Raw genomic sequence first — 288358 nt, forward strand, 5'->3', positions numbered from 1 at the left:
TGGAAGAAGTGACTCCAGTTTTGTTGCAGGCAAGTAGAAAATCCTGAAGAGATGACATTTTAATATTCTCCATAGAGCTTCTCCTACTGAAAGTGAGGCTCTTCAAAACATAGAAAATCTTCCAAATCTGTAAAGATATGACACTTACCTCAACTACTAAGTCTCTAAGTGTGAGATTGATAAGCCTAGAAGGGTCATCCTGCTGAAATAACATACAGAAGCAATTCCTTAACATGTGAAACACTGAAGAGATGTAACAGGAGCTCCAGTATTCATTCATTCATTCATTCAATCTTATTTATTGAGCACTTACTGTGTGCAGAGTACTGTACTAAGTGCTTGGGAGAGTACAATACAACAATAAACAGTCACTCATCAACGAATGAATGAAAAGTTGGGTTTAGAAGGCCTCTTGGAGACCTGCCACTTGCCTGCAACAAAAGTGGAGCCATCTCTCCCACAACATTGATGCCTTCAATAAGGCTCTGAATGCAGGTGTGGGGTGGGGAGAGTAATTGTCGGTCAGATTTGAGAAGGGAGGGCATTCCAGGCCAGAGGCAGAAAGTGAACTAGGAGTCCCGAGGCATAGTAAGAAGGTTAGTACTAGAGAAGCAAAATACAAAGTATGCAGGCTGGGCTGTAGAAGGAGAGAAGTGAGGTGACGTCAGAGAGGGCAAGGTGTTGGAGTACTTTAAAGCCAATAGTGAGGAGTTTTTGTTTGATGTGGAAGTGGATGGGCAACCACTGGATAATAATAGTAAGCACTTGGGAGAGTACAATACAGCAGCAAACAGATATGTTCCCTGCCATTGTCACATGCTTACTGAGTGCAGAGCACTGTACTAAGTGCTTGGAGACCACAATGCAACAGAATTGGTAGACATTCAATCGCATTTATTGAGCACTTACTGTGTGCAGAGCACTGTAATAAGCACTTGGGAAAGTACAATAAGACAATAGACATGTTCCCTGCCCACAAGGAGCTTACAGCCTAGAGGGGAATACAGACATTAAAATAAACTATGGATAAGATTGTGAGCCCCACGTGAGACAGGGACAACCTGATTATCTTGTATCTACCCCAGCACTTAGAACAGTGCTTGACACATAGTAAGGGCTTAACAAATACCATCATTATCATTATTATTATGCACATAAGTGCTGTGGGACTGAGGGTGGGGTGAAGATCAAGTGCTTAAAGGGGAAAGGTCGTAGGGCATAGGCTACAAAGAAGGGAGAGGGAGAAGGGGAAATGAGTGCTTACTGGTGGAAAGCCTCTTGGAGGGGGATATGATTTGAATAAGCCTTTGAAAGTGGGGAGAGTGGTGGGCTGTTTGACCTATGCTGGACCTCAGCCACCTGTCTCCTCCACTGGAAATGGCCAAGGCCAAGCAGTTCATCACCTCACCCCTTCCTACCTCACCTGGCTACTCTCCTACTGCAACCTGATTGCCTTGTATCTTCCCCGGCACTTAGAACAGAATATTTCGCTCCTCTAATGCTAACCTTCTCAACTGTGCCTCCATCTCATCTATCTCACCGCCGACCCCTCACCCACGTCCTACCTCTGGCCTGGAATGCCCTCCCTCCTCAAATCTGGCAGACAATTATTCTCCCCCTGCTTCAAAGCCTTACTGAAGGCACATCTCCCCAAAAAGGCCTTCCCTGACTAAGCCCCACCCATCTTTCCTCTTCTCCCTCTCCCTCCTGCTTTGCCCTGACTTGCTCCCTTTGTTCTCCCCCCTCCCAGCCACACAGCATTTATATACATAATAATAAAAATAATGATGTTATTTGTTAAGCACTTACTATGTGCCAAGCACTGTTCTAAGCACTGGGGTGGATACAAGGTAATCAGGTTGTCCCACATGGGGCTCACAGTCTTAATCCCCATTTCACAGCTGAGGTAACTGAGGCACAGAGAAGTGAAGTGACTTGCCCAAAGTGGCAGAGTCGGGATTAGAACCCACAACCTCTGACTCCCAAGCCCGTGCTCTTGCCACTAAGCCACACTGCTTCTCTATCTGTATCTGTCTACGTATCTGTAATTTATTCATTTCTATTAATGTCTGTCTCCCCCACTCTGGACTGCAAGCTGGCTGTTGGCAGGGAATGAGTCTGTTTATTGTTGTGTTGTACTTTCCCAAGTGCTTAGTACAGTGCTCTGCACACAGTAAGTGCTCAATAAATACAAATGAATGAATGAAAGGGAGCATCTTTCCCAGGCCACTGAAGTTTAAGCAGGAGGAATAGCCTGGAGCACTGAAAAAGTTAAGCTGAGTCTTTAACAACTCATTTGTATTTGTGAAGAGCTTACTATGTGTCAAGCACTGTTCTAAGCACTAGGATAGATATAGATCAATCAGATCTGATACATTCCCTGTCCAGTCAGAACATCAGTCAGATTTATTGAGAGCTTCTTACTGTGTGCAGAGGACTGTACTAAGCGCTTGGGAGAGTACAATATAACGGACACATTCCCTGCCCACAACGAGTTTACAGTCTAATAATAGTAATAATAATGTTGGTATTTGTTAAGCGCTTACTATGTGCCAAGCACTGTTCTAAGTGCTGGGTGAGATACAAGATAATCAGGTTGTCCCATGTGGGGCTCACAGTCTTCATCCCCATTTTACAGATGAGGTAACTGAGGCACAGAGAATCAATCAATCAATCAATCGTATTTATTGAGCACTTACTGTGTGCAGAGCACTGTACTAAGCGCTTGGTAAGTTCAAGTTGGCAACATATAGAGACAGTCCCTACCCAACAGTAGGCTCACAGTCTAAAAGAGACAGAGAAGTTAAGTGACTTGCCCAAAATCACACAGCAGGCAAGTGGCGGAGCCGGGATTAGAACCCATGACCTCTGACTCCCAAGCCCGGGCTCTTTCCACTGAGCTACGGTGCTTCTAGAGGGGAGACAGATATTAATATAAATAATAATAATAATGGTATTTGTTAAGTGCTTCCTGTGTGCCAGGCACTGTACAGATATGTACATAAGTGCTGTGGGGCTGGGAGGGGGATGAATAAAGGGAGAAAGTCAGGGCAACGGAGAAGGGAGTAGGAGAAGAGGAAAGGAGGGCTTAGTCAGGGAAGGCCTCTTGGAGGAGATGGGCCTTCAATAAGGTTTTGAAGGTGGAGAGAGTAACTGTCTGTCAGATATGAAGTAAGAGGGCATGCCAGGCCAGAGGCAGGATGTGGGAGAGTAGTCAGTGATGAGATAGACAGGATTGAGGTACAGATGAGAATGAGGTACAGGGAGAACAGGTATTGATGACCCATCTTACAGCTGAGGAATCTGAAGCCCAGAGAAGTTAAGTGAATCACCCAAGGTCACACAGCAGTCAAGTGGCAGTGTTAGGGCTAGAACCCAGGTCCTCCGACACCCGAGCCCATGCTCCTTCCAGTAGGCCATGCTGCTTCTTATGTGCCAAGCACTCTACCAAGTGCTGGGTTAGGCACCAGATGATCAGGACGGAAACAGTTCTGGTCCCACACCCAGGACACAAGTCTGAGGAAAGGACAACAGGTATCAGATGAGGAAATCGAGGCCCAGTGAAGTGGCTTGCCCAAGGGTCACCCAGCAGACAAGTAGTGGAGTTGGGATTAGAACCCAGCTCTCCCAATTCCCAGACCCCTGACCTTCCCAGTAGGCCATGATGCCATCCTAGGAACATTTCCAGACACCACTGAAAATCCGTGGAAGCAGTATGAATAGAGTATGGGCCTGGGAGTTAGAAGGACTGAGGATGAGAAGCAGCGTGGCTCAGTGGAAAGAGTACGGGCAGAGTCAGAGGATGTGGGTTCTAATCCTGCCTCTACCACTTAATAATAATGATGATGATGGTATTTGTTAAGCGCTTACTATGTGCAAAGCACTGTTCTCAGCGCTGGGGGATATAAGGTGATCAGGTTGTCCCACGTGGGGCTCACAGTCTTAATCCCCATTTTACAGATGAGGGAACTGAGGCACAGAAAAGTTAAGTGACCTGCCCAAAGTCACACAGCTGTCAATTGGCGGAGCCAGGATTTGAATCAATCAATCAATCAATCAATCGTATTTATTGAGTGCTTACTGTGTGCAGAGCACTGTACTAAGCGCTTGGGAAGTACAAGTTGGCAACATATAGAGACGGTCCCTACCCAACAGTGGGTTTACAGTCTAGAAGACTGATTATGTCTGACTCCAAAGCCTGTGCTCTTTCCACTGGGCCACGCTGCTTCTCTAAAACGGTAATTGAGTTGTCCCACGTGGGGCTCACGGTCTTTATCCCCATTTTACAGATGAGGTAACTGAGGCGCAGAGAAGTAAAGCGACTTACCCAAGGCCACACAGCAGACAAGTGGTGGAGCCGGGATTAGAACCCACGTGCCCTGACCCCCCAAGCCCGGGCTCTTTCCACTAAGCCATGCACTTGTCTGCTATGTGGCCTTGAGCAAACCACTTAACTTCTCTATGCCTCAGTTACCTCGTCTGTAAAATAGGGATTAAAACTGTAAGCCCCACGGGGGACAACCTGACTACCCCAGCACTTAGAACAGTACTTGGAACGTAGTAAGCGCTTAACAAACATCATCATTATTATTATTATTATTATTATATTATTGACCTGGGTTTTCTAATCCCAGCTCTGCCACATGTCTGCTGTGTGTGCCTCAGTTACCTCATCTGTAAAACGGGGATTAAAAATGTGATCCCCAAGTTGGACAGGGATTGGGTCCAATCTGATTACCTTGTATTTTACCCAGTACTTAGAACAGAATATTTCATTCTTCTAGCGTTAACCTTCTCACTGTGCCTCCACCTCTCCTGTGTGGCCGCCAACCCCTGGCTCACATCTTGCCTCTGGCCTGGAATGCCCTCCCTCCTCAAATCTGACAGACAATTACTCTCCCCCCTTCAAAGCCTGACTGAAGGCACATCTCCTCCAAGAGGCCTTCCCAAACTATGCCCCATTTTTCCTCATCTCCCACTCCCGTCTGCTTCACCCTGACTTGCTCCCTTTGCTCTCCCCCCATCCCCATCCCAGCCCCACAGCACTTATGTATATATCTGTACTTTTATTTACTTGGATTATTGCCTGTTTCCCCCCCACCCCCAGATTGTGAGCCTGCTGTGGGCTGGGATTGTTCGTTGCTGTATTGTACTTTCCCAAGCGCTTAGTACAGTGCTCTGCACACAGTAAGCGCTTAATAAATACGACTGAATGAATGGAAAGGGCTTGGCACATAGTAAGCACTTAATAATAATAATCGTATTAACAAGTACCAAAATTATTATTATTATTATTATTATTAAACAGAAGACTGGAACCCGGCTATCTGATCTCTGAGCCATCTAAGGCCTTTCAGATCCAGATCTTTAGGCTTCTAATTTACATGATTGATTTAGTCATTTCCATGTCAATTCTTCTTTGGGACAAAAGCAGGCAGCAGAGTGCAGGCTTCCCCAGGATCTAGGACACGAATGGATTGTTAATGGCTCTCAGGACTTGCCTGGGAAGGTGGGGTAAACTGAGAGGCCTGAGAGGAGAAACCGCCCTTTGAGCAAAGAAGAAGGGGACCACGCCTTTCTCCCTAATGATCCAGACATTAAGGCAGGAAAACAGCCTGATTTATCCTCCCCAAAGGCAGGGATATTGTTCTGGAGGTGATAGCAGGAACTGAAATAGAGGCAACGTGAGTAAGCAAGAAGTCTCAATAATAATAATTATGGTACTTGTTAAGCACTTACTATGTGCCAAGCACTGTTCTAAGCACTGGGGTAGATTTAAATTAGGTTGGACACAGTTCCTGTCCCACATAGGGCTCACACTCTTAATCCCCATTTTACAGATGAGGTCACAGGCTCAGAGCAGTGAAGTGACTTGCCCAAGGTCATGCAGGAGACATGTGGCGGAGCCGGAATTAGAACCCGTGATCTCCTGACTCCCAGGCCCTCTAGCCACTAAGCCACATGGAAAACTCGGGGACCGGGAGTCAGGAGACCTGAGTTCTAATTTATTGAGCACTTACTATGTGCTCAATAAGAGAAGCAGCGTGGCTCAGTGGAAAGAGCACGGGCTTTGGAGTCAGAGGTCAGGGGTTCGAATTCCGGCTCCGCCACATGTCTGCTGTGTGACCTTGGGCAAGTCACTTAACTTCTCTGAGCTTCAGTTACCTCATCTGTAAAATGGGGATTGACTGTGAGCCCCACGTGGGACAACTTAATCACCTTGTATCCTCCCCAGTGCTTAGAACAGTGCTTTGCACATAGTAAGCGCTTAACAAATGCCATTATTATTATTATTATTATTACTATGTGTACAGCACTGTACTATAGGTCTTGGAAGACTGGAGTTGAGAAGCAGTAGCCTAATGGGTAGGGACTGTCTCTATATGTTGCCAATTTGTACTTCCCAAGCGCTTAGTACAGTGCTCTGCATATAGTAAGCGCTCAGTAAATACGATTGATGATTCATTCATTCAATCGCATTTATTGAGGGCTTACTGTGTGCAGACCACCATACTAAGAGCTTGGAAAGTACAGTTCAGCAACAGAGACAATCCCTGTCCACAACGGGCTCACGGTCTAGAAGAGGGGAGTCAGGCATCAAAACAAATACACAGGCATCAATGGCAACAATATAGAGCATGGGCCTTGGAGTCAGATGGTCGTGGGTTCTAATTCTGGCTCCACCACTTGTTTGGTGTGTAACCTTTAAATGAAGAATAATTATGGTACTTGTTAAGCGCTTACTTGGTGTTCTAAGCGCTGGGGTAGAGACAAGTTAATCGAGCCACATGGGGCTCACAGTCTTAATCCCCGTTTTACAGATGAGGGAACTGAGGCACAGAGAAGTGAAATGACTTGCCTAAGATCACGCAGCAGACAAATGGCAGAGCCGGGACATAGGGGATAGAGCACAGGCCCGAGAGTGAGAAGGTCGTGTGGTCTAATACCGGCTCTGTCACTCATCTGCTATGAGACCTTGGGCAGATCACTTCACTTCTCTGTGCCTCAATTACCTCATCTGGAAAATGGGGATTAAGACTGAAAGCCCCACATGGGACGGGGACTGCGTCCAACCCGATCTGCCTGTATCCACCCCAACGCTTAGTACAGTGCCGGGCACCCAGTAAGTCCTTAACAACTACCACAATTACTATTATTATCTCCTGGGGTCAGCCATCACCTACTGTATCAGCCTCTTCTCCGATCTCCCATACTCCTGTCTCTCCCCTCTTCAATCCATACTTCACGCCGCTGCCAGGACTGTCTTTGTCCAGAAACGCTCTGGGCATGTTACTCCCCTCCTCAAAAATCTCCAGTGGCTACCAATCAACCTATACATCAGGCAGAAACTCCTCACCCTCGGCTTCAAGGCTGTCCATCACCTCGCCCCCTCCTACCTCACCTCCCTTCTCTCCTTCTCCAGCCCAGCCCGCACCCTCCGCTCCTGTGCCACTAATCTCACCATGCCTCATTCTCACCTGTCCCGCCATCGACCCCTGGCCCACATCCTCCCCCTGGCCTGGAATGCCCTCCCTCCGCACATCCGCCAAGCTAGCTCTCTTCCTCCCTTCAATGCCCTACTGAGATCTCACCTCCTCCAGGAGGCCTTCCCAGACTGAGCCCCCTCCTTCCTCTCAATCAATCAATCAATCGTATTTATTGAGCGCTTACTGTGTGCAGAGCACTGTACTAAGCGCTTGGGGAGTACAAGTTGGCAACATATAGAGACGGTCCCTACCCAACAGTGGGCTCACAGTCTAGAAGGGGGAGACAGAGAACAAAACCTAACAAAATAAATAGAATAGATATGTACAAGTAAAATAAATAGAGTAATAAATATGTACAAACATATATACACTCTCCCACTACACCCCCTCTCCATCCCTCCACCTTACCTCCTTCCCCTTCCCACAGCACCTGTATATATGTATATATGTTTGTATGTATTTATTACTCTATTTTATTTGTACATATTTATTCTATTTTATTTTGTTAATATGTTTTGTTGTCTGTCCCCCCCTTCTAGACTGTGAGCCCACTGTTGGATAGGGACCGTCTCTATATGTTGCCAACTTGTACTTCCCAAGCACTTAGTACAGTGCTCTGCACACAGTAAGCGCTCAATAAATACGACTGAGTGAATGAATGAACCCAGGTCCTTCTGACTCCCAGGACTGCGCTCTATCCACTAAACCACGTTGCTTCCCGAAGCCATCTCCATTTTTATTTCCTTGCTTCTCTTTCCTGAACTAAGAACTTTTACTTGATTCAAGACTCACCTCAAAACAATATGCAGTAACAAGAGGGGGGTCCAGTCGCCCCTAAAAGATCTGAGGTCTCTTCCCCTCCCTCCTCTCCTACACTGTAAGCTCCTTGAAGTCAGAGAATCCTGTCTTCTAAATGTATCGTACTCTCACCCAAGCCCTTAATACAGTGCTCTGTATGCAGAAGGTACTCAGTAAATGCTAGAGATTGATTGATACGTTAAGACAGTCGTTAGGATAGACAAAGTGGAAAAGAATGGAATTTTGAAACTATGAGTAAAGTATTCAAACAAAAACTCCTCACCATTGGCTTTAAAGCACTCACCTTTAAATCACCTTGCCCCTTTCTACCTCACCTCACTACTCTCCTTCTCCAACTTGGCCTGTGCAGTTCACTCCCCTGGTACTAACTTTCTCACTGTACCTTGATCTCCTCTATCTCAATACCAAAGTCTCACCCACATCCTACCTCTGGCCTGGAAACTCCTCCCTCCTCATATCAGACAGATAATGGCTCTCCCCCACTTCAAAGCCTGACTGAAGGCACATCTCCAAGAGGCCTTCCCTGACTAAGCCCCCCTTTCCTGACTTGCTCCCTTTATTCCTTCCCCCATCCCAGCCCCACAGCACTTATGTACAACTCTGTAATTTATTTCTATTAATGTCTGTCTCCCCCTCTAGACTGTAAGCTTGTTGTGAGCAGGGACTGTGACTGTTTATTGTTATATTGTACTCTCCAAGGGCTTAGTCCAGTGCTCTGCACAGAGTAAGCGCTCAACAAATACGAACGAATGAATGAATAGCCACTCAGAACCTTGTGGCCAATTGTCCTAAACTTCTGGTTTCTCAGGACCAAATGATTAAGAGTAGGAAGCTTCAGAGGAAAAACATTTCCTATTGACATCCTTAATCCAGGCCTGCTTGTGATGGTAGGGGGTGGGGAGGGTTCAACTCAAACAGAGTCAACAAAAGATGCAGATTGTGAAGGCCTCCCCCCAGTGACCGGGTTGATGGGTTCAAGGTCACCCATATCCCTGGAGGCAAACAGGAAGTGACTCCCAGAAATTAAGCCACATTGATCCAAGGTCACTCAGGACTTGGAATTCCCTCTTGAAGTGAGCTCATGCAGCGGAGCTGAGTGTCAGGGAATGTTCTTATCCCAACGATTTGGGGATTTGGGGAGAGGACAGTCAGGAAGGACCCAGATCTGCCCAAGTTAGCTGAACTATGGGAGGGGGATTCTTCGAGTTCAGTGTTGGGACGAGAACAAGCAGAGGCCAGCTTTCATATCTGGGCAAGTTTTTAATTGGGGGGACTCCTATAAGATTTGGGATCAATGGGATCAATTGGGATCATGGGAAGCAGCGTGGCTCGGTGGAAAGAGCCCGGGCTTGGGAGTCAGAGTTCACAGGTTCTAATCCCGGCTCTGCCGCTTGTCAGCTGTGTGACTTTGGGCAAGTCACTTAACTTCTCTGTGCCTCAGTTACCTCATCTGGAAAATGGGGATTAATCAATCACTCAATCGTATTTATTGAGCGCTTACTGTGTGCAGAGCACTGTACTAAGCGCTTGGGAAGTACAAGTCGGCAACACATAGAGACAGTCCCTACCCAACAGCGGGCTCACAGTCTAGGAAGTCACAGTCACAGTCTAGATTAAGACTGTGAGCCCCACGTGGGACAACCTAATCACCTTGTATCCTCCGCAGCGCTTAGAACAGTGTTTTGCACATAGTAAGCGCTTAACAAATGCCATCATCATCAATGCGTGTGGCCTTAGTGGATAGAGCCCAGGCACAGGAGGCAGAGAACTTGGGTTCTAATCCCAGCTCTGCCACTTATTATTGTTGTTATGGGCTGTGGAAGGAGAGAAAGGAGGTGAGGTAATAATAATAATAATGATGATGGCATTTATTAAGCACTTACTATGTGCAAAGAACTGTTCTAAGTGCTGGGCTAGGAGGGGGCGAGGTGATGGAGAGCCCTGAAGCCAAGAGTGAGGAGTTTTTGCTTGATGCATAAGTTGACAGGCAGCCACTGGAGATTTTTGAGGAGGGGAGTAACATGCCCAGAGAGTTTCTGCATAAAGATGATCCGGGCAGCAGAGTAATGTATAGACTGAAGTGAGGAGAGACAGGAGGATGGGAGATCAGAGAGGAGGCTGATGCAGTAATCCAGTCGGGATAGGATGGGAGATTGAACCAGCAAGGTAGCAGTTTGGATAGAGAGGAAAGGGCGGATCTCTCCAGGCTCGCATCTCCTCCTGCCTTCAGGACATCTCCATCTGGATGTCTGCCCGCCACCTAAAACTCAACATGTCCAAGACTGAACTCCTTGTCTTCCCTCCCAAACCCTGCCCTCTCCCTGACTTTCCCATCTCTGTTGACGGCACTACCATCCTTCCCGTCTCACAAGCCAGCAATCTTGGTGTCATCCTCGACTCCGCTCTCTCGTTCACCCCTCACATCCAAGCCGTCACCAAAACCTGCCGGTCTCAGCTCCGCAACATTGCCAAGATCCACCCTTTCCTCTCCATCCAAACCACTACCCTGCTCGTTCAAGCTCTCATCCTATCCCGTCTGGACTACTGCATCAGCCTTCTCTCTGATCTCCCATCCTTGTGTCTCTCTCCACTTCAATCCATACTTCATGCTGCTGCCCAGATTGTCTTTGTCCAGAAACGCTCTGGGCATGTTACTCCCCTCCTCAAAAATCTCCAGTGGCTACCAATCAATCTGCGCATCAGGCAGAAACTCCTCACCCTGGGCTTCAAGGCTGTCCATCACCTCGCCCCCTCCTACCTCACCTCCCTTCTCTCCTTCTACGGCCCACCCCGCACCCTCCACTCCTCTGCCGCTAATCTCCTCACCGTACCTCGTTCTCGCCTGTCTCGCCATCGACCCCCGGCCCACGTCATCCCCCGGGCCTGGAATGCCCTCCCTCTGCCCATCCGCCAAGCTAGCTCTCTTCCTCCCTTCAAGGCCCTACTGAGAGCTCACCTCCTCCAGGAGGCCTGCCCAGACTGAGCTCCTTCCTTCCTGTCCCCCTCATCCCCCTCTCCATCCCCCCCATCTTACCTCCTTCCCTTCCCCACAGAACCTGTATGTATGTGTATATGTTTGTATATATTTATTACTCTATATTTTTATTTATTTTACTTGTACATATTTATTCTATTTATTTTGTTTTGTTAATATGTTTGGTTTTGTTCTCTATCTCCCCCTTCTAGACTGTGAGCCCACTGTTGGGTAGGGACTGTCTCTATATGTTGCCAACTTGTACTTCCCAAGCACTTAGTACAGTGCTCTGCACACAGTAAGCGCTCAATAAATATGATTGATTGATTGATTGATCTTGGCGATGTTGTGGAGGTGAGACCCTTTTCCTCTCCTCCTCTTCCCCTCCCCATCGCCCCCCCCCAACTCCCTCTGCCCTATCCCCTTCCCCTCCCCACAGCACTTGGGTCTATTTGTACATATGTATTACTCTACTTTATTAATGATGTGTATATAGATATGATTCTATTTATTCTAATGGTATTGACACCTCTCTACTTGTTTTGTTTTGTTGTCTGTCTTCCCCTTCTAGATTGTGAGCCCGTTGTTGGATAGGGACCATCTCTATTGTTGTCGATTTGTACTTCTCAAGTGCTTAGTACAGTGCTCTGCATACAGTACGTGTTCAATAAATGCGATTGAAGGAATGGATGGAGCAGGATTGGGAGTAGATGGAAGACTCCGGTTTTTCTACTTTCACCGCGAGGGATGATTCACTGGGAAGAGAGGAGGTGGTGAGATTTTGAGGAGCTGAGTTTGGTGGGGAGAGGAGAGGACCCGGAAGTACAAAAGGAAGTTAAAATTGAAATATTTCTGGAATTCTCTCATTTCTGGATTAGAAAAGAGCCCCAAAATCTCTAGGGGTACACAAAAGAGGTTAATCCCATTTCTTTCATTTCATGTTCATTCATTTCATGGAGAAGCAGCATGGCTCAGTGGAAAGAGCCCGGGCTTGGGAGTCAGAGGTCATGGGTTCAAATCCTGGCTCCGCCACTTGTCAGCTGTGTGATTTGGGGCAAGTCACAACTTCTTTGGGCCTCAGTTACCTCATCTGTAAAATGGGGATTGATTGTGAGCCCCACATGGGACAACCTGATCACCTTGTATCCTCCCCAGGGCTCGGAACAGTGCTTTGCACATAGTAAGCACTTAACAAATACCAAAATTATTATTATTATTATGTTCGATATCCATCCAAGTAATGGCTCCTTCCACAAGCCCGAGCTCGAATTAGAAGAATGGGCCAAAATTTTGGGGATCTGTCAGTATAGGAGAATGTGCTGAAATCTAGGAGATTTAATAATGGTCAGTCCATCAACAGTATTGAATGCAGCACCTACTGAGTGCAGAACACTGTGTTAGGCATAATAGGAACATTAAAAAATGAGAACAAGACATGGGAGGTGAGAATTTAAGGGGCAAGACGGGGAAACACACTGACACCTCGAGAAACAGAAATCCATATAGAAACAGAACTATAAAAACCTGAAAGGAAATAGGCACAGATACTTACAGAGATGCACGAAAGAGCGAACTTGTTTCTGGAGAAGCTGGAACCATGGGGGTTTGATCTGGGAAGGCTTCATGGAGAAGATGGATTTTTAGGTGGAAGGTCACTGGAGGGAAATAGCATGGCCTAGCAGCTAGAGCCCAGGCCTGGGAGCAAGAAGGCCATGGGTTCTAATCCCTGCTCCGCCACTTGTCTGCTGAGTGACCTTGGGCAAGTCACTTCACTTCTCTGGGCCTCGGATGCCTCATCTGTAAAATGGAAATTGAGAGTGTGAGCCCCAGGTGGGACAGGGACTGACTCCAACCTAATGAACTTGTATCTACCGCAGCGCTTAATACGGTGCCCGGCACAAAGGAAGTGCTTAAAAATACCACAATTATTGTCAAATAACATGAGGAGGGTTATTCAGAGTAGCGTGGTGGATAGAGCACAGGCCTGCGTTATCGTGCGTTATCCCAGCTCCGCCACTTGTCTGCCGTGTGATGCTGGGGAAGTCACTGGCCTTTTCTGTGCCTCAGTTACCTCATCTATAAACTGGGAATTGAGATTGTGAGCTCCACGTGGGACAGGGGCTGTTCCCAACCCCATTTTCTTGTCTCCACCTCAGCGCTCAGTTCAGCGCCTGGCACCCAGGAAGTGCTTAAAAGTACCACCATTCATACTATCCTACTATCATTCATAAAATAATGGTTTCACCAACTCGTGCTCAGTGAGCCAACGTTTGCTCTTGCCACGGCTCTTGCCCTCTGGCTCACCCCCCACACCGATCCTATGTGCCACCCCCTTAGAGAGACTCAACTGCTGAGTTTCTGTTCTAATCACCTGGAGAGATTCCACTCCCTCCCTTCCACTGCCCGGAATAGCATTTGGGTAGCTCTGGATGGTCCTTCCAGACCTCAACGGGCTTTTCTTTCTGGGCAGCTACTGGCTTCTTTTACCTTTGATAGAGAGAGTAAAACGGGCAATAGATCAAGGGTTGGGGTGGGCATGGAGAGTCATGTGCAGGGGGAAAGTTGGCAGACTGCATGGTTGAAATGAAGAGAACCAGGCGCAGCGTCTGAGAACTTGCCTTAAACTTCCTCCCATTTCAAATCCGCTAGACCATAGCTCTCCCCATCTTCAAAGCCCTCCTGAAATCCCATCTCCTCCAGTAAGCATTCCCTGATGAAATTCCCTTAACTTCAGGCTACCTAGTAGTAGCGGTAATAGTATTTCCTCCCATTTACCTCCTCAGCAGTTAGGCACTTTTGAACATTGTCAATTTCTGTACCCTGCTAGTATTTATAGCGTTTATTTATTCATCAACTCATTTTTCCATTCTCATGAAAAGCAGTATGGCCCAGTGGAAAGTGCACGGGCTTGGGAGTCAGAGGTCGTGGGTTCTAATCCCGGATCCGCCGCTTTGGGCAAGTCACTTCACTTCTCTGTGCCTCAGTTACCTCATCTGTAAAATGGGGATTAAGACTGTGAGCCCCATGTGGGACAACCTGATCACCTTGTATTCCCCTCAAGCGCTTAGAACAGTGCTTTGCACATAGTAAGCGCTTAACAAGTACCATTATTATTATTATTATTAGAGGACTGGTGTTCTAATCCCAGCCCCATCACTTGACCGTGTGTGTGTGTGTGTGTGTGTGTGTGTGTGTGTGTGTGTGTGGTGTGTTTGGAGTCACTTCACTCTTCTTTGTCTCAGTTTCCTCATCTGTAAAATGGGGATCAAATTCTTCTTTCTTCTTCATCTTCTTCTACCTTCTTTTCCTCCTCCTCGTTCATTTCTCCTTTCTTCTCCTTCCTTCTCCTTCTTTCTTGTCCTTCTCTCTTCTACTTCTTTTCTTTTCCTTCTCCTCCTTCTTTTTTTTTTCTTCTTCTTCTTCCAGCTTTCCATAAAAATAATGTATGCCATGCTATGCTGAGTATGATCAATAACCTACCTAGTTCAGGATCTCAGTAGTAGCCGTGAGAGTAATATCGGTGGTTACTGTGTGTCCACTTGGTGCAGTGCACTGTAGAAGCACTTGGGAAGTAGAAAAAGAAATAAAGAATGACACATTTCTTTCCCAAAAGGAACTTACACTCTCACAGGGAAGATAAACATAAACATATTTACAAAGAGAATGGTCAAAATAAATAATGGAATGTACAATTGAAGAACAATAAATAAAAGTGCCGAGAGCGGGTGGGTGTTTTTAAGTGCTAGGGACAAGGAGTTTACACTCTGATGGGGGAGCCAGACATAAAAACATTTATAAATAGAATAGTCAAAATAAATAATGTACAATTAAACACACACACACACACACACACACACACGAAAGTGCAGAGAATGGATTATGTGCTGGAGATGGCTGATGGGTTTATTCGATTTAGGGTGCTGGAAGTTCACCAGGGCAGGATGGTTGGAGATGATAATAGCAGTATTTGTTTAGAGCTCACTATGTGCCAAGCACTGGGGTAGATACAGAATAATCACAGAACGGACATAGTTTCTGCCGCATAGGAGCACACATGATAATGGACAGGAGAACAGGTATTAAATCACCATTTTACAGATGAGAAAACTAAAGGCAGAGAATTGAATTAAGCACTCAATAATAATAATCATAATGGCATTTATTAAGTGCTTACTATATGCAAAGCACTGTTCTAAGCACTGGGGAGGATACAAGGTGATCAGGTTGTCCCATGTTGGGCTCACAGTCTTCATCCCATTTTACAGATGAGGGAACTGAGGTACGGAGAAGTGAAGTGACTTGCTCAAGGTCACACAACTGATAAGTGGCAGAGTCAGGATTTGAACTCATGACCTCTGACTCCAAAGCCCGGGCTCTTTCCACTGAGCCACGCTGCTTCTCCGATAAATACGATTGAATGAATGAATGAATGAATGAATGAATGAATGAATGAATGAATGAATGGACTTAGGTCACACAACAGGTAAGCGGCAGAGCCAGGAATAAAAGCCCGGTCTCCTGACTCTAGGTGGGTGCTCTTCTTTTTTAAATGGCATTTGTTAAGTGCTTACTCTGTGCCAGGAACTTTCTAAGCGCTCGGGTAGATACAAGGCAGTCAGGTTGGACCCAATCCATGTCCCACATGGGGGGGCTTATGGTCTTAGTCCCCAGTCTGCAGATGAGGTAAGTAATTGAGGCCCAGAGAAGTGAAGTGACTTGCCCGAGGTGACACAGCTGACAAATGACGGACCCGGGACCCGAACCCAGCTCCTTCTAACTCCCAGGCCCGTCTTCTATCCACTAAGTCAAGCTGCTGGGTATGAGCAGAGCCTCGATTTTGTGGTGGTGGTGGGGTGGTGGTGTGAGTCCCTGGAGACTGGAATGAGTGTCTGCTAGGGGGTATCATCAGAGTGGGCTGCCAGGGGGAGTGGGAGAGGGATAAGGAGAGGGAGAGAGAGAGAAGGGGATGGAGAGGAAGGACAGGGAGAGAGAGAGAGAAGGGGATGGAGAGGAAGGAGAGGGAGAGAGAGAGAAGGGGATGGAGAGGAAGGAGAGGGAGAGAGAGAGAAGGGGATGGAGAGGAAGGAGAGGGAGAGAGAGAGAGAAGGGGATGGAGAGGAAGGAGAGGGAGAGAGAGAGAGAAGGGGATGGAGAGGAAGGAGAGGGAGAGAGAGAGAAGGGGATGGAGAGGAAGGAGAGGGAGAGAGAGAGAGAAGGGGATGGAGAGGAAGGAGAGGGAGAGAGAGAGAAGGGGATGGAGAGGGAGAGAGGGAAGGAGAGGGAGGAGAAGGAGAGAGAGAGAAAGGGATGGAGCGGGAGAGAGGGAAGGAGAGGGAGGAGAAGGAGAGAGAGAGAAGGGGATGGAGAGGAAGGAGAGGGAGAGAGGGAAGGGGAGGAGAGGGAGGAGAAGGAGAGAGAGAGAAGGGGATGGAGAGGAAGGAGAAGGGGGAGAATGAGAGGGAGAGAGAGAGAAGGAGCGGGAGAGAGGGAGGAGAATGAGAGGGAGAGAGAGAGAAGGAGGGGGAGAGAGGGAGAAGGAGGAACGGGAGAAGAGAGGGAGAGGGAAAGGGAGAAGGGGGGAGAGGGAGAAGGAGAGAGGGAAGGAGGGGAGGGAGAGGAGGGCGGTGGACGGAAGATGGACAGAGGAGGGAGAGGGAGAGGGGAGAGGCGGGAGATGGTTGGGGTCTGTGAGCGGGCGGGCCCGGAGGGGCCGGAGGGTTCGGAGTTTGAGGGCCGGTGTCCTGCAGGGGGCAGTGCCGGCCGTGGGGCGGGGACCGCACGGGCGCACCGGACCGTCCGGTGGGGGGACCGGGGGTCACACCGGGGGGGGGGGGGGGGGCGGGGGGCGGGCGGGGACGGAGGGAGGGAGGGAGGGAGGGAGAGAGGGAGCGAGGGCCCGGGGGGCCGGGGGGCCGGGGGGCGGCTCCGTCCGTCAGGCCGTCAGGCCGGGGGGCGGGGCCCGCTGGGGCGGGTGTGGCCTCCCGGGGACACACGAGGGGGGCGGGGCGGGCCCGGGCAGGGTCGGGCCGAAGGAGGAGGAGGAGGCGGAGGAGGGCGACGGCGAACTAGTCAGCCCGTCCGTCCGCCCGTCCGTCCGACCGCCCGTCCGTCCGTCCGGCGCGGGGCCGGGGCCGCTCTGCAGCGGGGGGCTCCTCCCCCGGACCGGACCGGACCGGAAAGGGGGAGCAGGAGCAGGAGGAGGAGGAGGAGGAGGAGGAGGAGGGCCCAGCCCGGCCCGGCCCGGCCCCGCCGCCCCCCGCCCTGTCAAAGTTGGAGCGGGAGCCGGAGCCGGAGCGGAGCCGCTTGGGGCGCCGAGCTTGGGGCGGCCGCCGCCGCCGGGGACCAAGGGCCCGGACCCGGGACCCCGGACCCCCGACCCCCGGCCCGACCCCCGGCCCCCCGGGGCCCCGGGGCCCCGTCCCGGCCGCACCATCGCCCTCGCCCTCGCCCTCGCCGCCATGCCCCAGCTCGGGGGCTCCGGGGGAGCCGGCGGGGAGGACCTGGGGGCCAACGACGAGCTGATCGCCTTCCAGGACGAGGGCGGGGAGGAGCCGGAGCCCGGCGGAGGGGCCGCCTCCTCCCGCACCGACCTCGACGAGGTCAAGTCCTCGCTGGTCAACGAGTCCGAGGGCCGCGGGCAGGGCGGAGCAGGAGCAGGAGCAGGAGCAGGAGGAGCAGGAGCAGGAGGAGGAGGAACGGCACCGCCACCGGGAGAAAGGGCCCGACGAGCAGGAGCAGGAGGACACGGCCGAGGAGGAGGAGGAGGAGGAGGAGGAGGAAGCCGGGGAGACTCCGATTCGGAATCCGAGGTGCGGAGGCGTCCTCCCCGTCCGTCCCCACGGGTGTCCCTCCCCAAGCGTCCCTTCGCTTGCTCCGTCGCCCGCTCCGCACGCGGCGAGCGCCCCCGGCCCCTCCACTACTTGTCTGCTGTGTGGCCTTGGGCAAGTCGCTTCACTTCTCCGAGCCTCAGTTACCTCATCTGTAAAAATGGGGATGAAGACTGGGAGCCCCACGTGGGACAACTTGATCATCACACTGTATCCCCCCCTCCCCAGCGCTTAGAACAGTGTGTGACCCGGGGCAAGGCTCTTAACTTCTCTGAGCCTCAGTTACCTCATCTATAAAAATGGGGATGAAGGCTGGGAGCCCCACGTGGGACAACTTGATCACACTGTATCCCCCCTCTCCCCAGCGCTTAGAACAGTGTGTGACCCGGGGCAAGGCTCTTAACTTCTCTGAGCCTCAGTTACCTCATCTATAAAAATGGGGATGAAGGCTGGGAGCCCCACGTGGGACAACTTGATCACACTGTATCCCCCCCTCCCCAGCGCTTAGAACAGTGTGTGACCTGGGGCAAGTCTCTTAACTTCTCTGAGCCTCAGTTACCTCATCTGTAAAAATGGGGATGAAGGCTGGGAGCCGCGCGTGGGACAACTTGATCACACTGTATCCCCCCCTCCCCAGCGCTTAGAACAGTGTGTGACCTGGGGCAAGTCTCTCAACAACTTCTCTGAGCCTCAGTTACCTCATCTGTAAAAATGGGGATGAAGGCTGGGAGCCCCTCGTGGGGCAACTTGATCACACTGTATCCCCCCCAGCGCTTAGAACAGTGCTTTGCACATAGTAAGCGCCTAACAAATGCCATCATTATTATTATTAGCGGGGCTCGGCGGAAAGAGCCCGGGCTCGGGAGTCGTGGGTTCTAATCCCGGATCCGCCGCTTGTCAGCTGGGTGACTTTGGCCAAGTCACTTCACTTCTCTAGGCCTCAGTTCCCTCATCTGTAAAATGGGGATGAAGATTGGGAGCCCCACGTGGGACAACCTGATCACCTTTTATCCCCCCCCCCCCCGCGCTTTTAGTGCTTAGCACATAGTAAGCGCTTAACAAATGCCATTATTATTATTATTATTATCAAAATGGAGATGAAGACTGTGAGTCCCAAGTGGGACAATCCGATCACCTTGTATCCTCCCCAGCGCTTAGAACAGTGATCGGCACATAGTAAACGCTTAATAAATGCCATTATTATTATTATTATTATTATTATTATTATTATTATCGAAATGGAGATGAAGACAGTGAGTCCCACGTGGGACAATCCGATCACCTTGTATCCTCCCCAGCGCTTAGAAAAGTGATCGGCACCTAGTAAACGCTTAACAAATACCATTGTTATTATTATTATCAAAATGAGGATGAAGGCCGTGCGCCCCACGTGGGACAATCCGATCACCTTGTATCCTCCCCAGCGCTTAGAAAAGGGCTCGGCACATAGTAAGCGCTTAACAAATGCCATCATTCTTATGACCAAAATGGGGATGAAGACTGTGCGCCCCACGTGGGACAATCCGATCACCTTGTATCCTCCCCAGCGCTTAGAACAGCGCTTGGCACAGAGTGAGCGCTTAACAAATGTCATTATTATTAATAAATGTCGTTATTATGATTATTACTATAAATACGGTTGAATGACTGACTGTGTCTCCCCCTCGCCCTCCCTCCGCAGGCGGAGCGTGTCGCGCAGCGTTCCCGGGACCCTTTCCAGAAGCCGCGGGACTATCAGCTGAGCGAAGGTACTCGCCCTGCCGGAGCCGGCACAGCCTCCTCCTCCTCCTCTTCTTCCTCCTCCTCCTCTTCTTCCTCCTCCTCCTCTTCTTCCTCCCCCTCCTCCTCCCCGCAGCCTTCCCTCGCCTCCCCGCTCACCCGGGCCTCCTCTCGCCCCCCCCACAGCCAGGCGGCCGCAGGACGGAGGACCACCCGGAGGAGGCGGCGGCTTCTTCAAGGGCCCCCCGTACCCGGGCTACCCCTTCCTCATGATCCCGGACCTGAGTGGCACCTACCTGCCCGGCGGAGCCCTGTCCCCCGGAGGGGCGAGGACGGTGAGTTACTCATCAGTGCGTTCCCAGGGATCGATTGTCTCTATTGGTTGCCCAATTGTACCTTCCGAGCGCTCAGTACACTGCTCTGCCCCCAGGAACCGCTCAATAAATACGACTGAATGAATGAATGAATCCAGTCATATTTATTGAGCGCCTACTGTGTGCAGAGCGCTGGGCTAAGCTTCGACTCTGTTCCATCCGCCCTGCTACGCGGCCTAAACTCTGGCTCAGACGTTCCGGGCCTTGGGAAAACCGGGGGCCTCCACGTTCTTCTTCTTATTATTAATGAGATGATGGTGGTGGTGGCGGTGGTAGTTCTTAAGCGCTTACTACGTGGCAGGCACTGTACTAAGCGCCGGGGTGGATCCCAGCGAATCGGGCTGCACCCGGTCCCCGCCTCATTCCCATTTTACAGGCGAGGGAACTGAGGCCTAGTGAAGCGACGTGCCCAAGGCCGCCCAGCAGACAAGTGGCTGAGGCGGGATTAGAACCCAGGACCTTCCAACTCCCAAGCCCGAGCTCTATCCCCCAAGCCGCGCTGCTTACCCCATTGTAAGGGAGGGCGGGGCGGGGTCTCCCTTTCCCCCAGCCCAGCTGGGAAAAACCCACTTTTGCCACCCTTTTGGGAAAAGAAACTCTTTCCTCCCACCGCCCCCGACCACTTCGAGCAGCTTCTGGCCGGGCCGCCCCTTTGGGTTTTGATGTTTTCTGTTGCTGGTTTGTTTGTTTTTTTCCACTTGCCCGCTCTACCCATCCAACCGCATATTTGTGAAGGTTTTGCAGCCCCAAATTTGTCGAAAAGGGCCCCGGCTTGCTTCTGAGCCTGAACTCCCGCGCAGAACAATAGGAGGAGATGCGGGGTTAGCCCTGTTACCTTCTGGAACTGGAGGAACTTGGCAATCCCGCCCCCCGGCTCCCCCCACTTTTGTTTGCTTGCGTTTTCTCATTTAAAGCGAACTGTTAGACACTTTAAAGCTGTTAATGGGCTTACATTGTCTGGTTCTGCATTGGCATTTAAAGAAGCGATTAGGCAAATTGACCGAGCGTTAGGCAAAGTGCAAATGAGAGCAAATTGAATCCTCCCGGACCCCAGCAAATGTCCCAAACCCCAAATCCCAGCTCTGCAAATAACACTCCCCGAGGGAAAGGAGTTCATTGTATTTCTGAAATCGCCGAGGGGCGGGACGGGGTGGGGTGGGGGTGGGGGTGTTCCCCTGCCTTCTGTGCTTATGCCTAAACAAGAATCTTTTGCTGTCCTGTCCTTGAGGGGAGCCCAACCCACTTTATCCCTTATCCCAACTCCCTGTGGATACTTTTATTTTTATTTTTTGCGGGGGGGAGACTTTTCAGGAAGCGCCTCCCCTCCGCTCGAAAAGTTTTTCATGTTCATACTTTTAAGGGCGGCCTGTGCAGGCATTCGGACGTTGAATTGGCCATCTCCACTGTCAGTTGTAACAGGCAGCGATGGAGAGCTGCAGCCTCCGCTTGTAGACAATTCTTGTTTTCCGTGCGAGAGGGCATTCCTCTTAGGGTCGGGCCTGTGAGGGGGGAGAGATGGGGAGGAGAGTGGAGATCCAGCCGCTTGCGCGCTTAAAATCGGGGGTACAGAGACCTGGGGAACTCTTGTTGGGCCAACAGAGCCCTGCATTTGGAGGTTGGAGAGCCAAAAACCCTGTCGGCGACATTGGATGTCGGGGGCGGTTTGGGCACCAGTTCTTTAGAAAGGGCAAGTGTGGGTGTTTAATCAATTCCTTTTTTTCAAGTGGACTAAAATGTGTGTCGCCGTTCCAGCTGGAGTGATCTAGGTTTGTTTGCTTCCCTAATTCCTGACCCAAGGCACGCCGACAGAGCCACCCTCAAGACACAGTCTCCCAAGCGCTTAGTACAGTGCTCTGCACACAGTGAGCCCTCAATAAATATGATTGAATGAATGAATTCCTTTGAGGCACTCTTCTTGACAAATCCGAGGGGTACATGGGGACGATAGCGATCTAGGCAATGTCAAGATGGTTTCGTGAAATCTGAGCCAAGTTCCTTAGGAAGGCAGAGGAAGAGCAATCCATTCCAGAAATGCACCACGAGGAACATGGGGGTGGATGTCAGGACGAACGAGTTAATGGCTTCGAAGATGAGGCTTGAGACTCTGGCCTTTCTCTGGGTTTGGAGGAGAAGGTGTATTCCTTCTCAGGCGTTTGATGCTAGGAAGTGCAGGACGAAGGCCCAGGCTGGTGGATTCCCAGTCCCTTAGAAAAAAGATGGGGCAAAAATACGCCAAAAAGAAGAATGGCAGCAACTGTAGAGGAAAGGATTTGGGCCCCATCAAGGCGGGAGAAATAACTTGGACAGGAAGGTTGGGGCTTTTGGAAAGTGAGAATTGATAACAGACACAGACACGGGTCCCCTAAAACTATTGGCTCCTTGGTTTTAGGGGAGGTGAAGTAATCTGTCTGGATCCTTTAGGAGCAGGATCTAAAGTGTTGGTGGGAGAACTGAGGATGGTTTTCAGTGTGCTAATAATGTCATTAAAGTATGATCACCCTCTTTTGTGTGGAGAACTTCCCCACGAGAGACCAAACTTGTCTTCAGGTCATGATACTTTGATCTGGTTTGCAGTCAAGTTCCGCATACTGTAAGATGCATCTTTGTCAGAGCGCCTGACAGGACAGTAAAATGGCTTGAGCTCTGTTGCTTTCTAATCTCACGGGATCCCTGGATCTAAAAATGCCAGCCGCAAAAAGTGAGCCGTTAAATTCTCCGATGTAAAGAAATGCAGAAAGAAATGGGTTTTTACTGATGCGACCATACTTTTGCTTCAACTTTTCAAGTACAGTGACTTTTAGTCCTTCTGTCTGGCCAAAGTGGACTGCAGGGGACACGAGGGACGTAAGACGGCTTCTCCCCCCCCGCCCCTTTTTGTTTTTAAGACCATCTATAAACAAACTGCTTTTGGTAAAAATTCTTTTAAGCTAACTGTTCTCTAAATATAACTGCAGCTCCATTTTCCCGCTAAATATAACTTGGGGCTTAAATATGGGACATTTGTCTCAGACCTTTCCCCAGCTCAAACTAGGGAAAGTAGTTTCCAAATATGCCGAGTTCATTTCGATTCTCCCCTGAGCTCTAGACCGTAAGCTTGCTGCGGGCAGGGAAAGTGTTCACTGACTCCCCTACGTTATTCTCTCCCAAGCGCTGAGTACAGCGCTCTGCACACAGAAAGCTCTCAATAAATACCAGTGATCGATCAGCCAATATTTGGGGACTGGAGAGAGGGAGTGGAATCAGTGCAGTGGAGGAACTGTTCTTCTTCCAACTCTTTTTCTTTGCGGGTGAGACAGCTTGCCTTCATATTTGTGGAAATTTTATCGGTATCAAATTCTGCATCGATAGAGCTGAGAGAGAAACGAGGCTAGACGGGAGAAGCTCATGTTTAACAAATAGGTACTGTACTTGGCAGCGCGTTAATGTGAAAAAGGCAGTTATGGAAAAACTTGTGGAATTCGAAACTCATTTGACTGCTGTAAAGTTTCAGATAAAATCAACGCACACCACCCTCACAGCCTGGTTTAAAAAGATCTTTCTCGAACAAAAGTTCCATTTAGTCAGCGTAGGTCCCTAAATGTAGCGGTCTATTTGGTTCCAGAAATAGGGAGCACTTAGGAACTTCTATACCATTTCTGTGGGAAAAAAAAATTTACGAAACTATTCGAAAAATATTGAAATTTGAGGGGGAGAGAGTTCTCCTGGGTTTAAATCGGTGAATACAATTACTAGGAAATGGGAGGAAACTGTTAATTCTCTAAGTACCTTTAGTTGCAAAGTAATGGAGTTGGCAAACAAAGCAATTACTTGCCTCAATATACAGACTCATTGCTTATGGTACAATCTATGGATTTTATCATTGCTTTTTTAAAAAACTGTCAATCATAGGGTGTGCAAAGTAAACAGGTTCCATACATTTGCATTGAGAAACGATTTGGGAACTGCAGACTCAAGAGTTACAATTGCTTTCTCTTGATTTTTCTTTATCTGGACTTAGTTTAGATTGGTGTCGTTTAGATTGGTGTCGAGTGTCGTCTTTTTCTTTATCCTTCATTCCATTTTTATCTTAGTTTTCTGCATCTGCAGCTCTATGGCACTCATTGTCCTGTGTGTGTGTGGGGGGGGGGGGGGGGGGGGCATGTGAGAAAGCATGTTTTCATGTTTACCTGGGAGTGTGATCCATTTGTAAATATGTGTACGTGTGGGTACGTGTTGGGAAACTGGGTGGGAAATGTGATGTTTGTGGATTTGTTTATCTGAGTTGGGGAAGATATGCGTATGCTTATGCATAAGTTCATTGTGGGCAGGGAGTGTGTCTGTTAGAGTGTACTCTCCCGTGTGCTTAACAGAGTGTTCTGCACACAGTAAGCATCCAATAAATACGACTGACTGAAAGAGTGTATATGTTAGTAATACTTATGACCATCTTTGTGTGCAGAATACTATACCAAGTGCTTGGAAGAATGAAATACCTAGTGTTGAATATTATCAGCTAATGGGGGGGGGGGGGGAATGCCAACACAAATTGCCAAATTCATTCATTCGGTCATATTTATTGAGCACTTACTGTGCGGAGCACTGTACTAAGCGCCAAATATACAATAATAGACACAGGAGTTAGAAAAAAAGTGCATGTGATAAATAACATGTGTACTTCTTGATGTGTATTTTCATATGTGGAGAGTATTTGTGGGAGAAACCCAAGTATATGCCTGTAGATTGATGGTGGGAATATAGATGCCAGGGAGGTGGCGTATGAATGTAGATGTGGCGTATGAATGTAGATGTATTGGATTACTGCATCAGCCTCTAATCAGGCCTCCCTGCTTCTAGACTTTGCCTCTTCATTCCGTCTGGGTGGGTAAGCTTTAGGGGGAGGTGTAAATCTATTTGTGTTAAACGTGTCCGGCGTGGGGGCTGTGTGTTCGGAAAGCGCGGGGAAGGTGGGGTGGATAGGAGTGTGGGTGCATGTGGGTAGAGAGAAAGACGGCTGCAGTTTACCAGTGTTTCTGGGTCACTGGGGCAGACTGCTCACAGAAGGACAGCCACGAGCTTTGGGGTCGGCAGCATCTGCCAACTTCTTGCCCCCAGAGGGGGGCCGCCAGAGCAGCTGCCGCCCAGACCCTCCTGCTTCTTTCACGGTTCTGAGCCTTCTTGTCCAGCTGCCCGGTTGCCTGGCTGAACCTTCCCTCCAAAAGCCCCTCCGTAGACTGCTAGCTCTGGGCAGCCATGAAACGCTCCACCCACTTTACTGGAGTGCTCTCGCCCATGCTGCTAGTACAGTGCTTGGCACCCAGTAAGCACTCCATGGATATCACCGTTGAATCCACTCCAGTGCCGTGGGCCACCCTACCCTGTTGACCAGCAGGAATCTTCCGGGCAGAGGCCACCCATTTCCAGGATGCAGCAAGAGGGCGAGAGCTGTGGGCCGGAGGAAGCGGATTGGGAAGAGACTGTGGTATTCCTGCCCGCAGGTTCTCTCTTCTGGTGAATGTCAGAGGCTGTAGGGAGGCAGCCTTACGGGGAGTCCTCTTTTATGGCCCGGTGGTTTCATGGCTTTAGAGATAAAGGTTCAGCAGTCCCCTTGCCTTCCCCTCTATCCGCCCTCCCATCAAGTGAGATAAAATGGGATACTATAGCCTGGCCTCCATGGAGCCTGATAAGACCGATACCTAGAACGTCTCTGCAAAAAAATAAAATCTCCATTTATCTTTAAAAGAGTGGAATATTTGGCACTGGGGCCTTGCAAGGAAGCCCGTCTTTACCATGGAGTAAGAGCGATTCAGCCAACCCTACTCACATATGGACCTTTAGACTGCAAGTTCACGATGGTCTGGGAATGTGTCGGCCAACTCTGGTATTGTACTCTCTCAAGCGCTCACTCGAGTGCCCTGCCTCAGTAGTGGTCAGATTGCTGGTCAGAATAAGCTCCCCTAACAGGGTTCACGGGACCGGTGTTCTGAGGGCTACAGTCTCCTCCTCTTGGTGCCCTGCACCCGGAAGGCACTCGAGAAATAGAGACAGTGATGATTGGGTTCTAGAGAAGCCTTCGGCCTAGTCTTGGGGTCTGGGAGGGGGAAAAGAATTACACAGAATCTGGGACCGAGGAGGAGAGCCCAGCCTGCAGACCGGGAGCCAAGTATGAAGCCGCTATTTTGGCTCCACTTCAGAACCCCCTTCCAGCTCCATAGCTAGCCTAGTCAGTCAGTCGATCGTATTTATTGAATGCTTACTGTGTGCAACCTTTGCATCAAGCAAAAACTCCTCACTATGGGCTTCAAAGCTCTCCATCACCTTGCCCCCTCTTACCTCACCTCCCTTCTCTCCTTCTACAGCCCAGCCCAGACACTCTGCTCCTTCGCTCCTTTGCCGCTGCTAACTTCCTCACTGTGCCTTGTTCTCACCTGTCTCGCCCTCAACCCCTGGCCCACCTCCTGCCTCTAGCCTGGAATGCCCTCCCTCCACACATCTGCCAAACTAGCACACTTTCCCCCCTTCAAAGCCCTACTGAAAGCTCACCTCCTCCAGAAGGCCTTCCTAGACTGAGCCTCCCTTTTCCTCTGCTCCTCCTCCTCTCCCCAACGCCCCGACTCCCTCCCTCTGCTCTACCCCCTTCCCCGCCCCACTTGTATATATATATACTTGTATATATATGTACATATTTATTACTCTTTATTTTATTAATGAGGTGTATATATCTATATTTCTATTTATATTGATGGTGTTGATGCCTGTCTACTTGTTTTGTTTTGTTGTCTTTGTCCCCCCTTCTAGACTGTGAGCCCATCGTTGGGTAGGGATTGTCTCTATTTGTTGCCGAAATGTACTTTCCAAGTGCATAGTACATTCATTCATTCATTCAATCGTATTTATTGAGGGCTTACTGTGTGCAGAGCACTGTACTAAGCGCTTGGGAAGTCCAAGTTGGCAACATAGAGAGACGGTCCCTACCCAACAGCGGGCTCACAGTCTAGAAGGGGGAGACAGACAACTAAACAAAACATATTAACAAAATAAAAGAAATAGAATAAATATGTACAAGCAAAATAGAGTAATAAATATGTACAAACATATATACATATATTCATTCATTCATTCATTCATTCAATTGTATTTATTGAGTGCTGACTGTGTGCAGAGCACTGGACCATAGTAAGCGCTTAATAAATGCCATTATTATTGTTATTATTTAGAAAAGGGATTCTGGGAGCGGCGCTCCCACGCAGGGAGTCCCCCACCAGGGCACCTTGCTCTGCACACAGTAAGTTCTCAGTAAATAAGACTGAAAGAATGAATGAATGCAGAGCATTGCACTAAGCGTTTGGGAGAGTACAGTGCAACAAACAGACACAGTCCTTGCCCCCCGATTTTGAGCGTACAGTCTAGAGATAGCCTAGCTACCCTACCCAAAATGCTGGGGGGTGGGGAAGGGCGCCTTGACCTCCCTGGAGGCTCCCACGACTAGGGGAGCCTGGGCTTTCTGCTCCCTGCATTGCCCCCCTAATCTGGAACTGCCCAGCCTCACCCTGAGCTGAGCCCCAAGATGGGGGTGACCAGGACTGACCCTAGTCCATTCACAGCCAAAAGGGGCCCGGGGCCTCACTTCTGATTATTTGCAGTCATCAAATAGGCCGTGTGTTCATGAATGCCCAGTTGTCTCCTGCTGGGAATCCCCTACATCCCTTGCAGAGCCTGCACAGGAGCCACGTTTGTGACTCCCCAAACACCGAAACAAGGGAACACCGGTGGGAGAGTCTGAGCTGCAGACCCAGACGCCCCACAAGGCTCACCTCACCTCCACCTTAAGACGTCTTGTTTTCTTTGGTCCGCTGTGCCCCAGACTTCGAAGTTCTTGCCGCGACAAGAACCGTTGAAGTTGCCTGCTTCATTTCCTCGGGAAATATTGCGGTAATGCCATTTGTGACTCTCTGCTGAGGGAGAAGGATACAGAGCAAAAGGGGTAGGTAAGTCAATCAGTTGGGTGTATTTCTTGAGCACTTCCTGGGTGCAGAGCACTGTACTAAGTGCTGGGAACAGTGTGCAGTACAAGAGAATCGGTAAACCCGACATCTGCCCACAGGGAGCTCAAGGTCGAGAAGTGGCGACGGACATTAAAATTAATTACAGAGAGGGAAAATGGCAAAGAATAAGGGTGTGGACATAAAGTGCTGTGGGGCTGCTGTGCAGGTTAGGAACATGAGACAGCCGTTAAAAGATCCAAGTGAGTGTGATTTTCTTGAAGAAACATAGGCGTGGCTCAGTGGAAAGAACCCGGGCTTTAGAGTCAGAGGTCATGGGTTCAAATCCCAGCCCCGCCAATTGTCAGCTCTGTGACTTTGGGCAAGTCACTTCATTTCTCTGGGCCTCAGTTCCCTCATCTGTAAAATGGGGATGATACCTGTGAGCCCTCCTTGGGACAACCTGATTACCTTGTACCCCCCCAGCGCTCAGAACAGTGCTTTGCACTTAGTAAGCGCTTAATAAATGCCATCATAATTCAATCGTATGGAGCGCTTACTGTGTGCAGAGCACTACACCAGCGCTTGGAAAGTACAATTCGGCATGGATAGCTAGCATTTCCAGATGAATGGAAAACAGCATGGCCTAGTGAATAAAGCATGGGCCTGGGAGGTAGAAAGACCCTGGGCAAGTCACAACTTCTTTGTGCCTCTGTTACCTCATCTGTAGAATGGGGATTAAGACTGAACTCCACGTGGGACATGGACCGTGTCCAACCTGATTAGCTTGTATCCACCCCAGTGTTTAGTCTGGTCCTTGACTTCTGGAAAGTGCTTAACAAGTGCCGTTAAAATAAAATGAGATCGCTGTTGCCTGGAATCAGCCCATCAGTGGTATTTCTTGAGCACTTACTTTGCACAAAGCACTGTACTAAACAGTTGGGAGAGTACAGCGCAACGGAGTCGGCAGATTCATTCCCTGCCCACAGTGAGTGTACAGTTTGGAGGGGAAGTTCTGGAAGTTCCGTTCCAGCGTACCGTGACCTACCTCAGGGGACTGAGGTGAAAGAAGAGGGAAATGAATGGCTAAGGAACTGTTTTCATTTAGATGGAGGCACTGAAATTATTTTGTGAGGAACTCGCAAAAGGCTTAACAATTCACCTGTAATGAATCTCCGTGATGACGATTCCTAGATAACTTCAAGATTAGGGAATGTAAAACCAAGTTAAAGCTAGATTTTTTATAGGGATAATGATAATTGTTTAACAAGCAGCAGGAGTTATGAAAACACATGTAACTTCAAAGTTCACTCTTGATTGTTCAGGCCAATGAAAGGGAGAAGAGGGAAGCAGGATAGCCTATGCAATTCAGTTGTATTTACTGAGTGCTTACTGTGTGCAAAGCAGGGCCCCGGCCTGGGAATCAGAGGTCCTGGGTTCTAATCCCAGCTCCGCCACTTGTGCGCTGTGTGATCTTGGGTACGTCACGTAGCTTCTCTGTGCCGCTCATCTGTAAAATGGGGATTAAATCCCCTTCCCTCCAACTTTGATCTGAGCCCCATGTGGGACAGGGACGGATCCAACCTGATTATCTCGTCTCTCTCCCAGAGCTTAGCCCAGCAACTTGCTCATAGTAAGCATTTAACGAGCACCATTACAAGTGGGGATCAAATAAAACAGAAGGCAGCTTCAGTCCATCTGGGAAATTCAGGGAGACGAGCCTAGGTCTAGGGGAGCTGGGGAACTCATGTTTCCTGGAAGGTGCTCCAAAATGGGAGGAAATTGTAGGGAAGGCAGGCTTACGCTTTGAACCCCTGACTCACCCCAACCAGAAAGTGGGAAACCCAATCCTCAGGGCTTAACAGAATAAAAATTCGTTGAAAATAGCATTGAACTTGAAGCATCGCTATGATTTAAAGCCGTATAAAGTCCCTTGGCATTAAAGACGGTGTTGGAATCTAAAATTCTTTTAATGAGCCCAATTTAGCCACTTTGAGAAGAGCGATAGCTCTTTCCAACCACTAACTGTTTAAGGCAGGGATGTGCAACGTGTTTTAGAAACTACAGCCGGGCAAAGTGTCAAGGAAGCTTCTGAGTTTGAGTTATCTGGTTACTTCATTTGCCGGCTTTTCTTGACATCCTCTGGTTTAGTGTGTTGCCAGGTGTACCTTATCTGTCCCCTATACGCCTGCTGAAGGCTCCTCCCAAAACACAGTCATGTTAGACTCCCGAGAATCGGGTTCAATGCTGTCAGCTGCAGACCTGATTAAGGGCGAGTCGGTTTTGTATTTTGAGCCATACTGAATGTCAGTGAGCATCTAAGTTACAGATGACCTCACTTCAAGTTAGGACACTAGGGAGCATTAGATTTTAAGTTGGTTCTCGAAGCATCTGACATTATTCAGTGTCAGGCAATCATCGGTTGTTTAGGTAGGATAATGCCCATTTTATTATCGGTCATATAAATAGCATGGGGCAGGAACGGTTTAGGAGCCATAAATCCGGGCAGGACAGGAGAATATACAGCTACTGCTCCTTCCACTCCCCTCCTGACTTCTTGGAAGCGGGAGTAGAAAACTTTTGGAGCGCGGAGGTGAATTGGGAAGAGTACCGAAAGGGTGAGGAATTAGAGGAAGCAGGGAAGGGAAAGGAGGGGAGGTGGAGAGCAGAGAAGGGTACCAAAGTAGGTGAAAAAAAGTACAAAAGAGGGTACAGAGGGGGGAGAGGGAGGGGAAAGGTCAAGGTCCTGTCCTCCTTGGGCTTTGACCCCCATGAAGACCAGCTCCCGCCCAGTCCTCCAGGGCCTGGTGTTCCAGGGCTGCAGCAAGGCTGTGAGACCTAAAACAGCCTGGATCCTCCACCGCCTCCGCACAAGCAGCAACCGAGCAGGAGCTGCCTCTCCCCAATGGAGCTGGAGCCAAAAAACAAAACAAAACAAAACAAAAAACCCAAAATAACAAACCCACCCCAGAACTACGAGAAGCAGCGTAGAGGATGGAGCGCGGGCCTAGAAGTCAGAGGACCTGGGTTCTGATCCCTACCCTGTCACTTGTCTGCTGTGGGGCTTGAGGCAAGTCACTTCACTTCTCAGGGCCTTAGTTATTCATTCAGTCATATTTATTGAGCGCTTGCTGGGTTCAGAGCACTGTACTAAGCGCTTAGGAGAGTACAATACAGGAATAAACAGACACATTCCCTACCCACAACACCTCATCTGTAAAATAGGGGTTCAGACTGTAACCCTGTGGGGGCCTGAACTAATGTCCGACCTAATTAGGTTGTTTCTACCCCAGCGCTTAGTATGGTGCCTGTGGAGAAGCACAGTGGCCTAGTGGTTAGGTCATGGGGCTCAAAGGAGTCAGAAGAAGCTCTTTTAGGTTTTGAAAGCTATGATCACCTTACCTTAAAGTGGCTTCTGAGAGTAGAGTGAACCCCTGAATTCACGTTTATTTGACCTGAGGATAATCCCAAGTGTCTCAGAAAAAGGTTTCTGGTTTCAGGCCAAGGCTTAGGCAGGCAATTTGCACACACGGTATCATGTTCTACATCTATTTTGTCTTTCCATCTTTTCATGATCTTATGTGTAGAATTTTTTGACAAAGTTGAACACCCGGGAATGACCCATTTGGCCTTTCTTTTTAAAACTCACAGCACTTTTCTCACTTTATCCAGAATTGAGACTACTGTATTTAAAAAAATAAAGGCATATGGGAGTTCAAATCTCAGTCAATCAATAGTATCTAAATAGTAGTTTGTCAGTACTTCCCAGGATCTGGTCATGATACTTGTCTTTCAGTTTTCAGCTTGGAGTGTGTTACCTTTTAGAAGATATGTATATATATGTATATATATAGATATATACATCTATCTATATATCTATATATCTATATATCTATATATCTATCTCTATATATATATGTATATGGAGATTCATAAAAAAATTTCCAGCATTGCATCAGAACTTTGTGGCAACTTGGTTGATCCTAATGGAGCTCAATTAGTTATTCAACTACCCAACTTTTAAAAGCTTCCCTGAATGCTGGAGTTTATGTGTATCCTCCACCCAACGTAATTTATCTTCAAGTGCTGTTCTACTATACATCTTTTAAATAGCATTCAGAGTTTTTAAGAGCTTTCCACTAATTAATTAGTTCATTCAGCATATGTAGCTTAGCCGAAGACTTGTCATTCATTTTAAAGACGAAGCTCTGAGCTTGAAGTAACTTGTCTAATGCCGAACACTGAGTCAGTCCCTCCCAGAGCTGGAATTAGAAGTCTCGAGTTCCTGAGTCTTCCGCAGAGTTCAGCCAAGTAGCTGCCATGTTAACTTTTCACTGAAATTGATTTCAGGGTTTTTCTTATAGGCCTGTGAATATGGAAAAAAATGGTTCAGACATTGGGGAAGAAAAAAATTGGTTGCCCTTTTTCGTTAAACTAATAAAAGCAAAGGTACAGACTTGATGTGTAGGTGGTCCCTGATGAAGACTGGGATCTTGGTTAGAAACTTGGTAAAAAGTTGTGACTAAGAATTGGCCCGGGTAAATTAAGGGCCCCTGCTTTCAAATTTTTGGATGTACACACAGTTCACCTAGAATGCTCTTCACCACCTATTTTTGGATAGAATTAGGGAAGGTTCTTCTGACCACGTTTCTCTGTCTGGATTCAGTGGGATGTGGTGTCAGAAGAAATGATCTGTGCCCCTTATGTGCACTGTCCAGCTCCAAGAAAACACAAGTTTTCCCTAATGCGGAGTTCTGCAGAACACCGCCTCCACATTACTGGAGAACTGGGTGGGTGTCCAAAAGAAAATGTCTCTTAGCAAACACATTTTTCTGCTTTTTCAACTTTGTGTATTTCAAGAGAAAGTTAATGAAATTCAGATGACGGTTGTTCATCTGCACTTTAATCCGAAAAAAGTTTTCTAGCAGTATTGGATGTCAGCACTTAGGAGCCTTTAAAAAAATAAGCTATTAAGGATGCTTTTAGGAAGCTAAATTGGACTTGGTTAAAAATTTAGAGCTGAAGTGGAAATCACAAACGCCAAATTGAAGGGCGTCTTAAACTTGGCAAAAAAGCAGCCCTTCCATAGCCTGAGAAGTGAAACCGAACTGAATGCTGCAGAAACCCAGTTTCCTCACCTTAGTGAAATGTCTGCCACAACTTACATTTTAGAACGAGGTATAACCTGCAAACAACTCTGTTTTCCACACCAGGTACCGTAGCACATTCTTCTCTGCTCGCACCTCTATAGGAATACAGCATGTCTCAATGGCAACTCTGCAGAGATGCCAATTAAAGTCTGCTGATTGTCATTTATGAGCTCAGTTAACTATGTTTATAGATGCAAGATGTCACATAGAAACTCTTAGAGGCCCATTCTCACTCCCTATAATGTATGTGACCCACAAGAGAGCAAATTTTCCCAAGTCTGCGTGACAGCATTTCATTCTGCTATTTCACCAAAACATAAATTTTAGCACAGAATATTTTTTTCCTTTCTGTTTTTTAATTGGGAGGGGTGGAACAATCTTTAACCTACCTCAGTGGCCAAGGCCAATGTTTATCATCCTAATAGACTGCAAATCCCTTCTCCTGTCCAATGAACACATTTCTTCTTTTTCATTAACATCTGCCCCATGAAACCCTCCATATTCTTGAAGACATTTATTGAATCTTTTTTTTTTTTTACGGTATTTGTTAATCGCTAACTCTGTCAGACACCGTTCTAAGCTCTGGGGTAGATACAAGGTAATCAGGTTGTCCCACACAGGGCTCACAGTCGTAATCCCCATTTTACAGATGGGGTAATTGAGGCAGGAGGTAAGCGAGCCTAAAAACAGACTGTAAACTCATTACGGGCAGGGAATGTGTCCACTAATTCTATTGTACAGTGCTTTCCCAAGCGCTTAGTACAGTGCTCTGCACAGAGTAAGCACTTAGTAAATACCATTGATTGGTTGGTTGGTTGTATTTAAGGAAAAAGAAGCAGGAGTTTGTTGACTTACTCCACCTACAAGAAAACGGCTGATAAAGTAAGCCTTATACACACTGATATACATGATGTTAGTAAGTAGAAGAAAACGCAAGCATATTCAGAAACCAGAGGGCACCAGAAGAGAAGATTTGCGGAACGCCACATTTTAATAGCTCTTTGATCTCCCGGGATCTGGACCTGGGCTGCAATGTTGAAAACTCAGGGATCTTCAAACACTGACTCATCCTGTCTGTCTCCTGGCCGAGGGGGTGGGGATGTTCGCCCCCACCCATTTGTGCTTCTTCCTGTTAGACCTGGCTCTTCCTCCTCCTCCACTAGTGGTAAATTCTTTTTGTCTGTCGTGATTTAGAATATAAGTTCCTTCAGGTCAGGGGTCATGATTCTTGCCAAGAGCTCAGCACAGTGCTTTGCAGTCAAGTGCTCAGTAAATCCCACCGATTCAATGGTCGATTGAATCGACCATCAACTCCTTCTTTTTCCCAGATTGCCTTTGCTCCTAGATTGGGCCTGAACTCTGTGTGCATCCGGTGACTGTTCTTTGGTTTGTGGCCGTTGCTGCCATTGGCAGAGCCAATTGTATTTTGCCTTAACTTTAGCAGCTGCTTTACCTCTAACAACATTAGGTGGGGTGGGCTAAATACAAAAAAATCTACACCTTTCTGCTCGGCTCTTTGAAGATACTTGAGTTTGTCCCTCTAATGAGAGTCTTTGAAATTTTAGTAGGCCTCCAATCCCGAATCACATCTGTCCAAATACTTGTAAAGTATCTTTCCAGAGTGGTTCTTGAGATGCTATCATGTCCTGTTAGAATTTCTTAATAATAATGATGACAATGATTATGACAATGATAACATTCAGTCATCCATTCAATCGTATTTATTGAGCGCTTGCGTGCAGAGCACTGTACTAAGCACTTGGAAAGTACAATTCGGCAACAAGTAGAGACAATCCCTAATATTGGTAAGTGCTTACTATGTGACAGGCACTTTTCTAAGTGCTGACGTAGACAAAACCCTGGGTTGGACTCAATCTCTGTCCCACAAGGGACTCACAGTCCTAATCCTGTTCTACAGATGAGGCAACCGAGACATCGAAAAGTTAAGTGACTTGCCCAAGGTCACAGCAGACAAGTGTCAGAGCCGGGATTAGAACTCAGGTCCTTCTGACTCTCAGGCCCCTGATCTATCCACTGGGCCATGCTGTTTTTCATTATATCACCTATCTAGAGTCTGCTACTGTTATTCTCTGGGTCCTCGTATGTTTCCATGAAGTTCAAGAATCCTGGGGATTCTTTGTTCCGTAAACTCTTCAAGAATCGCTCCCACAATTATGCTGCTTTTAGTGGGATGGATAGTCATCTCTCTCTGGGTCAGGAGAAGGGGCATGCTTCGAGTGGTGGTCCTTTAAGGGCTTGTTTGTGGGGCTTACACAATGATGTTTTAATCGGTAATTTGTGACAATAGAATGCAAATCGTATTCTTTAAATATGTAGGCGTGGGGTGACTCTATGCCCTGGAGGACAGAAAAATAATTTTACAAGATATTGACAAGTTAAAGTTCACAGAAACGACCAAGATTAAGTTCGTTAGGGACAAGGCAAGGAACTGCATGTACAGAGGAAAATCAACTCTACAAATAGAAGATAAGGGAATGACTGGTAGTCAGGGCTGGAAGTAAACCAGGCTGGAACTCTGTGCCGATATAAGAAAGTCCTGGAATGGGCATTCCCTTGTGGCCAGGGGTTGCCCTTTACCAACTTTATTATATTTTACTCTCCCAAGTGTGTAGTACAGTGCTCTGCGTACATTAAGAGCTCAATAATTACCATTGACTGACTTACTGTCTGCTGTCTTCTCAAGCACAGTCCTGCCTCTTCAAGGGCTGTCTGGTCATCACCCCAGCCCTTCTCCCACAAAGCCCGAATGGCCAGCAAATGTTAGATCAACTTCTTGGGGCTTTGAATGCATTGCCACGGGGAGCAGATGACATTCATGGCTTCACTTGGGTCATAGGGGGGCCGGGGTGTGTGTCTCTCTAACTGGTCCCCAGGTAATACCAAGGGACCGCTGCAAAAATGTAAATAAAGAAAAGTGTCCCAAAACATAAGTGTTGCTAGTCAGGAAAGCTGTGGAATCTCTTTCCACGGTGATGATTTTTATGTATTCCAGTTAATTTGGAGTCACTCGGAACTCTTAGCGGGAGCTCTTCCAGGGCCACATCTGCGTGTACACTAGTTGTTTGCCTGGGTAGAGTGGCCAACATCCCGAATAAATGGGATGGTTCCATTTTTCATCGCCACGTCTCCTAATATCAGGAGCTTCCAGGCGGTTGCAATAGCGGGCCACGTGACCAGCGATCCATATGTGTGCAGGCCGCATGAATTTTTTTATTAATAACAAATGTGAAGTATATGTAGCCTGCTAGCTATTCAAAATTTTGGATTTTTTCCAGCTGTAATAAAGTTTAAAAAACAGTTGAATCAATTTGACCAGTACAAGCGCTTAGTACAATGCCCCGCACATGGTAAATGCTCAATAAATACCATTGATTGGGTCCAAAAGCAGACAGTTACGAGCCCAGTTCTAGCCCTGGATCAGTTTTGGTCAAGTCGCTGAGAAGGTTGATATCCAACAGACTGAACTGCCCTCGAACCGTGGGCACATCTTGATTCTGACAAGGTACTACTGAGCTAAAAGTTCATGTGTGATAGCTAATGAGGTTTAAAAACAATTGCATTCTGTTGGGTCACACTTTGGTGTGTCCTATATTAGAGGAGGAGTGTGACCTAGTGGATAGAGCACTATTACCTGGGTTCTAATCCCGGCTCTGCCACTTGTCTGCCGTGTGACCGTGGGCCAAGTACTTAACTTCTCTGTGCCTCAGTTACCTCATCTGTAAAATGAGGATTATGACTGTGAGCCCCATGTGGGACACGGACTGTGTCCAACCTGATTACCATGTCTCTCCCCCAGTGCTTAGGATGGTGCTTGGCACCTGGTAAGCACTTAGAAATGCCATTAAAAAGAAATTAGATAGGGACAGTCAATCCTCTCTCTGTTCTTTGTTCTTTAAGAATTTGATAATAAGAAATCACGAGGGCAGGGCCATGTATGAATTTGCAAATTGCACAGCAAATGCTGTGTCTGTGGCACACTCTTAAATTAAATCTCTAATTAAGAAAAGAATCTTAGAAGCAACCGAGGGTCCAACTGAGCAGACTGAATTGCCGAGTCCTGTTATCCCATGGAATCAGCTGGAATGAAGTTTAAATACAATCCTGGGTTTGTGGTGTGAGGAGCACACCCTTAAAAAGTAAGTCCTGGGGGACTGGGTTGGGAGCTGGCGCCCCCATTTTACAGATGAATAGAAGCAGGCTCTGGCCCTAGAGAAATAGGATTTCCGGAGCAACAAAGTAGAAAGGGGTTTGAAACGGGGGATTCTGATTTGTACTTTTAATGTAACTGTACTAAATTTGCTCTTTGGGTCAGATCCAACTGCATCCACACACTAAACTTTTCTTTGTAATAATAATAATAGCATTTGTTGAACGCTTACTGTGTGCCAGACACTGTACTAAGTGCTTGGGTGGATACAAACAAATCGGGTTGGGTGCGGAGAAGTGAAGTGATGCATCCAGGGTCCCACAGCGGACAAGTGGCGAAGTTGGGATTGGAACCCAGGTCTTTCTGACGCCCAGGCCCATGCTTTATCCACTGGGCCATACTGCTTCTCTACAGCCTTTTTGACCAAACAGCCTGTAGTTCTGGTCATAGTGTTTTACACACTTGGAGTCCTGATTTTCTTGCTTAGATTGGAAAGGGTTTTTTGTTTGTTTTTTGTTTATGGATTCCCTTGTTTATTGTTCTTTGATTAGTTGCATCAACCCAGTCCACAGTCACTCTGCAGCTTAGACTTTTACGTGGATTAAGTAGTAGGAAATAAGTTCTGGTTTATAATGTTGATATCAATTAGCCCCTTGATCGTCAACAAATCAGAGCTTAGTGGATTTGATGGTGGTTTACGTCTCTGACTCTGACCTCTGCCTCCAAAGTACTGGGGGAATAACTGCTATAGACGTATAGTCATACCTAAACTCTGCAGGGACTGATTGCCCTGGTGGTGAATTTTCCAGGTCTCTTGCATCTTCTCTTTTTCCTTCCCTTCCCGCCTTAAGGACATTCACCTCACAATGGCACATCCATCCAATACCAGGCAGGCGAATGTTATGTACATATCTTTAAATGATACAGCATACATAACTTATTCATATTAATGTCTGTCTCCCCCTCCTTGGACTGTAAGTTCGTTATAGGCTGGGAACGTAGCTGCTAATTCTGTTGTTGTGTACTCTCCCAAACATTTTGTGCAGTGCTCTGACCCTGTTAGGCGCGCAATAAATACGATTTGGTTGATGGACTGAATGATTGAGAAAGGGGAAGAGATGAGGTGACCCAGGGGAACCATTTGGGTTTTATCACCTAATCTTCTGCAGAGTTTGGTGAGAAGGAGCAGGTTGAAACAGATGCTTAATGACATTCTGAAGGCTAAAGCTAGCAAACAGTGCCCAGAGAATCACTGGGGAATTCCTGGGGGAGTTCCTGACCCCATGATGCTTTGTTTGGGGGTATCCCGGGACTGCCAGGGTTTAGGGTGACCTCAGGCACATTGCTTTAGGTTGCAAGCCTATTAGAAAATCCAGATTGGGGTGATTCCTAATTTGGCAACAAGCCCTTACTGCGTGCAGCACACTTTACTAAGCCCCTGGGAGAGTACAATCCAACAGAGTTGGTGGCAAGTTTCTTTCCACCAAGGAACCGGGATTACCGTGAGGTTCTGAGGGTCTGGGGAACTGGCCTCTTGGATCGGTCTGTTTTCCAAGTTGGTTTCAGCAGCCTAGAACAGTTTCGTTGAGGCTGTCCAGATAGAAGGTGACTTGTCCAAGGTCACACAGCAGACAAGTACAGATTTATTACTCTATTATTTTGTACATATTTATTGCTCTATTTTATTTGTACATATTTACTATATTAATGATGGGTATATAGCTATATCTATTTATTCTGGTGATGTGGACGCCTGTTTACTTGTCTTGTTTTGTTGTCTGTCCCCCCCCTTCTAGACTGTGAACCCGTTGTTGGGTAGGGACCGTCTCTATATGTTGCCGATTTGTACTCCCCAAGCACTTAGTATAGTGCCCTGCACACAGTAAGCACTCAATAAATACGACTGAATGAATGAATGAATGAAAGAGGCAGCAGACGGATATTTTAAGGTCCGTGAAGGTGGGAAATCATGTCTTTCTATTCCAAGTGCACACTGGGCAGAGCACGGGTCTGGGCGTCAGAGGGTCATGAGTTCAAGTCCCAGCATGTGAACGTTCTAGAATAGCCACAAGGTTTTGATTGGGTCAGAACGGCTGAAGTGGTCCCCTAATTGGCTGATATGTCCCAGTTTGCCCGGAAATTACATCAGCCAAGTATTCTGAAGGGCCCTGAAACTGACTAAAATTAGATTTTTTTAGATGCAGTTCCTGCCCCCGATATCTAGGGCTAATGAGATTTCTCTGGCCCTTTCCCCTCTCTCTCCTGTTATTATCAGTATTTAGTAAGTGCCTACCTTGTGTAAATAGTAATTAATGGTAATTATGGTATTTGTTAAGCGCTTACTATGTGCCAGGTACTATCCTAAGCCCTGGGGTAGATACAAGACACAGTCGGCTGGGACACAGTCCCTGTCCCACAAGGGCTCACAGTCTTAATCCCCATTTTACCGATGAGGGAACTGAAGCATAGAGAAGTGAAGTGCCTTGCCATTTTGGGGTGGAGGGATTTCAGGGGGAAGTGGGAAGGGCATAGTCAATCAGTTAACAGATAGTATTGATTGGGCACTCACTGCGCACTGAGCACTGAACTAAACACTTGGAAGAGTCTACTAGAATGAAAAGCCACCATTTTTTTCCATTTGGGGCCATAAAACCTAACAGATTGCTGTTTGCCCATTTATTCTGAGACAGCAAAGTTCATGCCTTTGCTCTTTATTCTGTGCCATTCCATTACTCCCAATGCTACAACTGTTCCAGGATCCCCTCCTCAGAAGAGACAGGATCAGAAGCAGCATGGCCTGGTGGAAAGAGCATGGGCTGGGAGTGAGAGGACCTGGGTTCTAATACACTCCTCATCTGCTGTGTGACCTTGGGCAAGTCAATTCTCTTTACCTCAGTTTCCTCACCTGTAAAATGGGGATTAAATCCAACTTTCCACCTTTAGATTTTGAACCCCATGTGGGACAGGGACTGTGTCCAACCTGATTATCTTGTATCTACCCTGTGCTTAGAACAGTGCCCGACACAGAGTAAACACTTTACAAGTATTATTATTTGTTATTATGAGAAGAGGGAACACAGAGTGGTAGCTCAGGCTAGAAGCTGCATGGAATTTCAAAAATCCATCTATCAAAGGTATTTACTGAGCACTTACAGTGTTCAGCGCTCTGTCAGTAAGTCATATTTATTGAGCACTTACTGTGTGCAGAGCACTGTAGTAAGCCCTTGAGGGAGAGTACAGTAGAACAATATAACGTTCCCCGCCCACATCAGACCTACCATCTAGAAGGGGAGACATATTTTAATACAAATAAACAACAGATATGTACATGACTGCTGTGGGGCTGGGAGGGGGAGATGAAGAAAGGGAGCAAGTCAGGGTGATGCAGAAGGGAGTTGAGGGAAAGGAAAAGAGGACTTAATCAGGGAAAGCCTCTTGGAGGCGATGTGCCCTCAATGAAGCTTTGAAGGCAGTCAGTAGTATTTATTGAGCACTTACTGTGTGCAAGCATTGTACTAAGGGCTTGGGAGAGTACGGTATAATAATAAACAGACACATTCTCTGCCCACAGTGAGTTTTCAGTCTAGAGAACTGTAGGGGGTGGGGAGAGTAGTCCTAAGCACTTGGGAAAGTATGGAACAGAGTTGGTAGATATGATCCCTGCCTGTAAGGAGCTTAAGGTCTTTAAGGGGAGGAGGCAAACATTAATACAGATTAGGGATGGGGCAGCCGAAACACTTTTGCCAGAGTGCAGGCGTTCTGCCTAGGGTGGCAGGCATTTATCTTCCTCTTACGTTGATTGATTGATCGACTGCCCTCCATTAATGTCATGGGGTGCCCATTGGGGTGCCCCATTGAGAATGACGGATGAGCCAGCTGCAGACTGGTGCAAAGGAATTGATTAGCATGCTAGTGGCTTGCCAAGCAACCACTATTATCAAGTGCCATCGAGTCTTTTCTGATTCATAGCAACTCCATGGATACACCTTCTCCAGAACGTCCTGTCCTCTGCAACCTTCCTAACAGTTCTTCTGTTGTTATAGTCTCTATCCATCTAGCTGCTGGTCTGCCTCTTCTACGTTTTCCCTGGACATTTCCTGACATTAGTGTCTTCTCCAGAGAAGTAGTCCTCCTGATTATGTGTCCAAAATATGCTAATCTAAGTCGAGTCATTTGGCTTTCCAAAGACCACTTTGGATTAATTTGCTCCAAAATACATTTGTTTGTTTTACGGGCAGTCCACGGTATTTGCAAAAGCCTTCGATGTTCTTTCAATCCTGTTTTTTCAAGGTCCAGCTTTCGGATTCATATGTTGTCACTGGAAACACTTGTATTTGTATTTTTGTGGTAGCTGTTACATCAGCGCATTTCATGACTTTTTCCGGGCTCTCCATAGCAAGTCTTCGTATAATACTTCAAAAGTTGAATGAAAGGCAGGTACTACCCATAAGGAGTTCAGAATCTGAAGGGGAAAGAACTTGCAAGATGGCTCAACAGCAGAGTGACTTCCCTGCTCTCTGCTGCTCCTCGCCTCCACCACAACGCCAGGCCAGAAAGCAGAAAAAAAAGAACCCACGTGATGCAACTTTACTAAGTTCCTTCATCCATTCTGGGCTGCTGTGGGAGAGGGGGCTTCTGTGTTGGGCAGATTGACAGTTTGGGGTGGCTCTCCTGCTCACCGGCATGGGAATCGAAGGATTTGCACTGGGAATTTCTGACCAGTTTGCTTTGAGATGAATGGGTGTCGACTGGTCTTACCTCAGTTTCTGGGGGCATATTCGGAAGAACCGAGTAACTTCCCTTACTTAACTTTACCAGGACTCAGCTGCTAGGCATTCGGACTTTAAAATGTCCCCCCTTTTCTCCCATTTCCATCTGGTGGAAAGCCTGCTTTATGTCCTTTTCCTTTTAAGCCTGCTGTGTTCCGAGGTTGGCTCACCAAGTGAGAGAGATTCTGACTTTAATGGAAGCAATGGCTTTGTGGCTCCAGAGGATGAGTTACATCTGCCGAGTTTCTCAGGATTTTTGGGATCAAGCCCTGGTCTGGAGGAGTGAGTGAACTCGGGAGTGCTCAGAGACTGTAAGAATGTGGTTTGGTTGGATGGATGTCAGGACCAGAGCAAAGAGTGATTAACCTCTAGCATGAGGTGAAGAGGAAAAGGAAGAAGCTTGTTTTATGCCAGCAGCTTTCTCTAAAGGCGTGAGAACGAGAGCCAGAGCTATGGTTTTGTGCTGTTTGATGCCCTATAATGTTTCCCCTCTAGATGCGGTAGCGAGTTCAAGCGCTTAGTGCCATATACACAGTAAACATTCAATATGATTGATTGATTGAGTTGATGGGGATGATGATGATGACAGGACCGTACTCAGGCTATTTGAAGATGACTTGTTAACTTTGAAAGTCTCCCTTCCCCTTCATATCCAGTAGACCACCACTCTGCTGTCCCCATTAAAATTGAAATGATCAAAATCAAATCTTCAGGAGGTCTCCGTGACTAAGCTCTCCCTGACGAGAAGCAGCATGGTGTAGTGGAAAGTCATGGGTTCTAATTCTGCCTCTGGCACTTGTCTGCTGTGTGACCTTGAGCAAATCACTTTATTTGTCTGTGCATCACTTACCTCTTGTGTAAAATGGGGATCGAGACTGTGAGCCCAACAAGGGACTATGTCCAAACCAATTTGCTTGCATGCACCCCAGCGCCTAGTACAGTGCTTGGCACATAATAAGCACTTAAATGCCATAATTATTATTATTATTTTTATTGGCAGGGAATATGTCTATCATTGCACTTTCCCAAGTGCTTAGTGCCGGGCTCTGCACACAGTAAACACTCAATACATTCCTTTGATTGATTGGCTAATTGAATTTCAGCAGTAGCCGGTGGCTGCTTATCTTTCTTGGATGCAGTTGGTGGAACTGTGAGGTAAGGAATGACTTCTTTGTGTTTGAGACTAACACCTTCAATCAAGACAGTCGTGTTTATTGCCATGGTTTCTGGCAAGCCATTATAGCATTTGTGTATGTTAAAACCTGTGTCCTCTTTCTTGGATCGCGACAGATAGGGGTTGATGATTTTCTGGAGTGAGGCTTTTGAGAAAGTGTGCATCTAATAATGATGATAGTATTTATTGAGCACTTACTCGTCCAATTACTCTACTAAGACAGATCAGACACAGTCTGTGTCCCACACAGGGCTCAGAGTCTGAGAGGGGAGACATGTTCGTATTATCACCATTTTACAGGTGAGGCAATTCAGGCTCAGAGAGATTATTAAGTTCATTCACTCATTCAGTCACATTTATTGAGTGCTTTCTGTGTGCAGAGCACTGTACTAAGCGCTTGGGAGAGTCGAACATCAGGCAGGTAGTGGAGCTGGAACTAGAACCAGGATCTTTCCACCAGGGTACACTGCATTTAAACCTCTGCCTAAAGAAGATAATTCAAGCAGGCAGGTAGTTAGTCTTGTCTTATGCCGTCGAGGTGTTTCCAACCCAAAGCAATACCACGGACACATCTCTCCCAGAACGCCCCACTCTCCATCTGCAATCGTTCCAGTACCGTTATCCATGGAGTTTTCTCAGTAAAAATATGGAAGTGGTTTACAACTGCCACCTTCCGCACAGTAACCTCGAGTCTCTGCCCTCAACTCTCTCCCATGCTGCTGCTACCCAGCATGGGTGAATTTTGACTTATAGCAGATTGCCTTCCACTTGCTAGCCACTGGTCAAGCTAGGAATGGCATGGGCAGGCCTCTGCTTTACTCTCCCTCCCGTAGCCGAGACTGGTAGAGCACTGGAAACTCTCCAGGTGCGACCCTGAGAAGGGAGGTAGTTAGCACTTCATACTTTTAACAAGTGCATATCCTCTCCTGTAGTGAAACAGATCAGTTGTTATATACTGTTTTTTTCTCTAGGGAAAGTTGATCTAAAATGGTCCCAATTTTTTCTAGTTTGGGCATCCCCTTACAAAGCAGGGCCCTTTGGATGAACATTGACTCTGCGAGGAAACACAAGATAACTCGTTTATTCTGTATAAAGCCTGCAAGGTTCGAGCCTTAGGTGCAGCCTTAATCCAATCTTTGGGACAGCTTGGGGTGAGTCCTGCTCTATTCTGCTTTGTGCATCACCCGTTTAGGAGCTTTCGGAATGAAAAACTTAAGAAAGACATGCATTTCTCCACCTCCATCAACCTTTTACTTCAAAACATTATCTGAAGTGTCTGTAAAGTGATATGATGAGTGTTCCAGCTTAACTCCGAAAGCACGTTAGACACCGTCTGCCTTTCCCTTTGAGGACGACATAGAGGGTGTGTCCAGATTTTGACAATCAGGAAAAATCCTGAATTGGATCCAGTAGTTAAGTAGCCAGCAAATTGGCTCTCAATTCAGCCTTTTTTCTAGAAGGATCGCACAGACTCTCCTTGCTGGCCCATTTTTCTTTTAAACATGATATTTGTTCAGTTCTTACTTTGTGCCAGGCACTTAGCACAGTGCCTGGCACATAATAAGAGCTTAAGTGCTGGGTTGGATACAAGATGAGCGGGTTGTACACAGTCTGTGTCCCACAGCGGGCTCACAGTCTTAATTCCCGTTTTACAGATGAGGAAACTGAGGGGCAGAAAAGTGATTTGCCCAAGGTCACAGCATACAAGTGGTGGAGCTGGGATTAGAATTTAAGTCATCTGAATCCCAGACCTGTGTTCTTTCTGTGAGGCCTCGCTGCTTCTCTTGACTTCTGGGTACAGTTTAAGACTAAAGATTGCTTGTTACCTCCAGAATGATGTGGTTGTGATGGGCTGATTTGTTCCCGCCAGAAGTTCGCAGGTTTGAACTTCGGTGGGAAGACAAGTGTGAATGACAGAGGACTGTTGTCTGGGTTGGAATCCACTTTTCTGGTGGTGCAAAGTAATAAATGCTTCTCGACTTCCGGGCACAGAGCTTGCTTGTTTTCTCAAGGGTTTAATGTCATCCTTGTGGTTCCGCTCTCCACCACTCCAAAAATCTGTCTGAGGCCGAGCGGATAAGCGGGGAAAATTATAGAGTCAAAGAGTTTGTTTGATTGCAGAGTGGTGGTGTTACTTTGACGTTGGTATTTAAAACACTCTAATGGATAAAAAGTGGGACAGTGTCAGGAATTTGTGGCAACAAACCACAATTTAGATTGTTTATCCAGAGAATCCGTACTGATTTTTCAATCTGGAGGTTTGTGAAATAATTAACTTTCCACTCCAAATGTACCTCTTTCCCTTCCTGTCCTCACTCACTAGGCTTTAGGCTCCCATCTCCTCCTCTGGCAGTGGAGCAATTGCAGATCACAAGGTGATAAAGAACTTGTGTTTATTTCTTAATATTCATTAAACTTTTCTTTTTTTAGATCCTCTGGAGATAGGAAACATGTCTGTGGGTGTGTGCACGCTTCCTGTAGGGTTTTTTTTCCCCCCCAGAGGGCTTTAGGATTATTAAGGCACATGAAAACAAACAAATGTAACCTGGAATCCACACTGGAGCCGTCTAAAGGAAAGAGCCGTTGGATCACGCTGAGAAAGCTGAGCCTGATGTTTTGCCAGAGAATTTTGTTTGGGTGGGGCACTGAAAAGTTGAGAGGGGGTTTTGGCAAAACCTCAGCCCTCTGCTCCAGTGCCCCAAAGCACACAAATCCAATGTAAAGAGAGTGGCTTTTCTCCTGCCTCCTTCTTCAGATGAGGAGGCAGAAAGGAGCCTGTAAAATCACATAGATTCTCAGAGCAGTGGTGGTAATTACAGTTGATTTCCAAGAGACTTTTTCAGCATTGCCAAGTCGGACTTTTATAAAACCGTCTGTTTTAGACATTTTAAGCTTAAGCCTCAGTGTAAATAACACCTGTTTATCCTCATAATTTGGAAGCATTATAACCTCCCCCTCCTCAGCCCACCCTCCTCCTTTAACAAACCTGTACTCTTTAGGAATCATGTTCACTCTCTCTAATGAAGCTCTTATTGACTCTAACGAAAGCAGCCAAAATCAGGGACTGCAGAGATCCCAAAGTGAATTGCTAGTCGTGAAGACTTGGCCCAGCTAGAATCGTCCCTCACATTCATTCAGTTGTATTTATTGGGTGCTTACTGTGTGCAAAGCACTGTGCCAAGCTGGACCTGGTGTCCATTGGTTAATTTTGTGGACAGTTGGTTTCTGCACAAGTTGCCAACCTCCTCTAACCAGACTGTGGAATTTACCAGTTACAAGGTCTCTATTTAGCATTTATTAGCTTGGAATGCCTAAGGCTACCAATAAAGATGTTTTAGTAGACAACTAGCTTTTATTTTGGTAAGAGATATGCAGCAGGACCCACTGAAGGGACAACTGTCAATGGGTTAGAACTTCAAAGTATGCAAACTATTTTCTTGGTACTGAACTAACATGGCAGAACCTACCTTACTATGAATTTGACCCTGCTGAAAACTGCTCAAATAAAGCCACATCACAGTCGATCAGGCCGTCAGTCGTATTTAGTGAGCACTGACTGTGTGCAGAGCACTGTACTAGGTGCTTGGGAGAGTACCATATAACAATAAACAGACACATTCCCTGCCCACAATGAGCTTACGGTCTTGAGGGGGAGACAGACATTAACATAAAGGAGTGTACTTATAGGACAAGAAGTTCAAAGTGGGTGGGGGGGAATCTCCATTATATGAGAAAAACAGGTTTCCCCTGCCCCAGAAGGGTGGTAATTTTGCTTCCTCAAGCTTTGGCACAGCCTTCTTTTTGCTTGTTAGTAAATGGAAATAGCTTTCAGAAAGGTGGATACTGGGGTTGTCCGATTGCATTAACGGGTGCCGGCTCAGAGGGATAGGACCAAAAGGGCAGCCATTCCAAATGCACCAAACAATCCTGCTCTAGTGAGGACCGAAACTAATTTTAGGGGTCCTTCCTGACATCGGGGCGAAAGGGACCCAAGGGCTCAATGTGGGCAGGGAATGTGTCTGTTTTGTTACTTTGTACTGTCCCAAGGGCTTACTACAGTGCTTTGCACATGGTAAACGCTCAAGAAGTACGATCAAATACTGTTTAGCTTCTTCCTCTGGCCATCTTTCGTCAGTAACCACTGTGTTTGGACTGGCTGCTTCGTGGTCAATACAAGGAGGCTCCAGATATTGCCAGCCCACATCAAAAATCTGGAATCCTGGGATACTTCTGGCGGGAGTGTCAGTGCCAACAGAAGCCCCTGCTGCCATGCTCCAGGGAAAGGACCTTGTAATAATTGTGGTATTTATTCAGCGCTTACTATGTGCCAGGCACTGTACTAAGCATTGGGGTGGATACAAGCAAATTGGGTCAGACGTGTTCCCTTTCCCACGTGGGGCTCACGGTCTTAATCTCCACCTTACAGATGAGGGAACTGAGGCACAGAGAAGTGAAGTGACCTGCCCAAGACTACACAGCAGACAAATGGTGGAGCTGGGATTAGTACCCTTACGTCAGTAACCACTGTGTTTGGACTGGCTGCTTCGTGGTCAATACAAGGAGGCTCCAGATATTGCCAGCCCACATCAAAAATCTGGAATCCTGGGATACTTCTGGCGGGAGTGTCAGTGCCAACAGAAGCCCCTGCTGCCATGCTCCAGGGAAAGGACCTTGTAATAATTGTGGTATTTATTCAGCGCTTACTATGTGCCAGGCACTGTACTAAGCATTGGGGTGGATACAAGCAAATTGGGTCAGACGTGTTCCCTTTCCCACGTGGGGCTCACGGTCTTAATCTCCACCTTACAGATGAGGGAACTGAGGCACAGAGAAGTGAAGTGACCTGCCCAAGACTACACAGCAGACAAATGGTGGAGCTGGGATTAGTACCCTTAACTCCCAGACCCATGTTCTATCCCCTACGCCATGCTGCTTTCCCCATCCTACCCAGATCCCAGCAACAATGTGGTTTCCACTTTATGCCTTCCCCCATCCTCTTCCCACACCTCAGTTTCCTCCTTCACTCCCCTTTTCCCTCTCCTTCCTCTCCTTGTCTTCTGTCTCCCTCTTCTCCCCCCCCCCATCTCCTTTTGTCCCTGACCCACATTTCTGCTCACCTCGACTTTGTAGGGGTCAGAAATGACCACACTTCAGATTTGGTCTGCCAAAGCGTAGGGTAACTTTATCCTAATTCAGGCCTTAATTTTACTTTGGAAGATTAAGAAATTCCTCATTGACTTTACTTTTGAAAGTGACCAAGTTTGTTTGGTAAGTCCATGAAGCAACCAGTATAGTGCTTCGGCTGTAAGCTCCTTGTGGGTAGGGAATGTGTCCACCAGTTCTGTCGCGTTGTATGCTCCCGCGTGCTTAGTACAGTGCTTTGCACACACAGTAAGTGCTCAATAAATACGGTTGATTGGTGTGCATAGAGTAGCCACTCGGGATGATTTTGAGGAGGATATCCAAAATCAGTCAGGTGAAGGCTCAATTCAAATTAACCAAGGTAAATGGGGTTTGGCAATCTAGGACCCTTTTGTTTCAACTACCACTACCACTGCGTCCTGACAACTGTCACACACACAGAACCACATCTAGTCTAGAGCCCCGCATTAGCTGGGAATCGCTCTTCGGATGTCCAGCTTGGCATGAAGCAAAGCCCTGGAACTGTGGGTCTTGTCTAGGATGGATAAGGCCAATGCCCAGGCTCTAGGGAGGAGCAGGGTGGAATTGCTTCATGTGTAGTTATCCCTGTGGATTGTTGGAATTTGTATTCTTTTGGATCTAACTTCTGCAAATGGCTTTGCACGAGCCACTAGCTTGATAATCAATTCCTCCGCACGTGCTTTTGGTTCTGAAGTTCCAGGTCCGAGGCTCATCCACTGCTACTGACATCGTTACCCCATCAGCATAATGTGATAAGTTTTTGTGGTGTTCACTGGTGCTTCTTACCAGGGAGACAACATGACTGAAAGAAAGCAGATTGCAACAGTATCACATTTTGCTAAAGTATTAGAGCCGCCACTGGCAAACCATTTGAAATGAGATAAAGGCGAGGCTGAGATGTAACCCTCTCCCTACATTTCATCACTGCTGTCACATGTTTTGCAATTATGACTAGCTGTCCAGTTTTAATTTGAGAACTGCCCATTAGCCCTACCACTTTTTGGATGTGACCCCACCCCCATAACACTTATGTTCATATATTTAAATTAGATATGTATTACTTGTTCATATAAAATGTCCGTCTACTTCCTCTAGACTGTAAACTCGTCATGGGCGGGGAACATGCCTGCTAATTCTAATGTCTCGTACTCACTTAAGTGCTTAGTATGGTGTCCTGCACATATTAAGCACTCAATAAATACCACTGATTTATTGATTAATTGGACCCTGTATATGAGCCTATGATCAACATGATGCTGTTACTCAAAATGTGTCTATGGTTGTTTGAAGGCCTCATAGAGCGTGTTGACTTTGGACTCGTTGTCTGGATTGATGCCCATATGGGTAAATTCTGGGGTTGGTTGTATTTAGCTGAGCTGCTACTGAAAATGGGGGGTTTCTTACATTTAACTTTGGATGCAGCGTCAAGTTCTGTTTTCCCACTGACCTGTTGCCGATGCTTTCAACTTCCTTCACACTGCTCTTTAACAATAATACTAATAATAATACTAATTGTGGTATTTGGGAAGCACTTAATGTGTGCTAGGATCTGTACTAAATGCTGGAGTAGATATATAAAGTAATTAGGTTGGACACAACCCCTGTCCCACATGGGGCTCACAGTCTCAATCCCCATTTTACAGATGAGGTAACTGAGGCACAGAGAAATGAAGGGACTTGCCCGAGGTCACACAGCAGATCCTTGGCAGAGCTGGAATTAGAACCCATGACCTTCTGACACCAGGCCCTTACTCTATCCACTATGCTATGCTGCTTGTTATATTCTATTAAGGCTTTGGTTTGGAGAGAAGCAAATTGTGTCCTAGCCGGCTATTTTCTTGCCCTCACAGAAATGACACCAGCTCTGTGCAAAAAGCTGAAAGATAAAAGACAGTCAGGGTGGTAAAGTGGGCAAAGAAAGCCCCTCTCATGTGGCGCATGTGGAGAAATAAATCAGGACACTTCCTGGCCCCTGTGGAATTTGCTCCTGGCAGTAGTAAGTGGCAGACAATTGCTCAATTGAGGCCATCCGATTATTTGGGTGCATCCCACAGCAGAATAATCCAATAATGAAAAAGGACATTTCTGGAGGTATTTTTCGTACATTTCATTAGGTTCTTCATGTAGTGCTCTGCAGCCAGCAAACACGTAGTAAATACCAGATTGAGGGATTGGATTATTTGTCCGGATGCCTTTAGTTTGCAGCCATCCATTATCAGTAGTTTCCTTTTATTTCAAAGGAGTGGGAGGCAGCATGGCATAGGGGAGAGAGCACAGGCCCAGGAGTCAGATGGCCTGAGTTCTAATCTCCTCCCCCCTCATATCTGACAGACAATGACTCTTCCCCTGTCTTCAAAGCCTTATTAAAGGCACATCTCCAAGAGGCCATCCCTGACTAAGCCCTCCTTTTCTCATCTTCCATTCCCTTCTGCATCATCCTGACTTGCTTCCTTTATTCATCCCCCTTCCCAACCCCACAGCACTTATGCACATATCTGTAATTTATTTATGTTAATGTCTGTCTCTCCCTTTACACTGTAAACTTGTTGTGGGCAGGGTATGTATCTGTTATACTCGTTACAGTGTACTCTCCAAGCCCTTAGGACAGTGCTCTGCACACAGTAAGCTAAACACTCAATAAATACGATTAACTGACCGACTGTTGTGTGACCTTGGGCAAGTCATTTAAATTCTGGGCCTCGGTTACCTCATTGGTAAATTAGGGATTAAGTCCTACCCCTTCCTGATTAGACTGTGAGCCCCATGTGGGACAGTGATAGTGTCCAATTTGATTATCTCGCATCTACCCTAGCACTTAAAAGCATTAAAATAAGCTTAACAAGTACCATTAAAAAAAAAGGTTGTGATGGCAATAACAAAATTGTTTGTATCCACCCCAGTGCTTTGTTCAGTGCAGACATATAGTAAGTGCTTAACAAATACCAGTATTGTTATTAGGAATCACTTCTAGAAAGGAATATGAAGAATGGTAAGAAATGGAGCCTTAGGGATGCCTCACAGAGATGGCTTTGCATTCAACAAATCAGTGGTATTTATTGAGCGCTTACTGCATGGTGAGCATTTGGGAGAGTATGGTATGAAGGAGCCAGTTCCCTGCCCACAAGTACAAGAGCTTGTGGGAACCAAGACAAGAGGTCATAGACTCTTTGGGACCGTCATCTTGCTGGGGAAATCTCAAGTTACATGCTTCTCTAGGCTCAGTTTATGGGAAGAAGAAAGAGGGGTCCCAGTCATTGGCATATTAAAGGGAACTGCCCTTGTGGTCTTCCCAAAGTAAGCTTCTTTCCAGCACCCATCGGAACGGGCTTCATTTTATGGGGGAACACATCGTCTGAATTATGGCTGGGAAGGACTCACAGGCACCATCAGTTTGAAGTAGAAGAAGTTTGCTTCCCTTCGAAAGAACCATGCCAAACATACACAGTGGTTTGTTCATATACGTGGCAACCTCAGTGGGCTGTAATAACTGTATTTGTAAAGCGCTTTCTAGTGCCAATTGCTGTACAACGCGTTGAAGAGGATCCTCGCCACTTTGTACAGAACCTCATTACTCTTCCACTACAATCCAGCCCTCACACTTTGCTCCTCTACTGCTGATCTGCCCACTGCACCTCAGTCTCACCACCGACCTCTTGGCCACATCATGCCGTCAGCCTGGAACACCCTCCCTGTTCATATCTGACAGACGATTACTCTACCAACTTCAAAGCCATATTGAAGGCACATCTCCAAGAGGCCTTCCCCAACTAAGCCCTCATTTCCTCTTCTCCCACTCCCTTCTGCATCACCCTTGCACTTGGATTTGCTCCCTTTTCTCACCCCTCCCTCAGCCCCGTGACATTTATGTACAGGTCTGTAATTTATTTATATTAATGTCATCTCCTCTTCTAGACTGTAAGCTTGTTATGGGCGGGGAACATGTCTACCAGCTCTGTTCCATCATATTCTGCCAAGCACATAGTACAGTGCTCTGCACAGAGTAAGCTCTCATTAAATACCATTGATTGAATGACTGGTTACAAGATAATCTGGGTGGGTGCTGTCCCAGAAGTCAGATTTACAGACGAAGGGGGAGGGAGAATGGTATTAAATCCCCATTTTACAGCTGAGGAAACTGAGGAAAAGGAAGTTAAGTGACCCAAACAAGTTCCCCCAGCAGGCAAGTGGCAGAGCCGGTATTAGAACCCAGGCCCGCTGACCCCCCAGGACTGGACTCTTTACAATGCTAATAATGATGGCATCTGTTAAGGGGGATACAAGGTGATCAGGTTGTCATTCATTCAGTTCTATTTATTGAGCACTCACTGTGTGTACTGTACTAAGCGCTTAAGGTTGTCCCACATGGGGCTCACAGTCTTCATCCCCATTTTACAGATGAGGGAACTGAGGCACAGAGAAGTGAAGTGACTTGCCCAAAGTCACACAGCTGACAAGTGGCCGAGCCGGGATTAGAACCCATGACCTCTGACTCCCAAGCCCATGCTCTTTCCATTGAGCCATGCTGCTTCTCTAGTTTAATTAGAGAACAATTCAATTAAATGTTTGCAAACCATTTTTTAGCCCATATGCTGCTGCCACCCCAGTCATTAGGGGTACGCTGGATGAGTAATTTATTAATCCATAATTTATTTATATTTATGTCTGTCTCCCCTTCTAGACTCTTAGCTCTGCATGCAGTAAGCTCTCACTGAATATGATTGAATTGATTAATTGATTGGCTGGGTTTAGAGCAAAAAGGGAGCAAAAATTCAGAGAGAGGATGCACTCAAGAGCCCCGAACCGCAAAATGATTCGAGTTGGTACACACACCATCAGGTTTATGTCTGCTGGGTAGCGTAAGGCCCTCCATTCGTCTGCCTTTTTAACATCTGTTCTGGAACTTCCCTGCAGGACTGTGGAGACCTTGAAGGGGGGCGGGGGGTGAGGACTTGGAATAGATCCACTCAGGAATGTCAGTTTGCAGCCACTCTGGACATACATGTGATGCCCTCTTTCATGGTATTTGTTCAGAGCTTACTACGTGCTGGGCACTGTTCCAATCCCTGTCCCACATGAGACTCACAGTCTTAATCCCCATTTTATTCATTCATTCATTCATTCATTCATTCAATCGTATTTATTAAGCGCTTACTTTGTGTGCAGAACACTGCACTAAGCGCTTGGGAAAGTACAGTGCAACAATAAAGAGCGACATTCCCTGCCTGCAAGGAGCTCACAGTCTAGAAAGAGTGTCGAGAGGGTGTGTAAAATGTACCTCATTTTACAGATACAAACTGAGGCACAGAGAAGTGAAAAGATTTGCCCAAGTCACTTACCCTCTCCCAGCTTCTAGGCAGAGGTGGCAACTGAGGGGAAGATGGAGCTGTAAGAGGGGAGGGAAGAAGAGGAACTAGCTACTGTTTTACGTGATGGGCACTTTGAAGCTCCTCCACTGGCTTACCCTCCTTCAGGAGGAAGGAGGTACTTGCCATACTTAACACTTGCCATGTATCTTGTAGAATGGTCCCCTGTCGGGTAATCTAATCTGCATCATTGGCCTGTAGTGCATGGGGAAAAGTGCAAATACCCCATGTTGCAACTGACCAGTTGGGCAATGTGTTGTCTGGGGGATTAAATGCCTTTGTATTTTACAAAGTGAGATTATATTACCCCTTTTGTAGCTTCCTTAAAACAGATGGTCAGGCTAAACATTAAAGCACTTTGCCTTTAGAAGGATCCAACCCAAAATACTTGATTCTGATCTTGGGGTATCCCTTCCCCTTACACTGGGAGACTTATGTGGGACAGGGACTTGGCTAACCTCATTAATTTGTTTCTACCTCAGCGCTTACTCTAGTGCTTGGCACATATTAAGCACGTCACAAATGCCACAGTTATTACAGTGAATGCCACAGGTTTGATATTTGCTACTAACCACTCTCTTTTTAAAAATGAGCAGTACTTAGTGCTGTAGGACTCGCTCTCATTGGAGCGGATGATTTTGAACGACTCCAGGTAACAGATTACAGGGGAAATCCAGAGAACTGAAATGTGGCTAATCCCCAGGGGAGAGGTGCTAATGAGTGGAGAAATACCCAAATGGTGAGGGGCGAACTGGAAAAAAAGTGAAACAAAAGGGCAAGGATAACCTGCTTGAGAATAATCAACTGTTGTATGTATGGATCAGTGCAGGGATATAACCAAAAAAGCTGTCAGAATACTTAAATTCATCTTATCACTTTGCCCTCCCAGATGATGAGGTGACTAACAGTCAATCAGTGGTATTTATGCACTGCTCACTGTGTGCAGAGCGCTGTACTAAGTACTTGGGAAAGTACAGCACAGCAGAGATGGTAGATAGAATGTCTGCCCCAAGGAACTTTCAGTCTACAACAAAGTTCAAACTCTCCATCCTTGAGCTGTTTAAAATTAGGTCAAAGAACAAATAGCTGAATCAACACCCTGATCGCTAAACCTCAATTCAAATCCCTTTCTGGGAAAACCACATCTTTCCTCTCAGAACTTAATTATTGTTTTTACATAATAACAATCATCATTTCCATAATAAATGATTGTATTTGACGTCAACCATGTATGTACAGTATAGAATTTAGTGCTGCCACAACTCAGACATCTGAAATTTGATTTGATTCAGAATACAGACCTTTAGGTGTGGTCGGAGGTGACCACTGGCAAGGCTGGAGAATGGGGACAGTATTAATCATCAATCCATATGTTCAGCATTTCCATAGTACTCTGGGAGAAGTTGACGGAAAAGTTGTGAGGCCCAAAGAGGTCCGTTGAGAGCATTTTGCAGGCACAGTTATCAAAGCAAGTTGTAACTGGTGGCATTTCTCCTAGTTCCTGGCTTCAGCAAGTCTCCCCTTGCCATGTTTGAGTTGAGCACACCTAAGTAATACAAAAAAATTCAGGACATGTTTCCCCACTACTCAAGAAACTCAAGAAACCTTAAGGTGGTGGTTGCCCATCCACCTCCGCATCAAACAAAAACTCCTCACCCCTGGCTTCAAAGCACTCAGCCACTTTACCCCCTCCTACCTCACCTCACTACTCTCCTGCTACATCCCAGCCCACACACTTCACTCACTTCACTTCACTGTACTAAGCGCTTGGGAAGTGCAAGTTGGCCTTCTCACTGCACCTATCCTTAGATCTTGTCTATCTCGCCTACCGACCCCTCACCCCCACCCTCCCTTGTCAAGTCCAACAGCCGATGACTCTTCCCCACTTTCAAAGCCTTAATGAAGGCACATGTCCTCCAAGAGGCCTTCTCCGACTAAACACTCCTCTTCTTCCACTCGCTTCTGCATCATCCTGACTAGCTTCCTTATGTCTGTCACCCACCCTCTAGACTGTAAGTTCAATGTAGGCAAGGAGTGTCACTGTTTATTGTTATGTTGTACTTTCCCAAGCGCTTAGTAGGGTGCTGTGCATACAGTAAGTACTCATTAAATACTACAGTTGAATGAATGAATGAATATTCATCCCCCCTCCGAGCCCCAAAGCACTTATGTACATATCTGTAATTTGTTTAATTGCATTAATTGCAGATGGAGGTGGGACGTTGTGGGCGACATGTGGCCATGGTGTCTCTGGGTCAGAGATGACTCGATGGCATAGGACAAGACAATATGTGTCTCTGCCTCTAGACTGTAAGCTTGTCATGGGTAGGGACTGTGCATTTATTGTTATTGTACTCTCCCAAGTTCTTAGTACAGTGCTGTGCATACAGGAAGAGCTCAAGAAATATGATTGATTGAATGAATGAATGAACAGCAAAGCACTGAACTCAGTAGCGATAAACCTCCCCAGATGTTTCGTGTTACAGTGCTGTTTTTTCAGATTTTTGTCTCCCAGAGCATCTTGGGATGCTGGGGTTCTTGGGTGAGCTGCTGGGAGGAGGAGGAGGAGGAGGAGAAGGAGGAGGACTCCCATACCTTCTGTATTGTTTTTCTTAATCCTTGGTCAGGAGATTTGTAGTGGGTCATTCTTCTGCTAGGTTAGCATTAGCCTGTAGCACTGGAGCTAAAGCTCTCTTGGCTTATCTTTGAAATCTCACCTCTGCAAGAGAGAGAGGGAGAGGGAGAGAGAGAGAGTGTGTGTGTGCTTCCAGGATGGTTGTGGGGGAAGGGAAGAAGGCAAAAGTGGAGAAATGAAAAGGGGGAGGGGAGAAGTTAACCTGTATTTAACTGTATTTAACAGCTTAGCAATTTTCTGCCATCAGAAGCCAACCCAAGGCTTTGTTAGGACTTAAAGGGTGGTGCTCACTCTTCAGGAGCCCAGGTGCTTGGAAGTTTCAACATCCTTGGTTTCTTCACACACCTTCAAGTGACATTCTCTCCAAATCCAGTCCTTTTGTTGAGGTATTTTCTCTTTTTGCTCTTGAACAGCTAAAATAGATTAGTTGGCCTCGATTACCATGGTAACGTCAATAGAGCCGCTTACCCCTGAATAGGGGCAGAACCTCGCAGTGATATTTGCTCTAATGAATAAAATGGGGCAGCACCTGCAGTTCGTTTCCAGTTGGAAACAGAATGGGGCCCTTGTTTTGCTGGGAATGAATTGGAACCTGAAATCAACCATTTGGGGAGGTGAGCAAGTATTCTTATGATGCATCTTTTACCCCTGGGTAAAGAGTGAGAGCCTTGGTGCCCCTCCCCTTAACTTAAACCTAAAAATCAGGGGAGGGGAGTTGTTGTTGGAAGGGGGATCGAGGGTGGGAGGGGCAAGAATTCCCTGCTGGATAAGAATGATTCCTTAGTTCCATGAATCTCGGCATTCACTGTTTAGCACTCTCATTAAAAGTCCTCGGAACATTGAAAATGTCTTCCGAATCTTGACTCTTGCCTCCATCTCATGGTGCTACCCAAGCCTCACCGTTTTCTGAACGAGGATGTGGAATTAATAATAGCATTTTGGGGGAAAGAGGGTTTCTGTTTTGCTCATCTCTCATATTAGGGACCTTCTAAAAGTCTGAAAAAACATCCAGAAATTCTAGAAAGACTCATAGGGTACCACATCCTTCTGGGAGTTTTAAGTATGTGGATTGAATTCAGCTAAAGGAGATATTTCTGGCACCAGATTTGAAATGAATATGGTGGGGTGTTCTGTATTTATCCTGTGTTAGGTACACGCAATAAAATGAACAACCCTTCTGATTGTACTTGTGTCTTGACTCTGGCCTCTGTCGCCTTACTCATACAGTTCCCCTGTCTCAAACTCCTTTGCTTCCCAAATCAAACAGACCACTGTCCTCCCCATATTCAAACCCCTCCTTAATGATTATAACTATTAACTAAAGACAAATGGCAGTTGTTAAACACTTTACTGTGTGTTGAGCACTGTACTAAGCCCACCTCCTCCAACCAACCTTCTCTGATTTTCTGATTCTCTGACCCATTCCCAACATACCAAGTCAAGTTATAAACCCATCAGCCTTCTCTGGCACTTATGTGCTTAATAATAATTATAATAATAGTATTTTTGTAAGTACTTAGTATGTCAGACACTTTGTTAATCGCTGAGGTGGATACAAGCAAATTGGGTTTAATAATAATAATAATAATGATGGTATTTGACACTGTACTAAGCACTGGGGTGGATACAAGCAAGTCAGGCTGGACACAGATCCCATCCCACATGGGGCTCATGGTCTTAATCTCCATTTTACAGATGTGTACTTTTTTAGTTGTTCAATCAATTATATATTTGATGTCTCTGTAAATATTTGTGAGCAGGAAATTATCCTTTGCTTGTTTTGTGTTCAGTGCAGTGCATGGCACCTAACTGTTGGTCAAATTCTGCTGCTGCCGCTTCTGTTATTACTGCTACAAAAAAAACCTGCTTTATTCTTTAAGCCCAGATATTTAGGTAAGGGCTATTACAAACCAAATTATTTTTTTCATTTGCAGTGAACTGATTTTACACATAAATGAGCTAACACTGTTTGAATCATTCAGCAGTATTTATTAACTGCCTGCCCAGTGTAGAGGCCTGTGTATTAGGTGCTGCAGAGATAATCACAGAGAAACAAGTAAGACACGATGCCTTGTGTTCGAGGAATTTGTTTATTTTTCTGAGAGAAGCAGTCCGTGTTAACAAGAGTTAAGTTTTGTGACAGAAACAGATTTTCAGCCTTTTATCTTGACTAGTTTGTTACCTTATATTCATGCACACACATTTTTTTTCTTCTCTCTCAAGTGCACACCTGGATTTCTTGAGTCTCATTACGCCCTCAGGCCCCTTTTTTTCTGTGCAAGTAGATATCCAAACTAGAGCCCCTAGGCCAAATAGGGCCTGCTCCCTGATTAATTCAGCCTGATAAATATTAGACTAGGTAAACCGCTCTGTTCATTCATTCAATCATATTTATTGAGCACTTATTGTGTGCAAAGTGTCTTACCAAGCGCTCTATTCTTTAACCCTTCCTCCCATTGCAGGCATGTATATGACTTGCTATTGTTTGGTTCCTGTGGCTATAAGAGAAAGTATAGGTATCCCAATATACTCTCTCCTCAAACGAGACTTAGTTGGTGCTCGTTACATATTAAGACTTCTCTGTGGTTGGAGGCCTGTGTCAGTTACCAGTTACATATTAAGTACGTTAGTCACTAACTGGAACTGCAGCAGTTGTAATAGTAGTAGTAACAGGAGTTATTAAGCACTTACCGCATACAAAGCACTGTACTGAGCTCAGGGAGAGAATACAAAAGTGGGAATTAGACACGGTCCGTGGCCCTCCGTGAATAAATGATCTAAGTGAAAGTGGGGAGAAGGGATTGGAGGTGGACGCATCAGGGGTGACAAAACATTAAAACTCAGCACAGACATGGCAATCGATCAATGGCTTTTATGGAGCACTTACTCTGTGCAGAACTCTGTACTACGTGCTTGGTTTAATACAGTGCCATGTACACAGTAAGCGCTCAATAAATGCAATTGATCAGTTACAGTACAACAGAATTGGTAGACATGATCCCCTGCGAACAGTGAGGTTCCAGTCCAGAGGGAAAGACAGATACTAATATAAAATAAATCATATATGTATATATACCTGAGTGCTGTGGGGCTGAGGGTGGGGTGAATACCAAATCAGTCAATCAGTCGGTGGTATGTATTGAGCACTTTGTGCAGAGCGCTGTACTGAATGCATGGTAGAATACAGTACAACACAGTGGATAGGCACATTCCCTGCCCACAATGAAGCAGGGAGGCTTAGCAGATAGAGCAGGGGCCTGGAAATCAGAAGGACCTGGGTTCTAATCCCGACTCCCTCACTTGTCTGCTGTGGGAACTTGGGCAAATCATTCAAAATCTGGGCCTCAGTTCCCTCATTTGTAAAATGGGGGTTAAGACTGTGAGCCCTATCTGGGACAAGGGACTGTGTCCAACTTGTATATACCCCAGTGCTTAGTAGGGTGCCTGGAACGTAGTGGTAAACAAATATAAGCAGCAGAAGCAGCTTACAGAAGCAGTGTAGCTCAGTGGAAAGAGCATGGGCTTTGGAGTCAGAGGTCATGGGTTCAAATCCCAGCTCCGCCAATTGTCAGCTGTGTGACTTTGGGCAAGGCACTTAACTTCTCTGTGCCTCATTGACTTCATCTATAAAATGGGGATTAAGACTGTGAGCCCCACGTGGGACAACCTGATCACCTTGTAACCTCCACAGCGCTTAGAACAGTGCTTTGCACATAGTAAGCGCTTAATAAATGCCATCAAAAAATATAATAATAAAATAATAATGAGCTTTTAGAGGACCAAAAGGTCACAGATCCAGACATTGTCAATCGTATTGGGCGCTTACTGTGTGCAGAGGACTGTACTTGGCAGAGCGCTTGGGAGAGTACAGAATAACAATAAAAAGACACTTCCCTGCCCACAACAAGCTTCCAGTCTAGAGCTTACAGTTTAAACCTACAGTGAATCAGTGTCTCAACAGGGATGGAGGAGTCCAATAAGTGAGGCAGAATGCTGGGAACAGGGACCCTGGGCAGTTGTCACAGTGCTTTCTTTCCTTGATGATGATGGAGTAGCTTTTATCCCCATCCTGATGCCCATGTAGCATGCTGGAGGGTGGGGCCTCCCACCTCCCCCATGGCAGGGGGCGAGGTGGGGAGGAAAGGCAGCAGGTACAGAGGCGGTCTCTCTGTGACTAGCTTTGCATCTAAATGACTGAATTTTGTAACAGCATAAGTTCACTTATCTAGGAGGAGTCAGAGTTTAACAGAAAATATAACAAGCAAATAAATCAAAATGAAGAAATTTGAGATGATTTAAGCTCATTGCAGTATGAACAGGCCAGCATGTATGATTTCTGATATCTACCTCAGTTGTGGATCTAGTGTATAAGTTCATTGTGGACAAGCAATCTGTCCATTTATTGTGGTATTGTACTCTGCCAAGAGCTTAGTACAGTGCTTTGTACCCAGTAAGTGGTCAGTAAATGCGACTGATTGATTGTTCAATCCCAGAAATGTATATGCCTTCAGTACAACCCCACGTGGAACAGGGGCTGTGTCCAACCCTTTTTGCTTGCATTCCCCCCAGGGCTTAGTACAGTGCCTGACACATAGTAAGCACTTTCAACAAATACTATTATTATTATTATTGTTATTAGTACAGCCCCGTATTTTGATATATAGTATCGCCAAAAGCAACTCTGTTCCATCCAAAAATTAGGCATAAATTTTGTGAATAGATGTATATGTGAGGGCAGTTGGGAACTTGGTGGAAGGGATTGGAAATCATCTTATTTCCCAGCAAAACAATTATCACACAGATGCTGATTTCATTACTAATGCAGTCTCTTGATGAATTCAGCTGTGGCATTGAAGAGGGACTGCTGTTCTAGGTATTGGAGAAAAAATGAAATAAAAACCTAAGGTTTACAGACGCATACCATTCCAGTTAACGTGTCCAGTGACTCCCAGGGAGGGATAGTTCCACACAGAATAGTTAATGTCATCATGGGAGCGAAAGGGCTGAGCTGAAGGAAGGAGTGTGGGATATAACCTGGGCCTCAGCTTCATTATTACTATTATTATTACTATTGTATTGTGATATTTCTTCAGCACTTTCTCTGTGCCAATACAAGACAATCAAACCCAGACACAGCGCCCGTCCTATATGGGCTTCCCAGTCTAAGTAGGGAGAACAGGTATTAAATCTCTGCTTTACAGATCCGTCAACTGTTATTTCATTCATTCATTCAATTGTATGTATTGAGCACTTACTATGTCCAGAGCACTGTACTAATTGCTTGGGAGAGTACAGTATAACAGAGTTGGTAGACATGTTTCCTGCCCACAATGAGCTTGTAGTCTAGAGGGGAATACAGGCATTAATATAAATATATTATGGATATTCATTGTCGTATTTATTGAGTGCTTACTGTGTGCAGAGCACTAAGTGCTGGGGAGCTGAGGGAGTGGTGAATAAAAGGTGCAAATCTAACTGCCTGGGTGACATAGGAGGACGTGGGAGGAGAAGAAATGTGGGCTTAGTTAGGAAAGGACTCTCAGAGGAGATGTGCATTTAATAAGTCTTTGAAGGTCTGTTGGATATGAAGAGGGTGGGCGTTCCGGGCCAGAGGCCCGACACGGGTGAGAGGTCGGTGGCAAGATAGACAAGATTGAGGTTCAGTGAGTAGGTTGGGTTACAGGAGAGCATTGTGTAGGCCGGTTTATAGTAGGAAATAAGGGAGGTAAGGTAGGAGGAAGCAAGATGATTGAGTGCTTTAAAGTCTTACAGTAAGGAGTTTCTGTTTCATGTGGAGGTGGGTGGGCAACCACTGGAGATTCTTGAGGACCGGACTGAACGGTTTTGTAGAAAAATGAGATGGGCAGTAGAATGACGTGTGGACTGGAGTAGGGAGAAACAGAAGGCAGGGAGGTCAGTAAGGAGGCCGATGCAATAGCCAAAGCAGGGTAAGATAAATGCTTGAATGATCACAGTAGCAGTTTGGAGAGGAAAGGGCGGATTTTAGCGATGTCACGGCAGTATTTGGTGACAGATTGAATCTGTGCACTGAATGACAGAGATGAGCCGAGGATAATGGCAAGTTGGGGCGGATGATGGTGCTGTCTACAGTGATGGGAAATTGATGAGGAAGCGGAGGCATGGTGAAGTCAAGTGACTTGTAAGAGGCTCCCCCGGGATTACAACCCAGGTCTTCTGACTCCTCGGCCTCCACTGGGTCATGCTGCTTCTTCATCTGTAACTGTAAAAAGGAGTCAGTCGGGGGCTAGTTTTTTTCCGGGCTAACTCCATGAAGGCAACGCCCTAACTCCATGAAGGCAACGCCCTAACTCCATGAAGGCAACGCCCTAACTCCATGAAGGCAACGCCGCCACGGCTTTTAGAGTTTTTTGAGTCCCAGGTCCTCTCTCATCCCAGGTCTCTAACAAGCCCCTAGAGTTTCCAGTTAAGGCTAAAGAGACTCAAAGCGATGACTTTTTGGCCAGCTAGTTCTTTGAAGCCTGACCCCTCCTGGTTTCCATCACCCCCCTCACCCCTACCCCCTTAAAATCCCCGCCTCATCTCCTGCGTTCCCAGTAAAAATTTGGCACCTTTGCCTACTCTGAGCCTTGAGTGGGACAAGGGGCCTCCTCTGAGCTGATTATCCCGATTCTATCCCTGTACTTGGCACATAATAAACACTTATCATAAGTAATTAAGAGCCGGGGTAAAGTATGTGAGAATGAGAGAGGGAGAATAGAGGGGATGGTTCACAGGGAGAGCGGGAGATGGGGCGAGGAAAGATGAAGTATTGAGAAACTCAGACGGTACAAGAGAAAGAGGGCAAGATTCCACATCTTGTCCCCTCCTTTTAGCTATTTATCGATCAAATCGGAGTCCTTCTAAGAGGCAAAACTAGGGAGAAGTCCAAATTAAATGGGCAATGTGTCGTGATTATTTGTTGCTTTAATGAGTTCTTCATTATGGAAGGGCAGCATGGAAAAAAAATTATTTCCTGTTAACCATCTAAAACTATACTTGGGTTGCGAGTCGGTTTAGTCCGTTTTGCTCTGTGAAACCAGCCAGGTTCAGTGTCGTCTAAGGCCTTAGTGTGTTTCAGTAGACAAATTTGTGACCTGAGCAAGGCCGAGGCTGTAGGTGACTGTTTCTTAGGTCTTTGGCTTGCCTATTGCAGCTCTACAAGGCCACCCTGCAAATAGATGCCACCACAAATATTTCCAGGGAAGCATTGAGTTGTTGAACCACTGCTAAGCATTTGGCTTTTTGTGGAAGGGAGTTTGGGTCAGCCCCAGGGGGCTTTCAGTTAAGAAAGCAAATAATTGGATTTATCCTTTTCATTCATTCATTCAGTCATATTTATCAAGCACTTACTGGTTGCAGAGCACTATACTAAGCGCTTGGGAGAGTTCAATGCAACAGTGAACAGGCACACTCCCTGCCCACAACGAACTTACATCATACCATTCATACATGTATCTTGCTATCTTATTGCTTATTTTAAAAAGTGTTCGTGTCTGGTTTCTTACTCTCACCTTCGGATTATTTGGCAATTCATGTTTACTTCTCTCCTCCAGTGGATTGTGAGCTCCTGGATTCAGGAACTACAGTATTTTTTAAGTGTTAACTGTGTGCCAGGCCCTGTACTAAGCGCTGGGGTAGATACAAAATAAACGGGTTGGACACAGTTCATGTACCATACGGGGCTCAGAGTCTATCCTAATTTACAGATCAGGTAATCAAAAAACCTGGTAATCGAAAAAAATAAAAAAAAAATCGAGAAATTAAGTGACTGGCCCTAAGGCACTCAGCAGGCATGTGGTAAAGCTGAGATTAGAACCCAGGTCCTCTCACTCCCAGGCCCATGCTCTTTCTACAAGGCCACACTGCTTCCAGTTGTAGTTTTTCTCCCAAGTTCTTCATTAAATGCTATGCACATAGTAGAGTGATCAGCAAATGTGATGTGATGGAAATAGTGATCCACACACTTCCCACCATAGAGAGGGAGAGCAAGGGTAATATCAGTAATATCAGAACAGTGCTTGGCACATAGTAAGCTCTTAACAAATACCAACTCATTATTATCATCATTATATAGTTGGGGACGGGAGGGAAGACAAGGGTCATGGTCAATTTCTCCAGGTCTCAAAGGTAGCGACCGAGTCGGAACTAGACTTCAGGTCTGAAGTCTCAGATTATAAGTCTTTCCGTCTGGCCGTGGCGCCGCTTTTTATCAATCAATCCGGCTTCTTATCAATCAATCGATCAATAATGTTTACTGAGCCACTGGGGCCTGGGTGACCATCGGAGGTTTCTGAAGTCGGGGGAGACGTGCAGGAAAGGATGTCGTCGAAAAATGGTCGGTGCAGCAGAGTGAACTGTGGACTGGGGAGGAGAGAGACTGGAAGTAGGGAGATCAGCGAGGAAGGGCAGGATAGGACAAGTGCCCTAGTGGTGAAAAAACGGGCCCAGGTGTTAGAAGGATCTGTGTTCTAATTCCGGCTCTGCCATTTGTCTGCTCTGTGACCTTGGGCAAGTCACTTTAATTGTGCCTCAGATGCCTCATCTGTAAAATGAGGATTAAGACTGTGAGCCCCATGTGAGACAGGGACTGTTTTCAACCGGATTACCTTGTGTCTACCCCAGTGTTTAGAACAGTGCCCGGCACATAGTAAGTACTTAACAAAAGCCATTAAAACAAAACAAAAAAAACCCGCCCGGATCAGTGTGGTAGCCGCTTGGATAGAGGATTCACCTTCTTTGAATTTAGAGAACATCGTATGGATTTATGCGTCTAGCAGTTGTAAGTCTATTTAGGGTTCCAAAGTCAGGTGCAAGCATTTCCAAATTCGCTAAATATATTACTTTAATGAGTCCCGCTTTGCCAGAGGGTCTCCAAAGCAGCGTGGAAAAAATAAGAAAGGAAGGAGCCCAGGAGCCACATAAAAAGGACCAAAGAAGAGTTGTGTTATGACTTGTACTGGAAAGAGTGTACACATTAAATACCTGTTCTCTGTCTTCCCTAGACTGCGAGCCCCTTCTGGGACAGGGATTGTGTCTGACCTGACTGTGTCCCTGTCTAGACCATAAGCTTGTTGTGGGCAGGGGAACATGTCTGTTGTATTGATCTGTTACTCTTCCAAGTGTTTAGTACAGTGCTCTGCACCTGGTAAGTGCAGAGCCTAAAGCAGCAAGTCTAAAAAAGCAGCAAGCCTAAAGAAGCAATGTGGCTTAATGGATAAAGCAGGGGCCTGGGAGCAGGGGAGTCAGAAGGACCTAGGTTCTAATTAAATCCAACTTCCACGTGTGTGCAGTGTGACCTTGGACAGCACTTCACTTCTGTGCCTCAGTTACCTCATCTGTAAAATGGGCGTTAAGAATGTGAACCCCATGTGGAACAGGGACTGTCTTCAACCTGATTAACTTGAATCTACCCCAGCACTTAGAACAGTGTTTGACACATAGTAAGCGCTTAACAAATAACACCATAATAATAATACTAAATACGATTGATTGGCTATCTGACCGACCTGATTATTGTATATCTACTCCAGCACAATCCTTGGCCCACAGTTAGCACTTACCAAATTCCACATCCACCAATCAAATTGCACATTCAACCCAGCCAGGAATCAGATGAAATTCAAACCAGCGTGAAGAGCTCTGTGTATGCTTCGTAAGAAGTTCGAAGACTCCCCTAATTCAGTCTGTAGTGGAATGATAATAATTATTGTGGTATTTAAGAGCGTACTATGTGTCAAGCACTGTACTAAGCACTCAGGTAGATACAAGATAATTGGGTTGGACAGAGTCCCTGTCCCACATAGGGCTCCCAATCTTGAGCTCCATTTTTCAGATGAGGTAACTGAGACAAAAAGAAGTTAAGTGACTTGCCCAAGGTCACACAGCAGGCAAGGGGCAGAGCCGGGATTCAAATTCAGATCCTTGCGACTGCCAGGCCAGCGCTCTATCCCCTAGACCACACTGCCTCATTTCCTGGTGGGGGGCAGCAGGTGCAGGAATTGTCTCTATTGCTGTGTGGTGCTTCCCAAGCGCTTGGTACAGTGCTTTGCACTCAGTAAGCACCAAATAAATACGATCTAATGAATGAATGAAAGTGTTTGTGATGCCGGAGGGCCTCTTCAGTCAGGCCTGCCCCCTCAAAGTTTGTCTCCAACGGGTATAACGGGTGGCACAACCACTACTGCTTCCAGGCTCATCTCATCCAGGGTGCATCCACTTTCTCTAGCTTAAAATTTCGCCTTGGTTTTGTAGCTGGAGTTTGTGCCCTGTCTCCTTGTGAGCGCCTCTGATCAGAGCCTCCCTCCCCTGCAAGGAATGCTGCATTCTTGCCCGGAGGTGTTTCTTGCTGTTAGGCTGGTGCTCACAATGGACCCTCTATCTCTGCCCCTTAATTATGCTATTTGGCTAATTACCCAGCTTTTTTGCTAAATGAGACCTACAGGAGGGTTTTTCCCCCCCTCCCTTTTTCCAGCACAGGATTCCCCAATGAAAGCAATGAAATAAGTGCTCCAGTCAAAGCCCTAATAAGACCTGGTTTTGTTAAGGGGGCTTAACGTACATTCATCATCCTTATGGTATTCTGAGCAGCTGCTTTTGATTAGGTCAGTAAACTATTGTTTCCCTCCTGGAGTTGCCGGTGGAAGGAGGAAAATGGGAGGCGGAGAGGGTGATGTTTCAAGGGCCTCTTGCCTGTTGCTCTTCTTGGCCTGGAGGCTGCCTAATATGGCGGAGGGAAAAGAATGAAGGGCAGAGGGAGGAAGTGGTGTAGTTTGTGGAGTAGGAGGCCCGGCCCATTTAGGACTAATCAGTACTTGGCCTGACCACAGGGGATGGAGGTGTTGGCGACCCTGGAGTGTACCTTGCTCAGGAAGAAACCAACAATTAATGGTATTGAGAAGCAGCTTGGCTGAGAAGCAGCTTGGTTCGGTGGAAAGAGCACGGGCTTTGGAGTCAGAGGTCAGGGGTTCAAATCCCGGCTCCGCCAGTTGTCAGCTGTGTGACTTTGGACAAGTCACTTCCTTCATTCATTCAATCGTATTCACTTCTCTGTGCCTCAGTTACATCATCTGTAAAATGGGGATTAAGATTGTGAGCCCCACGTGGGACAGCCTGATCGCCTTGTATCCCCCCAGCGCATAGAACAGTACTTTGCACATAGTAAGCACTTAACAAATACCATAATTATTATTATTATTATTATTTATTGAGCACTCACTGTGTGCAGAGCGCTTGTACTCTGGGCAAGTGCAGCAGGGTGAGAAGCAACGTGTCATGGTGGATGGAGCCCGGGCTTGGGAGTCAGAAGGTCATGGGTTCTAATCCCAGCTCCACCGCTTGTCTGCTTTATGACCTTGAGCAAGTCACTTCACTTCTCTGGGCCTCGGTTACCTCACCTGTAAACTGGGGTTTGAGACTGTGAGTCCCATGTGGGACTGGGATCGGGTCTAACCCAATTTGCTTGTACCCACTGCAGCGCTTAGTACAGTGCTTGGCACCTAATAAGCGCTTAACAGATGTCATAATCAATATTATTATCATTACTAAGTGCTTCGGAGAGCACAATAGAACAGTATTACAGAGCTGGTAGACACATTCCCTATCCACAACAAGCTTACAATCTAGACAGGGAGATAGACATTTATACAAACAAATAAATAGATTACAGATATATGTAGGTAAGTGCTGTGGGGCTGGTAGAGGGAATAAATAAAGGGAGCAAATCAGGGTGACCGAGAAGGGAGTGAGAGAAGAGGAAATGAGAGTTTAGTCCGGGGAAGTCTTCTTGAAGGAGCCTTGCCTTCAATGAGGCTTTGAATAAGTGTGGGGGAAGATTTTAGATCATCCTACCAGATTTGTTGTCCTCTCTCCAAAATAATCGCTCACCTGCACAGCGCTTTCAATCCGAGAAATTCTCGTGCGTGGAATTGGAAGCTTCATCGATATTTTCTACTTTTAGTGCACGTTCCCCAGGGCCCTCTGCAGCGCTGTGCACACACTATTCACTCAGTGCCACGGCTCCTGCTGCTACTTATCTCGACTTATCGCTCTTGGTGAGGTACCAGGAGACCCCGTTGGAAGTGGAACCATCGCTGCTTGGGGGAGTCACACCTGGGATTGAGAGCTCCATAGTCAGACTGACACAAAGACCAGGATGTGCTCATCTGATTGCCGTTTCAAAGCACAGCCCCTGGGGAAGAGCGGGATATGAACAGTTCTTTCTAGCAACAGTCCATGAAAACTGGGGTTGATGGTATCTCATTTAATTGGCTTCTCCTTCCTGTACCCCTAGCTGCACCCTCATTCTGTGGGTTTCCTTGCCTATTCCCTGGACCATTGTCAGATACCAACCAGATCGTGATAAACGAGTAGGTGTTACATGGAAAACCGTTTTGTTTTGTTTTTTTTCTTAGCTGTCTCAGACTCTAGGATAAAATAACACAGCCCTGGCTTGCTCTGGGTATTATCCATTGACTTTGTCTTTTGTAAAAAGAGCTGGTGTGTTAAATGTAGCATTGGATTTCCCCAGGGCAAACTGGGGAATTAAGACCTGATTTACGCAGAGCCAAAAGGTGATTCCTACACCAGTTATTTGCTGGCAGGGGGAGCTTGGGCAATTGGAGTCTTGAAGGTAGAGGAGGAAGATGACTGGAAAATAAGACTGGAAAATCAGCTATCACCCTGATCTGCTTCCTTTATTCATCCCTCCCTCAGCCCCACACCGCTTCCATACATGTCCATAATTTATTCCTTTATAATCATGTCCGTCTCCCTCTCTAACCCTTAAGCACATGCTTTATTCTTCCTATCTGTAATTTATTTTCCAGGCCCTATCCCCCGCTAGATTGTAAGCTCCTTGAGGGGAAGGATCATGTCTGCCAATTACATTGTGCCTCTCTCACGGGCTTAGTGCAGTGTCGACGTGTCCCCAGTTGGAGCTCAGTGACTATTACTGAGTGATTGGGATTGGCAGTAGTATTTCATAAAGGAAGCATTCCATGAAGCCCCCGGCCTGGTGAGATCAGCAGTCGGTCTCTGCTCTGCTGCTCTCATCTCTCACGGTCGGTTCAGATGAAGTGTGAGGTTGATACAACGCCATTGGTGTTAATTAACAGTCTCATCCCCCAATTTGCTTGTATCCACCCCAGCGCTTAGCACAGTGTCTGGCACATAGTAAGCACTTAACAAATACCAGCGGCGTGAAGTGTGGATTGAAGTGGGGAGAGACAGGAGGATGGGAGATCAGAGAGGAGGCTGATACGGTAGTCCAGATGGGCTAGGATGAGAGCTTGAACAAGCAGGGTAGCGGTTTGGATGGAAAGGAAAGGGCGGATCAGTGTTGCGGAGCTGAGTAGGTTTTGGTGACGGCTTGGATGTGAGGGGTGAACGAGAGAGCGGAGTTGGGGATGACACCAAGGTTGCGGGCTTGTGAGACGGGAAGAATGGTCAAATGCCGTCAACAGTGATGGGAAAGTCAGGGAGAGGGTAGGGTTTGGGAGGGAAGACAAGGAGTTCAGTCTTGGACATGTAGGACATCTTGGACATCTAGGCAGGGAATATGTCTGTTTTGTGGTAATAGTGTAATCTCCAAAGCGCTTAGTACAATGCTCTGCACAGAGTAAGTGTTCAATAAATATGATTGACTGACAGTATGAACGAGGGAGACTAGTTATTAAGCCTCAGTTTACAGATGAGGAAACTAAGGCCATAGGGAAGCCGGGATTAGAGCCCAGATCCTCCGACTTGCGGCCTGTGCTGTTTCCAGTAGCCCACACTGCTCCAGTAGTAAAAAGTGAAATGACACTTCTTTGATAAGTAGTAAGTGGGTTTCTACTTTGTTAACCCAGAAACTTGCTTTTGGAGTTTGCAATGTCAGCTTGTACCCTTCCATTGACTTAGAGGAGTGGCAGGTAAGAAGGAGGGAACCGTCAGCGCAGGGGAGCTGTGGAGAAAAGTCACAGACGGGAAGGCCACGGAAAGCTCAGAGGAGGTTGGTAGGGCAAGGGGAAGAAGAGGAGTCACTGCTCAGTGTAATCACTTTTGATATCTTTATCCCCTTTCTAATCTGGATTATTTTTGAGTGTTGCTTGTTAATTCACAAAAAGCAAATTCAGGCTAACCTGACCAAAAATCCACAGAAATTAAAGTACGCTCCCTATGATCACACCCCCAAAGCAGATTTTCCTTGGGGGTAGGATGGGGGCCCATTTTCCATCTGCAACTTTCTGGTGATCAGGTGACACCCTCTGCCATGGTCACATTCTTTTGTTTCGTTCCCGAAGGGCTTCATGTGAGGACATGTTGGGGTTTTTTGCCCTTTTCTCAAGATACCACTGATCTTGCATTTCAGAGAATATTACTTCTAAGGTATAAAATGTGCGTGAAACCTGGGTGGTTTCTGGAGATAGTAATCCTAATGTTCTCCTCAGTGAGTTTGGTGGGTTAAAGTTCAGCAGCATTTTTCTGTTTAAACATGTTGTGACCAGTATCACTTGGTCCTGTCCATCGTTCTCAACGGAAGACTCCATCAATATAGAGAGAGACTGAAAAGGTGAGAGGTAGCATGGCTTAGTGGCTAGAGCCCAGGCCTTGGAGGCAGAAGGACCTGGGTTCTAATCCCGGCTTTGCCACTTGTCTGCTGTGTGACCTTGGGTGAGTCACGTCACTTTTGGGCCTCAGTTACCTCATCTGTAAAAAGGGGATTGAGACTGTAAGCCCCCTGTGGAACAGGGATTGGGTCCAACCTGATTAACTCGTATCTACCTCAGTGCTTAGAACAGTGCTTGGCACATAGTAAGCCCTTAACAAATACCATAATAATAAAGGGATTGCGAGATTGCACTCCAGAGAAACCACTGTCCTTTAGCTTGTGGATTTTAGCTCCCCCGGTATTCGTTTTTGCCAACATCCTGGAACAACTCTATATGGTCTGAATAATCCGATCTCTAGACAAGGCTTTCAACTTTAGTGCACTTACAGAAGGGCAGGCAGCCTCTCGACCCAAGTGCTTAAACATCAGCTAGAATGTTTCCTATTCTTTTCCTGGTCTTGTGAATGCACACACTGTATATTTTAATGTAGCGTTGTGAATAAGTCCTTGGGTGGCCTCTCCCTTCAGACACCAGGTATTGCCATTTTTGCCACCCTGCTGTATGGTCGTACAAAGCCATACCAGCCCTTGCTGAAAAGTCCATACTGAATCTAGTTCTGAGGAGGCGATGCGGAACCCTCAGAATTGGACAGGCTCTACTCCATCCTAATCCTCTTTGGAGTCCTTTCTCTTAGAAACACTCTTGAACCTCGATTTTTCTGACCCAGATCTGTCCTTGTTCTCCTTACCTCCCTGGCTGATCCTTCTTCAGCCCCTTGCTGACTGTTTCTGTCTCTCATTCCTGAACTGTGGGGTTCCCCTGGGGCTCTGTTCTGGGTCCCTTTCTCTTCTCAATCTGCACTCAGTCCTTTGGGGAGCTCATCTGCCTCCCAGCTTCAACGGCCATCTCTGCATCCCCCAAAATCGACCTCAACAGCCCGTAAATCTCATATTTCCTCCTGCCTCCAGGATGTTGTTACCTGGGTGTCCTGCTCGTCCCTCAATATCTCCCAAACAGAACTCCTCATAATAATAATAATAATAATAATAATAATAATAATAATAATAATTGTGGTATTAAGTGCTTACTGTGTGCCAGGCACTGTACTAAGCACTGGGTGGGGGGGGGGGGGGGAATTCAAGCAAAAGCAGGTTGAACACAGTTCCTGTCACACAGGACTCACAGTCTCAATTCCCATTTTACAAATGAGGTACCTGAGGCACAGAGAAGTGAAGTGACTTGCCCAAGGTCACAAAGCAGACAAGAGGCAGAGCCAGCAGTAGAACCAATGACCTTCTGACTCCCAAGCCTGGGCTCTATCCTGTACACCAACTCATCTTCTCTCCCAAATCCTCTCCCACCTAACTATCCCACCACAGTTAACACTGCCACTAACCACCCCATCTCTCAAGCCCTGGAACCTTGGTATTACCCAGCGCTTCATTCAGTGCTTGGAGCATAGTAAGCGATTATTGTCCTTGACTCTTCCTTCTCCATATCCTGTCTATTGCCAAATCTTGTCAGATCTTCCTCCACAGTATTTCTAGAATCCAGCCCTTCCTTTCCATCCAAACAGCCGCCCCTCTGTCCCACGCAGCTGTTCAATCCCGGCTCGACTCGACACCAGACTCTTCACCGACTTCCCTGCTTCCAAATCTCTCCCCTATCTCCGCTGCCCGGATCATTTTTCCAAAACATAGATCTGTACAAGTCTCCCCAGATTTTAGAAACCTTTAGTGTTTTGCCCGTTCCTCGCGACTTGAAGCATAAATTCCTGACCACTGGCCTTAAGAGACCCGATCCGTTACATTTCCACTCTCGTCTTCCAACTCTCCCCAGCTTGGGCTCTTCATTCCTTTCAAGTCAACCTACTCACGGCACCTTGGTATCTTTTCTAACTCTGCCAACCTATTGCTCACACCATTCCTCCTACCTGGAACTCATATCTGGCCAAGCACTCCTCTCCTCATCTTCAAAGCCTCTCAGAAGTCACATCTCTTCCAGGAGGCCTTCCCTGATTAATTCATAATCTTTCCGTTTTATATTCCAACTTCCACTTCCAGCCACCTAAACTTAAGTACTCATAACCACCCTTATCACGTGTACATATCCTCTACTACCTGCTGCTATTTTAGTGTCTGTCTCTTCCACTATTAGATTATAAGATCCTTATAAGATCTTCGCCTTCAGTGGTACTTACTGAGCATTACTATGTTCAGAAAACTGCTTGGGAGAGTACAATGCAGCAGAATTGGTAGACATGATACCTGCCTTACAGTGAGCTTACATTTCGGAGATCGTCTTAATTTTATTGTACTCTCCCAAGGGCTTAATACAGAGCACTGCACTCAGTAGGTGTTCACTAAATTCTACGGCTGGCTGAAGTGGCGTCTGTGCATTAGAAAATTAAGCTCAACATCTGCAAATAATAATAATAATGATAATAAGGTATTTGTTAAGCGCTTAACTTTGTGCCAAGAACTGTCACCCCAGCAGCAAACTCTTACTGAGTTAGGCCTATCTTTATGGATTTACAGATGTTATTAAAGAAAAAGCCCTCCATTCTGTGAAAAGTCCCCTTTTTCAAAACATCACAGCAACGAGGAGTTGTTGGTTGGGGGAGGGAGCTCCCTCGCTACCCACTTCCCCCTGCCCTCAGAGCACCACTCTACACGGAGAAATAGAATAGAAAAGAGCACCCAGCACTGGGACGACGTAGCAAAGAACGATCTTTGAATGGGCACATTGTCAAAGGGCTGGGTTCAGCCATTCCCGCTAACGTGAACACCGATTTCCCTTCGAAAATGAAGGCTAATCCCATGGCATGCACTGAGGGCATGAGACAGCTCTGCTTCTCCGATCCAAAGTCTCCTTAGTAACGGTTTAAAAGTATTGAAATGCCACAATTCCCATCCCCACTATCTCCCTGCGTCTGCCCCTGCACCCCCAATTGCCCCTTCTCCCCTCCATTGCCTCTCTTCCCAAATGGTAATCTCATATCCCAGCAGTTCCTAAAGACTGAGTTAGAAGCAGCACGGACCTGGGTTCTAAATCCAGGTTCTGCCCCTTATCTGCTGTGTGACCGTGGGCAAGTCACTTAACTCCTGTGTCTCAGTCACCTCATCTGTAAAATGGGGATTAAGACTGAGCCCAACATGGGACACGGACTGTGTCCAAACCGATTATCTTGTATCTACCCCAGTGCTTAGTACAGTCCCTGGCACATCGCCCTTGAAAGTACATTTGTCTGGAAACCCTTTTGATGGGATTCCTGTTTTGGCTTGAAGAAGGGAAACCTGTGCTCCTAAACTTTGCAGCAACTCAATTTGCTTGTATCCACCCCAGCGCTTAGCACATAGCATTTAACAAATACCAAAATTAATCACTATTATATAATGGCAGAAAAGTTTTGAGTTATGGTAAGCTCTCCTTGTTAGTGTTGTCTCTCTTGTCTTAAGTCCTTAAGGGGCAGGAGCCCAGCCCAAGCCATTAACTTTTTGCTCTTTGTGATTTCATCAGTCAAGACCAGACCTGAAATAATGTGGTCATTTTGTGGGGAGGGTTTTTTTTTAAATGGTATTAAGAGATCACAGTGTGTCTGGCATGCTAAATGCTGGGGTGGATACAAGATAATCAAGTTGGACACAGTCAATGTCCCACATGGGGCTCACAGTCTTACCCCCATTTTACAGATGAGGTAATTGGGGTATGGAGAAGTGAAGTGACTTTCCCAAATCACACAGCAGACAAGTGGCAGAGCCAGGATTAAACCTAGGTTCTCTGATTAGGAATCAACTCTCCCACAAAATTAACTCTCCCTTGGAAATAACTCTTCCGTTAGAAAGGTTGCTGTGATGGTTTTCAGTCCCAGATTCTACTAAATTCAGGTCAATTTTGGTCATCTCAAATAATAATAATACTAGTATTTGTTAAATGCTTATTAGGTGCCACGCACTGTACTAAGTGCTGGGGTGAATATAAACAAATTGGGTTGGTCACAATCCTTGTCCCACCCGATACTCATAGTGTCAATGCTCATTTTGCAGATGAGGAAACTGAGGCACGGGGAAGTGAAGTGACTTGCCCAAGATCACACAGCAGACAAGTGGCGGAGCTGGAATTAGAACTCAGAACTTTCTGTTCCCAGGCTTGCTCTTATCCATCCACTGCGCCCTGCTGCTTCCTATGGCTTCCCATGGCAAGGCCTGGAGTGCCTTTTTCATCTTCAAAGCCTCTTCTCTAAGGTGATCATCTTTCTGCAATTTGTGCTTTGATAACTTTCTGTTTCAAAGGGCTACCCTTGAAACTTCTCTTCCAGAAGTAAAAGATTATACAGTCAACTCTGTCCAGTTATTTTCACGTTTTCAAAGGTTTTTTGTAGGATATCTCCATGAAAAGCAATTAAGTGCCTTTCAAAGCAAACAATCTCGATATATTTTGAATTCTATTTCACTCTTTTTATTCAATTTTCTCTCTCTAAAAAAAAAGCTCCAACCCCCTTCCTAAGTGAGGATCTTCCACCAACAGATCAGCTTTACTGGCCCCTTGGGCTAGACTCCAGGCAAAGCAAATGCAACCAACCCTCCTGAATGCTATTCTTTCAGCACACCTTTGTGATGCGATTAGTTTTTGTTTTTGCACCTTGAACATGTGTATGCAGCACCTTTCATTGTCTTTTCAACCTCTATCTTGCCTTCTTTTCTAAACCTGCAGGCTTTGTAGCTCCAAAGATTTCTTTACTGGTAACAGTCCCAGGATGCACAGAGCACCAGTGTTGTGCTATGTGCACGATTTGGTCTTGGCTGGAAGCCCAGGTCTGTCAATAGATGGTTACCTTAAAGATCCCTAGGACATTTGATTGAAACACTCCTGTTTATCTTTGACAAAATGAAACCGATGGCTGAAAAGTATTTTCTGAGGGCATGTCATTACCTCCAGTACTCCTTTCCCGATACGTTGACTTTTCGAGCATGATGTGGCAAGAGCATGGGCTTGGGAGTTAGAGGACATGGATTCTAATCCACTTTGCTGTGTGACTTTGGGCAAGTCACTTGACCTCTCTGTGCCTCGGTTACCTCATCTGTCAAATGAGGATTGAGACTGAGCCCCGCATGGGACAACGTGATTACCTTGTGTTTACCCCAGTGCTTAGAACAGTGCTTGGCACATAGTAAGCACTTAACAAGTACCATTATTATTATTTTTTTTTGTTTTTAAGTCCAACTTTTCATCCTGTAATCCTTCTGAGTGTGTCCATTATCCCTTCCTCACCTCTTTCCCTGCAAAACACCCAACAAACAGCTCTTTGAAATGCATAGTAGGAGTAAGAACAGCAGCAGCACTATTTATAATAGTAATGACACTTGCTAACCTCTTACTATGCCCCGTGCACTGTACTAAGCACTGGGATAGATACAAGCAAATCAGTGTCTGTCCCATGTGGGGCTCACAATCCTTAAACCCCATTTTACAGATGAGGGAACAGAGGCACAGAGAAGTGAAGTGACTTGCCCAAGGTCACACAGCGGATATGTGGCAGAGCCAGGATGAGGACCCACATCCTATGACTTCGTGGCCTGTGCTCTTTCCACTAAACCACACTGCTTCTAGAGTAGTCATTCATTCATTCAGTTGTATTTATTGAGCGCTAACTGTGTGCGGAGCACTGTACTAATAGTACAGCACTGTATTAATAGTCTGCTGGTAGTGATAGCAGCGGCAGCAGTGGTGTTCATGGTATTGAGGCCTTTCTGCAATCCCCAACTAACTTTCCCTTCCTCTTTCCAGGGGTCCTCACCTTCATTTTGAGAAACCCTGTTTTTCGACTGGGCTGTCCAAAATAAGCAAAGGGTTTTGAATCGGCTTTTATGGGATTTAAAGGATTGTAGTGTGTTCGGGTGCACACGATGTTGCGTGCAGTCGGCCTAAACTTAGGCCTGCCTCGGCCTCTCTCAGTGATGAACTGACAGCAGCTCAGTGAACCTCGAGTCACACTGGTGGCCCACTGGTGGAAGGTGGTAGATCGGGGAGTTTCCAACACCCACCCCAAGGGAGCACCTAGCAGATCTTCCACCGCCCATCTGGAAGAAAAGGCCCAGAGTTTTCCCCCTCGATTTGCTTTCTTAAACACATTTTATCTTTCTCCAGGCTAGGAAAACCGACCCAGCCTGTCTCCACCACCCCCCTCACTGGTAGATCTAGGAGTCCAGGGAAACAATCAAGTGCTTCTGAAGCCAAGGGGAGCTGGTGGGATTCTCTCATGTGCAGGGGGGAGAGCCCTCTCAGCTGATTGTATCCAGTCGGCTGGGATATTGGCAGCGCATGAATGGATATGAATGGAGCCATTCAGGTGGACGGACAGGAGCTGAAAGCTGCTCACAAAAGCCACCGGGCAGTTGAAGGACTCAGGCCCATGGTAAAGAAGAGGCCAGCGAATGACAAAGAGCAAAATGTGAAGACTTCTGGAGGCTTGCATTGTATTCTTTCGCTTGCCATCCCTCCCCCTTCCCCCCCAAGGTAGTAAAAACCAATGGAGTGGTAGTACTAAATTTAGAAATAAGGAGGGGCGGTAGGGGACTGATGGCAGAAGTTTTTAAAAGGGGCTTTTGGGGGGCAAGAGAAGGTGATGGGGCGGGATTTCAGTGGGGATTAGGAGAAAAGCGAAACACTTCTCCAGTCATTTGCTTGGTGAGTTCCAAAGAGGTTCTTTGGGTTTTCATATTAATCACAGTGCAAGCGCTTAATACAGTGCTCTGCACACAGTAAGCACTCAATAAATATGATCAAATGACTGAATGAATAGACGAGATTACCGTAGAAGAGAGAACCAGTCACTTGTGTTTCTCCAGAGGAAAGGCCAGCTGAGGTTGGGCGTGAGAAGAGAGACGTGATATTGAAAGTATATATTTGAGGCGTGTAAATATTACGTAAATAGTCAGGGGCAATTTACCCATCTCCTTTTCCGCCTCTTATTTCCGCATTTTTTCCTTTACCCCGGAAATAGTTCTAAGGTTTCCAGCTCTAAAGGTCAGGCTTTAGAACAAAAAGAGGTCACATTGTTTCCCAAACAAAAGCCTTACCTGCATACATTATAATGAGTAATTAGGGACAAATTAACTTGTCAAAATAAGGGAGATCGTTTTTGATTAGCCTTCCTTCATTGGGCCATTTTCAGTTGTTTATCCAGAGAATCCTCAAAAGCATTCTGGAATTAAGTGAGAATTGGCCAAGGTTTTGCACCCATTTGCCCCATGGCCTATTTTTTATGTGCATGCTGTTCACATCTCCGCCTGGGGTTTGACCCTGGAGGCCCCTTTCTACAGTGTACTGCTGAAAAATGTGCTTTTTTGGATGCGCTCCTTAGTGCATCCACCCACCATTTACACTAGCAAAGAGATCTGACACACCAGCCAAAAAGCCTCTTTTAAAGCAAGGGGAGGGATTATTTTCCATGCATTTTAATTGTTCCAATGGGCAACAGTAGTGTGATCCCGAAATAACAATAGACACAAAATTTGGATGTGTCTAACAAACATAACTAACAAACAAGCTCTGTTAGGGTACCGGACCTTTTCCTGAAACCCCGAGAGCCAGTCAGAATGTTTTGTTAAAGCCAATTCAGACCGCTGACAGCAGTGGGTTAGTATTTGGGAAGGTAACACCAGCCTATTCCTAGGTACTTGGAAATTAAACCTTAAAGCTCCTCGTAGCAATTTGTAATATACTTCCAGTAATAATAGCAGTAGTAATAACAATAGTATTTGTTAATGTTAATTAATTAATGATGGCATTTATTAAGCGCTTACTATGGGCAAAGCACTGTTCTAAGTGCTGGGGAGGTTACAAGGTGATCAGATTGTCCCACAAGGGGCTCACAGTCTTAATCCCCATTTTACAGATGAGGGAACTGAGGCACAGAGAAGTTAAGTGACGTGCCCAAAGTCACACAACTGACAATTGGCAGAGTCGGAATTTCTGACTCCAAAGCCCACGCTCTTTCCACTATGCCATGCTGCTTCCACAATGTTGGACACAGTCCCTGTCCCCCACAGGGCTTCACTCTCAATCGCAATTTTAGAATTGAGGTATTGGGCCCAGAGAAGTGAGCTTTAAGTGAGATTTAATCATCTAAAGGACTGTAAATAAGATTTAGGGTATTTTCAATTTTCTCAGTAGATCTAATCGGGCTTCTAGAGTTGTTGTCAACTAGACAATAACCAATGCAGTAGGAGAGGTAACAAGAGTGAAGTTCTTTCTGAGTTCCAGGTTCGAGTTTCCACCTTCCAGGTGCTTTACATCTTGCCACCCACCTCAGGAAAGCCATGGATTTTGAAAATGAGGGTAAAACACATCAAGGGCACTTGGTGAATATTACGAGCAGAAGCAGTGGAAAGAGCACAGGCCTGGAAGTTAAGGGACGTGGGTTCTGATGCCAGCCCTGCTACACTTCTGCTGTGTGACCTTGGGCAAGTCACTTCATTTCTCTGGGCCTCAGTTACCTCATCTGTAAAATGGGGATTAAGACTGTGAACCCTGCGTGGGACAAGGACTGTCAGACCTGATCACCTTGTTCTCTATCCCGGCACGTAAAACAGTGTTTGGCACACAGTAAGCCCCTTGCAAATACAATTATTATTACTAGCCAAAAGTTAACAGCACCCTGGCCGCATGATTTTTTCAGAGTTGTCGACATTTTTTCATTTCAGAAGGCTCCCTTGGGGCTTATCTTGTGGTTGTGGGTCTGACAGAGAGGTTAGTAATTCATGGGGTAGCGCTTCTAAGAGATTTACCTTGTTCTTATCTGAGGTTTTCCTCTAGGTTAGTTCCCTACCATGTTTTAACCACTTTTGTATCGTTAAGAGTAATCGGTATGTATTCCGTGCTTACTCTGTCAGGCAGTGTGCTGACACTGTACGGTGTACGGTGTACGGTGGATACCGTACAATCAGATCAGACACAGTCACTGTTCCGCTCAAAGTCTAAAGGGGAGGGAGAACGGGTATCTAATCCCCACTTTACAGTGTGGAAACCGAGGCCCAGAGAAGTCAAGTGACTTGCCCAAGCTTACACAGCCGGCAAGCGGCCTATCCGGGATTTAGAACCCAGGCCTCCTGACTCCCAGCCCTGTCCTCTTTCCAATAGGCCATGCCGCTTCTCAGTTTAAACTGTGTCCTATTTTCCCTGGTTGGGGTTTGGGGGAAGTGAACCTGTTTTATTTGGCTCGTGTACATACTGGCTGTATTCTTTGGAAAATCCTGTTTGGTTATAGTATTGGGAGGTTTAGAATGATGTCCCACACTAATAACGCACTTCCGTGGGAGCTTTGCTAATGCACCGACAGAGAGACCAGAAACAACATTAAAGCAGGAAAGTCATCGGCTACGTTAAGAATTGATAAGTGGAAGAAGATAGGTTTTATTTTTATTTTATTTTTACAGTGAGAAGGACTAACAGCCATTCAGAGTTCCCCAGTTCCAGTCTCTAGATCTAGCAGCATCTAGAAACATCACCTCCTCGACTTTCCCCATACCCTACGCACTCCTCCAACTCACAGCCAGGCTCGGACCCAGAAGGCGACAGTTCTGGAACCTTAAAAAAAATGAATGTGGCTAATGAATAATAAATCACATTAACTCGGAAAACAGCAGGCTTTGGAGAACCAGGAGTGGCCTCAGCAGGACTGTTTAGACACCTCAGGGAATGGCAACCATGGAGGGAAGAGCCTCTTAGGCTCCTCTTCCTGCTCCACTTCTGTGCTGCCGTTGCTGCCCCCACCCAATATCTCGATTCCGCACTTTTCGAGGGGTAAGACGGGGACCTAAAATTCATGTCCGGCTCTCGTAATGTGCGACTCGAGGTTTGCTAGAGATGAGAAGTATGATAAACCTCATCGTGGCAAGTTTATAGTGGATAGTTCTTTAGCCTCCCTCTCTGGACTGTAAGCTCATTGGAGGAAGGGCATGTGTCTGTTCATTATTATATTGTACTCTTCCAAGTGCTCTGCATACAGTAAGCGCTCAATAAATACGATTGAATGAATGACCGTAAGCTCCTTGTAGGCAGGGGATGTGTCTACTAACTCTATTCTGTTGTACTTTTCCAGGCACTTAGTACAGTGCTCTGCACACAGTAAGTGCTCAGTAATACCATTAATTGATTGTGATTGTATAAAACAAATAGCCAACGATCAATCAGTGGTATTTATTAAACACCTACTGTGTACAGAGCACTGTACTAAATATATGGTACTCTCTTCTAGTCTGTGGGACAGGGACTGTGCCCAACCTGATTAACTTGTATCTACCATCTGCAGTGTTTAGAACGGTGCTTGGCACATAGTAGACGCTTAACAACTACCATTAAAGAGCCCAAGAGAGAAAGTAGACATGGCCCCTGCCCACGAGGAGTTTATAGATGAGAGAATGAACTTAAGAGTTGATGGCATGTGATGTAAGTTGGATTCCATATCACCAAGCTTGTGGGATGCCAACCTGCTCAGTGGTCCAGTGAGAGCCTGCCATGATGGAAAGAACATGGCAAGAACCCTGGCAAGTTGTCAGGATATCTGAGGCAACTCAGACTACTTATCCATAAAATGGGGAGAAGAATTAGTTCCCCCTCCCTGCCTCACAGGGATGACATGAGAATAATTGGAGCAGAAAGTGTAAAAGTGTTTTGAGTTTTTTGGTAGCCCTGAATCAACGCCATTTGATTTTATTCTTTTTAAAGATATCCCTTTTACAGAGAAAGGGAGGAAAGTATCTTTTTCAATTCCTCTAGGAGTTTGCATTTCCAAGATTTTGAGAATATGTTTATTTTAAAGATAGACATTTTTCATAAATGTTTAGAATGTGTGCCCTCTGTGAGACAGGTACTCTACCTGACCTTATTATCTTGCACCTACCCCAGAACCTAGTAGTGTGCTTTGACATTTAATAAGCATATTATTATCATTGTTATTATTATTATTATTTCATAACACACCAATAAAGGAAGGGTATGGTCTAACTTCTCTTCTGGGATTCTTTCCAACTCCTCTGTTTTCAACCTCTTCTGCTTTCCCAGCCTGTTGCTCATATTTCTAATTCTCAGTAACAAACGAGACCCTCAGACGTAACAAATACTTCTCAGACAAAAGTCCCACTTTCCTATGGAAAAGGCTTTATTTATGAGAACGGAAGGTATCTGTTTCTTTTCTCTGCCTGCTGACTTGGGTTCTTTTTACTCTATCTGGTTTATGTGAATTTGAGTTTACCTTGCTCCTTTTTTATTTTTTATTTTTTTTTTTTTTACTCTTCTGGCTTCTCAGCCTTCCCTTTGCTGCCAAGAGAGACTTGCAAAACAAGACCAGAGGAAGGTTTACTGGCTCCTTTTGGGGTTCCTAATGGAGGGTGTATACACACCAGAACACTCTCTGCCTCCTTCCCTTCTCCTGGCAGATTATTTCTAAAGAGAACACAATATTCTTTTATGTCTTCCCCCGTGTTCAGGTTTTTGCTCCTTGTGGGTGGGGAATGCATCACTCCTTGGTTTTGTACTTCCCAAGAGCTTAGAGAAGCAGCGTGGCCAAACCGAAAGAGCATCGGCCTGGGAGTCAGAGGACCTGAGTTTCTAATCCCGGCTCTGCTACTTGTCTACTGGGTGACCTTGGGCCATTACTTAAATTCTCTGGGCCTCAGTTACCTCATCTGTAAAATGGGGTTAAAACTGTGAACTCTTTGTCGAACATGAAATGTGTCCAACATGATTTCCTTGTATCTACTCCAAGGCTTACATCACCAAGGGACCTTCCCTGACTAAGCCCCCCTTTCCTCTTCTCCCACTCCCTTCTGTGTCCCCCTGGCTTGCTCCCTTTATTCATCCCCCCTCCTAGCCCTGCAGCACTTACATACATATCTCTAATTTATTTATTTATGTTGGTATCTGTGACCCCCTCTAGACCGTGAGTCGTCGTGGGTGGGGAATGTGTCTGTTCATTGTTACAGTGTACTCTCCCATGTGCTTAGTGTAGTGCTCTGCACACAGTAAGTGCTCAATAAATACGATTGAATGAATCAATAGTACAATGCCTGGTACAATGCCTACTACAATTACATATCTATTCTATTTACATATCTATTCTATTTTATTTTGTTAGTGTGTTTGGTTTTGTTCTCTGTCTCCCCCTTTTAGACTGTGAGCCCACTGTTGGGTAGGGACTGTCTCTATATGTTGCCAACTTGTACTTCCCAAGCGCTTAGTACAGTGCTGTGCACACAGTAAGCGCTCAATAAATGCGATTGATTGATTGATTGATTGAATGCCTGGCATATAGTAAGCCCCCCTTTTCCGCAGCTCCTCCTCCTCCCCTCCCCCTTGCCCCAACTCGCTCCCTTTGCACTACCCACCTCACAGCACTTGTGTATATGTGTACATATCTATAATTCTATTTATTTATGTTATTGCCCACTTGTTTTCATGTGTATATATCTATAGTTCTATTTATTTATGTTGATGCCTGTTTACTTGTTTTGATGTCTGTCTTCCCCCCTTCTAGACTGTAAGCCTGGTTTGGGCAGGGACTGTTTCTCTTTGCTGAATTATACTTTCCAAACACTTAGTACAGTGCTCTGCACACAGTAAATGCTCAATAAATACACTTGAATGATTGCTTAACAAATACCATATTAAAATACCTTAAAAAGAAGGGAATCAGGGGAAAGGAGAAGGTTTCATACAAAACCGACGGGAAACTTTTAAGACTCTTCAGTGTGAAACGATCTAGGGGGTGAGGAGATGAGTAAAGCATCCAGAAAGGCGGAAATGTTGTTCCATACCAACATAATACCAGGACAAGGGACACAGGTTGAAACTCGAAGGTGGTAAATTAAAAAAAAAAGAAAAGAAGGAAAACGCTAATTCTCCCAACAGGTGGGAAGCATGGAATTCATTAACACAGGAAGTGTGCAGGCTGAAAACATCAGGAGGTTTGAAAGGCATTGGGATAAATTCATGGACTCCACTGGGTTACTAGAGAAAAAGCTCAGGATAATTGATGATCCACCACTAAACTTTTTCCTTAAGCTTCTTCTTGCCACTGTCAGAAAAAGACTACTGGGTAAATTAGACAGTTGGCCTGACCCAGCAATGGAATTTCTCATGTTCCCCGGTGGGCTGAACAACAGATGGTGGCAGAAAGGAAGGAAATGTATAAGAGGAAGGGAGTCCAGGGAGGTAGTGGAGAAGACACTCTCCCATATTCCAAATCATCCAGTTCTACATCAACCTGGCTCTAGACAGCTCCAAAACGGCCAAATCCTAGCGACTCCAGAGAACTGGGATGGTCAGTGATATTGTCTACAAGGCTCTTGTCTGCAGAGGATCTCATGTGTGTGTATGTGTAATGTGTAGTGTGGCTTCATCTCATGTGTGTGTGAGATGTGAAGTGTATCTTCATCTTGGGTGTTTGTGTGTGATATGTAGTGTGTCTTCATCTGGTGTGTGTGTGTGTCTGTGTGTGTGTGTGTGTGTGTATATAGTGCTCAGGAGAGTACAATATGACAATAAACAGACACGTTCCCTGCCCACAGTGAGCTTGCCTTCTAGAGGGGGGATGTGGTGTCAGGCCTACAGGAGAAGGTATGTTCATTCATTCAGTGCTTAGAACAGTGCTTGGCAGATAATAAGCACATAACAAATATCATCATCATCAGTCATTCAGTCGTAGTTACTGAGCTCTTACTGTGTGTGCGAATCACTGTACTGAGCATTTGAGAGAGTACAATAGAACAATAAACAGACAAATTCCCTGCTCACAACAAACTTTCACGTTGGAGGATGATTGGTACACCACCACGCATGGTGGTGAATTCCTGGATTGTTTTTAATATTCACCCCACCCACAGCACTTTAGGTACATATCCCTATACTCTCCCATAATTATTATAATGATAATAATACTTGTTAAGTGCCTATTATGTGCCAAGCACTGTTCTAAACACTGGGGCAGATATAATTTAATCAGGCTGGACATAGTCCCTGTCCCACATGGGACTCCTACTCTTAATCCCCATTTTACAGATGAGGTAACTGAAGTGAAATGACTTGCCCAGAGTCACAGAGCAGACAAGTGGTGAAGTGGGGATTAGAACCCATGTCCTTCTGATTCCCAGGCCCATCCTCAATCCACTAAACCACACTGCTTCTCCCATTCCCGTCAGTTTATTCTAATGTCAGTCTCCCCATCTGGACTATAAACTCTGCCTGTACAGAGAGCATCTCTATCAACTCGGTTATTTTGTATTCTCCCACATACCAAGTACAGTGCTCAGCACACCATAGGCCTCAATAAATACCATTGATTGATGGATTTTTTTGGTCCTGGATCTCTTCTCTCAACTCCTGTTCCTGAATGGAAGCTCAAGCTTATTCCTATTTAATTATTTGTCTTGTCTTATGCCGTCAAGTCGTTTCCTACCCGTAGCGTCTCCCTGGACACATATCTTCCAGAATACCCTGCTCTCCTTATGCCATCGTTCTGGTAGTGTATCTGTAGTTTTCTTGGTAAAAATCCAAAAGTGGTTTACCATTGCCACCTTCCGCACAGTAAACTCAAGTCTCTGCCCTCGACTCCATCCCATGCTGCCACTGCCCAGCGTGGGTCCTATTTGAATGAGTAAATGAAATTTAATTATGCCTTTTTAAAAGTAGGAGGGTGTTGGGGTGGCGGTGGGTGAACTGGTTCAAGCTCCAGGGTCTCCCGGTGGTGAGACTTGGGCAGCGGAGCGCTGTGGGGAGAGAATCCAGAACCCCAGGGGCAATGGAGGAAGGGAGGGTGAAAGAATAAAGCCCCCCAGCCCAGGGATGACCAGGAAGGTGAAACTAGAGAGCAACAAAGGTGAGGGAAGCAGGGGAAGGACAGAGTGGGAGACTGTAGGCAACTCCAGCCATTCCCAAAATCCTTTGCAGCTGGTCTCCCTCCCTTCCGCCCTTGGGGGTTCTCTCAAGTTTCCGTGCAAGAGACCAGAGTCTCAGATAGGCCTTCAAAACCCGGAAATTTTATCGCAGATTTATTTAGTCCGGGGGTATTAGCGCATTAGGGTCACCAAGGTGTTAATATAAAGAGAGATAGGGTAAAGAAAGCCAATGCTACCTTTGTTGCAATATTAGAAAACAGGCGAAAGGATCACGGATACGCTGCTTTTAGTTTGATTTACCATAAAATTGACCTCCAGCAGTCCCTCCAGGGACAGGACAGAAATTAGTTCTCTAGTAGAAATGGAACTTTAATCAAAGTTTGAATGCACCAATGTGAACACATTCAAACTTTAATTAAAGTTCCATTTCTACTAGTGTTAGAGCTTAGGGGTGGTGTCCGATCATATCTCTTGAATGAATTTTGGACTTTTTACCCATATTTGGATTAAAACGGAAGTAGTCGAGGCAGTCAATCAGTGGTATTTATTGAGTATTTATTGTTTGTAGAGCCCTGTACTAGGTACTGAGGAGAATACAGTACAAAAGGGTAGGTAAAGATGACCTCTGCCTAGAAAGAGTTTACAGGCTAGAGGGGAGTCATTAAAATAAAACGGCTAGATATATAAGCACTTAGTACAGTGTTTATTTGTTAAGTGCTTACTATGTGTCAAGCACTATTCTAAGCGCCGGGACAGAAACAAGCTAAGTGGATACAAGCACAGTCCCTTATCCCATGTGGGGCTTAATCCCCATTTTACAGATGAGGTAACAGGCCCAGAGAAGTGAAGTGACCTTGCCCAAGGTCACACAGCAGATGTGTGCACCATATGCACTTAATGAGTATAATAATCATTAACAATAATAACAACAGTAGTTATTGGATATGGTCATGCTGATGATGATGGTTATTAGTCCCTAATGCAGGAAGTCCGGTTATCTGTCTTTCACCAATGCCCTTAAATACCTTTCCTCCTGGTGGACTTAAAAAGAAGGCCTAAGTCCTATTCTCTAGACAGTGAGAAATTCCATGTGTCCCACACACCCCTCCTTTTCTCCTCTCACTTGTCCCAAGATTTCTGCCTTTTCCACTCTCCATTCCCCGGGCTAAACACACATAGACCAAAAGACCACTTGAGTTGTGAGGAGTAGAGCTGGGGAAGCCTAGGAGAACAGAGCATAACCCAAATTAATCAATCCATCGTATCTTTTGAGCACTCACTGTATGCAGAGCAGTGAACTAAGCGCTTGGGAGTGCACAATCAAGAGGATTTGATAGACCCATTTCCGGTCCCTAACGAGCTTACTTTACCGCTTCTTCCTGTTCTCTTTAGACCCAGATACCTATCCTGCTCTTAGCAATCCAGTTTGAGCAAACACAAACACTCAGTTCTGCAAGAATGCATGTTTTCATTCCGCCTTTTGGAGAGAATACAGCAGCTAAATTAGCAAACACTCTTCCCCCAGATGCGTTTGTGTCTGGATATAGCTCCACACGGAGTTGGAAGAAATGGTTGTGGGTAGCCCTGAAACATCTGACACAGGGTTGAATTTCACCTTAAATGGTTACCCAATTCTCTCTGCATTGAACAGAAAAACTTCTAACCAGTGGCATTTAAGACTTTCAGTCAACTCTCTCCCCTTCTCCTTTCCACCCCACTCCTTAGCTCTCACACTGTTTGTTCTCATGCTAAATCGTCATCCGTGTGATGATGATGATGATGATGGTATTTGTTAAGCGCTTTCTATGTGTCAAGCACTGTTCTAAGCGCTGGAGTAGATACAAGCTAATCAAGTTGGTAACAGTCTTTGTCCCACATAGTGCTCAGAGTCTTAATCCCCACTTTACAGACAAGGTAACCGAGGCACAGAGAAGTGAAGCGACTCTCCCAAAAGTCACACCGCCATAAAAGTCACACCTGGCGAAGCCAGGTTTAGAACCCAGGTCCTTCTAACTCGCAGGCCCGTGCTCTATCCACTAGGCAACACTGCTTTCCCAGTGTGCCTCCTTGTTTCTTCCACTTTCTGACCCCTTTTCTCACACTTCCTCCTGTTAGGAACTCCCCCTCCCTTTACGCCTCCCTCTGTGTTGACTATACACTTGATTGTGTGCCCCTTGATCGCTTTGATACCCCAGCCCCCTAGCACTTATGTCAATAGTCTTGTACTCTACAATTTCCCCTCTCTGTAGTTATTTGGATGTCTCTCTCCCCATGAAGACTGTAAGCAAGCTCCCTGTGGGCAGGGAGCATGTCTACCAACTCTATTTTACTCTCCCTAGAGGAACAACTACAGCACTCCACCTAGAGTGTTGACGGATTCAATGCAGGGCTCCGCAAGAATGCAACCCCTGTGTTATCGGGGAACTGGAGGTACAAGCATATTTAAATTAGAAAATTTGGCCGAGCGGATCACCCGGTCAAGAAAAACGGCTGAGGGGTGGGTGACTGTGACCCTCCCACCACGACTTGGTCAAATTCCTCCTACTCCCTCTCGGTTTCTCCCCCAACCTCAAGACCCAAGTCCCTTCCACCATCCCTAGAATGCGATGGGGCAGGACAAGTGGCCTGCATTAGGATGGATTTCAAACCCCAAAGAACCAACTCACTGCAGTTCCCCTTCTCTTCTTCCTGAGCCTCAGCGGAGGCTGCAGTTAATAATAATAATGATGGTATTTGTTAAGAGCTTACTATGTGCAAAGCACTGTTCTAAGTGCTGGGTAGGTTACAAGGTGATCAGGTTGTCCCACAGGGGGTTCACAGTTTTAATCCCCATTTTACAGATGAGGTAACTGAGGCACAGAGAAGTGAAGTGACTTGCCCAAAGTCACACAGCTGACAGTTGGTGGAGCCGGTATTTGAACCCATGACCTCTGACTCTAAAGCCCGGGCTCTTTCCCCTGAACCACACTGCTTCTCACTGCAGTTGATGCTCGAAATTGCCGGTGCCTCCACAACAAGCTTCTTCTCCTCCCAAAGCCCACCTAATTTCTTAAATGAAAGAAATTAATGATAAAGCAGAGATTTAGAAGCATCATCTTAACTCACCTGCCTTCACAATTCATCTGGTCTCAGAAGCAGCGTGGCTCAGTGGAAAGAGCCCAGGCTTTGGAGTCAGAGGTCATGGGTTCAAATCCCGGCTCCACCAATTGACAGCTGTCTGACTTTGGGCAACTCACTTCACTTCTCTGGGCCTCAGTTACCTCATCTGTAAAATGGGGATTAAGACTGTGAGCCCCCTGTGGGACAACCTGATCACCTTGTAATCTCCCCAGTGCTTAGAACAGTGCTTGGCACATAGTAAGCATTTAACAAATACTATTATTATTATTATTATTATTATTATTACCACAACAGGCTTATAGGTAAGCCCTCCATTCGGTCCTTTTTATTCTTCAGCAGATTTTCTGTCTTGGCATTTTTGGTCTCTGAGCCAATAAGAGATTTTTCTTTTCCTAATGAGCCCATGAAATCTGAGTTAAGCTAAGTACGCAGCAAGCACCTTTGCTAAGAAGCAATCTGGGATTTGGTGTAGGTCAAGAGTTCCCAGGTACAGACGTTCTGGAGGGCCTTTCCCCCTCATTTATCTTTTGCACCATTTCCACTTCCCCATTCTCTTAGTTTCATGCTTCCCATCTCTACCTCCCCCCATTTCCCTAGCCCTTGCTCCTTCTCCCTGCTCTTGCTCCCAGTTCAAGAGCAGCTAAAACCTGTCCTATCCCTCTGGATGTATGACAGCTTTTCCATTCATTCCATTGTATTTATTGAGTACTTACTGTGTGCAAAGCACTGTATTAAGGACACAATACCACAACCAACATAAGCAGTCCCTTTTCTTGTGCTGGTTGGGAGCATTTCTGGTCAGTCCACCCCCTCCATTTTCAGGGAATAGTTGTGTTGCTCTCACAGCAGCAAGTTTGGGCTTCTTAATTTATGTAATACATACCTGAAATGTATTTATTTCTATTATTGTCTGTCTTCTCCTCTAGACCGTAAGCTTGTGGTGGACAGGGAATGTGTCTGGTATATCATTATATCATATTCTCCCAAGTACTTATTAACAGTACTCTGCACACAGTAAGCCTCAATAAATGGGATTGACTTACTGAATGACTGACTAGCCCCAAGAGTCCCAGCCTTGGCCAGTGTCTCCCTTGGGGAAAGTGGTAGAAAAGTGATGTGGGATTTTGCTAAGATATTTTGCACCGAGCTATAGAAACCTGCATTTCTGCAGATAACGTGACAGGATTCATGGCATCTCTTACAGTTATTGTGGAGGCAGTGTTTTGTCTGAACTACATAGGTGCCATTTCCTATAGGAAAGGCCATCAACTCAAATTAAGATTGTTGTTCAAGGATAAGCTCCTTGTGGACAGGGAACATGTCTATCACCTCTGCTGTACTGTACTCTCCCGAGTGCTTAGTTCAGTGTTGTGCACACAGTGTTCTGCCCCTCAGTAAATACTATTGCTCGATGGATCGATTGATTACCCCATCCCCATTCCTTCCCATCCCTGATAGACAGACGAAATATTCCCCCTTTGAGGTTGGATGGAAACCAACAGGAATCGAAGCTCCAAATGTGGTCACCGTGTTTCTGATCCCCAGCTGCCATGACCCCCAAGGGCTTATCGTGTGCAGGGAAAGTACACTACAACAGAGTTGGAAGGTGTCAGCCCTGTCCAGAAGAAGTTTACAGTCTACAGAACAGTACTTGCCACATAATAAGAGCTTAACAAATACCATCATTATTATTATTACAGGGGGAAGACAGGCAGTATCCTTCCATAGACCCTCATGGCAGCACCTTGTTCCTGGGCAGCAGGACTAAACCAGGTTCTCTCCTGCTCTAGATTTTGCTCCCTTACCAAGGTCAGGAGTTAGGGCTCTCCCCGCCCAAGTAGGATGAGGGAGGGGATCCTCATTCGATTATCTGTCTCCCATGCTCCAAGCTTGCTCCTGCACGCAATGAAAAATTGGCAGCCAAGTTGGGACGGATGAGAGGTAGACTGTGAATTTAAAATTACACTGCATAGCTGGGGTTCAAATGCTGGGAATCTGCTCTCGGTCACTGCTGTGTAGGCACCGTGTGTTCATTCCCCTCTAGGAATGAGGGCACAGAAACCCAGGATGTACTGGATTGGGGGTCAGGCAGAAGTGGGGTGCAAAATGGGGAGAGGGTGTGCTTACTGCCAGCCTGGAAGAGTGCTGATTGATTACCCCATCCCGATTCCTTCCCATCCCCGATGGACAGGCAAAATATTCCCCCTTTGAGGTTGGATGGAAACCAATAGGAATCGAAGCTCCAAATGCGTTCACCGTGTTTCCGATCCCCAGCTACCATGAGGGCCTATGGAAGGATATTGTCTGTCTTCCCCCTGTAATAATAATAAGGATGGTATTTGTTAAGCTCTTATTATGTGGCAAGTACCGTTCTGCAGATTGTAAACTAATTGTGGACAGGGCTGACACCTTCCAACTCTGTTGTAATGTACTTTCCCTGCACACGATAAGCCCTCGATCGATTAATTGATTGATAAATTGAGTTGTGGTTATGATAGTGGTAGCAAAGCCAATCTCTGAAGTGGATTAGCCTCTGGCGATCTCAGCGGCACAGAGGTAACCTTTTCTACAAGAAGGTTATCCTGGTAAATTGTGGTGGTCTTGGCGAACCTGTGCTTTTTATGAAAGAGAGAGTACCGACAATCTTTTCCCGAATAGAACCGTCTCTGTCAGACTTCCCTTGATGGTATTGGCTGGTTACGGGACTCCTTTCCTTCTCCCCCAAAAAGGATGTGGTCTGCTGTTGGGAAACAGCCACCACGAGTGAATGCTCCACCTCAGAGAAAGATGAAGTTCAAGGTTTCCGGCGGGATGGACTTTCAGTTTGGGGAAGACTGGGGGGAAATGGAAGTCAGTGTAATTTGTGAAAACTACTCACTTTTGGAGGGCTTGTGAGAGTGCCCCATCATTACTTCCTTACTCTCCCTCCTCTCCTCCCCCTCCTCCTCCTCCTCCTCCTCCTAGAGTGCCAGAAGTGTTTCGCCAAGAACAGATTGGTCCGAAAGCCTGGGAGCGATGCAGAGCAATAGGCAAAAAAAAAAATACAGATGTTTCGGCCATGGAGCGAAAGGGCGTTTTGTTGTTGTTCCCGCAGTTGCCCTGGAAGCTGAAAACACTCCCCGGGACTACAAGGCCCAGAATGTTTAAGGCCACTGAGGCAAGAGTCTTATTAGGAAGCTGCTAATGAGCCACCCAGAGGGGGATGCAGGTCACACCTTTAACCTCATTAAATAGTGCTAGATTGCAAGAACCCTCCCGGTGCCACAAACCCTAAGAACCTCCGAATTCTGCTCCTAGGATCCTGGCCAGAGCCAAATAGCCACTTTTCCTCCCCATTCTTCTCCCATCACCTTCCGTAGAGTTATTGTCTCTTTACGCAGGACAGGCCCCCCTCCGGCTTGGCAACGTCCTTCTGCTTTGGCTTCTGACAGTTTGCAGAGTAAAGTCTTAGTCTAGTTGGACAACAATGTACCACACATTTAGGCAGCTGTGGCTAAACATCTGGATCTGATTATTTGGTTAGGAATGGCTGGGGGGGAGGCAGGGGAGGGGCGGGGATGGGGGGGAAACGGGGAGGAGTGCGGTGATTTATAGATTGTTTCTTCGGCTGTAAATCCCATCTGTAATTGTGACTTCTCCGTCCCTAATTGTTTGCAGAAAAGAGGGGAACTCAATGGCTCACAATTCCTGGCAAGGCCCAAAGCCCTCCTGTGGGGAGTGGGGGTGGGAGTGGGGGGGAGATTTGTTGCTAGGACACCATGGCCTTTGTTTTGGTCCCAGCTCAGCAGTGTTTTTAAGGCCCTGTATACATTTCTCTGTATTGTTAATGTCATTTGTTCAGGCAGCAGAACAGCCAAGTTCAGCCGAAGGAATCTGATACTCATAACAGAAACACCAGAGGCCAGGTTTTTGTGGTCAAATTAGGGTTTTGAGGCCTAGAAAGAGAATGAGTTGTGTGAGACGAACAATCTCCCTTTTCTCTCCTTGTGCTAACGTTGGCCTGGTTTCAGCTCCCTTGTGGCGCTCAGCTTTTGGGGCAGTCGAGTCTGAATTCAGGGCTGTCATAGCACGGATGGTCAGGGGGGTCGGGGGCAGTGGGAGGAAGACTCTCCGGCTCCCAGAAAGAGAATGCAGATTTGCTTCAAAACGATGAATAGAAACCATCAGAGTATGCCCACATTTGGGTCTCCCGTGCCTGGATTTTATCTCCTCGTGCCTCTTTTCTCCTTTCCCTCCTCTCAGGCTTGAAAGCCAGCCCAGAAAAATTTCCAAGTAGCGGCGCTATAAAAACCCAACTCAGATGGTCCACGTGGAAGCCACCGGATCAACCCGGACCCGGTACTGACCGGTGCTTGTCAGAAGCGATGCTTTCCAAGAAAATCTTTGCAAAAGGGCTGGCGATTTTGACATTGTTAAATAGCCCCCTACCCATTAGCTTAGTCTTGGAAATGAATCCCCAAAATCTGCAGCCCACACAGATTTTTTTTGTCAGCTGTCCTTCCTCCCCGGAGGCACCCTTCTCATAAAAATAAGTAAAGGCGGGATTCTTTTCTTTATGTTTAACGAAAGTGGTCTCTCATCCAGGGTGCTTTGCTGCTGTCTAGCTGAAGATTTAACACAGTCAGGCAGCATGGCCTAGTGGAAAGGGCATAGGCCCAGGAGTCAAGAGGGTCTGGGTTCTAATTCCGGTTCTTCTACAATCACCTAATATCTGATGTTTCAGAATGCAAAAATAATTCATCGGAAGTCCAGAAGTAGGGCTCCAGTGGCTCAACTCGGTTCTCCTTTCACCCGGCCAAATTGCCTGGAAGTACAGAAATCAGGGCTTCCCCGCCCCAGCACATTTTAGGCTACTTATTTCTACCCGGAGCTTTTTTCCTACCCTAAAAGGCCTCCAAACTGACAGAGGCCAAGTGTGATGGTAAGATTTGGCACTGATATCAGTCCTGATTCCATCCTCTTTTCTTGTCCCAGTTCTCCCAGCCCCTCCTTTTGTTTGTGATTGTTTAGCGAACACTGAGTATTTTCTTACCACTTTCCCTCAGGAATGGAGAAAAAAGCCACAAATTTTTTAAAACTCAGAGAGATCCAGGGAACAGGGTCACAGCATATATGACCCCGTTCTGGGAAAGAGAAGTCAGGAAAAAAAGAACTTTGGAGGGACAGAGACGTAGGCAAGTTGACAGCTCCCCTGTTAGCCTGCTGGGTGGGTGATCTTGGGCAAGTCACATTATTTCTCTGAGCTTCCACATCCGTTAAATGGGGATTCAATACCTATTCTCCTTCCTATAGGACAGGGACCGAATCTGACCCAATTATCATGCATCAACCCCGCACATGCTTGGCATTTAGTAATTGCTTAACAAATACCTTAAATGTTATTATTATTATCATGACTATTTATGGAGACTGCAGAATAATAATAATAATAATAATAATATTGATAACCTATTACCAAGCACTATTACCAAGCACTGTTCTAAGCTCTGGGGTAGATACAAGGTAATCAGGCTGTCCCACATGGGGCTCACATTCTTAATCCCCATTTTACAGATGAGGTAACGGAGGCCCAGAGAAGTTAAGTGACTTGCCCAAAGTCACACAGCTGATAAGTGGCGGAGCCAGGATTAGAACCCATGACCTCTGACTCCTACAGAAGCAAGAATCCCACTTTGTTAACAGCAGGAACGATGATTATTTCATAATAATAATAATAATAATCATGGCATTTATTAAGCGCTTACTATGTGCAAAGCACTGTTCTAAGCACTGGGTGGGGGAATACAAGGTGATCAGGTTGTCCCACATGGGGCTCACAGTCTTCATCCCCATTTTCCAGTTGAGGTAACTGATGCACAGAGAAGTTAAGTCTTGCCCAAAGTCATACAGCTGACAAGTGGCAGAACTGGGATTTGAACCAACAACCTCTGACTCCAAAGCCTGTGCTCTTTCCACTGAGCCACGCTGCTTCTCTGTTTCTTTTGCTGCTGCTGCTGCTGTTGGGCTCATTAGGGCTCAGTGATCCCCCAGTTCCAAAAGCAGGACTTTTGTGGGGCTCTGTCAACTTGCTGGTGACTAGGGAAAAGAGAAGCAGCGTGGTCTAGTGGGTAGAGCACAGGACTGAGTATCAGAAGGCCCTGGGTTCTAATTTGGCTCTGCTACTTGTTGGCTATGTTGTGACCTCTGTGCCTCATTGACGTCATCTGTAAAATGGAGCCCCATATGGGATGGGGATGGGTATCTACCCCATTCTATCTTAAAATGGTGCCTGGCACGTAACAAGCGCTTAACTAGTACCATCATTATTAAGAAGAAAAAACTTAGGAGGGTTGATTTATTCCTATATTCATATTTATTGAGTGGTAACTGTGTGCAGAGCATTGTACTAAGTCCTTGGGAGAATACAGTATAACAATACAACAGGTACATCCCTGAATGTTGGTATTGAAGACAACATGGAGTGTGGAGAATGAACCAGGGATGGCAACCAAGCACTCTGGCCCTCCCAGTGTTTAGTACAGTGCTTGGCATATAGTAAGCACTTAAGCAATACCATTATTATTCTCACCACCTCTGGTCTTGTGGACTTGACAGTGTCAACTCTGATTGTAGGTACATGGGGAGGTGTTTGCTGGGGACAACAAATTAGTAATTGCTAATTGTTAGTAATTGCTTAGCAAATACCTTAAATGTTATTATTATTATCATGACTATTCATGGAGACTGCAGAATAATAATAATAATAATAATAATAATATTGATAACAATGATGGTATTTGTTAAGCACTTACTATGTACCAAACACTGTTCTAAGCTCTGGGGTAGATACAAGGTAATCAGGTTGTCCCACGTGGGGTTCTTAATCCCCATTTTACAGATGAGGTAACAGAGGCCCAGAGAAGTTAAGTGAGGTGTTTGCTGGGGACAACTCAGGGCTGGAGCGAGCATCAGTATCAGACCAAGGTACTTAGAAACAGCTTCAAGATTTTAGAGGTGAAGAAACTGAGCGTCAGGAAGGTTAAATGGATTTGTTTTGATTTGCAGCGCTGAGTTTGAAAGTCAGTCTTCTAATTTGTCTCATAGACTCCAACTTAAGTTGCCTCCCAGTTTATTGGGTATCAGAGCCTGGCTTGTTTATTTTAAATGTCATCATAACAGATACTTCTAACCAGTCATGAAAGGCTTTACGATATAATCCCTAGCCTGAAAGTAATTCACTGCCTGAGAAAATGGTTATGAAATGATGAGTGGTAGTTTTTCCTCTTATATTTTGTTTATATTTAGCACCAGAATTTTAACAAAATTTAAAACTCTTCCTGAGTCACTGGATTCATCCAGACTCCAGGGAACCGGACTGGTGGTGTGGTTCCAGCAAACGCCCGCAAGAACAGGAGGCCGTACGTTTAATTTTGCCATCTTTCCAAAACAGAGCCGATGCCAAAACACTACAAAATTCAGTGTAATTTTGGGCAAATCACTTGGTAGATTTAGCTACCCTGTTTCTGTTTTATTTTCTGGGGCTAAAGCAAAATGTGTTACTGAAATTCAAGAGCAATTAGCTGGGTTAAAGCATGGTATAATTAAAAAACAACAACAAGCAAGCACCTTTGAAATATTAAAGCAGGCCTGCAGAAAGAGTCTACTGATATCAAAGTATACAAAAGGGAGCTACACAGTGGTGCCCATTTTTTATTTCCCACAATTTATGGGTCAGACTGGGGCCTGGGTTTGGAGACAGTGAGACCGGGGGAAAAATAAGAAATAAAGAGAAGGAGAAATAGAGGAGAAAGAAGGAGAAGGAAGGGATGGAGAGGGAGAGATCAGGGAAGGGGGATAATAATAATGGTATTGTTAAGTGTGTACTATATGCCAAGCACTGTTTAATAGTAATAATAATGATAATAATGGCATTTATTAAGCACTTACTATGTGCAAAGCACTGTTCTAAGCGCTGGGGAGGTTACAAGGTAATCAGGTTGTCCCACTGGGGCTCACAGTCTTAATCCCCATTTTACAGATGAGGTAACTGAGGCACAGAGGAGTTAAGTGACTTGCCCAAAGGCACAAAGCTGATTAGTGATGGAGATGGGATTAGAACCCATGACCTCTGATTCCCAAGCCCAGGCTCTTTCCACTAAGCCACACTGCTTCAAGACGGCACTTGAGAGACTGTCTCTTGTACTGTAATGGTTTCCTTCATCGAGTCTTTCTGAAGACTCCTCGGGAAACTGTCATCATCATCACTCTCTCAACAGCCTAGTACAGTGTTCTGTAGCAATAATAATAATAACAGTAATAATAATAATAATAACATTAGTGTTTGTTAAGTGCTTACTATATGCCAGGCACTGTATTAAGCACTGGGGTAGATACAAGGTAATTGGGTTTGACACGGTTCCTGTCCCACATGGGGCTTATAGTCTTGATCCCCATTTTACAGATGAGGTAACTAAGGCACAGAGAAGTGAAGTGACTTGGCCAAGGTCACATAGCAGACAATCGATGGAGCCGGGATCAGAATACAGGTTCTTCTATCTCCCAGGCCCGTGCTGTATCCACTAGGCCACACTGCTTCCGTGTAGCACACTCATATAAATAAATGAATTATCAATGTGTATATAAGTGCCGTGGGGCTGGGAGAGGGGATGAATAAAGGGAGCAGGTCAGGGCGATGCAGAAGGGAGTGGGAGAAGAGGAAAGGAAGGCCTGATGGAAGAGATGTGCCTTCCTTTGAAGTGGGGGTGTGGACAATTGCCTGCTCCCAGCCCCAGTGAGAAGCAAAAAATGGCAGCTGCGTTCTTTACTGCCGTTTAGTTCATCCAGGCCAGATTCCAATGGATCCCTTTTTCCCAAGCATGCCCTTCCACGGGTGCTCCGGAGTAACTGGCCTCCTTTCACCACCATAACTGGTTTTGGCTGGCAGCAAGTCCGAGCGGGACAGTAGAGAGGCAGCATGGCCTAATGGATAGAGTACGACCCTGGGAGTCAAAGAAGGACCTGGCTTCTAATCCCGGCTCCACTGCATGTCTGCTGTGTGACCTTGAACAATTCTGGGTCTCAGTGACCTTATCTGAAAAATGGGGATTAAGCCTGGGTGCCCCATGTTGGACGTGGTCCAACCTGATTACTTTGTATCTACCCCAATGCTTAGTACAGTGCTTGACACATAGTAAGCGCTTAACAAATACCCCTAGTATTATTGTTAGTCACACACACCCTCCTCCCCCCGGCTCAAGATCCCCAGATTGGGGGGGGCTCTTTCACCCATGAAAAGCAAGGAGTAGAGCCACCTTTCCTCCCTGTGGCTCCGAGAATGAGGATGGGCCAGCCCCAGTGGCACAGGGAGTCTATCTAATAGCATCGCCCCCACGATACCTGGTCCACGGGGCCCATGGCCCACGTTCATTCATTTATTCATTCAGTCGTATTTATTGAGCGATTACTGTGTGCCGAGCACTGTACTAAGCACTTGGAAAGTACCATTCAGCAACAAATAGAGACAATCCCTACCCAACCATAGAGTGGGCATGCATAGATGCTGTTGCCGCCAATGAACACACTTCCAAAACTGTGGTGGGAAGGCACAGGGTTCCAGGGTAGCACAGCCTCACAGTCCCATTAGAACAAGAGGAATCGCACAGATGGATGCTCTATATGTTGCCAATTTATACTTCCCAAGCTCTTAGTATAGTGCTCTGCCCACAGTAAGCACTCAATAAATATGATTGAATGAATGAATACAAGCAAATCGGATTGGACACAGTCCCTGTCCCACAGGGGGCTCACAGCCTCAATCCCATCTTTACAGCTGAGGTGACTGAGGCCCAGAGAAGCAAAGTGATTTGCCCAAGGTCACACAGCACAGACATGTGGCGGAGCCGCGATTAGAACATATGACCTTCTGACTCCCAGGCGCATGCTCTATCCACTATGCCACGCTGTAATTTTATTTATTTATATTAATGTCTGGTTTTCCCCCTCGACTGGAAGCTTGTCGTGGGCAGGGAATGTTTCCGTTATTGCTATATTGTACTCTCCCAAGTGCTTAGTACAGTGCTCTGCGCACTCAATAAATACGATTGACTGACTGGATGACTGACTGACAGTAGCGGTAGCAACTGGGTCTTTTAGCACTTGGGTCGGGAGCAGATTCTGCAGCATCTTTCCATAAACCCTGGGGCAGAGGAGAGGAGAAAAAGTGAAGTTGACAGGTGCAGAAAGCTTATCAAGAGACGATTTAGATTGTGTTTCACCGCAACCTGAACGAATGGCATGCGTCTCTTCAGCAACTAAGTTGAAAGAATGTTCTAGCAAAGCCTGTGAGTCAGCGATTTTGCCTTTCGGTCCTTTTTCTGATCCTAAACGTAGCATTTATACTGGCTTCATGCATAGGGCACTGTTTAGATTATGGAGAGTGAAGCATCAAAAAGGAGTCCCCTTCCAAGAACTTCCTCTCAATTTTGCCTAAGAAGTTTCCAAATACCAAAATGGATAGTGCATCACACAGTGCTCTGCTCACAGTAAGCGCTCAATAAATGCCATCGATGATGATGATGATGATGATAGCAAGGAACAGCTCACCTAAGGTTTTAACTATTTCCTCTCCTTCCCGGCTTTGCAGTTGGTTAATAGCAGTTTTTGGGGAGGGGGTGGGGTGCACATTCTCCCTCGGTTATGCTGATTTTTCTGTATGAAGCTGTCCGCTCTCCTATTACTGGGTGAATTGTTACCTTTATTCCTGGTTCACCCAAGTCAGCTTGGAAGAGGTAAGAGGCTTCTAGACTGTGAGCCCACTGTTGGGTACGGACTGTTTCTATATGTTGCCAGCTTGTACTTCCCAAGCGCTTAGTACAGTGCTGTGCACACAGTAAGCGCTCAATAAATATGATTGGTTGATTGATTGTTAGCGAATGCCTCAGGTATGGGGATTTCAGAACTAAAGGAGATTGTCTCAAATCTTTGCAGGGCCCCAAAAGAGGTGAGAATCACCCGTTGTAGTGGGAATTTCTCCAAGAAGGAAGCGTTGGGAAGGAATGTAAATATTACAGGGTGAGCACAGGGGCCAGGTTTGGGGATTTAACTGGCACTGGTATGAGTGAAGGAGATTCCTTATCTCCCCTCTTCTCACCCCTATCTTTACCATCCACCAATAGAATGCAAATTCTGTTCACTACTAATTCCCCAACTGCCATTTTAAGCAGCTCCATTAAACTTCGGGCCCTGTCTAGGGCACTATTCTCCAGGAACAGCTCTGCGGAGCTCTCAGTAATAGCTCAATTGTGTATAAGTGGATGTGAAGAGCCCTCTGTGTCGGATGAATAGGGCACATATCCATGGAAACCAGAGCAGGCAGGCTGGCTGACCTTTGACCTACTGGTTGCCACCATACTGTTCCCCACTTTTGCGGGATAGGAAGGGGTTCGAGGGAACTAAGTTACCAAGGTTATTTCATTTCCCTTTAGGGTTAGGTCCTTATTAAGGGAAATTGATACCACATTGCTCCAACCTGAAAACGGTCAGGAAATCAAGACAACTTCCTAAAACGAAACGCCTTAAAATAAAAAGTAAAGAACCCCTGCAGTCCACACTTTTGTGGTTGTGCCCCTCGGCTTCTCATCCGTCAGCCGGCGATATTGGTCGAGCACTTTGCTTTAGGCGGAGCACCGTACTCGGCACTTGGACAAGTACAATCTGTTGGGTAAACACATTCCTGGTTTTTACAGGCCCTGTCCTTATAAACTGGTAAGTCTGTCTGCTTCCCACTAGACTTCAGCTTCTCAAGACCCTCGAGAAGCTGACCGTTCAGTGGGAGAGAAAGGCATTAAAAATAAACCGATGATTCGTTCATTCATTTGTTCGTTCAATCGTATTTACTGAGTGCTTACAGTTTTCAAAGCACCGTACCAAGTGCTTGGGAGAATATAATGTACCAATCTTCGGACACTTTCCGTGCTCACAACAAGCTTTACAGCCTAGAGGGGGAGACAGACATTAATATACATAATCATATCAATCAATATAAATTATCCTGCATATAAATAAACTACTGGCAAGGGAAAGACCCGAGTACAAGGCTATAGTCACTTCACTTCTCTGTGACTCAGTTACCTCAGCTATAAAATGGGAATTGAGACTGAGCCCCATGTGGGACGACCTGATTACCTTGTATCTACCCCAGCACCTAGAACAGTGCTTGGCACATAGTTAAGCACGTAACAAATACCAAAATTATTATTATTATTATCTAGCCATTCTATTAATGATCTTACCTTTATCACCTTTCTCCCTTCCACCTTAAGTTGGCATCCTATGCCACACTCGCTCCTCCCTTTTTGGAGGGTGGGGGGCTTTTCTTAACCAGCGTCTTGCATCTGGAGTTCTCACTCCACGCTATTGAGTCTCGACTCACCAAGACAAAACTTGGCCCGCAAAATCCAACGGGGTTGACACCGTTCTAATCCCTCGTCTGTGTTTGACAGGTTAACCTTCCCTTCCTCCTAGAAAGTCTCTTGCCTCAGTTTCAGCAGCATGAATCCCTTCCGGTTCTACCATGCCTCGGTCTCTGTTGCTGGCTCTTCTTCCTCTCCTGCCCCTTTAGCTGCGGAAAACGCAAGGTTTAATTCTACCCATGCGCATTTGAGTTTTGAGTAATGACATCCCACACAGATGACTCTCAAGTCGACATCTCCAACCATTTAGTACAGATAATAATAATATTGGTGGTATTTGTTAAGCGCTTACTATGTGCCAAGCACTGTTCTAAGTGCTGGGGTAGATGTGGCATAATCAGATTGTCCCACATGGGGCTCACAGTACAACTTAATCCCTTCTGGTCTCTAGGTGAGCTCTACTTGGATGCCCCACAGGCATCTCAACAACGGTGCTTTTAATCATCAACCCCATCCCTCCCCTTCTTCCAGTGCTTTCTTTAAAAATTACTTCTCCCCAAAACATTCTCTTGTCTAATTCCCACTTTCCGTTCATTCATGAGTATTGTTTGTAACTCTGTTGTACTGTGCTCTCCCAAGTCCATAGCACAGTGTTCTCCACACATTAAGTGCTCAGTAAGTAGCATTAATTGATCCAGAGCTGCTGTATTGCCAGGATATGTATGTCACCACTGCAAATGGCAATTGGGTTCTGCTTACCTCCCCTCCCTCCACCCCAACACCCCCCCCCCCCACCCCTCGCCCCAAGTAGATTCCCCAGCTGCTTCAGGAGGCTTCTTGAATTAATCTGCCTCGTGTAGAAAAGGCTCAATCCCTAACCTTTACCCTGCAAACTAAATTGGAAGTTCCGTCTAAGCATTTTTTAAAAACATGTGAGTTCTTATTAAATATTGTCTTTTGGTGGTTAATTGGATAAAGATAAACTGCTAAAGAGCCACACACAGGGCTAAAGAAGTGACTGAACAACCCCAAAGTGGGTAATTAGCCCAGGGTGAACCAAATCTTGCTATTGTCAGGGCAGTTTTACCAACCCTGCTGCATTCTCGAGGCTCAAAATGTGGTTTTTCCAGGCTCTGTCGTTATAGTCTATTAAGTCTCTCTGCTTCCCACTAGACTTTCAGCTTCTCAAGGCCGAAACCGTGTGTTTTACTTCATTGTATCTTCCCAAGTGCAGAGTCCAGTGCTGTGCACACAGTAGGACCTCGGTTAATGCGGCCAACTAAGTGGTTCCCGGTTTATTTTCCTTGTTTCTAGAATTTCTAGAATTCCTCTAAACTGTAATGTTTCTGTTTATTGTTGTACTGTAATCTCCCATGCGCTTAGTACAGTGCTCTGCACAGAATAGGCGTTCAGTAGATATGATCGACTAGCTGACGGACTCTCGCCCCAGCTGGGCCAAATCTTCAGATCTTCAGTAGTGTCTCTATTGATGTGGGTCCCAATCCCAGCTCTGCCACATGTCTGCTCTATGCCCTTGGGGAATTCACTTCAAGTCTCTGTGCTCAGTTACCTCATCTGTAAAATGGGGATTAAGGCTGTGAGCCCTGCGTGGGACAACCTGATTACCTTGTACCTACTCCCAGGGCTTAGAACAGTGCTTAGCCAATAGTAAGCACTTAACAAATGCCATTATTATTAATTGCCCCAGTGCTTAGAAGAGTGCTCGGCATTCATTCATTCAGTCGTATTTATTGGGCGCTTACTGTGTGCTGAGCACAGTACTACGTGTTTAAAAATGCCATTATTATTATTATCATTATTATTATCATCTACCCCTGCGCTTAGAAGTGTGCTCGACACACGGTATGTGTTTAACAAATACCGCAATTATTTTTTATTGTGTCCTCAGTCTGTTAGCACTGCATTGACTAAAGCAAATCCTGAAGTCATGAGCATCTACAGCCCAGAAACTATCAGACTCTGTTCTTTCCCCAGGTGTGTGCCCGGCCTCTGACATAATTGCAAACACACGTAATACAAACCTTGTTCCCTTGTCCCCCGAGGCTGACGGGCACATGCACTGTGTCAGATGGGGTCTGACAGGATCCTGGACTCGTCAAGCTCCTGGCTGTGAGCCACCTGATAAAACAAGTTTTTTCAAACTAAAAGGGAAAAATGCAGGTCGAAGAAGGGGGTTGCCGAGGAAGGAAAATAACTCCCCTCCCCTTCTCCCCACTCGAGAAAACAATCACCCCTGGAATACACAGCACCTATTTCACAATCCAGGTTTATTAACGATTTCTGGTGTATTTCCACCCGCCTGGAGAGCGATGCTATTAAAGCATCATGTTGCAGAGATTAACGTCCGCATCAGAGTTAAAGGTATTTTTGGCTCGGCACTTGGGTGGCTTCATTTGCAGTCAGGCCCGTTTTCATAGAAGCAGTAGTCCCTGGGTCCCTTCCCCTCGTGTTAGCTTTACGGCTTTTAAAAATCCGCTCTCCGGCTTCTGTTTATCCGACCCCCGCGGGGGTTCATTTTTAACCCTTGAAACTTGTAACTTGAAAAAGATAAGCGACTTTTCCCCCCACGAGCTCTTTGGAACCAAACAGAAGAAGCCCATCACCATCTCACAGGAGGAAAAAGAGGCGCGGGAAATGAAGTGGTTTTACCAAAGTCAGACAATTTGCCTGTGATGGAGCTGGGATTAAAAATTGCAATGTATCAAGTTTTTCTGCCCCACCGTTTCCTTGGTTCTAGTGGGGGTGAAACCACTTTGCAGATCTTCCCCACCAATTCAACTGACTCAACTGGAGGCCATGCCCCATTGTGACGGTGGGAAAGGGACCCATTCGGCTTCTAAGAATGCTGCCGCCAGGATCTTGACTTTTTTGAGCCCTGGGATGATGGATCAAGAGAGATAATATGGTACTTGTTAAGCACTTATATGTGCCAAGTACTGTTCTGAGCGCTGGAGCAGGTACAAGTTAATCAGGACGGACCCAGTCCCTGTCCCACGTGGGGCTCACACTCTTAATCCCCATTTTACAGATGAGGTAACTGAGGCCCGGAGAAATTAAATGACTTCCCCTAGGTCACCCAGCAGATATGTGGCAGAGCCGGTATTAGAACCCAGTTCCTTCTGACTCTCAGGCCTGGGCTCTATCCACTACTCTGCACTGCTTCTCAACACTAAAGGGAGATGCTCTTTAGTGTTGCCACTGCCGGAGTGAGGATTTTAGCTGGACTCTTCAAGGTACAGGCATGTTCAAAGCTCATTTTCTTTTGAAAAGACATCAAGTGTTACACTCTGGACTCCATGCAACTGGGACCACCTCTGCCACGTGGTCCTCTCCCAAGCACATAGCACAGTGCTTTGCACACAATAAGCGCTCTCTCGGTTACTGTGATTACTTTGAGTCCTTCAGGAGAACTTCAATAGTAATAATAACAGTAATGATGATGGTATTAAGCGCTTACTATGTGCCAAGATCTGTTCTAAGCACGGGGGTAGATACAAGCTTATCAGGTTGGACACAGTCCCTGTCCCACATGGGGCTCACAGTCTTAATCCCCATTTTACAGATGAGGTAGCCGAGGCCCAGAGAAGTTAAGTGTCTTGGCCAAGGTCACAGAGCAGACACGTGGCAGAGCCGTCATCAGAACCCACTTCCTCTAACTCCCAAGCCCACGTGCTCTTTCCACTAGCCGCTAACCTGCATTCAGCTCCCAGGTGTAGTGTTCCCCAAACTCTTCTAACCCTTGGCAAATCTAGAAAATGTTGTACTACTTGCTGAGCATCCATAGTTTGCAAGCCCTGAAGTTTTGAGGGGTGGTGGGGATCTGGTAATGTGTTTGCTGTGATAGGAGGAGGGAGGAAGAGAGAGTGAAGAAATGGGTGTTACTTAATTCCACAGCTGTGTAAACAGTGCCGGGAGAGAAGAGGCCTCTAGTGAATGCCGAGAGGGGCTCGGGAGCCTAAGGCTAATGGTGCAGGGGGAAGCCAGTGGGGTGGGTTGTTAATGCAAGGTTGGCCTGTCACAATGGCATTATCACCCCAGGAATCTGGCAGAAGTTAGGGGGCAGGGAGGGGGAATGGGTGGGAGCTGGAGAAATGGAGGTAAACCCTCTCCCAGAGCTTACAGAAACAGCCTGGTGTCAAACACCAGGAGGACACACTTTTGCCCCAAGTACGGACCAAAGCAGTAAAAGGAGGAGATGGTAGTGGCCGTGGCATCAATAATAATAAGGGTGGTATTTGTTAAGCACTTACTATGTGCCGGGCACTGTACTAAGCACTGGGGTAGACACAAGCAGATCGGGTTGGACACAGTCTCCGTCCCATATCGGGCTCACAGTCTTAATTCCCATTTTACAGATGAGGTAACTGAGTCCCAGAGACATCAAGTGGTTTGCCCAACGTCACACACAAGTGGTAGAGCCAGGACCAGAACCCATGACTGTGAGCCCGTTGTTGGGTAGGGACCGTTTCCAACTTGTACTTTCCAAGTGCTTAGTACAGTGCTCTGCACACAATAAGCACTCAATAACTACGATTGAATAAATACGATTGAATGAATGAGCTTCTGACACTCAGGCCCACGCTCTGTCCACTAAGCCCTGCTGCTTCTCATCCAGCGCTTAGAACAGTGCTTTGCATGTAGTAAGCGCTTAATAAATGCCATCATTATTATTCTCTGTAGACTACAGAAAAGAGGCATGCGAGGAGGGTGATCCTGGAGATGGCCAGAGCACTAAATAAAGACAAGGTAACAGAGAGCAGAGTCCAAAGTGTTAGGGCTGGGGAGGATAGAAAGTTAGAGTTTTGTTGTTGTTGTTAATATCAGTCAGCCAGTCAGTCGTATTTATTGAGCGTTTACTGTGTCAGAGCACTGCACTAAGCTCTTGGGAGAGTACAGTATAGCAATATGACCGGACACTCATTTGTAAGCACTTAACAAATGCCATCATTATTTATTCATTCATTCATTGTCGTATTTATTGGGCACTTACTGTGTGCGGAGCACCGTGTACTAAGTGCCTAGAAAGTAAAATTCAGCAACAAAGAGACAATCCTTGCCCACAATGGGCTCACAGTCTAGAAGCGGGGAGACAGACATCGAAACAAGTAAACAGGCATTAATATAAATAGAATTATAGATATGTACGTATATACACAAGTGCTGTGGGGCAGGGAGGTGAGGTAGAACAAAGAGGGAGGGGGAGCTGAGAGGGGCTTAGTCTGGGATAAATGATGGTATTTGTTAAGTGCTTACTATGTGCCAAGCACTGTTCTAGGCGCTGGGATAGATGCAAGGTAATCAGGTTGTCCCCCATAGGGCTCACAGTGTTAATCCCCATTTTACAGATGAGGTAACTGAGGCCCAGTGAAGTGACTCGGCCAAAATCCCACATCTGACAAGTGGCGGAGGTGGAATTAGAACCCGTAACCTCTGACTCCCAAGCCCGTGCCCTTTCCACTAAGCCACGCTGCTTCACGTTCACTGCCCAGAATGAGCTTGCCGTCAGAAAGGAAGCAATCCTAGGGTATGTATGGAGCGTCGCATGTGCAGAGTACAATGCACTGAACTCAGTGCTTAGGAAATAGGAAAGAAACAGGAGATGCGTTCCCTTCCCCATGGTGGTTCTGGTGGCCTGGCTGGGATTGGAAGAATTGGAGAATTTTTCCATCCTAGCAATGGGAGAGCTTGGATAGTGGTTGAGGACAAACTGGCCAAGCTGCGTGTTGTTTCCTGTAGGCAGAGCACTGTGCTAAGCGCTTGGGAAAGTACAGTGCAACAGAAATGGTAGACGCGATCCCGGCCCATAAAGAGCTTTCAGGCTGACCATGTGTCTGTGCCTGAATCTAGAGGAGTGAGGTCCTAGGGAACGGAATTCATTCTGCACTGCTCCACTTTCCAGGCCCAAGTGAATCTTGAGATAAGTCCCAGTGCCCCTAATAATAATAATAATAATAATAATAATAATAATAATAATATTAGTGGTATTTGTTAAGCGCTTACTACAGCATGGCTTAGTGGATAGAACACGGGACTGGGTGTCAGACAGGTGCTAATTCCAGCTCAGCCATGTCTGCTGCGTGACCTTGGGCAAGTTGTTTTACTTCTCTGGGCCTCAGTTCCCTCATCTGTAAAAAAGGGATTGGAATTGTGAGCCATGTGGGGCAGGGACTTTTATCCCCCCTTCTGGACTGTGAGCCCATTGTGGGCAGGGATTGTCTCTCTTTGTTGCTAAATTGTACTTTCCAAGCACGTAATACAGTGCTCTGCATACAGTAAGCACTCAATAAATATGATGGATTGATGGATTGGGTCCAACCTGATTTGCTTGTATCCACCCTAGTGCTTAGTACAGTGCCTGACACATAGTAAGCGCTTATCAAATACCTTTATTATTATTATTATTATTTGCCAGGCACTGGATTCATTCAATCGTATTTATTGCGCACTTATTGTGTTCGAGTGCTATACTACGCGCTTGGGAGAGTACAGTTCAACAATGAACAGACACAATCCCTGCCCACAACGAGCTTACAGCTAGAATTTTCTATCGTAAGCTCTGGGGAAGATACAAACTCATCAGGTTAGATACAGTTTCCCCACTCGGGTCAGTTGAAAGACGGCCACGGCTCGACTTGAGAGGGAAGGCTGGAGGTTAAGCCACCGGCGTGGTTCTAAATATAAAAGACTGACCTAGACTAGAAAATCAATTTGATAGAATAAGTTACAAACTTCTGGGAGAAAGGATTGTGTTTTGATGTACGTGTCCAGCAAGAGGGCCTTCTTTTGTTTCTGATGACGATTCCACTGCTGCTAGAGACCTATCCATGAGAGGGAGTATGTCTGAAAAGTTCGGTGCGTGACATTCTTTGCCACTTGCCAGCTTGTTTGCTCTGTGAAAGTCAGCCGCTGCTCAAGGAGGGCAACCCCCCCAATCGTGATTGTTGCCCAATTTTCCGAGCACATCTAACCTAATGACACAGAAAATATTTTATTTCTTGTTGAACTACAGAAACCACCCCCGTGGGGGGGGAAAACACAGGGCATATTTTTTAGTATCGGAAACTACAGGTATCATTTGAATGTATAGTAATCTCCCATTACACTTTTCTTCTTTAAACAGTTTTTTGCAACACATTATTGGATTTTTTAAATGGAGTTTGTTAAGGGCTTACTATGTGTCGAAGACCGCTCTTAGCTTTGGAGTTGGTACAAATTATTCAGGTTGGACACAGTTCATGTCCCATACCGTGCTCACAGTTTTAAAGATGAGGTACCTGAGGCACAGAGAAGTTAAACAACTTGCCCGAGGTCACACAGCAGGCAAGCGGCAGAGCAGGGAATAGAACCCAGGCCCTTTGTCTCCCAGGCCCTTGCTCTGTCCCTAGGGCCACTCTGCTTCTGTAGTAGCAATGATCATCATCATCATCAATCATATTTATTGAGCGCTTACTGTGTGCAGAGCACTGTACTAAGCGCTTGGGAAGTACAAGTTGGCAATATATAGAGACAGTCCCTACCCAACAGTGGGCTCACAGTCTAAAAATGATGATGATGGTAATAGTAATAATAGTGGTATTTAAGTGTCCACTATGTATCAAGTACCGTACTAAGCACTGGGATAGATGCAGCACAGTCTGCTTGGATATTGTCCCTGACTTTCATAGGGTTCACAGTCTGTGTAGATGGGAGAACGTGTATTTTAATTCCCTCTGACTCTTGGCCCTTCTCCTTCTCTGTTTTAATATCGATATTCCTTACAGTGCTCTCACGCTTCATGGCAGTGTCCTGTTCAGTGAGCAGCATATGGAGAGTGCCGGCCTCCATAGTTAATACTTTTTCTCCAGACTCTTTATTGGCAACATGATCAGAAAACTCTAGAAAGTGATTCACCTCAGACCCCCTCATTTTGGGTGGAGGCAGAGGAGAGCTTAAGTGCTTAGTTCAGTGCTCTGCACACAGTAAGCGCTCAATAAATATGATCGAATGAATGAGAGAGGAAGGAACAGCTCTCCCTGAGTATCCAGAAATTTCCTAGTGGAATCAAGTCGGTTTATATGGATTTATATTAAGGATACCGGTGGAATCTCCTTCTACTGCACGGATTACTAAGAAGTCACAAAGAGGGCTCTTGGAGATGGACTAAATAATAATTATTATTATAATGGCATTTGTTAAGTGCTTATTATGAACAAAGCACTGTTCTAATCGCTGGGGTAGATACAAGGCAAGCAGGTTGGACACAGCCCATGTCCCATATGGGGCTCATAAATGTGACCCAGCAGGTCTTTCTCCGTTTTTGTCATTTACAATCCCATAACTCTTCGGTCGCTAAATTGGGACCACAGACCTTTGACATTTGGCTTCCTTGTGAGGTTTCCTGTGTCTAGTGGGGCTAGAAATTCAGTTGGATCCATCAAACCCCCCTCTGTGGTGACAGACGCTTCAAGTAACCTACCTCAGCGTCGCCCAAATTCACACTGCCAACAGATTTTCAACCTGGAAGAAGAAGAAAACATCTTTGAAAATATTCTAGTCTTTTTGTGAGTTGCCGCTCTACAGGAAGCAAATGGGACGAACTTCTAGCTGGCTGTTATCATGAGACTTTGTTCCAAAGGAGTAGTTCTGTTATAACAATACACTTATTTTCTCTCAAAGATGAATTCATTCAGTCATATTTATTGAACACTTACGGTGTGCAGAGCACTGTACTAAGCACTTGGGAGGATACAATACAACAATAAAAGATGTTAGTATGAATTTACAGAGGCAAGCTCTATCATCTCTTCAGACTGAAGGGCAACAGTACCATGGGTTTTTTCATTTGGTCCAGATAAGATTTTTCTTTGTTAGCACCAACATGTCTCCGTAGGCCATGTAATATTGATGGTGCTTATCTAGCATTAAAGGAAAAGAAGACGTTCACGTGATCTAATCAAACTAAAGTTTTCTGATCCCAAGAAGGGAACTGGAATAGGTTTTACAAGGACAAGGACATACATCTTCAAATATAAGTAGGTCGGACACAGTCCCTGTCCCACAGTGGGCTCACCATTTTAATCCCCATTTTACAGATGCAGTAACTGAGGCACACAGAAGTGAAGTGACTTTACCAAGGTCACACAGCAGACACCTGGCGGAGCCAGGATCAGAACCCAGGTCCTTCTCACTTCCAGGCCCGGGCTCTATCCACTAAGCCACGCTGCTTCTGAAAACCTTCCAATGATAAGAAACTGGATCTCAGAGTCGGCCGAATCGAATGAGTCCTTGATAAATCTAAGGGAGACTTAGGTCATGTTTCATTTGGAAAGAGGGAAAACCCGACCTACAGCAAAAGATCGGTTTGTATCGGTGAGTCAGAGGAGAAAGCCGTCCCTGAATTCAGCCCTGTCATAATGTTCCAAGAGACGGAGTCAAAATCTGGAACCAGGAAGGTCAGTGAGCCTCTTGGGTGACTGAAGTATCCTGGCACCGACTCGATACTCGAGCCTCCGAATGAACTGAAGATTTCTCTCCTTCAGGCTATCGGGGCGGGTATTTGCGATGTGTTGGAAATCTAAAACCAAATGAGGCCAGTTCAAATGATACGTAGGGCACACCAGTGAACTCACCGGACACGATATCTGAGGAAAGTCCAGCTCTTACCATCACAGAGGAGATTGGTTATCGCCTCTGCTCTGAACTCCTCCTGACTGTAAGCTCAATGTGGACAGGGGAATGTGTCTGTTTATTGTATTGTACTCTCCCAAGCGCTTAGTAAGCGCTCAGTAAATACGATTGATAGAGAGAATGAACTGAGGGCACATCACCAAATTTATTGATGTTACAAAGACTGTCTCCAGAGGTAAAGAGTAGAGGGCTAAAACGCAAGTTAAGGAAGAGGGGAGAGAGATATGTATTCATAATAATAATAATGTTGGTATTTGTTAAGCGCTGACTATGTGCCAAGCACTGTTCTAAGCACTAGGGCAAATACAGGGTAATCAGGTTGTCCCACATGGGACTTACAGTTTTAATCCCCATTTTACAGATGGGGTAACTTAGGCACAGAGAAGTTAAGTGACTTGCCCAAAGTCACACAGCAGATAAGTGGCAGAGCCAGGATTAGAACCCATGACCTCTGACTCCCAAGCCCAGGTTCTTTCCACTGAGCCATGCTGCTTCTCCCGTCTCTTCCTTTCCCACTGCCACCACCGACCATGTAGCTTCTTTTATTGCTAGCACACCCCGTTTATATGTATCATAGTGAGAGGTAGGAACAGAGTTAGTTTTGGATACAAGAATGGTGAATTAGTTCATCCGTTTATTCTTTCAATTGTATTGAGCTCTTACTGTGTGCAGAGCACTGTACTAAGCGCTTGGGAGAGTACAATGCAATAATAAACAGACACATTCCCTGCCCACAACGGGCTTACAGATAGACATTAATATAAAAAAAGTTGCAGATGTGGACATGAGTTCAGTGGGGCTAGGAGGGGGGATGAATAAAGGGAGCAAGTCAGGGTGTTGCAGAAGGGAGTGGAAGAAGAGGAAGGGGGCCAGGAGGGAGCATTTAGTCAGGGAAGGCTTCCTGGAAGAGGTGCCTTCAATAAGGCTTCACAACAGGGGGAAGAGTAACTGTCTCTCACATTTGAGGAGGAGGACGTCCCAGCCTAGAATCAGACACAGGATCACTTATGGGAGGAGTGAAGTGTGGTCTGAAACCATTAGTCAAAAGAGGGGCAGCATACCTGGGGAGTAAGGTTAAACTTCCAAAGCATCGTAAGTACCCACACCAACACCCCATAGGAGACAGACCTGCAGCTTAGACGGTGGCTCAGTTAGCTCCGTCAGTCTCCCAAGAGGCTCGTTGACCTTCCTGGTTCCAGAGTTTGACTGCGTGTCTTGGACCATTTTGGCAGGGCAGAATTCAGGGATAGCGTTCTCTTCTGACTCATTGATACAAGCAGATCTTTCGCTGTAGTTCGGGTTTCTCTCAGACCAAACGGAACATGACCTAAGTCTCCCTAAGTTGGATCACGGACTCATTGGATTCGGCTGACTCTGCGATCTGGTTCATTGTTGCTGGCGCGTTTTCTTTTTTGTGCATCCCAGAGCTCAGTTGTCAAAAGTTTTGAAATCTGGCATTGCTTCTCTCCAGTTGATGGCTGAGAGAACTGTCGGTTTCCTTTCCCAGCAGTTCCAACCCCTAAATGAAGAAGCCGACACACTCTGTTTTGATTTTTAAAGGTGGCAGGTATCACACTTTGCTAATAAAGAAGGCCACATGTAGTTACTCTGGTCTTGAAAACAAGGGACGACATACCTACATTTTTAGGTTTAGTCTTGTGTTCCATAATACGGTTTCTTTTCTCCATTTCTCCATTATTTTTGTCTCTACCTACCACAAGGTACCTGTCATTTCAAGTACCTGCCTCTACCCTGCAAAGAAAAGCAGCATGACGGAGTGGCTAGAACTCGGGCCTGGGTGTCAGAAGGTCATTGGTTCTGATCCTGGCTCTGCCACATGTCTGCTGTGTGATCTTGCAAATGTCACTTCACTTCTGTAAGCCTCAGTTCCTTTACCTGTAAAATGGGGATTGAGACTGTGAGCCTCATGTGGGATGGGGACTGTCCCCTACCCAATTTGCTTGTATCCACCCCAGCGCTTAGTACCGTGCTTGGCACAAAGTAAACACTTAACAAGCACTATTCAAGCTGGAGGGGGGGTAAGCAGATGCTCTCCAATTCCAGAATTTAGAACAGTGCTTTGCACATAGTAAGCACTTAATAAATACCATCATCATTACAACACTCTGCCAGCTCAGCAACATTTTTCCCCTCACTTGGACATGTCTTCTAGGACAACCTTGCTAGATTCTCTTCTAAGTCCTCCCGATTTCTCTCCTGAATGGAAAACCCACAACTCCAAGATACCTGTCCATCGAAAACACCAGACAACAAAATATTCATTCAATTGTATTTATTGAGCGCTTACTGTGTGCAGAGAACTGTACTAAGAGCTTGAGAAGTACAAGTTGGCAACATATAGAGATGGTCCCTACCCAACAGTGGGCTCACAGTCTAGAAGGGGGAGACAGAGAAAACAAAACATATTAACAAAATAAAATAAATAGAACAAACATGTACAAATTAAATAAATAAATAAATAGAGTAATAAATACATACAAACATATATACATATATACAGGTGCTGTGGGGAGGGGAAGGAGGTAAGGCGGGGGTCACCCTTCTGAACCCGACCCCCCTGAAACTCTGGGTTTCCCCTACTTTCTTTTCTTGTCTCAAGAAACTCTGCTTCTAGTCAAGTGTCAATCGACCAATACTATTTATTGATCGCTTACTGTATGCAGAGTGCTATACTAAGTCCTGTCCACTCTCCACTAGTATCCTTTCAGATCATCTAGTGGATTTCAATTCCTGGGATCATTTACTGATCCTTATAATTAATCTCTCTAGACTGTGAGCCCACTGTTGGGTAGGGACCATCTCTATATGTTGCCAACTTGTACTTCCCAAGCACTTAGTACAATGCTCTGCACACAGTAAGTGCTCAACAAATATGATTGAATGAATGAATTAATCTCTCTCTCTTTATCTGTCTCTATCTCTATCTCTCTCTCCCCTTTGATTCCTGGTCCACCATTGCCACTTCCCAATTGGATCAGTGAGTTGTTGGTGCTGTGAAGGCTCATATGGTGATGTCTTAGCTTTTGAAGTAACCCATTTTCACTCACTGTTTTAATTTTCCTGCCTTGAAAATGAAGTGACTCCTTACTAAAAAGCCCTACAAATTGTTCAGACACATAAGGGCAAAGCTACTGTCCTGTGAAGCTACTCATTTAACTTGGTGCTTCTACTGGTATAGAAAAGAAGTATCTGTTCATTCAGTCATTTATTGAGTGCTTACTGTGTGCAAAGCACTGCACTAAGCATTTGGGAGAATGCATATAACATCAGACACACACCCACAATGAGCTCACAGTTTAGAGGATCTTGAATGCCCAGGGTTTAGTTCAATGCTTGGCACATACGGAGCATGTAGCAAATACCACAAGTATTATTATCATTGTTTAGGAAAAGGAGCACAGCGCTTCAGTGTCCGTTTATTCCGTATTATCCCAAATGGGATTTAGCTCTTTTTTTTTTTTTTTGGAAACATGTTGTTCATTTCTGATTACTTCTGTCTCCGTGAGAGGACTAGTCAAAGTACATCCTGTAGCAGCCCCTTTATCTGTTACTCCTTTCGGGTAATGTCCCTTTTTGCCATCCTCCTGCTCCCGATCAACTACAGACATTCAATCAGCGGTATGTATCAAGGGCTTACTGTGCAGAGTGCTGTGCTAAGTGCTTAGGAGAGCACAATATGAGAGTTGGTAGACATGGTAATTTCACTACCTGAGTGCATCCTAATGCCTGAAAAGAGGACAACAGACACTCAGTTAGATAAATCTGATTAATAACTTGTGCCACCACCAGTAAGAAGAAATTTGGTTTGTTAAGACAGGAGTGATTTTTTTTTACTCCCATGCATTTGATTTAGTTTTGACATGCATCAATCAAATATGTAAGGAGGAATAAATTCCTCCAGATACTCTAAAACAGGTCAATTCAGTGGAGTTCAGTGTCACTCAAACCTGGTTAATCTAGGCTTTAAGAGGTTAAGTTACTATTTTAGTTGGAAACAGATTTCCAGCTCATTCTCCGGGTCGGTTTTCTCAGGCTGGGCTACCTCTCTTCAGGCCTGTGACAACTCGGTTCTGTCAAGTGAAGGAGAAAGGAGGTTTCCCAGAGTGCCTTCCATGCAGAAGCGATGGCCCAGCCCGGAATGCCGTTGGGCCCATCAGCTTGAACGGTGGAGATGGGCGCCATGCCAACCTCAGCAGTCTCGGAAGCCACGCCGAGGGTAGTGATATAATGACTTGGTGGAGTGATTTCCATCCCAGCGCTTAGAACAGAGCTTGGCACATACTAAGTGCTTTACAAATACCATTACCATCACTATTATCATTGTTATTATTTTCCAGCCTTAACTAGCAGCTAGACCAGGATTCCGTATGTCCCCTGTCTCCCTCCAGCATTGAGGAAGGGGATGGGGAATGGGGGATTGGGGACCGGGGGAACGGGGGGAGGAGAAAGAGAAAGAGAGAGCTGGCCAAAGAATTGAGGCCCTAGAAACCTCAATCTGCATGTCTTTTTATCTGGTCAGGGAATGTGTTTACCAACTCTGTTGTACTGCACTCTCCTATGCACTTAGTGCAGTGCTCTGCAGACAGTAACACTCAATATATATGATTGACTGAATAAACACACTAACATCTTGTCCGTAAAGTGGAGCTGAAGCTGACTTCTTTCCCCTCCTTTCTGGCCATGCAAAGTGAAGGCCCCTAATTACTTAGATTCAGTTTTCTAAATGTGTTATTTATTACAAAAATTTCCATATGGATGTTTGGTGATTTGTGCTGGCTTCCCAAATGTTGTAAAAGATATTGTACCTCTGTGGCATAACTAACCATGTAATTTATTCGAGCATGTGTCAACTATTTTTCACAAAAATCATTAGCCCCAATTTATTTCCACATTTTGTTTTTAAGAACGTAGAAAAACTGGAGTAATAGAAGGCGAGCCACCTGACTCTCATCAGCCTTGCTAAGATCTGAGGTGATATTTTCAAGTTGTTCTGACTAGATTTTTATCATGAATGTTTAGAACCAAGCTGGCTCCCCACAGATTGCAGACTGCCTCTCGCTTTGGCGTCACTTTTGTACTGGATCTGTACTCTTTTGTCTACCTGTCTTCTCCATTAGTTTGCGATTCCTTGGAGAACACAGACTTTGCTTACAAGTCTTGAGCTCCTCCTGTCCTCTCCATAGCACTTTTTTTTTTGTATTTGTATTTCTTAGGCGCTTACTATGTGCCAGGAAGCAAATCAGGTTTGATACAGTCCACGTCCCACATAGGGCTCACGGTCTTATCCCCTGTTTTACAGATGGGGTAACTGAGGCAAATCAATCAATCAATCAATCAATCGTCTCCTTTGAGGGTCTCCCAAGATGTGGGATCTTAGGGGCAGTTGTTTGTCATTCCTTGGAAATTTCTAGACTGCTAAAGGGAAACGATCACCACGTGTTGATTGAGGCCCCCTGTGGGACAGGGACTGTGTCCAAACCTATTTGCTTGTATCCACCTCAGCGCTTACTACAATGCCTGGCACATAATAAGCGCTTAATAAATACCACTAATGATTAGTGTTGTTTTATCATTATTATTATGTGGTGATGCTGTCACCTCTAGGGTAACCACGGACAGGTCTGGAAAATACCAGACAGCGAGATACGTGTGTTTATACAGTATGGCCTAATGACTTGCCCAAGGTCCCACAGTAGGCCGGTGGCAGAGCCGGGAATAGAACCCAGGTTCTCAGACTTCCAGGCTGTGCACTTTCCACAGGGCCATGCTACTTCAATCTGTAGTATATACTGAGCACTTACGGTGTGCAGAGCACTGCACACAACGCTGTGTGAGATTTCACAGTGTATCCTGACTGAATATTCTTCATGGGAACTATTTCCTTAGTAGTGCACCTCAGGATGTGGGAGATTTTATTAGAAACAAACATTCATCATTGCATTTCCTTCTTTTAGTGGGTGCAGAAGCAGCATGGCAAGAGCATGGACTTGGGAGTTCTAATCCTGGCTCCACCACTTGTCTGCTGTGTGACCTTGGGCAAGTCACTTCACTTCTGGGCCTCAGTTACCTCATCTGTAAAATGGGGATTAAGACTGTGAGCCCTATGTAGGGCAAGAACTGTGTCCAACCTGATTACCTTGCATCTATCTACCCATCGCTTAGAACAGTGTTTGGCACATACTAAGTGCTTAACAAATACAATCATTATTGTTATCACTATGTGGCCTCCGCACAATGCTTTAGTGGAACAAATTTTCCCAAATAGGAGTTGGGGTACAGACCTCTTCTAGAACGCAACTGCTTGCTTATTTCCTCTCTTGCACGTTGGCAAGAAGCCCAAGAGAACTGTGTCACTTCTGGATCTCTAACACCTGGGAATGAAACCCTGGCCAAACATATTCCCTCTTGCATTGCAGTCTTGAGTGAAGTGTGTCTCCAGAGGGTTTTGCACACTGGCTTGAAGCCAGGCTTCCTGGATGCTGATGCCCATGGAGAGAGTTTGGAGAAAGCTCGGCACTTCTGCTTCCTTGTTTCCTGTTAGGAAAAGTAGTAGTAATCGTAATAATTGTGTCACGGCCTAGTGATATCCACCCCCACCCTCAATCCCACGAGGCTTATGTACATAGGTGTAATTTATTTTAATGACCATCCTCCCTTCTAGACTTTAAGCCCCTTGTGGACAGGGAACATACCTAAAAACTTTCGCTGTACTCTCCCAAGGTCGTAGTACAGTGCTCTGTGTGTGGTAAGTGCTCAATAAATGTCACTGACTAATTGATTTGGTTGCGAGGTGAACTGTGAGTTTAAGAAGGACAGCCCAGCTCATTCTTCTCTAAGCATCCTGAGGCCACCGTTGGAATAATAGAGAAGTAGCACGGTGTAGTGGATAGCACACCTGCCTGGGAGTCAGGCGTGGCTTCACCACTTGTCTGCAGTGTGACCTTGGATAAGTCACTTCACTTCTGTGCTTCAGTTACCTCTCCTGTAAAATGGGAATTAAGACTGTGAGCCCTATGTGGGACAGGGACTGTGTCCAACCCCCTTATCTTGTATCGAACCCAGCTCTTACTACAGTGCCTGGCACATAGTAAGCGCTTAAAAAATACCATAGTTATTATTATTATTATGTTCTGAGCAGAAGGGCCATAGTGCTTTAGACATTCAAGCGCTTAGTACAGTGCTCTGCACACAGTAAGCGCTCCATAAATACAATTGAATAAATTCATTTAGCGTTTCTTCATCTGAGGACCTGGAGGCTTAGCAGTTAGCTCAAAAGTGTCCCATTTTCTCTCTCTCCTTGCCCCCCTTCCCCCTCAATTCTGGTTGAAGTCTCCCTCTCCGATCTGAGTCCACCCATACTCCTGAAACCCTGCCTTGACGGTAGATAGTGCCCTGTAAGGAAAATAACCCTGGTGTGTCAGGAGGGGCATGCTTTGGGCCTGGCAAGGAGTGGAGCACTCCAGCAGTGAATCCTTGGTTTCATTGTCGGTCAAAATCCAACCCAAGAGCAATAGTAAATAGAGACTTTTCAGTTAATGGTAATTCCAGCCTCAGATGCATCAATTTTCTGCAGATTGAAGTATCTTGGCTCGGAGGAATTCTTCCCATTTGGTCTTCCCGCATCACCCCTGGGAGGTAGGGTCATCTCCGTGGCCCAATAAGGAAATTGGCACCCTCTTTCAGTTTGGAATTGGAACTCAGCCTCGGGTTTTCAAAGTGGTGCTTAATAAAAGCTCATCTCATCCTGCTCCTCTTGATCAGCCACTTGCTTGTACGGTTCTGCTTTTCTGGTTTTAGTCTCCCTGCGTCTGTTAGCACCACTTTCTCTGGCTGAGTCCTTCCCCATTTTAGGGCAAAATGAAGTTCTTGGAACTTGGAAAGAACTGAATGATGCTTCGACATTGTTTTCAGATCTACAAGCTGTCCAGCAATTAATGGCCTCATTGGCAGGGCCTCTTGGACTTCATTACCGTATTGTGCCTATCGCAGAAGCTCCTGGGCAAGTGTTGAGTGTCCGTTGGGGTTATTCTGTTAGCTGGAAATGGGACCTTAAGTAAACACTGGCTCAGGTATTTTGTGAGCTGGGGCCAAGTAAACTTCAGGTTAAAAAGCACAGTCAGAGGTAACATACTTTAAACCGACCGTGAGTGCAGTGGCTTCAGCTTTGTGACATATTCACGGTGACTTTTAATCAGAAATGCAGTGGTTTGGAGGCGGGAATGTGCGTTCGTTTTCTGGTGAACTGTGATGACCAGAGTCAGCCACTGTAACATGTCTAGCGCAAGAGAAAAGATCCCAACCCTAGAACTGAGTGGGAAAGAGCCCCGGGCCTGAGATTCAGAAGATCTGGGTTCTAATCCTGACTCTGCCACTGGCCCCACTAATCCAGCACTTCCACCTGGCTGCTGTGTGACCTTGGGCAAGTCACTTCACTTCTCTGGGCCTCAGATTCCTCATCTGTAAAATGGAGATTAAATACTCGGTCTCTCCCTAAAATTGTGAGCCCTGTGTGAGACAGAGATTGTGTTTGATCTGTGACTTACCCAAAGTCACACAGCTGACAATTGGCGGAGCCGGAATATGAACCCATGACCTCTGACTTCAGAGCCCGCACTCTTTCCACTGAGCCACGCTGCTTCTCTTATTATGTATCTAGAGTGATCAGAACTTAGTAAATATTTACTGCAATTATCATCATGATGTCCTGCCCCTCTTTGTGATTCCGTACCCAGCCTATGACTAAAGGTACAGAGGATGAATTAGCGCTTCTTCAAGAAACTCTCCTAGATGATTTTGTGCCCCATATGATCCCTTTCTCAGCTGAGCACTTGGGTCTTTAGATGTTTATTAGAACCTTCAGAATAACAATAATAATAATTATGGTATTTGTTAAGCGCTTACTGTGTGCCAAGCACTGTTCTTAGTACACCATGGCACTGAGCAAAGTGCTCCTCCTTTCAATCTCCCCCCGTCCTCATTTTCCCAAAATAGTCCTATGGAGTCCAGGTTGCTTAGGGCCAGTGGGATGATGATGATAATAATAATAATAGTACTCGTTAAGCGCTTACAACAGAGGATGAATTAGCGCTTCTTCAAGAAACTCTCCTAGATGATTTTGTGCCCCCATGTGATCCCTTTCTCAGCTGAGCACTTGGGTCTTTATAGATATTTATTAGAACCTTCAAACCCTTCAGAATAACAATAATAGTTATTATGGTATTTGTTAAGTGTTTACTATGTGCCAAGCACTGTTGTAAGTGCAACATGGCACTGAGCAAAGTGCTCCTCCTTTCAATCTTCCCCGCGTCCTCATTTTCCCAGAAGAGGCCTACGGAGTCCAGGTTGCTTAGGGCCAGTGGGAGGATGATAATAATAGTACTCGTTAAGCACTTACAATAGAGGATGAATTAGCGCTTCTTCAAGAAACTCTCCTAGATGATTTTGTGCCCCATGTGATCCATTTCTCTGCTGAGCACTTGGCTCTTTAGATGTTTATTAGAACCTTCAAACCCTTCAGAATAATAATAATAATTATGGTATTTCTTAAGTGCTTACTATGTGCCAAGCACTGTTCTTAGTGCACCATGGCACTGAGCAAAGTGCTCCTCCTTTCAATCTTCCCCCCATCCTCATTTTCCCAAAATAGTCCTACGTTGTAATTGCACCATGCTACTGAGCAAAGTCCTCCTCCTTTTTAATCTTTCCCCCGTCCTCATTTTCCCAAAATAGTCCTATGGAGTCCAGGTTGCTTAGGGCCAGTAGGATAATGATAATAATAATAATAGTACTTGTTAAGCACTTACTATGTGCAGCAAGCACTGGGGTAGATGCAATTTAAATCAGGTCCTCGTCCAACACTTGGTTCACAGTCTTAATCCCTATTTGTCTGATGAGGTAACCGAAGCCCAGTGAAGTGAAGTGACTCGCCCAAGGTCACACAGCAGGAGTGTGGCAGAGCTGGTATTAAAACCCTGGTCCTTCTGACCCCCAGGCCTGTGCTCTATCCTCTAAGCCACGCTGCTTTGGGATTGCAGGAAACCGTCGTTCAACCCCCAGATATGTGGTAACCATTCTTAGGGAGACCTAATAATGATGATGATGCTATTTGTTAAGCACTTACTCTGTCCCTGTCCCATGTGGGGCTCACAGTCTCAGATGAGGTAACTGAGGCACAGAGAAGTGAAGTGACTTGCCCAAGGTCATACAGCAGACAAGTGGGGGAGTCGGGACTAGAACCCATGACCTCCTGTCTTCCAGGCCAGGGCTTGATCCTCTAGGCCATGCTGCTTCCTCCGCCTTCCGAGCCCCTCCCCCCGGCTGCCTCACCCCCAATCAATCAATCAATTGTATTTATTAAGTGCTTACTGTGTGCAGAGCACTGTACTAAGCACCTGGGAGAGTTCAGTAATAATAATAATAATAATAATGGCATTTATTAAGCGCTTACTATGTGCAAAGCACTGTTCTAAGCGCTGGGGAGGTTACAAAGTGATCAGGTTGTCCCACGGGGGGCTCACAGTCTTAATCCCCTTTTTCCAGGTGAGGTAACTGAGGCCCAGAGAAGTTAAGTGACTTGCCCAAAGTCACACAGCTGACAATAGGCAGAGTGGGATTCGAACCCGTGACCTCTGACTCCAAAGCCCGGGCTCTTTCCACTGAGCTACGCTGCTTGAGTAAAAGAGTTAGTAGCCATGTTCCCTGCCCACAAGGAGCTTACAGTCTAAAGGGGGTGAGAGACATTAATATAAAGAAATAAATTCCAGATATGGACATAAGTGCTGAGCCTCAAGCCGTGGGGACCAGGATTGTCGCAGCCCGAGGAGGAGTAAATCGGGACTAGAGAGCATCTTTGTGTTTTTTCCGGCTTGGGGCCAAAACGGCGTAGAATCTGAGATCAGTGATTTTACATCACCCGGCCCTCCTCTTTTTTCCGAACCTCCTCCTCCTCTACTCATGCCATGTTGCCACGGATTTGGTTTGGAAACCACGAAGACACCACCCATTAAGATTGTGAGCCCCACGTGGGACAGGGACTGTGTCCAACCCTGATTTGCTTGTATCCACCCCAGCACTCAGTACAGTGCCTGGTGCATAGTAAGCACTTAACAGATACCACAATTTTTATCATTATTATTTGCCTGCCCCTGTAGGTGAAGCACAATTCCAAAGATTCTGAGCGTTTTCTTCGTGAAAACGTTCAATTTGGGAAAGGGGTGTATGTGTAGGGAGCAGGAAGAGGGATTTGGCAGGAAATACCGAGAGTGGGGGATTCTGGGGAGACACTTGCAACCAAAGACCCCCGAAAGGGAGCCGTTCATTCCTCCGTGACGCCAGAGATCTCCTCCCCCTGCTCTTCCAAGTGTTTTTTAGCAAGAAAACACCCAGAATCCATTCAAGCCACAGCTTGAACTTGGAACAAGAGGATTCAGGCTTTTGCCTGCCTCTTAAAGAGCCAAGCACATTGCAGTTCTACTGACATGGTTTTTCTATTCATACATATTCATAGTCATATATGTTTTCATTTTAATGTATAAATATGAATGTATATGAAAATGAAAACCATGTCCGTTAAACTGTAATGTGCCTACCTCCTCAAGAGGCAAGGCAAAAGCCTGGATGAGCATACATACACACAGTGTGTGTGCATATTGTGTGTATGTGTGTATATACATACAACAAACACAGTATTCATTCAGTCGTATTTACTGATGGATTGAATCTTGTTTGTAATGAAGATGGTTGAGCCTGGGTCTGCTTTAGTTAATTCTTTCCCTCTAGGACAATATTACTGGCCAGCTCTATAGCACTGATAAATGAAGGGGGAGAGGGGAGGGAATAGAGAAACTTGAAAATCCTTTCAGGTTCGAAGGAATTTCAGAAGCAAACATGAACAGAAATCCACTGTTCCACTGGAGGTCCTCTGAGAAGGTGTCCCAGTGTTTGTATGTATGTGTGTGTGTTTTCTTTTGGTTTGAAAATGACTCTACTGACAGTGAAATTCACCTACAGCGCATGTGGGACTGAAAAGACCAATTTGGGCTCCCCAGTCCGATCCCCAAGGCTTCCATCCCAAAATGGTCTTTGTGTGTGCCCACAGTCCTTAGTTGTGCGGTCTAGTTTTTTGTTTGTAGCAACTAGCACTGTTTTTCCTTTTGTCTCTTTGACACATGATCTGGGGGCCAAAGAGTCCTAGTAGAAGAAAAATGGGATTGGGAATCAGCAGACCTTAGCTTCCTTCGTATCTTTGCCCCGTCCTGCTGGGTCACCTTGGGCAAGACACTAAACCATTCTTTGCCTCAGTTTCCTCACCTGTAAAATAGGGATGGGGATACCTTCTAACATCATAGTTTTTGAACCCCCTGTGGAACAGATTATGTGTGCTCAGATGACCTTGTATCTTAGAATAGCATTTAAGTGTATAATATTTTAGTGAAAAGAGCAATTGTTTTCTTAATTGCAGTGTGTCAGGGTGGATTAAGCATTTGACTCCCCAGATGCAGGTGAGATGTATTATTGTCTAAGGCTTTATTTTACAGTATCTTTAAAACATTTCCTCTATCATTCTTGCTTTCATCTTCCAATTTTAGCTCAGAATTCGTCAGCTGATTTGGTATACTTCTGCCATCCACTCTTCTTACGTGTTCCACCCACCACAGCTGTGTTGAGGTGAGGATAGCTTCCATGCCAGGAAAATTACTTCATTCCAAGAACTTGTTGTTTGTGATCCTGTCTTGCCATTTTATTTAGCTTGTGATACTGAAGGGAGAGGGAAAAAATGAAGGACAAAAGCAGAAAGGGATTCCTGATAGGAAAAGATGGTATAGTTTATTTCAATGTCTGTCTCACCCTGTAGATTGTAAGCTCCTTGTGGACAGGGAGATGATCCTAAATTCCCTTGATGGACTGAATCCTTGTTTTTCATGAAGATTCAGTTAACTCTTCCTCTCTAGGACAGTATTCTTGGCCAGCTCTGCCCCATGCAAGGTGATTGAGTGTTTTAAAGCCAAAAGTGAGGAGTTTCTGTTTCGTGCGGAGGTGGATGGGCGACCATTGACGATTCTTGAGGTGTGGGGAAACGTGGTCTGAACATTTTTGAAGGAAAATAATCTGGGCAGCAGAGAGATGTATAGAGTGGAGTGAGGAGAAACAGGAGGCCGGAAGATCAGCGTGGAGGCTGATACAGTCTTAGAGGCAGGATGGGATAAGTGATTGGATCCCCACAGTGGCAATGCCCAAACTGACATATTGTCCCATCCCAGCTGGCTCAGGTGGAGGAGAAGCTGGCCCTTCCATTCATTCATTTCATTCAATCGTATTTATTGAGCGCTTTCTGTGTGCAGAGCACTGGACGAAGTGTTTGGGAAGTACAAGTCGGCAACATATAGAGATGGTCCGTATCCAACAACGGGCTCACAGTCTAGAAGTCCAGGTTTAAGAATGCAACGTTTTATTAATAAACAAACCAGGGAAGATGGAGAGTTGGTGGCCCATGTCTGATCAAACGTGGCAGAGTCTGGGAAGAGACAGTTGAGTCCAGTGTCTTTTTCTGAGAGGAAGCTATTTATTTGCCCCATTAAACTTGGTCCCCAACAATAGGTGACCAAAGCATGGCTTCCTGGTAGATAACATCTTTCGCCCTAGAGAAAGTTCCTAGGCAGCGAGCCAGAACATTAACAGTAGCCACCTTACACTAGCCACTCACTGAGGAGCCATTATGTATTCTGCTTGCCGCACCAGCGTTAAAAGACACACCCAATTTTCCTTAAACCTTGGGTCTGGTCCGGTGGTTGCAAAGCTAGGCATAAAGGAAAATCTGTGTTGTAACGCTGTGGGCAGACACACCAACCATTTCTCCCAACACCACGTCGCACTGTGTGTCCAAACAGACTTGTATGTGCTGGCGAGCATCCCCCGTTTCCTCACAACAAGTTGGCCAACATGCAGGATGAAAACCCTCACAGTGGCAGAAACGAGTGTGGATTGCTCAGCGGGTTCCTACTTGGTAAAGATTGTTTTCAGTCAAAAGTGTTTATAATCAATCCATCGATCGTATTTATTGAGAGCTTCCTAAGTGCTTGGGAGACCATTCATTGATTCAGTCGCATTTATCGAACACTGACTTTGTGCAGAGCCGTGTGCTAAGTGCTTGGGAGCAAGAAGTTTACAGCAGTACAGCGCGTCTACTAACTCAGTAATAATGAAGTTTCCCAAGTGTTTAGTTCCGGGCCGCAGACACAGTAAGCACTCAGTGAATATTACTGATTTGTGGGTTGCAAGGTCGACTTCACAGGCAGCCATTGCGGGTCGGAGATACTAATAATGATAATTGTGGTGTTTGTTAAGCTCTTACTATTTGCCAAGCACTGTTCTAAGCACCGGGGTGGATACAAGTCCCTGTCCCACATGGGGCTCACAGTCTTCATCCCCATTTTACAGATGAGGGAACTGAGGCACAGAGAAGTGAAATGACTTGCCCATGGTCACACAGCAGATGTGTTATGCAGGAGTGAGGTCAGGTGGAAACGGTACGGGGTGGTGGGGGCTGAGTATAGGATGAGCCTGTATGCCGTCAGGACAGTGTCCCGGAAGCGTGTCCCAGAAGTGTATCTCAGAAGTGTATCCCAGAAGCAGCTTCATCAGACCTGCCTAGGCCAGGCCTTGACAGGGAAAACAGTATACAAAAACCTTACCCCTTTCCCATTCCTGATGGATGCTGTCATCCCCGAGTGGCGAGAGAGTGGGATTTTCCAGGCTTGATCTTCATGCAACCCAGAACCAGAGTATCTGTGCAGCGAGCCCCCTTCCACTCTGTCCTTCCCTCGGAAAGGAAGGGGCCGGCAACTCTCCCAGTCCAATCCTTGATACATCTTTCTTCTCCTGCGGAGAAATGTCCCCAGTAAAGTGGGAGGGCTTCTCCCTGGGCTAGCATGTCTGAACCCTATTGTTCCAGCCTCTTTGAATTCTTCTGGAGGAGCCCGGGGATTGTCGTTTGAATTGGTCTGTGTTAATCCCCAGCTAAGGGGAAGCTGTCTGGCAAATCGGAGGTTAATGTGCAAACAGCAGGATGCATTGTACTGTGTGTGAGGCATACCAGGGTGTGGGAGGGAAAGAGTTAAAAATCCTATTCATCCTGCCCACTCCGGGTGGGAAGAAAAGGAGGGTTTGCTGCTGCTGCTGCTGCTTTGGAGGCCAGTACCGTTCTTGTGTTAATCTTTCTGGAATGTAACCAGTTTGGGAACTTTATGGCTTCGCTAGGCTGTTAAGCAACGAGCCCCGTGTTACCATTTGGGGCAACTTCTCTTGACAAAACAGTTTCTTTGGCCCAGAACCAATCCTCACCCCTCCCTTGAAAACCTCTAAAAGGGGAAAAAAAAATCGGTTTCAGAGGTTTCCCCTTCCTAGGCTGCTGTTTCAATGCCAGCCCTTTCCCCCGGTTACATAGGACCCCGGTAGGACTCTGAAATCAAATGAGTTTGATGGGGCCCTCGGATCCGTAGGGGAGGGGAATTGGGGAAGGAAGGAGAGCGGCAGAGTCATCTTTTCCCCTTGGATAAATTATGCAGGATTGACAGGCAGCCAGAGCCCTCGATGGAGTTGGGCCTGCAGCTTCTCCGTGGATTAAGTAATAATAATAATAATGATAGTGTTTATTAAATGCTTACTATGTGCCAGGCACTGTCCAAAGCTCTGGGGTGGATACCAGCAAATCGGGTCGGACACATTCCTCGTCTCACATGGGGCTCACAGTCTCAATCCCCATTTTACAGACGAGGTAACTGAGACACGTAGTAATGATAATAATAGTAATATTGGTATTTGTTAAGCACCTACTATGTTCTAAGCGCTGGGGTGCATACAAGCATATTGAGTTGGATACAGTCCCTGCCCCATGTGGGGCTCACAGTCTCAAACCTTCAGTTTGCAGATGAGGTACTGAGGCCCAGAGAAGTGAAGCGACGGGCGGGGAGGGGGAGAGTTTGGAAAGGGAGATTGGAGGGGCATATTCCCCCAATGCCAGTTGGGGCGGGATATGTGCATTTGTGCAGTTTTCCCAACAGTAGCCCATTCATTCATTCATTCAATCATATTTATTGAGCGCTTTTTCTGTGTAGAGCACCGTATTAAGCGCTTCCTGCCCAGTCTCCAGTTCTTCTCTGGGCCTTTGTTCAGAGCTGATGAACATTGTTATTGCCCCTGGGAGGAAGTCAGGATGGAGCTGAGAGAGAGAGAGAGAGAGAGAGAGAGAGTGTGTTTGTGTGTAGGAAAGAGTGGGGGGGGCCGTGTTCAAGGTGTCCCTGCCGGGTAGCTCTGGGATGACGACGTGGGAGCGCTACCGGGATTTTGGAAACCGAATGGAGTTGTCGTCGAGCTGCCAGATCTTGGGACTTCCCCACTCGAACCCAGCCACTTTGATCACGGGATTTGGAGAGCGCATCAAAGGCAGTAGCTTAGGAAACTACTTCAACTGCACTCAGAGTGAGGTCACTGCGCAAACTAGCAGAGGGTCATGGGGCTGGCTACATACCACACATACTCATTCCTGCACAGGGCGGCTCTGCCTCCCTTCCCTCCCTCTGCCACTGAGGGCTTCTCCCCAAACCTGGAAGACTCTAAACTGTTCACAGCATGGCCACCTGATTCTGAACAAGCCCTCCTTTCCTTTCCTCACATTCCCTTCTGCGTACTCCGACTTGCTCCCTTTGTTTCCCCCACCCCAACCCAGCCCCAGTCCCACAGTACTTATGTACATATCTGTCATCATTTATATTAATGTCTGTCTTCCCCCTCTAGACCATCAGCTCGTTGCAGGAGGGGTTGCGTTTGTGTATTATACTCTCCCAAGAGCTTAGTACAGTGCTCTGCACGCAGTAAACACACAGTACCGACCATCGATCCATTTGCCAGAACATAACCACAGTAAACCATTTCCCCAGGGAAGGGGAAATCCTCCGCCTTAGTTTTTGTTGTGTTTTTTTTTTCCACCTGCCTCCTGTCTCCTTCATCACATACTCTTCCTCCTGCATGGAACTCCCTCCCCCTTTAAATCCACCAGTTTTCCCGATCTTAGGAACCCAGTAAGTGCCACCTCCTCCAGAGGGCTTTCTCGGACTAATTTTTCCTCTCCTTATGCCTTACCCTTCCCAGCTTCCTCACACTTCTTCAGTCCCGACCAGTTGCACCTCTATATAAATTGTGCACACTCAGCTATTTAAACGGTTACTCATCCAACCACCCTCCCATTTTCCCATTCTCTTCTTCCTTCTGTCTGTAATTTATCTTGAGGTCTGTGGGATTGTAAACTCCTTGAGGGCAGGGATCATCAAACTATTGGAACTCTCCCAGGGGTTTAGGAAAGTGCTCTGTAATTACTAATGATGGATCCGTCCATTGTCATTTAATGTAATATAATTGGAGATAAATTCCTTCCAGCCTGATTGGTAAAGTAATTAGCACGTCTTGGGAGTTAAACCGAGTGACTCCTTGGCACAACTCCCTCTCCTCAGCTTTCATTCCCTTCCCTCATCCTCCCTTCTCCACAATTGTCTCTCCTGCCCCGGAAATGAGGTCAGTTCCAGATTTTTCACCTGCCTCCCTGGACCTGCAAAACTGAAAGCTAGCACTGCTCTTGGGAAGAGGCAGAACTGAACCATAATTCCCTTTTCTCTTTCCACTTCATGGCCTCGAGTTTGCAAGGATCAATGTCTCTAGGACTGGGGGCTGGGGTGTGTGTGTGTGTGTGATGGGTTTTGGTGAAGGGGGAAGTGAGGGGAAATCTATATAATAATTATGGAATTTGTTAAATGCTTACTATGTGGCAAGCACTGTTCTAAACAATGAGGTACTAGGTGATAGGGTTGGACATAGTCCCTGTCCCCCATAGGGCTCACAGTCTTAATGCCCATTTGAAAGATGAGGTAACAGAGGCCCAGAGAAGTGAAGTGACACGCCCCAGGCCACAAAGCAGACAAGTGGCAGAGCTGGGATTAGAACCCATGATCTTCTGACTCCGGGGGCCGTGTTTTATCCACTCTGCCAGGCTGCTTCTATATCATTAGCTGGCACAACTGACCCAGTTACCAAACACCAACACATTTCCTCGATTTTAATTTTATCTGGAAGTTGATCTCAATACGGTTCCCCCAAATGCTGGTTTACTGTTGGTCGGACTGGGGACAAGATGACAGAGAGTCCACACTACTGGTGAGCAGTTGCATTCCCTCTCCTCCAAATTTCCCTCCTGTCCGTTGGTGATGAGGTAGGCCAGAAGGGCTCAGACTCTGTTGGGTCAGTAGCACTCTGCCTGGCAGTGGACACTCATTAATGCCCTGTTTTGCCATCTTGATCCTGCTGGAATGGCTGCATAACAGAGGTGGGTAAAGAACATCAGGTAGGGGGCCTAGAGGAAATGTAATACAGTCCACCTCTCCTGTAGATTATCTTTTGGATGGATATTTCCTCAGAATTTATGTCTTGGAGTCTGGTGGGCAGAGGGCACTTGAGTTTATTGGCTGCAGGCAGACAGATTTATTTGCTTATTCAATTAACATCTACAGCATTTAGTTGCCCTTTAAATGCCCACCTCTTCATACCCCGTGTGTTCCCCTAAAACCTAACAGAGGAGGTTGTCATGGGATATGATTTTAGGGAAAAAACCTGGGCCTTTTGAGGGAGAGCCGGCGTATGATGGTGAAAATTTTGGTGGCGATCCCGACTTTTTTTGTGTAACCCATTTCAAAGACTGATCCATTTTCCCGTCAAATGGGCTCTCCTGAACCAGTTTGAAAGATCATTTTGTCCCTTCATTACTGTAGCAGTTGAATGCTAAATCACTGAGGATTGAGGTTCTTACCACTGACAGAATAGGAACCTTGCCTACCTCTGTTCTCTGTTAATAACCTTGTCATTTCACACCTGTAAAGTCGCCTTCTTATTGGTTTCCTAACCTTCAGTCTTTCCCAACTCTAGAGCAGGAGTACATAAATATGCGTAAGATAGATAGATAGATATTATATACATGCTTTAAAAATGGTAGCTTCAGGCCCACTTCCTTTAGGAAGCTTTCCTCGATTATCCTTAGTACTTATTTTGTCAGATGTAAAAAATGGGGATATACTACCTGTCCACCCTCCCTCTTAGACCAAAAGCTTCACGGGGGATGATGTCTGTATCTGATCGGATTATCTTGTATCCACCCCAGCACTTAGTACATTGCTTGGCACGTATTAGGTATTTGTTCATTCATTCATTCAATCGTATTGATTGAGCGCTTGCTGTGTGCAGAGCACTGTACTAAGCTCTTGAGAAAGTACAGTGCAATAATAAACAGTGACATTCCCTGCCCACAGTGAGTTTACAGTCTAAAATAATAATAATAATGATGGTATTTGTTAAGCGCTTACTATGTGCCAAGCACTGTTCTAAGCACTGGGGTAGATACAAGGTAATCAGGTTGTCCCACTGTGGGGCTCACAGACTTAATCCCCATTTTACAGATGAGGTAACTGAGGCACCATGAAGTGAAGTGACTTGCCCAAAGTCACACAGCTGATAAGTGGCGGAGCTGGGATTAGAACCCATGACCTCTGACTCCCAAACCCATGCTCTTTCCACTAAGCCAAGCTACTTCTTGTCTTAGTCTAGAGCAGGGAAGTCAAGACAGACATCAATACAAATAAATAAAATTACAGATACTTGTTGAATATTGTCATCATCATCAACTCACCCTAGTCATCAGGCCCCAAATTTGGGGGCTTTTCCACATCTTCTCTTTTTCCCCTCTCCCTATATTTTTAAACCATCTCCTCTTGCTCCCAGAGATTGAGATGAACCCTCCATTCATCTTCCTCTCTGGTCTGTGAAAATCTTAACACCAGTCACGGCTCCCATTACATTTCCCCCTGTTTGCTTTAACTTCTTCACATGCAGCCGGGTTTTCCAGAGCTAGGGGTGAGGCTGAAGATGCAGCACCAGAAAGACAGGAGAAGAACAGAAAGAGAAAGTTGGAGGGGAAGAACCAAAGGGCTATAAAAGGAACACCTGGGAAGCCTATTCTAGAAGTCACATAATAATATTAATAATAATAATAGTGTTATTTGTGAAGCACTTACTATGTGCCAGACACTGTACCTCAGCACTTTAAACAGCGCTAGACATAGAGTAATTGCTTAACAAATACCACGTTCACCGATCCACTGCTGCCCCGTGGTTGCTTTGGTCTGAGAGTGGAGCTTTGAATGGGGGCTGAAATCCACAGCCAAATAGCAACAATGATCAATAATAATAATTTGTTAAGAGCTGAGCACCGTTCTAAACACTGGGTTAGATACAGGGTAATCATGTTGTTACACTTGGGGCTCACAGTCTTCATCCCCATTTTACAGATGAGGTAACTGAGGCACAAAGAAGATAAGTGGCCTGCCCAAGGTCACACAGCAGACAAGTGGCGGAGCCGGGATTAGAACCCACATCCTCTTGACTCCCAATCCCATGCTCTTTCCACTAAGCCACGCTGCAATGATGGCAGGCATGTGGTGGAGCTGGGATTAGAACCCAGGTCCTTTGGACTCCTAGGCCCATACTCTATCCACTAAACTACGGTGCTTGTTACTTAGTTCCTCCCAACTCACATTCAGCAAATAGCAGGCATGGATTGCCCCGCGTATGAACAAACCCACCCGTTTACTGGGGGTGATGTAATGGAAGTTAACTACGATTTAAAAGAACCCAAAACCTCAACTTCGTATTGTAGCAAGTTCTAAGGATTTTCACTTGACATGACTCTTCGTCCTTTGGCTTCTCTTCTGCCTATTCATGACGTGGTTAAATAACTGCTGCACTGAGATTTTTGGGTTTTTTTTCAGAGGCATTTGCTCTGAATTGGTTTGTTGAATAATTTCACATAAATCAGCCAGCTAAGTTGACACTGACCCTCAGCTAGTTTAAATATTTCATAATGTTCATTTGTTGTGCAGCTTATTTTAAATCCCATAAGCTTTTTGGCTTGTATGTGGTTCCATCCCTGTTGATGGTTTAAGATTTTCTTCCCCCTTATCTAAATCAGTGTACTGCTTACCTAGAAACCTGAAATTAGGCCAACTGCCAAGGTTGCCAGTCCCCTTTTGAAATGGTGGTTTTTGTGTTTACTCCCTTCCCTGCTTCCGACATCACTCTCTCATTCCCCAACCCCTTTTCAAAACTTCCAGAGTATTGAAACAACATTTTCTTAGTTTATCCTCATTCGGGCTTGATAAATGGGGAGGGACTATGGATAATGGAAACTGACGTTCTAGCTTCCTCATCTACACTGCAATCGTGGAGAAGAAATGGATCGTTTGGAATTTCACTTCCTTTTCCTTCTTTTTTCCATCCTTTGGGGATAGTGTTAATTTGTAATATCATGGCCAAAAGGAATTGGAACTGGGGCATAGGAGGTAGAAGTATAAAGCTGATCTATCAGTATAAAGGGTAATCTCTCAGTTAAATGAAAAGCTCTTGAACAGTGAAGGGTTGAACTGACTGAATTTCCTTATTTTGGTGTTCGTGGAGAGTCGTCGCAACCTGACCAATGTTTCTCAGATTGATGTTTCCCAAACTGGGCAGACAGGGTTACCCTCCTCCATTCCTAGTGTTATAATTGTAACACACACTCCTTCTGTCCTCTCTTCCCTCTGCTATCTTTCTCTTTTAAGTTTATCTTCTCATTAGTGTCTCTAACTTCCCTTTTGGACCGTCTCAGTGACTCTTTCATGAGACCTTCCCTTTGGTGGCCTTCTTTCAGTGGTTGGGGCAGCAGCAAGGGAATTCCTAGCCCCAGAGATGTCCAGAGAACTGACCTGGTTCTCACTCATAGGGTAGATGGAAGTCACTTTACTCCTTGGTGCCTAAGTTACCTCATCTGTAAAATGAGGATTAAGACTGTGAGCCCCACATGGGACAACCTGATTATCTTGTATCTGTCTCAGTGCTTGGAGCAGTGCTTGGCACATAGTAAGCATCAACAAATATCATCATCATTATTATTATTCTCTAGGCCTCTGTTCCCTCATCTGTGAAATGCAGTTTAAGACTGTAAGCCCCCTGTGGGACATGGACTCTGTCTGATCCGATGAGCTTGTATATGCTCCAGCACTTAATATAGTGCGTGGTACATAGTAAGCACTTAACAAATACCGTTTAAAAAAAATGAACTGTTGGTGGGTTTCATTCCTGAGCTATTTTCTCCCGAGACCGCATGTATCTTCCGTCTGCCCAGCAGACCAAATTATTTCTGCTGACCAGGACTGGCCCAGGGGGATGTGGATGAGTTGCTGATTCTCATATAAACCACCCTCAACTCCAATGTTGATGCAGACCAAGATGGGTCTGGGCCTACTCCAGCCGAAGAAGCCTCTCGCTCCTTCCCGCTTTGTTCCTGCCACAGTCTCAGGCCCTAGACAGTCTTGAATAAATCAGCCGGCCCAAACAGTTCGCCCACATGCTTTTTATGCTTATGAAGAGAGGAACCGCCTCCCTCGGCTTGGCTGAACCTCTCCTTTGGGGGAGAAGTTTGTTTGGAGACCAGACCGTGGAGACTTCATAGAATCTCTTACCAAATCACTTGTGCACTAGACCTTCTGGCCCTCACATAAGACACTAACAGATAAACACTCCTGCGTACAAGCCACCCTGATTCTGAAGTTCCAGACATATTCTCCTTCTTCTTTTTTTATGACATTTGTTAAGTGCTTACTGTGTACCAGGCACTGTTCTAAGTGCTGGGGTAGTTACAAGGTAGTCAGGTTGATCCATGTCCCACCTTCGTTCATTCAATCATTCAGTTGTATTTATTGGGTGCTTACTTTGTGCAGATCACTGTACTGAGCGCTTGGGAAGTACAGTACAACAGTAAACAGACACATTCCCTGCCCACAATGAGCTCACAGTCTAGAGCAGGGGGAGATAAATATTAATATGAATAAATAAATGACAGATATGTACCTAAGGGCTGTGGGGCTGGGAGGAGGGCATAAATAAAGTGAGCAAGTCAGGGCAATGCAAAAGGGAGTAGGAGAAGAGGAAAAATAGGGCTTAGTCAGGGAAGGCCTCCTGGAGGAGATGTACCTTTAATAAGGCTTTGAAGAGGGGGAGAGTAATCGTCTGTCGAATTTGAGGAGGGAGAGCATTCCAGGCCAAAGGCGGAATGTAGGCGAGGGTCGGCGATGAGATAAGATGAGATTGAGGCAGAGTGATGTGATGGGGCTCACAGTCTTAATGAGACAGCTGAGGCTCAGAGAAATGAAATGACTTGCTCAAGGTCACACAGCTGGCAAGTGGCAGAGCCATTTCCCCACTGCCAGAATGGCCAGAGGCTAAAGACAGACCTGGTCAGGGAACACATCTGTAGTAATGTTGTAGTGTACTCTCCCAAGTGCTTAGTAAAGTGCTGTGCACGCAGTAAGTGCTCAATAAATTGGATTGACTGACTGAGCGGTTTGTTCCCACCACTGGTTGAGTGGGTCCAGACAGGGAAAGGGAATCAGCAGAAATGAATCCTATTCTCCCCAATTGAATAAAAACCAGAAAGAGATGGCCCTCTGCCCTTCTAGGAGCCGGATTCTACTCAAGTTCTCATTAGGTTTTTTCTCTGGGAATTTTGGGAATGTTTGGGTAGAAGTAAAGCTCTCGTTAGGTTTTTTCCCTGGGAATTTTGGGAATGTTTGGGTAGAAGTAAAGGATATGGTTGTAGCACTGGGCCCCATCCCATGGGGGAGATACAGGCATCGCCCAGGGTTTTGGGGAAGCAGCATAGCGTAATGGGATAGAGAACGGGCCTGGGAGCTAGAAGGTCACGGGTTCCAATCCCAGCTCCGCCACTTGCCCTCTGCGTGGCTTTGGGCAAATCACATCACTTCTCCTTGCCTCAGTTACCTCATCTCTAATAATAATAATGTTTTTACCTTAAGCCCTTACTATGTGCCAGGCACTATGCTAAGTGCAAGGGTGGATAGAAACAATCGGGTTGGACACAGTCCCCAATTTACAGATGAGGGAACTGAGGCACATAGACGTGTTGTATCCACCCTAGTGCTTGGTGGTAATAATAATAATAATAATAATAATGGCACTGTTCTAAGCACTGCGGTGGATATAAGCAAATCGGGTTGGGCCCAATCCCTGTCACGCATGAGGCTCACAGTCTTAATCCCCATTTTACAGATGAGGGAACTGAGGCACAGCAAAGTGCCTGGCACGTCATAAACACTAACAAGAACCACAGTTATGATTATTATTATTTTTGAGGTAGGGTCCTAAACTCTCACTCATTTAAGGTCTCTGAAAGATCTGAGAGTTCAAAGTTAGGAGACACATTCCTTGACCACAACAAATTTACAGTCAAGACTGCCACTCTACGGATCATCATTACCACCATCATCATCTTCACTCATGAAGTGCTCCCTCGGCAGTAGGTTCTCCACCTCGTCCTCCTCTTCCTCCTCCTCCTCCCATCTCCATCATCTCCATTGCCGCTCAGCTCACCATCAGTGTGGATCTTGAGTCCACATTTGGCTAAGATTGCTGAATTTAGGGGCCGGGCGTGGTAGAACCTGGGTCCCATTGGGCTCCCAAAATCTGGGGTGGCCATCAACCACGATAGCAGCTCCACCAGCTGCTTCTGAGTTTAGCCGACACCCCGTTTCCAGAGTCCCACTGAAAAGACTCTCCCCCAAACCGCAGTGGAGATTTTTCCAGGTTCCTTGAGCGTGATTCTTGTAGGAATTCTGGAGAATGGAACAGACATGGAAAGGGACGAGCCGAAGCAGACCAAAGTCCTCGGGAGTTTTGTGCATGCAGAGAGCAAGCTTTAGGCAGCTAGCTCTCTTTTCCTCCGGATTGTGTATTTTACAGGCCTGAGATAAGCGGTCTTCCTGTTCCCTGTTGATTATACACAGATCCTGCTTCCTTTCTTCTCAATACCTGGGAGGCTTTCCAGCTTCTCCTCCCACGGGGGAAGAATTCATCAACCTACGAATCCGGAGAGCCGCTTTTGTGAATGAATGGCATAGATGATTATTATTGTTTTTATCTCAGCCTTCACCTTTAATGTCTCAGGTCCTGTGAGGGGTGAATTAATAATAAGAACAGTGGTATTTATTAACCTTGCACTGTGCCAGACACTATACTAAGCACTGGCTCCGCCACATGTCTGCTGCGTGACCTTGGGCAAGTCACTTAACTTCTTTTGGCCTCAGTCACCTCATCTGTAAAATGAGGATTAAGAATGTGAGCCCCGTGTGGGACAGGGACTGTGTCCAACCTGATTAACTTGTATCTACCCCCAGTCCTTAGAACAGTGCTTGGCATATAGTAAGCCCTGAACAATTACCATAATAATAGTTCAAGGTAATCAGATCAGACACTGTTGCTTCTCATCAAGAAGCAGAGCCCTCTCTGAACCGATCAAGATCGTGCATTCATTCTGTGGCCTAATAATAATAATAATAGCAAACTATTAACAGTAGTATTTGTTAAGTGCTTCCTTTGTGCCAGGCGCTGCACTAAGATCTGAGGTGGATAAAAGGTAATATTCATTCATCCATATTTATTGTGAGCTTACTCTGTGCAGGTAATAGGGTTGGACATGATCCTTGTCCCTAGTCCCCATTTTACAGATGAGGTAACTGAGGGACAGAGAATTAAGGTGAAACGTGGTGGAACCAGGGTTAGAATACAGGTCCTTCTGACTCAGGTCTGTCCTCTATTTACAAGACCACGCTGCTCCTCTAATAAATAATAATAATAATAATAATAATAATAATAACAATAATAATAATAATAATAATAACTGATCTTTGCTGGCTCTCTGGTCAAACCACTTTCTCCCAGGGACGTTTCTAGTCAATTCCTGGAAAGCGGTAGTACTCTTGGACAGGGCCTGAAATTGAAGGAACAAAGCCTTCTCCTAAGCTGCCCTGCCCGGGGCTCACTTCCTCAAGAGACCGTCCTTCCTCGATCTGGTGGGGGAAAGCGCCAGAAGAAGGGGAATGGAACTCCACCCTTAAAAGCTGGGCAGGGAACCCAGCGTTGGAAGTGTGGCCATCCCCTCTAGACTGGAACCTCACTGTGGGCAGGGAATGTGTCCATTTATTGTTATATGCTGAAATAATAATAATAATACTAATGGTATTTAAGTGCTTACTATGTGCCACGCACTGGTCTATGCACCGTGCTAGGTACAAGTTAATCAGGTTGGACGCAATCCCTGTCCCACGTGGTACTCACACTCTTAACCCCCATTTTACAGATGAGGTAACAGGCCCAGAGAAGTTATGTGACTTGCCCAAGGTCACCCAGCAGATGTGTGGCGGAGCTGGGATTAGAACACAGGTCCTTCTGACTCCCAAGCCCCCGTTCTACCCATTAAGGCATGCCGTGTCTCTCCCAAGTGCTGAGTCGAATGCTCTGCACACAGTAAGCGTTCAATAAATACGATCGGGGTGACTGACTGCCATTTGGATGGAGCCTTGCTATATGTCGTCGGGCTTGGTATTTGCCCGGAAGAAGTCATTGCCCCTGCTCTGTGCAACACCTCCAGGCCACCGATCTTTCACCCCTTTCACCCCCAACTCTGGCCACCACTCGGGAGAGGGCAAGGAAGCACCATGCAGGTTGGGAGGGGCGTTGGGTTAAAAATTGTCAGAGAGAACTCAGATCTCCCCTGATTTCTCCAAGAGTTACTTGGGTGTGTTTTGCTAGTCTCAGTAGTGGCCCAAAGAGCAGGATGTTTATCACAAATCTTAGTCGGATAGGATCCTAGAAGTGGGGCCCAGGAGGACTTAACAGCTTGTTTTGGAGGATTTGTTTGTTTTTAACAGACACGTTAAAAAAAAAATGAGGTCAGAAGTTATTGAGAGTTAAGAATTCAGAGACCTTTGGTGGAAATGGGCCTAAAGTGTAGGCTGACTTTCCCTCAGGAGGAGAATAGCTGGAAATCTAAATGCCGACAGAATTAATAATACTAATTTGTGGTATTTGCTAAGTGCTTACTGTGTGCCAAGCACTGTTATAAACACTGGGATAGATACAAGCTAATCAAGCTGGACACGGTCCTTGTCCCACATGGGGCTCACCGTCTGAATTCCCATTTTACAGATGAGGTAACTAAGGCACAGATAAGTGCCGTGACTTGTCCAAGGTCACACAGCAGACTTGTTGGCAAAGCCGGGATTAGAACCCGGGTCCTCTGACTCCCAAGCCCGTGCCCTTTCCACTAGGCCACGCAGCTTAGCACTGGCATTGTTAATGTAGCATGGTGGCACATGACACCGTTCTGCTTCCCTGCTATTCTTCAACCCAAGTACCAGGCCTCTCCTCTTCCCTTGCTTTTCCAGAGATCACCCCTTGAACTGTCATTTTTGGGCACCACTACCATCCTCTTCCTTTCACAGCCCTTCCTGTTTTGTCCCTTCCTTTTCTTTTTTGATCTGAGGAGCAGTAGAGCAGAGCAGTCATAAACATTTCAGAGCCTAAGTCGTCCAAAACCACACTCCTTATCTGCCCACCCAAACCCCATCCTCCCCTAATCTTCACCGTAGTCAATCCCGCTCTCCTCCCTATCCCATAATCCTGTAACCTTGGCGTTGTCCTCGACTCATCTCTCTCATTCAACCCATATATTCAATCCCTCTTCAGATCCTGCCGGTTCTATCTTCACAACATTGCAAAAAATCCTCCCTTTCCTCTCCGTCCCAACTGCTATCACACTGAGCCAAGCACTTATCCCGCCCTGACTATTGCACCTGCCTCCTCACTGACCTCCCTGCCTCCCGTCTCTCCATACTCTCTATGTGATGCAGCTGTCCATGTCAACCCACTTATCAAGAACCCGGGTGGGGAGTGTGTCTTTTTATTGTTGTATTGTTCTCTCCCAAGCGCTCAGGACAGTGCCCTGCACATGGTAAGCACTCAATAAATAAGATTGAATGAATCCTCCCTTTCCCACATCCTCCCCTCTAGACTGGAACTCCCTTCCCACCACCCTCACCACCTTCAAAACCTTATTAAGGTCACATCTCCTCCAAGAGGCCTGCCGCGATTAATCCTTCTATTCCCCAGCTCCCCCTCCCTTCTGGGTTATGGATCTGTTATTTTACGGCATTCAATATTCTTCCCGCAGCACTTAAGTACATATCTTTATATATTATAAATTATGTATATTAATGTCTGTTTGCCCCTCTGGACTAAGCTCTTTATGGCTAGGGAGTGTGTCTCCTTACTTTGTACTCTTCCCGGGGAAAGTGATAATAATAAAAGAAATAATAATAATAATTTCATTAATTAAGCGCTTACTATGTGCAAAGCACAGTTCTAAGCTCTGGGGAGGTTACAAGGTGATCAGGTTGTCCCCCGAGGGGCTCACAGTCTTAATCCTCATTTTACAGATGAGGTAACTGAGGCACAGAGAAGTTAAGTGATTTTGCCCAAAGTCACACAGCTGACAATTGGCGGAGCCGGGATTTGAACCCATGACCTGACTCCACAGCCCGTGCTCTTTCCACTGAGCCAGGCTGTTTCTCAAGTAGTAATAGCAATAATAATAATTGTGGTGTCTGTTAAGCATTTACTAGGTGCCATTACTAAACCCATGACTTTAGTGCTTAATAAGTATTACTGAAGGAAAGAATGAATGTGGAGTCAGGATTAGAACCCATGACCTCCCAGACACCCAGGCCCCTGTTCTATCCACTAAGCCAAGCTACTTTGAAGGTGGAGCGTGTAATCAAGTAGATATTACTGACCATTTTATCATGATCATTCTAGTGATCATCATAATAATAACAATAGTGGTATCTGTTAAGTGTTTACTATGAGGCAAGCACTGTACTAAGTGCTGGGGTAGATACAAAACAATTCAGTTGGACACAGTCCCTGTCCCTTATCTGGCTCAAGTGTAAGTACTGAGTCCCCATTTTATAGGTGAGGAAACTGAGGCTCAGAAAAGTGAAGTGAGTTGCCCAGGGTCACAGAACAGGCAACCAGGATGAGAACCCAGGCCCTGGGACTCCCCACCCCATGTTCATTCCACTGGGCCTTTTTCTAGGCCCTCTGTCAGCTCTTTCCTGCCTACTGATCAGGCCTCTTCTCTCCCTCCATATACCCCCTTCATTCCACTCCACCTCCTACTCATTATGTCTCATCCTTGTCTCTCCTACCTCTGCTCCTAACTCATGCCCTTCCTCCTCCCTGGCCCTTTCAAAGCCTCCATGAATCTCCCCATCTTCAAAGCCCCTCTGTAATTACAAACCCTCCCAGAAAGCCTTCCCCCATTTAACGCTTCTTCTCTCCAAGTCATACCCTCCCTCCAGCTTACGCTTCAGCACCCTGCACACCTTCTGTACACGTCCGCTTATCTGTATCTTTCTGTATAAGCACTTACCTACAAATCAATTTTTCCTTTCCCTTGTGAGAAGCAGTGCTTCCTAGTGGAAAGAGCACTGGCTTGGGAAGTCAGAGGACGTGAGTCCTCAACCCGGCTCTGCCACTTGTCTGCAGTGTGGACCTTTGGCAAGTCACTTCACTTCTCTGGGCCTCGGTTACCTCATCTGTAAAGTGGGGATTAAGACTGTGAGCCCCATGTGGGACAGGGACTGTTTCCAACCCGATTAGGATGTTGGAAGCCCTAGCTAAACCCTAACTAAATTAGCATGTAGATACCCTAGTGCTTAGAATGGGTCTTGGCACATAGTAAACGCTTAACAAATACCATAATTAATAACAATATGGTCTATTATCTTATATCTGCCCTCCCCACCAGACAGCAAAATCCTTGAGGGTAGGGATGGTATCTTGTTATTCTCTTGTAGTCTCAGACGCTTCTCAGTAAATACTATTGATTGATTGATTGATTGACTTCCCTGAACTTCCACTCTTCCCTGGTTCTAGGAGAGGCCTGGAGGTGAAAAAAGCCCCCAGTACTATTAACTTCCCAAGTACTCTATGTTGCAGTTCCCTCATCTGTAAAATGGGAGTTAGACTGTAAACCCCACATTCCGGGACATGGATTGTATTTAACCCAATTAGCTTGTATCTCCCCAGGTATTTAGTACAGAGTCCGGCACATAGTATCTGCATAAGAAATACTGTCTTTTTTCATTTGTTTGTTTTTGTTTCATTTTTTAAAAATAGCCAGAGGGCTACCATTACTCTGGGGGGGACTCCTGGATTCCACTGCTCAGAACCCACCCGGCTGGACCACCTGTCTGAGAAGCAGCATGGCGTGGTGGATAGAGCATTACAGAAGGTCATGGGTTCTAATCCCGGCTCCGCCGCCTGTCTGCTGTGTCACCTTGGGCAAGTCACTTCACTTCTCTGGGCCTCAGTTCCCTCATCTGTAAAATGGGGATTAAGACTGTGAGTCCCACATGGGACAACCTGATAACCTTGTATTGACCTCAGCGCTTAGAACAGTGCTTGGCACATAGTAAGCACTTAACAAATACCATCATTATTATTATTGTTATTATTATGAGGGACAACATGATTACCTTGTATCTACCCCAGCATTTAGAACAGTGCTTGGCCCCATATGTGGGACAGGGATTGTCCAACATGATTTGCTCGTCTCCATCCCAGCGCTTAGTGTGGTGCCTGGAACATAGTGAATGCTTAGCAAATACCATCATCATTAATTATTATTATTACCAACCCTCACCCACGTTTGCGCTGAGTCCAGGAGAGATCTGGGCGGCAAAGACTCTGAGCCACATCTCTCCCAAAATGTTGATGGCGTCTGCCTGGCAGAACTCCCAATTTTCCTAGGGTGGTGCTTAACGTCAAAAACAGGATTTTCCATGGGAACATTTTCTTCCAAAACTTTGATCTCAACACATTTTTCAGATCAAACAGTCGGCCCTAGGCTTAATTGCTGGGGTCATCGGGAAAAAGTGGATCTGAGGGCAAGGAAAATCAGTGGTTTCAGTTCAAGAAAAACACTAGGAGGATGTATGGGAAGTCGGGTGGGCTATTTTTACCTACCTCACTCTTAATAGATAGACTTTGCCATTTGGAGGCTCCAGGTCTAGACTGTAAGCTCGTTACAGGCAGGGAACGTGTCTGTTTATTGTTATATTTCCCAAGTGCTTAATACAGTGCTCTGCACACCATAAACAGTGCTCTGCACACCGTAAGTGCTCAATAAATACGATCCAGTGAATGAGGTCCTGAGCTTGGGAGTCCAAGGTGTGATAATCATTCTTAAGACGAAGCCTGAAGGGACTTGTAGAGGAGTTACGTCAGCGCTGTGGATTCCCAGGCACCAGAGGCAGAGCTTTAAATTGAACAAAAAAACATTTACCCCCCCCCCCCCCCGCCCAAAGAAATGACAAATCAACCCTAAAACGGTGAGGACACAAAAGATTGAAACCCTTCATTGTGTTGGTATTCAGTACTCACTTTGTGTTCACAGTAGAACATTCCCTATCATTAAGATTGCAAAAGAGCAGATTGGAGTGAACACAATTTATCTGTAACCTCCCCGTTTCACTGAAATCCTGGGTTGTTTCCATGTGCGGTGGTGGGCAAGTTAAAGTTCTCCCTTGAGAGTTCAATTCTGGGAAGAACTCACTTCTCTATAAAAGGGAACCCTTACTCTTTGTCTTTCCCGTTGCCTTCTTAAGGCCGAAGGGGCAGAAGGGGTTGATTCACCCAAAATCCTTGAAGATTCCGTGGGGCCTAGTTCCAGAGTGCACAAGAAACAGCAGGATCCGAGTGATTTTTTTTTTTAATCTTTTTTTTTTCCCCTGTGGAAGATTGCTTTAGAAATCCAGTGCACATTAGATGGAGATGTTGCCCCTTGGAAGTTGGAGGCAGTTTGCAATCTGAAGATTGGAATGTGCCCCTCAGGGGTACGGCTGTTGATTTCTGTAACCTGATGCTTTGTTTCTCTTCTGCTTGCCTGAGCCATGCAGAAAAGTTTTTTTTTTGTTTTTTTTTTTTTTTCTGGGAGGTCATGTGAGCAGAAGGAGTGGGAGTTGCCAAGATCTCACTGATCTACTGATCCAGGGAGGCAAATCGTTTCCTGCCAACCCAACAGGAAGCAGAGCCATGTAAGATATGGTGTTGGGAGAAGGCATGGGGGGGGGAATAGGGAGAGAAGCTCTGTGCCTTTCAGGAGCCAAAGGGTTAAATCTTCTCCTTTCACTGGTGGTTCTGCCTCCATTCTGGGCATGCTGGGATTTCCTCCCAGCTGTTTTACATCAGGAAGATTTGTATGTTTGGAAAATTCCAGTGCACAGCTGCAATTCATCTGCTGCACATTCCCTGAATCTGGGACTCTGTAGGGCAGTTTCTCAGTCTCTGTGCATTAAAAGGATCTCACCCCCTCCCCCCTCCCACGCAGATCTCTAGATACCCCTCCCCCATCCAGAATATCCTCTCAATTTTCAGGAGGGATCAATCGTATTTATTGAGCACTTCCTTTGTGCGCTCGGGAGAGGATACTACAACAGACACATTCCCTGACCACAAGAATCTTATGGTCTAGAGGGGGAGACGGACATTACTGTAAATAAATAAATACTATAAATATGTACAAAGCTGTACATAAGTGCTGTGTGGCTAGAGTGGGGCAAGAAAAAGTGCAGGTGTTTTTTTCCTTTTCTTTTATCAGCATTCTTAATAATAATGGTGGTGATGATGGCATTTGTTAGGCACTTAACTATGTGCCAAGCACTGTTTTAAGCACTGCGCTATTTACAAGGTAATCAGGTTGAACACAGTCCCTGACCCACGTGGGGCTCACACCCTTAGTCCCCATTTTACAGTTTAGGTAATTGAGGCCCAGAGAAGTGAAGTGACTTGCCCAAGGTCACACCACAGACATCTGGCAGATCTGGGATTAGAACCCATGACCCTCTGACTCCCAGGCTGTATCCACTAGGACACATTGCCTCTCAAAATCTGTGGGTAGCTGAGCACATTGTGAGAAGTTCTGTTCTGAGTGTTCTTCAGCAAGCAGGGCACTCAGCTGAGGGAGGGCTACCAAACCCCAGATATTCCAGTCCATGCATTCATTCCCTTTGCTCCTTCACCAATGACTCAAAAGGGTTTCTGGAATTAATAAATTGGAAGTGGGTTGCCCATCCCCCTCCTGTGATTCTCCTAGCTTCCCTTCCCCCACTGGTCCCCCCGCCACCACCCCCTCCCAACTCACCAGGAACAGCCTTTTTAATAATAATAATAATAATAATAATAGTAATAATAATAACAATAGCATTAAGCACTTACTATATGCCAAGCACTGTTCTAACCCCTGGAATAGATACCAGGTAATCAGGTTGGACACAGTCCCTGTCCCAGATGGAGCTCACAGTCTTAATCCCCATTTTACAGATGAGGCAACTGAGGCCCAGAGAAGTGAAGTGACTTGCCCAGCAGATAAATGGCAGAGCCGGGATTAGAACCCATGGTTTCAGACTCCCAAGCCCGTGCTCTTGCCATTAGGCTGTGCTGCTTCTCTGCAGCAGGTTGGTGGTGGCGGTGATAGTTTTGAGACATTTTCAACTATGAGGGAAAAAATATTTGCTTTCCAGTGGCTCCTTTGCTTTTTAAGGTATTTGTTAAGTACTTACTATGTGCCAGGCACTGTACTGAACACTGGGGGAGATGCACGACAATCAGGCCCCACTTGGGGCTCACAGTCTAAGTAGGAGAGAGAATAGGTGTTTAATCCCCACTTCACTGGTGAGGTAACTAAGGCACAGAAGAGTGAAATGACTTGCCCAGGGTCTCCCAGGAGACAAGTAGCAGATCTTGGAATAGAGCCCAGGCCTGTGCTGTTGAGTACACCCAACTGCCTTCAGTTCCTTTCCTCCTTTTTTAACCCACTGCAGCTGGATTTCTGCTCCCTTAAGCTCTTCTGAGACCTCCTCTCTCTCCTGTGTCACCAATGACCTCCTTCTAGCCAAATTTAATGAGCTTGGCTTCCAGTCACCTTCTTTTTTCTTGCGAATGCCATCCAACTTTGGTTTTACCCACAATCCTTTTCCTGTTTCTCCCAGCACTTAGTACAGTGCTTTGCACAAAGTAAGTACCTAAATGCCATTATCATCCTCCTCCTCCTCCTCCCATCTTTCTCGACCCTCCTTCCCGTTCCCTTTCCCTGGCTCTTCTTCCTTCACCCTGCCCAACTGGGAGTTTGTTCAAGTCTTTTGTCCCGAATCCCTGACTTCTCTCTCTCTTTTCACTCCCTTGCTCAGTGAGGAAAGGGCTTCAGCTTTTATGTTGACAGTCAAATCTACCTCACTAGCCCGGACACCTCTCTTCCTCAGCAGTGTCTCATTTCCTCCTGCTTCTAGGACATCTCCACACATCTCCACACCTCCCACTGGCATCTCAAGCTCAATAGCCATAAAACAGAACTCATTTTCCCACTTCCATTAAACTTTCCCACCACAGGGTTAACAATCTTGTTAGTAGCCTCTACTCTTTGCTGGCTTTAAGTAATGATATTGGTTAAGTGCTTACTATGTGTCAGGCACTGTACTAAGAGCAAATCAAGTTGGACACAGTCCCGGTCCCACCTAGGGCTCACGGTCTCAATCCCCAATTTACAGATGACGTAACTGAGGCTCAGAGAAGTGAAGTGACTTGCCCAAAGTCACCCAGCAGATAGGTGATGGAGCCGGGATTAGAACCCATGACCTTCTGAGTCCCAGGCCTGTGCCCTATCCACTAGACATGCTGCTTCCCAAGCTCAGTAGCCTTAAATCTGGACTCATTTTTTTGTCCTTCCATTAAACTTTTCCTCCCCCGAGTTCAGCACCACCATCGTCCCTGTTCTAAAACCCCACAACTTCATTATCAGCCTCCGCCCATCGATGACTTTCAACAATCGTGGTCAGTCTGTTGCTAAAGCCTGCCATTTTTTCCTCCACTTTTCCTAGATTGGCCTCTTCTTCTCCATCCCAACTAGTACCGCACCAGGATCCGGGTTCTTATCCTACCCCGACTTCACTACTGGAGTGCTGTCCTTGCTGATCTCCTGCCTTCAGCCCCTCCCTTCTCTGGTTTATGCTTCGGTCTGTTTCTGAAAGCTCGCTGTATTCACATCTCTCTACCCTTCAAAGCTATCCAAAGTTTAGCCATCCCGCTGATAATGGTATTTGTTAAGCACTTACTATGCCAAGCGTTGTACTGAGTGCTGTGGAGGGATACAACAGTACTTAGCAGGCTGTGAAGCAGACCACTGGCCGTTGTGTTTAAAGCACTCCATCATTCATGTTCTCTCTGCTATAATTCATTTCTCTAACCAAAGTTGTACTCCTCCCTCATTGACTCATACACCCACATCGACTATAAACTCCCAATTAAATCCCCTAGTTTCTCTAGCACCACCTTCTCTAACCCCTGAAGACCTTGCCAACTACTTTGTCGCTAAAATCGAAGCAATCAAGCGTGAATTTTCTCCATCCCCAGTCTGCTGTATTACCCCTTCCTCTTGCCTGTCTTCACTCTCTTTCACCTCCTGTCTCTGTCCTCCCTACCTGTGTCTCTAACACCATTCCCTCTCTTTGCTTAAAAATATGAGCTCCTGCTCTTTTCTCCTCCCATACGATTATTCTTCAACCTCTTGCTCTGGTAGCCAGGCTCCTTTCCCATGTCTCTGGATCCCTCAGCCACCTCTATCACCAAACTTAGGGGCTTTTCAAGCAGCATGGCCTGGTGGATGGATCATGGGCCTCAGAGTCAGAAGGTTCTGGATTCTTATCTCAGCTCCGCCACATGTCTGCTGTGTGACTCCGGGCAAGTCACTTCCCTTCTGTAAAGTGGGGGTGAAGACTGAGCCCCATGTGGGACAGGAACTGGTCCAACCTAATTAACTTGTATTTATCCCAGTTCTTGGCACAGTGTTTGGTGCAGAGTAAATGCTTAGCAAGTACCATTATTATTATTATCAATTATAATTATTGAGTTTCTACGGTCTGCAGAGCATGTTATTAAGTGCTTGGGAGAGTACAATATAATAATACTTGACCCCTGCCATCAAGAAAGCAATATTGCCTAGAGGATAGAGTATGGTCCTAGGAGTCAGAAGGACCTAGGTTCTAATCCCGGCACTGCCACTTGTCTGCTGAGTGACCTTGGGGAAGTCACTTCAATTCTCTGTGCCTAAATTCCCTCATCTGTAAAATGGGGATTGAGACTGTGAGCCCCACATGGGACAGGGACTGTGTCCCATCCGGTTTCCTTGTATCCACCCCACTGCTTAGTACAGTGCCTGGCACATAGTAAGAGCTTAAAAATACCACTGTTATTATTAACAACTGTTAGACAATCTAGCAACATCCAGGTGGTGTTCACATTGAGAGAGAAACAACTTCCTCTGACTCGGTGGCCCCAAAGTAACTGTGGATCCAGCCTGTGATGAAATCCTGAGAAGGCCAAGAGTATCGTTTACTTTTACCCACCCAAGCTGACCTCATGAGGATTAGAAAAATATGAGCCCTCTCTTTGGGAAAGGCATGTGCCACTTGTGAGGAAGAAAGGAATTTGCCATGGAGTGCAGAGAGCAGGAAGTGGTTTATACTTATTCCAAACCCCTTGCACTTCCACTTTGCCCTCCATATCGATCCCCGTTGAGGAGCAGGCTATTTCCGTCTCCGTTTTAGGTTTCACAGACTGAAGGGGCCATTGGCCCCATTCCCTTCGATCCAGTGTGTTCGAAGACCAATCCGATCCCAGTAATCAGCAGGGGTTGGAATGATGCCCAGTTTGCGGCTATGAGCTTCTCACGGGCAGAGGGATAAAGCATGGGCCTGACAGCCAGTGATCCCGGATTCTAATCCCGGAAAGGGTTTATTCTCCGTGAACCTGTTTTGGAGAGAGGAATAGGGTGAGCCTCCAGCACGGCTGCAAAATCCGGGGCCTGGGGTCAGGTGGACCTTTAGGAGCTAGAGAGTGGCAGCCAGAAATTAGAAACGTTTCCGCTCCTCAACCTCCCCCTCACCCTCCCATCTTCATATCAGGGATTTCCCGGGACATTTTCCAGGAACACATCAGTGAGACAAGTGTCACCCGTTAGTCAGTTGTAGTTCTTCAACACTTACTGTGTGCAGAGCACTGTTTTAAGCAACTGGGAGAGTGCAATAAAACAGGCACATTCCCTGCCCACAATGAACTTAGGGTCTAGACGTTAATATAAATAGATAAATGATAGATATGTACTCAAGTGCTGTAGGGCCGGGACTGGGGGGATGAATAAAGGGAGCAAGCCAGGGCGACGCAGAAGGGAGTGGGAGAAGAGGAAAGTGGGGCTTAGTCAGGGAGAGCCTAGTTTGTCTCTAGATAATCTCTTCAGCTCCAGCCCGGCATGGGCAGCCAAACCAGATCCCCTGCCAGACAGCGGGGTTCGCCTGTGGCCTTGCCCCCGTGAAGTTTCCACAGTTGCGGAAGTGGCTCTGGAGCCCCAGTTTCCATCCCACCCCATAAAGCAGTGCCCAGGCCATTGCGAAGAGGCTGGAGATAAGACAGGTGGACAGTGTGTCCTCAGCAGACCCAAACTAGAGGCAGCGTAAGTCAGGAGGCCCATCATAATACGTAGCAACAATAACGATGGTACTTGTTCAGCGCTCACTATTGCCATGCACTGTTCTAAGCACTGGGGTGGGTACTGATCGATCAGGTTGGACACAGTCCCTGTTCCACATGGGAGTCTAAGTAGGAGGGAGTTGGATTTAATCCCCATTTTACGGGTAAATAAAAATACATCAGGAAAATACATCATCGTGTTGGTTATGCACATATGTGCCAGGCATTGTATTAAGCACTCCTGGGGGGTTGAGGGGGGTAGAGGAAAATTAATTGGACACAGTCCCTGTCCCACATGGGGCTCACATTCTTAATCTGTAATTTTATATTTCTGTAATTTTATGTGTATTAATGTCTTTCTCCCCCACCTCTAAACTGTAAGCTCGTAATAGGCAGGGGTTGAGACTGTTTATTGTTGTATTATCCACTCCCAAGTGCTTAGTACGGTGCTCTGCACACATTAAACGTTCAGTAAATACAGTTGAATGAATGAATGAATCCCCATTTTACAGAAGTGACTGAGGCAAAAAAAAGTTAAGTGACTTGCCCAAGGACACCCAGCAGACAAGCTGTAAGCTCGTAATAGGCAGGGGTTGTGACTGTTTATTGTTGTATTGTCCACTCCCAAGTGCTTAGTACAGTGTTCTGCACACATTAAGCGCTCAGTAAATACAGTTGAATGAATGAATGAATCCCCGTTTTACAGATGAGGTAACTGAGGCAAAGAAAAGTTAAGTGACTTGCCCAAGGACACCCAGCAGACAAGCGGCAGAGCCAGGATTAGAGTCCAGATCCTTCTGACTCCAAGCCCATGCTCCTTCACTAGGCCACGCCACTTCTCCACTCTTGCGTTGTAATCTCCCAATGCTCTGCATGCTGTAAGCACTCAGTAAATATGATTGAATGAATTCATTCATTTAGTCGTATTTATTGAACACTTACTGCATGCAAACCACTGTACTAAGCACTTGGAAGAGGACAATTTAACAATTGGAAATGAACCACTCAGGCCCGGACAAGAGCACAGATGACTTCCTCTGGCCATCTCAGATGGTTTGCAGGTATTTGTTCCCAGCCTTCTCTGAAGTATGGCGTCGATGGATTCCGTCTTACCTCCTTCCCTTCCCCACAGCACCTGTATATATGGATATATGTTTGTACATATTTATTACCCTATTTATTTATGTTACTTGTACATATCTATTCTATTTATTTTATTTTGTTCATATGTTTGGTTTTGTTCTCTGTCTCCCCCTTCTAGACTGTGAGCCCACTGCTGGGTAGGGACTGTCTCTATATGTTGCCAACTTGTACTTCCCAAGCGCTTAGTACAGTGCTGTACACACAGTAAGCACTCAATAAATATGATTGATTGATTGATTGGTGTGTTTTGATCAAGAGACCAAGATGGGAATAGGAAAGGGAAGTGTTACCTTGTAGCTCCAATTCCTTCTCTTTGTTTCCTTGGCATTCTCTTCCTTACCAGAAAACAGGGACATCATCTGTTTCTTTGTTCTCTGATTCTCTTCTCAGAATGGCCCAGTGGCAAAAGCAGGGAGTCAGAGGTTGTGGGTTCTAATCCTGGCTCCGCCACTTGTCTGCTATGTGACACTGGGCAAGTCACTTCACTTCTCTGTGCCTCAGTTACCTCATCTATAAAATAGATATTGAGACTGTGAGCCCCACATGGGACAACCTGATTACCTTGTATTTACCCCAGCGCTTAGAACAGTGCTTGGCACATAGTGAGCGCTTAACAAATACCATAATTATTATTATTATCCACTGCAAGTACAAATAGTGACCAGATTAATATTTAGAGAAGCAGCATAGAGTAGTGGATGGAGCCTGGACCTCGGAGTCAGAAGGTTATGGATTCTAATCCCAACTCTGCCACTTGTCTGCTGTGTGACCTTGGGTAAGTCCCTTCACTTCTCTGGGCCTCAGTTACCTCATCTGTAAAATGGGAATGGAGACTGTGAGCACCATGTAGGACAGGGACTGTGTCCAACCTGATTTGCTTGTATCCACCTCAGCGCTTAATACAGTGCTTGGAAACAAAGGAAGCGCGTAACAAATACCACAATTATTACCATTATGATGATTATTTGATAAGTGTTTACTATGAGCCAAACACTGTAGTGAGAGCTGGGATTTATGCAAGATAAGTAGGTTGGACACAGTTCCTGTCCCCACATGAGGTTCACAGTCTAAGTAGGAAGGAGTAGGATTTAATCCCCGTTTTGCAGATGAAGAAACTGGTGCATAAAGATGTTAGGTAACTTGCATCAGCCTCCTTTCTGATCTCCCATCCTCCTGTCTCTCCCCACTTCAGTCTATACTTCACGCTGCTGCCCAGATCATCTTTGTGCAGAAATGCTCTGGGCATGTTACTCCCCTCCTCAAAAATCTCCAGTGGCTGCCAGTCAACCTACGCACCAGGCAAAAACTCCTCACTCTCAGCTTCAAGGCTGTCCATCCCCTCGCCCCCTCCTACCTCACCTCCCTTGTCTCCTTCTGCAGCCCAGCCTGCACCTTCCGCTCCTCTGCTGCTAACCTCCTCACTGTGCCTGGTTCTCGCCTGTCCCGCCGTCGACCCCTGGCCCACGTCCTCCCCCGGGCCTGGAATGCCCTCCCTCTGCCCATCTGCCAAGCTAGCTCTCTTCCTACCTTCAAGGCCCTATTGAGAGCTCACCTCCTCCAGGAGGCCTTCCCAGACTGAGCCCCTTCCTTCCTCTCCCCCTCGTCCCCCTCTCCATCCCACCTTCTTACCTCCTTCCCTTCCCCACAGCACCTGTATATGTGTATATATGTTTGTACATATTTATTACTCTATTTATTTATTTATTTTACTTGTACATATCTATTCTATTTATTTTATTTTGTTAGTATGTTTGGTTTTGTTCTCTGTCTTCCCCTTTTAGACTGTGAGCCCACTGTTGGGTAGGGACTGTCTCTCTATGTTGCCAATTTGTACTTCCCAAGCGCTTAGTACAGTGCTCTGCACATAGTAAGCACTCAATAAATACGATTGATGATGATGATGATCCGCCAAGCCAGCTCTCTTCTCCTCTTCAAACCCCTACTGAGAGCTCACCTCCTTCAAGAGGCCTTCCCACACTGAGCCCCCTTTTTCCTCTCCTCCTCCCCATCCCCCCAACCCTACCTCCTTCCCCTCCCCACAGCACCTGTATATATGTTTGTACAGATTTACTCTCTTATTTATTTGGTTAATGATGTGCATTTAGCTTTAATTCTTTTTTTTTCTGACGACTTGACACCTTTCCACATGTTTTGTTGTCTGTCTCTCCCTTCTAGACTGTGAGCCCGTTGTTGGGTAGGGACCGTCTCTATACGTTGCCAACTTGTACTTTCCGAGCACTTAGTACAGTGCTCTGCACACAGTAAGCACTCAATAAATACGATTGAATGAATGAAATGAATGAATAATCGGGTAGAACACAATCCCTGTCCTACGTGGGGCTCATTCTCAATCCCCATTTTCCAGATAAGGTTACTGAGGCACAGAGAAGTGAAGTGTCTTGCCCAGGGTCACATAGCAGACATGCAGTGGAGCTGGGATTAGAACCCACGACCTCCTGACTCTCAGGCCTGGGTTCTATCCACTAAGCCACGCTGCTTCTACTTTATTTTCTTTCAGCTGGTGTTCCTTGTTCTCTGTTCCTTCAAGGCTATGAAACCTGAGCACCTCCCGGGCCCTCACCGTGCTAGGTTTTGTCTACCAAAGGGAACCCGGCCTTACACCAAAAATGGGGTTAGAAGCTCAACCCATTCTGGCCTTCAAAATACAGTTTACTGGGAACGCTGTGGTGTTTTATGGTGTAAGGGGATTGGAATCTAATCCTCCCACTTTTCTGTGTAAAACTGAAAATTAACAGAAAAAGGAGCGTTTTAGATTCCAGATTGCCTCCGGTCATAAAACGGCCTGTTTTGGGGGCGGGGGGGGTGGGGGTTGGTTTTTTTTTCTATAAAGTTGCATGACACAACCTTAGGGCCACCAACAGAAACTATCAGGCCGGCTAAGGGATTTTGCTTCTGGGCTCTTGCCCAGAATCCTATTCTGAGCTTCTGTGGTGTTGGGTTCAGTCAGAGGAAAGAAGGGGAAGCAGCATGGCCTGGTGGTTAGAGCACGGGCCTGGGAGTGAGAAGGATCTGGGTTCTCATCCCCGCTCCGCCACCTGTCTTCTGTGTGACCTTGGGTAGGTCATTTCTTTTAGACTTTGAGCCCACTGTTGGGTAGGGACTGTATATGTTGCCAACTTGTACTTCCCAAGCACTTAGTACAGTGTTCTGCACACAGTAAGCGCTCAATAAATACGATTGATTGATTTCATTTCTCTGGGCTTCAGTTGCCTCACCTGTGAAATGGGGATTAAGACTTTGAGCCTCACATGGGACATGGACTGTGGCGGACCCGATTGGCTTGAATCTACCCCAGCACAGTGCCTGGCACAGAGTACGTGCTAAACAAATACTATAAAAAGTGGGAGTGAGGGGTGGGGAGAGAGAAGGAGCAAATGAGACACCTTCATCACCATGGTAACTTTTTTTTTAGTATGTCACCGCCCAGTGCCTGCTAAGAAGCAATCAGACCCCTCCATGAATCCAGACTCAATAATTTGTTTTGATTACAGCCGCTTGCTGGTTGCCCTACCCATCCCGCTCTAGCCGGGCTGAACGCCCAGGAACAAGGAAGAGCAAATTCCTCCAAACCTGTGGCTAAAGGGAAGGGGCTTTGCACACATCAAGTGCTCAGTACATGCCATCGCTGGATTAAAAGCAACCCAGGAGAGGTTGAAAGCCCAACCTGTGTCCCCAATGAATTTGGGGTTTCCCCTCTGAAAGAGAATTGGTGCAAGTCTGCTGTCAATCAGTCAGTGATGATTTAGAGTGTAGAAAGAGCACGAGAAGCAAAGAACACATTCCCTGGTCTCAGTGGGGGCTTACCCTTTAACGCCTAGATGGGGGAAAAAAAAACATTTAAGACAGTGGAGCCCGTCCTCGAGTTTTTGCTGCTTGGCTTTGTCTGGAGGAGAAAGGAGCGGATGGGCGAGGACATTTGGGGACTGAAGAGTGGGAAAACGTTCGGGTTTTGGTGGAAACCGAGCGGATCGAGTCTCTCCTGGAGTACTGTGTTGCGGATTCACCTGTGCTCTCTGGGTATCACTGGATGTAACCTCTCCCGCTTTGTGTCCCCCACACAGTACCTACAGATGAAGTGGCCTCTCCTCGATGTCCCATCCAGCGCCACAGTGAAGGACACGAGGTCGCCGTCTCCAGCCCACCTGGTGAGTTGATCGGGCCCCAGAGCCCCGAAAGGACCTTCTCTTGTTCATCCCTTTCCCTCCAGAAAGCAGAAGGGAGGCAGGAGTTTTTCTGGGCACAGAGTAATGTCGATGGAGGGCGGGGAGGTGACACACAAGTATTTTGGGGTCCCTCCTTCTCCACTGCAACCTGGCCCTGTATTTGAAGGCAGATGTAGATGGTGGTAGAGCTTCCTGAGCTCAAAAGAGGGCAAGGAGAGGCAGTAGTGAATCTTGGGTCATTGGCTTCTTGTGTACTGTTAAATTCTGGGGATAAAACTTCACGCAACACTGAGGGCCCCACATCCTTGTGCATCTTGAGAAGCAGCACTGTGTAGTGGATAGAGCGCGGGCCTGGGAGTTAGAAGGTCATGGGTTCTAATCCCAACTTTGCCACTTATCTGCCGGGTGACCTTGGGCAAGTCGCTTCACTTTTCGGGGCCTCCGGTACCTCATCTGTAAAATGGGGATCGACTGTGAGCGCCAAGTGGGACAGGGACCGTTTCTGACCGTTGCTTGTATCCACCCAGCCGCTTAGAACAGTGCCTGGCACATAGTAAGCGCTTAAAATACCATCATTATTGTCATTATTATCTTCCCAGAGCCTGGGCGACTCGGGCTAGAAGACCCTACATTGTAAAAAGAGGTAAAAGGAAAAGCCAAGTGCAACCAGCCAGAGAAAAGACCCGAACAACCTGAAACTTCAGTAGGAACCTTCCCCTGTAGTCTGTAAGCTCCTTTTTGCTGGAAGTTTGTCTACCAGCTCTGTGACTGATTGGTTGCTTGACCTGTTTTCTCTCCTCACCTCTCTGACAGTACAGGCAACCTCTGGGCTCATTCTTTGGGATTAGGCAGAATGACCACATCAGTCAATTGATGGTATTTATTGAGCGTCTCCTGTGTGCAGAGCACCGTACTAAGCACTCGGGAGAGTTCCGTACAACAGAGGTGACAGACAGTGCTCAAGCACTTAGTACAGTGCTCTGCACATAGTAAGTGCTCAATAAATACGATTGATGATGATGATGATATTCCCTGCCCACGAGGAGCTTACTGGCAATAAGAGAGTCCAGTTTCTCTATCTTAGCCCAGTCCTAAAAGGACCATTCCTTCCTTTAAAATCAACCGTATTTATTGAGCACTTACTGTGTGCAGAGCACTGTGTCAAACACTTGGGAGAGTACAGTATAACAATACAACACATACATCCCCTGCCCACAATGAGCTTACAGTCTAGAGGGGGAGGCAGACATTAATAGAAATAAATACATTTCAGGTAGGTCCATAATAGCTGTGGGGCTGGGAGGGGAGATGAATAAAGAGAGCAAGCCCTGAGCACTGTACTAAGTGCTTGGAAAGTACAATATAGCAATAAAGAGAGACAATCCCTGCCCACATTGGGCTAACAGTCTAGACATCCAGGCCGATTTGGAGCCCTGGATGTAATACATTTCAGCCACTTGCCTCCCATCCCATTCGCCGTCCTTCACTTGATATTCACCCTGAAGCTCTCTGTGGGCAGGGAATGTATCTGTTATATTGTTATGGAGTACCTCTCCCAAGTGCTTAGTACAGTGCTCTGCACTGTAATTAGTTCATTCATTCAATTGTATTTATTGAGCACTTACTGTGTGCAGAGCACTGTACTAAGTGCTTGGGATAATACAATACAACAATAAACAGGGACATTCCCTGTCCACAAGGAGCTCACAGTCTACAATTAACTGACTGATCCCACCCTCAGCCCCACAGCACTTTTGTACATATCAATTGTTTATTTTAATTTCTCCCCTTCTAGACTATAAGCTCCTCATAGAAGGGGTCTAACCAACTCTATTGCATTGTTCTCCCACAAGCACTTAATACAGTGCTCCGCACACAGTAAGTGCTTAATAAATGACTGATTCCCACAAGCCAACGTTTGTTCAGGATCACCCTTAAGAAAAGCAGAGGGTTGGGGAATGTGAAATTTGCTCCTGTCCATTATTCAGTCATACCTTTTGAGTGTGTGCCAAGTATACTAAGCACTTAGAAAACTACAGAACACCCTACTTGACCATTGCCTATAAGAAGCTTACAGTGTAGATGAGGATGTCTGAGCTCCCCCAGGGTTTTGCTCCCCTCAGGGGCAGGCCACTAATAATGATCATTTTGGTATTTGGTGGTAATAATAATAATAATGATGATGTTGGCATCTGTTAAGCGCTTACTATTTCCAAGCCCTGCAAGGTTATCAGGTTGTCCCATGTGGGCCTCACATTCTTAACCCCCATTTTACAGATGAGGTAACTGAGGCACAGAGAAGTTAAGTGACTTGCCCAGAGTCACACAGATGACAAGTGGCAGAGCTGGAATTAGAACCCACAACCTCTGACTCCCAAGCCCGTGCCCTTTCCACTAAGCCATGCTGATAAACATCTACTCGGGGCCAAGACTGTACTAAGCGGCGGGGTGGACACAAGAGAATTAGTTGCAATGGGGCACGGTCTAAGAGAGCGGGAGAACAGGGATTGAACCCCCATTTTCCAGTTGCGGAAACTGGGGACCAGAAAAGTTAACTGGCTTGCCTGCGGTCACGCAGCGGAGGAGCGGAACCAGGATTAGAACCCAGGTCTCTAGTCCCCAGCCCTTTCCTCCAGGCCGGGCACTTTTCCATTAAGCGACCATCTGGGAACTGACTCCTAGACGTCTCTATCCTGGAATAGACTAGCCCCTTGGGGAGAAGTATATAAATTCCTGGAGGTGGAAAAATGCGAGGTGGGGATTTGGCTCCCTGGGCTACACACTCAGCCAAGGGAAGTAGTCCACAGGTGTCCCCTTGTGGTGTTTATGAGAGCCACATCAACACTCTTACATGAATCCACACTCCCGCCGTTCTGCGTTTCCAGTTAGATCCCCGCTCTTACCAAACCAAACTTACCAAACTGACCGGGTGATCGGGTCTTCACAGCGGGACAGGAGGAAGGAAAAGAGGGGAGAGAAGCCAGGAGGAAAGAGCAACAGAGAGACAGAAAGACGACCCACTCCTCCCCCAAAACCTGGACAATCATCATCATCAATCGTATTTATTGAGCGCTTACTGTCCCCGCCTTACCACCTTCCCTTCCCCACAGCACCTGTATATATGTATATATGTTTGTACATATTACTCTATTTATTTTACTTGTACATATCTATGCTATTTATTTTATTTTGTTAATATGTTTGGTTTTGTTCTCTATCTCCCCCTTCTAGACTGTGAGCCCACTGTTGGGTAGGGACCGTCTCTGTATGTTGCCAACTTGTACTTCCCAAGCGCTTAGTACAGTGCTCTGCAGTCAGTCAGTCAGTCAATCATATTTATTGAGCGCTTACTATGCGCAGAGCACTGGACTAAGTGCTTGGGAAGTACAAATTGACAACATATAGAGACAGTCCCTACCCAACAGTGGGCTCACAGTCTAAAAGGGGGAGACAGAGAACAAAACCAAACATACTAACAAAATAAAATAAATAGAATAGATATGTACAAGTAAAATAAATAAATAGAGGAACAAATATGTACAAACATATATACGTATATACAGGTGCAGTGGGGAAGGGAAGGAGGTAAGATGGGGGGGATGGAGAGGGGGACGAGGGGGAGAGGAAGGAAGGGGCTCAGTCTGGACAATGCACAGACATAAACACTCACACACAAATACCTCAGACTGATGGATTCGCACATCCCAAATGAAGTCACGCTGAACTGACAGAGCGATTGCAAGCTCACCCTATCTGGGCAGCTAGGTGGGTGGGTACTTGAGTGGGCTCTCTCCCTGGCAGACATGCTCCTTTTGGAGCCAAATGCAGCTGCCCATCTCCAGCTCCCCGGACTCTCCGCTGAGGATCCAAGTGCCAAGCCCCCGGGCGAACCTTCTTCGGCCCCAGCCACAGACTTGCTAGGCCATCATTTTGACATCCCTCCTCCTGCCAGTTCAGCTGCACTATTTGCTGGGCTCCACAGGACCCTCAGTTAATCAATCAGTGGTTTTTATTGAGCTTACTGTGTGCTGCTGCACAATATAACTGTACAGTATAATTTATTGAGCTCTGACTGCGTACAGTAAACAGGTGATAGACACATTCCCGGCCCACACTGAGCTTGTAGGCTAGAGTTTGCATGAGTTCACTGGCTTTGGGCTAGACCATTGTTAAAGGATTTAGAAACTGTCTGTGTCCAAACAGCACTTGGTTATAGGATGCTATTCATCCTCCTCCTCCTCTTCCTCCTCATCAACTGTATTTATTGAGAGCTTGCTAGGCTCAGAGCACTATACCAAGTGCTTAGAAGAGCGCAATACAATGGAGTTGACAAATATGCTCCATACCCGCAGTGCATTTAGGCGGACGGGGCATATTCCCATTATCCCTGCTATCCCCGCCACCACGATTGACAAGTGGGACTTGCCCACCTCACAAGAGCTGGGTTATCCCTGAGTGATCAGTGGTATTTGTTGAGTGCTACCTGTGTGCAAAGCATTTAGCACAGTACTTTGCTCACAGCACACAACGAATGCCATTGATGATGGCGAGCAAGAAGATGATGAGTTGCAGGTACCCAACCCCCGAGCTATGTGCACAAGCATATGTATACCAGCCATGTCTTCTGAAACATCCTATAGCCAAGCACAAAGCAATATGTTAGAGTTGGTAGTGATGTAATAAAAGACACACCAAAAGCATGGCTTCCTCGAGCTGTCAGTCCGTAAAGCCTATTTATTGAGTGCCTACTAAGTACTAAGCGCTTCATAGAATGCCCTCAAGGAACTCTCAATCTACTGGGAGGTTTAAACCAGCAAGAATAATTTAGAAATCACGGGAGTAAGAGATAGAACAAGATTCTGCAGAAAGAAGAACAGATATTCCCCTCTGGTCCTTCAGTAGAAAGTGCTCCATCGTAGATCCTGGGAGATCTGACAAAATTTATGCCTTGAATTTGAAGGCCAATTAAAAGTGGGAGAAAGAAACAAAGTGACACATAAGAAATCCAGGAAGCCAACAGCCCATTCTCCACTCTCCCTTATCTGCGGGGGCACCGATCTGGTTTTGGATTAACCAGGCCCATGCTTGTGTCTCTTGCCTGCCTCCTGTTTATTCATTCGTTCATTCATTAGATCCTATTTATTGAGTGCTTTACTGTGCGCTTGGAAAGTCCAATCCGGCAATAGATAGAGACAATCCCTACCCGACAATGGGCTTACTGGCCCCTCCACCAGAACCTGGTAGGTGAGCCAGGTGAGCCATATTCACTAAAATAAATGAATCAGTGTCAAGTTCTTGGAGCACTGGGGCTTACGGAGATGGGGTGTGATGGAATCCAAGAAGACTGTAATCTTGTTTTAATTTATATGCAAAGGGCATTATGAGTCAACAGATTATGGGAGGACTAAGAGTTCACAGAGCCTTTCTTTCCTTTGTCCGCTTCCCCCGCCCCTCCCCCTTCTTATTAAATGATGGGAATTCGAGGTGAGCAGAGACTATCCCTTTACTGTGGAGCTTCTGTGGGGAGAGGGTGTGTCTGGCATTAATTGTGGGCAAGAGGACAGGGTGAGAATGAATCCCGAAGCCCAAGACATTTCCCGGCAACACGTTCACGCTGGGTAGGCTAGCCCCCGCCCTACCCCATCTGCTGCGGACCTCAGCCTCTCTATCATTGTGTTTCTTGCAGTCCAACAAAGTGCCGGTGGTACAACACCCTCACCATATGCACCCGCTGACGCCCCTCATCACCTACAGCAATGACCACTTCACCCCCGGCTCTCCCCCGGCCCACCTCTCCCCTGAGATCGATCCAAAGACAGGTGAGTTGCAGGACAACACCGTCCTCGGCAAACCAGTTCTGAGGTGTCTCGAGGGGGTTTTCCTGGCTGTCTGGAGAGCGTTGACCTGGCCTCCAGCCAGAGTTTACAGGGGTCTCGTTCGGAAGCAAACTTGCGGGGGTGGATAGAAAAGCTCCGCAGCTCTAGAGTCTCCTTTTTTGGAGAAGGGGTGACCAGATGGACAGACAGGAACCAGTTGTAGTGAGAATCTTCGTCAGCCCCCCAAGATGCAATTGGAAGACCACGATTCCATGCCCCATTTCTCTGAGGAAAGGGGAACCAGAAGGGAATCTGAGAGGGTCAGGTTGGAGACTGATCCATTAGCATTTTAGAGAATCTAAGAAGGGTGTCTTGCTACCGAGGGAAAGAGCACAAAACAGGGAGCCAGGAGATCTGGGTTCTAATCCCAGCACCCCCACTTGCCTACTGTGTGACCTTAGGCAAGTCACTTTACTTCTCTATGGCCCAGTTTCCAGATCTGCTCTCCCGCCTTCCTAGATTGTGAGCCCCTTCTGGGAGAGGGACGCCCTCTGTTAGGATTATTTTGTGGCGCACCAGTGCTTAGCGTAGTGCTTGGCACACAGTAAGCACTTAATACAAAAATAATCAATATAACCTAGTAAATGCTCACTAAAAATGGAATGTAGGCCATAGAATATAGCAATTAAATTATAATTATGTTGGTGGTCAGTACTTATTATCTCATTGTCATTAGAGAAGCAGCATGGCTTAGTGGAAAGAGCACAGGCTTGGAAGTCAGAGGACATGGGTTGTAATCCTGAATCCGCCACTTGTCTGCTGTGTGACCTTGGCCAAGTCACTTCACTTCTATGGGCCTCAGTTACCTCATCTGTAAAATGGGGATTAAAAGTGTGAGCCCCACATGGGACAACATGATTACCCTGTACCTACCCCAGCACTTAGAACAGTGCTTGGCACATAGTAAGTGCTTAACAAATACCATCATCATTATTATTATTATTATTATCCTCATTAAACTGGAGGCTAAATTCTCCATTTCTGGGCACACAATCTGGGGTGGGAGTGGGAAAGTCCTCCTGAGTAGATTAGCTTGACGTGGGCAACCCAAAGCCCCAAGGGAAGAGTTAGTGAAACATCAGGTGCTGGCTACTATGCAGTCCCGACTCTTGGCCCCCAAACCCAAAGGTATGTTTCTCTGAAAGGTTCAGCACTTAAAACACTGCCTGGAACATAGTAAGCGCTTAAGAAACACCAGAAAAAAAAGGGCCGGACTCATCAGCCTCCCCACAAGTCTGATCCTCCACTGGCCTGAGCCAGGGCCTTCAGTGAGATTGGACTGCTCGATGTGGCTGCGGGGTGCGGAGTTGCTGGGCGTCACCAAGTGGGAGCCTGACGTCTTTCTCTTGATGCAGGAATTCCTCGGCCACCTCACCCGTCCGAGCTTTCACCGTATTATCCGCTGTCTCCCGGAGCTGTTAGTCAAATCCCTCATCCATTGGGCTGGCTCGTTCCACAGTAAGGAGCTCTGAGGCGTCTCTCTCTGTCTCTGTCTGTCTCTCTCTGTCTCTCTCTCTCTCTCTCTCTCTCTCTCTCTCTCTCTCTCTCTCTCCGTCTCTCTCTCTCTCTCTCCCACCTCCCCTTATCCCTCTCCTGTCCTCTCTTCTCTCTCCCTCTTTCTTTTTCCCTCTCCCTGTCCTCTGTTCTCTCCTCTTTTCTCTCTCTCTCTTTTTCCCTCTCCTCTATCCTCTCTTCTGTCCTGCTTTTCTCCTCTTTTCTCTCTCTCTTTCCCTCTCCTGTCCTCTCTCTTCTGTCCTCTGCCTTTTCTCCTGTTTTTCTTTTCTCACCTCTCCTCTTCTCTCTCTTTCTCCCTCTCCTCTGTCCTCTCTCCTCTTCTCTCTCTTCTCTTTCTTCTCTCTCCTCTTTCTCTCTGTCCTCTTTCTTCTCTCTTGGCTTTCTTCTCTCTTCTCTTTTTCTTCTTTCTCTTCTCTCTCTCCCTTTCTCCCTCTGTCTCTCTGTCTCCCTTTCATTCTCCTGGTCCTCTCCTCTCCTCTCTCCTCTTTCTCCCTCTCTCTCTCTCTCTTCTGCGAGCCCTGGCTGGTACACCCCACCCATTCTGTGCTCAGAACCTTGTTCCCTTCTGGGTCCCAACCTTCCCCACCAGCTCAAGGTCTCTGAAGAATTCTTCCCAGCAAAGACTCCATCCCACCTCCTACTGCCAGCCAGAGTCTAACAGAGGGCCTGATCCTCCGAGGTCTGAGCTCTTCCCACAGTATTCATCCTTTTGGTCCCCATTCTTCCGGCCCCTCTGGCCTTAAACTGGCTCTTCCCCCCTCACCCTGTGATCCCGCTCTGCCCCCTGCATTTTCCCGACCTGCATTTCTGCCCCCTTGTCGGAGGGCTTCATTGTGTGTCCTTGTTTCGACCCCTCAGGCAGGGACAACCGATGTACTCCATCCCTCCCGGAGGCTTCCGACACCCGTACCCCGCCCTCGCCATGAACGCTTCTATGTCCAGGTGAGTCCGAAGGCAGAGGGCCTTCCGTTCTCGGCGGGACCCACAGGCCTCCCTGAGAGTTCAGCGATCACACGGCAGACTGCCGCACTCCGCGCTGCCCTCATTTCTGAGGCAACTCGTCTCTTGGTTCAGCGGTCAGCACCCTGTCTCCCTCGTCCCATTCCTCTCCAAATTTCTTGAGCGTGTTGTCTACACCTGCTGTGTCCGCTTCCTCTCTTCTAATTCGCTCCTTGATCCCCTGCAGTCTGGCTTCAGCCTCCTTTGCTCTATGGAAGCAGCCCTCTCGAAGGTAACCAATGTCCTTCTTCTCACCAGGTCTGATGGCCTCTATTCCATCCTAATCCTCCTCGACCCCTCAGCTGCCTTCGACACTGTCTACCCTGCCCACCCCCCAGCTTGAAACTTCGCTTCACTGACACTGTCTTCTCTTGGTTCTCCTCTTATCTCTCTGACCGCGCATTCTCAGTCGTGGGCTCCTCCTCTGCCTCTCACCCCCTAACTGTGGGGGTTCCTCTAGGCTCAGTTCTGGGTCCCCTTCTATTCTCCATCTACAACCACTTCCTTGGAGAACTCACTCGCTCTCTTGGCTTCAACTTGCATTTCTAGTCAGATGATTCCCAAATCTACATTTCCAGCTTGATCTCTCTCCTTCTCTGCAGTCTTGCATTTCCTCTTGCCTTCAGGACATCTCTACCTGGATGCCGTGCCGCGCCGACCCCTAAAACTTAACATTTCCAACACTGAACCCCTTATCTTCCCAAGCAAACCCTGTTCTCGCCCTGCCTTTTCCATCACTATAGACAATACCACTATCTTCCTATTTCAGAAGCATGCAACCTTGGCATTGTCCTCCAATGACAGTGGAGGACATCTGTTAAGCACTTAGTATGACATCTGTTTATGACATTATAACATATGACATCTGTTTATGATGTCTGTTAAGCACTTAGTATGTGCCAGGCACTGTACTAAGCCCAGGGGTCTATCAAGCCAATCAGATTGAACACAGTTCCTGTCTCGCATACAGCTCATAGTCTTAATCCCCATTTTACAGATGAGGTAATTGAGGCCCAGAGAAGTCAAGTGACTTGCCCAAGGACACACAGCAGACGAGTGGCAGAGTCAGGATTAGAACCCAGGTCCTTCTGACTCCAAGGCCCATACTTTTTCCACTAGGCCATGCTGCTACTCACCTCATCTCTCTCATTCCCCACACATCTTCTATCTGTTACCAAATCCTGCTGAATCTGTCTTCACAACATTACTAAAGTTCTGTCCATTCCCCTGCATCCAAACAGCTACCACGTTAATCCGAGCACTTCTCCTATCCCACCTCGATGACTGCAAAAGCCTCCTCACTGACCTGTCTGCCTCCTGTCTCTCCCCTCTCCATTCCATACTTCAGTCCGCCACCTGGGTCAATTTTCCTACAAAATGTTCAGTCCATGTTTCCTCACTTCTCCAGTGGTTGCCTGTCCACCTCCGCTTCAAACAGAAACTCTTTATCATTGGTTTTAATAAAGCGTTCAATTCATCTTACCCCCTCCATTCTCACCTCACTGATCTACTCCAACCTAGCCTGCATATTTCTCTCTCTTAGCATACTCACTGTGCCCCGATCTTGTCTAGCTTGCTGCAGACCACTTTCTGACATCCTCCCCATGGCCTGGAATCCCTTCCCTGTCCATATGCCCCAGACCTCCTCTCTTCCCACCTTCATAGCTTTATTGAGGACACATCTCCAGGAGACTGTCCCCGGCTCCCTTGGATCTGTAACGTTTGGGCATTTGATATTTGCCCTACCGTCAAGCTCTCACGGCACTTAAGTACACATCTATAAAGGATATGTTATAACCTATTTAATTATATTAATGTCCGTCTCCCCCTGTAGACTGGAAGTTCATTGTGGACAGGGATCATGCCTGCCAGACTGTTAACTGTAGGTCAGTCAGTTGTATTTATTGAGCACTTACTGTGTGCCTAGCACTGTATTAAGCTCTTGGCAGTGTACAATATGACAGTGTTGGTAGACACATTCCCTGCTCACAACGAGCTTACAGTTCTAGAGCGGGGAGATGGACGTTAATGTTAATATAAATGAATAAATGTGAATAAAATTACAGCTATGGACATAAATGCCGTGGGGCTGGGAGTGAGGATGAATAAAGGGAGCCGGTCAGGGTGGTACAGAAGGGAGTAGGAGAAGAGGAAAGGAAGGGATAGTCTGGGAAGGCCTCTCGGAGGAGATGTGCCTTCATTAAGGCTTTGAAAGTGGGGAGAGTAATTGTCGGATATGAAGAGGAAGGGTGTTCCAGGCCAGAGGCAGGATGCTGGCGAGAGGTCAGTGGTGAGATAGATGAGATCGAGGAACAGTGAGAAGGTTAGCATTAGAGGAGCCAAATATGTGGTCTGGGTAGAAGTGAGAGAGTAGTGAGATGAGGTAGGAGGGGGTGAGGTGATTGAGTGCTTTAAAGTATTGTACTCTCCCAAGCATGTAGAAGAGTGCTCTGCACATTGTTAGTGCTCAGTAATTACCATTTATTAATTGGTGTCCTCCCTAAGATGCAAGGTAGGCGAGAGTGGGAGGAGGGCTTCAAGCCAGGGAATTCTCCCTGAAAGTCGGGAGGGGAGAAACCACCACCTCAAGGCCCTTCTCCTTATTATTATTTTTATCATTATTATTGCATTTGTTAAGCTCTTGCTATGTGCCGTGGATACAAGCAAATTGGGTCGGACACAGTCCCTGCCCCACATAGAGCTCACAGTCTCAACCCCCATTCTACAGGTGAGGTAACTGAGGCCCAGAGAAGTGAACTGACTTGCCCAAGGCCACACAGCCGACAAGTGGAGGAGATGGGATTAGAACCCATGACCTTCTGACTTCCAGAGCTGTGCTTTATCCACTACGTCATGCTGCTTCCTGTTCTCCCTGCATCATTAGTGTCAATTTTCTGTCAGTGGTTTGGGGAACATAATTCTCTTTCAGTAGTGTGGAATGTGAGGGTTTCTCTAATTTGGGGGTGAAGTTCTAATCCTGGCTCCGCCACTTGCGTACTGTGTGACCTTGGGTAAGTCATTTCACTTCTCTAGGCCTCAGTTCCCTCATGTGCACAATGGGGATTAAGACTCATCTGTAAAATGGGGATTAAGACTGTGAGCCCCTGGTGGGACAACCTTATCACCTTGTAACCTCCCCAGCGCTTAGAACAGCGCTTTGCACATAGTCAGCGCTTAATAAATGCCATTATTATTATTATTAATCCCGGCTCCTCCACTTGTCTGCTGTGTGACCTTGGGCAGGTCCCTTCACTTCTCGGTGCCTCTGTCACCTCATCTTTCAAATGGGGATTGAGACTGGGAGCCCCACATGGGACAGAAACTGCACCCAATCTGATTTGCCTGTATCCACCCCAGCACTTAACACAGTAGATAGTAAGTGCGTAACAAATACCACAGATATTCTCATCATTTTCATTATTATTCATTCATTCATTAAATCGTATTTACTGAGCGCTCACTGTCTGCAGGGCACTGTACTAAGTGCTTGGGAAGTACAAGTTGGCGACATATAGAGACGGTCCCTACCCAACAGTGGGCTCACAGTCTAGGGTGGGCGGCATTATTATTAGGCCTCAGCTTTTCCATATTCTTGGTTCCTTTCCTGTGGCCAGTGGCTCATTCAATCGTATTTATTGAGCGCTTACTGTGTGTAGAGCGCTGTACTAAGCGCTTGGGAAGTACAAGTTGGCAACATATAGAGACGGTCCCTACCCAACAACGGGCTCACGGTCTAGTCACAGCTAACCTTCCTCCCAAAACACTGGCCTAGGGCAACCTGCCATACTGGGGCCCAGGTCTTGGGCTGACTCAAGTTCCAAGGTCAACCACGCCTTGGACAGACAGGCATCACCGATTCGGGGCTCTCATTGCCTGCTCTCTGTCTCTCGTTCTTTTTCCGGGCCCAGTTTGGTTTCAAGTCGGTTCTCCCCTCACATGGTGGCACCTCCTCACCACGGCCTCCACACGTCGGGGATCCCCCACCCAGCCATCGTCTCCCCCATCGTCAAACAGGAGCCCGCACCCCAGACCATGAGCTCAGCCGTGAGCGCGTAAGTAGCCGAGCCCGCCCCCTGGCCCTTTGGTTCATTCGTATTTATTGAGCGCTTATTGTGTACGAAGCACGGTACTAAGCGCTTGGGAGAGTACTCCGTAACAATAAATAGACACATTCCCTGCCCACGACCGGTTCACAGTCCTGAGGGGGAGGCAGACACTCATATAAATAAAGAAACGACAGATATTGGTTTATTAATAATGAACCCCTGGCCCTGGGTGAGGAATTGGAGCTGGAGAGAACTTCTCTGAGAGAGTGGAGGTGCTTCTCCCACCCTCTCTGGGGTGCCCTGGTTTTCACCTGGGTAGGGAAAGTGTCTGTTCCGTTGTGTCATATTCTCCCAAGCGCTCTGAAGACCGTAGACGCTCAATAAATACCCCTTCATCAGACTGTCCCGATCCTGTCCTCTCCAGTCAGGATCAAATCGGGGCTACCGCTCCTCTTCTAAAGCTTTTCCCACAGCCCTTCCCTTCCCTACCTTTTTCCTCTCCCAGGACAATCCCTGCTCCTGGAGCCAGGTAGCCTGGTGCCGTGGGAGATTGTCTTAGCGCTGAGTTGGAGGGGGAAACACAGGGTGGCCCCGGCGACGGAGCGGGTGCTGCCGACCTCTAAACCCAGCCTGGTTGCCTTCCTAGGAAATCCCCCGTGACCGTGAAGAAGGAGGAAGAGAAGAAGCCCCACGTGAAGAAGCCTCTCAATGCGTTCATGTTATACATGAAGGAGATGAGGGCCAAGGTGGTTGCCGAGTGTACGCTGAAGGAGAGCGCAGCTATCAACCAAATCCTGGGCAGAAGGGTAAGGATGCCTGCCTCCTCCTTCATTCTCCTTCCTGCTTTCCCCGGCTCCTCTTTCCTCCTCTTTCCGGCCCGTCCTTCCTACTTCTCTTTCTGCCTGCTGTCTCCTCCTCTTGCTTTTCTTAACTAACCCGCCCTGCCCTTCATCAGGCATCCATTGCTCCCGACCCACCTGAGTTTCGGCCCGAGGTGTCCGAGGGCTCGCCCCACCGGAACAAGGTTTCTCCATGTCTCCTCCGACCCGAGTCGGAGCTCAAGATGGGAGGAAGAGGCTTCTCGGGGCTCCTGGGGTGGAAGGGCCTCACTCCCCGGTTTTCTGTCTCGTCGCAGTGGCACTCTCTGTCGCGGGAGGAGCAAGCCAAGTACTACGAGCTGGCCCGGAAGGAGAGGCAGCTTCATTCTCAGCTCTACCCCACCTGGTCGGCGCGGGATAACTATGTAAGCGCCCGTCGAAATCGGGGGTAGGATCGGAAACAGGGCAGGGTAGTGGACTTAAGGACACAGAAAGGGGGCGAGTGGTTTGGTGGTTAGAGCTCATGCCTGGGAGTCAGAAGGACCTGGGTTCTAATCCCGGCTCCGCCACGTGTCTGCTGTGCGACCTTGGATAAGTCACTTCACTTCTCTGAGCCTCGGTTCCCTGGTCTGTAAAAAAAATGGGGATTAAGAGGGTGAGCCCCATGTGGGCCAACCTGATTACCTGATTAGAAGCAGCGTGGCTCAGTGGAAAGAGCCTGGGCTTTGGAGTCAGAGGTCATGGGTTCAAATCCCGGCTCCGCCCCTTGTCAGCTGTGTGACTTTGGGCAAGTCACTTCACTTCTCTGGGCCTCAGTTCCCTCATCTGTAAAATGGGGATGAAGACTGTGAGCCCCATGTGAGACAATCCTATCATCTTGTAAACTCCCCAGCGCTTAGAACAGTGCTTTGCACATAGTAAGCGCTTAATGAATGCCATTATTATTATTACCTCGTATCCACTCAGGCATTTAGAACAACGCTTGGCATATAGTAAGCGCTTAAGTAGTACCGTAATTATTATTAAGAAGCAAGGGCTATCTCTGATCTTTTAGGTGGACTCTCTAGGTCTTCGGTAAAGGAAGATTTAACATTCCCTCCGGCTGTCTGCCGCAAGTTCAATCCAGTTAAACTCCCAGCATTCGTCTGGGCTGTATAATAATAATAATGATGGTATTTGTCAAGCCCTGTTCTAAGCGTTGGGGTAGATACGAGGTAATCAGGTTAGACACAGTCCCTGTCCCACATGGGGCTCACGGTCTTTATCCCCATTTTCCAGGTGAGGTCACTGAGGCCCAGAGAAGTGAAGTGGCTTGCCCCAGGTCACACAGCAGACAGGTGGTGGAGCTGGGATTAGAACCCCGCTCCTTCTGACTCCCAGGCGCGGGCGGTATCCAGTAGGCCATGCTGTATGATAGGCGAGAGTCTGTGGCTGGGATGAGTAAGAGCTTTAAGCTGAAGCTCAGTGTAGACTGGCCTTCGGAAGGAGTAGGTGGGAAATGGGAAAAGAAGGGATGTCAACGTAAAAACAGTAATAATAATATTTGTGGTTTTTACTAAGTGCTTACCATGTGTTGAGCACTGGGCACAGTATAGGGGCAGATACAAAATAATCAAGTCACGTCCCTGCCTCACATGGGCTCACGGTCTAAGGCGGGGGGGAGAGGGGAGCGGGAAAGACCAGGTATTGAATCTTCCTTTTACCAAAAGGGAAACTGAGACCCAGAAAAGTTAGGTGACTTGCCCAAGTTCACCCAACAGGCAAGAGAAACAAAGCTCTCAGTACAGTGCATTGCACACAGTAAGCGCTCAATAAATACGATTGAATGAAGGAATGAATGAATTGCATCCCTCTGGTGACATCCTCTTTGCATGGACCGTGTTTTCCAGGGGAAGAAGAAGAAGAGAAAGAGAGAAAAGCAGCCACAACCACAGCAGCAAGTCCAGGAGGCAGAGAGTGAGTTCTGACTTTACCGTTTTGAGAATAATAATAATGATAATGATGGTATTAAGCGCTTACTATGTGCAAAGCTCTGTGCCAACACACATACAATAATAATAATAATAATAATAATGGTACTTGTTAAGCGCTTACTATGTGCAAAGCTCTGTGCCAACACACATACAATAATAATAATAATAATAATAATAATAATAATAATAATAATGGTACTTGTCAAACACTTACTCTGTGGCAAGCATTGTTCTAAACGCTGGGGTAGATACAAGCTAATCAGGTTGGACCCCGTTATATAGTCCCCGTTATATAGCTGAAGTAACAGAGGTCCAGCAAACTGAAGTGACTCGCCCAAGGTCACACGGCAGACAAGCGGCGGAGCCGGAGATAGGACCCGGGCCTGATGTAGCGGATAGAGCATGGGCCTGGGAATCAGAAGGTCATGGGTTCTAATCCCGGCTCTGCCACTTGTCTGCTGTGTGACCTTGGGGAAGTCGCTTCATTTCTCTGGACCTCAGTGACCTCACCTGGAAAACGGGGATTGAGACTGTGAGCCCCACATGGGACCAACTCGATTTGCTTGCATCCCCGCCCCCGGCCCTTAGTACAGCGCCTCTCACATAGTAAGCGCTTAATAGGTACCGTAATTATTGTAATCGTTTTTATTCCGGCACCCGGTTCCACTGATTCCCTGTGGTGTTTTGATAAAACAGTCCCCTCAGGTTGGATGTCCCTGGGTGGGCTGGGAGGTGAGGATGTCCCCTGGGGTCAGGCGGTCCGGGGGATCTCTTTTCCCCTTCCCCCACCACCCCGCCACCCCCGGGCCCTGGGCTACCAAGGCAGAGCCGGCAGCCTCCGCAGGGACCACCACTCACCCTGTCTTCTTTTCCAGGCCCTCTGACGTCCAAGAGCAAAAAGGCGTGCCTGCAGTACCTCCCGCCCGAGAAGCCCTGCGACAGTCCCGCCTCCTCCCACGGCAGCATGCTGGACTCTCCCGCCACCCCCTCGGCGGCCCTGGCCTCGCCCGCCGCCCCCGCGCCCACCCACTCCGAGCAAGCCCAGCCCCTGTCCCTGACCACCAAGCCCGAGGCCCGGGCCCAGCTGGCCCTCCACTCTGCCGCCTTCCTGTCAGCCAAGGCTGCAGCCGCCGCCGCCGCCTCCTCCTCCTCTTCCTCCTCCTCCTCCTCCTCCTCTAGCCAGATGGGCAGCCAACCCCCTCTCCTCTCCAGACCCCTCCCGCTCAATTCCATGCCCACCGCTCTATTGACTTCTCCCCCGTCCTTTCAGGCCGCCCTCCACGCCCACCAGGCTCTCCCCGTACTACAGGCCCAACCTCTGTCCTTGGTTACCAAATCCGCCCACTAAGCCCCCACCCGCCCGCCTCTCCCCGCCGTAAAGTGGCTCCATCCAATAGCGATTCAGAAAAATGAAACTTTATTGGTCAATATTTGACCTCTCTGGACTGTTCTGTGAAGTCACCGGCGACAACGGTGCTTTACGTTTGTAGATGTTCCCGATAGCTGATCTCAAGAGCTTTTTTTTTTTTTAAAAAAAAGGAAAAAAAAAAGAAAAAGAGCCGTCGATTAGTTGATCCTGTCTGTGCTGTGGTGGTGACTTGTGCAGAAGACGCCTGTCTTTCTCTCTTTTTCAGTCTCCCGTTCCTGCCCTCCCACTCCACGAACTGAGCGTTCATAAGCCTTTGACTTTCTTTACGTGGTTTCCCGTTCCTCATCTCCGATCACGAGGCATTCTTTTGTTCCCTTTTCAGTTCTCAGCATTCCCGGTGCCTCCTGCTCTCCCCCTCTGCCCTCTGCCCAATACACAGCCGTTCATCTTCCAGAAAAACCCGAAACCTTTACCTCTTCGACCCCGTCAGCAACATTTCATCCCCAACGGATCCCTCCTTTTCCCCACCCTGGACAGGGCCCATCCCTCCCGCCATCTTTCGGATGGGGCTCCGACCTCTGGAGAGAATCCAGTCCTCAGCCACATCTCCTGCACAAGAGTCCGGATTCCTTTGCCCCGAGTTGCCGGTCCAGACCCACATCCTCACCCACCTCCTCCCTGCCCCCCAACAATGGAGGCGGATCCTAGGACACGACGGGGGTCTAGCACCTGGCCCCTCACGGCCGGGTTCGTGCCTGCACAGTCTGCCGTAATGCCAAACCCACTCCCTTCACGTGCTTATTTTGTGTGTATTTCTGTTTTGTTTAATGTCTTCGAGGGGAATTTTAACTCCAGTTGTCTCTTTTCACAAAAGAAAATAAAACTGCAGCTGCAAAGGCTCTTGTGCATGTCTCTTCAGTCCAGACTTGAATCCAGGGGCTATTCTGGGAAATCCAGGGAGGCTGGGGATTGGCCTGCTTGCCTGAAGGCACTTATATCATCCCCAGCACTTAGTACAATGCCTGACACAGAGTAAGCGCTTAACAAATACTATTATTGTTATTATTATTATTAATGAAAGGCTCCGGCCCTTAGGATTAAAAAGGAAAGGCAATTTGCTCCCTGAATGTTGTCCGGAAGGGGCATCTTTTTGATACGAGGCCACAAAAGCAGTCCTACTTCTCTCCGGCTCGCGGCATTACCGCAAACTAAGAGGAGCAAAAATCTCCCTCACTTCCCACCTTGTTTACCCTCGGCCCCCAGCTTTACTTTCAGAAAAGAAGCAGTACCTCAAACAAGCAGAACTCCCCTTTCCCTGAACAGGATGAGTCGATCAGTTGTACTTATTGAGTGCTCGCTGTGGCGAAGCACCGTACAAAGCACTTGGGCAAGTGCTATATGGCTTAGTTGGTAGACAGCTTCCCTGCCCGCTAGGAGATTTACAGTTTAGAGGGTCGGTTACACTGCTCTAGAGAAGAGACTTGGGAGTTATGGCAGATTTCTAGACTGTGAGCCCACTGTTGGGTAGGGACCGTCTCTATATGTTGCCAACTTGTACTTCCGAAGCCCTTAGTACAGTGCTCTGCACACAGTAAGCGCTCAATAAATACAATTGAATGAATGAATGAACCCGGAGAACTAATAGAGTGCTGGGCGTTCTTAACATGCTCTGATTCCAATGATAATAGGGGCCTAAAGAGGATTCTATGTTGCCAACTTGTACTTCCCAAGCACTTAGTACAGTGCTCTGCACACAGTAAGCGCTCAATAAATACAATTGAATGAATGAATGAATCCGGAGACCTAGTAGTCTGCTGGGCGTTCTTAACATGCTCTGATTTCAATGATAATCGGAGCCTAAAGAGGATGTCTTGCCTAGATGCCAATTCGGTGAGCCCTACCTTTTTGCATTTCCCTTGTTTGGCTTATCAAAAGGTGTCAAATGATCTTAGTACAGTGCTCTGCACACAGTAAGCGCTCAATAAATATGATTGATTGATTGATCTAACAATATCCATTCCGTACAACCTTTCTCCAATTGCATCCATAACCCTACTCCCCGGAGGGGAGGATTTGACCAGGGGACACAGCTTGGCGTCGTGGGTGGGGAGTCAGAAGGTCGTGGGTTCTAGTCCCGGCTCCGCCACTTGTCTGCTGGGTGACCTTGGGCAAGTCACTTCTCTATGCCTCAGTTACCTCATCTGTAAATTGGGGATTGAGATTGCGAGCCCCATGTGAGACAGGGACTGTGTCCAACATGATTAGTTTGCATCTACCTCAGCGCTTAGAACAGTGCTTGCACATAGTAAGCGCTTAACAAATAGCATCACTATTATTGACTGGACCTGCTCTCTCACCTGTGCAGCAGACCACCCGCCCAATCAGTTGGGGTGGGGCGGGGGGACTTGTTGGAGAACTCTTGGATGTGTGGAATAGTTAACTAGGGAGGAAAAGATCCATTTCATGGTGGCTAAATGACTCTTAATGACTAAATGGCTAAATGACATTGTCAGCTGTGTGACTTTGGGCAGAAGACTCCTCTCCCTCATCCTCATTCTCTCCCTCTCTCCCACATCTCCTTCCTCCTCTCCTTCTCCCCCTCCCCCTCTTCCTCTTCTTCCTCTTCTCCCTCCTCTCTCCCTCCCCCTCTTCTCCCCTCTCTTCTGCTGCCTTTTTTCCTTTCCCTACTCTCCCTTTCCCCCCCTCTCCCTTTCCCACCTCTCCCTTTCCCCTCTCCCTCTCCCCCCTTCTCCCGTCCCTTCCCCCCTCCCCACAGTGAGAAGCAGTGTGGCTCAGTGGAAAGAGCCCGGGCTTTGGAGCCAGAGGTCACGGGTTCAAATTCCGGCTCTGCCACTTGTCAGCTGTGTGACTTTGGGCAAATTACTTAACTTCTCTGTGCCTCGGTTACCTCATCTGGAAAATGGGGATTAAGTCTGTGAGCCCCACGTGGGACAACTTGATTACCTTGTCTCTACCCCAGCGCTTAGAACAGTGCTTTGCACATAGTAAGCGCTTAATAAATGCCATCATCATCATCATCATCAAACCCAGCGGCCCTGACCCCAATCTTCCTGCTTCCTGCTACCTTACTCGCTTTAAAAGTCCTGGGAACTCCTCGAAGTCCGTATGAGGTAGGAGCTCGCTGAAATCGTCATTATAGTATTTAAGTGCCTAAAATGTGCTTTGTTCTAAGTGCTATGGTAGATACAAATGAATCCAGTCGGACACAATCCCCATCCTACGTGAGATTAACAATCTAAACGAACAGTAGAGAGAACAGGTGTTGAACCCCCATTTTACAGATGAGGAAACAGGCTCAGGGTAAAGTGAGTTGACTGTGGTCACACAACCGGCAAGGGGTGGCACCGGGATTAGAACCCAGAACCCAGGCCCTCTGACGCCCAGGACCGGGCTCTTTCTAGTGGGCTGCGCTGCTCCTCAGCTCAGAAGATGGCTTCTGCTCCCTCACCCCCAACCCCAGGGGCTACTGCGATTATTGTGGAAACTCTGGGAGGGGGCAGGAGAGCAGGTGGACAGTGACTTTGCCGTCTCCCTAGAAATAGCGCTGATCAATCAATCAATCAATCAATCAATCGTATTTATTGAGCACTTCTTGTGTGCAGTAAGACCACTCTGTCCCAACTGGAGTCCGTTGAGCTTCGGAAGCGTCGCCTGGGCGCAGGAGATCGTGACAGCCTAAAGGGTTGTTTTGTCAAGACAGGAGGACTGAATTTATTCATTCAATCGTATTTATTGAGCACTTACCGTGTGCAGAGCACTGTACTAAGTGCTTGGGAGAGTACAGTATAACAATAAACGACATGAAACAGCAAAAAGACCCTGAGAAGGAGGCTGTCTTAATGCTTCCCTCCCTAGTCTCCCCTTGCCCTTATCATAGAGAAGCAGCGTGGCTCAGTGGAAAGAGTGTGGGCTTGGGAGTCAGAGGTCATGGGTTCAAATCCTGACTCCGCCACTTGTCAGCCGTGTGACCTTGGGCAAGCCACTTAACTTCTCTGTGCCTCAGTTACCTCATCTGTAAAATGGGGATGAAGACTGTGAGCCCCACTTGGGACAACCTGATCACCTTGTATCTCCCCAGCGCTTAGAACAGTGCTTTGTATGCAGTAAGCACTTAACAAATATTGTTAGTATATTTTGTTTTGTTGTCTGTCTCCCCCTTCTAGACTGTGAGCCTGGTGTTGGGTAGGGACCATCTCTATATGTTGCCAACTTGTACTTCCCAAGCGCTTAGTACAGTGCTCTGCACACAGTAAGCGCTCAATCAATACGATTGAATGAATGAATGAACAAATATCATCGTTATTATTGTTATTACTACAGTGAGCGCTTAACAGATCCCAGGAATATGACGTGAGTGGGGAAGGGCGTGGGTGGGTGCTAAAACAGCTCAGAAGCAGTGTGGCTCAGTGGAAAGAGCCTGGGCTTTGGAGTCAGAGGTCATGGGTTCAAATCCCGGCTCTGCCACTTGTCAGCCAGGTGACTTTGGGCAAGTCACTTCACTTCTCTGGGCCTCAGCTCCCTCATCTGTAAAATGGGGATTAAGACTGTGAGCCCCCCATGGGACAACCCGATCACCTTGTAACCTCCCCATCATCATCATCATCATCAATCGTATTTATTGAGCGCTTACTATGTGCAGAGCACTGTACTAAGCGCTTGGGAAGTACAAATTGGCAACATATAGAGACAGTCCCTACCCAACAGTGGGCTCACAGTCTAAAAGGGGGAGACAGAGAACAAAACCAAACATACTAACAAAATAAAATAAATAGAATAGATATGTACAAATAAAATAAATAAATAAATAAATAGAGTAAAAAAATATGTACAAACATATATACATATATACAGGTGCTGTGGGGAAGGGAGGGAGGTAAGATGGGGAGATGGAGAGGGGGATGAAGGGGAGAGAAAGGAAGGGGCTCAGTCTGGGAAGGCCTCCTGGAGGAGGTGAGCTCTCAGTAGGGCCTTGAAGGGAGGAAGAGAGCTAGCTTGGCGGATGGGCAGAGGGAGGGCATTCCAGGCCCGGGGGATGACGTGGGCCGGGGGTCGATGGCGGGACAGGCGAGAACGAGGTATGGTGAGGAGATCAGCGGTGGAGGAGCGGAGGGTGCGGACTGGGCTGTAGAGGGAGAGAAAGGAGGTGAGGTAGGAGGGGGTGAGGTGATGGACAGCCTTGAAGCCCAGGGTGAGGAGTTTCTGCCTGATGCGCAGATTGATTGGTAGCCACTGGAGATTTTTGAGGAGGGAGTAATATGCCCAGAGCGTTTCTGGACAAAGATAATCCGGGCAGCAGCATGAAGTATGGATTGAAGTGGAGAGAGACACGAGGATGGGAGATCAGAGAGAAGGCTGATGCAGTAGTCCAGACGGGATAGGATGAGAGCTTGAATTAGCAGGGTAGCGGTTTGGATGGAGAGGAAAGGGCGGATCTTGGCAATGTTGCGGAGCTGAGACCAGCAGGTTTTGGTGACGGCTTGGATGTGAGGGGTGAATGAGAGAGCGGAGTCGAAGATGACACCAAGGTTGCGGGCTTGTGAGACGGGAAGGATGGTAGTGCTGTCAACAGAGATGGGAAAGTCAGGGAGAGGGCAAGGTTTGGGAGGGAAAACAAGGAGTTCAGTCTTCGACATGTTGAGCTTTAGGTGGCGGGCAGACATCCAAATGGAGATGTCCTGAAGGCAGGAGGAGATGCGAGCCTGGAGGGAGGGGGAGAGAGCAGGGGCAGAGATGTAGATCTGGGTGTCATCAGCGTAGAGATGATAGTTGAAGCCGTGGGAGCGAATGAGGTCACCAAGGGAGTGCGTGTAGATTGAGAACAGAAGGGGACCAAGCACTGAACCTTGGGGAACCCCCACAGTAAGAGAATGGGAGGGGGAGGAGGAGCCTGCAAAAGAGACTGAGAAAGAACGACCGGAGAGATAAGAGGAGAACCAGGAGAGGACGGAGTCTGTGAAGCCAAGGTCAGATAGCGTGTTGAGAAGAAGGGGGTGGTCCACAGTGTCAAAGGCAGCTGAGAGGTCGAGGAGGATTAGAACAGAGTAGGAGCCGTTGGATTTGGCAAGCAGGAGGTCATTGGTGACCTTTGAGAGGGCAGTTTCCGTGGAATGTAGGGGACGGAAGCCAGACTGGAGGGGGTCGTGGAGAGAGTTGTTATTGAGGAATTCTAGGCAGCGAGTGTAGACAACTCGTTCAAGGAGTTTGGAAAGGAATGGTAGGAGGGATATGGGACGATAACTAGAAGGTGAGGTGGGGTCAAGAGAGGGTTTTTTTAGGATGGGAGAGACATGGGCATGTTTGAAGGCAGAGGGGAAGGAACCAGTGGAGAGTGAGCGGTACAGTGCTTAGAACAGTGCTTTGCACATAGTAAGCGCTTAATCAATGCCATCATTATTATTATTATTATTATTATTATTATAGGAGGCCTTCCCAGACTGAGCCCCTTCCTTCCTTTCCCCCTCCTCCCCGTCCCCATCCCCCCTGCCTTACCTCCTTCCCCTCCCCACAGCACCTGTAGATATGTATATATGTTTGCACGCATTTACTACTCTATTTTTTTTATTTGTACATATTTATTCTATTTATTTTATTTTGTTAATATGTTTTGTTTTGTTCTCTTTCTCCCCCTTCTAGACTGTGAGCCCGCTGTTGGGTAGGGATCGTCTCTATGTGTTGCCAACTTGTCCTTCCCAAGCGCTTAGTCCGGTGCTGTGCACACAGTAAGCGCTCAATAAATATGATTGAATGAATGAATGAATGAGCCCACTGTTGGGTAGGGACCGTCTCTATATGTTGCCGACTTGTCCTTCCCAAGCGGTTAGTCCAGTGCTCTGCACACAGTAAGCGCTCAATAAATACGACTGAATGAATGAGCCCACTGTTGGTAGGGACCGTCTCTATATATTGCCAACATGGACTTCCCAAGCGCTTAGACTGAGCCCCTTCCTTCCTCTCCCCCTCGTCCCCCTCTCCATCCCCCCGTCTTACCTCCTTCCCTTCCCCACAGCACCTGTATATATGTATATATGGTTGTACATATTTATTACTCTATTTATTTATTTATTTATTTATTTTACTTGTACATTTCTATCCTATTTATTTTATTTTGTTGGTATGTTTGGTTCTGTTCTCTGTCTCCCCCTTTTAGACTGTGAGCCCACTGTTGGGTAGGGACTGTCTCTATCTGTTGCCAATTTGTACTTCCCAAGCGCTTAGTACAGTGCTCTGCCCATAGTAATTGCTCAATAAATACGATTGATTGATTGATTGATTAGTCCAGTGCTCTGCACACAGTAGGCGCTCAATCAATGCGATCGATCGATGATTTTTAAAGGGGACCGGGGCGGCCTCCGGTCGGCAGGGGGAGCTGACGCGAGGGAGCAGCGGAGAGGGGCGCGGTCGGAATGGGAGGGGCGAGGGTCACGTGATTCTGGGGGGCGTGGCCGGCGCGCGGCCGTTCTCGCGAGAGCGGCGGGAGGGTCAGCCAGTTGGCCGTCGCCTCAGGATGGGGCGGTGGGCCTTGGCGGCCCCGCTGGTGGCCCTCCTGGCCCCTTTGGTGGCCCACCTGCCGCAGCCCGCCGCCGGGAACCCCCTCATCCGGCAGCCGGGGGCCCGTAAGTAACTGACCGAAAAATTATAATTCCTTATTATCGTCATGATGCTATTCGTTAACTATTCGCCAGGCACTGTACTACTAATACAGTCCCCCTCTCCATCCCCCCCATCTTACCTCCTTCCCTTCCCCACAGCACCTGGATATATGTCTGTACCTGTTTATTACTCTATTTATTTTACTTGTACCTATCTATTCTATTTATTTCATTTTGTTAGTATGTTTGGTTTTGTTGTCTGTCTCCTCCTCCAGGAGGCCTTCCCAGACTGAGCCCCTTCCTTCCTCTCCCCCTCGTCCTCCCGTCCATCCCCACCATATTACCACCTTCCCTTCCCCACAGCACCTGTATATATGTATATATGCTTGTACATATTTATTACTCTATTTATTTATTTTACTTGTATCTATTCTATTTATTTTATTTTGTTAGTATGTTTGGTTTTGTTATCTGTCTCCCCCTTCTACACTGTGAGCCCACTATTGGGTAGGGACTGTCTCTATGTGTTGCCAGTTTGTACTTCCCAAGCGCTTAGTACAGTGCTCTGCACACAGTAAGCGCTCAATAAATACGATTGATTGATTGATTGATTGTCTCCCCCTTTTAGACTGTGAGCCCACTGTTGGGTAGGGACTGTCTCTAGATGTTGCCAACGTGGACTTCCCAAGCGCTTAGTACAGTGCTCCGCACACAGTAAGCGCTCAGTAAATACGATTGATTGAGCACCTGTATATATGTCTGTACATATTTATTACTCTATTTTACTTGTACATATCTATTCTATTTATTTCATTTTGTTAGTATGTTTGGTTTTGTTCTCTGTCTCCCCCTTTTAGACCGTGAGCCCACTGTTGGGTAGGGACCGTCTCTAGATGTTGCCAACTTGGACTTCCCAAGCGCTTAGTAATAATAATAATAATCATGGCATGTATTAAGCGCTTACTATATGCAAAGCACTGTTTCACCTCCTCCAGGAGGCCTTCCCAGACTGAGCCCCTTCCTTCCTCTCCCCCTCGTCCCCATCTCCATCCCCCCCATCTTACTCCTTCCCTTCCCCACAGCACCTGGATATATGTCTGTACCTATTTATTACTCTATTTATTTTACTTGTACGCATCTATTCTATTTATTTCATTTTGTTAGTATGTTTGGTTTTGTTCTCTGTCTCCCCCTTTTAGACTGTGAGCCCACTGTTGGGTAGGGACTGTCTCTAGATGTTGCCAGCGTGGACTTCCCAAGCGCTTGGTACAGTGCTCTGCACACAGTAAGCGCTCAATAAATACGATTGATTGAGCACCTGTATATATGTCTGTACATATTTATTACTCTATTTATTTCTTTATTTTACTTGTACATATCTATTCTATTTATTTTATTTTGTTAGTATGTTTGGTTTTGTTCTCTGTCTCCCCCCCTTTTAGACTGTGAGCCCACTGTTGGGTAGGGACCGTCTCTATATGTTGCCTACTTGGACTTCCCAAGCGCTTAGTAATAATAATAATAATCATGGCATTTATTAAGCGCTTACTATATGCAAAGCACTGTTTCACCTCCTCCAGGAGGCCTTCCCAGACTGAGCCCCTTCTTTCCTCTCCCCCTCGTCCCCATCTCCATCCCCCCTATCTTACTCCTTCCCTTCCCCACAGCACCTGGATATATGTCTGTACCTATTTATTACTCTATTTATTTTACTTGTACACATCTATTCTATTTATTTCATTTTGTTAGTATGTTTGGTTTTGTCCTCTGTCTCCCCCTTCTAGACTGTGAGCCCACTGTTGGGTAGGGACCGTCTCTAGATGTTGCCAACGTGGACTTCCCAAGCGCTTAGTACAGTGCTCCGCACACAGTAAGCGCTCAGTAAATACGATTGATTGAGCACCTGTATATATGTCTGTACATATTTATTACTCTATTTATTTTACTTGTACATATCTACTCTATTTGATTTTGTTAGTATGTTTGGTTTTGTTCTCTGTCTCCCCCTTTTAGACTGTGAGCCCACTGTTGGGTAGGGACTGTCTCTAGATGTTGCCAACTTGGACTTCACAAGCGCTTAGTAATACTAATAATAATAATGGCATTTATTAAGCGCTTACTATATGCAAAGCACTGTTTCACCTCCTCCAGGAGGCCTTCCCAGACTGAGCCCCTTCCTTCCTCTCCCCCTCATCCCTCTCTCCATCCCCCCCATCTTACCTCCTTCCCTTCCCCACAGCACCTGGATATATGAATATATGTCTCTACATATTTATTACTCTATTTTACTTGTGCATATCTATTCTATTTATTTCATTTTGTTAGTAGGTTTGATTTTGTTCTCTGTCTCCCCCTTCTAGACTGTGAGCCCACTGTTGGGTAGGGACTGTCTCTATATGTTGCCAACTTGGACTTCCCAAGCACTTAGTAATGATAAATCATGGCATTTATTAAGCGCTTACTATATGCAAAGCACTGTTTCACCTCCTCCAGGAGGCCTTCCCAGACTGAGCCCCTTCCTTCCTCTCCCCCTCGTCCCCATCTCCATCCCCCCCATCTTACTCCTTCCCTTCCCCACAGCACCTGGATATATGTTTGTACCTATTTATTACTCTATTTATTTTACTTGTACACATCTATTCTATTTATTTCATTTTGTTAGTATGTTTGGTTTTGTCCTCTGTCTCCCCCTTCTAGACTGTGAGCCCACTGTTGGGTAGGGACCGTCTCTATATGTTGCCAACTTGGACTTCCCAAGCGCTTAGTACAGTGCTCTGCACACAGTAAGCGCTCAATAAATACGATTGATTGAGCACCTGTATATATGTCTGTACATATTTATTACTCTATTTATTTTACTTGTACCTATCTACTCTGTTTTATTTTGTTAGTATGTTTGGTTTTGTTCTCTGTCTCCCCCTTTTAGACTGTGAGCCCACTGTTGGGTAGGGACTGTCTCTACATGTTGCCAACTTGGACTTCACAAGCGCTTATTAATACTAATAATAATAATGGCATTTATTAAGCGCTTACTATATGCAAAGCACTGTTTCACCTCCTCCAGGAGGCCTTCCCAGACTGAGCCCCTTCCTTCCTCTCCCCCTCATCCCTCTCTCCATCCCCCCCATCTTACCTCCTTCCCTTCCCCACAGCACCTGGATATATGAATATATGTCTCTACATATTTATTACTCTATTTTACTTGTGCATATCTATTCTATTTATTTCATTTTGTTAGTAGGTTTGGTTTTGTTCTCTGTCTCCCCCTTCTAGACTGTGAGCCCACTGTTGGGTAGGGACTGTCTCTAGATGTTGCCAACGTGGACTTCCCAAGCGCTTAGTACAGTGCTCCGCACACAGTAAGCGCTCAGTAAATACGATTGATTGAGCACCTGTATATATGTCTGTACATATTTATTACTCTATTTTACTTGTACATATCTATTCTATTTATTTTATTTTGTTAGTATGTTTGGTTTTGTTCTCTGTCTCCCCCTTTTAGACTGTGAGCCCACTGATGGGTAGGGACTGTCTCTATATGTTTGCCAACTTGGACTTCCCAAGCGCTTAGTAATAATAATAATAATCATGGCATTTATTAAGCGCTTACTATATGCAAAGCACTGTTTCACCTCCTCCAGGAGGCCTTCCCAGACTGAGCCCCTTCCTTCCTCTCCCCCTCGTCCCCATCTCCATCCCCCCCGTCTTACTCCTTCCCTTCCCCACAGCACCTGGATATATGTTTGTACCTATTTATTACTCTATTTGTTTATTTTACTTGTACACATCTATTCTATTTATTTCATTTTGTTAGTATGTTTGGTTTTGTCCTCTGTCTCCCCCTTCTAGACTGTGAGCCCACTGTTGGGTAGGGACCGTCTCTATACGTTGCCAACCTGTACTTCCCAAGCGCTTAGTACAGTGCTCTGCACACAGTAAGCGCTCAATACATACGATTGATTGAGCACCTGTATATATGTCTGTACATATTTATTACTCTATTTTACTTGTACATATCTACTCTATTTTATTTTGTTAGTATGTTTGGTTTTGTTCTCTGTCTCCCCCTTCTAGACTGTGAGCCCACTGTTGGGTAGGGACTGTCTCTATATGTTTGCCAACGTGGACTTCCCAAGCGCTTATTAATAATAATAATAATAATCATGGCACTTATTAAGCGCTTACTATATGCAAAGCACTGTTTCACTTCCTCCAGGAGGGCTTCTCAGACTGAGCCCTTTCCTTCCTCTCCCCCTCGTCCCCATCTCCATCCCCCCCATCTTACTCCTTCCCTTCCCCACAGCACCTGGATATATGTCTGTACATATTTATTACTCTATTTATTTTACTTGTACATAGCTATTCTATTTATTTTATTTTGTTAGTTTGGTTTTTTTTTCTGTCTCCCCATTTTAGACTGTGAGCCCACTGTTGGGTAGGGACTGTCTCTATATGTTGCCAACCTGTACTTCCCAAGCGCTTAGTACAGAGCTCTGCACACAGTAAGCGCTCAATAAATACGATTGATTGAGCACCTGTATATATGTATATATGTCTGTACATATTTATTACTCTATTTATTTTACTTGTACATATCTATTCTATTTATTTTATTTTGTTTGTATGTTTGGTTTTGTTCTCTGTCACCCCTTTTAAACCGTGAGCCCACTGTTGGGTAGGGACCGTCTCTAGATGTTGCCAACTTGGACTTCCCAAGCGCTTAGTAATAATAATAATAATCATGGCATTTATTAAGCGCTTACTATATGCAAAGCACTGTTTCACCTCCTCCAGGAGGCCTTCCCAGACTGAGCCCCTTCCTTCCTCTCCCCCTCGTCCCCATCTCCATCCCCCCCATCTTACTCCTTCCCTTCCCCACAGCACCTGGATATATGTCTGTACATATTTATTACTCTATTTTACTTGTACATATCTATTCTATTTATTTCATTTTGTTAGTATGTTTGGTTTTGTTCTCTGTCTCCCCCTTTTAGACCGTGAGCCCACTGTTGGGTAGGGACCGTCTCTATATGTTGCCAACTTGGACTTCCCAAGCGCTTAGTAATAATAATAATAATCATGGCATTTATTAAGCGCTTACTATATGCAAAGCACTGTTTCACCTCCTCCAGGAGGCCTTCCCAGACTGAGCCCCTTCCTTCCTCTCCCCCTCGTCCCCATCTCCATCCCCCCCATCTTACTCCTTCCCTTCCCCACAACACTTGGATATATGTTTGTACCTATTTATTACTCTGTTTATTTATTTTACTTGTACACATCTATTCTATTTATTTCATTTTGTTAGTATGTTTGGTTTTGTTCTCTGTCTCCCCCTTCTAGACTGTGAGCCCACTGTTGGGTAGGGACTGTCTCTATATGTTGCCAACGTGTATTTCCCAAGCGCTTAGTACAGTGCTCTGCACACAGTAAGCGCTCAATAAATACGATTGATTGAGCACCTGTATATATGTCTGTACATATTTATTACTCTATTTATTTTACTTGTACATATCTATTCTATTTATTTTATTTTGTTAGTATGTTTGGTTTTGTTCTGTGACTCCCCCTACTAGACTGTGAGCCCACTGTTGGGTAGGGACAGTCTCTAGATGTTGCCAACTTGGACTTCCCAAGCGCTTAGTAATGATAATAATAATCATGGCATTTATTAAGCGCTTACTATATGCAAAGCACTGTTTCACCTCCTCCAGGAGGCCTTTCCAGACTGAGCCCCTTCCTTCCTCTCCCCCTCGTCCCCATCTCCATCCCCCCCATCTTACTCCTTTCCCTTCTCCACAGCACCTGGATATATGTATATATGTTTGTACATATTTATTACTCTATTTTACTTGTACATATCTATTCTATTTATTTTATTTTGTTAGTATGTTTGGTTTTGTTCTCTGTCACCCCCTTTCAGACTGTGAGCCCACTGTTGGGTAGGGACCGTCTCTATCTGTTGCCAGTTTGTACTTCCCAAGCGCATAGTACAGTGCTCTGCACACAGTAAGTGCTCAATAAATACGATTGATTGATTGATTAATAATACAGTCCCCCTCGTCCCCCTCTCCATCCCCCATCTTACCTCCTTCCCTTCCCCACAGCACCTGGATATATATATGTATATATATGTTTGTACGTATTTATTACTCTGTTTATTTTACTTGTACATATCTATTCTATTTATTTTATTTTGTTAGTATGTTTGGTTTTGTTCTCTGTCTCCCCCTTTTAGACTGTGAGCCCACTGCTGGGTAGGGACTGTCTCTATATGTTGCCAACTTGGACTTCCCAAGCACTTAGTAGAGTGCTCTGCACACAGTAAGCACTCAATAAATACGATTGATTGTTTGATTAATAATAATAATGATGGCATTTATTAAGTGCTTACTATGTGCAAAGCACTGTTCTAAGCTCTGGGGAGGTTACAAGGTGATCAGGCTGTCCCCAAGGGGGGCTCACAGTCTTCATCCCCATTTTACAGGTGAGGGAATTGAGGCATAGAGAAGTTAATAATAATAATAATAATAATAATAATGGCATTTATTAAGTGCTTATTATGTGCAAAGCACTGTTCTAAGCGCTGGGGAGCTTACAAGGTGATCAGGCTGTCCCAAAGGGGGGCTCGCAGTCTTAATCCCCATTTTACAGATGAGGGAACTGAGGCATAGAGAAGTTAAGAATAATAATGATGATGATGGCATTTATTAAGCGCTTACTATGTGCAGAGCACTGTTCTAAGCACTGGGGAGGTTGCAAGGTGATCAGTCTGCCCCAGAGTGGGGCTCGCAGTCTTAATCCCCATTTTCCAGATGAGGGAACTGAGGCCCAGAGAAGTGAAGTGACTTGCCCAAAGTCACCCAGCTGACAGTTGTACTAGTGAGAAGCAGCGTGGCTCAGTGGAAAGAGCACAGGCTTTAGAGGTCAGAGGTCATGGGTTCCAACCCCCGGCTCCACCAGCTGTCATTCATTCAGTCAATCAATCAATCGTATTTATTGAGTGCTTACTGTGTGCAGAGCACTGTACTAAGCTCTTGGGAAGTACAAGTTGGCAACATATAGAGACAGTCCCTACCCAACAGTGGGCTCACAGTCTGAAAGGGGGAGACAGAACAAAACCAAACATACTAACAAAATAAAATAAATAGAATAGATATGTACAAGTAAAATAAATAGAGTAATAAATATGTACAAACATATATACATATATACAGGTGCTCAATCAATCGTATTTATTGAGCGCTTACTGTGTGCAGAGCACTGGACTAAGCGCTTGGGAAGTACAAGTTGGCAACATATAGAGTCCCTACCCAACAGTGGGCTCACAGTCTAAAAGGGGGAGACAGAGAACAAAACCAAACATATTAACAAAATAAAATAGAATAGATGTGTACAAGTTATATAAATAAATAAATAGAATAATAAATACGTACAAACATACATATATACAGGTGCTATGGGGAACGGAAGGAGTCGTAATAATCATAATGGCATTTATATATGTATATATGTTGGTACGTATTACTCTACTTGTACATATCTATTCTCTTTATTTTATTTTGTTAGTATGTTTGGTTTTGTTCTCTGTCTCCCCCTTCTAGACTGTGAGCCCATTGTTGGGTAGGGACCGTCTCTGTGTGTTGCCAACTTGTACTTCCCAAGCGTTTAGTAAGAATAATAATAATAATAATCATGGCATTTATTAAGCGCTTACTATATGCAAAGCACTGTTTCACCTCCTCCAGGAGGCCTTCCCGGACTGAGCCCCTTCCTTCCTTCCTCCTTGTCCCCCTCTCCATCCCCCCCATCTTACCTCCTTCCCTTCCCCACAGCACCTGTATATATGTATATATGTCTGTACATATTTATTTATCTTGTACATATCTATTCTATTTGTTTTATTTTGTTAGTATGTTTGGTTTTGTTCTCTGTCTCCCCCTTCTAGACTGTGAGCCCACTGTTGGGTAGGGCCCGTCTCTAGATGTTGCCAACTTGTACTTCCCAAGCACTTAGTACAGTGCTCTACACACAGTAAGCGCTCAATAAATACGATTGATTGATTGATTGATTTAATTAAGCGCTTACTGTGTGCAGAACACTGTACTAAGTGCTTGGGAAGTCCAAGTTGGCAACATATAGAGACGGGCCCTACCCAACAGCGGGCTCACAGTCTAGAAGTGCGAGGCAGACAACAAAACAAAATATATTAACCCAATTTGTTAAGCGCTTACTGTGTGCAGAGCACTGTACTAAGCGCTTGGGAAGTACAAGTTGGCAACATATAGAGACGGACCCTACCCAACAACGGGCTCACAGTCTAGAAGGGGGAGACAGACAACAAAACAAAATATATTAACCAAATTTGTTAAGCGCTTACTGTGTGCAGAGCACTGTACTAAGCGCTTGGGAAGTACAAGTCGGCAACATATAGAGACGGTCCCTACCCAACACCAGACTCACTGTCTAGAAGGGGGAGACAGACAACACAACAAAATATATTAACCAAATTTGTTAAGCGCTTACTGTGTGCGAAGCACTGTTCTAAGTGCTGGGGAGGTTACAAGGTGATCAGGTTGTCCCACGGGGGGGCTCACAGTCTTCATCTCCATTTGACGGATGAGGGAACTGAGGCACAGAGAAGTGAAGTGACTTGCCCAAAGTCACACAGTTGACAATTGGCAGAGCTGGGATTAGAACCCATGACCTCTGACTCCAAAGCCCGTGCTCTTTCCACTGAGCCACGATGATTCCCAGTGCTAATTGTCATTCATTCATTCAGTCAGTCGTAATAATAATAATAATGGCATGTATTAAGCGCTTACTATGTGCAAAGCACTGTTCTAAGCACTGGGGAGGTTACAAGGTGATCAGGTTGTCCCACGGGGGGCTCACAGTCTTCATCCCCGTTTGACAGATGAGGGAACTGAGGCCCAGAGAAGTGAAGTGACTAGCCCCAAGTCACACAGCTGACAGTTGGCAGTGCTGGCATTCAGACCCATGACCTCTGACTCCAAACCCCAGGCTCTTTCCACTGAGCCATGCTGCTTCTCAGGTTGTATTTATTGAGCGCTTACTGTGTGCAGAGCACTGCACTAAGTGCTTGGGAAGTCCAAGTTGGCAACATAGAGAGACGGTCCCTACCCAACAACGGGCTCGCAGTCTAGAAGGGGGAGGCAGACAACAAAACAAAACATGTGGTCAGGTGTCAAGTCATCGGAATAAATAGAAGTAAAGCTAGATGCACATCGTTGACAAAATAAATGGAATAGTAAATATGTACAAGTAAAATAGAGTAATAAATCTGCACAAGCATATATATACAGGTGCTGTGGGGAGGGGAAGGAGGTAGGGCAGGGGGAGAGGGAAAAGAGGGCTCAGTCTGGGAAGGCCTCCTGGAGGAGGTGAGCTCTCAGTAGGGCTTTGAAGGGAGGAAGAGAGCTAGCTTGGCGGATGGGCAGAGGGAGGGCATTCCAGGCCAGGAGGAGGACGTGGGCCGGGGGGCAACGGCGTGACAGGCGAGAACGAGGCACTTTGGGCAAGTCACTTCACTTCTCTGGGCCTCAGTTCCCTCATCGGGAAAATGGGGATGAAGACCATGAGCCCCCCCGAGGGACAGCCGGATCACCTTGTAACCTCCCCAGCGCTCAGAACAGTGCTTTGCACATAGTAAGTGCTTAATAAATGCCATTATTAATATTATTACTAAGCCCTGGTGTAGATACAAGCTCATCAGTTTGGACACAGCCCCTGCCCCACTTGGGGCTCACAGGCTTAATTCACACGTGACAGGTGAGAGAACAGGCAGAGAGAACAATAGTAATAATAATAAGTATTATTATTATGGTATTTATTAAGCACTTACTATGTGCCAGGCACTGTACAAAGCACAGGGGGAGATACAAGCCAATCAGGTTGAACACAGTCCCTGCCCCACTTGGGGCTCACAGGCTTAATTCACATTTGACAGTTGAGAGAACGGAGGTAGAGAGAATAATAATAATAAGTATTATTATTATTATTATGGTATTTATTAAGCACTTACTATGTGCCAGGCACTATGTGGGGCTCACAGGCTTAATTCACATTTGACAGTTGAGAGAACGGAGGTAGAGAGAATAATAATAATAAGTATTATTATTATTATGGTATTTATTAAGCACTTACTATGTGCCAGGCACTGTACTAAGCGCAGAGGGAGATACAAGCTAATCAGGTTGGACGCAGTCCCTGGCTTAATTCACATTTGGCAGGTGAGAGAACAGAGGCAGAGAGAACAATAGTAATAATAATAATAAGTGTTGCTGTTATGGTATTTAAGTGCTTACTATGTGCCAGGCACTGTACTAAGCGCAGGGGGAGATACAAGCTAATCAGGTTGAACACAGTCCCTGCCCCACTTGGGGCTCACAAACTTAATTCACATTTGACAGTTGAGAGAACGGAGGTAGAGAGAATAATAATAATAAGTATTATTATTATTATGGTATTCGTTAAGCACTTACTATGTGCCAGGCACTGTACTAAGCGCAGGGGGAGATACAAGCTAATCAGGTTGGACACAGTCCCTGCCCAACTTGGGGCTCACTGGCTTAATTCACATTTGGCAGGTGAGAGAACAGAAGCAGAGAGAACAATAGTAATAATAATAAGTGTTGCTGTTATGGTATTTGTTAAGTGCTTACTATGTGCCAGGCACTGTACTAAGCGCAGGGGGAGATACAAGCTAATAAGGTTGGACATAGTCCCTGCCCCACTTGGGGCTCCCAGGCTTAATCTGCATTTGACAAGTGAGAGAACAGAGGCAGAGAGAACAATAGTAATAATAATGTGTTATTATTATGGTATTTGTTAAGCGCTTAGTCTGAGCCAGACACTTTACTAAGTGCAAGGGGAGATACAAGCTAGTCAGGTTGGACACAGTCCCTGCCCAACTTGGGGCTCACAGGCTTAATTCACATTTGGCAGGTGAGAGAACAGAGGCAGAGAGAACAATAGTAATAATAAAGAGTGTTGTTATTATGGTATTAAGCACTTACTATGTGCCAGGCACTATACTAAGCGCAGGGGGAGATACAAGCTAATCAGTTTGGACACAGTCCCTGCCCCACTTTCATTCAGTCGTATTTGTTGAGCACTTACTGTGTGCAGAGCATCATCATCATCAATCGTATTTATTGAGCGCTTACTGTGTGCAGAGCACTGTACTAAGCGCTTGGGAAGTACAAGTTGGCAACATATAGAGACAGTCCCTACCCAACAGTGGGCTCACAGTCTAAAAGAGCACTATACTAAGCGCTTGGAAAGTACCATTCGGTAACAGAGACAATCCCTACCCAACAATGGGCTCACAGTCTAGAAGGGGGAGACAGACGACAAAACAAGTAGATGGTGAGCCCACTTGGGGCTCACAGGCTTAATCCACATTTGACAGATGAGAAAACGGAGGCAGAGAGAGTGATAATAATTAGCATTATTATTATGGTATTTGTTAAGGGCTGACTATGTGTCAGGCACTGTACTAAGCGCAGGGGGAGATACAAGCTAATCACACGGTCCCTGCCCCATTTGGGGCTCACAGACTTAATCCACATTTGACAGATGAGAAAACGGAGGCAGAGAGAATAATAATTATTATTATTACTGTTATGGTATTGTTAAGCGCTTACTATGTGCCAGGCACTGTACTATGCACTGGGGTGGATACAGGCAAATCAAATTGGACACACTCCGTGTCCCACTTGAGGCTTAGTCTCAGTCCCCATTTTCCCGATGAGGTAGCTGAGGCCCAGAGAAGGGACGTGACTTGTCCAAGGTCACCCCGGCAGACGAGCGGCGGAATTAGAACCCATGACCTTCTGGCTCCCAGGCCCGGGCTCTGTCCATTAGGCCATGTTGCTTCTCAAGAGGAAAACCTCAGCCACCGGCGTCTCCGGAACTGTAATTGTGGCATCGGTTAAGTGCTTCCTGGGGGCTAAGCACTGAGCTAAGGGCTTAGGTAGATGCGGCGTAATCAACTTGGGTTGTTGTCTCTGGCCATGGCCGGGTTGGTGGTCACCGCCAGTGTCCCCGGTTGGGGAAGGACCACGGCCGCCTCGCCCCTCCTGGGCTCCCAGTTCCTTCCGCCTTTAAGATAAAGCTCCACCCAAACACGTCTTTCTTTAGGGAACGATGCCAAGCCAGTCACCGTCGATTTGGGACTCAATCCTGCGGAACCGGGGTCGTCCAGCTTAGAGAATGTGGGGTCCTCTGAGATGAACAGTCCCCCTGGCCAGCTGGGGTCCTCCGACACAACCACCCACCCGCCTGACAAGCTGACGTCTTCTGAAGTAGCCACCCACCCTTCTAAGAATCCGGAGTCCTCCGACACAGTCGCCCACCTCCCTGAGAATCCGGAGTCCTCCGACACAGTCGCCCACCCCCCAAGGAATCCGGAGTCCTCCGACACAGTCACCCACCCCCCTAGGAACCCGGAGTCCTCCGACACAGTCGGCCACCCCCCTAGGAATCCTGAGCCATCCGACACAGTCTCCCACCCCCCTAACAATCCGGAGTCCTCCGACACAGTCGCCCACCCCCCTAACAATCCGGAGTCCTCCAACACAGTTGCCCACCCCCCAAGGAATCCGGAGTCCTCCGAAACAGTCGCCCACCCCCCTAGGAATCCTGAGTCCTCCAACACAGTCGCCCACCCCCCAAGGAATCCGGAGTCCTCCGACACAGCCGACCAGCCCCCTAGGAATCCTGAGTCCTCCGACACAGTCGGCCACCCCCCTAACAATCCGGAGTCCTCCAACACAGTCGCCCACCCCCCTAACAATCCGGAGTCCTTCAACACAGTCGCCCACCCCCCTAGGAATCTGGAGTCCTCCGACACAGTCGGCCACCCCCCTAGGAATCCTGAGCCATCCGACACAGTCTCCCACCCCCCTAACAATCCGGAGTCCTCCGACACAGTCTCCCACCCCCCTAGGAATCCGGAGTCCTCCGACACAGTCTCCCACCCCCCTAGGAATCCAGAGTCCTCCGAAACAGTTGCCCACCACCCTAACAATCCGGAGTCCTCCGACACGGTCACCCACCCCACGAGGAAGCCGGTGTCTTCCATCACATCCGCCCCTGCTGACAAACTAGAGTTTGCCACCACAGCCGCCGCTGCTGACAAACTGGTGTCCTCTACCACAGCCACCCCTGCTGAGAAGTTGGGGTCCTCTGACGCGGCCGCCTCCGCTGAGAAAGCGGGCTCTTCCGCCCCGACAGCCCATCCCGCGGAGAAACCGGAGTCCTCCCTCAAGGACCCAGGCGACGATGCCGAAGGAGACGGGACCTCCCGGTCTGCCCCCGGTGCCGCCGAGGCTCACCCCGGACTCGGCTTCTCCGGCCCCGAGTCCGAGGAGAATCCGGATTGGCGAAACGAAGAGCCAGAGGACCTGCTGGAGACCAGGCCGACTAAGGCCGATTCCGAGAGCAGCCACTTCTTCGCCTACCTGGTGACCGCAGCCATTCTCGTTGCGGCTTTGTACATCGCGTACCACAACAAGCGAAAGGTAAGCCGAAAAAGAGACTATGATAAAAATAATAATAATAATAGTAACGGTATTTATTAAGCGCTTACTATGTGCCAGGCATTGGGGGGGATCCAAGCAAATTGAATCGAACAGGGTCCCTCTCCCACGTGGGGCTCACAGTCTCAATCCCCATTTTACATTTGAGGTAACCGAGACACAGAGGAAGCAAAGTGACTTAACCAAGGTCACACAACAGACATATGGCAGAGCCAGGATTAGAACCCATGACCATCCGTCTCCCAGGCCCGGGCTCTGTCCACTACGCCGTCCGTCGGAACCGCTTTTAAATATCCAAGGGCTTCGAGCCGGTCATAGTCTGCCCCTTCCGATGAATCGGGTGATCAGTAGCGTTGACTGTCTGCTGTGTGCAAAGCGCTATACTAGGCACCTGGGAGAGTACGGTGGAAATGGAGCTCCCCATCTAGCCAGGAACAGAGACGCAGTATGAATCTGAACAACCTGATAGGAGGAAGAAAGGAATGGAAAGATGGTTGTGTGGCTGAGCCAGAGCTTAAACAGTCGAATTGTGTCGGTCGGGAGAGAAGAGGTTCGCTGGTTTATGAGCACAGAACTGCTTTTGGGAGAGTATAGTATAACGGACACATTTGCCCTGCCCACAAGGAGCTTACAATCTAGAGGTGTAGCCAGATACTAATATAAATCAACAAATTCCAGATGTTGCTAACTTGTGCAAGTGCTCCTCCGGACCAGGCTGCCACCACAAGGAACCACTGAGAACCGAGTGCGGCCGGGCCTCTGAATCTCACCACACTCTGAGTCCTAAGACCAGAAAACTTAGCAAATGAACCCCGAGCCCTGTCAGCCAAGCCAAAGAGTTTCAGGATTCGGAGGCTTCAGAGCCCCCCAGGGAAATCAGTCAATCCATTGGTGGTATTTACTGAGCGCCTACTGTCTGCCAAACTCTGTGCTCAGTGCTCATCCTGAACAGGACAGTTGGTAGACACGAGCTCCACGTTCAAAGAGGGAAGCAGCATGGCCTAGTGGATAGAGGACAGGCCTGGGCGTCGGAGGGACCTGGGTTCTAATCCTGGCTGCCCCACTTGTCCGCTGTGTGACCCTGGGCAAGTCACTTAACTACTCTGGGCCTCATCTGTAAAATGATTAAGACTGCGAGTCCCATATGGGACAGGGACTCTGACCAACCCGATTTCCTTCTATCCACCCAAGTGCTTAGTACAGTGCCTGGCACATAGTAAGTGCTTAACAAATACCATCATTAAATACCGTCGTTGAAGGGATGACTGGAGCGGAAGCTAAGGAGGCTAGAGGATCTCCCCAGAATGTCAGTGCAGCCTCTGCCTTGAAATTGTACTCTCCCCGGTGTGAGTACAATGCTCCACACACGGTAAGCGCTGAATAAATATGATTGAGTGAATGAATGAATAAATGAAAGAAAGTCCTGCCCTCCGGAGCAATGGTGACTCAGGGCCCTTTTCTTTCCTAACCCGCCAAGCAACTCTGATCCAGCGGTTATTTCTAGCCTGGATTGTCTCAGTTTCTCCTCCCTGGGTTGCCCCCCACCAATTCAAGAGAATTGAGAGAAGCAGTGTGGCCTAGTAGACAGAGCCTGAGCCTGGCGTCAGAGGACCTGGGTTTTAATCCCAGCTCCGCCACTCGTCTGCTGCGTGACCTTGAGCAAGTCACTTAACTGTGCCTCAGTTTCCTCATCTGTCGAATGAGGATTAAGACTGTGAGCCCCATGTGGGATAGAGACCGCGTCCAACCCGATTTGCTCATATCTACCCCAGCGCTTAATACTGTGCCTGGCACATAGCAAGGACGTAACAAATACCATTAAAAACAGAAGAAGTCCCAACAGAAGTTGGAGCTGGAAAGAATGAGGCTGTGCTTCAGTGGATAGACACTCTGTCTTAGAAACGACGTTATTTAGCACACTAGCTTATTCAGACTTGTGACTCTTACCAGTTTAATGCTGAGCTCCTCGAAGAACATTCACCTTTCCCTGAATATAAAAAGCTGGTAGCAACTTTTCCCCTTCCATTTCAAATGCCGTCAAGTCGTTTGCGACCCTCAGCGACTCCATGGGCACCCCCTCTTCAGAACATCCCATCTTCTGTCATAAGGTCGTTCTGGTCCGTGTATCCATAGAGTTTTCCTGGTAAAGCTACAGAAGCGTTTACCACCGCCTTCTTCCACACTGAAAAACTTGAGTCTCTGCCATTGTAGCTGATCAACGTGTTGATTCGGCTTAGACCTTTCCAGTACGGGTAGCCCTATATCAATCAATCCGATCGCATATATTGAGCACCTACAGTGTGCAGAGCACTGTACTAAGCGCCTGGGAAAACAGTAGATAATAGAGTTGGTAGACACGGTCCTTTGCCCACGAGGAGCTTACAATCTCCAGGGTTAGACAGACGTTAAAATAGATTACATAAAGGGGGAATAATAGAGGATACGGATATTTACGTACGTGCTATGGGGTTGGGGTGAATATCGCATACCGTTGAACCCTGGAATTGGGCTCTTCTGGCATGACCCCAGAAGCTGCTCTAGGAAAGGAAAGGGATGAGGTCTGGCCTTTCCCGGGAAAAGCAGAAAGAGGCAGAGGGAGCTACCGGGTTTGGTTTCGGAGAGAGGAATTAGACTTCTCTGTCTGAACAAAACTTTCTGTGACAAATTCCCGTGGTCATTGTTTTGGTTAATATAAAGCACGTGTATACAAAAGCCCAACAGTACAATGAATCAGTTTAAAACCTAGTCAATTCTGTCTTTTCAAGAAATGAAAAAGGAGAGACAAAACCAACTACCTGGCGAATGGCAGGTTAACAGGACTCTTGCTCTGTGGCAGAGCTCTAAGCTTCATTAACGTAGGCAAACTCTCCTGCCACGATAAGGCTTGGATTCATAGGACAGGAACTTAATTACAGCTGGAAGGAAAAGGCTTCTCCTTCAAGGATCTCACGCTAGGAAGCAGAACCATCCCCACCCCCCCTTCGATTGAGTGGAGATTTCTACAAATAGACCTTTCACCCTCTGGAATCCCCTCAGGGTTGAGCCCTTAGGAAAAGGGCCTGTGGAGAAAACACTGCCATTCAGTCACATTTATTGAGCGCTTATTCTGGGCAGACTAAGCGCTTAGGAGAGTACTAGTAGAGAAACAGCATGGCACAGTGGATAGAACGTGGGCCTGAAAGTCAGAAGGTCATGGGTTCTAATCCTGGCTCCGCCACTTGTCTGCTGGGAAAGTCACTTCACCGTGCGTCAGTTACCTCATCTGTCAATTGGGGATTGAAAATGCGAGCCCTACGTGGGACAAGGGACCGCGTCCAACTCGATTTGCTTGTAACCACTGCAGCGCTTAGTACAGCGTCTGGCACGTAATAAGCGCTCAACAAATACTGTCATTACTATTACACTATAACGATAAACAGACATTCCCTGCCCAAAACGAGCATACAGTCTACAAAAACAGCGAGCTCCCACGGAGTTCCAGCGTGAAGCAACAGCTCTTTCTCCTTCTCCCTCCAGATTATTGCCTTCGCCTTGGAAGGGAAACGAGCCAAAGTCACCCGGCGGCCCAAAGCCAGCGATTACCAGCGCCTGGACCAGAAGGTAAGGAACAGCCGGGCTCCGGGGGAAACCGGTGGCCCTGTTGGTTTGCCCCAGAGCGTGGTATGGAGGGAGGGAGGGAGGGAGTGCGAGCTTCCCTCCTCCACTCCGCTTCCGCTTATGCCATTCCCACCAAAAAGAAGTTGAGTGGGCAGCTGCCTCAGGACACACAGCTTGGATCGGGGCCGGTGGCGGCTTCCTGGGAGCGGCCAAAAATCCACATCTAGCTTCCGGAAGGAGGTCCCCCTTTCTGTCCCTCAGGAGCAGAGGTTCCAAACTGTTAGGCGGCGAGTGACCTGATCCAGCTTTCCCTTCGTCCAAGTCCGCCGTGTTTTGAAGGGGCGGAGGAGCCAACATCCAGCCTTCCTCCTGGCCTAGAAACTCTCCCCGGCCCTGGGGCTGTAAGCTGACAGTGAGAACCGTGTTTGCTTCCCTCCTGCAGTCGGGCTAGCCCTGAGTGCGTGGGCTAATAATAATAATAATTTTGGTATTTAAGAGCTTACTGTGTGCCAGGCACGGCACTAAGCTCTGGGGTGGATCCAAGCAAATGGGGTTGGACACGGTCTCTGTCCCACTTGGGGCTTATAGTCTCAGTCCCCATTCTACAGGTGCGGTAACTGAGGCGCAGAGAAGTGAAGTGACTTGCCGAAGGTCACACAGCAGACAAGTGGCGGAGCCGGGATTAGAACCCATGACCTCTGACTCCCAGGCTTGTGCTGGACTCATTACTCCATGCTGCTTCCCACAGGTTTGGCTAGTTTGTGCCAGCGATGAGGGGAAAGTAGTCTTTGCTGATGTGCCAAACTAGCATCTCAAAAGTGTTCTGAGGTATTTCTTGATCACCCTAGGCTGGCACTACCCTCACTGGACAGGCCCGATCTACCTTTTAAAGGGGGATTTTTCCCAAGTGCTGCTGAAATGTCAGAGAAGTAACTTGGCCCAGTGGATAGAGCATGGGCCCGGGAATCAGAAAGTCATGGGTTCTCATCCCGGCTCGCCACTTGTCTGCTGTGTGGCCTTGCGCAGTTCACTTGACTTCTCTGGGCCTCAGTTCCCTCACCTCTAAAATGGGGAGTGAGACTTTGAGCCCCATGTGGAACAGGGACTGTGTCCAACCCGATTTGCGTGGATCCACCCCAGCGCTTAATACAGTGCCCGGCACGTAGTAAGTGCTTAACAAATTCCATGGTAGTTCGGGGGCTGATTTTAGCTGTTTCTCGTGCCTACATTTCCGTCTTCCATCTGCATTTCCGGGTTGAGGTTCCTCGGAAGGGGAGCGTTTTTTCGAACCCCTGGGCAAAGAGTAGGCTGACAGCGGGCTGCGCTTCTGGTTTCAGATCTGACTTCTTCCTCGCTGGACTGGATGTGCGTCGTTCCTGACCTCGAATTGAATGTGACGAGTCTGAAGCAGCATAGCACTGTAATCTGAGCAGCACCTGTCATCACCCCCCACCCCCAACCCTCCCGCCCCCGGGGCTACCTCTACTAGCCGGAGGCTAGCCGGGGGAAACGCTTTCACTCTCGAGACCTCCTGTGTTTTCCCCCTCCCCGTTTCTAGGTCCCTTTTCCCCAGGTCCTCCCTTCCCCTCAAAGTGAGCGGAGGGAGGCGGTGGCAGCTCGCTCCCGCCGGGCCCATAGTGGGATGGGCCTCCTGGCTCCGGCCCCCTCCCCAGAGCGGAGGGCAACGTGTTGACCCTCCGGCAGCGGGATGGTGTCGCCCGGGCCCTTTCCTCGGCCTGAAAGCCCCCGCAGATCAGGGCGCTTTACCGGCGGAAGACTTATTCTCGGGGAGACGAGATGCGTCGCCCACAGGAGACTCAGGAGACCGTCGTGGCGGAAATCCGCGGAGAGCAAAGTGGGAGCGTGTCCTGTGGTCCTTCCCTCCTACCAGGATTCCTTCACTTGCTTGCTAGTGATAGGATTTCTTGAAGTCATTTGGAAGCCATTTCTCTGATTTATTTTGTGTGTGTGTGTTTTAAAAGTTGATTGCACTGAACAAGAAATACTTTGGCTCAGGGCTGATAGGAGGGTGTGAAGGGTAGAGCTTATTTGAATCATAGAGAGAAATTATTATTTTTGTTTAAATGAAGTCAGAGGCGCAGTCGAACTGAGTCTGCACCGTTGAAGGGAAGGGCTGAGAAAAGAGGCAGGCACTTTGTAGCCCTACTGGACGAATCAGGCTAGAAAAGTCCTCTTTGAAGCCTAAGCCCTCTGGTTGGGTTGGGAGCAGATGGATGGGATAGCCGCTCAATCTTCCACACCCCGGAGGCAGTGCATCTTGCTAGACAATGGAGAATCTCTTCCAGCTGTAGACTTCAGGCTCCCATTTTTCCCAAAAGGCTCTTTAGAGTCGCTCTTCCAGGAGGGCGTCACCGAAGGAAAGTTGCGTTCCCAGCTCCCCTTATTCTCAAATGGCCCCGTGAAATCAGTAGCTGCAAAAGCCTCCCTCCCCACCCTAAGCCCTAGGCGGGTGTAAAACTCCTTGAAGGTGGAAGGCGAAGCCTGGAGGGAAGTGAGGCGTGGTCTTGAATGGAGGGATGTGACTTCCTCCGGTCGTCGGGAAGTAGGACTCTGAAGGGAGTATTATCAGCCGGGCATTTCCTTTAAGAAAGACCCACACTGAAAAGCTAGCCTCAGGGAGATGCAGAGACCGTGTCCAGACCGTGCCCGGGTGGTTAGTCCCGTTGCAGGGAAGGGACATTGTATCCCAAATGCTCTCTACGGTTCTGCCGGTGATTGGGGGTGCAGAGCTCCATTTTGGGGCTCCAGCTGGGGACTCGGATGGCGGAAGGTCCCTACGTTCTTCCCTTTGGATTCAGGGAGCAGAAAGAATGACCGGTTTGGTCGAGAGATTTTTTTTTTTAACCCAAGCCCTGAAGGCAGAGTGGCAGGTAGAGTGTACCCTTTATTAGTGTAGAGGGCTTTCAAGTCACTTCCAGGGAAGTTCCTTTAAATTCACAGACAGCCCATTAAATCTTTAGGAAGCGGAAACTCCTGGACCCTGGAGGAGAGAGCGATTCTACAGGCCCGAAGCCTCTGAAACAGGCATCCTGATTCCGTGGTCTCTCTCGGAGAAGGCGAGAGTGATTTGTGGGTGACACTGGTATTGTCCCTGCCCCCTGGAGAAAAGCCAGGAAAATCAGGCACAGCTTCACTTTCTTTTCCGATGTATTTTCCTTTCAGAGTTTTTAGGAAGGGAAATATTGGGTGCAGGGTTCTCCGCTAATTCCCCTTGACAGAGGTCATACTCCTTAATCATCACTTTTTTTTTTTTTGCCTCATTTCAGTAACGTTAACCCGTTTCAAAAATCCCAAACCTGCTCCGGGCAACCCGTCACAGGCCTGGCGCCGCTCGACTGAATCTGAAAATTGCTTTTCCGAGGAGGAGGCATCCCACCCCAGAAAGCGGGAGATGTTATTGGGGCAGGCTCTCTCAATAGCTCAGTGGGCAAGCAGGCGGGGCAGCTGATGGCTTTCGGTGCCGGAGTCGGATCGTGGAATGCTTGCCCCGGAGGGCCGAGGCGGCCCCGAGGGAGGACGCCAGCCTTGCCTCACGGCTTTCAGCGGGGGCATTTGCCAGAGATCCCACGCTGTACTTGGGGCGGGGATGTGAGAACTAGAGGGAGAAGCCGACCCGGGAAGCGTGAACTAGAGGGAGAATCCGCCCGGGTTTCCGATCCCGCCTGCTTTCCTTGGGTCCGTTTCTGAATTTCACTGTCGGGCCTCTCCCGGGAAGGTAGGAATACCGAGTTGGGCAGGCGGTTGCCAGGGGATTGGGACCTTCTATGTAAAACATTCCTTCTGTTTGGACGTAGTTGAGATCGATCTCTTTTCAGTCCCGCTTCTTCCACGCGTCGGATGGGGTTTGACCAAAACGTCCCTTTCGTGAGGCTCATCCAGACCTCCGGATTGAGCCCACAAGCTGTGATTTTTGTTTCCGTTGGCTTCGAACCCAGCTTGCTCAAAATGAGCAGCGCGCTCAGTCCCCCTACGAATCTACCTTGTGAGATGAAGTAAATAAATCATTTGATTATGTTGTCCTTCTCCTGTATTTGTCTTTATTTCTTCCCAATCAGTCAGTGGTATTTATTGAATGCTTACTGTGTTGCGTGGAGCACTGTACTAAGCACTTGGGAGAGCCAATAAAACAGAGTTGGTGGGCACGGTCCCTGCCCGTAAGTACCTCTCACATATGTACATATCTGGTATACCCTGTTGCCTAATCACTATCTCATGCAATTTACCCCCAACCCCCATTTCTCATCTTCCTTTTAGCCGTACGTTATTTCAGTGATTGCCCCCACTCGGGGGCATAATTGATTGAATCATAATAATAATTATGGTATTTGCTAAGCGCTTACTGTGTGCCAAGCGCTGGGGTGGATACAAGCAAATCTGGCTGGACATAGTCCCTGCCCCCCATGGGGCTCCCACACTTAAATCCCCATTTTACAGGTGAAATAACTGAGGCACTGAGAAGGGAAGTGATTTTCCCAGGGTCACACAGCCGACAAGGGGCAGAGCAGGGATTGGAATCCAGGACCTTCTGACTCCCAAGCCCGTGGTCTATCCACTAGGCCATTGTGTGCTCCTGGAGGGCAGAGATGGTGTCTGCTAATACTTAGAGATGAAGCAGGGTGTAGTGACTAGAGCACAGGCCTGGGTGTCAGAGGGTCATGGGTTCTAATCCCGGCTCCGCCACTTGTTTGCTGTGTGACCTCAAGCGCTTAGTACAGTGCTCTGCGCACAGTAAGCGCTCAATAAATACAATTGAATGAATTAATGAAAGTCACTTAACTTATCTGGGCCTCCGTAAAATGGGGATTGAGACTATGAGCCGCACGTGGGACAGGGACTCTGTCCAACCCGATTTGCTTGCATCCACCCCAGCGCTTAGTAAAGTGCCTGGCACATAGTAAGCGCTGAACAAATACCACAGTCATCATCTCTTGTACTCTGCCCTCCACACAGCAAACACAATAAATACCACTAATTAATTGACTGTGTTCAACCCGATTTGCTTGCATCCACCCCAGCGCTTAGTAAAGTGCCTGGCACATAGTAAGTGCTGAACAAATACCACAGTCATCATCTCTTGTACTCTGCCCTCCACACAGTAAACACAATAAATACCACTAATTAATTGTGTCCAACCCGATTTGCTTGCATCCACCCCAGCGCTTAGTAAAGTGCCTGGCACATAGTAAGCGCTGAGCAAATACCACAGTCATCATCTCTTGTACTCTGCCCTCCACACAGCAAACGCAATAAATACCACTAATTAATTGATTTGTTTGCATTGCCAAACTCTTCTTTTTTTTATATCTGTTAAGCGCTTACTATATGCCAGGCACTGTACTAAGCGCTGAGGCAGATCCAAGCTAATCAGGTTGGACACAGTCCATGTCTCACGTGAGGCTCACGGTCTTAATCCCCATTTGGCCGATGAGAGAAGTGTCGCAGAGAAGTGAAGCGACTTGCCCAAAGTCATACGGTAGGAAGTGACAGCTGGATTAGAACCCAGGTCCTCCGACTCCCGGGCCCACGCTCTTTCCGCAAGGCTACGCTGCTTCTCCGCTTGAGCCGCTAGACCGTGAGCCCGCCGTGGGCAGGAACGTGTCTGTCGTTACACTGTATTCTCCCAAGCGTTTAGTAGCGTGCTTGGCACACGGTAAGCGCTCAATAAATACAATTGAAGGAAAGTGAGGGCCAATCCACTTGTTGTGGGCTGGCATTTTCTGCCCTGTCTGCCCTTTCTTGTATTTCCAGGCTCCGAGCCCGGAGACTCCCTGCAAAATCATCTGGGCCGTTCGACGCTGAGGGTGCTGCCTTCGGCCCGTGGAAAGGAGACGGGGAAAAAACAGGCCCTCTGCTCCGCCGGACGCTTTTTTCCTCCCTTCAGGTCAGTCACATTAAACCTTGAGCCTCCCCCCGCTCTGACGATGGTAACCGTTGCCCAGTCCGGGGCCCTCCCACCCGAGGGGCATCGTCCAAGAACAAACATAGCCAGGCCCGGAGGAGTGCTCTGCCAGGGATTTCCCTGGTCCCGGGGACTTTCCACCCGGAGGCGAGCGATGACCAGTTGGCGATTAAATCCTCGTGACTCAACGGCTTTCCTGTCAGTCGATCGGATTTATTGAGCGCTTACTGTGTGCAGAGGATGATGTACCAATGTAACACGCACGTTCCCGGCCCACAACGCGCTTACAGCCTAGAGGGATAGGATATAAATAAATATATATATAAAGGCATGGATATAAATCAATAAATTCCGGGTATTTTCGTCAGTGCTGCGGGGCTGGGAGGGGGAGATGAATAAAGGGAGCAAGTCAGGGTGACACAGAAGGGAGTGGGAGAAGAGGAGAGGAGGGCTTTCAAGCGTACACCCCCAAGCAGCGTGGCTCAGTGGAAACAGCACGGGCTTTGGAGTCAGAGGTCATAGGTTCAAATCCCGGCTCCGCCCATTGTCAGCTGTGTTACTTTGGGCAAGTCACTTAACTTCTCTGTGCCTCAATTCCCTCATCCATCAAATGGGGATGAAGACTGTGAGCCCCCCGTGGGACAACCTGATCACCTTGTAACCTCCCCAGCGCTTAGAACAGTGCTTTGCACATAGTAAGCGCTTAATAAATGCCATCATCATCGTCACCATCGCCCCTCAACCTCTCTCCAGACCCCCAGAAATGGGCCTGGGAGCAAATGGGCCTCTAGACTGTAAGGTTGTTGTGGGCAGGGAATGTTTCTGTTACTTCGTTGAATTTTCCTCTCCCAAGTGCTTAGTACAGTGCTCTGCACCCAGTAGGCGCTCACAAATAATAACTAGTCATTATGGTATTTGTTAAGCGATTACTGTGCCAGGATCTGTACAAAGCGCTGGGGCGGATACAAGCAAATGGGGTTGAACACAGTCCCTGTCCCATGTGGGGCTCACGGTCTCAATCCCCGTTGAGACTGAAGTGAAGTGACTTGCCCAGGGTCACACGGCAGACAGTGGCAGAGCCCGGATTAGAACCCGTGACCTTCTGACTCTCGGGCCCGCAAGCAGCGTGGCTCAGTGGAAAGAGCACGGACTTTGGAGTCAGAGGTCGTGGGTTCTAATTCCAGCTCCGCCACTTGTCAGCTGTGTGACCTTGGGCAAGTCACTTCACTTCTCTGCGCCTCAGTTACCTCATCTGGAAAAGGGGGATTGAGACTGTGAGCCCCATGTGGGACAACCTGATTACCTTATATCCTCCCCAGCGCGTAGAACACTGCTTGGCACATAGTAAGCACTTAACAAATGCCATCATTTTTATTATTATTATTATTAAAGCTGGGCCTCCCCCGGCCCTGCCCCTTCCTGTTGGAAGCTGGGAGTTCCCAGTGAACCTCCTACCTGCCCCGTGGTTCCGGCCATAAACCCTATCAGCCCATCCCTCCTTGCAAGGAGGACTCTGCTCAGACCTCCCTCCGCCTGTTCTGTCACCAGGATGAAGCGTTCCCCACTCCCAGCCCCAAATATTAATAATAATTATGGTATTTTGTAAGCACTTACTATGTGCCAGGCACTGTACTAAGCGCTGGGTTGGATACAAGCAAAGCATGTAGGTACATATCTGTCATTTTATTTCTCCCTTTGCACTTCCCCTCTTCCAGCCCCAAAGCACTTCTGTACATATCCGTCATTTTATATATTTGTACTGATGTCTATCTCCCCACTCTAGACTGTGAGCTGTTTGTAGGCACAGAATGTCACTGTTTATTGCTGTATTGTACTTTCCCAAGTGCTTAGTACAGTGCCCTGCACGCGCTAAGCACTCAAAAAATACGATTGAAAGAATGAATGAGAATCTGTGCTTCAGGAGCGATCTGCAGCCTGGCTCCCTGCTTCTCCCAGCACCAGATCCCATGGTGGGAGAGGCCGTACCCCTGGAGACCCCCCATAATAACAGTGATGGGATTTGGTAAGCGCTTACTATGTGCCAAGCACTGTTCTAAGTGCTGGGGTAGATACAATGTTTATCAGATTGTCCCACGTGGTGCTCACCGTCTTAATCCCCATTTTACAGATGAGGTAACTGAGGCCCGGAGAAGTGAAGTGGGTTGCCCAAAGTCACACAGCTGACAAGCGGTGGAGCCGGGATGAGAACCCATGACCTCTGACTCCCAATCCCGGGCACGCTGCTCCCATCAGCGCTGTGCTCCCTGTGGGGCTTGGGCCATCCCGGCTGACTTTATCAAGCCCCCTTTTTCTCTTCTCCCACTCCCTTCTGCGTCGCCCTGCCTTTATTCATCCCCCTTCCCAGCCCCACATATGTCCATATTTTGAATTTTATTTATTTCTATTAATGTCTGCCCCCCTGCCTCTAGACTGTAAGCTCATTGCGGGCACGGAACGTGACCGTTTATTGGTGTACCGTATTCTCCCGAGCGCTTAGTCCGGTGCTCTGCGCACAGTTAGCGCTCGATAAATACGATTGAATGAATGAATGAACCGGCCTCGACCCCGCTGGGCCCGTGGGGTCAGGGGTCAGGCCGGAGAGGGCCGGAGAAAGGGAAGACCTCTTGGAGCAGGGTGGAGACAAAGCACGGCATGGCCTTCTGTCCGGAGAACGCCCCGCCGGCCTCAAAGTCCCGCGCCACCGTCCCGTTGAGGAGGGTGAGGAAGGGCATCAGCTCCCGGTGGCGTTCCTCCCCCTGCAGCAGCCGGAGCAGCGTCTCCAGCAGCCAGGAGCTGCCGCCCCCCCGGAAGGCCCCGTAACCTGGAGTGGGCGGCGAGGGGGGCAGCTGCCCTGGCTCCGGGACCATCCCGGCCGTCCCGGCCGTCCCCTCCCAGCGCCCCTCCAATGCCCAGCCTGACGTCCTCCCCCGAGCTCGGGCTCTCCGCCGTCTGCTGGGCCGGGGCCGGGAGGAACCCACGCTCCCCCACCTCCCCGCCACCCCCTCGCCCCACGCGGGACACTCACCGGGACAACACGCGAACGACACGGCGGAATTTTCGGGCAGGGCCGGGAGCAGGGAGAAGGTGCCGTCTCCGTCCTGGGAGGCAGAGTCGACCTCCACCCACACGCCGGGGTCTTTCTCCTCCCCCCGGCACGCCTGAGGCCAAGCCAGGGAAAGGATGACCGACAATCAATCAATTTATTGAGCGCTTACTGTGTGCAGAGCACTGTACTAAGCGCTTGGGAAGTACAAGTTGGCAACATATAGAGACAGTCCCTACCCAACAGTGGGCTCGCAGTCTAAAAGGGGGAGACAGACAAGGACTGCCACAAGCCGGACACCCCCTTTCTCCCGCTCCCCCGGAGGGACCGTTGCCTTCTCCCGACCTGCCCTCAATGCTATGAGCAGGAAAGAATCTCAAGGCAAGGCTCTCTCTCCCTCTCTTCCCTTTCCTTTCCCCCTCCTCCTCTTCTCCCTTAACCCAGACGCCCCGGCTTTATGATTGACCCACCCCAAAGGACCGAAGCCAATTCCCTTTCTACCGTACGCCCGTGTGGGCAGGGAATTCCGTCTGTTTATCGTTGTATTGTACTCTCCCAGGCACTTAGTACGATGCTCTGCACACGGTAAGCGCCCGATAAACACGACCGAAGGAATGAATGAACTGTGTCTACCTTCCCGGTGCTTAGTACAGTGTTCTGCACACGGCAGGTGCTCACTTCATACTACTACTACTAATAATAATAATGGTATTTATTAAGCGCTTACTATGTGCAAAGCACTGTTCTAAGCGCTGGGGAGGTCACAAGGTGATCAGGTTTTCCCACAGGGGGCTCACAGTCTTAATCCTCATTTTACAGATGAGGGAACTGAGACCTAGAGAAGTTAAGTGACTTGCCCAAAGTCACACAGCAGACAAGTGGCGAAGCCGGGATTTGAACCCATGACCTCTGACTCCAAAGCCCGGGCTCTTTCCACTGAGCCACGCTGCTTCTCCACGCTGCTACTAGTGACACCTGTCCACAGGTTTTGGTTTGTAGTCTGTCTCCCCTTCCTAGACTGTGAGCCCGTTGTTGCGTAGGGACCGTCTATCTATGTTGCCAAATTGTACTTCCCAAGTGCTCAGTACAGTGCTCTGCACATAGTAAGTGCTCGATAAATACGATTGAATGAATGAAGGAATAGTGGTACTATTACTACTGTGTGCAAAGCACTGTACTGAGCGATATTTATTTTATTTTGTTAGTATGTTTGGTTTTGTTCTCTGTCTCCCCCTTTTAGACTGTGAGCCCAATGTTGGGTAGGGACTGTCTCTATATGTTGCCAATTTGTACTTCCCAAGCGCTTAGTACAGTGCTCTGCACATAGTAAGCGCTCAATAAATACGATTGATGATGATGATGATTGGGAGAGTACAATGGCACAATAAACAGACACATTCCCTTGCCCACAACGAGCTTCCCGTCTTCTACTTGCTCTCCCTCACTCCTTCCCTCTCAGCCTGGATCTGCTCTACTTTGAACCTAACCCAGCGCTTGGCATATAACGGCGAGCTCGTTGTGTGCAGGGAACCCGTCTACCAACTCTGCTCCATCGCCCTCGCCCCGTACAGCGCTCTGCCCCCCAGAAAGCGCTCAGTACATCCGATTGACTGGCCGATCGGTCACTCCCCGCCTCTCACCTGGATGAAGAGGATTTTGGGTTTTCCGGCCAGGGCGGAGCAGTTTCGCGGGTCCAACGTGTGAAGCAGCTGGGCCAGGTGAACGGCTCGGCCTTGGTTACCGAAGACCAATCCCTCCTGCCCGTGGCTGGACAGGATGCTCACAAAGCAGTCTCCGTGCTCCGCCTGGCTCTCTGCGGGCAATAACCAGGAATCTTCTGGCTGGGAAGTGGGCAACCCCTGCCCGACTTGGGGCTGTCTGTCGGCCACTGAGGCCCAACCCCCCCTGATCCCCTCAGGCCTGCTTTCTGAACCCAAGGCCCGGGACCAGTAGCCAGGAGACCCTCCAACGTAATAATAATTGCATTATTTGTTAAGCACTTACTACATGCTAAGCACTGGGGTAGATGATAATAACTATGGTATTTATTAAGCACTTACTACGGGCCAGACACCGTCCTCAGCTCTGGTGTAGATGCCCGATAATTGGTTGGCTAGAGAAGCAGTGTGGCTCAGTGGAAAGAGCACGGGCTTGGGAGTCGCAGGTCCTGGGTTCGAATCCTGCCTCCCCCACATGTCTGCTGTGTGACCTTGGGCAAGTCACTTCACTTCTCTGTGCCTCAGTTCCCTCATATGTAAGACGTGGATTAAGACTTGTGAGCCCCACATGGGACAACCTCATTTCCTTGTGTTCCCCCCAGCGCTTAGAACAGTGCTTTGCACATGGTAAGCGCTTAACAAATACCAACATTATTATTATTATTATTATTATTATTGGACACAGTCCCTGTCCCATACGAGGCTCACATCCCCATTTTGCCGACGAGATAACTGAGGCACAGAGAAGTTCAGTGACTTGCCCAAGGTCACGCAGCAGATGAGTGGATTAGAACCACATCCTCCAACTCCCAAGCCTGTGCTCTTTCCACTGAGCCATGCTGCTTCTCTACCACCAACCTCCTCACTGTACTGGATCTCTTCTTTCTCATCCTTGTCCCTTGCCTGCATCCTCCCTCTGGCCAGGAACTTCCTCCGCTTTCACACCTTCTCTCCCCATCTTCAAAGCCCTCCTAAAATTCCATCTCTCCCAAGAGGCCTTCCCCGACTACGCTCTCCTTGCCAGCCGCTCAGCCCATCTCCGGGCCCCTGCCTCCCACAAAATCCGATGGCCTGCCTCTCCGCCCGCCCCGGTCCGGATACCTTCTTGGAAGAGCTGAAGGATGCGGGCGGCCGAGCAGTTGCGGTGCAGCCCGACGAGGTATCCGAGGTCGGAGAGGGCCCTGGCCAGCTTCTTCCCTTCCCAGAAAGCCCCAAGCCGACGCTGGAGCGGCTCTTCCTCATCCCGGGAGCTGAACCGGTCGTTGACGATGATGAGGGCTCGGTTCCGCCGAGCAGGCCGGGCCATGCCGGCTCCGAGCGGGAGGGAGACGGGGAGGTGGCTCTCTCCCCGCCGCCAGCACCGGGCAATAAAACAGGGCAGGGCCGAGGCATTTCCGTACCTGTGGCACCCTCTCCTCTCTCCTTCCTGGGAGCCAGAAGGAGCTGGGTTCTAATCCCGACTCCGCCTCTTGGGCAAGCCACTGGGCTTCGGTTCCCGCATCGGTAAAAGGAGGGGATAAAAGACTGCAAGCCCCGTGTGGGCCAGGGACTGCGTCTGACCTGATAAACTTGCATCCACGCCAGCGCTTAGTATGGTGCTTGGCAAATAATAAGCGCTTAACAAATATCATGAAAAATCAAAGTAAAACCCAAAACAAGGGAGGAACCTTCTTTCTCTTCGCACAAACAACAGCCACAGTCCCCTGAGGAGCAGTGGCTAGGACCGGGGGTCGGGAAACTGCGCTATCTACTTGCTGGGGATGTGAGGTGACCTGAGGTGATTTTACGCTCTACTTTTTATCAGAACAGAATAGCCGTACGTGGGATGGATACCCTGAGATCCCTAAATCCAGGGCCTGTAGTGGCTTAAATGTCCAGGATCTGAGAATAATTAGCACTCACTGTGTGTCGAGCCCTGGGTAGGTAACCAAGTCCAACATGATCCAGGGTTCACACGGAAAACAGAGACTAAATTCCCATTTTACAAATGAGGCATTTGAGACTCAGAGAGGTTAAGTGATTAGAATAACAGCGGTATTCGTTAAGTTAAGTGCTTACTATGTATCAAATACTGCACTAAGCAGCACGGTCCACACAAGAAAATCAGGTCCCTGTCCCACATGGGGCTCATAGTCTAAGTAGGAGGAAGAGCTGGCATTGAACCCCCATTTTACAGATGAGGAAACTGAGGTACAGCAAAGTTAAGGGATTTGCCCACAGTCATGCGGCAAGTAAGTGGCAGAGGCAGAATTAGAACCCAGGCCCTCTGAGTCCCAGACCAATGCTCTTTTCACTAGGCCACACTGCTTCCCCATCTGCAGACTAAAGGCTTAGAAACAGCTGGTGGCTTTCACCCCTTGAATTCATTTTTTTCCAAAGCACTTTCACATGCAACCGTTTCATTTTATTCTTCACGTTATCCCACTTGATATGTGAGGAAACAGGGTTTTTTATGGTATTTATTATCCACTTGCCACGTTCCAGGCACTGTGCTAAGCGCTGGGGTTGATACAAGCTAATCAAGGTGGACACAGTCCAGGTCCCACATGGGCCTCACAGTCTTAATCCCCATTTTGCAGATGAGGCAACCGAGGCACAGATAAGCGAGACGGCTTGCCTGAGATCACACGGTAGACAAGTGGCAGAGCTGCGATCCGAACCCAGGTCCTTCTGATTCTCAGACCCGTGCTTTAATAATAATAATAATCATCATCATGAAGGTATTAAGTGCTTACTATGTGCGAGGCACTGTTCTAAGCACTGGGGTAGTTACAAGAAAATCGGGTTGGACAGAGTCCCTGTCCCACGTAGGGCTCACGGTCTTAATCTCCATTTTACAGACGAGGGAACTGAGGCCCAGAGAAGGGAAGTGACTTGCCCGAGGTCACACAGCAGACAAGTGGAGTAGCCAGAAGGAGAGCCCATGACCTTCGGACTCCCAGGACTACGCTCTATCCAGTATGCCAGGCTGCTTTATTCTCTTGGCCACGCTGCTCCTCGAAGTTTGCAGGAAGAGTGTTGATTGAGTCTAACCACTGGTGTTTTTTGAGTGGTTTGCGTGTGCCGGGCATTGTACTAAGCGCTTAAGTGGTTTGTGGTAAGACATCAGAATTATACCCCAGTGGAAGAAGAGGCGGCGGCGGGTGGGAGCTCTCAGGGACTCGGGCTGAGAGACTTGATTTGCAATGGGAGAGGGGCCAATTGGCTAAATTTCATCGCGACAGCAGCTCTCCCGGGGCCGACGGAAGGGCAATTCGTTGCCCTGGCTCTTCGGTGGCGGAAGAAACGGCGTCGCCGACCCCCATTCTGAAGCTGAACGTCTTGTCCAAATAGAGGCCGCTTTCGTTTTAAGCGCTTGACGAGTTCGGCCGAATCAGCCTGAGCCTCGTTTTCGTTTCAAATCCATGAAGGATGTAAAGGGCAATAGGTACGAAAGCCTCACTTTCGAAGTCCGTGAGGGACTTGAAAGTGGACTGACATGTTGTCCTTACCCTCCAGGAGACGGACACGCTGGCGCAGGCCTCGGTTGGATCCTAGAGGCTGTGGGGAGGCTGGGTTGTACATATTTATTACTCTATTTATTTACTTTACTTGTACATATCTATTCTATTTATTTTATTTTGTTAGTATGTTTGGTTTTGTTCTCTGTCTCCCCCTTTTAGACTGTGAGCCCACTGTTGGGTAGGGACTGTCCCAGACTGAGCCCCTTCCTTCCTCTCCCCCTCGTCCCCCTCTCCATCCCCCCCATCTTACCTCCTTCCCTTCCCCACATCACCTGTATATATGTATATATGTTTGTACAGATTTATTACTCTATTTATTTATTTACTTTACTTGTACGTATCTATTCTATTTATTTAATTTTGTTAGTATGTTTGGTTTTGTTCTCTGTCTCCCCCTTTTAGACTGTGAGCCCACTGTTGGGTAGAGACTGTCTCTATATGTTGCCAATTTGTACTTCCCAAGCGCTTAGTACAGTGCTCTGCACATAGTAAGCGCTCAGTAAATATGATTGATGATGATGATGATGCCAACTTGGACTTCCCAAGCGCTTAGTACAGTGCTCTGCACACAGTAAGCGCTCAATAAATGCGATTGATTGATTGGGAGAGAGGGGGTAAGGGGAAACAGCCGCGGCAGGAGGAATCTCCGGAGAATGGGTGGGTTTTGCCCCTGACCCCTGAAAGTGCAACCTAAATGCTCCATGTGGGAACCGTGGGAAGTTAGCGATGGCTGAGATGCTGTTTTCCTCCTCCCGGTTGGTATGATTGAGCTATGCTGGGGTTTGGGCAGCATACACCGGGCCTCAGTTTCCTCATCTGTCAAAGGGGGATTGAGACCGTGAGCCCCAGGTGGGACAGGGACTGTGTCCAACCCGATTTGCTTGTATCCACCCCAGTGCCCGGCACATAGTAAGTGCTTAACAAATACTCTACCTGTTGCGTAGGGACCACCACTGTATGTTGCCGACTTGTCCTTCCCAAGCGCTCAGTACAGTGCTCTGCACACAGTAAGCACTCAGTAAATACAGTTGAATGAATGAATGAATGATGGTGATGATGGCATTTGTTAAGCGCTTACTATGTGCACTATTCTAAGCACTGTGGTGGATACAAGGTAATCAGGGTGTCCCACGTAGGGCTCACAGGCTTCACCCCCATTTTACAGATGAGGGAACTGAAGCCCAGAGAAGTGAAGTGACTTGCCCTAAGTCACACAGCTGACAAGTGACGGAAGGGGGTTTAGAACTCACGACCTCTGACTTCCAAGCCCGGGCTCTTTCCACTGAGCCACGCTGCTATAATAATAATAATAGTAATGATGGCATTTGTTAAGCGCTTACTATGTGCAAAGCACTGTTCTAAGCGCTGGGGAGGATACAAGGCGATCAGGTCATCCCATGTGGGGCTCACAATCTTAATCCCCATTTTACAGATGAGGTAACTGAGGCCCAGAGAAGTGAAGTGACTTGCCCAAAGTCACACAGTTGACAAGTGGCGGAGTCAGGATTTGAACCCATGACCTCTGACTCCAAAGCCTGTGCTCTTTCCACTGAGCCACGCTGCTTCTCTGTATATATGTACACCCTATATCTGTTATGTACATAGATATATAATATGTGTTGTTAGAAGCAGCAAGGCATAATAATAATGATGATGGTATTTGTTAGGCGCTTACTATCTGCAAAGCACTGCTCTAAACCCTGGGGGGGATATAAGGTGACCAGGTTGCCCGTGTGGGGCTCACAGTCTTAGAGAAGCAGCGTGGCTCAGTGGAAAGAGCCCAGGCTTGGGAGTCAGAGGTCATGCGTTCAAATTCCAGCTCCGCCAACTGTCAGCTGTGTGGCTTTGGGCAAGTCACTTCACTTCTCTGGGCCTCAGTTTCCTCATCTGTAAAATGGGGATGAAGACTCTGAGCCCCCCGTGGGACAACCCGATCACCTTGTAACCTCCCCAGCGCTTAGAACAGTGCTTCGCACATAGTAAGCGCTTAACAAATACTGTCATTATTATTATTACTATTATTCTCTGGGCCTCAGTTCCCTCATCTGTAAAACGGGGATGAAGACTGTGAGCCCCCCGTGGGACGACCTGATCACCTAGTAACCTCCCCAGTGCTTAGAACAGTGCTTTGCACATAGTAAGTGCTTAACAAATACCATTATTATTATTATTATTATTATTATTATTATTATTATTATTCTCTGGGCCTCAGTTCCCTCATCTGTAAAATGGGGATGAAGACTGTGAGCCCCCCATGGGACAACCTGATCACCCTGTAACCTCCCCAGCGCTTAGAACAGTGCCAATTGTCAGCTGTGTGACTTTGGGCAAGTCACTTCACTTCTCTGGGCCTCAGTTCCCTCATCTGTAAAATAGGGATTGACTGTGAGCCCCCCGTGGGACAACCTGATCACCTTGTATCCCCTAGCACATAGTAAGTGCTTAATAAATACCATCATTATTATTATTATTACTGAGAGCTCACCTCCTCCAGGAGGCCTTCCCAGACTGAGCCCCCTCCTTCCTCTCCCCCCCCCTCCCCATTCCCCTCCTTCCCCTCCCCACAGCACCTGCATAGATGTTTGTACAGATTTATTACTCTCTATTTATTTTACTTGTACATATTTACTATTCTATTTATTTTATTTTGTTAATATGTTTTGTTCTGTCGTCTGTCTCCCCCTTCTAGACTGTGAGCCCGCTGTTGGGTAGGGAACGTCTCCATGTGTTGCCAACTTGTACTTCCCAAGCGCTTAGTCCAGTGCTCTGCACACAGTAAGCGCCCAATAAATACGATTGAATGAATGAATGAATGAATGAATGTTGGGTAGGGACCGTCTCTATGTGTTGCCGACTTGTACTTCCCAAGCACTTAGTATAGTGCTCTGCACACAGTAAGAGCTCAATAAATACGATTGAATGAATGAATGAATGTTGGGTAGGGACTGTCTCTATGTGTTGCCAACTTGTCCTTCCCAAGCGCTTAGTATAGTGATCTGCACACAGTAAGCGCTCAATAAATACGATTGAATGAATGAATGTTGGGTAGGGACCGTCTCTATGTGTTGCCGACTTTTATTTTATTTTGTTAGTATGTTTGGTTTTGTTCTCTGTCTCCCCCTTTTAGACTGTGAGCCCACTGTTGGGTAGGGACTGTCTCTATGTGTTGCCAACTTGGACTTCCCAAGCGCTTAGTCCAGTGCTCTGCACACAGTAAGCGCTCAATAAATATGATTGATGATGATGACTTGTACTTCCCAAGCGCTTAGTACAGTGCTCTGCACACAGTAAGCGCTCAGTAAATATGATTGAATGAATGAACGTTGGATAGGGACCGTCTCTATATGTTGCCGACTTGTGCTTCCCAAGCCCTTAGAAGCAGCTTGGTTCAGTGGAAAGAGCCCGGGCTCTGGAGTCAGAGGTCATGGGTTCAAATCCCAGCTCCGCCACTTAGCTGTGTGACATCGGGCAAGTCTCTTAACTTCTCTGGGCCTCAGTGACCTCATCTGTCAAATGGGGATGAACACTGTGAGCCCCCCCGTGGGACAACCAACACTGCTTGGCACATAGTAAGCGCTTAACAAATGCCATCATTATTATTAGTAGTAGTAGCAGTAGTAGTATAGTGCTCTGCACAGTAAGCGCTCAATAAATACGACTGAATGAATGAATTTGCACATGGTAAGCGCTTAACAAATACCATCATTATTATTATTACCAAGAGTGGTAAGCCCTCATTAAACACCATTGATTGATTTGCCATCTTGTACTTCCCAAGCGCTTAGTACAGTGCTCTGCACACAGTAAGCGCTCAATAAATACGATTGATTGATTGATTGATTGATTGGCTCAACAGGCCCTGCATGGCGGCGTCCCAGAACCCTTCCGGGTCAGAGGTCAAGGCCCAGGCCCCGCGGAGGGGCCCCCGCCTGCCTATAAAGGGCGTTGAGCGCCCCCTCGCTGGCGGATGGGGGCGTGGCCCGGTGACCCGGAAGTAGTTGGTGGTTGCCATAGGGAGGGAAGATGGCGGCCGGAGCGGCGGCGGCGGCGTGCAGGCCTCGGCCCCCGCCCCCGCCGGGCTCGGGGAGCGGGTTCCGTCGCCTGTCGGCCCGGATGGGCGCGCTGCGGCCCGCCGACAGCAGCGCCGCCCGCACCGAGCTCCACCTCCTGTTCGACGAGCTCATCTCCGACAACTACAGCGAGGGCGGAGGCGTCGGCGGCGGGCCCGAGGTGCGGACCGGAAGTCGGCCCCGGGGGACCGGAAGTGGGGCCCGGGGACCGGAAGTCGGGCCCTGTTGGCCATGGGGAGCCTCCCTCTCTTGGCCCTCCTTCAACTCGCCCATCAATAATAATAATAACAATAATAATTATTATTGTCAATAATATATTAATTAATATAATTAATATAATAATATAATTATTAGTAATAATTATTGTAGTTGTTAAGCGCTTACTATGGGCAAAGCACTGTCTTAAGCGCTGGGGAGGTTACAAGGTGATCAGGTGGTCCCACGGGGGGCTCCCAGTCTTCATCCCCATTTGACAGATGAGGGAACTGAGGCCCAGAGAATAATAATAATAATGATGGTATTTGCTAAGCGCTTACTATGTGCAAAGCACCGTTCTAAGCGCTGGGGAGGTTACAAGGTGATCAGGTGGTCCCACGGGGGGGCTCACAGTTTTCATCCCCATTTTACAGATGAGGTAACTGAGGCCCAGAGAATAATAATAATAATGGTATTTGTTAGGCACTTACTATGTGCAAAGCACTGTTTTAAGCGCTGGGGAGGTTACAAGGTGATCAGGTTGTCCCACGGGGGGCTCACAGTCTTCATCCCCATTTTACAGATGAGGGAACTGAGGCCCAGAGAATAATAATGATAATAGTATTAAACGCTTACTATGTGCAAAGCACTGTTCTAAGCGCTGGGGAGGTTACAAGGTGATCGGGTCGTCCCATGGGGGGGGCTCATGATCTTCATCCCCGTTTTACAGATGAGGTAACTGGGGCCCAGAGAATAATAATAGTAATGATGGTATTTGCTTACCATGTGCAAAGCACTGTTCTAAGCACTGGGGAGGTTACAAGGTGATCAGGTTATCCCACGGGGGTCTCACAGTTTTCATCCCCATTTTACAGATGAGGTAACTGAGGGCCAGAGAATAACAATAGTAATGATGGTATTTGTTAAGCGCTTACTATGTGCAAAGCACTGTCCTAAGCGCTGGGGAGGTCACAAGGTGATCAGGTCATCCCACGGGGGGCTCACAGTTTTCATCCCCATTTTACAGATGAGGGAACTGAGGCCCAGAGAAGTGAAGTGACTTGTCCAAAGTCACACAGCTGACAGGTGGTGGAGTTGGGATTTGAACCCATTTCCTCTGACTCCAAAGCTCGGGCTCTTTCCACTGTGCCACACTGCCTTCTGCTGAGGATGCCCACTCCAGTCCATATTTCATTTTGCTGCCCAGATCATTTTTCAGAAAACGTCCTCACACCTCAAGAACCTCCAGTAGTTGCCCATCCACCTCCACAGCAAACAGAAACTGCGGCCTTAAAGCCCTCAATCCCCTTGCCCCCTCTTAAATTGGCTCGCTACTCTTTGACGACCCAGCCAGCACACTTCAATCTTCTAACACCAACATACATCTTTTTGAAGGCATATCTTCAAGAGGCCTTCCCTAAGCCCACCTATCCTCTTCTCCCAGTCCTTCCGCGCCGCCTTGACTCATTCCCTTGATTCAAACCCCGCAGCCCCACAGCACTCTAATTTTTATTTATTTATATGAATATCCCCCCTTCTGGATTGTAAGCTCATTGTGGGCCGGGAATATATCTGTTATATTGTACTCTCCCAAGTGCTTAATACAGTGCTCTACCCACAGTAAGTGCTCAGTAAATACAAGTGCCTGACTGACTCCCCTTGTTGCGTTTAGCATTTTATTTAAAAGCAGCCCTGTGCATGTCCTTTTTTGCTGGTATTTAAGTGCTTACTGTGTACCAGGCAATCTTTTACGCCCTGGGGTAGAGACAGGCTAATTAGATTGGACACCGTCCCTGTCCCAAATGGGGCTCACAGTCTTAATCCCCATTTTCCAGATGAGGTAACTGAGGCCCGGAGAAGTGGAGTGTCTTGTCCAAGGTCACGCGGCGGGCAAGTGGCGGAGCCAGGGTCAGAGCCCAGGTTTTCTGATTCCCAGGCCCCTGCTCAAACCACAAGGTCACATCGTTTCTTGTCTGTTCTACCTTTTAGCAAGGCTTTATGAGTCTGGATTTATTTCACTTTTAGTTCATGCCCCCAACTCCAGTTTCCCCTGTTTCCCACGAGTTTAATCTGTTTGGCCGCTTTAATTCACCCTTTCTTTCTTCCTTTGCACGTCTTCCAGTTATTAGAGCATAGAGAGGATGCTCTAATAACTGGCAGACGTGCAAAGAAAGATCAGTTGATCAGTAGAATTGGAGCACTTACTGCGTGCAGAGCACTGTACTCAGCACTTGGGAGAGTACAATATAGCAGAGTCGGTAGATACGTTCCCTGCTCACAAAAACCTTACAGTTTAGATGGGAGGCAGACATAAATATAGATGATTTATGGATCTGTACATAAGTGCCGAGGGAGGACTGAATGAAGGGAGCAAGTCTGAGGGCGAGGGAGACGCAGAAGGTTGGGGGAGAAGAAGAAATGACGGTTCAGTCGGTGAAGGCCTCTTGGAGGAGATGTGTTTTAAATAAGGCTCTGACGGTGGGGAGAGTGATCGTCTGTCAGATGTGAAGCACAAGGGAGCTCCAGGCCAGAGGCAGGTCGCGGACGAGGGTCGGCAAACGAGATCGCGGGAAGACGGCAACTCAGATGGACCCGTTTTAGTCCATCGCTTCACCGTTACAGGGTTCTTTTTCCTCCTTTTATCTTCTGAGCCCTCACTTTTATTTTTTTTCCCCACTTAATAGGACCCTGCATGCTCCTTGAGCCAGGTGTTTCGTATAAGCGTTCATTTGCTATTGCACTTTCTCTTCTTCTTTTCATAGGAAGTTTGCGCTTTACTTGTTCAAGCCTGCCAATTAGTGCCTTTTAATCAGGAGCACCTCGTCAGCAAAGTTTTTCATCTTATTCACCATTTGCTTAATAGATTGCAGGTAAGGAAAAAATCATCCAGTTCTTGAAAGCAAGAACTGGCCCTATTTCTCTCCAGTAACTATTCCATTGTTTGTAGGCTGCTGTCTTCTTTTTTTAAAAAAAATGGTATTTGTTAAGCGCTTACCCTGTGCCAGGCACTGTTCTAAGCGCGGGGCAGATAATAATAATAATAATAATAATAATTTTGGCATTTGTTAAGCGCTTACTATGTGCAAAGCACTCTTCTAAGCACTGGGGGTACAGAGTGATCAGGTTGTCCCACGTGGGGCTCACAGTCTTAATCCCCATTTTACAGATGATGTAACTGAGGCTCAGAGAAGTTAAGTGACTTGCCCAAGGTCACACAGTAGACATGTGGTGGAGCCGGGATTCGAACCCATGACCTCTGACTCCAAAGCCCGTGATCTTTCCACTGAGCCACGCTGCTTAAGCTATTAGGTTGGGCACAGACTCTACCCCACATGGGACTGACAGTCTTAATCCCCATTTTACAGATGAGTTCACTGAGGCCCAGAGAAGTGAAGTGACTTATCCAAGGTCGCACCGCAATCAAGTGGCAGAACCAGGACTGGAACCCAGGTCCTTCCGATTCCTAGGCCCATTCTGTATCCAATAGGCCACGCTATATTCCTGTGATGGCAGTTTGAGTTTTTTCCCCCCTTTTGATTTTTCCAAAGCGTTTTCACATCTTCTCACTCAGTTTGTCAACACAACATCCCTGTGATGGGGGAGAGGAAGTATTTTATTTCCATTTTATAGATGAGGAAGGTGAAGTGTGGAGAAGTGAAACGACTTGTCCAAGGTCACACAGCAGTGGCAGGGCTGGTTCTTGAACCCAGGTTCCTTGGCTTCAGGCCCAGGCTCTTTCTGCCAGGGCAGTACGATCTTCTGCCCTGTAACTTTAACCACAATAAACACAGTTCCCCTCAAGAGCTTTCATTTGCATCCTGCAATGATGATGTGTTTGTTAAGCGCATACTATGTGTCAAGCACTGTTCTAAACGCGGGTACATACAAGGTAATCAGGTTGGACGCAGTCGCAGGCCCACGTGGGGCTCACAGTCTTAATCCCCATTTACTGATGTGGTAACTTAGACCCAGAGAAGTGAAGTGATCCTCCCAAGGTCATACAGCATGCAGAAAGTGGTCTCTTAGAGGTCCGAAAGAGGGAAGGCGCCTTCCAGGAAGTAAACTTGGCCACTGGGAGAATTGACTACGGTATCACTTCCTGCCATGGCACTTGTCTCCCACCATCCTTTTTTCTTTTTTTGGACTCAGTGGTATTTATTGAGCGCTTACTGTATGCAGAGCACTGTAGTAAGTGCTCAGGCGAGTACCACGCATCAGAGTTAGCAGCTTCATTCCCTGTCCATAACGTGTAAGTGCTTAAAGCAGCGCTGCAAGGTGATTAGAGCACGGCCTGGGCGACAGAAGGACCTGGGTTCTAATCCCAGCTCTGCCACTTGTCTGCTGTGTGGCCTTGGGTAAGTCACTTCACTTCCCTGGGCCTCAGTTCCCTCATCTGTAAAATGGGGGTTAAGACTGAGAGCCCCATGTGGGACAGAGACGGGGTCTAACCCAATCTGCTGATATCTACCCCAACCCTTAGAATAGTGTGTGGCACATAGTAAGTGCTTAACAAATACCACAATTATTATTGTTATTAGTAGTAGTAGTAGTAGTAGTAGTAGTAAATACCAGACCGTACGTTTGTTATAGGCAGGGAACTGGTCTGCTAATTCTGCTGTATAATAATAATAATAATAATAATAGCATGTATTCATTCAATCGTATTTATTGAGCACTTACTATGTGCAAAGCACTGTTCTAAGCACTGGGGGGGATACAAGGGTATCAGGTTGTCCCACGTGGGGCTCACAGTCTTAATCCCCATTTTACAGATGAGGTAACTGAGGCCCAGAGAAGTGAAGTGACTTGCCCAAAGTCACACAGCTGACAATTGGCAGAGCCTGGATTCGAACCCATGACCTCTGACTCCAAAGCCCGGGCTCTTGCCATTGAGCCATGCCACTTCTCTAAGCGCTTACTATGTGAAAAGCACTGTTCTAAGCGCTGGGGAGGTTACAAGGGAATCAGATTGTCCCACAGGGGGCTCACAGTCTTCCAAGTGCTTAATACAGTGCTCTGCACGTAGAAAGTGCTCAATAAATGCTGTTGATTGACCATAACTAGTTTTTTTTTAATTATTAGTGATTATACTATTAAAATTAGCACAAACTCATGGACCTGGGACCGGAATTAGACTATGGACAAATTAGTGTTTTAATAAAAATTACAGTATATGTACATAATTAATGCGGCCCATATGCACCATCTGTTTAACGTTGCTAAATTGGCAGGGATTTGTGCCTATTTTTTAATGGCCGAGTATTTTTGGACATCCAAACCAGCAATGGTATTTTTCAGAAATTAGATCCTTTATCATCAGCTATTTATTGAACACTGTATTCATCGCTGGGAGAGACTCCTTAGGTGGGAATTAGCACGGTCCCTGGTTTTTAGGGGTTCCCAACCTAGCAGCACCATACCAGACGGTCTGTGATCCCATTCCTGCCCTGGAGGAGCTTAGAGTTTGTCCGGCGTACAGTGCTTTGCACATAGTAAGCACTTAATACAGTCCATCAAGTACCATTGAACAATGAAGACAAGCGGACATAAACTGCTAAGTGTTCAATAATTGAAAACACACGTGAGTTAAATGCAAATAAGTAAACAAATACTATCAGAGTCACGCTCTATATTGCCTGACATTCTTCTCTCTCGCACCAGGTGATTGTCGACGAACAGAACTTGGATTTCCTTATGGCCTACACCATCTCCGCGTTTCAGCAGTGCAGCTCTTGGACGCACCTAGAAATCCTTCAGGCTCTGGCCACCCTCGTCTACTACAATGGCCCTAAATGTCAGAAGGTAGTCTAGGTTTATCTTTCCCTCCTTTAATTAAGGCGGCAAAACGTTGTATTGGCCGAAAATTTTCCCCTCCCTCCCTCCCTTGACGCGATTGTGTAGATTGCAAGTTGAAAGTGGCTTCTGGATTTTAAATTGGGGGCGTGTTTGTCTTGTCCTTCCTCTGCTGAGCACTGGTAGCTTCCTCAGCTACTTCCCCTTAAGTCCTCTAGTTCCCACTCAAGGGCCCCCATTTAATAACGGCGATCCTTCTCAAGTGCTTACTCTGTGCCAAGCACTGTACTAAGTGCTACGGGCGATGCAGGATAATCGGCTCAGACACAGTCCCTGCCCCACATGGGGCTCACAGTCTAAGAGAGTGGGAGGACAGGTATGGAGTCCCCATTTTACAGGTGAGGAAACTGAGGCATAGAGAAGTGAAGCAACTCTCTTCTGTGTGAGGCAGAACCGGGATTAGAACCTGGGTCCTGTGGCTCCGAACTTTGACATATCCAACAGACTTTCAAAGCCTTATGGAAGGCACAACCCTTCCAAAAGGCCTCCCCCGATAAAGCCCTCTTTTCCTTTTCTCCCATTCGCTTCCACATCGCCCTGACTTGCTCCCTTTATTCATCTCCCCTCCCAGCCCCACAGCGCTTATGTATATATCTGTAATTTATTGATTTATATTAATGTCTGTCTCCCCCAGCTAGACTGTACGCTCTTTGTGGGCGGGAAATGTGTCTGTTATATTGTTATATTGTTGTTTTGTACTCTCCCAACCGCTTAGTACCGTGCTCTGCATAAAGTAAACGCTCAATAAATACGACTGAGTGATCTGAATTCCTGGTGGCCCTCTTTGATTTCAAATAATCTGGCCTGCCGGACGTGCCTTTAGTGTTTCTTTGCCTTCCTTTCCAAAAGATGTAATTAGCAGCCAGACCTTTGGGAGCTTCGGTAAAGATTGCTATTAACCTCCCGCTCTGCGTTTAGCCTGCACCGTCTAACTTCTGTTTCTTTTAGTTCCTTCCGGACTTGCTGGGTGAAACTGGAATCTTGATCAAGTTGACTGATTCAGTGCAATCTGACCCCGAACTCATGAGGGCCGCAGTGCATTGTGCGGCAAACTTATGTCTCAGGTAATAAAAATAATAATAATGATGATGATGATAGTGGTAATGGTATTTGTTAATCAATCAGTCAATCAATCAGTCGTATTTATTGAGCGCTTACTGTGTGCAGAGCACTGTACTAAACCCTTGGGAAGTACAAATTGGCAACATATAGAGACAGTCCCTACCCAACAGTGGGCTCACAGTCTAAAAGGGGGAGACAAAACCAAACATACTAACAAAATAAAATAAATAGAATAGATAAATACAAGTAAAATAAATAAATAAATAAATAGAGTAATAAATATGTACAAACATATATACATATATACAGGATGTTAAGCACTTCAGCCAGTCACTGTACTAAGCGCTGGAGTGGATGCTAGCAAATCGGATTGGACGCAGTCCTTGCGCCATGTGGGGCTCATAGTCTCAATCTCCATTTTACAGATGAGATAACTGAGGCCCAGAGAATAATAATAATAATAGTATTAAGTGCTCACTATGTGTCAAGCACTGCTAGGGGAGATATATTGTAATCAGGTTGTCCCACATGGGGTTTACAGTCTTAATCCCCATTTTACAGCTGAGGTAACTGAGGTCCAGAGAAGTTAAGTGTCTTGCCTAAAGTCGCACAGCAGACGAGTGGCGGAGCCAGGATTAGAACCCACGTCCTCTGACTCCCATGCCCATGAACTAGGAAGGGCCGTTCATCGTTATCCATTAAAGCAGCATGGCTTGATGGATAGAACACGGGCCTGAGGGTCAGAAGGACCCGAGTTCTAATCCCGGCTCTGCCACTTGTCTGCTGTGTGGTCTTGGGCAAGTCACTTCACTGCTCCGGGCCTCAGTTCCCTTGTCCGGAAAATGGGGATTGAGACCGTGAGCCCCATGTGGAACAGGGACTGTGTCCAATCTGATTTACTTGTAATAATAGTAATGATGATGGCGTTTGTTAAGCTCTTACTATGTGCCAAGCACTGTTGTAAGCACTAGGGTACATACAGGGTAATCAGGTTGTCCCATGAGGGGCTCACAGTCTTAATCCCCATTTTACAGATGAGGTAACTGAGGCACAGAGAAGTGAAATGACTTGCTCAAAGTCACACAGCTGATCAGTGGCGAAGCCGGGATTAGAACCCACGACCTCTGATTCCCAAGCCCGGGCTCTTTCGACTAAGCCACGCTGCTTCTCACCCTATCACTTAGTACAGTGGCTGGCACATAGTAAGCGCTTAACAGATACCATAATTACCATTACAACCCACCACCCTTACTTCTTCCCGGACCTCCTGCTTTATTCAGACCATTTTAAATTCTGCAGACTTTTGCTCACATAATAATTAATGATAATTATGGTTTTTTGTTTTGTTGGTTTTTTTTTTTAGCACGGCTTAGTGGACAGAACATAGGCCTGGGTGTCGCAAGGACCTGGGTTCTAATCCCAGCCCCTGCACTTGCCCACTGGGTGATGTTAGGCAAGTCACTTCTCTGAGACCTCATCTGTAAAATGGGGATTAAGACTAATGATAACATAAGAGAATTAGGTCAGTCCCCATCCTACATTGAGCTCCCAGGGTAACGGGGAGGGGGAAAAGACTACTAACTTGGAAGTCTGTGGATTTGGGTTCTAAATCTGGCAGCTCCCATTGCGTGGGTGAACGTGGTTAATCCCATTACGCCTGTGAGATTCAGTTTTCTCCATTCTTCACGACTGCAGTCTAAGATCCTTTTGCAGTGAGTGATTTCCCAAGCCCCATTCTAAGTGTTACAATCTGAGCGATGAACTTAATTATTGTATGTTGTTTCCTGTCTGTTTTAGTGTGCCAGGACAACCGTATTTGGACGAAGCTTACAGAAACGTCTGCTTCCAAACTTTCCTAACTATTTTACAGTCTTCAAAAGTCTCTGGTATGGATGATATCCTCTTTTGCATGGTAGGTAGTAATTTTCAAACACTGGGGTATATGAAAATCTGAGCCCTAGAACACCTGGATTATATTTTCCTTTTGTTTTCAGACAGGGTAACCCTTTGAGATTTTTTAAAGTATTTTAGATTATTTTTCAGCCATGCCTGATTTACAGAAAAATTCCTGACCTCCCACCTTGGGATGACAATAGTTCTAAAGAATGTAGAATGTAAATTCCATATATATTCAGAATTGTAATTCTAGGGCTTTCAATTGATTGATTCATAGTACACTCCAATTTTTTCCTTTTTAATCTATCAGTTGGGATTTATTGAATGCTTCTTGTGCAGAGCACTGTATGTAGGCACTTGGGAGTACAGTAAAACAGAGTTGATAGTCATGTTTCCTGTCCACTGTAAGCTTACAGTCTTCAGGCTTATATTTTAAAATGGACTTGCTAAAAGACGTTCTCTCTCTCTCTCCCCGGGCAGTTGTTGCAGAATGCAATGAAAGGTATCCAGTCCCTCCTGAATGGTGGGAAAATGAAACTTACAGAGACCGATCAACTTGGGTCTCTTCTTGCAGTGCTCAAGGTAATTGTTTTTAGCTTTAAGTGGTTAATTCACCCATATGGTGACAGGGACTTATCCTATCTATGTTTAAATGAGGGGAAAAATTTGATGCGAGAAGGAAGCTAAGTATTGGAAAGGTGCGGAGGGGTGTTAGTGTGAGTTGATCACTGGAAAAGAAAACGGTAAGGAGCCCTTTTCTCTTCCATTTTCCTTAAAGTTTTCCATCCCAGCTTACATGTGGTTAATTATAATAATAATAATAATAATAATTATGGCGTTTGTTAAGTGCTTACTCTGCACTGTACTAAGCGCTGGGTTGGTTACAAGCAAATCGGGTTGGACAGTCCCGCATGGGACTCTGTCTCAATCCCCATTTTACAGATGAGGCACAGAGATGGGAAATGACTTCCCCAAGGTCACCCGGCAGACAAGGGGCGAAGCTGGGATTGGAACCCAGATCCTTCTGATTCCCAGGCCCATGCTCTATCCACTAGGCCATGCTGCTTCTCTATAATCTTGTTGATGTGGATTGGTTGGTATTGACTACAATTTGTAAATTCCTGCTAACTGGGGCCTGCTCTGTACAGTATAACAGTAAGAAGAGACACATTACCTCCCCACAAGGAGCTTGCACTCTAATGGAGGGGACAAGCATAAATATATTTACAAGAAGAGTTGTCGGAATAAATTATACATACACACATATAACATTATTTACATATATGTTAACATTCATGGGTGTGTGCATATACACTCATTCTTATACCCTCATACCCTTATCCATATATAAATATGTCTGTGTGTGTGTGTATGTGTATCAAAGGCTGAGGATGGGAATAAGTAAAATGCCTATGCTAGAGGAGGTCATTAGATTGAGATGATTCGGGTTGTTGAGAATTAATCAGGGAGGGTTTATTTGAGGAGGTGGGATTTTAAGGGCATAACAGTTCTGGTACATTTTGGCAAAAACGGCATCTGGCTTTGTTTCAGGAACCAATTCCCCCATTTGTAACATTATATTCCTACGAGGATATTGGTTCCGACTTATATGTTACAATTTAGGCTGCAGCATTTTGGAACCAGTCACGTTGGAAATCCAGGGACGGTGGAGAACTCGTTTTGTACGTGTATGAGAATGTCTTTGTTTGTGTTTGACCATTTAGAAATACATGTTTCACGGACTTCCCGGACTGAATATAGAAATGCCTGCAGTTTTATACCCTGCTCCACTGCCTCAGTACGACGGGAGATCACCTGTCAAACAAGAGCAGTCGGAGTCAAGCGGTTCGAGAACGACAGGGGTATGTTTACATTTTATTTTACGAGCTTGTTCTTGTCATTTCTACCTAAAACCTTCTCTGTGCCAACAGTTCGTTCATTCATACAATCATATTTATTGAGCGCTTACTGTGTGCAGAGCACTGTGCTAAGCGGTTGGGAAGTACAAGTTGTTTAACTTTAAGCGATAAAAGTAATGTACTGAAAAAGCCGTTCAAGAGGTAGCATTACATTTGTCATGTCCCAAAACCGTTCATTTGATTCGGGCTGCCACATCTGACAATTTCCTTGTAAGTAACGAGTTTTTGCCAGAGTGAAGTGGCCCTGTCTATTCTATTTAAATGGGAAGTGCACTTTGCTCTATTGTATAGGTGTGAGTTCACCTTGAGAACTTTATATTTTTGATTCTGTTGTTATTTTTCTGCCCCGAGTCCTCAGTTGGTATTTTCTGTTACGACTTGGGAGAACTTGTTGTTTGTCCTATCAGAATCACCAAGGAGCGCTCTATTCCCAGGTCGGAGGGTGGGATATTCAGGCAGACGTGCATCCTTATTTATAATCTGGGGTGGAGTAACTGCCCTGAATTGGCCTTAATTCAGGCAGAGGTGTGCTACTGACCGGCGTGGCGAAGTTTTCCATCGCTACCCCCTTGATCATTATCAATGGCATTTATTGAACGCTTACTGAATGCAGAGGACAGTACTAAGCGTGGTAATTTTGAAGCACTTACTATGTAATCTCAGTAATAATAATAATTATAATAACGGTACTTGTTAAGCACTTACTGTGTGCCAAGCACTGTTTTAGGTCACTGCAAATTAAACAGGTTGGACACAGTCCCTGCCCCACGTGAGGCTCACACTCAAGATTACAGGCGGGCCAGCGTCGTCGCTGTAGATGAGTGCCGTATGTATGCTAGTAACGAGGAGATTGCGGGTGAGGTATTTTCCTTGTCTCCCTCATTTTCCTTTGCTCTTAACAGCAGAGCAAAAGGAAAAAAGCAAAAGCGAAACAAAAGAAAGGCCACTCCGGGGAAGAAGCGAAAGAGGAAGCGGATGACGAGGCGGGAGCCGAGCCGAACTGCGGCCTGGAAAAATTGAAACTCCACGGAGGGGAAGGCCAAGGGGCCGCTTGCTTGGCTTCCCAGCATTTGCTGCTAGAAGGAAACAGGCCTGCAGGGAAGGATCGCGGCTCTTCTTCCTCCTCCAATTGGAAGAGGATCAGCAGCAGCGAGTCAGATTATTCCGATGCCGAAGGCGGTATGCAGAGCAAAATGAGGTGGTTGTTATTTAGATCAACTGTTTAAGATATGTCCTTGCCCATTAATAATAATAATAATTATTATTAATAATAATTCTGGTATTAAGCACTTCCTATGTGCCGAGCACTGTTCTAAGCACTGGAGTAGATACAAGGTAATCAGGTTGTCCCACGTGGGGCTCACAGTCTTAATCCCCATTTTACAGATGAGGTCACTGAGGCCCAGAGAAGTTAAGTGGCTTGCCCAAAGTCACGCAGCAGGCAAGAGGCAGAACCGGGATTAGAACCCATGACCTCTGACTCCCAAGCCCAGGCTCTTTCCACTGAGCCGCGCAGCGCTTACTGTGTTCCATGGCACTCAAGCAGATCGGGTTGGATACAGTCCCTGTCCCACGTGGGGCTCCCGGTCTCAATCCCCATTTTACAGACGAGGTAACTGAGGCACAGCAAAGTGAAGTGACTTGCCCAAGGTAACAGCAGACGAGCGGCAGAGCCGGGATTAGAACCCGTGACCTTCCGACTCCCGGGCCTGTGCTCTGTCCACTGCGCCTAAGCGCCGTATAGCGGGTAGTGTTTTTCTGAACACATCTGCCTTTTCCCTCCCTTTTAATAATAATGATTAGGGTGTTTGTTAAGCGCTTACTATGCGCCAGCACTGTACTAAGCGCTGAGGTAGATATGAGCAAATCAGGTTGGACACAGTCCCTGTCCCCCGTGGGGCTCACAGTATCGATCCCTATTTTACAGATATGGTAACTGAGGCCCAGAGAAGGGAAGTGACTTGCCCAAGGTCACACAGCAGACGAGTGGCGGAGCCGGGATTAGAACCCATGACCTTCTGACTCGCAGGCCCGGGCTCTAGCCACTTCACCTTCCTCCTTTGCCTCTCTAACCCTCGTAGTTCGTAATTGGAAAACATTTTGCCCCTTCACTTCTTTCATTCTCAGCACTTCTCACGAGCTGTACTTCTGCCATCTGCTCTGTTACCTAAGTAAGAAATATATCATTGTTATTTTCAAAGCAGATTCTGACACATGGTTTTAAAATAAAAAAGTATGAATACAAATAATTAATAAAATAATAATAATTCATTATTTTAATTAATAAAATAATAAAAATGACTTCCTTTGGGGCTTATTAAAGTTAGTGAGCTCCAGAGAAAGTGGAAATAACCAGGCTTCCACCAGTATTTCTTGAGTTCTTTTTTCCGTTAAGGTCACTTTCTTTTTCTCCGGTCTCGCAGATTTTACCAAGCCAAAGTTCGCCAAGGGGCATTAACCTGTTTCCTCTCCACTATCAAATCGATAGAGAAGAAAGTTCTCTATGGTTATTGGTCAGCCTTTGTGCCCGATTCACCTGGAATAGGCAGCCCGCAATCTGTGTCCTTGATGACGATTTCCTTGAAAGATCCTTCTCCAAAGGTGAGAACCTTGCACCGGACACGTGGAAAGTGAAATTTTTCTCATCTTTCCCCTTGCTGGTTTATTTTATTTTTTTTTTGTGGTATTTGTTAAGCGCCAGGCACTGGGGTAGAGACAAATTAATCAGGTTGACCACAGTCCCTGTCCCACAAATGGCTCCCGCTCTTAATACTTAAGTACTTAAGATTTATCAAAACACTAGAGTCGTATTTATTGAGCACAGACTGCCTGCAGAGCACTGTACTAAGCACTTGGGACAATGAATTGGCCTGAGAATTTCTAAGCTAAACAATGTCAACATCATTTACTGCATATAGAAAATCTGTAGAAGTATTTCAGGTGAAGTGAATGACTACATATAGTCTATAGTTTCATCTGTAAAATGGGGATAAAGACTGTGAACCCCCCATGGGACAACCTGATCACCTTGTAACCTCCCCAGCGCTTAAAGCAGTGCTAATAATAATAAAGTCCATTATTATTATTATTATTATTATTATATAGACTTAGTAGGGGAGGGAAAGAAATACTTGTGATGATGGGATGGAAAGTATCGGCTATTAGGGGTAAAACAGAGGTAGGAAAAGTCACTTTATTAAGACATTCTCTTAACTGTTAATGTGGATTTCCAATTGCAGACTCGTGCCTGTGCTCTTCAAGTTTTGTCAGCTATCTTGGAAGGCTCAAAGCAGTTCCTTTCCGTTGCCGAAGACACAAGTGACCACAGAAGGGCATTTACGCCCTTCTCTGTAACCATTGCTTCCAGCATCCGAGAGTTACACCGATGTCTTCTCTTAGCCTTGATGGCCGAATCCTCCTCTCAGAACATCACGCAAATAATTAAGGTAAATAGGAGCAGCGGCAGCATTAATATTTATCGAGCGCCTGCCTGGCTCTGCGCTCTGTACTAGGTGTTGGGTAAGTACAGATTGAAGGAGTGACATGTTCCCTGCCCACAAGGAGCTTACGGTCCGACGGGGGAGACAAACTGAAAAATATTTGCAACTAAGGTGGTTAACCGCCCTCCTATCTTTATGCCTTGGTCACAAGGGATTTTACATTACTATTATTATTGCGGTTTTTATAAGTGCTTACCATGTGCCAAGGTGGGGTGCATTCCCCGTCCCACATGGGAGCTCACAGTGTAAATAGAAGCAAAATTTTAAATATATTAGGAACATATGGGCAGTTTTAATCTGAAAGGCAAAATTCAAAGTACATGACCCCAACGAAGCAATGAGGAGATCCTTTTTGCTAGTCTAGTTGTTAAGTGGGCATTCTCCCCCTTGGTTTTCTAACAACTCCATCTACATTTCTCTCCTAGTTCATTCATTCAGTCATATCCATGAAGCGCTTACTGTGTGCAGAGCACTGTACTTAGGGCTTGGGAAAGTACAACACAACAGTAAACAGTGACCTTCCCACAACGAGCGTGCAGTCTAGTCTGTGTTCTCTACAGCGTACCAACCAGTAGCCCGGGGTTGGATCAATTACAACGTATACCTCTTTTGATGTAAAGATCTCATTTTGATTGTTTTTTCAGTTCAGCGTTTTGGGCAGTGTTTTCTTATTATTCCCCAACGGCTCATTCTGAAAGATCTCCGTTTACGGGTGAAGTTGGAAACAACACTGTTCCTGACGTGTTCTTTTGTTTGGCTTTGCAGTGCCTAGCGAATTTGGTGTCCAATGCACCATATAACCGTCTGAAGCCCAGCCTGCTGACTAAGGTCTGGAACCAGATCAAACCTTACATTCGCCACAAAGGTCTGTCCTATTGTAAACCTCGTGGGCCCCAGTTAACCCACAGAGCCGGGTTCATAACACATGCCACAGTTTTTACTTTGTTTTTTGGTATTTGGTAAGCGCTTACTATGCGCCAGGCACTCTACTAAGCGCAGGGGTAGATACAAGCTAATCAGGCAGGACCCAATCTGTGTCCCATATGAGGCTCACAGTTTTCAGCCCCATTTTACAGATAAGGGAACCGAGGCCCAGTTAAGTGACTTGCCTAAGGTCACACAGTGAATGTGGCGGAGGTGGGATTAGAACCCAAGCCCTTCCGATTCCCAGGCCCGGGCTCTACCACTAGGCTACGCAGCCACTGTATTATCATTCTCAGTTATCGAGAAGTAGCTTGGCCTTGGGGACAGAGCCCAGATCTGGGTGTCAGTCAGGGGGCCTAGGTTCTAATCCTGGCTCTGCCCCTTGCCTCAGTTTCCTCATCTGTAAAATGGAAGTTAAGTTCCTGTTCTCCTTCCTGTTTAGGTGAGCCCCAAGTGGGACAGGGACTGTGTCTGATCTAGTAATCTCATATGTACCCCAGCGCTCAGTACAGCGGTTGGTCCATAGCAAGCGTTTATCCACTATTAGTACTGTTGTTATTAGAGCAACAAATGGTCAAAGCATTTTCACACATACTGTCTCTGAATGACGGGACATGGCCGTATCCCAAAATGACAGAATCAATGACTTAGTTGATCCGTGGTATTTATTGAGTGCCTATTGAATGCAGAGCTCTGTACTGAGTGTTTGGGAAAGCACAGTACAATCGGGGTCCTTTACCCCCAAGGAGCTTACAGTCTGAATGTCCTACTTAGGTCCCCGAGCTAGGCACAGCTCCGTGTCTGATCCAGATGAGGAAATCAAGGCCCAAAGAGGTTGTGACTTGCCCAAGGTCACACAGGAGGCAAGTGGCAGAGCCAGGATTAGGATTCAGGTCCCCTGACTCCCTGCCTATGCTCTTTTCACTAAGCCACTCTGCTCCTTCAAAAAAAGGTAGATAGTTATTAGTTACGAGTTTCCATAGTATCTGTAGTTTTATCCCCTAGAGTCTTAGACTAATTCCCAGAATAACCACCCATCCTCCCTGGTCTGGTATTTGTTCCCGCTTCAACCCAGGCATTGCCGTCCCTCTGAGCTACCGCCTGACTTGCCTTAGCTGCTCGACTGTGAGCCCACCCACCCCTCGCGCCGCGGGTCCTGCTCTGATCGTCCCCCCCGGCTGATCTTTCTCCTTCCCGGCCAACACCAGCCTCGGGCTTCCTCCCCCGCCGGAAACTTGGCCGGGACCCCCCCCCCCCCCGCCTCCTCATGGCTCTGGGGTTTCCTCTCCGACCTTCGTAGCTCCCTCCCCAGGGCCCCATTCCTTCCCTTGGGCTTTACCTGAAGCAAATGATCGACATCCCTCTCGCAAGAGAACCTTCCATTTTGGGAGGGTTCCCGAGGACTGTTTTCGGTGTCCCGCTTCTAGAAGTCTCCGGGCCTTTCCCGTGCCATTGGGGCCGGCCCCGTTTCCCCGGGGGGGGATGGTGGTGACCGCCCTTCCTCTCGGTTTCGCAGACGTTAACGTGCGGGTGTCGAGCCTCACGCTCCTGGGGGCTGTGGTGTCCGCCCACGCTCCTTTACCCGAAGTGGAACTGCTTTTACAACAGCCCAATCCTTCCGTCTCGAGTGGCAGCAGCGGCCCTGCCGCTTCCCATCACCTCAGCTCTCCCTACCCGCCGAGGAGCAACCCCCACGGCGAGGCTCAAGAGAAGACCCCACAGACCTCGGCAGGCTCCTCGTCGGAGCCCTGCTGGCTTCTCCGCCTCTGCGTCTCCACCGTCGTGCTGCCCAGGGAAGATCCCTTCTCCGACGGGGAGACGAGCTGTGCAGCCGGAGGAGGGCTGGAACCGTCCCCCGTTCGCCTGGAATCTTTACAGGTCGGTGGCCCCGAGTGTTCAGAATTTCCCTTTCAGGTTGCACGGGGGAGGTGTCTAAGTAGCACATTTCATAGTCAGTCTTTCCCACTGCCATTGAGGCCTGGCTACTTGTTTTGCTTTGTTTTGTTCTCTTGTCTCCCCGCTTCTAGACTGCCAGCCCTTCGTTGGGTAGGGATTATCTCTGTTTGTTGCCGAGTTGTACTTTCCAAGCGCTTAGTACTGTGCTCTGCACACAGTAAGTGCTCAATAAATACGATTGAATGAATGTATGAATGAACTGGAGTCAAAATGGGGCCGGTTGCTCTGATGATTTAATTGCCTCGAGTTTTTTCTGCAAGGCAGAAGTACTTTTATGGTATTTTCCAGATGACTTTTATAGAAGTCTAGCTTCTTAATAATAATGATGATGGTATTTAAGTGCTTACTATGTGCCAGGCACTGTACTAAGTGCTGGGGTGGATGCAGGCAAATCCTTTAAGCAATGGAAAGACAAGCATTTTCCCAGGGCACTTATTCAGTCGTATTTATTGAGCGCTCACTGTGTGCAAAGCACTGTACTAAGCCCTTGGGAGAGTACAACAGAACAACAGACACATTCCCTGCCCACAATGAGCTCACAGTCTAGAAGGGAGCTCACCTGTGGCCCATTTAGTCTGACCCTTGAGGGAGAAAAGTTTGACGTCACTGGTGTGGAGTAATTTATGCTTTCTGGTACTCTTTGAGATAGCATCCTAGTACCGATGGCCTATTTGCACATCGAGTTGAAATTGGAATGGTATAAAGTCATTTTTGTTCTCTACAGGTGTTAGCCCATCTCGTGAAGGGCTATTTTCCAATGGCTCAAAGCTACTTGATTGAGCTTGGCGAGGTGGTGTGCAAATGCATGAAAGAAACCGATCCATCCATTCAGCTTCATGGAGCAAAGGTAATAGCGTTTAAAAAAATCGCCTCAATTTTACCCTCAATTCCCTCACCGATGGCTTGGTTACTGAGCCCACTGTTGGATAGGGACTGTCTCTATATGTTGCCAACTTGTACTTCCCAAGCGTTTAGTACAGTGCTCTGCAAACAGTAAGCACTCAATAAATACGATTGATGATGATGATGATAGAATAGTCTGGTTTTCTATGTTTAGTAAAATGGTTTGATTAAGGTTACTCCCCCAAGCACTTAGTCCACACAATAAGGGCTCAATAAGTATCATTGATTGATTGGGTTGATTGATTATTTAGCCTGGGGTAGTTCTAAATCTCCTATAAGAGCGATGCATATGTGCAAGCAGACTGATTTCTTCTGTTGGCATATTGATTGCATAGTTCCTACTCCTAGTGGGTGGTTTTCTTTAAGGGAGTAATAATAATAACAATAATAATTATGGTACTTGTTAATTGCTTACTACATGTCAAGCACTGGGATAAATATAAGTTAATCAGGGTGGACATAGTCCCTGCCCCACATGGGGCTCACAGTCTTAATCCCCATTTTACAGATTAGGTAAATGAGGCCCTCACTTGGACTTGCCCAAGGTCACGCAACAGACACGTGACGGAGCTGGGATTAGAACCCAGGTCCTTCTTACTCCCAGGCTCATGATCTAGCCACTAACCCACACTTTTTCTCAAGTGCTTCCTTCCCTCTCGTTTTGCAGAGCAAATTTATCATGAAAGTAAATTGTGAGAATTCATTTTCTCTGTTTGCAGGGTGACGTTGGGCTTGAGCGTAGTGTTATTCATTCAATCACATTTATTGAGCGCTTACTGTGAGGAGAGCACTGTACTAAGCGCTTGGGAAGTACAAGTCGGCAACGTATAGCGGCGGTCCCTACCCAGCAGCGGGCTCACAGTCTAGGAACTGTGAACTGTTCTTTAATAAAAATCAATTCCTTCTTTGTTGTCAGCTCCTAGAGGAACTGGGCACGGGCTTAATACAACAGTATAAACCAGATTCTACTGTGAGTTCTGATCAGAGAGTACCTGTGAACTTGGTAAGCCAGTTGGTTCTCGTATATGGTCATTTTCCATTTCCTCATGCTTGAATGGCTTTAAACTCTAGTTTCAATGTCCAGCGTGTTATATTAGAATAATTTGGACCCTGGAAAATTGGCTAGAGAATATTTTTAAGTGTTGTGAATCGCAAATTTAAGCGAGAACTGCTTGAAGAACAACCGGAAACTGTTTTTTTACAGTATGATTAGGGAATACATTTTTCAGATTAAAAACTCATGGTTTGTGTGGAGATCATTTTTTTTTTTTTCTTCAGTTGGGTAAAATCAAGGTTAAAGGTTGGGCCTGGGATTTTTACACACAATGGCAAGTCAATGTCTGATATTTCTATGGAAATAGGACTACTTTCTGGCTCTTACAAGCTATGCATGTAGGTAAAAGAATGCCTGCCATCAGCCCTACCTGTTGGAATAGTAACAATAATAATAATAATATTATGGTATTTGTCAAGTTCTATGTGCCAAGCACTGTACTAAATGCTTGGGTAGGTAGGCAATAGTCAGGTTGTTCTCCACATGGAGCACACAGTGTAATTAGGAAGGAGATCAAGTATTGAATCCCCATTTTTACAGTTGAGGCACAGAGAAGTTATGGCAGTCTTGCTCAGAATTTTGGGGCAAAGCTAAATAACCAAATCTTGGTTTTGAGGTGAGGACTCTGAATAATAATAATAATAATAATGGCATTTGTTAAGCACATATTATGTGCAGAGCACTGTTCTAAGCGCTGGATGATGGCGCATAAAAGCTAATAAAACTGACCATGGCTGCAAATTATCCAGGGAAACTGGGGTTTTGTTTTTTTTTTACAGAGGGGTGAAAAGGGAAATACCACAGAAAAATATTTACAATGCGATTAAAAGCAATAATAGTTCCAGACACTACATTCCCAAGTGCTTGCTGATTCTGTTGTTTTCTGATCTATTGGATACTGACAGTTTACCCCACAGATCCTTTAAGTGAATTTAAGCTGACCGTGGCTGAATTAGGATGGATCCCTTGATAGAGTCCATGAACCAGAGAGCAGAAGTAGAGGAAAACCCTAAAATCCGTTTGCTTAATATTTTTTACCGGGTAGTATTGTAAGTCAGGTATCGTAGATCCAGGGTAATCCATCAGACACAGGCCCTGCTTCCCACAAGGTTCACAGTCTAAGAGGTAGGGAGAGGAGGTATCTTATCCCCATTTAACAGATGAGGAAAATTGATGCACCAAGAGGTCATGTGATTTGCCAAAGCAGGTCAGAGACAGAGCTGGGAGTAGAACCCAGGACTCTGACTCCCAAATCCAAGCTCCTTATACTGGTCTACACTTAGTAAGCATTTAACAGACACCACAGTTATGATGACGATGGTGACGTAGCGTGGAATAGGATCACGTTTGGCTATCACCACTAGACCGAGGGCAGGGATCGTGTCTGCAAACTCTGTAGCACTCTTCCAAATGCTCGGCACAGAGTAAGCACTCCCAAAATACTGTCGTTTGGCCTTTTCTCTGACTGCGCTTTTAACCATTTATCCATGGCAGGTGGTGATGTTTTGGACAGCGATGCTGAATGGTCCGTTACCTGGGGCTCTTCAGAATTCCCAGCATCCTACCCTCCAGGCTAGTGCCTGCGATGCCCTCTCGTCTATTCTACCGGAGGCCTTCGGCTGTCTGCCGGTAAATTTAGAATCATCTCCACCATCGGCAACTGGTGCATGTTACTGGAACTTCAGTAGTAGTATTTGCTGTATTTATCGTGGGTTCTGCCTTTTCCCAGGACATTTGATGTGACGGAGTAAAGGGGGCTGGTGGGATTCTTCTGAGTGCTTAAATGGTGATTAGGGGAAACGCATACATTTTCAGTGAGCCAGAAAAGTGACCCCTTCCTTGCCCATGACATCTAGGGCGTCGCTTTCAACCGGGAATGGTATTTGCAGCCCCTCGTCCTATCAGTGAAATCTCATCATGATTTCCAAACGTCGGTCCGTGTCTTAAACCCTTGGCTCATCTGAAAAATCGGCGTCTGTACCAACGGTGAAGAGACCGTTTCTTAGATCCCCGCGTCGGCCGATCTCACGGATCCCGAGACCATGAGCCAGGCACGGAATCGAACCCGGCCGGGCTCTGGGTTTTGACGGCCAGCTCACAGTCCCTCTACTTTCGTGCCAGGAGGTGATGATAATAATAATAATGATGTTGGTATTTAAGCGTTTACTATATGCACTGTTCTAAGCGCTGGGGTAGGTACAAGGTAATCAGGTTGCCCCATGTGGGGCTCACAGTCTTCATTCCCATTTTACAGATGAGGTAACTAAGGCACAGAGAAGTTAAGTGACTTGTCCAAGGTCACATACCTGACAAGGGGAGGAGCGGCGATTAGAACCCACAACCTCTGACTCCCAAGCCCGTGCTCTTTCCGTTAAGCCACGCTGCTTCTCCCTTCTTGGGGCTCCGCCGTAGCCCACCCTGCTCATGGATCGCTGAGGGTAAAATTGACAGCGGCTCATGGCAGACCTTCCTGAGAAGGAGCCCGGGTGACTCGGGCTCCATTCCTGGCCGGTTTGGTGCCCCAAGGCCATAGCCAGGGGCTGGGAGTGGCAGAGCCCTGGATTTCTGGTCCTTGCGTTTGGCTCCAACTTGTCGTACTGTATGTTGGGAGTTCCCCGCCCTTTAGTGCACCATGCATATTCCAAAAAAACCCCAAACAAACCAGGGTTGAGAGAGGTCTTTTAAATTGTTGATGATGATGAAGACGATTGTGATATTTGTTAAACGCTCTGTGCCAAGCACTGTATCTGGGGTAGATACAACATAATCAGGTTGGACACAGTCCCTGTACCATTCATTCATTCATGCAATCGTATTTATTGTACATATTTATCACTCTATTTATTTATTTATTTATTTTATTTGTACATATCTATTCTATTTATTTTATTTTGTTAGTATGTTTGGTTTGTTCTCTGTCTCCCCCTTTTAGACTGTGAGCCCACTGTTGAGTAGGGACTGTCTCTATATGTTGCCAATTTGTACTTCCCAAGCGCTTAGTACAGTGCTCTGCACATAGTAAGCACTCAATAAATACGATTGATGATGATGATGATGATATTGAGCGCTTGGGAAGTACAAGTTGGCAACATATAGAGACGGTCCCTACCCAACAGCGGGCTCACAGTCTAGAAGGGGGAGACAGACAACAAAACAAAACATATTAACAAAATAAATAGAATAGTAAATATGCACAAGTAAAATAAATAGAGTAATAAATCTGTACAAACATATATACAGGTGCTGTGGGGAGGGGAAGGAGGTAAGGCGGCGGGAATGGGGAGGGGAGGAAAGGGAAGGATGGGGAGGGAGGAAGAGGAAGGAGGGGGCTCAGTCTGAGTTTACAGTCTGTGTGGGAGGGAGAAGCAGCAGGGCTAGTGGTAAGAGCCCAGGGCTAGAAGTCAAGAGGACCTGGGTTCTAATTCCAGCTCTGCCCCTTGTCTGCTGTGTGGCCTTGGGCAAATCATTTAACTCCTCTGTGCCTGTTACCTCATCTGTAAAATGGGGATCAAATCTTTGAGCCCCATGTAGAACACAGACTGTGTCCAACCTGATCAGCTTAGATATACCCCAGTGTTTAGTAAAGGGCCTGGAACATAGTACCATTAGAAAAAGAAAAGAAAAAACCAGGGTTTGAGTCCCCATTTTACAGATGAGGAAACTCAGGCCCAGGAGAAGCAGTCTGGCCTAGAGGATAGAGCCTGTGCCTGGGAGGTAGAAGACATGGATTCTAATCCCGGTTCTGCCACTTGTGTGCTGTGTGACCCTGGGCGAGTTACTTCACTTCTCTCTGCCTCATTTCCTCATCTGTAAAGTGGGGATTAAGACTGTGAACCCTATGTGGGCTAGGGACTGTATCCAACCTCACTATCTTGTGTCTACCCCAGCGCTTAGTACAGTGGCATGTAGTGAGCGCTTAACAAATACCACAATTATTATTACAATAATAACCAAGTAAACCAACATATTATATATATAATAATTATATACAATGTAATTTCCAATACTAATGATAATAATGTGACTTTCGCACATTTCTGGATTGCCATCTATCAGGCAGGCGGCGGAGCTGGGTTTAGAAACCCAGGTCCTCTGATTTCCAGGTCCATGCTCTTTCCACCAGGCCATGCTTTCCCTAATGACATTTTAGCGTGGCTCAGTGGGAAGAGCCCGGGCTTTGGAGTCAGAGGTCATGGGTTCAAATCCCGGCTCCACCAATTGTCAGCTGTGTGACTTTGGGCAAGTCACTTCTCTGGGCCTCAGTTCCCTCAAGCTATAAAATGGGGATGAAGACTGTGAGCCCGCCATGGGACAACCTGATCACCTTGTAACTTCCCCAGCGCTTAGAACAGCTTTGCGCACAGTAAGTGCTTGATAAATACCATCATTATTATTATTATTTTACAGCTTATACGGAGAATAAATCATTTATATTCTCTCGCGCTCTCTCCTGCTCTCTTTTTCCCCCCGGTCCCTAATTTCTCTTTCCGTCATGGCCCTAATTTGCAGAATGATGGGCAGATCCTGTGCATCACTGTGCTGCTGGGATTAAACCACAGTAAGAATCCCTTGGTGAAAGCCGCTGCCGCCCGGGCCCTGGGAGTCTACGTCCTGTTCTCGTGTCTAAGGCAGGTGAGCGTGGAACAGTTTCAATCTCCTGTCACGCTACAGGGAAACATCGACAACACGTCATTTTGGAGGCTGCAGCCTGGGCCCTGGGAAACTCACTTTTCCCCCGTTTTTCGGGTTCTCACGTCCTGACGTGATCAGAATATGAGAAGCAGCATGGCACAGTGGAAAGAGCCCGGAAGTCAGAAGGGCACGGGTTCTAATCCCTGCTCTGCCACTTGTCTGCTGAGTGACCTTGGGCAAGTCACTTAAGTTCTCTGGGCCTCAGTTATCTCATCTGTTAAATGGGGATTGAAACAGTGAGCCCCACACGGGACTGGGACTGCATCCAACCTGACTCGCTTGTATCCACCCCAGCGCTCAGTACAGTGCCTGGAGCATAGCGCTTAACAAATACCATAATTATTATTAATCGGCAAATCGAAATTAGGAAAAAACATCACTTTTGCATATTACCTTTCATTTAATAATAATAATGATGGTATTAAGCGCTTACTATGGGCAAAGCACTGTTCTAAGCGCTGGGGAGGTTACAAGGTGATCAGGTTGTCCCACGTGGGGCTCACAGTCTTCATCCCCATTTCACAGATGAGGTAACTGAGGCCCAGAGAAGTGAAGTGACTTGCCCAAAGTCACACAGCTGACAAGTGGTGGAGCTGGGATTTGAACCACTGACCTCTGACTCCAAAGCCCGTGCTCTTTCCACTAAGCCACGCTGATTCTCCTGAATTTAATTTAAATTTTAATTTAATTTTTATTTAAATTCCAAGGATTAGGAAAGTGTCAAACTGTTTTGGCATATTTCGGGGACGTATTTTTTGGACGTGTTTTCTTAGCATATTTTATTTGACCTATTTTATTTTATTCTTCCACTCTTAAAGTAATTGAATCGGGAACATTATCTTGACATTTCCTGAACACAAATCCCTAGAGAAACTAAATCTAACATATTCTAGGCAAGAAAATTAGGCAAACTGAACCGAGCACTTGGAAAAGATGCGATTATCCACCTGACATCGAGAATTTGATGTTTTTCCAATCTGGGTGTATATGCTAAAATCAGAGGAATAATAATCCTTGCCAAATTTGTGGTAAACCTGTCTTGGTGGTGGTTGTTATGATTATTGTTGTAATAATAATAATGATATTTGTTAAGCGCTTACTTTGCACCAAGGACTGTTCTAAGCGCTGTGGTAGATACAAGGTAATTAGGTTGTCCCACGTGGGGCTCACAGTGTTAATCCCCATTTTGCAGATGAGGTAACTGAGGCCCAGAGAAATTAAGTGACTTGTCCAAGGTCACACAGCAGACAAGTGGCGGAGCCGGGTTTAGAACCCACATCCTCTTACTCCCAAGCCTGTGCTCTTGCCACTAAGCCACACTGCTTCTCTTAATAGTAGTAGTTTGGTATTTGTTAATAATAATAATAGTGATGGCATTTATTAAGCGCTTACTGTGTGCAAAGCACTGTTCTAATCGCCGGGGAGGTTACAGAGTGATCATATACTATATGCCAAGCACTGTACTAAGCCCTGGGGAAGAGGCAAGATAATCAGATCAGATACAGTTTCCGTCCCACAATGGGCTCACAGTCCAAGTGAAAGCAAAATAAACTACAAGAAGACTTGAAATTTTTTTCCGTCTGTACTTCCAGAATTAATTGCATTGTTTTCCCTTTATAGGATGTGATGTTTGTCGCAGATACCGCCAACGCAGTACTGACGTCTCTTCATGACAAGTCTCCAAACGTCCGCGCCAAAGCAGCCTGGTCACTGGGGAACCTGACGGACACCTTGATTGTCAACATGTGAGTAGTGACTTCTCAGGCCAGCGAGGTGGGACCAAGCTTACCCTGGTCCTTGGTGAAGAAAGATTATTATAGTCATTACAGCACTAATAATAAACCTAGTCACTAGACTACGTAGAAGCGTTAGGTAACACGGTCTTCCACCGTTACCCCCAAGAAACTGCCCAGATTGGTACATAGGTATCATCTAATGCCGTTCTTAGTGCGGCCTAGGTAGTGTTGTCTCCACCACTGACCCCGGGGCTCCTTCTCACCACCCGAGCCCTTGTGAACTCACTACCCCCGTGGCCAAAATCCATCGTCGTACGCACCCTGTCACTTCAGCGCCTACTCAAGCACCTGTTTATTTCCTTTTTCAGCAGACAAGTTGCGAGCTGGGATTAGAACCCGGCTCTATCCACTAGGCTATCCTGCTTCCCCTATTTTAGCTCGAAGTGCTACCTCCCCTGGAAGCTCCCTACGCTAGCTGAAGTGAAATCTATTTGAATTTCTCACTCACAAAGTAAAATGAAATGGGGTTTTGCTTTTGGTGTATTTTACCTGCTGCTGCTCTTGCCAGGGAGACCTTGGGCCGGAGTTTCCAGGAAGAGTTCTCGGGGCTCCTGCTGTTGAAAATGTTACGGTCAGCAACCGAAGCATCCAAAGATAAGGACAAGGTATTGAGTGCTGATATTTCATCTCTAGCTCGTCGAGCCTTAACGGTGGGAAAACACCATTGTTCCAAAAAGATCCTTCTTTGTGGGGTTCCAGAATTCGTCTACCCAAGGCAGCGGAAGCCATTCTGCGGTCGCCCATGAAGTGTGTCCATCCAAACGCGTCCCAGGTTTAACGGCTAAACAGTTCCCAAGGACACTGAGGGAAATAAGTGCCTGAAGACTCCTGCTTTTGAAAAGCCCCGAACTCCTGGCTACATAGTTTGTTTTTTTGTTAACGGTATTAAGCGCTTACTATGTGCCAGGCACCGTTCTAAGCACTGGGGTAGATACAAGGTAATCAGGTTGGACGCAGTCCAGGTTCCCCATGGGGCTTGTTGGGTAGGGACCGTCTCTATATGTTGCCGACTTGTGCTTCCCAAGCGCTTAGTACAGTGCTCTGCACACAGTAAGCGCTCAATAAATACGATTGAATGAATGAATTGAAGATTCCAGGTTGCAGGGCAGAGTCATCCTTCTTCACGCAAGCGGGTTAAGATTGGCCCTCACACACCGCATCCCTCTCAGCTTCCTGCTTGAGTGTTCATACCTTCCTTCCATCGTATTTATTGAGCGCTTACTGTGTGCAGAGCACTGTATTGAGCGCCTGTTTGAGTACAATAGAACAGCAAACATTCCCTGCCCACAAGGAGACGAGGTTCCGGGAGGGTGTTAGGGCCAAGCCCCAGGCTCCTCTCTCTCCTCCGCGGAGGGTGAGAGGCCTAGCGGAGCTTGGTGTCGCCTGCCCTTTGGCCATCAGAGGAGGTGGCCAGTTCTCTAGCGAGACGTGGGCACATCTTTCTTCCCCGTGCCATCGGCGGGCTCGCGATTGGGTCCCTGGAATGCGCCGTGCTTGGACTCCTGTCCCTTTCTTCACCTTTCCACAAATCAGGTGCCTCATGAATAATAATAGTAATAATAATTTTGGTATTTGTTAAGCACTTACTATGTGCCAGGCCCCGTACTAAGCGCTGGGGTGGGTACAAGCTAATCAGGTTGGACACAGTCCCTGTCCCACATGGGGCTCACAGTCTCCATCCCCCCTTTCCAGATGAGGGAACTGAGGCCCAGAGAGTAATCATAATACTGGTTAAGCGCTTCCTACGCGTCAAGCACTGTTCTAAGCACTGAGAAACAAGTTAATCAGGTTGGACACTTGGGGCTCACACTCTTAATCCCCGTTTTCCAGATGAGGAAACTGAGGCCCAGAAAGGTGAATTGACTTGCCCAAGGTCACGCAAACAAGGCAAGTGGTAGAGGCGGGATTAGAACCCAGCTCCTTCTGACGCCCAGGCCCGGCTCTAGCCACTAGGCCCCGCTGCTTTTCGCCATTTGAGAGCACCTGAGGGATCTGCTAATCTGGACCTTCCCCTTTGGGCAGAATTAATAATAATAATGATGATGGCATTTATTAAGTTCCTACTACGTGCAAAGCACCGTTCTAAGCGCTGGGGAGTTTACAAGGTGATCAGGTTGTCCCACGGTGGGGGTGCTCACAGTCTTAATCCCCATTTTACAGATGAGGTAACTGAGGCCCAGAGAAGTGAAGTGACTTGCCCAAAGTCACCCAGCTGCTTCTGACGGTCAGCTGTTCGATTCCAGGTGAAGAGCAACGCAGTCCGGGCCCTGGGCAACCTGCTCCATTTCCTCCAGCCCTATCACGTAGTGGAGCCCAGGTTCAAAGAGCCCATCGAGGAGGCCGTCCAGGCCCTCATCTCCACCATCCTCAGCGACGCCACGATGAAAGTGCGGTGGAATGCCTGCTACGCCCTCGGAAACGTATTTAAAAACGCCGCTCTGCCGCTCGGTGAGTGACAGTCTTCCGTCCTGCTCAATCTGCCATTTGTTTCTCCAGGAGAGGGGTTCTTCCAGCAGCCAGCGAAGTGGTTGGGGGTGAAGATGGGAAAAAGCTCGCCCAGGGTGCTCTTGGTTTTGGGGAGATGTTTCCTTGTTAAGCTGGAAATGGGAGGGGCCTCAGTTTGCCACTCTCAACTCTGTTACCTTTCCTGGTTGCTGTTATACTTGTTAAGCGCTTACTATGTGCCAAGCACCGTTCTAAGCTCTGGGGTAGATATAAGATAATCAGGTTGTCCTACATGGGGCTCACAGTCTTAATCCCCATTTTCCAGAGGAGGTAACTGAGGCACAGAGAAGCCCAAGGTCACACAGCAGACAAGTGGCGGAGCCGGGATTAGAACCCACGTCCTCTGACTCCCCCAGTGCTTGGCATGTAGCGCCTAACAAATATCGTAATTGTTATTATTAGTGGGGAGGACAGACATTAAGGTAAATTACAGATGAAGTAAGGGACAGAGTAAAGGGATATGTATACCTGTGCTGTGGAGCCAGCGTTGAATATCAAAGTGCTGAAGGGATACACACCCAAGTGCAAAGACCACAAAGACGGGAACGTGAATAGGTTGGGAGATGAGAAATCCGTCAAAGAAGGCTTTTTGGAAGAATTGGACTTGGAAGATGGGGAGAGCGGAGGTCTGTGAGAAGCAGCGTGGCTCAGTGGAAAGAGCCCGGGCTTTGGAGTTAGAGGTCATGGGTTCAAATCCCGGGTCCACCAATTGTCAGCTGTGTGACTTTGGACAAGTCACTTCACTTCTCTGGGCCTCAGTTCCCTCATCTGTAAAATGGGGATTGCGACTGTGAGCCCCTTGTGGGACAACCTGATCACCTTGTAACCTCCCCAGAGCTTAGAACAGTGCTTTGCACACAGTAAGCGCTTAATAAATGCCATTATTATTATAGGAAGCGGGAGGGAGTTCCACGCCGGAAGGTGGACGTGGGCGAGGGGGTCGGCAGCCAGAGAGACGAGACTGAGGTACAGCGAGTGGGTTGGCATTAGAGGAACCAAGTGTGAGTTTCCAGAAGTCAAAAACCCAGCTGACATGTTTGGCCCCAAAGTTTCCCGAGGACTAGTTGGAAAGACAAGGAGTCACTCCAGAGCTAGCTGCCCCGGGAAGCAGCGTGGCTTGTGGTTAGAGCACAGCCCTGGGAGTCAAAAGGTCATGGGCTCTAATCCCGGCTCCAACATTTGTCTGCTGTGTGACCTTGGGCAAGTCCCTTCACTTCTCTAAGCCTCAGTTCTCTTATCTGTAAAATGGGGATTAAGACCGTGAGCCCCATGTGGGACAGGGACTGTGTCCAACCTGATTTGCGTGTATCCACCCCGGCGCTTAGTACAGTGGCTAGCACATAGGAAGCACTTAACAAATATCGCAATTATTATTGTCAGTTATTTTGGACTAGGAGAGTAACTGCTTCTTCCGCCTTTGGGGCTGCCACGGTTTTTCCCTAGGGACGGCCCCGTGGACCGCCCAGGCCTACGGGGCTCTGACGTCCGTGGTGAAGTCCTGTAAGAACTTCAAAGTGCGCATCAAGTCGGCCGCGGCCCTGTCCGTCCCCGGCCGGAGGGAGCAGTACGGCTCCGCCGAGCAGTACCGCCTGGTGTGGGAGGCGTTGGTCACGGCCCTGCAGAGGAGCGAAGACACCCCCGACTTTCTGGAGTTCAGATACTGCGCCAGCCTCAGAACCCAGATCTGCCAGGCCCTGCTTCACCTGCTGAGCCTCGCCCGCGCCTCAGATCTGCCGGCCATCCAAGCCACGGTCCGAGAGGACGGCCCCGTGGTCCGAGCTTACGTCCTGCAGCACCTGAAGCCGGGGGCGGAGGGAGCCGGGCCCTCCTCCCCCCAGGAGAGAGGCGGCTCGTTGAAGAGGGCTTTGGAGCATATCCGCGACATTCAGGAACAAGTAGCAAGCAAGGCTAAAATTACCACGGTGGCTTACCTAGAGGGTATCCTGGCCACCTGCGGCGACACGATCGAGTCACGAGCGGCTCCTCAGTAGAAGGCGACGGCAGCTTATCGAGGGGGAGAGGGGCAAACTGAAGAGGACGAGAAAGAAAAACGTCCCAAGGAGGCTCACTTTAGCCGTCAAAATCCGCGTGGAGCCAAGGCAAGAACGTCGGGGCAACGTGAGAGCCTCTCTGAAATGTCACCTTAATTCCAAAGGGCCGCCTCAAGCAGCCACCTGACGAGGGGCCACGCTCCACGGTGACGGTCCGCGGTGTTGGAAGCTCGTCCTCCTGGGTTCCAGCTCCCGTGGGGGGCGGGGAGACGGGAGACGTTCGAAGGCAGCTGCCTGTAGACCAGAATCCCAGCAGAGTGGGAGTGGCCCAGCGAGCTTCCCCTGAGCCGTGGATTGCCACCAGTGTTTGATTTTCCTTTTACATTTGACTCCCTGAAATCTAGAGGGGAAGAAGCACAGATTTCGGGCAGGTATTCCAACTCACTCCTCTGCCAGCTCTCTTCTTCTGGGTCCTCGAGCCGCCTCCAGCCACGGCCGGTGGACGGAGTCTGGGCGAGGAGGCCCTCAGAGGAGCACCCCCAGTGACCACCATCCAGGAGACAGGCTGAAAAACCCTCGGAGAGGATTCAGCCGAATGGGAGGGGGGTGGAAAAGCCCCTCTGGTCACTCCCTCTGGCTGGAAGACAGGTGGAAGGTTTCCAGAGGGAGCCCACAAAGTCCTGGGGGTTGGGAAGAAGGAAGGAATCGGGAGGAGGGACCTTAGGTGGGGAAAAGAGAAGGTGAACCCTTGCAAGAAACACACCAGGAAGAAAGGGCTTGGAAAATTCCCACAAGCACATCTCCACACAATCACACGCACACCCACAAAATCGAGCCATTTCTGCCAATTTTCTCAGCATGAAATGAGGTGGAATCATATTTCAAATGTGCCATCGAGTCCCATATCATACAATGCCCCCAGATTCACAATTCGGACAATCAGTGGTATTCATTGAGCGCCTGCTGTGTGCAGTCCACTGTATTAAGCACTTGGGAGAGTCCTATCTTACGCTGTCAAGTCGTCTCCGACCCATAGCGACTCCGTGGACGCATCTCTCCCAGAATGTCCCACCTCCATCTGCAGTCGTTCTGGTAGTGCAACCATAGAGTTTTTTTGATTAAAAATTTTAACTGGTTTGCCACTGCTTTCTTCCGATCAGGCAGCTTGTCTCCTCCCTCGACTCTCTTCCGGGCCTCTGCTGCCCGGCGCAGGTGAGTTTTGACTTGTAGCAGATTGCCTTCCATTCGCTAGCCGCTGCCCAAGTTAGGAATGGGTTTGCCTCTGCTTGACTCTCCCTCCCGTAGCCGAGACCGGTAGAGTACTGGAAACTCTCCAGGTGCCGTCCTGAGAGGGATTAGAGGACATGGAAAGGAAGGCTTGGAAGAGTACAGTAGAATAATATAGAGTAATGTCCGTGTGGCGTAAAATAATTTGAGTGTCCTCATTTTTAAATGAGGTTTTTATTCTGAACCTGCCAGAATGAGATTTCAGAAGTCTAAACAAAAGGTATTCTTGCTTACCAAGAAATCAGTTGATTATCATGACCTGGTTTGAGTACGTGTATGTTATCTGCTGGAATGACCCGCGTGCTAGCACTTTGCACAGAAAGAAACCCAAAATGTAAAACTGAAGTTGTTCCTCCAAGTGAGATTGTAATATAGCTGTTACTTTTTGAGTTCGGGGCCTCTTGCCCAATATACTGCACTTTCAAGAGGGATGTAAGTTTAATTTTGAATGTCTTATGTGTCTGTACCCTTAAAGGGGATAGCAGTGAGTATTTAGACTTTTAAAGAATTGTAAGATGGTCCAGGAAGTGAACTCCGTTTCAGTGGGGAGAGTACCGAAGAGGGAACTATTCAGCACTGTGCCCCTTAAGAATTTTACAAAAACAGGTGAAAACTGTAGTGTTTCAAATTCCCAATGTTATTAAGGGACAGTAATAAAGAACTCTTATCACTCATTTACTAAATCAGGAATAATTAGTCCGGTCCTCTTGGGAGCATAAGAAATAATTGAGTTACCTCATTTTAGATGGTGCTACAGGAGTTTTCTTTTAATGTTACTTTTAGAGTGATAGAGTTTCTTAGAGGTATCATCAGAAACGCAGTGCAAAGGTGTCCCAAATTGGAATTTTATATCTGGTTGATAATGCCTTTCTCATTTTGGAATTTTCTCTCACCCTAGTGACTTCAGCAGTTGCTTGGAGGTTAATATAGAATTAGGTGAGGAACAGATAAAAAGCCCTACATATTTAGGTTCGATGTGGAATAAAAAAGAAAGTAGGGTGCATAAAATGTCTCTGGATTCCTTCACACTTAAAAAAAAATTCAGTAATTAAGTGCACCGTCTCAAAACCGGAAACGTTGGAAATGAAATTTTCCGGTCCTCCTCTCTCAGTAAGCTTTCTGTACCTTTGTCCACTTGCTGCAGGGAGCTATCTCTTTGAAGTCTTTTATATGACAATTAAATCATTTCTCTTCAAATAAGCGCATTTGAATTTTTTCCTCTAGCTTCCCCTTCCTCCTTTCAGTTTTGCCCTTTTCCTCCCAAATGCTGCCTGTGTACCTAAAAAGCAGCCTGTCTCAATACGAGGTTGATTTATGACTGAGGCGGAATGAATTTGGTAAACAACCCATCCCCGGGGGGTTTGACTTTATTTGGCCTTGTCTAATGGCAGTAGTCCTGAAGATTGGAAGAGCAATCAGTCGATTGATGGTATTTATTGAGCGCTTACCGTGTGCAGAGCACCGTACTAAGCTCTTGGGAGAGTACAATACGACAGAGTTGGTAGACGCAGTCCCTGTTCACAGCGGGCCAGTTGTGGCTCCGTCACTTGCCTGCTGTGTGCAAGGTCACACAATCTAGGTCCTTCTGACTCTGAGGCCTGTGCTCTGTTCACTATTCATTCAATCGTATTTATTTATTGAGCGCTTACTGTGTGCACAGCACTGTACTAAGCGCTTGGGAAGTACAAATCGGCAACATATAGAGACGGTCCCTACCCAACAACGGGCTCACAGTCTAGAAGGGGGAGACAGACAACAAAGCAAGTAAACAGGTGTCAATACCATCATAATATTCCTTCTACTAAACTCTCCAATGCTCAGTTCTGCACTGTGCCTGGTTTGAGTCACGGCCATTTTGTAAAAAAATGAAGGGAAACTGGAGAAGGTTGATGGGGAAGTAAAAATATGATTATGGGATTTGACAAGACACTGCGTGAGAAAAGGTTGTTTATTCTAGGGAAGAGAAAACGATCGGATGAGGTTACATCTGTTGTCCAGAAAATGAAGAGGTTTTATGGAGAAAAGTCCGGCTAGTTGCTTGCCCTGCCCACTGAGGAATGAAAAAGAGGAAATGACTTGAAAGCAGGAGGGATTTGGGTGGAACAAAAATGTATTTCCTTTCAACCTGTCAAAACGTCGGTACGGGTTACCATGAGAAATCGGGGCATCTCCACTTTTAGTGGATGGTTTAATTTTCCACTGGCCGTGAGGCAAGGAAACCAGACCAGCTGCAGGCCATGCTGCTTCTCAACTTTGTGCCGGGCAGCTCTCTTCTTAAAACGGTTCCCAAACTTCCAGCTGTGACACTGCACTGTCCGAGTATCATACTCGGTAGACACTTCCCTGCCCGAAACAAGCTTACAGTCTAGAGGAGGAGACAGACATTGATATAGATAAATTACGATACGTATGTAAGTACTATGGTGGTGGGAGAGCAAAGGGAGCAAAGCCGGGGGATGCAGAAGGGAGTGGGAGAAGAGGAAAGGAGGGCTTAGGGAAGGCCTCTTGGAGGAGATGTGCCTTCAGTAAGACTTTGGGGAAGAGTCATTGTCAGATATGAAAAGGGAGGGAGTTCCAGGCAAGAGGCAGGATGTTGGGTGAGATAAAATGAGGTCGAAGTACGGGAAATAATAGGTTGGCACTGAAGGAATAAATTAAATCGGATTAACTCTTCTTCTGTGCACAAGTAGACCTCGCCAACATTGTTTAGTCCCGAGCCATCCACAAGCACTTAGGCCCAAGGTGTCTAGGGCATTACAAAGAGGCAGCGTGGCCTAGTGGAAAGAGCACAGGCCCGGGAGTCAGAAGACCTGGGTTCTAATTCCGGCTCCGCCAGATGTCTGCTATGTGACCTTGGGTGAGTCACTTCATTTCTCTGGGCCTCAGTTCCCTCATTTGTAAAATGGAGATTGAATCCTACTCCCACCTACTTAGCCTCTTGTGGGACGGGGACTGTGTCCAACCTGATTGATTTGTATCTATCCCAGTGCTTAGAACATAATAATCATAGTAATAAGTGAAGCGTGCAGTTATCGTCAGGAAATCAGGGAGATAAGGTTAGAGGGGGTGGGGTGATTGAGGGTTTTAAAGCCTATGGTAAGGAGTTTTGGTTTGATGTGGAGGTGGATGGACAACACCAGGAGTTTCTTGAATGGGGAAAGGTGAACTGAAAACGGTTTTGTAGAAAAATGATCCCGGCAGCAGAGTGAAGTATGGACTGGAGTGGAGAGAGGCAGAAGGCTGGGAGATCAGCAAGGAAGCTGATGCAGTAATCAAGGTGGGAGAGGATAAGTGCTTGAATTAACATGGTAGCAGTTTGGACGGAGAGGAAAGGGCAGGTATTAGTTGACGGCGTGAAGGTTGAACCGAGAGGATTTAGTGACATTGAATATTTAGGTTGTGAGAGAGTTCAGTCAAGGTAATACCAACGTTACGGGCTCGTGAGACGGGAAATACAGTGGTGCTGTCTACAGTGACGAGGAAGGCCAGGGAGGGGTGGGGGGCGGGATTTGGATGGGAAGATAGGGAGCTCTGCTTTGACATGTTAAGTTCGAGATGTCAGCAGGAATTTCAAACAGAGATGTTCTGAAGGCAGGAGGAAATGTGAGACTGCAGAGGGGAGAGATCAGAGCTGGAGGTATAGATTTGGGTCTCACCCACATAGAGGTGGTAGTTAAAGTCATGGGAGAGAATGAGTTCTCCAAGGGAGTGGGTGTAGATGGAGAATAGAAGGGGATCCAGAACTGAACCTTGAGGGACCCCCGCAGTTGGAGGGAGGCAGATACTGAGAAACTGCAGCCACAGGCATAGGAAAACTAGGAGGGGACAGTGTCAGTGAAGCCAAGATTGGATAATGATTCTCCTCAGCTTTGTCATGCATTCCTAACTCGTGCATGTTTCTCAGCTTGATCTACCAGTCCAGTGGCGGGGCTCTGTCGGATTCTATTTTGTGCCGATCCCGAGGACTACCTTTTGTTTGCCGACCCATTTCTTGCTTTGCCCAATAGCTTTTCCATCCCTTAAGTCCTTTCTTCAGACCAGCCGAGTTGTCTCTTATTCATTCACTCATTCAGTCGTACTTGTCAAGCGCTTACTGTGTGCAGACCACTGTACTAAGTGCTTGGGAAAGTACAGTACAACAATAAGCAGTGACATTCCCTGCCCACAACGAGCTTACAGTCTAGAGGTGGGGAGACACGCATCAGTACGAATAAAATGACAGATACGTATGTAAGTGCTGTGAGGCTGGGACCCGCGGGGAGATCAAAGGGAGCAAGTCAGGGTGACGCAGAAGGGAATGGGAGATGAGGAAAGGAGGGCTTAGTCAGGGAAGACCTCTTGGAAGAGGTGTGCCTTCAATAAGGCTTTGAAGTGGCGGGGGGAGTAATCCAACCCTAGTTCTCACTGGCTGCATCAGGTTTCTGAGACATGCCATTAAATCGTGATCATAACAATATTTGCCCAGCCCTGTACAAAGCAGCGTGGCTTAGTGGATAGCGCACAGATCAGAGAGTCAGAAGGACCTGGGTTCTAATCCCAGCTCAACTCCCTGTTAGCTGTGTGACCTTGGGCAAGTCGGTTCACTTCTCTATACTTGTTACCTCATCTGTAAAGTGGGGATTAAGACTGAGAGCCACTTGGTACAGGAACTGTGCCTAACCCGATTTGCTTATAATAATAATAATAATAATTGCAGAATTTAAGCACTTACTGTGTGCCAGGCACTCTGCTAAGCACTGGGGTAGATACAAGCTAATGAGATTGGACACAGTCCGTGTCCAACAGGGGCTCACAGAAGTAAGCTCCATTTTACGGGTTAGGTAGCTGAGGCACAGAGAAGTAAAGTGATTTGCCCAAGGTCACAGAGCAGACAAGTGGTGGAGTGGGGATTAGAACCCAGGTCCTTCTGACTCCCAGGCTTGTGCTCTATCCATTAGGCCACAATACGATATGCTTGTAATAATAATAATAATAATAATGACATTTATTAAGCGCCTACTATGTGCAAAGCACTGTTCTAAGCGCTGGGGAGGTTACAAGATGGTCAGGTTGTCCCACAGGGGGCTCACAGTCTTAATCCCCATTTTACAGATGAGGTAACTGAGGCACAGAGAAGTGAATTGACTTGCCCAAAGTCACCCAGTTGACAATGGGCAGAGTTGGGATTTGAGCCCATGACCTCCGACTCCAAAGCCCGTGCTCTTTCCACTGAGCCGCAGTGCTTCTCTTTTTATCAACCCCAGAGCTCAGTGCAGTGCCTGGCATATAGTAGGCCCTTAACAAATGCCACAATTATTAAGCACTGGGGTAGATAAAAGATAATCAGGTTGGACACAGTCCTTGTCGCACATGGGGCTCACAATCTGTCTCGGATTGTGATCTCCACCCCCACCCCAAGGGACTGTGTTTAATTCTCACCTCTAAGTTCTCTCCCAGTGCAAAGCTCTTAATAAGTGCTATTAGTCCCGAGGAGGGAAAACTGGTATTTAATCCCCATTTTACAGATGAGGAAACTGAGGCACAGGGAAATGAAGTGACTCGCCCAGGGCTACATGGCAGACGAGCGGGAATTAGAACCCAGGTCCCCCAACTGCCAGGCCCATGCTTTTTCCACTAGGCCGCACGGCTTCTTCAACAAGAGATGAGCAGTAGGAGAGGAGGAGTGGGTATGGGAGAGCCGGCTGGGTCACGGCTGGGCGGCTGCTGGCAGTCCCCAGGGAAAGTTAACTTTGAAAGTCAAGCGAGTACAAAATATGAGATTGGTCTCCAGTTAAACCTAGGTAAATGGTGTGTGGTGTGTGTGTTTGTGTGTGTGTGTGTGTGTGTGTGAGAGAGAGAATCAATCGCATTTATTGAGCGCTTACTATGTGCAGAGCACTGTACTAAGCGCTTGGGAAGTACAAATTGGCATCACATAGAGACAGTCCCTACCCAACAGTGGGCTCACAGTCTAAAAGGGGGAGACAGAGAACAGAACCAAACATACCAACAAAATAAAATAAGTAGGATAGAAATGTACAAGTAAAATAAATAAATAAATAAATAAATAAATAGAGTAATAAATATGTACAACCGTATATACATATATCCAGGTGCTGTGGGGAAGGGAAGGAGGTAAGACGGGGGGATGGAGAGGGGGACGAGGGGGAGAGGAAAGAAGGGGCTCAGTCTGGGAAGGCCTCCTGGAGGAGCTGAGCTCTCAGCAGGGCCTAGAGAGAGAGAGAGAGACACTATTGATAGTGCCTGTCTTCACTAAGCTTGAGGAAGAGGAGCTGTTTTCCTTCCTTCCTTCCTTCCTTCATTCAATCAATCACATTTATCGAGTGCTTACTGTGTACAGAGCACTGTACTAAGCTCTTGGGAAGTACAAGTTGGCAACATATAGAGTTGATCCCTACCCAACAACAGGCTCGCAGTCTAGAACAGCATGGGTCAGTGGAAAGAGCCCGGGCTTTGGAGTCAGAGGCCGTGGGTTCCAGTCCTGGCTCCGCCACTTCATCATCATCAATCGTATTTATTGAGCGCTTACTGTGTGCAGAGCACTGTACTAAGCGCTTGGGAAGTACAAGTTGGCAACATATAGAGACAGTCCCTACCCAGCAGTGGGCTCACAGTCTAAAAGGCGCGGGGGGCGGGGGGGGGGGGGGGAGTCTAAAAGGGGGACTAAAAGGCCACTTAGCTGTGTGACTTTGGGCAAGTCACTTCACTTCTCTGGGCCTCAGTTCCCTCATCTGTAAAATGGGAATGAAGACTGTGAGCCCCTCGTGGGACAGCCTGATTACCTTGTATCTACCCCAGCGCTTAGAACAGTGCTTTGCACATAGTAAGCGCTTAACAAATACCAACAGTATTATTATTATTATCAGGATCTGTTGGACAAACTTCCAGGCCAACACAGGACACGATCTCCAAGCCAAACCACCCCACGTAGCCCGGCTCAGCCCAAGGTTTCTGTGTCATTTTTCTACAAAAAAGTTCAGTTCGGGTTTCCCCGCTCCTCAAGAGCCTCCAGGGGTTGCCTATCCACCTCCACATCAAACAGAAACTCCTCACTACTGTGTTTAAAGCAGTCCATCACCTCACCCCCTCCTACTTCATCTGGCTGCTCTCCTTCTACAACCCAGCCCACACACTTCACTCCTTGGGTGCTAACCTTCTCACTGTCCCTCCATCTCACCCATCTTTTTTTTTTTTTTGCATTTGTTAAGCGCTTACTACGTGCAAAGCACTGTTCTAAGCGCCTGGGAGGATACAGGGTGATCAGGTTGCCCCATGTGGGGCTCACAGTCTTAATCCCCATTTTACAGATGAGGTAACTGAGGCCCAGAGAAGTTAAGTGACTTGCCCAAGATCACACAGCAGACATGTGGTGGAGGCGGGATTCGAACCCATGACCTCTGACTCCAAAGCCCGTGCTCTTTCCCCTGAGCCACGCTGCTTCTCCATCTGGATACCAACCTCTTGACCACACCCTGCTCCTGGCCTGGAATGCCCTCCCTCCTCATATTTGACTGACAATTGCCCTCCCCCTCTTCACAGCTTTATCGAAGGCACATACTACTACTACTACTACTACTACTACTACTACTACTACTACTACTAATAATAATAATAATAATAATAGCATTTAAGTGCTTACTATGTGCAAAGCACTGTTCTAAGGCTGGAGTCTTAATCCCCATTTTACAGATGAGGTAACAGGCACAGAGACTTGCCCAAAGTCACACAGCTGACAGTAATAATAATGGCATTTATTAAGCGCTTACTATGTGTGAAGCACTGTTCAAAGCGCTGGGGAGGTTACAAGGTGATCAGGTTGTCCCACGTGGGACTCACAGTCTTTAATCCCCATTTTACAGATGAGGTAAGTGAGGCACAGAGAAGTTAAGCGACTTGCCCAACGTCACACAGCTGACAAGCAGCAGAGCCGGGATTAGCACTGACTCTGACTTTTTCCACTGCGCCATGCCCACAGTCACATCTCCTCCCAGAGGCCTTACCCAACTTTCTTTCCTTTTCTTCAACTTCCTTCTGCATGCCCCTGACTTGCTCCCTTTATTCATCCCCTTTCCCAACCACAAAACACTTATGAATATATCAGTAATTTATTTATATTAATATCTGTCTCCCCCTCTAGACTGTAAGTGTGTGGTGGGCAGGGAATGTGTCATATTGTACATTCCCAAGCGCTTACTACAGTGCTCTGCACACAGTAAGTGCTCAATAAATACAACTGACTGACCGAGTCCCAGCGGTTGGGTCCAGGACCAGTCTGAGGGACCAACATCCCCAACACTTTAGGGAAAACATGGTTTATTCAAGCACTTTTCACCTTGGGTGAACCTCCATTGCCGTGTCCAGAACCCACAGATAGATTTAAAGTGTCTCTCGGCAATGATTTCTTCAAAGTTTGACAGGAGAGTGAGGGAGTTTCTCACCAGGCCCAGATTCCCATGGAAACCAGGCAAAAAGGGAGTCGGCTTCATGATTATCATTAAATCATTGCTTCTTTTCAGAGCAATTTGATACTCTAGTCATTTTCTTCTTCCTTAAATCACCCTTGTTTTGCATCTAAGGATTTTCATCTCTTCTGCCTCTCCTTTTTAGAATCGTTACAAACTTTTGGGTTCGTCGGCTATAAAACTGTTTCGATTTCCCAGCCTCCGCTGTTTGTAAGAACCAGGAGTCTGTTCCTCGTTTGATATTATCGGAAATATTTAATGAGCAGCACTGCTTTAAGGGTTCTGTGGACCGATTTCTGCAGGATTTGAAAAGATCTAAACTCGCTGAACCGGAGTCTCTTCAATCCCGAGAAAAAAGGTGTGCAAATGAAGTCGGCCAGTTACTGGCTTCAGAGACTTCACTGAGGGTCAGAAGATGGAGACAAAGAACGCTATTTAATTCACTGGAGTTCATTCACTTGAGACTCAGCCCAGTGGAGAGGAGGAGGAGAGAATGTATTCTAGAAGAGAATACATTTCTGGTTCCAGATCTGTCGCTGCCCTAATGTGAGACCTTGGACAAGTCACTTAACCCCTGGGACGTCAATTTCCTCGTCTCCAGGACTGGGGTAAAATACTGCTCTGCCCACCTCTCATACCTTGGAGCTCCATGTGGGACAGGGATCATGTCTGATCTCATGATGCTTAGCTCATAATAAGCGCTTAGTAAATGCCATAACATGTTTGCAAAAAAATGTTCGTTAGAAGATTTCAGTTAAAATTTTCCTGTATTTCCAGTTATTTCTTGCTCAAAGCCGGGTTGTCTCAAAGCACCTAAGAGTTCAGATCAACTCTCCATTATATTTTATTTTTTGGAGCAAAATGAACTGATTATATGTATAACTCTAAAATAATCATTCAGTTGTATTTATTGGGAACTTACCATGTGCAGAGACAGTCGTATTTATCGAGTGCTTACCCCTCCCTCTCCATCCAAACTGCTACCATGTTAATTCAAGCATTTACCCTATCCCTCCTGGGCTACTGCATTAGCTTCCTTGCTGACCTCCTAGCCTCCCGTCTCTCCCCACTCCAGCTCATTCTTCGCTCTGCTCCCCGGATCATTTATCTACAAAAACGTTCAAGACACGTCACCTACCCTCCTCAAGAAACTCCAGTGATTGCCCATCCACCTCCGCATCAAACAAAAACTCCTCACCATTAACTTTAAAGCAGGCAATTCCCTTGCCCCTTCCTCCCGCACCTTGGTCTCAGCCCTCATACTTCGCTCCTTCCATGCTAACCTTCTTGCTGTACCTCAAACTCGTCCATCTCACCGCTGACCCCTCACCCACGTCCTGCCTCTGGCCTGGAACGCCCTATTCTTCAAATCCAACAGGCAAATAATAATAACTGTGGTATTTGTTAAGCACTTACTATGGGCCAGGCACTGTAACTAAGCGCTGGGGTAGAGATGAGCAAGTCGGGTTGGACAGAGTCCCTGTCCCATATGGGGATCACAGTTTTAATCCTCATTTTACAGATGAAGTAACTGAGGCATAGAGAAGTGAAGTGACTTGCCTAAGGTCACTCAGCAGACAGGGTGTGGAGCCAGGATTAGAACCAGGCCCATGCCCTATCCACTAGGACATACTGCTTCACGCTTTCCCAAGCGCTTAGTACAGTGCTCTACACACAGCAAGTGCTCAAAAAATACAATTAAATGAATGCTTACTCTCCCTGCTTCAAGGCCCTATCTCTTCCAAGAGGCCTTCTCTGACTAAGCCTCCCTTTCCTCTTTTTCCACTCCCTTCTGCGTAGCCCTGACTTGCTCTCTTGTTTCATCCCCCCTCCTAGTCCCACAAAACTTATGTATACATCTGTAATTTTTTTTTATATTAATGTCTGTCTCCCCCTCTAGACTGTAAACGCACTGTGGGCAGGGAATGTGTTGATAATGACAATGATAGTGATGGCATTTATTAAGCGCTTACTATATGCCGAGCACTGTTCTAAGCGCTGGGGAGGTTACAAGGTGATCAGGTTGTCCCAAGGAGTGCTCCCAGTCTTCATCCCCATTTTACAGGTGAGGGAACTGAGGCACAGAAAAGTGAAGTGACTTGCCCAAAGTCGCACAACTGGCAAGTGGCGGAGCCGGGATTTGAACCCACGATTGTTGATTGTTATACTGTACTCTCCTAAGCTCTTAGTATAGTGCTGTGCACTCAGAAAGCACTCAATAAATACGATTGAATGAGTGAATGCTGTGTGCAGAGCACTGTACTAACTGCTTGGAAAGGCTCTTCATTTTCAGACCTCATGGCCCAGCAGGCTAGCCTGGGATTATCAGGTGTATTTTTTAAAAAAACTGTATTTAAGTGCTGGGGTTGAAAAGAACTAATCAGGTTGGACACAGTCCATATCCCACATGGGGCTCCCACTCTTAATCCCCATTTTACAGATGAGGTAACTGAGGCCCAGAGCAGTTAAGTAACTTGTCCAAGATCACAAGGCAGACGTAGCGGAGGTGGGATTTCGAACACAGGTCCTCTGTCTCCTCTGACTCTTTCCACCAGACCACGCTGCTTCTCTATAAACATATCGCTTGATTGAAAGAGAAGACGTTTTTATCGGCTCCTGGTATCAAGTCCCCACGTTGATCAGATTTGGATACTGTTCCTTTAAAATGAAATTATATTTTTGTCAGGACTCTTTTGCACATTGTATTAAGAATAAGCTGTTTGGGCTGCAAGAACAAACTGCAATGATCCGACAAGTGGAAAAAAGTTTCAGTTTAATCTTGTTTAGCCTATTTTTTTTTAAACCATCAAAAAGCTCTCTGTCCTTTTATTGTTCAGCCCGTAAATTGCTTTAACGTCCCAGCAGCCTTTAAGAGCTTAATTCAGCAGCTGGAAATGAAAACTTCCAAGAATTCCTTTCTGGCCTCTTTTTCTGCTGTGTTTTCTTGAGAATCTGGGTCTGTTGGGAAACTGAATTTATTCCACAGGCGGAAGCGAATGTGTTTGAGTTGAGAGATTGGAGAGAATTGTTAAAAAGTCGAATAAGGGAACGAGAGGATAACAGAGGAAGAGGCCAGAATTGTCCGTAGGCTAAATGAATAATTGTGGGTGGCAGTTGGTTCACAACAGTGCTCCAGCGTTTAGAACAGTGCTTTGCACATAGTAAGTGCTTAATAAATGCCATCATCATCATTATTATTATTATTTCTGCAAACTAGAAGATAATTTTTGAAACTTCATTCCAAACTGCTTTGAGATGTAGCTTGATAATAGTGATAATAATAATTGTGATATTTGCTAAGCATTTTCAGTGTGCTGAGTGGGGTAAGATGTAACAGAATCTTCATTTCAAACTTTTGAAATATAGCTTGATAATAATGATAATAATAGTGGTATTTGTTAAGCACTTTCTGTGTACTAAATACTGGGGTAGATGCAATACAACACAAATATCAGATCCAATCCCTGTCCCAAAGGGGTTCACAGTTTAAGCAGGAGGGAGAACAGGTCCCCATTTTACAGATGAGGGACAGAGATGTTAAGATGTTAAGTGACTTGTCCAAGGTCACACAGCAGGCGAGCAGCCGTTTAGAACTCAGGTCTCTTGAGTCCCGTCCTAAAAATAATGGGTAATAAATATGATATTTCTTAAACGCTTACGATGGGTCAAGCACTGCTCTAAGCACTGGGGTAGAATCAATCCAGTGCTCTCTCCACTGTCCATCAACTAATAGTATTGACTGCGCACTTACTTTGTGCAGAACACTGTAGGACGGACTTGGGAGAATATAATAAAATAAGTTGACATTAGGTCATGCTACGTCTTCAACTTCAGAAATGAACCCTCTTTCATCTCTAGACTCTTGAGATCTTTGTGGGCAGGAAATATGTCTGTTGTACTCTCCCAAGAGCTTAGTACAGCTCTCTGCACACAGTAAGCGCTCAATAAATACTATTGGATGAATCTTACCTGCATATGTCTTGTTGTTCATGCATTCAATCGTATTTATTGAGAGCTTACTGTGTGCAGAGCACTGTACTAAGCGCTTGGGAAGTACAAGTTGGTGACATATAGAGATGGCCCCTACCCATTGTTCTATGTGTTCAATCAATTGATTGTACTTACTGAGCGCTTATTGTGTGCAGAGTGCTGTACTATGTACTCTGTAATGCAACAGAGTCAGTAGATTCAATAATAATTATTATTGTGGTATTTGTTAAGCACTTACTATGTGCCAGACACTTTACTAAGCACTGGGGTAGATATAAGCAAATAATATGAATAATAATAACTATGGCATTTGTTAAGTGCTTACTGTGTGCCAAGCACTGTTCTAAGTGCTGAACCTAAATCAGGTTGGACACAGTCCCTGTCTGACACGGGCCCAAAATCTCAATCCCCATTTTACAAATGAGATAACTGCGGCCCAGAGAAGTGAAGTGACTTGCTTAAGGTCACCCGGCAGACAAGTGGCTTAGTCGGGATTAGAACTCAGGACCTTCTGGCTCCCAGGCCACTTATCATGCTGCTTTTTCATATATTCCCTGCCCACAAGGAACTTTTGGTCAGGAGGGTTAGGCCTGGAAAAGAAATTGAGGACTGCCTAGGACCGGCTTGATAGAGGGGAGTTCTGCCCTTGCTTCAGGCAGTGATGACCCTTAATTAAGCCTTTTGGCATGGAAATGTCAACTGCAGCTAATTGTTCCAAACACCAGCTATTGACATTGAAAGCTCTGACTTTCAGTTGTAAAGATGATTACCACCACTATCTCCAAGAGTAATGAAGCAGCTTCTAAAGCCAGCAGCACCATAGTAAAGTCTCCCCACTTAGAGACTCTAGCCAACACTTAACTCCTTTTATTGATTTCTACCTAAAAATATGTCATCATCTCCCTCCACCCCCTCTCCCCACCCCACACACAAAATCTCTCTCTCTGTCTCTCTCCAATCTTTCTCTGTATTAATAATAATAATAATAATAATAATGTTGGTATTTGTTAAGTGCTTACTCTGTGCAAAGCACTGTTCTAAGCACTGGGGGAGATACAAGGTAATCAGGTTGTCCCACGAGGGGCTCACAGTCTTCATCCCCATTTTCCAGATGAGGGAACTGAGGCCCAAAGTGAAGTGACTTGCCCAAAGTCACAAAGCTGACAAGTGGCAGAGCCGGGATTTGAACCCACGGCCTCTGACTCCAAAGCCCGGGCTCTTTCCACTGAGCCACGCTGCTTCTATTGGTAAATATTGATGTCAACAATCTTCCGTACCAGGTTTCGCAAAAAATTGAGGTAAGTAAATTCACCTGTTCATCTAACTTTTGTATTCATTCATTCATTCATTCAATCGTATTTATTGAGCACTTACTGTGTGCAGAGCACTGTACTAAGCACTTGGGAAGTACAAGTTGGCAACATATAGAGACCGTCCCTACCCAACAGCGGGCTTTAAAAAAAATCATTCTATATAATAATAATGATAATGGCATTTATTAAGTGCTTACTATGTGCAAAGCACTGTTCTAAGCGCTGGGGAGGTTACAAGGTGATCAGGTTGTCCCATGGGGGGCTCACAGTTTTCATCCCCATTTTCCAGATGAGGGAACTGAGGCCCAGAGAAAGTGACTTGCCCAAAGTCACACAGCTGACAATTGGTGGAGCCGGGATTTGAACCCGTGACCACTGACTCCAAAGCCCGGGCTCTTTCCACTGAGCCACGCTGCTCCTCTTATATATCCATAATTTTATTTATTTATTTACACATTTGTTTAGGTTAATGTCTGTCACCATCTCTAGAGTGTAAGATCGTTGTGGGCAAGGAATGTGTCTACCAAGTGTTACATCCAGTGCTTAGAACAGTGCTTGGCACAGAGTAGGTGCTTAACAAATACATCATTATTAAATTTTTCTCTCCCAAGTGCCCAGTATAGTGCTCAGCACACATAAATATGGCTGATTGATTAATTGATTGATTTGTTATAATAATCTTTGAGCCATAAAAGGTGAAGAAAATTTAGATGAATCTATCTTCACACTAAATCCAGGTAAATAGCTGTATTTAATAGGCAGTAAACTTCTTTCTCTAGAGAGATCGGGCTGTCCCAGGTGGGGTACAATTAGAAGTGCACAGTCATTAACACAACTGCCCCTGCTTTTAATTTGGTTAAAAATTTTCTCGCCTAGCATTTTGTAGCTAATATTTTATCCGGTTATTTTTCTTAAATAACCTTAAATTGATTGATGGAGTGCTTTTAAGTGCTTAAATGCTTCAGAAGTGGGTGGGTTTTATTCATCCAGAACATCAATCAGTTAAACAATGGTATTTATTGAGCATTTACTCTTTCCAGAACACTGTAATAAGTGTTTAGGAGAATGCAGTGCAACAGAATTGGTAAACAAGATCCCTGCCCACAAGGAGCTAAAGGTTTAGAGGATAGGAAAGTTTGGGACCAGTTCTGCAGCAGAATGGTACAGAATAAACCCAGAAATCCATAAGCAAAATATTTTTCATAGAGAAGCATCATGGAGTAGTGGATAGAGCACAGTCCTGGGAGCGTCCTCTGAGCCTCAGTTACCTCATCAAGATCAAGACTGGGAGCCATCCCCCCCATCTTACCTCCTTCCCTTCCCCACAGCACCTGTATATATGTATATATGTTTGTACATATTTATTACTCTATTTATTTTACTTGTACATATCTATTCTATTTATTTTATTTTGTTAATATGTTTGGTTTTGTTCTCTGTGTCCCCCTTCTAGACTGTGAGCCCACTGTTTGGGTAGGGACTGTCTCTATATGTTGCCAACTTGTACTTCCCAAGCGCTTAGTACAGTGCTCTGCACACAGTAAGCGCTCAATAAATAAGATTGATTGATTGACAGGGACTGCGTCCAACCCAATTTCAGTATTCACCCCAGCGCTTAGTACGGTGCCTGGCACACAGTAAGTGCTTGACAAATACCATCATTATTATTATTATTATTGTTATTATTTTCAGTGCAATGCCAATAGCAAACGTCTCTGCTAATTGCCTGCTTATTTCTAGCCTATTTATTGAGCACTTTTGTGTGCAGAGCACTGTATTAATAATGATACTAATGATTAAGCACTTAATCTGGGTCAAGCACTGTTCTAAGCGCTGGAGTAGATATGAGGTAATTAGTTTGGACACAGTCCCTGTCCCACCTAGGACTCAGTCTTAATCCCCATTTTACAGATAAAGTAACTGGGGCATGGCGAAGTTAAGTGACTTGCCCAAGGTCACACAGCAGACCAGTGGCGGAGCTGGGATTAGAACCCAGGTCCTCTGATTCCCACTAGACTATGCTGCTTTAAGCCCTTGGGAGAGTACAGTAGAGTTATTAAACATGAGTCTTGCCCTCATGGATTTACACTGTAGAGGGGAGCCAAAACGAAAATAAATTCTAGGAGAAGGGAAGCAACAAAATTGAGCAATATTTATTTAAGTGTGAGAGTGGGGCAGTAAGTACCTTAGTGCTTAGGCATTGCTGAAGTGTGAGATGGCAGGAGGAGGGAAAGAAGCGTGGGGAGACGAAAGATCGATCAGGGATGACTTCCCCAAGAAGATGTGATTTCAGAAAAGTGTGAAAGTGGGAAGGTTTGTGCATGAGGACAGTGGTGAGAGAGAAGAGGAAAAAGGTACAGTCAGCAGATTGGCTTAAGAGGAGTGAAATGTATGAATGGGGATATGGTGGAAGAAGAGCAAGGAAAAATCATGGGGAGAGAGTTGAAGGCATCAGCCTTCTCTCTGATCTCCCATCCTCGTGTCTCTCTCCACTTCAATCCATACTTCATGCTGCTGCCCGGATTGTCTTTGTCCAGAAATGCTCTGGGCATGTTACTCCCCTCCTCAAAAATCTCCAGTGGCTCCCAATCAATCTGCGCATCAGGCAGAAACTCCTCACCCTGGGCTTCAAGGCTGTCCATCACCTCGCCCCCTCCTATCTCACCTCCCTTCTCTCCTTCTACTGCCCAGCCCGCACCCTCCGCTCCTCCACTGCTAATCTCCTCACCGTACCTCGTTCTCTCCTGTCCCACCATCGACCCCCGGCCCACGTCATCCCCCTGGCCTGGAATGGCCTCCCTCTGCCCATCCGCCAAGCTAGCTCTCTTCCTCCCTTCAAGGCCCTACTGAGAGCTCACCTCCTCCAGGAGGCCTTCCCAGACTGAGCCCCTTCCTTCCTCTCCCACTCGTCCCCATCTCCATCCCCCCATCTTACCTCCTTCCCTTCCCCACAGCACCTGTATATGTGTATATATGTTTGTACATATTTATTACTCTATTTATTTTACTTGTACATATCTATTCTATTTTATTTTGTTAGTATGTTTGGTTTTGTTCTCTGTCTCCCCCTTTTAGACTATGAGCCCACTATTGGGTAGGGACTGTCTCTATATGTTGCCAACTTGTACTTCCCAAGTGCTTAGTACAGTGCTCTGCACACAGTAAGTGCTCAATAAATACGATTGATGATGATGATGATGATGATGATTCTTACCTTAAAGCCAAGGGTCAGGAGTTTCTGCTTGATGCTGAGAGGGATAGGCAACCAAGACGTGGCCTAAAGGAAAGGTCAAGGGTCTGGGGATCAGGGGAGCTCATTTCTAATCCCTGCTCTGCCACTTGCCTGTTGTGTGTCCTAGGACAAGTCACCTGTCTTCTCTGTGCCTCACTTTCCTCATCTGCAAAATGGGGTTGAAATTCCCGTTCTCCCTCCCCTTTAGATTGTGAGACCCATGCGGAACAGGGGCTGTGACTGAACTGATTATCTGGTATCTACCCCAATACCCCACCTAGTAAGCTCTTAATAATATTATTATTACTTAGTATTATTGTTGTCACCATCATCTTGGGTTTTTAAAGAGATCTGTGCAAAATGATGCTTCACAAAAATGATCCTGATACCAGAGTGGAAAGGGGAGAGATTGGAGGCAGGGAGGAGTCAGATGCGGTAATCAAGCTGAGATAGCAGAAATACTCGGAACAGTCTTGTGGCCGTTTGGTTTAGTAATGGCAATAATAACTATGGTGTTTGTTAAGCACTTACTATGCACCAGGCACTGTACTAAGCACTGGGGTGGATACAAGCAGATCGGGTTGGACACAGTCCCTGTCTCACGTGGGGCTCACGCTCTCATTCCCCATTTTACAGATGAGGTACCTGAGGCACAGAGAAGCAAGGTGACTTGCCCAAGGTCACCCAGCAGAAAAGGGGTGGAGCTGGGATTAGAACCTATGACTTTGGGTGGCGAGGAGGGGCCAGATTCTGGAAATGTGGAGAGGAAAAAACCCCAGGATTTGGTGCCATTGAGTGTGCAAGTTGAAAGAGAGAAGAATCAAGGATATTGCCAAGTCCGTGGGCTTGAGAACAGATGGGATGGTAATGTCAGCAGTGGTGGGGAAGTTAGGGGGAAAAGGAGGTTTAGAAGGGAAGATGAGTCGCATTTAGGGCATGTTGAGTTTGATGTGGCACCGGGACATGGATATAGAGAGGTCCTGGAGGTAGGAGGAAATGAGAGGCTGCCAAGAGGGAGAGAGGTCATCACTGTAGAGATGATAGTTGATGCCACGAGAGAGGGTGAGCTCCCCAAGGGAGGGGGTGTAGATGGAAAACAGAAGGGGACCCAGAATTGAGCCTTGTTGGAGTAGAAGGTGAGAGTTAGAGGAAGAGCAGGTGAAAGTGATCGAGAAAAAGCATCCAGAGATATTGGAGAACCAGGAGAGGACAGTGTCAGAGCAACCGAGATGGTGTTTCCAGGAGAAGGAGGTGGTCCCAATGTCAAAGGCAGCCAAGAGATGGAGGAGGATTAGGATGAATAGAGTAGGTTAGATTTGGAGAGGAGGAGGTCATCGGTGACCTCGGAGAGGGCAGTGTCGGGGGAGTGGAGGAAGCGGAGTCTCCTTTAGAGATGTCTCTCTGTATCTGCCCAAGGGGAATCCTGAAGAGTTCCCACCTCATCTTTCTCCCCAGGGAGTCCTTCCCTTGGATCCCAGGGCTCTCTCAGCTCGTGTCCTTCTCCTTCTACCAGGACGTTCGAATCTAGCGCATGTGAGGGCCAGCTTCTGAGTGGCATTCCCATCTCTTTTTTTTAATACAGTATCGGTTAAACACTTCATATGTGCCAGGCACTGTTTTTACTGGGGTATACACTAAGTAGTCAGGTTGGACACTGTCCCTGTCCCACATGGGGCTCACAGTCTTAATCCCCATTTTAAAGAAGAGGCACCGAGAAGTGAAGTAACTGGCCCAAGGTCACACAGCAGACATGGTGCAGAGCCGGGATTAGAACCCATATCCAGAGGTATGGAGCCTCTTGGGACATGGACCCTGGGACTTTTTGGCTCTGTTCACCCTCTTGTAGGGGTGGTTCATTCCCCCTATGTCCCCACGCACCCACAGAGAATGAGCTCTGGAAGAGTCCAAAGGAGCTGTTCCAATTGTTTCACCAGATTTCCCTAAATCTGAACTCTCCCCTACTCGCCCGCTGTGTGACCTTGGACAAGTCACTTAACTCCTCTGTGCTGCTGTTTCCACAAATGTAAAATGGGGATCAAATATCTGTCCTCCCTCCTCTTAGGCTGTGAGCACTGTATGGACAGGGTCTGTGTCCAAATTGCTTATCCTGTATCTACCCAGTGTGTAGCACAATGCTACGTAATAATAATAATAATTAATAATTGTGGGATGTGTTAAGCCCTTACTGTGTGCTAGACACCCTACTAAGCAATAGGGTGGAGACAAGTAAATCGGGTTGGACACAGCCCCTGTCCCACACTCTTAATCCCCATTTTACAGATGAGGTAACTTGGGTAAGTGACTTACCCAAGGGCATACAGCAAATAAATGAAGTCGGGTTTAGAACCCAGGTCCTTCTGACTCCCAAGCCCATACTCCAACCACTAGGCAATACTGCTTCCTAATTATCATTATTATAATTCATAACCTTCCTTACACAGCCAAAATCGTCTAGTTGATTGATGAGGAAAAAACGCCAAACATCCTAACAAAAACCTTTCGGTTGCCTGAATGAACTAGCTGAGTCCGGAACCTTCCATGTCACATTGGTCATATAGAGGGATTCTTCTATTGCCATTCCCAGTGACTAGAAAATGCCATTATTTAACTAATCGGAAAGCCGAGCGACAGAAAACTGGCACGAACATAGTTGGGGGCAGAGAGTAATGGGGCTTCTTAAAGGGTAAACGTTCCGGTTGCTTGCTTGGGTTTCAGCTGAAGCCATGGAGCTGAGCTGACTGGCATCTTCCAGAGGCAACAACCCTCAGGGAATCTGGGAAGGAAAAAAAAAAAGTTCAATGGCCAGCAGAAATGTTGGACTTGCCCCACCCAGGGGGGAGGTTTTATTGTCCTGGCTCTTTATTGTTCTGTTTGCAAGCCAGGCTTTTTATAGCTTTTTCTATGAATTGTTTCAGGGAGAAGGTAATTACCTTACAATGCAGGATGATTTATAGTTAAAGAAGTGACAAGGGACATTCAACACCAGATCGGCTCTTTGAAAGTGAATTTATCCGCTTAGGGCTTGTTTCTTCCAAATGAACGGGTAGAAAATGACTTTGAGCCTGGCTACAGGAAAAGTTGTCCTTCTTCCTCCTCGTTCTCTTCCTCCTCCTCCTTTTTCTCCTCTTCCTCTTTCTCCTCCTCCTCTTTCTCCTCCTCTCTTCATCCTCCTCCTGCTCTTTCTCCTCCTTCTTCTCTCTTCCTCCTTCTATTCTTCCTGCTCCTCCTCTTTCTCCTCCTCCTTCCTTCTCTTCCTCCTCCTCCTCCTCCTTCTCCTTTTCGTCTTCCTTTTCTTCGTCCTCCTCCTCCTCTCTCCTCCTCCTCCCCCCTCCCCATTTTCTTGTCCCCTATCTAATGAGAAACAGTTCCTACCCCTACATGAGGCTCACAGTCTATGAGGCATGAAGAGCAGGTACTTTAATCCCATTTTCCAGATGAGGAAACAGAAACCTAGAGAGGTTAAGTGCTTTGCCAGAGGTCAGCCAGTGGTAGAGCTGGGAGTAGAACTAGGTTCTCCTGGCTCCTAAATCCATACTCTGTCTCCCAACCTGGTAGAAATCTTGCAGTCTTCCCAGAGGTGCTGAATTTCCTGGCTCAGCCTCACCTTCCCACTCTAAGGGTTCACCACTAATGCTCCCCAAGAAGGAGGTGTCCAAGCCCCAGACCAATCAATTAGTCAATCAATGGTGTTTATTGAGTGCTTACTACTGCTACTACTACTACTACTAATAATAATAATAATGGTATTTGTTAAGCGCTTACTTTGTGCCAGGTACCGTACTAAACGCTGGGGTGAATACAAGCGAATCGAATTGGACACAGTCCCTGTCCCATGTGGGGCTCACGGTCTCAATCTCCATTTTCCAGATGAGGTAACTGAGGCCCAGAGAAGTGAAGTGACTTGCCCTCGGTCGCATAACAGACAAGTGGCAGAGCTGGGATTACTACGTGCAGAGCACTGTACTAAGTGCTTGGGAGAGTATGATGCAAGAGAATTAGTATGAGTGCAATGCACTCTGCAGGCATTTCTTCAAATGCTGTGGAGTCATTTCCTGTCCAGAACAACTCCATGGGCACACCTTCCTCAGAACGTCCCATCTTCTGTCATAAGATCGTTCTGGTGTATGGTATCCGTAGAGTTTTCTGGTAGATACGAGCCCACTGTTGGGTAGGGACTGTCTCTATATGTCGCCAATTTGTACTTCCCAAGCGCTTAGTACAGTGCTCTGCACACAGTAAGCGCTCAATAAATACGATTGATGATGATGATGATGATTATGATGAAGTGGTTTTCCATTGCCTTCTTCTGCGCAGTAAAAACTTGAGTCCCTGCCGTTGTCTTTGATCAACTTTTTGATCATTTTATCATCCTCCTTTGACTTTTTCCTCAGCACAGGTGAATCGACTTTAACTCTTCAGCTTAGACCTTTCCATTCTGGGGAGGCTGGGAGCTAAGCTTCATCAGGGGACACAAACTCTCCTGCCATGATAAACCGTCGATTCATAGGAGAAATGTAAGTACTTGGGAAAGTATAAAGCCACAAAGTAAAGCAATTTCCTGTCCGCAAGGAGCTTTACCCCTTAAGGGTGACTTAGTAGGTCGCCTAAGGAAGAGATTGGTTTGAAGAGCACCTGGTGGGGTCTTAGGGTTTTTTGCTTTTTTTAAAAACAATATTTGTTACAGACCATTCATTACAAATAGACTCTGGACCCAAGTCCAGAAAGTGTGGCTAGTTACAGTCACCCAATTATCTGGGAGTCAGAGGTCCTGGGTTCTAATCCCAGCTCTACCCTTTAATGATGATGATGATAATTGTGATATTTAAATGCCTGCTATGTGCCAAGCACTGTACTGTGAGGGTAGATACAAGATAATCAGGTCCCACAGAGTCCCGTAGTTTAGGAGGGAGACCAGGTATTGAATCCCCATTTTGTGGCTCAGGGAACTGAAGCACAGAGAAGATAAGTGACTTGCCCAAGGTTGTGGAACGGGTGAGTGGCAGAGGCTGGATTAGAACTCAGATCCTCTGACTACTAGGCCCATGCTTCTTGCACTAGGCCATGTTATTTCTGATCTTGGGCAAGTCATTAACATCTCTGAGCCTCAGTTTCCTCATCTATAAAAGGAGCATGAAATACCTGTTCTCCTTCCTACTTAAACTGTGAGCTCCACGTGGGACAGCAACTGTGTCCAATCAGATAACCTCATATCTAGCCCAGAGCTTAGAGCAGTGCTTTGCACATAGTAAATGCTGTTCAGATACCATTACTACCTTGCTGAAAGGGCGTCTGTCGAGAAGATGGCATGTTTGGTGGCTGCATGAAGTAAAGTAAGTTCAGGACCACAGAAGATGCGTTGCCGCGGACTTGAAAACGATCTCTATCCTTGACCTTGAGAGCTGAAATGGAAGAAGCTGGTTCACAAAATCCAACTTTCAAATGAAAAAGTTGGAATACATTCCAAGGTGGTTTTCCCTTTTCTGTTTCTTAGAACTGGTCTGAGGGAACAGAGAATCCTGTTTGGGCCATTGGAGTGTCATTGTCACCAATGGGATTTTTTTTTTTTTTACTGTATTTATTAAGTGCTTACTAAATTCCAGGCACTGTACTAAGTTTTGGGGTAGATACAAGTTAAGTTGGACAGAGACCCTGTTCTACAAAGGGCTCACAGTCTTAATCCCCATTTTCCAGATGAGGTAACTGAGGCACAGGGAAGTGAAGTGATTTGCCCTAATCCTCCTTGACCTCTCAGCTGCCTTCGACACTGTGGACCACCCCCTTCTCCTCAGCACGCTATCTGACCTTAGCTTCACAGACTCCGTCCTCTCCTGGTTCTCCTCTTACCTCTCTGGTCATTCTTTCTCAGTCTCTTTTGCAGGCTCCTCCTCCCCCTCCCATCCTCTTACTGTGGGGGTTCCCCAAGGTTCAGTGCTTGGTCCCCTTCTGTTCTCGATCTACACGCACTCCCTTGGTGACCTCATTCGCTCCCACGGCTTCAACTATCATCTCTACGCTGATGACACCGAGATCTACATCTCTGCCCCTGCTCTCTCCTCCTCTCTCCAGGCTCGCATCTCCTCCTGCCTTCAGGACATCTCCATCTGGATGTCTGCCTGCCACCTAAAGCTCAACATGTCGAAGACTGAACTCCTTGTCTTCCCTCCCAAACCTTGCCCTCTCCCTGACTTTTCCATCTCTGTTGACAGCACTACCATCCTTCCCGTCTCACAAGCCCGCAATCTTGGTGTCATCCTCGACTCCGCTCTCTCATTCACCCCTCACATCCAAGCCGTCACCAAAACCTGCTGGTCTCAGCTCCGCAACATTGCCAAGATCCGCCCTTTCCTCTCCATCCATACCGCTACCCTGCTCATTCAACCTCTCATCCTATCCCGTCTGGACTACTGCATCAGCCTTCTCTCTGATCTCCCATCCTCGTGTCTCTCTCCACTTCAATCCATACTTCATGCTGCTGCCCAGATTATCTTTGTCCAGAAATGCTCTGGGCATATCACTCCCCTCCTCAAAAATCTCCAGTGGCTACCAATCAATCTGCGCATCAGGCAGAAACTCCTCACCCTGGGCTTCAAGGCTGTCCATCCCCTCGCCCCCTCCTACCTCACCTCCCTTCTCTCCTTCTACAGCCCAGCCCACACCCTCCGCTCCTCCGCCGCTAATCTCCTCACCGTACCTCGCTCTCGCCTGTCCCGCCATCGACCCCCGGCCCACGTCCTCCCCCGGGCCTGGAATGCCCTCCCTCTGCCCATCCGCCAAGCTAGCTCTCTTCCTCCCTTCAAGGCCCTACTGAGAGCTCACCTCCTCCAGGAGGCCTTCCCAGACTGAGCCCCTTCCTTCCTCTCCCCCTTGTCCCCCTCTCCATCCCCCCATCTTACCTCCTTCCCTTCCCCACAGCACCTCTATATATGTATATATGTTTGTACATATTTATTACTCTATTTATTTTATTTGTACATATCTATTCTATTTATTTTATTTTGTTAGTATGTTTGGTTTTGTTCTCTGTCTCCCCCTTTTAGACTGTGAGCCCACAGTTGGGTAGGGACTGTCTCTATATGTTACCAATTTGTACTTCCCAAGCGCTTAGTACAGTGCTCTGCACATAGTAAGCGCTCAATAAATACGATTGATGATGATGATGATTTGCCCAAGGTTACACAGCAGACAAATGGAGGAGGCAGGATTAGAACCCAGGATCTGTGACTCTCAGACTTGTCTGCTTATCAGTGTGGGAGAGAATCCATTGCCTGCCAACATTCCCACACCTGTGTGTTTTGGCGGTAAGGCACTGAGCTAATAGAGCATGGGCCTGGGTGTCAGAAGGTCATGGGTTCTAATCCTGACTTCGCCACTTATCTGCTGTGTGACCTTGGGCAAGTCACTTCTCTGGGCCTCACTTACCTCATCTGTAAAATGGGGATTTTAACTGTAAGCCCCACGTAGGACAAGGTACTGTGTCCAACCCGATTTGCATGTGTCCACCCCAGCGCATAGTACAGAGCCTGGCACATAGTGAGCTGTTCACTAATAGCATAATTATTATTATTAGTGACAAGCAAGCCCCAAATGTTTTAATAGAAAGAAAGGGTGACCAGCTGCCCCGATTTAAGTGAGAGCATCCACAAAATTTCAGGGTCTGTCCCACCTCTTGTTCTAAGTTCTCACAAGTTAATCGACATTAAGCTTATGTCAGGATGTGTCAGAGGTAAAGGATGAAAGCCCAGACTCCTAAAATACCCTTTCCAAAAGTTCCCTGGGGCCTCAACCAATTTTCTAGGAGGAGAGAGGATAAGATAGGAGAGGACAGGATAAGAGACCAGATTCGTGTGTCCTAAAGGGGAGGTTCAAAGCGTCTCTCCTCACGTGACACATGTCACATCACAGGATGAGGCATGCAAGGGACAGAGTGATGAGGTCATCAGATTTGTTGCGTGACGAAATAGCTAGTCCCTAATTTAACCTCCTAACCCTAATCCTCACCCAAACCACCCTGGACCACAGAGAATCCATGTAAAAATAAAACTTGGAGACGGTTGCCTCCACACATATGCAGGGCGGGGAACTGAGATTCCATACACGTGGTGGCCGTCTTAACGAGGCAGCATTCCACGGATGCCATCTTGAATACCCCAAAGGTTGGCCAACTTGGGAGGGTTGGTGGGATTCCGTCGCTCTTGCCGTAGGCGGCCCTGAGGAGACAGCTTTCGTGGCTTGACTTCTGAAGCCAAAGGTGGAGTAAGGTCGGGGACCCTCAAAAGGGGTAGGGACATAAATAGGAGACCGGGTCAGGGAGGGGGTGGCATCAGGGAGGGAGTGAGGCAGAAAGAGGACGGAAGGAAAGAGGGAGAAGGGAGTTATGTCCAGAGGGAAAGGGTCAGATAAAGAGGAAAAAGGGAAGAGGAGAACCACATAGGGAAGCAGCATGGCTCAGTGGAAAGAGCCCGGGCTTGGGAGTCAGAGGTCATGGGTTCTAATCCCCGCTCCACTGCTTGTCAGCTATTTGACTTTGGGCAAGTCACTTCACTTCTCTGGGCCTCAGTTACCTCATCTGTAAAATGGGGATGAAGACTGTGAGCCCCACGTGGGACAACCTGATCACCTTGAATCTACCCCAGCGCTTAGAACGGTGCTTAGCACATTGTAAGTGCTTAGCAAATACCAACATTATTATTATTATTAACCTTCTCCTCCAGAGAAGCAGCATGGCCTAGTGGCAAGAGCATGGGCTTAGGAGTCAGGAAACATGGGTTCTAATTCTGCCTCCGCCACTTGTCTGCCGTGTGACCTTGGGCAAGTCACTTCACTTCTCTGGGCCTCAGTTCCCTCATCGGTAAAATGGGAATTAGGACTGTGAGTCCTATCTGGGACAGGGACTGTGTCCAACCTAATTATCTTGTATCTATCCCAGTGCTTAGATTAGTGCATGGCACATTGTAAGTGTTTAACAAATACCATCATTTTTCTCCTTCTTCTTCTCCTGTCGCTGCCGCCACCGCCTTCCTTTGCCATCCTACACCATCCCTGGCCCCAGCGTTTTGGCGGGAGGCCCGTGAGCCGCCCTCAGGTTTCCGGGCTTGGACAAATCCTGGAGCGGGAAGCCACGGGGCCATCTTGGGAACCATTTCCTCACCAGACCTCAGAGGTAACACGCCCCAGTGGCGGGAATCTCATCACCCAGACTGGTTCCCACTACGAGTGGATGCAAAGGGTCACCGGCCCGGCCCGCGGAGAATGTTCTTTAGCCGCAATCAGACTCTTGAGTCAAACCCTGAGGGTCAGTCCAAAGCTCGGAATTGCACCTCGACCCATAAAGCCTTTTATGGTCTGCTCTGGATGAGTCAACAGGAGGCATGGCACTTTGTCAAGGTTTCCCCCCTGATTCTTTTGGGTGCCTGTTGGGGAAAGGGCACTCTCTGCTGTTGACAGAAATGAGAGACGGCTCCCACACCCGTTTCGACCTCCCTGGAACCTCGGCAGACCAGGGACAGTGGGCTGGCCCACATATGATTGATCTCCCCTTTGATTGTTCGGTCTTGGTTCCAGTCACACCAATAATAATAATCGTGGTATTTGTTAAGCACTTACAATACGCCAGGCGCTGTATTAAGCACTGGGGAGGAGACGAACGAATTAGGCAGGACACAGCCCCCGTCCTTCGCAGGGATCACAGTCTTAATCCCCATTTTACAGAGGCTTAGAGAAGTGAAGCGACTCGCCCAAGGTCCCTCAGCAGACATGAGGCGGAGCCGGGATCGGAACCGAGGTCCTTCTGACTCGCGGGCCCGTGCTTTATCCGCTAGGCCATGCTGCTCCGTGTCAACCAGGCGACAATAGAGCGGTAACACCCCTCCACACCCCACTGGCAGGTGACCCAACTCCCTCTTTTCCAGAAGCCTCGGCGGTCGGCTTGGCGCCTTCTGGCTAACGGATCCGACCGATCGTGTGACCTTGCCGATAGACGAGAGTGCAGGGGAGGTGAGGCGAAGTACTAGAATCCTGGAAGGCAGGATGTCTCTTGACATACTTAATGGCTCCGCCTTTCCCTTCCACAGCTCCCCCGCCACCAGCAGGGCTCTTGCAGCCGCCTCTGGGGAGCGGGAGAACGCAAAGGCCCGTCTCTCGTCCATCAAGAGGAATGTTGTGTTCTAGTTTGACCAGGGGATGTTGAGAAATGGGAACGTCGTGATCCCAGTGGGGGTTTTTTTCAATGGGAATGGAGCCGTTCACCGTTCCTTCTGCTGACTTGGGCAGCACTAAGGAATCTGGGCTGATTGTTGGGTCAGAAAAAGTCACAATTAAAGATGGGGAGAGAGTGTGTTTGTGTGTGTGTGTCGGGGGTTGGGGGGGGATCCTCTCCCCAATCCCAGTCCCCACAAGAGATAAAGAGAAAAATCCAGGAAATTCCATGCCGAATGCCGCCCCAAGATAAGCTGGAAGTGGAGGAGAAATCCGCTTTTTTCGAACAAACATCCAGATCTTCAGGCAAACATGGAGTTAATCTCGGGCCCGACTGAGCACAATTCCCCAGATGAATTCATTGTGTGAAATGATCATTGAGCGGGGAGAATTTCGGAGTCAGGTCAGAGTCCAAGCACTGGGGAGGGGTCAGGCCTGAATCTGCTGAGCTGGGCACATGGAAACCTCCCTGTTCAGTCATCCTCGACTCCTGTCACTCTGGGACGAGCAAGCCTCCATCTCCTGAAGGAGAAGGGCTCATCCCATGGGCCCCCCATGGAAACAAACGGCTTGTCATTCCTTGCAATATCACACGCTGCTTGTCTGCTGTGTGACCCTGGGCAAGTCATTTTACTTCTCCGAGCCTCAGTTATCTCATCTGTAAAATGGGGATTGAGACTGCGGTGGGACAGGGACTGTGTCCACCCGATTTGCTTGTATCCACCCCAGCGCTTAGTACAGTGCCTGGCACATATTAAGCACTTAACAGATACTATTATGATTCTGATTATGCATTCAGAGGAGTTTGCTTCCTGTTTGGTGAGCCAGACTCATCTCCCCCACCTTTCATCTCGGGCTCTCAGAGGGTTTTAGAAGCAGAGAGATAGAGAAGCAGCACTCCCCAATGGATAGAGCACGGGCCTGGGAATCAGAAGGACCTGGGTACCAATTCACTTGTCTGCTGTGTCACCTTGGGCCAATCACTTTACTTCTCTCGGCCTCAGTTACCTCATCTGTAAAATAGGGATTAAGTCTGTGAGCCCCATGCGGGACCGAGACGTGGTCCAATCTGATTAGCTTGTGTCTACCTCAGTGCTTAGAACAGTGCCTGGCACATAATAAGCACTTAACAAACACTATTTTAAAAAAATCATCGACTGACGTTTCCGATATTGTTTTAGAGATATGGGAAACCTGCTCCCATCCAGGGAAGAGCAACCCCTCTGGGAGTTGGTGAAAAATTAAGGAGGGAGCCTAGAGATCAAATCCGACAGACAGTGACTTCTTCCCGGCTTCAAAGCCTTATTGAAGGCACATTTCCTCCGAGGGGCCTTCCCTGAATAACTCCTCCTTTCCCCTTCTCCCACTTCCTTCTGCGTCACCCTGACTTGCTCCCTTTATTCATCCTCCCTCTCACCCCACAACACTTAGTAATTTACTTATTTCTATTAATGTCTGTCTCCCTCTCTAGTCTGTAAAATCATTGTGGGTAGGGATGTGTCTGTTTATTGTTGCACTGTACTCTCCCAAGTGCTTAGTACAGTGCTCAGCACATAGTAAGCCCTCAATAAATGCGATTGAATGAATGAATGTATGAATTTCAGATACAGAAGAGAGGACAGAATGAGGAGGCAGATCCAAACTCTAATCCCGGCTCTGTCACTTGCTGCTATGTGACCTTGGGTGGGTCACTTTACGTCACACTTCATTTTCCTCATCGGTAAAATGGGAATAAAATACCCGTTTCCCTCCCCCTTATACTATGAGCCACAGATAGGCTCGGGACTGTATTTAGCACGTTGCTTGGCACAGAGTAAGTACTTTACAAATATTATTATTATTATTTTATCCTTTGCACCATGGCCAACTGTGATACCACCAATATCAGGCAGCAGAGAAAGGATTAATTTTGCAGCCAGCTCAGATTATCTTGTAAACCTCTTTTGCTTTCTTAGGATACTCCATAGATGTTATACCACATCTATAATAATAAAGTATTGATATGTGGTACTATAATAATCATAATGATGGTATTTGTTAATCATTTACTATGTGCCCGGCACTAACACTGGAGCAGATACAAGTCCCTGTCCCACATGGGACAAATAGAGGAAGAATAAATCCTCAACGTTACAGATGAGGTGACAGAGACATGAAATGACTTGCTCAAGGTTACCCAGCAGGGGCTGGTGGAGCCGGGATTAGAACCCAGATCCTCTGATTCCCAGCCCCGGGCTATTTCCACTCTGCCTCAACCAGAGGAGACGAACAGCCAACACTCCCCGGGCCCGTCAGACCCTCTCGTGAGGCAGGACTGTAGCATTTCCACGGATGTTCCCCTGCTATGTGAAACTCTCTCTTTAGCAGAATGGCTGTTTTGCTTCAACCAAGCGGAAAGAGCACTGACCCCCATCCCGGACCTCCCGCTGAGCACGTGGCCTTGATCTTATCACCTTTCCAGGCCTCAGTTTCCCCCATCTGCCCTGGCTCGCTGGTCCGTAGAGGATAGAGCCCGGGCCCGGGAGTAGGAATGCCCTGGGTCCTAATCCCATCTCCGCCACCAGTTTGCTGTGTGTCCTTGGGCAAGTCACTTCTCTGTGCCTCGGTTCCCTCATCTGGAAAATGGGGATTGAGACTGTGAATCTCTGTGTGGGGCAGGGATTGTGTCCAACCCGATTTGCTTGTATACAGTGGCTGGCACAGAGTAAGCGGTTAACAAATACCATCATTCTCGTTATGAAGGCTGTCTTTCTGAGTCAATGAGTGAATGGGTATGTCTCTAAGTCAATGCACGCATATATTTTTCCTCTCAAAGTTTATGGTCCCATGGTCAAATCCCAGATGCTCCCTGATTCTGAGCCCCATGTAGGCCAGAGACTCTGTCTACAGCTCAGGATTTCTGTATTTCTTGAGGATACATACCAAAAAGTACTTGCAGTGAACTCTTTTGGTTTCCTGACTGACGGGGCCCATCTCATTATAGATGTCAAAGGCGGGGATGGTGCCCAACCGTTTAGCAGTGTGGCTTACTGAAAAGAGCCCGGGCCTGAGAGTAAGAAGGTCATTCATTCATTCATTCATTCAATCGTATTTATTGAGCACTTACTATGTGCAGAGCACTGTACTAAGCGCTTGGGAAGTACAAGTTGGCAACATAAAGAGACGGTCCCTACCCAACAGTGGGCTCACAGTCTAGAAGGGGGAGACAGATGACAAAACAAAACATATTAATAAAATAAATAGAATAAATATGTACAAATAAAGTAAATAAATAAATAGAATAATAAATACGTCATGGGTTCTAGTCCCGGCTCCGCCATTTGCCTGCTCTGGGACCTTGGGGAAATCACTTCACTTCTCTGGGTTTGTAAAATGGGGATTGAGACTGTGAGCTCCACTTGGGATAGGTACTGTATCCAACTGGATTTGCTTGTATCCACCCCAGCGCTTAGTACAGTGCCTGGCACATAGGAAGTGCTTAACAAATTCCCTAATTATTATTGTCTGTATATATGTCTGTATTGTCTGTATATATGTATATATGTTTGTACATATTTATTACTCTATTTTACTTGCACATATCTATTCTATTTATTTTACTTTGTTACTATGTTTGGTTTTGTTCTCTGTCTCCCCCTTTTAGACTGTGAGCCCACTGTTGGATAGGGACTGTCTCTATATGTTGCCAACTTGTACTTCCCAAGCGCTTAGTACAGTGCTCTGCACAAAGTAAGCGCTCAATAAATATGATTGATTGATTGATTGTGACGATCTGTAATTTATTTATATTAATGTCTGTCTCCCCCAGTAGACTGTGAGCTCACTGTGGGCACTAGTGTGTCTCTTTGTTGTTATACTGTACTGTCCCAAGCATTTAATACAGTGCTTTGCACACAGTAAGCGCTCAATGAATCCAAATGAATGAATGACTGAAAGAAATGTCCCATCTTCTGTCATAAAGTCGCTCTGCTCTCCATAGAGCTTTCTTGCTAAAGATACGTAAGTGGGTTACCATTGCCTTCTTTCAAGCAGTAAAAACTTGAGTTTCTGCCATTGCACGCAAACTCTCCTGCCACAGTAAGGTGTGAATTCACTCTGTGTCTACCCCACCCTAGGAGAAGCAGTGCGGCCTAACGGAAAGAGCATGGGCCTGAGAGACAGAGAACCTGGGTTCTAATCCTGGCCCTGCCATTTACCTGCTAGGTGACCTAGGGTAAGTCACTTAATTTCTCTGGGTCTATTTCTGCATCTATAAAATGGGGATTCAGTGTCTTCATGGGTCTTATACTGTGTGATAGGGACTGGTCTGATAGATAATTTTGCATAATAATGATAATGATGAGGGTATGGGGCTCACAGTCTCAATCTCCATTTCACAGATGAGGGACCTGAGGCCCAGTGAAGTGACTTACCAAGGTCACACAGCATACAAGTGGCAGAGCTGGGATTAGAACCCAGATCCTTCTGGCTCTCAGGCCCAGACTCTATCCATTAGGCCACCCTGCTTCTCAATTTTATCTTGTAGCTGCCCCAGTGCTAAGCAACTAGTAATTGCCAAATAATTGCCATCAGTATTTTGTCCACTTCCAAATCCCTCTCAGCGACTTCACCTCACTCAGTCCATCTCCTCCCCGCCCCCGTTGCCCTCTTGGTTTGAGCCCAGAGGCCAAAAAGGGTCTGGAAGGAGCGGAATCCGTGTCAATTTCCAGAAATTCTCCCCAGGTGGTCACCACCTGAGAGCAAATCAGATCAAATGGCAACCCAGTGAGTCAGTGGGGAATCCCAATCCGTGGGCTCACCAGCCAGGTCGCAGTCAGGCTGGACTCGGTTGTGGGGGTGTCAATTACCATACGAAAGACCACACCATCATATTCAAAGGAATTCTCATTTTCCTATCTAATTCATCGTTTCAGTTTAGATAGGAAAAGCACTCTGCCATTCTACACACACACACACACACACACACACACACATACAATCACTTAATGCAAGTCACTTAACTTCTCTGTGCCTCCATCACCTCATCTGTAAAATGGGGATGAAGACTGTGAGCCCCACGTGAGACAATCTGATTACCTTGTATCTAGCCCAGCGCTTAGAAGAGTGCTTGGTGCATAGTAAACACTTAACAAATACCATTATTATTATTTAATTATACTCACCCACTCACACCCTCACATCCACGCATGCATGTTCACAATCACACACCCACTCATATACACTCCCAAACATGCATACTCCCTCACATGCAAACCCCCTTTCACACACACATATATGCACATACACGTACACTCACACACCCAGACTCCACCTCTACATGCAAACCCCCTTTCACACACATATATGCACATACACGTACACTCACACACCCAGACTCATCATCATCATCAATCGTATTTATTGAGCGCTTACTGTGTGCAGAGCACTGTACTAAGCGCTTGGGAAGTACAAATTGGCAACATATAGAGACAGTCCCTACCCAACAGTGGGCTCACAGTCTAAAAGGGGGAGGCAGAGAACAAAACCAAACATACTAACAAAATAAAATAAATAGAATAGATATGTACAAGTAAAATAAATAAATAAATAAATAAATAGAGTAATAAATATGTACAAACATATATACATATATACAGACTCCACCTCTAGACAGTCCCTTTAGACTGTAAGCTAGCTGTGGGCAGGGAATGGATCTGTTTATTGTTATATTGTACTCTTCCAAGCGCTTAGCGCAGTGCTCAGCCCCCAGTAAGCACTCAACAAATATGACTGACTGCCCTTACAGTTCAATGCAATCTCAGCCACATTTAGTAGAATGATGGCCACCAGTTCTGTTGTACTGAACGCTCCCAAGCGCTTAGTCCAGTGCGTGGCCCATAGGAAGCGCTCACTAAATACCACTGATTGATTGGCTCCTGCTAAACTATTGAGCGCTTTCCGTGTGACCAAGCCTCATCCCAGACCAATCAATCAATCAATGGCATTTATTGAGTGCTTACTACTACTACTGATAATGGTATTTGTTAAGCACTTATTTGTGCCGGGCGCTGTACTAAGCGCTGGGGTGGATACAAGCAAATTGAGTTGGACACAATCTCTGTTCCATGTGGGGCTCACATTCCAATCCCCAGTTTACAGATTAGGTAAAATCCGAGGAACAGAGAAGTGAAGTGACTTGCCCAGTGACACCTGCCGCTCGGGTTTCCTCATCAGGCGCTCAATAAATACCACTGACTGGTCATCCTTACCCATGCCAGTACTGCTCTGGGGCAGAGTCCAGGAGGGGTGGATTGCACAGAGAAGTGAAGTGACTTGCCCAGTGACACCTGCCGCTCAGGTTTCCTCATCAGGCGCTCAATAAATACCACTGGCTGGTCATCCTTACCCATGCCAGTGCTGCTCTGGGGCAGAGTCCAGGAGGGGTGGATTAAGTTCCTTGAAGAGGATAGAAAGTGGGCCCTACTGAACCTTCCAGAACTTTATGCAGATGTAAAATGAAAACTTTCCCTCAAGACTGTAAGCTCGCTGCGGGCAGGGAATGTGTCTGCAATATTGTTAAATCGTACTCTCCCAAGCACTGTAAGTGCTCAATAAGTATAACTGATTGATTGATGGATGGGTAAACTGCTTTCAGTGGGTATTACCTTCCTTCTCTCCTATCTCCACACAACCACCCTCCCTCAACACTCAGGTAGTGTGGTCTAGTAGATAGACATTCGGCCTGGGAACCAGAAAGACCTGGGTTCTAATCCCGGCTCTGCCTCTTGTCTGCTCTGTGACCTTGGGCAAGTCGCTTCACTTCTCTGGGCTTCAGTTAGCTCATCTGAGAAATGGAGATTAAGACTGTGAGCCCCATGTGAGGCCTGGATTATGTCCAACCTTGTATCTACCCCAGCATTTAGTACGGTGCCTGGCACATAGTAAGCGCTTAACAAATATCATTAAAAAAACCCAACCCAACTGAAGCTGCAGCTGATAGTCTCCTTTTTATTATTATTCATTCATTCACTCAATCATATTTATTGAGCACTTACTGTGTGCAGACCACTGTACTAAGCGCTTGGGAAGTACAAGTTGGCAACATATATTTGCTAACCATTTACTATGTGCTAAGCATTTAATAATAATAATAATAATGCTGGTATTTGTTAAGCACTTGCTATGTGCCGAGTACTGTTCTAAGCGCTGGGGTAGATACAAGGTAATTAGGTTGTCCCACATGGGGCTTACAATCTTCATCCCCATTTTCCAGATGGGGGAACTGAGGCACAGAGAAGTGAAGTGACTTGCCCAAAGTCACACAGCTGACAATTGGCAGAGTTGGGATTTGAACCCATGACCTCTGATTCCAAAGCCCGGGCTCTCTCCACTAAGCCACGCTGCTTCTCTTACTAATTGCTGGGCTAGATATTGGTAGTGCTGGGTCAGCAGTGGATGGTGAGTTGTTAATAATAATAATAATAATGGTATTTATTAAGTGCTTACTATGTGCAAAGCACTGTTCTAAGCGCTGGGGAGGTAACAAGGTGATCAGGTTGTCCCACAGGGGGCTCACAGACTTAATCCTCATTTTACAGATGAGGTAACTGAGGCACAGAGAAGTTAAGTGACTTGCCCAAAGTCACACAGCTGATAATTGGCGGAGCCGGGATTTGAACCCATGACCTCTGATTCCAAAGCCCGTGCTCTTTCCACTGAGCCATGCTGCTTCTTGTAAGCAGTTTACTACATGTCAAGCACTGTACTAAGCTCTGGGATAGGTACAAGATAATTTGGTCAGATATGGTCCCTGCCCACATGGGGCTCACAGTCAAGTCGAAGGGAAAACAGATATCAAATCCCAGCTCTGCCAATTGTCAGCCGTGTGACTTTGGGCAAGTCACTGCACTTCTCTGTGCCTCAGTTCCCTCATCTGTAAAATGGGGGTTAAGACTGTGAGCCCCCTGTAGGACAACCTGATCACCTTGTAACCTTCCCAGTGCTTAGAACAGTGCTTTGCACATAGTAAGAGCTTAATAAATGCCATTATTATTATTATTATTATTATTAAATCTCCATTTTACAGATGAGGAAATAAAGGCACGGAGCAGTTCAGTGGGTTGACCAAGGTTTCACAGCAAGCAAGTGACAGAGCCAGGGTTAGAACCCAGATCCTCTGTCTCCCAGGCAAGTGTTAAGAGAAGCAGCGTGTCTTAGTGGACAGAGCCCGGCCTGGGAATCAGAAGGTCCTGGGTTCTAATCCTGGCTCTACCACTTGCCTGTTTGTGTGACCTTGGGCAAGTCACTTCACTTACCTGGGCCTCAGCTACCTCATCTGGAAAATGGGGATTAAGAGTGTGATCCCCATGAGGGACAGGGACTGTATCCAATCTGATTAACTTGTATCTACCTTGGTCTTAAAACAGTGGTTGGCACATAGTAAGTGCCTAACAAGTACCATTATTAATATTATTACTCAGCCTCTTTTTTTTAATGGCATTTATTAAGCGCTTACTGTGTGCCAACTTGTACTACCCAAGCACTTAGTACAGTGCTCTGCACACAGTAAGCGCTCAATAAATACGATTGAATGAATGAATGCAAAGCAATGTTCTAAGCACTGGGGAGGGAGGTTACAAGGTGATCAGGTTGTCCCACGTGGGGCTCACAGGCTTAATCCCCATTTTACAGATGAGGGAACTGAGGCACAAGAGAAGTTTAAGTGACTCGCCCAAAGTCACACAGCTGAGAATTGGCCGAGCCGGGATTTGAACCCACGACCTCTGACTCCCAAGCCCGTGCTCTTTCCATTGAGCCACACTGCTTCTCTTGCTCTTCTGAGGAAACTTTCTCAGATGGGGTGGGACCAGTTTCTTCCGGGCCTCTTTCTGAAATGAGAAAGAGCCACCTTGTTCTCTCCCGCCCCAGGGGCCTGAATTATCTTGTCTGTTGGGCTGTTATCAATTAATCCCTCCGCCATCACTGATTAACTTCCCCACGATGGCCAAGCTGCTGAACCAAAGCAACTCCTTGAGACTAGACATTTTCCAGTTGCAGGGATCTGTCACCTAGGACCCCCACCTCTAGGCCCCTGTGCCGGGTCAGCAATGGGGGGGAAGGGGGGTGATGACCCCCTCTCTGCACCCTGAAATAATAAAATGGTATCGGTTAAGTGCTTACTATGTGCCAAAGCGCTGGGGTAGATCCAAAGTCATCAGGTCAGGCACAGTCCTTCTCCCATATGGGGCTCCCATCTAAGGACAGTCAGTCTATCAGTTGTATTTATTGGGTGCTTACTATGTGCAGAGCACTATACTAAGTGCCTGGGAGAGTACAATATAACAATATAACAGGCACATTCCCCGCCCATAACGAGCTTACAGTCTCGATTGATCACATTCAATCGTATTTATTGAGCACTTACTGTGTGCAGAGCACTGCTTGGGAAGTACAAGTCGGCAACATCTAGGGACGGTCCCTATCATCATCATCATCATCAATCGTATTTATTGAGCGCTTACTATGTGCAGAGCACTGTACTAAGCGCTTGGGAAGTACAAATTGGCGACATATAGAGACAGTCCCTACCCAACAGTGGGCTCACAGTCTAAAAGGGGGAGACAGAGAACAAAACCAAACATACTAACAAAATAAAATAAATAGAATAGATATGTACAAATAAATAGAGTAAAAAAAAATATGTACAAACATATATACATATATACAGGTGCTGTCCCTACCCAACAACAGGCTCACAGTCTAGAAGGGGGAGACAGATGACAAAACAAAACATGTAGACAGGTGTCAAAATCGTCAGAACAAATGGAATTAAAGCTCTGTGCACATCATTAAAGCAGGGAGGGGAGGGAGCACAGGTATTGAATCCCTACTTTTCCAGATGAGGAAATAGAGGCCGAGAAGTGAGTGCCGACTGTAAGCTCATAAATAATAATAATGATGGCATTTATTAAGTGCTTAATCTGTGCAAAACACTGTTCTAAGTGCTGGGGAGGTTACAAGGTGATCAGGTTGTCCCATGGGGGGGCTCACAGCCTTAACCCCCATTTTACAGATGAGGTAACTGAGGCCCAGAGAAGTTAAGTGACTTGCCCAAAGTCACACAGCTGACAATTGGCAGAGCCGGGATATGAACCCGTAACCTTTGACTCCAAAGCTCGCGCTCTTTCCACTGAGCCACGCTGCTTCTCATTGTGGACAGGGATTCTGTCTATTGTTCATTCATTTATTCAATCAATCGTAGTTTTTGAGCACTTACTGTGTGCCAAGCTCTACACTAAGCACTTGGGAGAGTACAATATAGCAACAAACAGACACATTTCCTGCCCACAGTGAGCTTCAGTTGTACTCTCCCAAGTGCTTAGTACAGTGCTCTGCACACAGTAAGCACTCAGTAAATGAGAATGAATGAATGAATGCCCAAGGTCACACAGCAGACAAGTGACAGAGCGGGGATTAGAACCCAGTTCCCCCATCTCCCAGACCCACGCACTTTCCACTAGGCCACACTAAAGGCAGCGATGCATTCTGAGCCAGGACCAACCCCCCTGCTTGCCCACCCCTACAACGCCATTGATGGCCCTGGGGAGGTGCTTTGCCTGTCTCTTCTGACAAATAACTCCACCCCCTTCTCCAAATTCCCCTGAAAGGCCCCAAGAACTGGTGAGACCCCAAGGAATGAACTCGTGCTAACAGGATTTCCTTCAAGGCTCCGGTTGTGGTGGGCAGGGGACACCCTCAAGCTCTTCTTCCGGCAGCTCTGCTCCTCAGGGGATTTGACTGATCCATCTAATTGGCGTTTTGAGATTCCCATCCAGGGGTCTAACATTCCTGCCCCTTTGGTCTCGTGGCAGGTTAAAAACCAAAGGCTTGGGCGGGGCACTGACTGTGATCAACCCCATCACCTTGTCTCTGCCCAAGTGCTCAGCACAAAGTACTTGGCACATCAGGGATTAAGAAAAGCCGCAATTATTATTATTATTAAGGTGAAGCATTGTAATGTGGAACTCATTTTCCCAAAGAAGGAATGTTGTAAAGGGGGGAGTTGGTTCCTGGAATGAGCTCCCGAATTGCACATTCAATCAATTATAGATGAGTGATATAGTTTCATTAATGCATCCACACTGATTCCAGAAGGTTCTGTGATCAGGTAGCTGACTTGAGCTTCATCAGATATGGGTTCCTCGATCCTTCCTGTTGACTTCGCCACCATCCATTCCCCAGCTTCTCCTTCCCCCAACAATCCTCATATTTCCCTCTCCTTTATCCCCTCATGGCTTTTAAAATTGTTTCCGCAATTCTTTCTTTTCCAGTCAGGACTGAAAACCCCTAATATGGTGGCTTTCTGCTGCCTCCTGGTCCTCATAATCCACCAAATCCCTTCCCCTTTCTCCCCCTCACCGCACTCCGGTTGTGAAGTCGACCTGAGCTTTATTCCTAGCTTTGCCCTGTCTTCCAGCCGCATTTTGTCTCGGGGGACCCATCTCTGGCCCTTCCGTTGACCTGCGTAAGCAAGACACGCTGGGACACGTCTGCTTGTGAGTTGATAAAAATCTTTCAAGTTTTCCATACAGCTCTGGTGATGCCTGTCTCTCATGCTAGTCCTGGCCCTGTCCCTTGTAAGTGGGAGCCCTGGAATGCTGAAACCTTAAACTGAGCTGGGCTCTGAAGGTAGGTTTGATTTAGAGATTTTGTCCTGCATTGGCCTGGAAGTTTGTCCCAGAGCCACTTGGTGTTTGTGGTTCTGCCCAGCCTTGGCCCTGATGATGGGCTATTGCCCACCACTTTGCCATCCCCCACTGTAGACAGGTCCACTGAGGACCCTGTATCTCTTTCAGAAGCGTCCCGCTTCTGGCTCCAGGGCAGGGAGGACTTCCATGTTGTCATGGAAACATAGGTGAAGAGACACCCCCCTCTTCCAATCAATCAATCAGTCACATTTATTGAGCATTTACACCGCACCTGGGAGAGCATCATATAGTAGAGTTGGTAGATACATCCCCTGCTCACAAGGAGCTTACAGTTCAGAGGGGGTGACAGATGTTAAACTAAATGAAGGGTATATACAACAGTGCTTTGCACACGGTAAGCGCTCAAAAATATGATTGAATGAATGAATCAGTGCCTTGGGGCAGAGGGTGGGGTGAATACAGGCTACCAATCCAAGTTTAAGGGGGATGTAGAAGGGAGAGGGAAGAGGGGAGATGAGGGTTTAGTTGGGGAAGCCTTTTTGGGGGAGAGGTGATTTTAAAAATCTTTGAAGATGGGTAGAGTGATTGTCAGTCGGATATGAAGGTGGGGGGGAGTTCTAAGCCAGAGGCAGGGTGAGGTGTTGGCGGTGAGATAGACAAAATCAAGTAGGTTGGTGTTAGAAGAGCAAAGTGTGCGGGCTGGATAGTAGTAGGAAATCAGAGAAGTAAGGTAGGAGGGGAGCAAGGTGATTGAGGGCTTTAAAGGCAACTGTAAGAAGTTTCTGCCTGACGTGGAGGTGGATGGGCAGCCACTGGAGGTTATCGAGGAGTGGGGAAACATGGTTTTTAAGAAAAATGATCCGGACGGCAGAAGTAAGTATGGACTGAAGTGGGGAGAGGCAGGAGGGAGCAAGGAGCCTGGTGAAATAGTCAAGGCAGGATAAGACAAGCGCTTAGATCAATATGGTAACAGTTTGGATGGAGGGGAATGGATGGGCATTAGCGATGTCGTGAAGAATCAACAGGATTTGGGGACTGATCGAATATGTGGGTTGAAGGAGAGAGATGAGTCGAGGATAATGCCAAGGTTATAGGCTCGTGAGACAGGAAGGATGGTGGTGCCATCTTCATTCATTCAATCATATTATTGAGCGCTCACTGTGTGCAAAGCACTGGACTTCAGTGATGAGGAAGTTGGGGGGAGAGGATAGGGTTTGGGAGGGTGCAAAATGAGGAGTTCTGTTTTCTTTACTCTTCAATCAATCGATGACATTTATTGAGTACTGTGTGCAGAGCACTGTATTAAGCACTTGGAGGGTACCGTACAATAGAGTTGGTACACACATTCCCTGCCCACAAGAAGCTTACAATATATAGAGAACCCCGAGAAACGGAACACCCAAGGAACCTGGCTCCATTCTCTTTTTCTAAAACATCGCTTTGTGCACATCTCCCCGCTTCCCCAAAACCTCCGAAGGTTGCTCATTCCTCTCTGCGTGGCCTAGTGGAAAGAGCACGGGCCCGAGAGTCAGAGGACGTGGGTTCTAATCCAAGCCCTGCCGCTTGCTTGCTGTGTCACCTTGGGTAGGTCACAACTTCTCTGTGCCTGTTTCCTCATCTGTAAAATGGAGATACAAGGCCTGTTTTCCTCCCCGTTAGACAATGAATCCCCCATGGGACAAGGACTGCGCCTGATCTGATGATCTACTCCAGCGCTTAGTACATAGCGAGCGCTCAACATATATCACAGTTGTCATTAGGTCTTGTCAGAGGGCGAGGCTGACTGAGATTGGAGGTTGGGCATAGGACAACTTCTGTATAAATGGGAATTGTCCTTCCTTCCTCTCCCCCTCGTCCCCCTCTCCATCCCCCCATCTTACCTCCTTCCCTTCCCCACAGCACCTGTATATATGTATATATGTTTGTACATATTTATTACTCTATTTATTTATTTTACTTGTACCTATCTATTCTATTTATTTTATTTTGTTAGTATGTTTGGTTTTGTTCTCTGTCACCCCCTTCTAGACTGTGAGCCCACTGTTGGGTAGGGACTGTCTCTATATGTTGCCAGCTTGTACTTCCCAAGCGCTTAGTACAGTGCTCTGCACACAGTAAGCGCTAAATAAATACGATTGATTGATTGATTGATTGAATTGTGATTCCAGCCAACCTCCTCTCCCTGCACCCATCAGAGTTTGAGCCCTTGAGAAATTTTGGCATCACCATTATAATGATAACGTTATTTATTAAGAGAAGCAGTATGGCTCAACGGAATGAGCATGGGCTTGGGAGTCGGAGGTCATGGGTTTTAATCCCAGCTCCGCCAGTTGCCAGCTGTGTGACTTTGGGCAAGTCACTTAACTTCTCTGGGCCTCAGTTCCCTCATCTGTAATATAATAATACGATGGTATTTATTAAGCGCTTACTATGTGCAAAGCACTGTACTAAGCACTGTAAAATGGGGATTAAGACTGTGAGCCTCATGTGGGACAACCTGATTACCTTGTATCCCCCCAGTGCTTAGAACAGTGCTTGGCACATAGTGAGCGCTTAACAAATGCCATTATTAAGTGGTTACTCTGTGTCCAGCATTATCCTGAGTACCTGTTGATGATGATGATGTCTGTCTTCCCCTTCTAGACTGTGAGTGCATTGTTGGGTACAGACCGTCTCTATACATTGCCTACTTGTACTTCCCAAGCACTTAGTACAGTGCTCTGCACACTGTAAGAGCTCAATAAATACGATTGAATGAATGAATGACGATGTATGTTAAGCCCTTACTGTTTGCCAAGAACTTTACTAGGCACTGGGGTAGATACGAGATTATCAGTTTGGACACAGCCCCGTCCCACCAGAGGCTCACAGTCCAAGTGGAAAGGAGAACACGGTGTGTGGGGGAGCCGTTACTGGGGCAGACTGGTGTGAGGAGAGGGGAGGGAAACTTAGCCGGGATCTGGGAAGGAGCGAGTGGGAGTTGGGGGCGCCCACGGGGGTTTCCGAGCGGTGGCGGCCCCGTCCCCCGGCTCCTCCCCAACTTTCCCCCCACCGGGCGCGGGCACCGACTCAACCCCGGCCCCACATTTGAAGTTCCAGGCCTGAAGCTCACTCAGTAATCATAATAATACTAATAATGGCATTTATTGGGCGCTTGCTAAGTGTCAAGCACTGTTCTAAGCACTGGGGAGGCTACAGGGTGATCAGGTTGTCCCACGGGAGACTGTGGGACACGGGAGTCTTCTAGACTGTGAGCCCACTGTTGGGTAGGGACCGCCTCTAGATGTTGCCAACTTGGACTTCCCAAGCGCTTAGTCCAGTGCTCTGCACACAGTAAGCACTCAATAAATACGATTGAATGAATACCTCACCTGTAAAATGGGGATTAAGACTGTGAGCCCCCCGTGGGACAACCTGATCACCTTATAACCTCCCCGGTGCTTGGAACAGTGCTTTGCACATGATAAGCGCTTAATGGATGCCATTATCATTATTATTATTATTATTAAGACTGTGAGCCCCCCGTGGGACAACCTGATCACCTTGTAACCTCCCCAGCGCTTAGAACAGTGCTTTGCACATAGTAAGCGCTTAATAAATGCCATCATTATTATTATTTCCATTTTACAGATGAAGCAGCTGAGGCACGGAGAACTGAAGTGACTTGCCCAGGGTCACACACCAGACAAGCGGCAGAGCCGGGATTAGAAGCCAGGTCCTCTGATTCCCAGGCCTGTGCTCTTTCAGTTAGGCCACGCTGCTTCTTGGGGATTTGGATAGAATCAATCAGCCTCTGGGGGTGAGGATGGGGAGGAAGCGGGCAGGGAAGGAGTGTTTTTTTGTTGTCAGATTTTGATTTTCCTCAGTATTTTCTCTGTTTGACTTCGAGGACTTTAGAAGATACTAGTAAGCACCTTGCTGGTTTCTTTATCCACTAGATGGTGCAAACAACAAATTATTTCTTCCCCTACTTTAACCAGCCAAGTTAGGAAAGGCAGGGTCATAATAATAATAATAATAATAATAATAATAATAATAATAATAATAATAATGACATTTGTGGGAGTTGGGGAGAAACAAGCCCCAGGAAGGACCTTGGTTTCAGTTCTCTAATAATAATAATAATTATGGTATTAGT

General features: G+C 46.9%; 4 protein-coding genes and 1 non-coding gene across 5 annotated transcripts; 3 read left to right on the plus strand and 2 right to left on the minus strand.

Annotated features, from left to right (window-relative positions):
- Positions 1-17728: 17728 nt before the first annotated feature.
- TCF7L1 (transcription factor 7 like 1) lies at positions 17729-171662 on the plus strand. Its single transcript, XM_038759074.1, has 12 exons — positions 17729-18089; positions 19789-19855; positions 20013-20161; positions 154089-154172; positions 159877-160009; positions 161422-161524; positions 162440-162523; positions 166489-166632; positions 167273-167432; positions 167762-167869; positions 169334-169400; positions 170293-171662. Exons 1-12 carry the CDS (start codon positions 17739-17741, stop codon positions 170763-170765), a joined length of 1923 nt encoding a protein of 640 aa, XP_038615002.1. The 5' UTR covers positions 17729-17738; the 3' UTR covers positions 170766-171662.
- Positions 44165-44302, minus strand: LOC119939798. Its single transcript, XR_005454761.1, has one exon. It is a non-coding gene; the product is annotated as a small nucleolar RNA SNORA7 (small nucleolar RNA).
- A 6634-nt stretch (positions 171663-178296) lies between the features above and the next one.
- Positions 178297-199595, plus strand: TGOLN2 (trans-golgi network protein 2). The gene is made up of 4 exons (XM_038759059.1): positions 178297-178420; positions 190559-191940; positions 195475-195558; positions 196893-199595. The coding sequence occupies exons 1-4, from the start codon at positions 178312-178314 to the stop codon at positions 196896-196898; spliced, it is 1581 nt and encodes a 526-aa protein (XP_038614987.1). The 5' UTR covers positions 178297-178311; the 3' UTR covers positions 196899-199595.
- A 4462-nt stretch (positions 199596-204057) lies between these two features.
- Positions 204058-207542, minus strand: LOC119939056 (caspase-7-like). Its single transcript, XM_038758824.1, has 4 exons — positions 207338-207542; positions 206159-206331; positions 204501-204633; positions 204058-204296 (listed from the first exon to the last, which is right to left on the minus strand). Exons 1-4 carry the CDS (start codon positions 207540-207542, stop codon positions 204058-204060), a joined length of 750 nt encoding a protein of 249 aa, XP_038614752.1.
- Positions 207543-213792: 6250 nt separating this feature from the next.
- HEATR6 (HEAT repeat containing 6) lies at positions 213793-245053 on the plus strand (the record flags this gene model as incomplete). The annotated part of the gene is made up of 20 exons (XM_038759675.1): positions 213793-213969; positions 216767-216874; positions 219666-219806; positions 220806-220921; positions 222717-222831; positions 223296-223397; positions 224540-224677; positions 225640-225932; positions 227158-227335; positions 227974-228180; positions 229000-229099; positions 230675-231036; positions 231839-231961; positions 232934-233020; positions 234566-234700; positions 237581-237703; positions 239384-239508; positions 240068-240164; positions 241803-242007; positions 243508-245053. Coding segments are annotated over 20 exons (3480 nt in total), but the record flags the coding sequence as incomplete, so codon positions are not given.
- Between the last annotated feature and the right edge of the window lie 43305 nt (positions 245054-288358).

Source organism: Tachyglossus aculeatus, chromosome 17, assembly GCF_015852505.1.
Source record: "Tachyglossus aculeatus isolate mTacAcu1 chromosome 17, mTacAcu1.pri, whole genome shotgun sequence".
Taxonomy (NCBI): Eukaryota; Metazoa; Chordata; class Mammalia; order Monotremata; family Tachyglossidae; genus Tachyglossus; species Tachyglossus aculeatus.

What these genes read in the sequence shown, in the direction of transcription:
- TCF7L1 (XM_038759074.1), top strand. Translation starts at nt 17,739, where the DNA reads ATGCCCCAGCTCGGGGGCTCCGGGGGAGCCGGCGGGGAGGACCTGGGG. An exon ending in CCCCCGGAGGGGCGAGGACG is followed by an intron (nt 20,162 to 154,088) that starts GTGAGTTACTCA and finishes TCCCCCACACAG; the next exon opens with TACCTACAGATGAAGTGGCC. An exon ending in TTGGGCTGGCTCGTTCCACA is followed by an intron (nt 161,525 to 162,439) that starts GTAAGGAGCTCT and finishes TCGACCCCTCAG; the next exon opens with GCAGGGACAACCGATGTACT.
- TGOLN2 (XM_038759059.1), top strand. Translation starts at nt 178,312, where the DNA reads ATGGGGCGGTGGGCCTTGGCGGCCCCGCTGGTGGCCCTCCTGGCCCCT. An exon ending in CATCCGGCAGCCGGGGGCCC is followed by an intron (nt 178,421 to 190,558) that starts GTAAGTAACTGA and finishes GTCTTTCTTTAG; the next exon opens with GGAACGATGCCAAGCCAGTC. An exon ending in CGTACCACAACAAGCGAAAG is followed by an intron (nt 191,941 to 195,474) that starts GTAAGCCGAAAA and finishes TTCTCCCTCCAG; the next exon opens with ATTATTGCCTTCGCCTTGGA.
- LOC119939056 (XM_038758824.1), bottom strand. Translation starts at nt 207,542, where the DNA reads ATGGCCCGGCCTGCTCGGCGGAACCGAGCCCTCATCATCGTCAACGAC. An exon ending in CCTTCAGCTCTTCCAAGAAG is followed by an intron (nt 206,332 to 207,337) that starts GTATCCGGACCG and finishes TATTGCCCGCAG; the next exon opens with AGAGCCAGGCGGAGCACGGA. An exon ending in GTCGTTCGCGTGTTGTCCCG is followed by an intron (nt 204,297 to 204,500) that starts GTGAGTGTCCCG and finishes CGCCCACTCCAG; the next exon opens with GTTACGGGGCCTTCCGGGGG.